This window comes from Pseudonaja textilis, chromosome 4, assembly GCF_049901715.1.
Source record: "Pseudonaja textilis isolate UNSWEBS1 chromosome 4, rPseTex1.2, whole genome shotgun sequence".
Lineage (NCBI taxonomy): Eukaryota > Metazoa > Chordata > Lepidosauria > Squamata > Elapidae > Pseudonaja > Pseudonaja textilis.
Window position 1 is genome coordinate 52,658,458 of NC_141993.1, and position 241,641 is coordinate 52,900,098.

The 241,641-nt window shown below is 37.3% G+C and overlaps 5 protein-coding genes across 10 annotated transcripts; 2 read left to right on the forward strand and 3 right to left on the reverse strand.

Annotated features, from left to right (window-relative positions):
• The first annotated feature begins 15,416 nt into the window (after window positions 1–15,416).
• Window positions 15,417–80,004, forward strand: NGEF (neuronal guanine nucleotide exchange factor). 2 transcript variants are annotated; one of them, XM_087933026.1, is made up of 16 exons: window positions 15,417–15,603; window positions 26,126–26,462; window positions 33,557–33,686; window positions 42,391–42,636; window positions 43,308–43,450; window positions 50,661–50,935; window positions 60,144–60,304; window positions 62,278–62,430; window positions 65,714–65,843; window positions 66,727–66,801; window positions 69,135–69,224; window positions 70,079–70,242; window positions 71,535–71,690; window positions 74,147–74,226; window positions 77,137–77,241; window positions 77,624–80,004. In XM_087933026.1, exons 2-16 carry the CDS (start codon window positions 26,195–26,197, stop codon window positions 77,794–77,796), a joined length of 2,349 nt encoding a protein of 782 aa, XP_087789152.1. In that variant the 5' UTR covers window positions 15,417–15,603; window positions 26,126–26,194; the 3' UTR covers window positions 77,797–80,004. The 2 variants fall into 2 exon arrangements, with proteins under 2 accessions (XP_087789152.1, XP_026557104.2); XM_026701319.2 differs by lacking the exons at window positions 15,417–15,603; window positions 26,126–26,462 and adding an exon at window positions 28,032–28,431.
• A 3,052-nt stretch (window positions 80,005–83,056) lies between these two features.
• Window positions 83,057–95,603, reverse strand: SNORC (secondary ossification center associated regulator of chondrocyte maturation). The gene is made up of 3 exons (XM_026701326.2): window positions 95,386–95,603; window positions 86,607–86,789; window positions 83,057–83,197 (listed from the first exon to the last, which is right to left on the reverse strand). Exons 1-3 carry the CDS (start codon window positions 95,456–95,458, stop codon window positions 83,088–83,090), a joined length of 366 nt encoding a protein of 121 aa, XP_026557111.1. The 5' UTR covers window positions 95,459–95,603; the 3' UTR covers window positions 83,057–83,087.
• Window positions 95,604–99,700: 4,097 nt separating this feature from the next.
• Window positions 99,701–191,401, reverse strand: GIGYF2 (GRB10 interacting GYF protein 2). 4 transcript variants are annotated; one of them, XM_026701321.2, is made up of 28 exons: window positions 191,319–191,401; window positions 180,281–180,338; window positions 166,123–166,252; window positions 160,961–161,056; window positions 152,076–152,187; window positions 149,630–149,741; window positions 148,551–148,591; window positions 129,124–129,303; window positions 124,225–124,442; window positions 123,978–124,140; window positions 123,702–123,893; window positions 122,516–122,700; window positions 120,493–120,652; window positions 116,990–117,156; window positions 114,367–114,458; window positions 112,630–112,737; window positions 111,294–111,388; window positions 110,443–110,543; window positions 109,658–109,816; window positions 107,556–107,714; window positions 106,699–106,932; window positions 103,941–104,063; window positions 103,468–103,707; window positions 103,175–103,383; window positions 102,716–102,870; window positions 102,081–102,241; window positions 101,604–101,751; window positions 99,701–100,755 (listed from the first exon to the last, which is right to left on the reverse strand). In XM_026701321.2, the coding sequence occupies exons 2-28, from the start codon at window positions 180,319–180,321 to the stop codon at window positions 100,688–100,690; spliced, it is 3,849 nt and encodes a 1,282-aa protein (XP_026557106.1). In that variant the 5' UTR covers window positions 180,322–180,338; window positions 191,319–191,401; the 3' UTR covers window positions 99,701–100,687. The 4 variants fall into 4 exon arrangements, with proteins under 4 accessions (XP_026557106.1, XP_026557107.1, XP_026557108.1 ...); XM_026701322.2 differs by lacking the exon at window positions 160,961–161,056; XM_026701323.2 differs by lacking the exon at window positions 109,658–109,816.
• Window positions 134,551–145,182, forward strand: KCNJ13 (potassium inwardly rectifying channel subfamily J member 13). Of its 2 annotated transcripts, XM_087933027.1 has the most exons (4): window positions 134,586–134,675; window positions 141,454–141,505; window positions 142,015–142,495; window positions 143,319–145,182. In XM_087933027.1, exons 3-4 carry the CDS (start codon window positions 142,018–142,020, stop codon window positions 143,936–143,938), a joined length of 1,098 nt encoding a protein of 365 aa, XP_087789153.1. In that variant the 5' UTR covers window positions 134,586–134,675; window positions 141,454–141,505; window positions 142,015–142,017; the 3' UTR covers window positions 143,939–145,182. The 2 variants fall into 2 exon arrangements, with proteins under 2 accessions (XP_026557109.1, XP_087789153.1); XM_026701324.2 differs by lacking the exon at window positions 141,454–141,505 and having other exon boundaries at window positions 134,551–134,675.
• A 6,653-nt stretch (window positions 191,402–198,054) lies between the features above and the next one.
• On the reverse strand, window positions 198,055–231,809 carry EFHD1 (EF-hand domain family member D1). The gene is made up of 4 exons (XM_026701327.2): window positions 231,424–231,809; window positions 210,087–210,234; window positions 199,983–200,117; window positions 198,055–199,695 (listed from the first exon to the last, which is right to left on the reverse strand). The coding sequence occupies exons 1-4, from the start codon at window positions 231,741–231,743 to the stop codon at window positions 199,561–199,563; spliced, it is 738 nt and encodes a 245-aa protein (XP_026557112.1). The 5' UTR covers window positions 231,744–231,809; the 3' UTR covers window positions 198,055–199,560.
• Window positions 231,810–241,641: the final 9,832 nt, after the last annotated feature.

Genomic DNA, 241,641 nt, shown 5'->3' on the forward strand with positions numbered 1-241,641 from the left:
ACATCACTGACTGCGTTCTTCCCTGCCCAGTCACTCCTTAAGGTATTTCTTTTTTTCTCCCTCCCAACGATCAGCTGTTCCTATTATCAGCTGTGCTGGGATTTCCTTTGTTTACTTACTGCTTCATCCAGGAGGCATCCCTGAGGCCCAGAAAAGCAAAAAATGGAGGGGGAGCAGCTCCCCCCACCCCCTCCATTTTTTGCCTTCTTGGGCTCCAGGGAACTTTCCTGAAAGCAAAAGCACCCCCCCCCAGGAGGCTTCCCTGAGTACCCCATGCTCCATTTTTTTCCTTTCTAAGCCCCAGAAAAGACCTCTGGGATCAAAAATGCCCCCAGGAGGTTTCCCTGAGGCCCAGGAAGCTCCAAAACAGAGCATGGGGGTGCTGTGCACCCCCCTATGCTCTTTTTTTCCTTCCTGAGCTCCAGGGAAGCCTTCTGGGAGCAAAAATGCCCTTCAGGAGGCCTCCCTGAGGCCCAGAAGACCCCAAAAATGGGGGAGGGGTTGCTGCTGCTGCAATAAACCCCAAGAAAGCTGTGCCCACCCAGTCACACGCCCATGCCCACCTAGCCACACCCACCTAGCCACGCCCACAGAACCGGTTGTTACAAAATTTGAATCCCACCCCTATACAAGTATCATGGCAAATTCTGCTTTTAAATAATATTGTGAATAGTTAGTTTCTGTTTCATAAAATTGCTGTCAATCAGCGTCACATATCATGATATCATGATTCAATAATCAGTAGAGCTAATCAATCCAAGTCAAATTCTAGTAGAAACCAGAACAAAGAAAGAAATACATATCAAGTAACATTCAGATAAAATTAGGGTTACCAGATGTTATGTCCTGAGGACTCTAGGAGTTCTCACTCAGGTCCATTCACTTTGCGGGGGCGTTTCCCCCTTCACCCATTGGTTGGTTCTCCCCAGCAGCCAGCTATAAAAGCAGGCTGCGGGGTCCAACCAGTTGCTGATCGCTGCGAGCCAGTTCCAGGCGTGGCAAGCACGGTCAGCCCTTTATTGTTATAATAAAGTATTGTTGCACTCATGCTCTGGTTCAGCCTCTCTTTTCCCAAACTTAACACTGGCGACGAGGATGGGATGGCTACCAGAAGCACCATGCAACCACTGAGTCACTAGCCGCCGATCCGCAGCCAGAGAGAGCGATCGGCCGGCGATAGAGCAACGCTGATCCGCAGCCAGAGAGAGCGGTCAGCAAGCAAAAAGAGCAAACAAAAGAGCAAACGCTGGTCCACTGACAGAGAAAGCGGCCAGCAAGCAATAGAAGCGAACACTGATCCGCAGCCAGAGAGAGCGGTCAGAACGAAAAGTTAGAAGCGCCTGTAGCCGCTTGTTAGCCCAGCTACAGGGAAAGTGAAGCGCTGCGAGCCGCAGCCGCTCATTGTTAGGCGCGAAATTCAAACGGCTGTCATTTGAATTTCAAACCTAAAAGGCACAGCACGGTGCTGTAGTCAAGTCACTGACGCCCACACAGGCGCGAACTCAAACGCCGCCAACGGCTGACGGCCAAACGTGGCTAACCCAGAGAGAGAGAGAGGATTGCGAAAAGCCTCTCCAGAGCTGAAATCACTTGCCTGCCACAGGCACTAGAACATTTTTCTGCTGCCCCAGAGAGATTTTGTCCACAGGTTGTTCTACCGGCCCCATCACCATGAACTCCAATCCAGTCTTCCCAGCGTTCAAACCGGATGAGGAGAAGTGGGAATCATACAAGAACCGTTTTAACCATTATATCGATGCAATTGGGCTGGCTGATGCTGGAGAGCATTGGAAAAAATCGTATTTCCTGATCTACTGTGGAGCCATCGTCTTCGATACTGCCACAGCCCTCGTGGCTCCACGTGAGTTGAAAAACGTTCCTTGGTCAGAGCTACTTGAAATCCTCACTAACCACTATTCTCCCAGGCCCTCACAGATTGCCAGGAGATTCACCTTCCGTATGAGGAAGCAAGCGGACAAGGAAACCATTAATCAGTATATGGCCGCTCTCAGAACAGCAGCATTGCATTGTGGGTTTGGAACCTACCTGGAGGACATGCTCCTCGATCAACTAGTCTGCGGGGTCAAGGACCTACACCTGCAAAGGCGCCTCCTCGCGAAAAAAGACCTCAATCTCGCACAAGCAGTCGAGGAGGCCTTAGCAGCAGAACTGGCAGCGCACTCAGCCACCGAAATCCATGGCCCGACTGCCAAGCTGACATCAATTCCAGTCCACTCCGAGGAGGTGGTAGCAGAGGAATCCCTGAGTGATGAAAACGACGTCCACTGCCTCTCCAACGACAGACGGCCGCAGGTAGGAGCCAAACAAGAAAACATCGGTCCACCCAAGCACATCACCCTGTGCCTAGCCTGTGGTGGATCTCATCTGAGGGCCACCTGCAAGTTTAAAGGAGCCACCTGCAATAACTGCAATAAAAGGGGGCACATCGCGAGAGTCTGCCAAGCCCCTCAAAGCTCAACACAAAGGCACCCCCCCGTCTCACACTCGGGGCCGCAGAGGCAAGTATTGAACTGTCGCACGCACCACCGTGCCAAGCACACTTGCCACACTGTTAGTAAAATCTCTCTCTCCGTTTCCTTAGAAGGTAAACCATGCCGCATGGAGATTGACACAGGGTCAGCGCTCTCAATTATCTCGTGGAACACCCTCAAGAGGCTCCAGCCCAGCCTGTCCACTAGCCGGCTCCAGAAGTGCCATTTTAGCCTGAAGGACTACCAGGGGAAGACCATTCCTGTAATCGGCAGAGGCAAGTTCCTTGTCAATTTTAGAGCTTTTAAAGGTCACCTACCTCTAGTGGTAGTTAACAGCAATCTCCCTACCTTATTGGGGCTCGATTGGTTTCCCCATCTCGGCCTAGGGCTAACAGGAGTCCATGCTGTCTCAACCTCAGACACTGACTCCTTATTCGCTGATTACTCAGATGTATTCAGCGATGAGCTGGGGTGTTATAACGGTACCCCAATATCATTCTCAGTCGACCCCCAGGCAGTCCCAATCAGGCTAAAACCGCGTAGGGTACCATTCGCTATTCGGCCAAAACTAGATGCTGAATTGGATAAACTATTAAAACAAGGGGTCATTGAGCCAACAGATTTTGCCAAATGGGAGACGCCCATTGTCACACCCCTCAAAAAAGACAGTAGCCTGAGAATTTGCTCGGACTACAAGACCACAATCAATAAGTTTCTACAAGTTAGCGCTTACCCAGTGCCCGTCATTCAGCATTTATTACACACTTTTGAACATGGCAGCATTTTTGCCAAATTGGACACGTCTCAAGCGTATCAACAGTTCCCTGTTGACAACCAAACAGCGGAACTCCAGACCATTGTCACTCACAGGGGTGCTTTCCGATGCAAGCGTCTCCAATTTGGCATAAGTGTTGCCCCAGGTATCTTTCAATCCCTCATGGAGCGGATTTTACAGGGCCTCCCTGGAGTAGTACCCTACTTCGACGACATCTTAGTCTCGGCCAGGGACAGACCCCAACTCTTCCAGAGAGTTCGAGCAGTGTTAGAGAGGTTCAGACAGCATGGCCTCAAATTGAAAAAAGAAAAATGCGCCATTGCCACTAGACAGGTGGACTTTCTGGGTTATAAAATTGACGCCGCAGGCATTCACCCCCTGGAGTCCAAGGTTAAGGCAATTCACGAGGCACCCACTCCAACCTCCAAAACTGAACTACAGGCCTTCTTGGGGCTATTAAACTTTTACGCGTCTTTCTTGCCCCATAAAGCATCAGTAGCTGAACCCCTACACAGATTACTGGATAAAAAGTCACCTTGGCACTGGGGGCACAAAGAAGACCATGCTTTTCACGCCGTGAAATCACTACTCACGTCCGAGGCGGTACTTATTCAATTCGACCCCAACCTTCCTTTAGTGCTGGCAGCAGAAGCATCCCCCTTTGGAATTGGGGCAGTATTAAGCCACAGGCTTCCCAATGGCGCCGAGGCTCCCATTGCCTTTTTCTCCAGGACGCTCTCCGCAACAGAGCGTAATTACAGCCAGATCGATAAGGAAGCTCTAGCAGCTGTTGCAGCAGTGAAAAAAATTCACGAATTACTCTTTGGCCATTTTTTCGAGCTGGTCACAGACCACAAGCCCCTCCTGGGTCTACTAGCTGGGGACAAACAGACCCCTCAAGTCCTTTCCCCTAGGATGACGAGATGGACCCTCTTCCTAGCAGCCTACTCCTACAGACTCATACACCGGCCAGGTAAAACATTGTCCCACGCTGACGCTCTCAGCCGCTGTCCCTTGCCGGCTCCGGCTGAAGACCCTGCTCCTGTCCACGCTATTTTCGAGGTAACACAATTGGACCTCCCCATCACTGCCCTTGACATTGCTGCTAAAACCAAGGCAGACAAAACGCTCGCCCAGGTGCTCGACTGGGTGAGGAGGGGGTGGCCGGGTGGCAATGTTGAAAACAAATTCTCACCTTTCAAGACCCGCATGCAGGAACTGTCCAGTTTGCAGGGCTGTCTACTGTGGGGCACTCGAGTGGTCATCCCGACCTTACTGCGTACCCGAGTCCTGGAGGCGTTGCACGAGGGACACCCTGGCATCGTGAGAATGAAGGCATTAGCACGCAGCTACGTATGGTGGCCAGGCCTCGACGAGGACGTTGTCAGATGGGTAAGTTCCTGCAACATTTGCCAGGAATCCCGTCCTGCTCCTCCTATTGCCACCCCTACTAAATGGGAGAGTGCCAGCGCTCCGTGGTCCAGAATCCACATCGACCTGGCCGGCCCTTTGCATGGGAAGATGTTCCTAGTGGTCGTGGACGCCTATTCTAAATGGATTGATGTTGCACAGCTATCCACGACCACCACACAAGCAATCACCAACGTATTGACACGCCTGTTTGTTACACACGGGCTACCCGACTCCATTGTCTCCGACAATGGCCCACAGTTCGCATCAACCGAGTTCAGCCGTTTAGCTGCCAACCTGGGTATCCGCCACATTTTCACAGCCCCATTTCATCCTGCCAGTAACGGATTGGCTGAAAGGGCTGTCAGGACCACTAAAGAAGCCCTGGCTAGGTTCAGTAAGGATGACTGGCACCACAAACTCTCGCGTTTCCTGATGAGCCAGCATTCAACTCCATGTTCAGTCACCAACAAGTCCCCAGCTGAGCTCCTGATGGGCAGGCGTCTGAGGACTGTATTGGACAGACTTCACCCACAATACTGCCCTGACTCTCCCTCGCTTCCTCATCGGGGTTAGGCATTTTATCTTACAGGAGCCAGTATTCGCGAGGAACTTCGCTGGAGACCCCCTGTGGATCCCGGGCGAGATCGTGGCCATCACCGGACCAAGGTCGTATCGGGTCAGACTGGAGGACGGCCGGGTCTGGAGAAGGCACCTGGACCAGCTGCGTGGCGCCTCAGCACCCACACTAGCAGGGACCCAGAATCACAAAGCGACGGGAGGTCTCAGCATCAACCCCACATCCACATCCTTCCCGCGACCAGTACACACCAACAGTCATTCCAGAAAGCCCGAGCACGGACAGCGGCGCCCAGACGGTGGACCAGCCCGATCCAGTCTACGGGAGCACGTCCCCAGTGACCAACCCTACGAGTCCCGGGCCTGCCCGAACCGAGGGGCACGTTGGTGACACTTACCCGGCTCTGCCTTCCCAGACAGACTCTGAACGGACAGTCAGCGTCCCAGAGCTGCGCGCCGCGGGCGCCAACATAAACCTCCTGCCTACCTCAAAGACTATGCGTGTTCGCATCTGGGGGAAGGGGTGTTATGTCCTGAGGACTCTAGGAGTTCTCACTCAGGTCCATTCACTTTGCGGGGCGTTTCCCCTTCACCCATTGGTTGGTTCTCCCCAGCAGCCAGCTATAAAAGCAGGCTGCGGGGTCCAACCAGTTGCTGATCGCTGCGAGCCAGTTCCAGGCGTGGCAAGCACGGTCAGCCCTTTATTGTTATAATAAAGTATTGTTGCACTCATGCTCTGGTTCAGCCTCTCTTTTCCCAAACTTAACACCAGATATCTGGACAGACAAAGGAGGACATAAAGAATAGTATAGGAGGATAAATGGGAAGGCTGATACTATAGGAAGGAAGGGAAGGAGGAAGGGAGGGAGGGAGGGGGTCTACGTATGTATTAAATTAATTTTCCAGTATCAGAAAGACTAGCTTTTCAGTGACAGGACTGGCTAGCTTTCAACATGTAACCGACTAAGGTCTTGTCAGTTTCAAGAAGCATTATAAACTTAATTAAGGTGGCACAGCAATAGCAATAGCAGTTAGACCTTTATCACTTCATAGTGCTTTACAGCCCTCACTAAGTGGCTTAGAGTTAGCATATTGCCCTCAGCAATCTGGCTCTTCATTTTACCGACCCTGAAAGGATGAAAGGCTGTGTCAAGTGAGGATGAAAGGCTTTGAGCCAGTGAGAATCAAACTGCTGGCAGCTGGCAGAATTAGCCTACAATACTGCATTCTAACCACTGTGTCACCACAGCAATGCAATATTAACTTGCATTAGCACTTACTATGAAACTGCTGTTCTGGAAAAAAAGCTGCCCAGGAACTCAGAAACATTAACAATATTTGATTTTAAGGCTGTGCCTACTGAACAGAGGATATGAGTAAAAAAAGGAAGACCTGTCCTACTTTTGCTGGATGCCTGATAATCCTAGTACTATGCACCTTGCAGGCCTAATGCAATTCACAGAGGTGAAAAAAGGTATTTATATCAGATTCAATTTAGGGATAAGTACAATTTTATTATACTTATAGAATTATCAAAGCAATATCAAATTTAACCAAGCCTAACAATGTCATAACATCCCAGGAAGAAAACAGGATTCCTGTGCCTTTTTCTACTACATACTATACCTACTATACCACCTACTATACCTACTATAGGATTTCCAAAATCCAGATATTTGTATTATTGAAGAGATTTAGAAAACTATAATACTGTGCTACCAGCAAATAGTCACTATATTTGTACATATGTGGTAGGCCTAGTTTAAGTTATATAATAGGCAAACATGCAACTTTTGACCTTTTTTTTTCTAAAAAGGCAATGTGAACAGTTTTATTCTATATTTCAGTCAATTTATATACAGGTGAAACTCAAAAAATTAGAATATCGTGCAAAAGTTCATTTATTTCAGTAATGCAACTTAAAAGGTGAATCTAATATATGAGATAGACTCATTATATGCAAAGCAAGATAGTTCAAGGCATGATGTGTCATAATTGAGATGATTATGGCTTACAGCTCATGAAAACCCCAAATCCACAATCTCAGAAAATCAGAATATTGTGAACAGGTTCATATTCTAGGCTCAAAGTGTCCCACTCTAATCAGCTAATTAAGCCAGAACACCTGAAAAGGGTTCCTGAGCCTTTAAATGGTCTCTCAGTCTGGTTCAGTAGGAATCACAATCACGGGAAAGACCACTGACCCGACAATTGTGCAGAAAACCACCATTGACACCCTCCATCAGGAGGGAAAGCCTCAAAAGGTAATTGCAAAAGAAGTTGGATGTTCCCAAAGTGCTGTATCAAAGCACATTAATAGAAAGTTATGTGGAAGGGAAAAGTGTGGAAGAAAAAGGTGCACAAGCAGCAGGGATGACCACAGCCTGGAGAGGATTGTCAGGAAAAGGCCATTCAAAAGTGTTGGAGACTTTCACAAGGAGTAGACTGAGGCTGGAGTCAGTGCATCAAGAGCCACCACACACATATGTCATATTCCTTTTGTCAAGCCGCTCCTGAACAACAAACAATGTCAGAAGCATCTTACTTGGGCTAAAGAAAAACAGAACTGGTCTGTTGCTCAGTGGTCCAAAGTCCTCTTTTCTGATGAGAGCAACTTTTGCATCTCATTTGGAAACCAAGGACCCAGAGTCTGGAGGAAGAATGGAGAGGCACACACTGCAAGATGCTTGAAGTCCAGTGTGAAGTTTCCACAGTCTGTGTTGATTTGGGGAGCCATGTCATCTGCTGGTGTTGGTCCACTGTGCTTCATTAAGTCCAGGGTCAACGCAGCCGTCTACCAGGAGATTTTGGAGCACTTCATGCTTCCTTCGGCAGATGAGGTTTATGGTGATGCTGACTTCATTTTCCAGCAGGACTTGGCACCTGCCCACACTGCCAAAAGCACCAAAACCTGGTTCAATGACCATGGGATTACTGTGCTTGATTGGTCAGCAAACTCGCCTGACCTGAATCCCATAGAGAATCTATGGGGCATCTCCAAGAGAAAGATGACAGACATGAGACCAAACAATGCAGAAGAGCTGAAGGCCATTATTGAAGCATCCTGGTCTTCAGCAGTGCCACAGGCTGATAGCTTCCATGCCATGTTGCATTGAGGCAGTAATTGCTGCAAAAGGGACCCAGACCAAGAACTGAATACATATGCATGCTTATACTTTTCAGAGGTCCAATATTGTTCTATGTACAATCCTTGTTTTATTGATTGCATGTAATATTCTAATTTTCTGAGATTGTGGATTTGGAGTTTTCATGAGCTGTAAGACATAACCATCACAATTATGATAAATCACAGCTTGAACTACCTTGCTTTGCATGTAATGAGTCTATCTCATATATTAGTTTCACCTTTTAAGTTGCATTAAGTTGCATTACTGAAATAAATGAACTTTTGCACGATATTCTAATTTTTCGAGTTTCACCTGTACATATAACTTGCCAAATGAGTTTTTAAATGTTAGTTAATTAATCTCAATTTAATCTCAATTTAAAAAATAAACCCTTTCCTCATGTATATTGAAATAAGAAGCTGAAGTAGCTTAATAGGCTTCCTGCTCTGGCCAGTCTTCCGCAACCTGATCAGATGTAATTCTGTTTAAATTATAATTACTACTCCTAATTTTGGACTACGAATTTAAATATGCACTCCTAGTTTATAATTCAGCATAACATGCTAGATAGGAATTTTAGGAATTGAACTGCAAACAGCTTGAAGTTGCCAAATATGAAAAATATGAACTAGAACACGCATTTGCTATAAATATTAATTTAATTTATTAAAATATTTCAATCATATCTGATTTAGGTTGGTATAATATCCATAACCAGGTGAATGACTGTTAGTATGCTAACAGATCAAAATTCTCTGCCTTTTGCCCAGTTTTAATTATTTTTTGAAAATTTGTTATGAGTTTGCCAGTTTTAATATTTTCTTGCCACATTTGTTCAGTGAATCACTGCAATCGTTAAGTTCGTTACACAGTTGTTAGGTGAATCTGGCTTCCCCATTGACTTTGCTTGTCAGAAGAGGAGTCCCATGATCCCAAGACACCGCAACTGTCATAAATGTGAGTCAATTGCCAAACATCTGAATGTAAATCACATGAGTATTCATGGGAATGCTGCAACAGTCATAAGTGTGAAAAACGGCCATAAGTCACTTTTTTCAGTGCCTTTGCAACTTTGAACGGTCGCTAAATGAACTGTTGTAAGTCAAGGGCTATCTGTATCCCTAAAATATTATTGGAAAGTTTACTTTCTGCATCTATTTCCTGCCTTTTTCTGCTCGTTTAGATTTTGGCAGCCTAGATCTGATAGACACATGTAGGAACTGAGGACCAGGCTTGTGAGGTTGTGGGGTTTTTTTTCTTTTGAATTTTTGTGTGTTTGTGTATGTGTGGTGTGCCTTTGAGTCACTCTTGGCTCCTGATGACTTTTCTGAGAAGCCCATTCAGGTTTTTGGGTGACTTTATTAAGAAGTGGTTGCTCTTTGTCTTCTTCCTAGAGCTAAGAGCGAGCGGCTAGCCCAAAGTCTCCCATCTGGCTTTGTGGCTAAGGCGGGACCAGAATTACCCTCATTTTTATCTCAGTGCTTTTAACTGCTATACCAAACTGACTGTCTAAGAAAAAGTTACTCCCAAGAAATATTATACCAGCAGTCCTCAACTTATGACCAGAATTGAACCCCAATTGTTGCTAAGCAAGACATTGTTAAGTTAATTTTGCCTCATTTTATGACCTTTCTTGCCACAGTTGTTAAGTGAGACACCACAGTTCTTAAGTTAGTAACACAGTTGTTAAGTGAATCTTTGTTAATCTTTGTTAAATAACACAGTTAAGTGAATTTTGCTCCATATTACAAGTTTTCTTGCCACCTTTGTTAAGTGAATCACTGCAGTTGTTAAATCAGTAACATTGTTGTTAAATGGATCTGGCTTCCCCACTGACTTTGCTTGTCAGAAGTTCTCAAAAGATGATCACATGACCCTGGGACACTGCAAATGTCATAAATATTAGTCAGTTGCCAAGCATCTGAATTTTGATCACATGAGCATGGGGATGCTGCCACAGTCATAAGTATAACTAGCATAACTAGCACTGATGATGTTACCTACTTAGGGTCATGAAATGCCTACAAGAAAACAAGGAAGCTCAGAGAGCACCAGGGACCCCTCATTTCATCCCTGAGCTACAAATATTTTCCTTTATTGGTCATAAGTGTGAAAAACAGTCCTTAGTCACTTTTTCAGTGACATTGTAACTTTGAATGGTCATTAAATGAACTGTTGTAAGTGGAGGACTACCTGTACTTTGTAACATAAGTTTCACAAAAGTTAATCTCAACATTATTCTATAAGAAACGACTTTGCTAGTGTTTAAACAGCCTTTGTGCGTTTAAGATATGGGCAGGACTTGGCAATAACACGTTGACCACTAGAGGGCATTCTAATCTTTGCCCATATACCAAATTACCAAAATTAATGTAGCGATCTCACCCAGTTTAGTTTATTAGTGGTAAAGTAATTCAGGACTTTTAACATTTTGCAGTATGGCTGTAGGAGATGACAATGGCTTTGGTTGAGGGATGGGAAAGCTAGTTGTGGTTTATTGGGATTTTATTCATTATAAATCAATTTGTTGGTTTTCTTCTCCAGTATCATAATTAGTCTGATTCGTTGTGTATGATCTGCTGATATTAATGGAAATGGCAACATGCAATTGAGACAATGTCAATGTAATACTAGAAGGTGAATTTCTCAAGTTAACAACCGGTTCTCCCGAACTGGTGCGAACTGACTTGAATCCCACCACTGAGCACAATGTAACATCAATTTATAGCATCAGTACAATAAGTAGTATAGACAGGCTTAAGAGAGGATCCAGTCTTCTGCTTTCTATCTGCCACAAAAGTGCATGTGGAAGTTTCTTGCTGAGAAATGTTCTTCTCATCCTTCTTCCTCTATTATTCTGATGCATGAGGAGATTGGCCTAAATTCAACACATAATGAGTCTCTTCCACTTGGATTATTTATTTATTTATTTTATTTATTTTGTCAATTGCTTACAAGATAATAGGTATAAGTAAAAACATAGTTATGAATACATGGACACATATGAGAAAAATAAAAAATAAAAGAAACAATATTTCCCTCCTACACAGGACATAAGGTTTTTCTGCGTGATGGCAGAAATGCCCCAGGATTTAACATTTCAGAATCTTGAGAGAAAGGCAGATAGAATGCTGGGAAGTGGGGCACAAAGGCAGCCAATTGTCCAAAGAAATTATTGGAAATTAATCCAAGTTTCATATAATATGAGGGGAAGTAGACCAGTGTCAAACGCAAGGTACTAACATGAGTACACTGAGATAAGACAGAAGTTTTAAACGTGTTTTAAAAGCACTGATGAACTTTGTTACATTTCATTATATTAGCATTGCTGCAAAGAAAATTGAGTAATAACTACAGGGATATTGAGACCATTTTAGCATTTAGCATTTGCCAGGGTATCATTTCTACCTATAAGATACAACTTGGACACAACATTTAAAAGTGCCCTGGCCAACATAGACAAAACTCTGTGCCAAAGCTCTTCCTTACATAAGACCATATTCTGATGCAGGTAAAAGATATTATTAACACATTAAGCACATTCCTCAAATTGTTTACATGAACTCATATTTTATGTAACTGACTGAAAAGATGGAAAATAGCCACTAGTTATCTCATTTCTTTTGAAGCAGATATACTGTCCTACTCTTGATCTTTTGTACAATGGGCTGATGCATTTTTTATGAGAGCTAATCTGAACAAATCTGAGTTAAATGCTACATCTTTCTTTTTTATGCACAAGGAAAAATTCCATTGGGATTAAGTAACTCTAAAAACAGGCCAGGCATTGTTAATGATACTGAGACTTTTAAATCATACTGACATTAAGAGCTCTAAAATGCATCTGTGATGGATGTTTTGAATCAGACAATTAAAACTATTGACAAATATTAACTATTCCAATTATCTTTTAAAAGTATTGTCTTGTATCTTTGTATAACACTTGCTTTAATTGATTGTGCTCATCTTTACCTATCTCTAAACAGTTTCATTACTTTGTTTTACTGGCTTAATAAATTTAAATTGTAGCTTTACCGTAGTATAAAATCTTATTGTCATTGACAATGAGTGGTCCCTAATATAGTTAATAATGATAGTAATAACAATGCTCTAACCTCACATCAAAAGTAATACAGATAATTCTTGTTTTGCAACTGCCTCATTTAGCATCCATTTGTAGTTGTGACAGTAATGAAAAAGTAACTTTGTGGCAAATCCTCGCATTCACAATCTTTGCAGATCTGTAAAGCAAAAGAAATAAACACAGCCTTGGTTTCGCTCAGTAACCACTTCACTTAACAACTAAGCTGCTGGTCCCAATTGTGGTTGTTAAATGAAGTTTACATCATAGAATCCTGAGAAAATGTATGAACATGACATGAGAGAAATTGATGAGATATTTTGCCATTTTGTCCACAAAACTGAAAGTATATAATAGCATTCTTATTTATGTTAAATGAAACTTAAACTGATTTTGTGCTCTGGGATTTCAGTGGGAAGTATCCCCCATTTATGGTCAGGGTGGCTAATGGATGGTTTATACTGGCACTTGTGGATTCACATACAGAAAGTCCTTGATTTACATTCATTCATTTAGTTACTGCTCAAGATTACAAAGGAATTGAAAAAGTGAATTTATGACCAATTCTCACACCTACACAATGCAGCATCACCATGGTCACATGAAATTCAGACACTTGGCAACTGATTTATACTTATGACGATTGCAGTGTCCCAGGGTCAAGTGACTTTCTGACAAGCAAAGTCAATGGAGGAGCCAGATTCACTTAACAACCATGCCATGATTCACTTAACAACTGTGGCAAAGAAAGGTACCGGTAATCTAATGGGACAAAGCTCACTTAACAACTGTCTCCCTTAGCAACAGAAAATTTTAAGCTCAATTGTGGTCGTAAGTCAAGCACTACCAGTATATTTATGACTGTTGCAGCATCCCTGTGGTCACATGATCAAAATTTGGGCCCTTGGCAACTGGTAGGTTGACAGTTGCAGTATCCTGGAGTCATGGACATGACCTTTTGCAACCTTCTGACAAGCAAAGTCAATGGAGAAGCCATATTCACAACAACCATGTCACTAACTTAACTTCGGCAATTCACTTAACAACTGTGGCAGGAGAAGTCATAAAGTGGGGCAAAATTCACAACTGTCTTGCTTAGCAATGGAAATGTTAGGCTCCAATTGTCATCATAACCCAAGGACTATTTGTATGCCCATGTGAGTAGAGATCCTACAACAGAACTGCAGGCATCAAAGACTACATTAATGACATATGCTGCATGTCATCCCTTAGAGACAAAAGATAATTCACAAGAGTTCATAGGAATTTGGTGATTTCCCTTGGAGGATTATGGGCAGCATGTGTTGATCTCTTTCCCTCCAACCTGTTACCTTTTCAGTAAAAAAGCAAATTGCCAAATGCTGTAATTAACTATAAATTCTTATTAAGCTAATGAAAAGCTTTCTGCGATAGGTTTGATTCTGCATTGGCTTTATTGAGATAAATTTAAGAATGAGTCATTTGGAAATGGAATGATATGTAATCCAACAAGTGAGGACAAAATCAAGCTCTTCAACATCCATTAATTTTTATTTGTTGCTGATCTTAAATTAAGGTGGTTGCAGCTATTCTCTTTTAGTTATAAAATGCAAATTAGATGCGTGGGTGCACTAATAAAAGGATTCAGAAATAATCTGAACAAAAATATAATGACAGCATATCGAACAATGGATGGAGCAGTCATTTGTAATATTGTATTCCACTTGTAGTGTCATTTGTTATGAAAGAGGTATCAGTAGTTCCCAATTTTTTTAATAAAAACAAAACAAAATTGGTTACAAATATAAAGTATTGGTAATTCTTGAAATAGGCTGATAATGGGACAATAGGTTTTAAAAAGATATTCTGATTTATAACACAGCCTATCTTGATGTACATTTGTATGATTAGATTTTTCTTTCAAAAATCTTTGCTTTCATATTTGAAAAAGTATGTTTTCCCCCTGTATAGACTATACATCTAGTTTTTGCTCTGTCATGTCATTGGAGTGGACATATTTTTGATACATTGGAAAATATGCCTCAGTGTAGAGTTGTAATTCCAGGAATGTTCCAATCTCGGATGGCAAACCTCAGATAAAGACTGTTTCCAAGCAAATACAACTCAGGTAAACAAAGTCACTAATCTAAAGGAGGATTAGAGAGAGGAAGTAAACATATGTTAGACTTTAACTAGAGATAATTAATTGTATGGATTACTGTGCTAAACAGTAACGAAAGTTAAGCAGTAACCAAAGTTAACCAATGATGGAGGATAACTAAAAATGTGTATAAATGCAAGACTAGACTCCAGTAAAGATCATCATGATTCAGTTGTTCATGATCAGACAACTTGACTGCCTCGTCATTACAACACCTCAGCAATCCAGCCACTCCTTTAAGCATTCTACATCTTATGATTTTGAGTGAACTTGTGAGTTCCATTCATCTCTTACCCAGTTAATAGATATACTGTATTTAGTTAACCATGGCAGTGCTTAAGATCTTACTTCAGCTTTCCTTTGCTTTACCGACCTAAAAAGGTCATAAGTGCAAGGATATCTTTTCATCTTTGTCATAACTTCAAATGATTACTATATGAGGCAGTTGCTAAGCAAGGTCTTCCTATATTAGAAAAACAGTCAAATTTCATTATGTTTAATATCTCCACTTTGCCTTCATCATATATAGTAAATAGGTGAAGGAGAGAAGTGATTTGATGAATAAATTAAAAATATAGTATGCCTTCATTCTTCGCAGTCTTCACATGTCAATACAGTGGCTTTAGGTTCTCACCTAGACATTATTTCAATGGCTGATGACTAAACTCTTAAGCAGCACAAATGACACTTGGCATTTGTTTGCATTCAAATGAATAAAAGAAACCTGCTGCTTTAAATCAGGCTTGCTGTGACTCTGGAAACAAAGTAAACAGTGTCTTGGTAAAACCTTGTTCCAAACACATAAGAGTCTGACGACAGGTGCTCTGACTGAAGGTCATTGCTGTTCTCAAAAGGGATTTTTCCAGTCCAGGCCTCAGCAGTTCATTGTAAGCTCTTTAAATCACTTTAACGAGTGAACAGAATTTGCAACTGTAGATGAAAAGCTGTTTGTAGAAGATTTGGGCTGAAAGAGGAAACGGCTTAAACAGCAAAACTAGGTAAGTGAAAATGTTCTGTCTCCATTGTGGAGAAATAAAAATGGAATCTCAAGATAGCTAGGAAGAATACAAGTCTAGAAATCCAGTCTGTATCAGGGAAAGGAAGAATACAAGTCTAGAAATTCAGTCTGTGTCAGGGAAAGGAAGAATAGAAGTCTAGAAATTCAGTCTGTGTCAGGGAAAGGAAGAATACAAGTCTAGAAATTCAGTCTGTGTCAGGGAAAAGAAGAATACAAGTCTAGAAATTCAGTCTGTGTCAGGGAAAGGAAGAATAGAAGTCTAGAAATTCAGTCTGTGTCAGGGAAAGGAAGAATAGAAGTCTAGAAATTCAGTCTGTGTCAGGGAAAAGAAGAATACAAGTCTAGAAATTCAGTCTGTGTCAGGGAAAAGAAGAATACAAGTCTAGAAATTCAGTCTGTGTCAGGGAAAGGAAGAATAGAAGTCTAGAAATTCAGTCTGTGTCAGGGAAAGGAAGAATAGAAGTCTAGAAATTCAGTCTGTGTCAGGGAAAGGAAGTATACAAGTCTAGAAATCCAGTCTGTCAGGGAAAGGAAGAATAGAAGTCTAGAAATTCAGTCTGTGTCAGGGAAAGGAAGAATACAAGTCTAGAAATTTAGTCTGTGTCAGGGAAAGGAAGAATACAAGTCTAGAAATTCAGTCTGTGTCAGGGAAAGGAAGAATAGAAGTCTAGAAATTCAGTCTGTGTCAGGGAAAGGAAGAATACAAGTCTAGAAATTTAGTCTGTGTCAGGGAAAGGAAGAATACAAGTCTAGAAATTCAGTCTGTGTCAGGGAAAAGAAGCCAGTTCAAGACCTGGGATTTCCATGTTCTAGTTTTTAATCTTTTCAATATTTATTCTGTTTCTTTCCATTTTTCCCCTTACCATAGGATATTTGTTATAACAGAAAAGATGAAATGGTTGTGTGATGGCTTTTGATTGATCACGAAGGGAGTCATCCACCTAGAATAGTGTTTCTCAATCTCAGCAACTTTTAAGTTGTATAGAATTGGAATCCACATATGTTAAAGTTGATGAGATTGAGAAGTACTAACCTAGAAGGTCTTTTAAAAAGACCTCCCCCCCAAAAAAAGTTTCCCCCTATTGCGGATCTTTTGTTTGCCCAGACACAACCTCCTTCCCTTGTTCTTAAATCACCCAGTATGCTTTGACATAATTTATGAGAATACCAAGATGAGAATTCCACTTTTTTAAAAAAATAAAGAATTCCACTTTTTAAAAGAGTCAGTTTGTGTGTGTGTGTGTGTATGTGTATGCATGTGTGTGCATATGTGAAAGAAATAAAAGTTGTTCCTTTGTTATGCAACATTTTTAGTGTCTAAGAGAGGAAGACTGCATTTATGGAGAAAAGTAGTAATTTCTGAAATTGCGTGTAAGGCAAATGTGATGGTTAACAGAAGAGCAAAAATGAAAACCTCTTAAATTTATACTTTAATTGTATATTTTCATTGAACTTGGAATAACCACCCTGAATTCAGCAATCCTGTAAGTCAGCATCCTATTTTGAGGAAGCAGGTATTCCTGTATTAAAATATTATTCACTTTAAATTTGATAGGTATGAATGTGCACATATGTAAATACTGATACATTATTGAGTTAACAGGTTGGGATAAAGGCATACCGAGAACTTATTGTTCTGACAACTCTATGAATAATTTCAGTCCACACCCATTAATGTTCACATAGTTAAATAATCTGAAGTAATGCATAAAGAAATACACAACTAAAAAGGTACTCTGTTTGAAACAAAAACAGTGAAATGTTAACAGTTGCATCCATCTGCACAAAATTAGTTGATAATATTCTGGACCAGGTGGTCTAGCTTACAGCAACTCATCCAGCTGGAATGCTACCACACTTTCCATATGGAGCTATCCTTGAAGGCCATCCATACATTAAAATGCAATAGCTCATGCTGTGTTGGGCAGCCCCTGGTTTGCGCATATTTCCCAGCTGTTCCACAAATCTTAATGTCTTCCCAGGGGCAATTCAGGGTGCTGACTATCATCTTTAAAGCCCTGTATGGAATGGGGCTAGGTTATTTGTGGAATCATCCCTGAGGGTGTTCCACCAGGTTGCCTAGGGCAGGCCTGCTCTAGGTCCCTCAAATATTGCCTTCTAATAAGATCAAGCAAATGTTCTTTTCTGCAGCAGCCTGTGCCATGCCCCATGGAATACCCTTCCTTCTGGTTCAGAGACCCTCCAAACTTTCAGCCTTCTGGAATACTGGAAAAAACTAGCTCTTTTCCCCCAAGCATTGGGAAATAGTGAAGTTAAGTCCAGGGATTTTATATTGAAAAGCTTTGGTTGAGGCACCATGTTCTGGTTTTACTCTTTTTTAGGGGGGGGGGGATTATTGTTGTGAGCATACCAAAGTTGTGGCAATGAAGATGGATGGCCTTATAAATAAATATCCTATTAATTACAGTATATATTATAAATGAAATTCAGGCAGTTTAAAATAATCTGTTTTCCTTTGGAGCTCAGCCAACTCTGTGTCTTCATGTTTGCTAGAATGCTTTTGAAATGAACATGTTTAGACTTGCTTTTAAGAGACACAATGACGCTATCGTGCAGAAATCTAAAGAAGTCCTGCTTCTAAAGAAGCAGGTAACATAGCCAGCTCTTTCTCCTGTTTCTTACCCATACTTTTCCATTTTACATAGCAATGCTCATAACAAATTGCAATGATGTCAACATGACAAAACATGCACATCATGTAAAAGCTGCAGATGTATACTTGCCTCATATCTGAAGCAAATACATAAATCACAATCTGTGCATAATGATGTCATCATACATATGTCATCAGTTGCCCTTACCATGCCCTCTGCAGGTGCGATGAGCAGCTTTATGTTTGCAGCATCTTTTAATCCATCACTATTTTGTCCCTCTCTCACACGCATCACTTTCTTCTATATATCTCTTTCTGTCTGCCTGATTTCATCCATATTTCATATTTGTGAGCCTAGTTCACTGCTACAGGTCATTATGGGATAGTAGATCTGTTCAGATGTTGCCTCAGAGGATGGGGAAGTCTCCTTGGCTGAATGTGTTGGATGACTATCTGTCACAAGATGTTGTAATACTGTATTTCTCTTCTCTATAGAAGATTGAACTAAGTTCCAGTATCCTTAGCAATCCGGCAATTCAATATTTTGAACAGCAAGCAGCCCTGCCCTTTCCAAGTTGCACTAGTGACATCATTGAAGTTCTGATCTCCATGCTCATAGGAGAGTTGTCCAAACAAGAGGACTTTTGTATGTATTAAAAGGTTTCCACATGAGCTGGCCTTTATAGTTTAATTAAAGTTTTATTACCTGGTCATGTGAACTTATGTTCAGTTTCATAGAGTAGGAAGAGCAAAGCATTCAGTATTATTCCTGATTACTGTTTTTAAAAATGTTAATGGCTTAGAACTTTAGTTACAGAGGCTGTGGCTCTTGTAGCATGAGTCAGACTGCTATAAGATCAGTTGAGGAACCACCACTGCTGGCTTCAGGTGAATAATAAATTTCTGATTTTTTCTCTGAAGACTTCCTAACCAAGGGTCTTCAAACTTGGCAAGTTTAAGATTTGTGGACTCCAGTTCCCAGAATTCCTGAGCTAACATGACTGGAGGAGGAATTCTGGGAGTTGAAGTCCACAAGTCTTAAAGCTGTCAAGTTTGATCCCAAGGATCAAATAACTTCCTTCCTTCCTTCCTTCCTTCCTTCCTTCCTTCCTTCCTTCCTTCCTTCCTTCCTTCCTTCCTTCCTTCCTTCTTCAAAAAAAAAAACCTTAGATGTTTCTCAGAGATTTTCTATAAATAAGCTTTTGCTGCTTTTACCAGTGAGTCAAAGAATAATGGAATAAAAACAAGGCAGAATTCAGATATGAACTTTTTTGTGCTGAAGTTGGGCTCTATACATTTTGACTTTAAGAAAAATGTTATTCTGATACTGACATTTATTTTATTTATATAATAGAATAAGCTTTGGCAGATCTCTTACTTATAACTGGATAATACAGGAGGAATTGTTTGATGGGGGTGGGGGAAATCAGAAGGATATAATTAAATTTAGTAGATGGAAAAGAAAGAAAAATGTTATACTTTATTTAATCTAAGGCCCAACATGTTGCACTGGCTGCTGCATCTAGCTCTCAAGTCTTAAGCAAAACGTTCTCCAAGTCCCTCATATTGTCCTGAAATATCATCTGCTGACTGGACAGGGAAAGAAGTATCACTTCATAGTCTGCAGCAGTGCCCTTCATCTAGTGTAGAATAATATACTACATTTCTTTCTTTGATATTGCTAACTCTATTTCATGTTGCCAGTCAGGTATTTGTAATAATTTAGAAGTAAATTACTTATAAGTAATTTTAGTTAAGACAATTGCCCATTTGAGAGACGAAAACTTCTAAAGAAAACAAAATACATACACAATACATAAATACATAAGTGGGACTAAACCACTCTTCCCCAGCCTTGGTTGCAGAAATCAAATCTCCAAATGTTTACACAATGATGGCTGAGGAATTTTGAGAGTTAAGGCTAAGTTAAATCTTGTGGGTATTTAAATGGGGTAGAAGTTGCCTAGAATCTCTTTGAATGCCACTATCGTGCAACAATGAAGTTATGAGTCTGCATTGCTGTCTGTATGGGTCTGTGATAGAAATGCAGTCCTACAAGACCCTATAAAAATTAAAATACATTAAGTGCATTATATATTTTATATGCAGCCCAAGACAATTCCTCCTCACTGAATGCAGCCCAGGCAAGCCAAAAGTTCCCCTTGAGCAGGAGGTGGGGAACTATGGCCCTTTTATGATCTATGTACTTCAACTCAGGAAGTTGTTGGCTCAGGAATTCTGGGAGTTGAAGTTCACGGATTGTAAAAGGGCCATAGTTTCCCATCCATGCCCTAGAGCAGCGGTTCCCAACCTTTTTTTCGCCCCGCACCCCTAAAGAAATTTCACTCGAACCTCGCACCCCCTGAAATAAATAATAAATAAAAATGCCAACATATAGCCAATATCCTATTATTTACCTGGACTTTTCTCACACCCCCTGGAATATCGTCTCGCACCCCCAGGGGGTGCGAGCACCCCAGGTTGGGAACCCCTGCCCTAGAGGATAGATACCATGAGAATGGTAGAAGGGACTTGGTCCTCAGTACATAAAGTTGGCAGCATGCCAGAAATACAGGGAAGGCACACAGGCCAAGATCAGATGATATCAAAGTTACCAGATTCAGTAGAAAAATCATGTAAAATATTTTTCTGTTATGATTCATTAATTGGCTTTTTTAATCAATGACATTGCTAATATCATAACTGCTCGAAAGAGTTAATATCATTTGCTCAAGATCACTGAACGAGTAACACTGTGGAACTAAGTATGAACTTAGAGTTCTACTGATTATGTTATTCTAGTTTATTCAGCATCATAGTATTACAAATCACATTGCAAAAGATGGTAACTGCTAAAGGAATAAAATTATTTTTAAAATTATGAACTGAATTCTTATATCACAGGCCCTGCGTATACCGGTAGTTCTAGCACTAGTTAGCAGCAAATAGAATTTTCTGTATCTCTTTATTACCTTCTAGTGTTTTTCCAAAGTTCTATACCCCTCATCAGGCAGCACTAGTCTTTATTGTGTCTCTAATTACATTTGCCCCATGTGTCCACCTGCAGGAACTTGATATTGCTCATTGATGTTTGCTATGAGATTGGTAAACACCAATCCAAGTATGAATATGGCAGCCTTGAATGTTAATAGAGCATTGGAAAGAACAAAAAAACAGAAATTAGATGGGCAGTTTTAAGCTAACAGCACTGAGCAATTAGTTCCTTATTGTAAGTAAGAGGAAGGAACCTGAAATTGCTAGTACATGTTTTATGCAACTGAAAACCTAGCTATGTTTTTTTTCTTCTGTCATCAGGGTGTGGACAGGGTGATAGGTAACATAACAATTCATACTTTGAATTCTTGTAGACAGTTCCTGAAGTCCGGTGAGAATAAGCTGAAGAAAAAATATGCACAGGTGTACTAGAGAATAAGGATGAATACAATTAAAATAATGACAAACACATTTTAAATTTGAAAACATACATATGGCCTGTCCCTTTGAGAAAATAATTTACGTATTTATATTTATTGAACTATTGGACTGAGAAAATATGCGGACATGAAAAATGAGGGGGATAATTTTGCTTCTTATTTCAGTGCAAACCAACTAAATTCATACTTCCTAAATTAACATGTGAACTAGAACACAAACTTTTAGCATTCACATTTCTCCAAATTATGATAGGCAATTAATTGATTCCAGTATGAATACAAAAAAGTATGAAGTAGAAAAATAGTGTAAAGTACAACTTCATAAATAATTAAGTATATGAAAATAATTATAAATAGATTATCTAAATTTTGCGCACTTTTTAATTTATTTAATTTAAGTTATGATTTAATATAAACATTTAGCAAAGAACACTGCTATTAATAGGAATTGTGTTGTCCACCAATGTATGGGAATTGGATAGTTAGGTAGCAATTGTGAGCTGTTCCTTAAGGGAGGTAAGTGTAGTTAAGGTATCCTGGGAAATGTAGTCCATGTCACATGACCACATCTGTAATCCTAATTGGTCACTAAATTGACCCTCGATGGGTTGGGGGAGTTTTCCTCACTCTTGGCTGAATTCATGGACTCGTGGTAACTGTTCTACTTCTATCATTACAAGATGGGAGAAAAAGGATAGGAGATAAACCATCTTTTTACCATTCTGTATCCTGTACAGATGCAGATAGATAAACTCCACAAAACATCCATAACAAAGAACTTTTATTGGTTCATCAGGTATCCTCATAACTCACATTTGTGACAAAGTTCTTCTTTAATGACCAATCCTTTGCATATCTGTCTTGTAGGTAAAAAGATGGTTTATCTCCTATCCTTTTTCTCCCATCTTGTAATGATAGAAGTAGAACAGTTACCACGAGTCCATGAGTCCATGAGTTCAGCCAAGAGTGTGCACAGGATACAGAATAGGAATCAGCACTGAATGTTCAAGATAAAATCCTTATGTCTTTTTATACAAGAGTGATTAGTTTAATAGTCCAAGGAATGCTGAAGATGTATCATACTTTGATCTCAATAAATTGTATGATAAATTATGATATAACCTTATTAACAAGTTGAATAAGTATGAGCTAAACAGCATTGCAGTTCAGAGCATTTGCAACTGATTAAACATCTGCAGCTTGGAACAAAGTATTGAGAAGCAACCTCCAGGGATCAAAACTTCATCCTGTGCTATTTAGCATTTTTATAAAGAATTTGTGGAATGAAGAATGTAGGAATGTTTCCAGATTTCCAAGTGACAGCAAGCTAAGGGAATACCTTAGAGGACAAAAATCATTAATCAGAATTACCTTAATAGGTTTGAACATTGGGCCAAACCCAACAGGATGAGGTCTGTGACAAGAATAAAAACCTACATAGGAAAAACTCTAATCAGTTATAAACTTGGGAAGATTTACCATGCAGATGTGTGTGAAATTTACACGTACTATGGTAATTGTCAGGCACAAACAACTAGGTTCACATGTGAAGGTTCAAAACTACTGATTTATTGCTCAAGCCTGTGCATAGGAATCTTCTCAGACTAATAGTTTGCACCTGTATAAAACTAGATAAGGGTCAATAGTATTCAAGAGCGGGTTGGACTTCGTCCTTCTTTGACTATGTAGTAATTCTAAACTGATGCTTTGCTTGATTCCTCCCCTGACACTGCCGGTCTCTCCAACACAAAGGGACCTGTAAGCAGCAAGGGAGTGAGTGTGTTACAATAGTGCTATGACACAGACTCTATCCTTTATGTATACCCATGTGACCTTGCAGCACCAGTACGAAAAGGCAGGTGGTGCTACAATGTATATTTCATCATTTTATTGTTATAATAAATATGTCTATCTAGACGTGTACAGTATAGCAACTGAACAAGTCAGTGTAATCTTGGTCTGCAATAATTGAACCACCGAATTTTTATATGCAGGGTCTGAGATAGGCCTTGATTGCTTCCTCCAGAACTGAAGCTTAAAGTATTTGAAAGACTATATTTAACTGTACTATTGAAAGGCTATACTTAACTGTACTATTATCAGGCATTAATCATTTATGCTTGTGCCTAACAAATCTCTCAGTGAAGAGTGTGATCCTCATTTTTGTACAATTAAGATTTTTTTTTGTAAATAGTAAGAGATTCCACATGACTTGTTGAGAAGGCAGAAAATGCATCAATACACAGATGCATGGCTATTGGTTTGCAGTTAGTTTTTGGAGAATAAAACTCCATTTATTTCACTGTTAGCACCATGGAGACAACATAGATTATAAATAGAATAGGACTCAGAATATACTTATGCTTAACACTTGCTGGATGAGGATATGAACTAACAAACTATTTTTTTCTAACTTGCATCAAAATCAGGTTTGACTCACTTAATAACCATCTTCTTTCCACCAAAAGTGGAACTTTTGGTCTCACTTGTAGTTGTAAATCAAGGACTACTTGCATGAGAACCACCAATCAATATTTACTTTCAGTGACTTAGCAACTGTAAGTTTAATATAGTAATTTCTGAGGGGCAGATAATATCATGGCTCTGCTGGACATGTCCTTCGATGAGGCAGAGGCACCTAGGAAAATAGTATTGGTGTGACCCAAAGGTGCTTTTTCAAGAGGCAACTGGACTTAATGGTTTTTCTTTGAAGACGTTTTGCTTCTCATCGAAGAAGCTTCTTCAGAGAGAGCTCTCTGAAGAAGCTTTTTGGATGAGAAGCAAAACGTCTTCAAAGAAAAACCAGAAAGTCCAGTTGCCTCTTGAAAAAGCACCTTTGGGACAACCATGAGATGTATGACTGAAAATCTCCATAGACAGTCTTGGTGTTAGTGATTCAAGTAATGGTCGAACCAATGACTCAATTCTGACTGATGAAATTCTTATAAGCCCCCAGAGTGCCTTGTCTACTCCCATGATAGCATCTCCAAGTGTCAAACTCAGGTATTCTGTCCTAAGCAGAGGCGTGTGATAAAGATTTAATAGAAATAAGCAGAACTTGAGAGAGCGATTGGCCAAGAAGCAGGCCTACAGAGGAGCCAATGTTGAAGAATAAACTGCCCTAGTTGTGTATGGGGTAGAGATACAGCATGGCTGATTTCTTAGCCTTCATCCCTAAGAATGTTTCAAGCCTCAGATTGCATATTTGTGAGCCACCCAGAGTTTGTTAGAATATTGGGGTGAGATGGGTGGCAAACGAATAAATAAAAAAAAATTAAAAAGGCATTAATGGTTAATGCCTATTGTAAAGATATTAACTGTATCTGGAAGTAAAGCCTTTAAAATAAACATACATTCTAATCCTTGATACTGGGATTTTACAATTATTGCTACTAATGGTTTTGGTTAACTAGAAAAAGGTAGGGTTACCAGATATCTGAATGGGCAAAAGAGAACACTGACAAGTGGAAAGGAAGACAAACTGAGATGGGGGAGGAAGACACATTGTTTAAAACTTTCTTGGCATCTGTGATAAATACTACAGTATAAAACTGCTCCAAAAGTACTTAGACCTACATGCACATGAGATTATACTGTATTTTCCAACATCAGAAAGACTGGTTTTTCAATGGCAGGAATGTGCTGGAGGGTTAGGAGACGAACGTCTTTAGCTAGTAACTGATTAAGGTTTATTCAATTTCAGGTAGCAGAACAGGCTGGGAAAGAAAGGATAGAAATCATCTAATTAAGGTCACAAACAGGAGCTTGTTAACTTGCCTTAGCCCTTATTACAGAAGTGCTGTTGTGAAGAAAAGCTGCTCATGAAGTTGGACAATATTTAAGACTACACCTACTAGACAGAGGACATAAGGATAAAGAGGAGGATATGTTCTCCTTTTACTGGACTTCTGGTAACCCTAGTTGAAACAGACTTCCCTATTGCTTAGGCTGACTTATTGTACCAGTATATTGTATGTTATCTAAACTTGCTGGAGGAATAGAGGCACATGGAATAAGAGATAAATGCTGGGGAAACAAAATTTTGGTTTAGGATTTTAAATCTGGTTACCTGATTTTTTTTCTATCTAGCCTCTGTTTAACTGTTAAAGATAATCCTAGATCAGAAATGTGTTCTTCAAGGACCTGTGTTTGAATATTTTAAAACATTATTTGTACTGTTTTTCATTTTAAAAAAGTAAATTCTATTGAAGTTATACAGTTCATAATAATGCTGATTGTGGGATCAAGATAGTTGTGAATCATATTCAGATTAATGTTTTGAAAGTATTATGAATGACTTTCTTTCAATTAATGTATCAAACTGTTTAATGATCTTAAAGGTGTATAGAATAATAAAGAATCAAGAAGAGTATCAATTTCTAAGTTGTTATCAAGCAACAATTTATTCTTCATATAAACATACAATGTACTCTTCTTTTTTAACTCTCATGCAGAGAGATCTGATGGAATGTACGAAGCTTCCTCGTTTGCTTCCTTGTTATTAAAGAATAAAAATTGTTGCTATGGAGAAAGAAAAACTGGAAGAGGTACAAGGACACCACCATGGGAGATCAGCCAATGATATCCAGAAAGATAATCCTCCACAGTCGATATCAAGCCTGGACTTGATCTCTGATGATGATTCTGAGGCATCTGGCAGTATAACTGAGAAAGAACCAAAGACACATTACATTCCTATTCGAAGGAATTCCATATATTATCGTTCTATCAGACATCGAAAGAAAAAGAAAGCAAGGAGTACTAAAGAAGTTCAGACAGAATGTTTTGAAGGTAAGTAGCTGCCTAAGTGGATAGCCTTACTTATTTTCCCACTGAGATTGAACATTATGGATACTTATAGGAAAAGCAGGAAGAATGAGACAATGTATAAAATATAAATATACAATATAAAATAGAGTCCAACAAGGACTCTAGAATCTGGGTACCTGCCTTCAGACAGCTGTTGGGTATCAAGTTACAGTACGTCTGACCCCCCAAAAAAAGGTTTGAAAAGAGAAAGTGAAGAACGGCAAGATCTTCACAGTAGTAGATTGATAAATTTTTCTTTAAATTGAGTCTTAATTTACTTTGCCAAACCTGCCACAAAGGAAGGAAAAGAAATTACCAAAATATTTTATACAAATGAGGAAGCCTCTAATTTTAATTCAAAAGTAGAAATGGAATCATAGAAATAAATCTTCAAAAGCGTAATAAAATATAATTTTAAAAATTTGAGTGATGAGTAACTCAAATCCATATGGATTTCTGACCCTCGCCACCACAAAAATATTGTATTAGCGTTTATGTACACAATTCAGTGATTCAAAATGATTTACTTATTCATTTGTTTATATCATGCCTTTATTATTTTTATAAATAACTCAGGGTGGTCAATATAACAAATACACTTTCCTTTCCTATTTTTTCTCTAATAACAGCCCTATGAAGTGGGCTGGGCTGACAGAATGACTGGTCCAAAGTCATCCAGCCAGCTTTCATGCCTAAAGAAGGACCTGAACTCATAGTTTTCTGGTTTCTAGACTAGCACCTTCATGACTAGACCAAACTAATAATTTTGTTCCTGCCAAGAAGTTTACTCTGATGCCCACTTAAAGTCCATTATTTTCCAAAAGAGAGAGGGGGCCCCTGTAAGAAGGAGTAGTGTTTTCCCTTCCTTGGGACAGAGGTACATCTTGCTCTGTATGACAATTATGGGTAATCTCATTTGTTTAGGGACCATTAAAACGTATAATGGCTTTGAAAAAAAGTGAGTTAGGACCAGTTCTTGTGCTTACCATAGCATCCTCACAGTCATGTGAATAAAAATTTGGAAACTAGCATGTATTTACAGTGGTTGCAATGTCGCAGAGTCATCACCATTTGTGATCTTCCCAGCTAGTCCCAACAAGCAAAGTCAATGGGCAAAACTCGATTTGCTTAACAACCACATGATTCATTAAATAACTGCAGTGATTCATTTAGCAACTGCAGCAAAAAAAGATTGTAAAATTCCACTTAGCAGCTGCCTTGCTTAGCAATAGAAATTCTGGTCCCAATTATAAGTTCAAGATTTCCTCTACCATTTGTTATAAATGACCAGGCCCATTACTTATTACTACGGCATACAATGTAGATCTCTGTTTCACTGTAATATTGCAAGCAGATGGCCAAAAACTAAAATCTACTATTTAATATTCTGCTCCTGTCCTGAATATAGTTCTGGATAAAATAAGCTTTTCTGTGTGCAAGGCAAATATCTTCTCCACCTTGTCAAGGCAGTGTGCTGACAGGGTACCATACAGCTTTCCTCACTGAATCACCTGGATTCCAGAGACTTACTGCACCAAGCCTCTGACCGGCATTCAGCTGAGTCATTGTAATTGAAAACAACCCAACCCTTTGGGAGTCAAGAACTGTAGAAGAATATATTGAGGGAAAAAAGCCTGCTCTTCAGTGGATTGAGGGTTTAAACCTTGAAGTTTTGCTGTCCTGCATACTCTCTGCTGTTTCTTTGTTCACCAGTGCTTGTTCACCCAGAAGGCTGAAGAGAAATCATACATTCTCCAGAACTCCTGGCTTCATTAGGAGGCAGTGAGTCTCTGTCTTTCTGTCTCAGTTAATATTTATTTAAACTAGGGAAGAGTAAATTCCAACCTTCCAATCTCAGTGGATTACTGCCTGCCCTCATAAGACCTAAACACTTGGCCAATGGGGAATCACTCCTTGCAGCATTGGCTAAAATGAATGGACAAAAGAATGGGTGAGCTTTTTATCTTTTAGCTAATTCTTTGAGAACATTGAAATATTGTTCATTTACAAAACGGAATCAGGCTGTTATTATACCTTCTTAAGTGGCATTTGGTTTCTTTGGAGACGAGATCTGATTTTATTTGTTTCGATTTATTTTTTATGATTTATATTCACCTTTCCTGCCAGTAGGAAGCTATTTCTCTTTTTGGGGGGATGGTAGTACGAAATAATATTGTCTATTGCCAAGGTTAAATCCAAGTGAAGAATTATTGTCTTGTACCAGGAAAAATAATGAGTTTGGCACAGGGAGGGTGGAAGCTAGCTGGAATAGCATGGTTAATTGGCCACAGAATCAACTGTGTCCTAGTATCAAGGTCAAAAGGTTGCTGATTCTGGATTTACACTTTTGTTGGTGAAAAATAAGGACAAACAGGACACATACAGTGAAATTAAAATGTATTCTAGACTTATAGGATGAGATGTTGTCAGTAAATAAAATATGCACATTAGCAAACACATGTATATTTTAAAAATAGTTGAGAAAAAAACTATTTCTTTTTATTTCATAGTTTCATTTCATTTTAGTTTCATTTAAAAAGTTCATTTGAGTCTTATTACCTTATGTAACATATCCAGTGCTGCAGTCATAAGAATGAACAAACCTCTCAAGAGAATAGTAAACTTTTAAGGCACCAAACCTTGCTTGCAGAATATTGTATTCAAGTTAGAAAGGCATCAAAGAAGGCATAAAAGTGATGTGCAACAAATGACCAACAAATGTATATTTGATTGCAAAATAAACTATGTTAATAAAGGGCCCTGAAATATAAAGTGTCATGGTACATTTACCTCATGAATCAGATTAGGTTACATTTAGTGCTCATTTTAAGAAGGACAGACTTTTTCAATAATATTGTCCTGCCTAGAGTAAGGCTGCCAGGCTGCTGGTAACCAGAAGAAAAAGGCATCAAAATCAATAACAGGAGGCTTATGTATAAGATCCAAAGGAGAAGGTAGGAAAAGGTACCTGGTTCTAAAGATAGTTTCTGTGGTCAGTTCAAGGATTGGAGCGTCAGTGGAGAGGGAAGATAGGAGCATGACAGAAGACAATAATGAAGTGATTCAGAACTGAGTTCTTGTAAAGTTAGAATTGTGCCAGACATATTCCAGTTGTCAGCTGTTAAGGAAGCGTCTGTTTGTGAACATCTAGAGAAGGATTTATTTGGCTTTTGGGGAGCTGCCCACTTCCAGGTGTTGGCATGAAATGGCAATGGGAATGAGAGCAGGCAGGAACGTTAAATAGGATCAGCCTAACTTTTGCAGCTGCCATTGGAGTAATCACATGGACCAGGGACCATTTTGTCAATTTCTTTCATCTTGGTGGATGGCAGCTCTTGTGGGTTGGTGGGACAGGACAGTCTAGGGTGAGTTGCATTGAGTAGCATTGACATGAGGTTTTGCAAGATGGCAATGAATTGGTCCTCAGTAAAGGGATGTTGAGTGTGAGGCAGAAGCATCCCTGAGGCTGGTACTGGTCGGTGTTAGTATCATTGATATGTTGGGTGATATGTTGGTGCTCTTTGGCATAGGAGTAGAGAAGCTAGGCTCAGAGATGATTGGATGGTGGAAAAGGAGGGACAGACAAGGATAATGATTAGAAGAGGGGGATAAAGTGGAAGGTGGGGGATGGGCTGTTCTTGTGGAAAGTGACTTCAGTGTTTTGAATCACAACATCTTCCATTCTCTTGTAATCTTCCCCAAGGCCTGGTAATCAAGGCTGCAGAATACTGGCTCCTGACTGCTGTTGGTTAATATACAGTTAGCCTGTAATAAAATTGGCCTCACCCATGATTTAATTGTGGGCGAGATATCTGACCTTGTTTGCAACACCAAAACCTGCTTGGGTCCAGAGGGAGGGTTTCTCTCTCTAAAGTCGCCCTGCTGGGTTTTGTGTGTAGCATCAGCTGCAGAGCCAGAGTCAGGATGGCAATTTTTGCCCGAGAATCCATGTCAGATGCATTGTTCCACAGATTGTCTACTGTAAGGTCCTCTTTGTATTATTGCACTAAGGGACAAAAGGGACTGTTGCTAGCACTGATGATGTTATCTAGGTTGGGTATTAAAATGTCTGTAAGAAAACAATCAATCTCCAAGAGCACCAAGAGATGCCTCATTTAAACCCTGAGCTATAAATATTCTCCTTTACTGATATTGCATGTATAGCAGTTTTCCTGCTATATAGCAACCTCCCTAGTGGAACTGCTAGAGTCTGTGGCTTGGTTGGCATTGGAGTTCCCCAATCTTAAATTTCAAGGGGACTTCAGGAAACTATTTGCCATCCTTGGGTATAGGCCTGGCTTATGAAGTGGCTTAGCAATTCATGGTTACCATGGCAACTGTAGACCTAGCTGAAATTATATCTGGCCTAACTACAACGAAGGCCCTATAGACCACCTTGTTTTTAATCTAAAGGCACTTGGAATGGGATCTGAAACTGCTGGTGTTACCGTTAGTCCCTTGCCATGAATAGATCACTCTCTGCTGGCTCTGGAGTTCTCTGGTATTATCCCTGCCTATAGGGAAGCAGGCCCTATCGAATGTTTACCTTGGTAGGGTTCGACTGAAGCTTTAGTTGCTGCTTGGAATACAGGCAGTCAACCATTCATTTAGTGACCAAGTTATAACAATGAAAAAAGTGACTTATAACTGTTTTTCACGCTTATGACTATTGCAGTATTCCCAGTATTGCAGTATTGGTCATGTGATCAAAATTTGGATACTTGGCAACTGACTCATATTTATGACTGTTGCAGTGTCCAGAGTCCTGTGATCACTTTTTGTGACCTTCTTAACAAGCAAGGTCAATGGGGAAGCCAGATTTCACTTAACAACCATGTTACTAACTTAACAACTTCAGTAATTCATGTAACAATTGTGACAAGAAGGGTTGTAAAATGGAGAAAAAAATCACTTAACAAATGTTTCATTTAGCAACAGAAAGTTTAAGCTCAATTGTAGTTCTAAGTAAAGGATTACCAGTAATCAGGTAACTTTGGCTTTAATTCTAAGTCATGCCTACGCAGACTCTATGTCCATGGACTCCAGAAGGCTTCCTGGTTTTCAAAAGAATCCCAGGTTATGAATTGGAGTAATAGACACCAAGAATGTTGCTGGAAGAAAACAAAGAACAACACGGGAAAGAGTATTATTTAAGGATTAGCTCATGGCAAAAAGGGTAGCAAAATGTAGTTATTTCTCCACCTTTATTGAATCTGCAGAGTACCAACCAATAACGCTGTTTAGGGTAACCAGGACCTTCCTAGGTAGGGTAACCCATAAAGATTATTCTAAGCATCTGTCAGATAAAGTTGCTCAGATTCACTAAGAGCTGTACAAGTCTATGGAGTTACCAGAGGCAGTTGTCTTAGAGTTTAAACCTCATGGCCCTAACGAAATAGACATGATCTTTTTATCTGTGACTTTGTCAAACTTGCCTATTAGATCCAGGGGTGGGATTCAAATTTTTTAACAACTGGTTCTGTGGGCGTGGTGAAGTTGGTGGGCGTGGCTTGGTCATGTGACTGGGTGGACATGGCTTGGTGGTCATGTTATTGGCTGGGTGTGGCCAATATCACTCACATCGAGGCATGTGTCTCCTCACCTGGCATCTTATGACTGTGGGGATGCTGCAACAGTCGTTTTTCAGTGCCATTGTAACTTTGAATGGTCACTCCACACAAGCAAAGTACCAGCAAAGGAGGGGGGGGAAACTCCAGAGACGTTCCTGAGACAGGAAGTCTAGTCCTGCCAAGAATGTAATAAGGGTTAACGGAGAGGCAGTTTCTGTAAGCAACACCAGAATGTTTCCTTCCTGCCTTCCTTACAGGATTAGTTCAGTAATTTCTTCTAACAACCGTTCTCCAAACTGCTTAGAGTGTTAACAACCGGTTCTAGCGAATAGGTGCGAACTGGTAGAATCCCACCCCTGATTAGATCCATGTCCCTCCTGGTTGATCTCCCAGTAGAAGACAAGCAGCTGGATCCAGGAGATAAGGAATGCTTTTCATTCTGGGACAAGGAGGCCTTAATCTCCTCTCATTTTGATTGCTGTAACAAACTTTACATGGGGCTTCCCCTGAAGATCATTTGAAAGCTGTAGATGGTCCTGAAGGTTGCAGCACAGGTAGTTTATACACTAATATAATGCCTCTGCTCTGTGAGCTGCAGTAGCTCTCAATATGCTTCTAGTTACAATTCAAAGTTCTAGATACTACCTAAAAAGTTCTATAAAGCACAGGACTGGGCTATTTATGGGATTGTTTGTGTCCCAACTGTTTTACCTGCCCACTAGTTCTAGCAGGGAGGGAATACTCCAGGTCCCTTTGATCAACTAATGCCATCTTGTTGGACCTGCAGATGTACTTTCTCCCTGGCTGTATCTGCAGAGAACAGCATTACCTCCCAAGAGATCCAGATGGCTCTGGATCCCTGTTAGCCTTTTATAAAGCACTAAAAACCTGCTTGTTTCCCCAGGCAGTTAAGTGCATTCTCTTGGTGATGCGGCTTTTTATTTTGAGTTTTATTGTTTAAACCAGGGCATCATAGGTTATATATTGTGTTTATGGTTTAAATCTTTGTATGCCACTCAGAATCACTGCTGTGACATAGGCAGCTTTATAAACCATATACATTTATTTTGTCCCTACATGATAATGTAATGATGTCCTTACTTTCCATCTGAGCAAATTTGACCATGACCATCATTTCAGCTTCTGTTTCTGAGACTACTGAGGTCTACAATACATCCAATTGATAGTTTTTTCCTCTGAAAGTATCATAACGCACATTATTCTCATCCTTCTGTTCCATAAAGCAAAGAATATTGAAAGCTGAAATCGGAGGAAACCTTTCAAGCAATATAATTCTTCCTCTGAAAAGAATGAGGTCTTAAAGCTTGGGATTTTTGGAGGATAATAGCAATATGCACAGCTAAATGTACTATGTTTTCTTCAGTATTTTGGAAAATGTATAAACAAGATGCATCAGCATTGCCCACTGAACATAAGGATCATCTCTTTCTTGTTCCTCTTAATTGCAAATACTTACTTATAAACATTTTTTTCTTGAATGCAAAGGTTCACTCAGAAATGGTAATACCAAAAATGAGCTTCTGAACAAAGAGGAACTGTTGCATATATTTCATAAGAGTCTGTCTCGACACATAAAACCAAATATGACAACCACAGAAGAACAATGGTTTCAAAGGTAAGGAAAATAATATCTTATTCCCCTGAAAATACAGAAATAAAATAGAAAGAGTGACATTATTTTTATTAAATTTAAAATTAGTTAGTCAATATTCTCCTCCCATTTGATTTCTGTTTCTTTAATTTTTTTCCTCTGTTCTCTATCCTCTTAGTTTGGTTCAGTTCAGTTATTTATTTTATTTATTCTCATTAGCCAAATGAGACTCCTCCTGAAAATCAAGACTAGTCTGTTGTCTAGCAGTGCAGAGTTTCAGATGGCATTAATAACAAAGAACAAATAAAAGCCATGATGGTATAGGAATACTTTTAAAAGTACCCCTTTGGTTGGCTAGATGGACTTACAACAAATTAGCAAAGATGACAGGATTTTTTCCGCAACTTGGTGACAAGTAGGGTTGCCCACTGCAACAACTCAACCTTCTCCATTGCCTATCAACCGGTTAATCTGCCTGCTTGCCCATCCCTGTATAAGATAAGAAGGTAGAATTTCATTGTGCCTGCTGACTGCCTAGGTCAGGACAGAAGTGGGCAATCCAAGGTGGTTTCCAAAGTGTGCAGGGCCAAAATATTTGTCCCAATTCTGAAACTGTGTGGAAAAGGATTCAAGGAATATCACAGATGTCTTTAAGTTCTACAAAAAGTTTTAAAGGGCTGATTTTCCTCCAATTGAAAAAGTTTGAAGAGAATATAATATTTTTAAAAAACCACCTCCCAAAAAGGACACTTTTTAAATCCTGACCACTGCAATAATTTCTGAATTCAACTCAATGGTTTTTTAAGCACAAAAAGAATTGCAAATTTGTTGGCTTAGGGGTCGCAATATCAGAAGCAAAACATATTTTAACTTCAATCACTTAATATTGAAATTCAGATATTGCTCCAAATTTTCATAGAGAATCAGAATCCTCACTTTCCTCACAGAAAGCCTTCCACTGGTCTCAAACCTAACCACCAAAGCAGGAAGAACTCTGACAGAAAATGTTGAGTGATACCAGCCACTAAGGTGTCAGGATAAAACAGACATGTGCTAGTAGAAAAGGTGAGGAAAACACAGGGATGGGGTGGGGAGGAGTTGTTACTCCTGAGAACATAGCACATAACACAAAAAAGTTGTATAAGACAGTGACCAGCTGCTGGAGAAGAGAAAGAATACAGGTACTCCTCAATTTACAACAGTTTGTTCAGTAACCATAAAAATGGACCATTTGAAAGAGATATATGCATGATATTAGACTTATTTTTCATCTGGATCATAATAAGATTTCATTTGAGAAAATTGAAGACCTAAAAGGATGGCTATTCAGTTATTTATTTTTGTCTTCCATTTGTTGCATTCAGTACAGAGAGATAAATAGTTCGGCCTCAGCTAGTATGCCAAGATAAATTAAATTGTGAAAGTTTATATAAGCGTTCAAAATGGAACCAAGCCTCAGTTTCACATCTGGGTTTGAAAGAAAACTTTGGATACATGAAATGTACTGAAACCAGTCACTGAAGTAACCACATTGTGGATAAATTAGAACCCATTATTGATGATCTAAAGCAATTTTTAGACAATTATTTCAAAAGCATTCATAAGATACCATCATATTGTCTCCAGAAGAGTGTAGGAAAGAGAGCTTGCCCTTTGACATGAAAGGAAGGAATATCGACAGGAGTTCCAGGGAAGGTAGGGTATGGATAATTCTTAGATAGATTATGAGAGGCTTAAGATTTCATGCATTGCAAATGTAAGGGTGACACCCATTCCTTTTACATGAATATAGGCTCGCTGAGTGCCTAAGCAGAGTAATGGATTAGATTAGGACAATAAAGAGAGATTTAGGGCTTGTCTTCATGTCCCATTAACTGTGACATAAATATGCCCTGGTAATGGTTCATTAATGCCATTTCCTTAGGATCTTGCCTGAAGGCACTGATTTCCAGAGGCACCTGTTTGTTGGATTCCTGACCATTTTCTAAACCAGGTCTTAAATGTGCTTCATGTACATGCAGTTTTGATTTTTTTTTTTAAAGTGCTAAACAGGGATACCTGCCCAGGAGTCACAAAAAGGCAAATGACAAAATTCTGTGTTGAGACATACAATGCACTATCCTGCCCCGTTTTATATGTACATCATCACATCATATATGAAAAATTTATGACACTATGATGCTGCTTTCATCAAAATGAGAGAGCTAGTACAAGGTGCATTTAAGGAAAGAGAACAGAATAGGCTGCCAGCTGTTTGTGGCTTGCTATGTCCCCACTGAGTGAATTACAACTTTTGCACTGCTTCGGCAAAAGAGGCAGTCCTTCTTACCATTTTTTATTGCTTTGGTTGATGGAATGCTATTTAGCTTACTTTTTTCCAGCCTCATGGTCCTTCATGGATCTACCAATTATAGGGACAGAACTGGATTCACTGAATAGTTCTATCCCCAGAATAGTTCTATCACCTCCTTGCAACAGTGTTTGAAAATGAGGCACACTCATTATTGATCTCTTCCTCCAGCATCACTTCTGTTAGATCGGGTAGATCGGTCCCATAGAGACGCAAGACCAACAGTGAACAGTCAGCTCTTTATTGAGTATACAGTTCTGTACAAAACCTGCGCTTCACGGCAGCTCTTCATATAGGAGCTGTCTGCAGCGCGGCAGCCAATGACAGCGCTTTGAATCTCCCGTGATCGGCTCGGCCAATCACGGTTGATTTTAAGCGCACCAATCATGGACGTTTAGTTATCCAATCAGGTTGCGGTTCGTGAGGACCAATCAGATTTCAGGATTTGGAGTATTCTAATACAGAACAACTTCCATGTTAGCAACCTCTTAGATGAGCAATTTCTGGACATAAATTTAGAGCTAGACCTGTATTGTAGCCTGCCTAACAGGTCTGGCCAAAATGTCAGCTTTTTCATGAGAACTATTATTATATAGTTAAAGAAGCTGACCATTGTTTGAATAGGAATATCCCTTGTTCCCCAAATTTATTTGATGTAAAACAAAGCAAGCAAGTTTAATTGTTGAGTTGTAAAACATAGAACCCTATTCAGAAATTATATTTTGCAACTTTGCTTAATTTTTTTCCAAATAGACATACCATTATTATTTTCATCTGTAAGAAATATGACTACAACATTCATTAACCAAATGCCAAACTAGTGATATCATCTTGCTCTTCTCTCTGAAATCCTTTTAAGCATTGCCAGAATTTTTAAGGGAAAAAAGTCTTCATATAATGCATTCTTTCTCAAATGCATATATAAAATGGCCCCAACTCAATTTTATACTGCACCTGTTCAACTCAGATGAAGTTTGTGCCAGATGAAGTGTAACAGAATAATTGTAATCTAAAATTTCTAACATGGAATATATTTAAACCCTCCAACCTAATTTAAATAGCTGTGGAAGAATAATTATAAGCATTCATTTGAAAAATAGCACAATAAAAGCAAAGCAATGCTTGAAAAATATCTGTGAAGTAAAAAGGATATTAAGGAGGTTCACCCTGTCCACCGACTCTCTTGGAGAAACATATAAGAGAGGTCCATAGACTCTCTCTCAATTCCAAATCTGTATGTAATAATCACATATAACTTTAAACTCTGTCAGAAATTATTCTAGTATATTTAGACAGCATGATGAAACAGTTTGTCTATAAACATTAATACATGTCAAGAATTCCACATGTGGTGGAAGAAGTTGGCCAAATCAGAATCCCCTCTCATATAAGGATCATAATATGTATGTATCACTGTATGTGTTGAGTAAAGGAACACATGCTATAACATGTTTCTGCCATAATTATAACTGTGTAGCCATGACACGCATCAATATTGGGAAAGGGTTAGCTGTATAGTTCCACAATTTCCCTCCAATGTTCTCTAAAGGTTGTATGGGTTAAAGGAGTTGTCATCTGCACCTCTCTTTTACCTAAATCCAATTCCGGAAGGATTTCATCCACTCTTTTCCAGGGAACTATCTCTGCAGAACTGGTAAATCTATGGAACAAATAATGTCAAAAAGAAAATGGGAGTAATTACTAGAATTCTAATATCCCAGTAATAGATGTGTCTTTATGTAGTTTATATCTGGATGCCTCCACGTTGATGGAAAAGAGTGGATTCAATTCTTAATTTTCATTGTATAAAAATAAATGCCTAATATGTGCTAAAATAAGGAATAAATGAAAATAACTCCCCTTCTATACTGCAGCACGTAAAAAAATTAAGAAAATGAATATAATAATTGCACTGCTGGATCTGATCTAAAAGCCATATAGTCTGTCATCTCAATACCTCTGAGAAACATAAAAGGAAATTGGTTGAGACCATGGAGAATCTCTCTAACACAAAAAATGGAGAACACAGAAATGGGTTAATGATCTGGCAGTAAATGGCAAACTATATAAGAAACAATTTAATATATTAATAATAAAATAGTTTAGTTTATAAGAATATCCATGATAACCCTAACATTTATTATCTTGACTGCACGAAAAAACCTTAGGCTCCCATTCAAAGTCATATCTATGCCTCTTTAGGTGTCTTTTTTAATACCATCTTTTAATGATGGAACAGTGCGCTATTCTGAGAAAGTTGTGTGATTATGAGTTCAATCTTAGTAGGGCAGTCACACGCAATTTGGGAAGTAAATAGGTGTATTATGCATGTGGAAAACCTCTCAGTGATTGTTGCAACCTTAATCGTTATATCCTTTTGAAATATCTCTATAGATTGAAACATGGGGCATTGTGAGACAGTGGGTTCAATTCAATTTAGAGAAAAATCTCAGTACACAGTTTTACTAATGAGGGATATATTCCCAACTTCCTGGCCATTATTTCGTGATCATTTCTTGAAGTTTCCCTTTTGTTCTTGCCTGTGGTTTAATTATCTGCAGGTAAGGTTTCCTAGTCATGGAGGAGGCATCACCAATGTTTGTACCTATATACCCCGTTCCATAAGATAGTAAAAGCCCTAAGCTAGGATGAATATGCACCAAGCTCTTCTACTGTTTTTCCTCTAAATTCATTTTCTCTTTCATTCCATTTACTAAAGGTCTCTTGCATATTTTTAAATTTTAAATTTTTGTTTATTGCCAAATTCAATATGTTGCAAAATTATGATACTTGGAGGAAGTATATGTGGGGAAAATTCTAACCGCATGGTGAAGTTGGTTATGAAATTAGTTAGATTGGGTTCTCTGAAAAAATATTTTGAGATTGACTAGAGATGGCATAGAATATGCAACTTAGTTTTCTTCCAGCTAACAGACTGCATTTAGCACAACTGGGTTACAGCACAACTGAAAATTAAGTAGAATCAAAAATAGTTAGTATTTGGGTAAAAAAAACAACCCAGCAAATACTGAGCAATTCTCTACATTGTAGAAATTTTTAAAATATTTGTTAAAATTATATTTGGAATGATAAAATAGTGATGCTATGCATTAGAGAATTCCTATTATTGTGCACTATAAAAATATAATGTAGCCATTAAGCATGCTTTAGTGCAGGGGTAGTCAACCTTTTTATACCTACCACCCACTTTTGTATCTCTGTTAGTAGTAAAATTTTCTAACTGCCCACCGGTTCCACAGTAATGGTGATTTATAAAGTAGGGGACAAAACCCCCACCGCCCACCATGAAAGCTGCAATGCCCACTAGTGGGCAGTAGGAACCAGGTTGACTACCACTGCTTTAGTGCATAGATGAAGAAATGAAATGCATATTTCTCATATATATTGGATATTATGGTGGGTGGTAAACTAATACAAAGACAAATGCATGCTGTTGTCCTGATCACCTAGACTTTGCTCAACAAAACACATGTCATTCATCTCCATAAAATTTCCATCAGACAATTTTGCAAGATTGGTGCTGAAATACCTTTTGTGTTTCAGGCATCAACTTGCATTTTATAAATCAAATTGCTACCTAGGAAACACACAATATTGAATAAAATGCAATATTTTTCAAATGTGAAAATGTGAGCACAAGGTGCTACAACATATAAAGTTGATTTTGCACAAACTATTTAATTTTGTTAAAGACAACATATTTAATTTGGTTATGGAAATAATCTATTTTCTGTATTTGTACAATACGTTGAATAATAATAAGCCAATTAAATTGGTTTGGTTGCACAAAATGGTGAACCACAAACAACTACAATAAGGTTAAAAGTTATCAAACTAAACATAAGCTCCAATTCCTGTTAACTTATTTTTTTAAAATACCATTTGTCTGCAGCATATAGATCTGCACAGAAACAATATTGTAAAATTAATTATGCTTGTTCATAAGTGTACTCCTGTTACAAACCGCTTGACAGACTGTGAGGTTTGGCTTCCCCTCCTTCCAGGTAGCCAGAACAAATGATTCTGTCAAGTCCACTTAAGTTCCCCTATAAATTTCCATTTACTGAATTTCATCTGTGAATGCTCATCTGTATTCATTTTACAAACTTCTAGCAAGTTCCTGCTTTATCTCTTCTAGTCAGTTTCACAGCAGAGAAAGAAAACTTCTAGATTTATAGAAGTAGTATAGGTAGTCCTCAACTTACACCACAATTGAGTCCAAAATTTGCATTGCTAAGGCAGTTGTTAAGTGAGTTTTCCCCCATTTTATGACCTTCTTTGCTAGAGTTTTAAGTGAATCACGGCACTTGTTAAGCAAGTAACCTGGTTGTTAAGTGAATCTGGCTTCCTTCCCCATTGCCTTGGCTTATCAGAAGGTTGCAAAAAGTGATCAAATGACCCTGGGGCACTGCAGCCCTCACAAATAAATAGTTTTTCTCCAAGGGAGGTGGGCGCTTAAGAAATATGAAATATAAATAAAATAAATGAATACAAACCAGTGACCAAATGCCCAAATTTGATCATGTGACCACAGGGCTACTGCAACGGTTATAGAAAAATAGTCATGAGTCACATTTTTCAGTGATGTTGTAGCTTTGTATGGTCAGCAAACAAATGGTTGAAAGTCAACAATTATCTATATATGTCTTCCACCATTATCCTACACATTTTTCAGCAAGAATAGACAATATCAGAAAGATGGGTTGGGTTTATGTAACTTTTATTTTATTAGCTCTTTTATTCTTGACAGGATATGACGAAAATTATTTTGGCATGTATTACTTTGCTTTGCCCAAGCACTATTTTCAGTTCCAGATCCAGTTCTGGGCACTGCAGTCTATAATGGACAAGGAACAAGTTCAGAGGATGTCTACCAAGATCAGAGGACCAGAAATTAAGTCCTAGGAGGAATAGTGAAAGGAACTGGGTACATTTAGTCTAAGTTATGACTGCAATCTTTAGTTATCTAAAGTTTTTTTAATAGAGCAGGCAAGATTTGTTATTTGTCATTCTGAAGAACCAAACCAGAACCAGCGGTTTGAAACCGTAATGAAATAAATTCAGATTTGAATTTTCCTCATAGTAAAAACTTTCAACCAGTGGAATAGAATATTGTCAAATTGATGTGCTGTCCATTTCACTGTTCAAAGCAACTTCTCACTTTATGGAGTGCTTAGTATCATGTCCTTCAGTGGACATCTTCAAAGAAAGGCTGAAAAGCCAACATTGTGTGGTGAATTCTGCATTAAAGAGGAGGCTGGACTTGAAAGGACTCTGAGGTCCTTTCAAGCTGGATGGATATTTCCCTCACTATCTGCTCACTCCTACCTACGTTGGCTGTCCTTCCTAATTCTTATCTTCATCTCCAGTCTCTGTTAGCTCGTTCCTAGTCACAAAGCTAATATTTTGTACACCTTGAGGCTGGAGTACAACTATAAATGACTTAAGCTTTGTCTTAACTTGTTGCCTAGATTAAGATGATGTCATGGGATAAGAATAAACATAACTCTTACCACTGCATGGTTGTGCTGTGGCTAGGTGCAAATGGGGACATGGATTATGATTTGTAGTTGTTGCAGTGAATCCCAGTCTTGTAAAATTGTGAGGATCTGTGCATCAGATTCAGGGTTTTGTGCTAGTTCTGCACCTCCATAACCATGCCCCAAGTACATGGCTATGACAGCTCTTTTTCCATAAACATATGTTATCTGTGGTTTTACAATAGGCTCAAGTGGTTCATGAAAAACTGAGATTATCTATTAGAATTGGGTGTTTTGAATTCACTTTTTGTCCTCTATCAGCCCCAGATTTAATCAGATATGTGATTCTTATGGGTCTTTCCATGCTGGATTCCACGAAAACAGACAAATCTATTTTGGTTCCATGTTTTCCCACGATGTAATGCCAACAACGATTAGGAATCCCAAACCATTACGGCCCATTCTTTATAAATAAGTGTATTTTGCACTTTGAAAGTAGCTGAGATGGGTTTATTTTGGGAAATGAAAATACATAATGGTAGAAGCTGGCAATTTGCTTCCTATATTTTTATTTTATTGAAAGTAAACAACCATTCAGTTCGTGCAGGAAAACGGAGGGATTTTTTTTTAGAAAACTCTCTGCTGACGAACCCCGGCGCTCCCCTATGAGGAGACCTTTGGACCTCTCCCGGTCGTTTAGCAAATCAGGTATTCAGGAAAAGTGTTTCAACTTCCACTTCGGCGGAAGAAGTGGGTGCCTGGAAGCTGTACAAGTACTCGTACAAAACAAGGGAAAGTGTGAGGGGGCGGCGGCTGCCTCTTTCCCCCCCAGCCACCGATCTTTCGCGCTCTCTCTCCTCCCCCACCTCCTGCGCAGGCTGCTCTCTTCCTACCCCGGTTACTGTGGCAACCGCCCGGACTTCCCCGGTCCCGCTTCTGCTGCGGAATCGCTCGGCAGCAGCAGCAGCAGCCGCCGCCGCCGCCCGCTGCCGGAATCGCTCCTGCTGCTGCCGTCCTCCTCGCCGCCTCGCATGGAGCTGCTGGCTGCCGCGCTCAGCGCCGCCTGCGCCTTGGACCACGAAGGATCCGCCGAGAGCGTGGCCGCAGGCCGCCCAGCTGGCAGGTGAGGGATTCAAAATAGGGAGATGGGGGCGCGCGTCCTCGGTGGGGGCGCCCCTTCTGCCCCAGCCAAGACGCGCCTCGCCGCTCGCTTCTTCTCTCCGGAGCGCGAACTCCGGTTGCTGCGCCTTTCCTGGTAAAAGCTCCCGAAGTTCAGTTTGCTTTCTGGCCCGGCTGACTCCCGCAGGGAAAGGGGAGGTTCTGTCGCCCCGAGCCAGCTGGCCGACGCCGGGTCTCCTCAGGCTCTCTCCGACCCCTAGTTCTCTCTCTGAGCCCCCAAAGGGCGCGCAAGAGTTAACTCCGCCGTCTATGGAGCCTCGCCCCCGCTTGGCTACCTTCCCTCCTTTTTCGTTTGCCCGCGTCTAGCGCGGTTACATTTCCTCCGCGAAAGAATACTCGAGTCCTCCTCCTGCCCCGGAGACCAGAGCGGAGGACTTGTAGTTACGGAGAGCTTATGCCTCTTAACAGGTAGCGACGCGGAAGGACAGCCGGGGGCTGATGCCTGAAGCCCCGATAAACTCACTTTGATTTGCCATAATTCCGCAAACACTTACAGCCCGGCTAGTCGCTGCCTTGGGGAAAGCGGGGATTCCGGGCAAAGGTTGGGAAAGAGGCTCGGAAGAGATACTGACGCTCAAGCGGTATTGTTTCCTTCTCTTCCTCCGTCTACAAAAGCGAATCCCCTTCCATGGCGGGGCCAACTTCTTTTCCGGAAGAGACCCCTGAGCAGACTGACTGCCCGGCTGCTTTCCCCGAAGCTCTGCAGATGATTCACCCCATGACCGCAGACTCTTGGAAGAATTTCATTGAGGAAATAGGTAAGAGGACCCTTCCCGTGCAACCCCGAGAACTGTGAGCTGCCTTGGGCAGACGCTTTTATTTATTTGCTTGCTTGTTATATTCGCATGTGGCATCTACAGGACACGTGCAATATCAGTTGATACGCAAAAGGAATAAGGGAAGGATTCCAAAAAGTCGAGTTTGCTGGCCACTACAAAAAAGGGGTGGGGCCATGATTGCAAGGTTGCAGCTGCCATCTTGCCTTTTTTGACCCCTATCCCTGCAGCTCTCACCACATATAGGCTTCCTTTGAATTGTTCCGGTTCTGTGCTGTCACAAATTTGTGCAGATAAAAGTTTAGATGCCTTATTGGATGGAGATGAGGAAAAGTTGATTCTGAATGACTGTTTTGAAGCAGAACAACATACAGAGAAGGAGATAAGCCCAAAACTAATTTGTAAAAGATAAAATACCATTTGAATGGCTGAAGATAATTTGTATTATTAATTTGCAGCAGAAACACATCAACAACAATATAAAACACTTTTAATATATGCTGCTGCCCTTTATACCAAAGCATTATATATTAACTTCATTTATATTCACCTTCAAGCACAAAATAATTTTCTTATCTCCCATCTTTCACTATTCGGTTAATTTATATTAATGCTAAGGAAAATCTTGATTATTAAGTTGATTTTCAACAAGTATTGAAAATACATTTTTTTAAAAACGTAGTTCAAGGGACATTATGTATCATTCTAAAAGCAATTTCTCTTTCTCAGTTACATGTGGGAAGCTAGCATGGTTTCCAAGATACAGTTCTCCTACTGCTATTTTAATCTCACTTTGACTAGTGTTCCAGAAACGAAGTAATTGCGGCATATACTTACAATTTGGAAGAAACCATTTTTTCTGGTGACTTTCCTGTGACAACTAGTTACGTTGTATGTACAATGTTAGTGCTATGCATTGATCTATACAAGTAACTCCTGAATAAATGCTTACAACTTCAAATAAATGTAAATCTTTATTAAAATCTGTATTTAAATATAAAATATCAATTCAACACTTTATAAAATTGAAAAAGAAAATTATTTAAGCATTGCTAAACTTTAAAACGGAGGGAACTTCACAAAAACCTAGCAGAAATTTGAATGACTTTAGAATGAGTGCTTTTAGAATTTTGAGATTGACATTTAGATTTGTTTGAAACATCATTTATATGGTGATGGACATATCTTCATATTTTCAGTGATGCATACTGCATGATTTCATTCTATAGAGCGAGGCCAATAAAAATTCAGTGCCAAATTTCTGCAGTTTCTAAGAAAGATGAAAATCGATGATGATGTCATATGTTTAATTTGTATTTGATGTTTTCAGTGGTCTTTGATGTTAATTGTGAAGGGAAGGTTCTGGTATTTCTGCAGCATTTCATAACATACACAAGACTGGTCCAAAATTGTTCTAGGTTAAATTTGAACGCGTTAAACATACAACAAAATCTTAATTGATTGCTTATGGTAGATTTTTATGTAGTTTTGGCTTATTTAAATAGTAATGTTTCACTTTGGCTTTTTTAATGCAGTGATTTTGTTGCAGTTTTATTTCATATTTTGCTTGAGCAGAAAACAACTAATATTACTGAATTTCTTCATAGTTTTGGAATTGTGAGATCTTAAAAAATGTTCACTATATAATTTTTCTTCATCTGACTGTGTAATTCTAAATCAGATTACATTGAATTTAATAGATGGGAACAGGAAGTTTCATCCCTATTCTGTGCCAGGAAAATAAGTTATCTTTTATGTAAGAGTAAGAATGTTACAATTAGACATGTAATTACAAAGAATAAAATTGTAACTTTATGGAAGAAAGGAGTTTTGGATGTTGGCATGAATTGCTTGGTTACGGTTACAAATCCTTTGTATGTAAGAGAGGACTTGTTTGGAAATATTCTAAACCTAATTCAAAATACTTAATAGAAAATGGTGCACCAAATTCCATTCCTCAAATCAAATTTATATGCTTATTTCTGTTTTATCTGCTGTCTTTCACTCATGTATATCCTTAAATGGGGTTCATATAATATTCTAAGCTGTAATTTACTTTTTATTCATTTTGTCTCTGAGTTTCTTGCAAACTCAACCATGTTTTATTCAATAAATCATGGTGACATGGTGATTAACTCCAGACCCTTTTACCCTCTGAGCAATCTTCCCCCAGAATAACAGTATGGAGACCAGCCAGTAGTTATCAAAAATACCCATGCCAAGTAGTGGCTTCTTGAAGGGGGTACATTACCTCCTCCTTCAAATTCCAGCCCCTCACCCAAGAAGACATTCACCACTGTGCTGACTCAGCTCCCTCTTAATACTAAGTTCCAGACTTTTTTGTTTTTCATATTGACAGTTTTAGATTTGGATGTTAGCTGGCAGATATTTGTTGTTTGAATTCTATAGTCCCAGAGAACTTAAACTTCTTCCTGTTCTATTATTTTGTCTATTTTGTTGGTCCCACCAGTTCGTGCTTGCAGGCAAATGGTGTTTATTGCAGATGTTCCAATGTACCATTGTTGCTACTTTGTCACACCATTGTTTGTATTCAATCTATGCAATCCTCTTGCAATGGCTAACTAGATGGTCCACTACTTCTTCAGCTTCTTTGCAGATATGACATTTTCTGGATGGATAAAAAAATTAAAGATGAATTTAGTAAAAATCAAATGGAAAAACTAATAATAGCAGAAGTGGAGTGAAAAGAATTAAAAACTGGACATCTCCTAGAAATCATCAATTGCATGGCTTTTGGTTCAAATATCTGATAGCTTACATTCAATTATAACTAAACAGCTTAATGAAGTATTGCATAAAAGAGACATCTGAGATTGGTTAGTGGCAAAGCTAATCCAAAACAATCCAGCAAAAAAGACACAATCAGAAAATTATAAGCCAATAACATGCTTGACTAAAATGTATAAATTACTCTTGGACATGTCAAACTCAGGGCATCAGGTTGCTGTCATGTGACATAGCGCAACGTTTTCCCCCTTTGCAGAGCTGGGGTGGGCATGGCCTGTGCATGACACATACAGCCTATAGGCTGCAGGTTGACAGTCCTGATTTTGAAGAAAATAGCAGTATTCTAATATTTCAAATCCCAGTAGAAAAGAAATGAAATAAAACGAAATACAGAAAAGATCAACTTCTGATCGATAAAATTGTTTTGGAGCATTGCAAAAGGCAAAAAACCAATTTACATATAGTGTGGAATCATTATAAAAAGCCTGTTTGATTAATTACCACATAGTTGGACCATCAAAGGTTCGGAAACAGGTGGCGTCAGTAAAAAAAATTAGAATATTTATAGAAAAAATAATGAAGCAATGGAAGACAGAATTGAAAAATTGAAAAATGTGAACTTAATGTGAGCTTATCAACAATAGGAGAAGCATCTTCCAGAATGACTCATTATCACCCTTGTTATTTATTATTGTTATGATCCCGATTTCAGTTATTTTAAAGAAAAATAAATCTTGGCTATCAAACAACAAAAATGGCAATAAAGCATATATATATGCATGTATATATATGTATGTATGTATATGTATGTTTAATAAAATAATTTGCTTTATATGGATGATCTATTCTATAGCTTTATGAAAAATCAGAAATAGAAATTTAGTCATTGACAAATATCCTAAGAATTTTTAGCATGGATCTAGCAATGGATTTGGCCTAGAGAAATGTGCTTTAGTAACAATAAATCAAGGTGAAATCACAAACAGTAATGGAATTGAAATGCCGAGGGGCCAAACCATCAGGAGCCATTAGGATAAAGCCTGTCTGGGCATTTTAAAGTTGGATAATATGAAGCATGAACAAGTTAAAATGTGATAAATAACATTTTAGACAAGAAAATTAGTAAAGACAAAATAGATGGAAAGGCCATCAAAGCCATCAATACCTAGACCATACCCCTGATATTGTACACTGCTGGAATTATTAACTGGACACAAACTGCACTGGATAGTTTGGAGCAAAAAACAAGAAAACTAGTGACTATTTACTATGTGTTACAACTTTGTAGTAATATTTATAGATTATACCTACATTGCAGAAATGGAGGCAAAGATTTACTTCAAGTCAAACATACAGTCAAAGAACAGCATGCATTGGCTGATTATAAAAAAGACAAAATGTGAATATTGAAATAATGTAATAAAGAACAGAATGCTGGCAAGGAAAAGCATTACATGGTCAATTTCTACAAAAAATTGAACAAAAAGTGGATAAAGATAATACCTGGTAAGTGGAACATTAAAAAAGAAGAAATGGAAGACTTTATTTTGGTTGTTGAAGAGCAAGTTATTTAAAATAATTTAATTAAAGCCAGAATTGTAAAGTGCAATTCTTCCAAAGAAGCAGAAGAAATATCATTCATATATTCAGCTTGTGCAAGAAGATCTCACAAATTGATAATAAATAACAACGAACAATGATTATAAATAACAACAAATACAGTCATCAAAATGATTTACTGGAACATCTGTAAAATTTACCATGTGCCAGTAAAGAAAAATGGGTGGCAACATATAGTTGATAAAGTAGTCAAGTTAAAATATCATGTGATTTCTGATAAACTCTTGGCTTATAAGACACCAGATTTAATTGGTGGAAAAGAAGAATGTACAGGTAATCAATGTGGCAATTCCAAGGGATAGTAGAACTGGAGAAGATCACAAAGGATTAAGATCTGGAAAATTGAAGTTGGAAGATCATGGCATACAGGTGAAACTCAAAAAATTAGAATATCGTGCAAAAGTTCATTTATTTCAGTAACACAACTTAAAAGGTGAAACTAATATATGAGATAGATTCATTACATGCAAAGCAAGATAGTTCAACCCGTGATTTGACATAGTTGTGATGATTATGGTTTACAGCTCATTAAAATCCCAAATCCACAATCTCAGAAAATTAGAATATTACATGCAATCAATAAAACAAGGATTGTACATAGAACAATATCGGACCTCTGAAAAGTATAAGTATGCATATGTACTCAGTACTTGGTTTGTGCCCCTTTTGCAGCAATTACTGCCTCAATGCAACATGGCATGGAAGCTATCAGCCTGTGGCACTGCTGAAGACCAGGATGCTTCAATAATGGCCTTCAGCTCTTCTGCATTGTTTGGTCTCATGTCTGTCATCTTTCTCTTGGAGATGCCCCATAGATTCTCTATGGGATTCAGGTCAGGCGAGTTTGCTGACCAATCAAGCACAGTAATCCCATGGTCATTGAACCAGGTTTTGGTGCTTTTGGCAGTGTGGGCAGGTGCCAAGTCCTGCTGGAAAATGAAGTCAGCATCACCATAAACCTCATCTGCAGAAGGAAGCATGAAGTGCTCCAAAATCACCTGGTAGACGGCTGCATTGACCCTGGACTTAATGAAGCACAGTGGACCAACACCAGCAGATGACATGGCTCCCCAAATCAACACAGACTGTGGAAACTTCACACTGGACTTCAAGCATCTTGCAGTGTGTGCCTCTCCATTCTTCCTCCAGACTCTGGGTCCTTGGTTTCCAAATGAGATGCAAAAGTTGCTCTCATCAGAAAAGAGGACTTTGGACCACTGAGCAACAGACCAGGTCTATTTTTCTTTAGCCCGGTAAGACGCTTCTGACGTTGTTTGTTCAGGAGCGGCTTGACAAGGGGAATACGACATTTGAAACCCATGTCCAGGATCCGTCTGTGTGTGGTGGCTCTTGATGCACTGACTCCAGCCTCTGTCCACTCTTTGTGAAAGTCCCCAACATTTTTGAATGGCCTTTTCCTGACAATCCTCTCCAGGCTGCGGTCATCCCTGCTGCTTGTGCACCTTTTTCTTCCATGCTTTTCCCTTCCACATAACTTTCTATTAATGTGCTTTGATACAGCACTTCTGGGAACATCCAACTTCTTTTGCAATTACCTTTTGAGGCTTTCCCTCCTTATGGAGGGTGTCAGTGATGGTTTTCTGCACAACTGTCAGGTCAGCAGTCTTTCCCATGATTATGATTCCTACTGAGCCAGACTGAGAGACCATTTAAAGGCTCAGGAATCCTTTGCGGGTGTTATGGTTTAATTAGCTGATTAGAGTGGGACACCTTGAGCCTAGAATATGAACCTGTTAGCAATATTCTAATTTCTGAGATTGTGGATTTGCGGTTTTCATGAGCTGTAAGCCATAATCTCACTTATGACACATCATGGCTTGAACGATCTTGCTTTGCATGTAATAAGTCTATCTCATATATTAGATTCACTTTTTAAGTTGCATTACTGAAATAAATGAACTTTTGCACAATATTCTAATTTTTCGAGCTTCACCTGTACATTGGCTGTTGAGGTTCCAGTGGTTATCATCAGACTGGATGTTGTACCAAAAAATCTTGGATGACACTTAGAAAATTTGCAAATTGACAAAATTTCCCTCTTTTCAAAAGGCCACATTACTTGGATTTGCACATATACAACACTAATATATTATGCTATCCTAGGTTCTTGGGAAGAACTCAATGAATATGAAAACCAACACCAACTAAAGAACTGGCAACTATGATTTCACATTGTTGCATATATAATAATAATTTATTACATATATATGCTACCTGACTGCCAATGGCTCTGGAAAGTTTACAGATTGTTAAAAACACTTAAAAACAAGGAACAATTTAAAAAATATACAAACAACACAAAACAAAGGAAAAGAGATGGCAGAAAATGCCTTTACTCATCCCCAAACACACACATTTCAGAGAACAGTTAATGATCGATTAAATTGTTGGGGGAAGAGGAAAAAGGGAAATTTACAAAGAAGAAACTAGTGATCACTGCTCTGAAAATATTTTACATTAAATTGTCCAAGAACAGAATCAGTGTCCAGTCTTGCAGCTGAGACATATTAAAGGTTGACCATCAGTCTAAACTCTGATGCACTTTCCTTCAGTCTCAGGGATGAAGGAAGAGCAAATTGATATGGCCGTGAGGATTAGCATATAGTCTCAGAGTCTGTAGAAGTTCTCAGCAATACACTCTCCTACAATTATCTCAAGTTGCATTGCTTTTTTATATGATGCCTACAATTTGGTTATTTCCATTTCTGGATTTGTCTCAGGAGGGAAAGTTCTGAAACATCTTCATTTCACATGCAATATGGGGCTAATTCAATAACAGTCTATGCATTCTCTGACTTTCTAGGTCTGTTGTATCAAGAATATCGAGATAAATCCACACGTCATGAGATTGAAACCAGACGGCTGCAGGATTCCCAGACAGATACTGAAGAAGGCTCAACTACTGAAGAGTCACCAACAGAAACAGAAACTGCAAATGTATTAGAAAACAAAACTGTCCCCCAGATTAACTTGCTCAGGAATTCCACCTCAAGGTTCAATTTATGGCAAGATCTTCCAGAAATCAGAAGCAGTGGTGTTCTGAATATTCTCCAGCCAGATGAAATCAAGCTTCAAGAGGTAATGTCAACTTAAGGGGAGGAGATAGAAAGGGGAAACACTCATGGAAATAACTATTGGTTGACTCATTTATGTCAGTTACAAATATTTAACATTATTAGAATGTTTACTTCTTTATGTAGTTTTGAACCAATTTCATCGTGTTTTTTTTTTTTAAATAAATAAATAAGAACATTCTGATTCTGCTCAGCCTTGGCTCTAGCTGTTCCATCAGGATTGAGCTGCTAGTGAATAAGTAACATGAATGTGTAAAGGTCATAGTCCAGGCTCAGGTTGTTTAAAAAAGAAAAATCTACTAGTTAAAGAAGGACTTATTGGAATTGATTGACAAATTCAGCAGTAGACGTCAATGAGGTCAGTTACCCCAAAGCATTTAAAACCTTGAGTGTTACATTGTTGATGATCTTTTAATTGAAATATATAACTTGTTACTAAAATGCTGATCCATTGACACAATATCCCTTCCTATTTTGCAAAGAAGTTTTAGACAAACCCAGAGAATTGCAGAAATCGGAGCCTGAGTAGTTTGATAGAAAGTAACATTAGGATTTATTTATTTGTTTATTTATAAAAATAATAAAGGCAGGATAAAAACAAACAAACACTTTAGGAATTATTGATTCCAGTACAGCAGGGTCCCCAGCCCCTGGGCTGTGGCTCAGTACTGTGTCATGGCCTGTTTGTAACTGGTCACGTTAGCAGCGGGCCAGCGTGCTTGCACATGCACACGCAGCTCAACTTGTGCAAGTCCAATTGCACATGCAGTCCAGTGGCCCACCCCACCCCCAAGCTGGACTCCAAACTGCAAAGGTTGGGGACTGCTGCAGAAGAGAAATTAGGGAAACCAGTGTTAGAAAATGTGATGAGCCAGGGTGGAATAGAAAATAAACACAGTCACAAAAAAACAGGTAAAACCCCCTTTATTCCTTCACTTTGCTTCCAAGCTCCAAATATCCTTGACTGGAGACAAACAACTCCCACACGAGCAGTTACAAGAAGGAGGAAATGCCGTTTAAACTAAAAATGCCTATAAATTAAAGAGTAAAAAACAACAGAAACCAGGCAAGATAAGGGCTTGAAGATGTCCACAGATATCAGAACACACACACTGGCAAGGATGCCAATCTCAGAGAGGAACAATAAACTAGAGATATTTCCACGCTTTGTTTCCAGCACTGGCCTATACGCATGTCCATCCTCTTATCCAGTTGTTATAGCTGCAGCCCATGAAGAGGATCCAATGCCCTCTCCTCCCCCGTAGACCACGTCTCTCCCTTATCCTCTCCTCCCTGCGTGCCCTAGGAGGGAGAGGGGATGGGCCTGGGTCTTCCTCTGACTGCCCAGCCGGCCTATGCCGTCCCCCAGCCTCCTCCACAACCTCCCGAGCCATACTTCCACTGAGGCTGTTCCTCAGAGGTGGTCTTCAGCAGGTTCTGACTAGTTCTGAAGAACTGGTAGTGGAAAATTTTGAGTAATTGGGAAAATCAAATACCACCTCCAACTGGAGATTTTACACTATCCTTCCCCTGCCACGTCCACAGAACCGGTAGTAAAAAAAATTGAATCCCACCACTGCCGTTCCTCCTCTCCCTCGGAGTCAGTCTCCACCAGGAGCGTGACAGAAAACCATCTCTAGAAGTTGAATATAATATTCTATATTCTAAAATCATTGATTGTTGTACAGTGGATTTTTCAGTCATTGTTCTTTCTTAGCATGATCTTTTTATTTTCTTGCACAAATTCACTCATAGCTTTAGTGTAGCAAAGTCTTGGAATATGATTATTGGGCTCTGAATTGCACATCATGAGAATCTCTGCCATCATGATTAATACATATCAGCACATTCCTATCCTGTAAAAGAGCTGAAAAATTGTTATTTCTAGATATTGAATTTAGGTCACTCGTGTAATTTTTAAAATTATGATTGAGAATAGACTTGTTATAGTTTTAATTTATTGCAGAAGCAAAGATTTCTGTTATAAACAGAATTTTATTCTATATTAAATGCCCTACTCTGGTTTATGTATAATGTGTAAGGTTTAACTATTCCTTTCCCATTGCCTATAAAATTAATTCCAGATAGCCTTCTTTCTAAAAGTATAAAGACAGAGTGAGCTTTTTAATATCAACTTCACTTGATTTTGGTGGACCTTATTGCCAGACATATTGTCAATTTCAGCCATAATATTCAAATCAACTACACATCAGTCAGTGACATCTCAGAGTTATGCTGATCTAAAGTTAGTTGAACAGCTGTAGGAATTATGAGAAGCCCTCAGTCAATGTTGGCTCTGTGCTTCAGTGCAGGAAATCCTTGACTTACAATAGTTCATTTAGTGACTGTTTGAAATTACATTGGCACTGAAAAAAGTGACTTATGATTGTTTTTCACATGGACAACTGTTGTGGCATCCCTATGGTCACTTGATCAACAGTCAGATACTTGGCAATTGACTCATATTTGTGACAAGTGCAGTGTCCCAGGGTTGTGTAATCAATTTTTGTGACTTTCTGACAAGTAAAATCAATGGGGAAGCCAGATTCACTTAACAACAGTGTTACTGTAATAACTACAGTGATTCATTTAACAACTGTGGCAAGAAAGATCATAAAATAGGGCAAAACTCACTTAACACATATTTCACTATGCAACAGAAATTTTGGGCTCAATTGTGGTCGTAAGCTAAGAACTTTCCACACTTGGTTTTATATTTTGCATTAAATGTAATATTCTGGTTAGCAATGTTCAGCTATTTCAAGTTCAGAATCTGGGAGATATGAAAAACATTTATTATGCTTGCACAAAAGAGGCAGTTCCAAATATTTTTGCAAGCAATTTGTTATTGCCTTCTGCTTAGAGCTCAGAGAGATTGACTGGCCTAAATTCATCCAGTGGTGTCAAGGATAGGAATAAAACTCACAGTCTTCTGCTTTCTACGTTGGTGACTTAAATCACTGCACAAACTGTCCTTCATTAAAATTAAAAAATGAAGCATGCTACTTTTTTTTTTATAAACACAGAGTGTAACCAGATCTGAGCTAAAATATAATTTAATTTACATAGCTTGTGCCTAATGCTTAGGAATGGTTTGTCCTATTGCAGTTTCTTTCCATCTGCAAATAGTGTTCAAATATTGCATGCTCTTCTGAAATTAACATTAAAATAATATAAGTAAAGGGTGTACTGAGATCAAATCTTGCAAAAATACTATATAGTATATATATAAACAGCAAAGATACTATAGAAAATACAAGATGTTGTTTTCATTAGTATTCCCCATTATATATGTTATTCCAGCCTTCATCAGATAAGATGTGACTAAACAGGGACAATGATACCTTTAAGCATCCATCATTTGAAGGCATGAGAAACCATATCTGTGATGTTGCAAGGACAATTTATGAATGTGCCATGAAGTCACCAAGATTGGGATTTGAAGAACCCTATTCTTTTTAAATAATAACTCTACATAATCTGCCAAATAAACACAGGAGAGATTATGGCAATTTTGAAATGAGTCAGGGAAGACTATTTTAATACAGAACATAGAATTGTGATTATATGCTCAGGGAACAATGAGAAACGAACCTTGAGAATTAGCTTTACTGCAGTGGCAGCTAAATGTAGCGGTGAAAGCTTTTTCAAAGGATATCAGTGAGAAAGAATTAAATGGTCTTCTGGACATTTCCCAGACTTGCTAGACTGGGAATGATGAGAAGGGCCCTGGGCCTTGCTTAGAAGCATGATAGGTGGAGATCTGTGTTTGTTTTGCCCAGGATGGTCTCTTAACCATTTCCGGAAAGTCTTTTTTGTTGTTGTTTTTACAAGAAAGACAGAGGTACAAATAGTAATTTGTAATACCATATAGAAACACATTGGCTGGTAGCGTCTAAGAAAAAGTACCACCTAACTATCCTTAATTATGAATCTGAACAGGAAAACTGCCAGTGACTCGGGACAAGCAGAATGGGGACTTTTTCTTTCTTGCCCTCAGTCAGATCCCATCACTGTCTTTTCCTTATGATCCAGGCTGTCCTGGACTCCTTACAAGAACCTGAACATCTGCAGTGATTTCAATGTTTGCTCTGTTTTAATCCTATTTTCGTTGTTGCTTTTTCTGCTCTTGTCTTAATTTACCTCCGCAAATATGAAGATGTATATGATACACGTTGGTTTCCAGTCAAGCTGTAATTAGTTATTTGCTATACATATTTTCACTTTTTCTTATTTTTAATCTGGCACGGAGAGACAGGAAGTGAGAAATGAAATAAGAGGGGTTTTTTTCCTTCATTAAAGCTCCACTTTGTCTTTTTTTAAATGCTGTGAACGATTTGATATAACAAGTAAATGTAGGCTTGGAAGATATGTTTTGGGGTGATTGATTGAATCAAGAGCCTCTCCCCATTCAAATGGTCCTCAGCTTAGGGCCATTCACCCACAAACTGTTCAAAGGCACAGGGATGCTGAAAAAATGGATAGAGGACCAGCCCTCAAAGTTCCAGGCATCATAGCATTCCTGAGGTCACATGATTGCAGCCCGAGTGTTGGTATGCCTGGCTTGCAACTCTAGGGTTGCAGATAGCCAGGACCATGTGATCACCATTTGCAACCTTCCCTGCCCTCTTACCACAATCAAATTCAGTGGGGAAGCTGGCAGGGAAAATTGCAAGTCACCCCAATAAGCCACTCCCATTTTTATTTCTGCCCAGAGCACGTCCCTGCTGATACATAACCTCTGCTGACTCTTTCCTGGCCTCCCGTGATTCTCACATACAACTTGTGCTAACCTCTCCTGTGGCTTCTGTATGGCTGTATGTCTCAGCCTTATCAGATGCTCTCCTGGCCTCTCCCTACCACTGGTATTCCTGCATCACCCCCAAGTTCCATACCTGTAACGTTACACCTCCTCCCACTTAAAAATTCACATGTCTTGAGATATGATGGTGATCAGGACTGCCTGGGATTGTTGTCACTAAGTAATGTGGTCATGTAATGTTGCCCTGCATTGGTTAGCAATGGCAATCCTGGTCCCAATTGCTGGTCCCAATTGCAAGAGCTACCTATACATCATTTTTGCACCCGTATTTTAAAGTTACTTGACTCTTCTTTGCCTGGTGTGATCCTTGGGTCACAGGCATGTAAGCACTGTTTCCAGTAAGGTGGGGATCAGCCCTGGCTGAATTCATTTAATTCCAAAAGAGGTCACAAGTGAAGAGAAAGTATATTCTGTTTTCAATAATGGATGAAGAACTTAGAAGAAAACTAATTTGTTCCTTTGGAATTAGGGATACCAGAGTTTGTCAGTATCACATAAATAGACAAATGCCTGTTCAAATACTATCTGAAAACTACATATATATTTTTTTGCTTTTTAAGGACTTGCCAAACAGGTTGGGCATAAGACCAGAGTATATGAAGTAGCTGTGACTTTACCTTTTCAGTAAACCTTGAAATTAGGCTAACTGCCAGTGACACACTGCAGCACGTTGAATTATTTTAGTTCAACATAAGTAAGGAGGGAAACATTATTGAATAATGATAAAGATGACTATATAACTGATGGATAGGTTTAATTATCTAGACATCCGTTGAGCATCAAGTACAGGAAAAAAAACATTAATCACCAAGACTTCCTTGTGCTAAATAGGACTGATTTAATGATGCAAAAAATAGGAAAACAAGCTAAAAGAGATATTACTCAGATTCTTGTACCATGCTGACAAAGGAGGAAATGACCAACAATGTGTCTATAATGGAGATGGTTTGAAAAGCCACCTAACAATTACATGAATTTAATTACTAGCGTGTGAAAATATTTTTGCAATGATTCTAGACAATTACATTTAAATTTCTTATCAGTATTCTGCCCTGGGGACTATGCCAGGAGTGTATATTTAATTCTCTTCTGAAAACCTGAATAAGTTTATTAAATCTATTTAAGAACATGCCTGTCATACTCTGACCTCATCTATTGATTTTTTTATCCTAGTATTAATCCTTACTTCAAGAGAGGTGATGGATTTCTTTTACCTCACTGGAATATTTTTAGAGGCATATATATTGCTAACATTGGAATTAAAAGTTCTACAGTTTGTTTCATAACTATGCAATTATGTAAGAAGCTAGTTTTAAAAAAAGATTTAAAAAAAAAAGAAATTAATGTTTTGGGTTTGTATAAGATGCTGTGCAAACCATATGATTAAGTTCATACATTTACCAACATTAAAATGTGGTTAGTTTGTGGTTCAGTGCAGCTAATGATTGTTAACATTTTTACATGTTATAGTTGTTCTGAGTAGCTTATAAAATTCCACATGTGATATATAAAATTCTATATATATAAAATTCTATAATCACTTATAATTCTAGAGTAGCCTCTAGACAAGATGAGCAGCACATATTATCTAATAAATAATAATAAAACAAAATAAAAATTGTGGTGTGCTTGGTACTCTTTGACCTTGTTGGTTTTCTTGCAGATGTTTCATTACCAAACTAGGTCATCATCAGTACACTAAAACTAAAAAAAATCACAGTCATGACTGAATTTTTTAGGATAAATTGATAATTGCAATTTAAAACCTGTTTGAAATATTGTTAGTTTTGTGCCAGTTTTGGCATTTTTCAATGTGTTATACATAGTGCATGTCTCAACTACAGAATATAATGATGACAAGTGTCAGATAGGCAATTATATTTAGCTGTTTGACAGTGTCATTGAATGTTAACAAAGATTTTGAGTTGCTTTCTGTGTGATTGGAGAGGAATGAGGGAATGCATCTCTGTTGCTATAGAAACTAGGACATTATTTCTTGCCTTGCTATCCTGTACTGGTAGCTTCATTGCTGGGAGCAAGACTTTTGTTTTGATTAAGTTCTAGTTATTGACTACTTGCAATAGAATGCAGATGTGTCTTCATGTTAAGATATGCAACCCATGAGCAGCAGTGCATTGTAAATAGATAATTTTTCCTTTGAACATGCAACTATATGCACCCTTTATCTGAATCAAGTAGGATTATTTATGTGTAGTAAGTCTAAAAAGGTGAGATGAAAATATGAGTATGTATGTGCACATGAGACTGCTGAGTGAGCTTATTCATTGCCATGAGGTGAGCTATCATCAGTACATTGATGATGCCCAACTATGAATCTCGTCCCCTGTAAATTGAGCAATACTATGAACGTCTTATCCAGGTATCTGCAGGCTCTGAGGATCTGGATGGGAAGCAATAGCACTTAGACTTATATGCCGCTTCATAGCCCTCTCTAAGCAGTTAAGCAGGAAGAACCTGCTTAAGCTGAATTCTGATAAAATTAACTGGCTCTGGGTTTTGAGCCTTACTAATTCTAGGTGCTGGATGCCCTAGGCAGATCCTGTGAGCAATCAGGAATCCTGCTTGAGGACCAAGTAGATGTCATGCCTAGGAAGGCCTTTGCACAGCTTCAGCTCATACCCCAGTCACCCCCAGAATGGGACTAATGGAACTACTGCATGGAGCTGTCCTTGAAGAGTATTCAGAAATTTCTGCAGGTGCAGAATGCTAGGGCAGCATATATAAATCTCTGCTCTGTTCTGTTATTTGCATTGGTTGTCAGTTTGCTTTTCGGTTCAATTCAAGGAGCTGGTTTTCACTTTTAAAGACCTTCATGGCATGGAACCAGGTGGGGACCGCCTCTCCCCAATTGTATTAACCCATGCCATTAGGCAGAAAGGGCATGCTGCTGATAGCATCAGCCAGGAATCTATGTTTGATGGGTCCCAAGCAATAGGCCTTCTGCTCTGGTACCTGCCTTAGGGAACATCCCTCCTCCACCAACATTAAATTAGCTCTATCTCTTTTGATGATCTGAAAGTCCCTCAAGATCTGCTTTTACCATCAGGCCTGGAGGTCCTATGGAACTAGAAACTTGTTTAGATGATTCCATTGTTCCGCTCTCTCTGTTTAGGGTTTGTATATATTTTTATTTTTAATTATCGCCATTTCTTAATGCCAATTTTTACATTTTAAACGTTATTTTTATGCATGTATTATTTTTTTCTTGACCATTGTACACTACCCAACGTCACCTCTCATGATATGTGCAGCTGTATCAATTAGGATAGGTAATAGGGTAGGTAGGTCGATAGATAGTCCAACTATATTAGGCAATGTATAACTAACACAATGAGGTAATTAAATAACGGATAATATTTTAATGGTATTCAGAAAGGGAAAACAGCCTAATCTTTCAGTTCAGTACTGGTTATTTAGGATGATTGTGCTGGAGTAAATTCATTCATTCTTGCTATCCATTTCATATATATTTGAAGTGCTAAAGAAACGTGACATATATATTTAAACAATTTTCTGAAAAGGGTAGCTTGGGAAAACTTCCCCAATTATGAACAATCTTCTTTGCTTTGTCTCTCAGATGTTTTGCTACTTCATTTTATCTGTTCTGTTATGAAACAGTATTCCCATACTAGGCAATTAAGGAACTATCTGCTTTATGTGAATCCATGATAATTAAAAGCTGGTAATAATGCTGAAATGGAATGTTTATCTTCAATCTATTTCACACAGCTTCTTTTCATAGGCTGTATTTTTTTCACCATTGCAACACTGTTCAATCATTCCCTTTCCCTTCCAATTAAAATCCTTATTAAAATTCTTATCAATTCACAGAGTGACATTTTTTTCTATTTAAAGTGTGACAAAAACACTAAACAATGGAAGCTTTGCATCTTAAGCCTAAAATATCTCATTGAGAAAATATTTTCAGGTTGTAACTCATAAGAAAAAGTATATTGCTCTTTTAGATCTACAAGCTTTGATTCAACTGCTTAAAAGCTCCCAACAAGATGTTCTGTTTCATCTGCATAGATGAACATCTATAGAAGTCTATGGGACTGGCTGTAAGTGTAGATGCCAATCACTGGACCAGAATAGCAGTCTTCAGAATCTACATATTTATTCCAGTGTGCATAAACCATCATAGCACATTCTCATTTCTTCAGCCATTATTTACATGGGTTTTTATATATGTATTTTCTATTGCTTTATATTCTTCTGAAGCAGCTGACATGGTAGTGAATGAAATGTACTGTATATTCAGAGATTTGTTAAATTGTACCCTGTCCCTCTGATAAAACTAAGTTAACTAACAATAATGGAGGATTTCAAAGCCATGACTTCATAATACAATTTTGGAATTCTCCTACAGGCTATGTTTGAACTGGTCACTTCAGAAGCCTCGTACTACAAAAGTTTGAATTTATTGATATGTCATTTCATGGAAAATGATCGACTGAAAAAGATTTTGCATCCTTCAGAGGCTCACATACTCTTCTCCAATGTTCTGGATGTCATAGCAGTCAGTGAAAGGTAAATCCTTAAATGATTGTTATGGGTAGAAACTTTCTCATCTTCTCTGAAAGGGACAGATAGTGATTATTAATAACATTAGTAAAATTTACAGCATTGTTCAAAATTGCTTCTCTGAAATAGTAAGATTGTTAAGTCTTATATTTTTTCAATCAGAAACAGCCCCATCAAAAAATGCATCAGACGAGTTCACTTTCATGCTGCTGTAGGGAAGTGTGGACTTAGTAGGTTGCGGAAATTATGGATGTCATCATGATGGTTGGAACCTCACTGCTTATTTCCACAGCCCTGTTCTTTTTCGAACTACTCCTGCAGGCACTGTCAGAGGAGGCAATGTGTTTTAAGAACAGTCCTGTTTATCCCATATATTATCTCTAGAATTAAAGACAGTGTGTCTTTTTAATTGAACTTTATGGAAAAACAATGTTGGGTTGGATAGATCTCTCATTTGTCAAAGGTTAGATTCATAAGACATAAATAATTTCAGAGTAGCAGTGTTTCAGAATTAATATGAATGAAAAAATTATAAATATTCTGGCTTTTTCTCTATTATTTTTACTGCAGTCATTTACCAGATTTTTACTGCAGTCATTATGTGAATATCAGTCATAATGTACATTAATCAATTTCTGCACCTATACTGTATGTATGTATGTATGTATGTATGTATATATATGTGTGTGTGTGTGTGTGTGTGTGTGTATCTTTGGTTGTTCGGGTTTTCTCCCGTGTAAGATTCGAAGTATCTAGGCAACGTTTCGATGAAGTCTCATTCATCATCTTCAGGCTTCTGTCTTCGGCTCTGTGCTTCTCTGAGTGAGAAGCACAGAGAAGCACTCAGAGCTTCACTCAGAGAAGCACAGAGCCGAAGACAGAAGCCTGAAGATGATGAATGAGACTTCATCAACGTTGCCTAGATACTCGAATCTTACGCGAGAAAACCTGAACAACCAAAGATCCACATACAAATACCCAGCGAGAACCTCAGAAAATATATATATATTTTATATATATATATACCAAGCCCCCACCTGAACAGAACACGCCTCCAACCAATCAGAACACGGCTAACCCCCAACCAATCAGAACACAGCCAAGCCCCCACCCAATCAAGTCCCACCCCACTGGCAGTTAAAAGGAGGAAGCAGCTGCAATCTCACATTACTCTGAGAAGCACAGAGCCGGAGACAGAAGCCTGAAGATGATGAATGAGACTTCATCGAAACGTTGCCTAGATACTTCAAATCTTACGCGGGAGAAAACCGAACAACCAAAGATCCATATATATATATATATATATATATATATATATATATATATATATATATATATATATATATATATATATATAAAATGGATTATATACTCCTCATTATACTACTTCTCTTCCTGTGAATCAGAGGTCTAACCATGGATATGTGGTCATGTATGCATGCTATTCTCCCTACCCATGAAATGAGGGCAAAAATCTTTAATTTACAGAGATCAGTGTCAAGAATTGGTCATTAATTACAAAAACAAAAACAAGAATCTTTTACTTAATTCTTGTGACATTCTTTTTCCACAATCTGTCTAGGGATTAGTTTGTCTCAGCTTGAAAAGTATGTATGTATATGTATATATTTTGCTCACATTTTTTAATAAGTTACTTAAAGTTATTTATCAGATAAAATGAAAATGACTAGTCATGTTTTAGTTTGCACTCGATAATATTTTTTTTAAATAATGAACTTTCAAATATACTCACATGGCTCAAATTTGGTATAAAACAAATAAGAGAGATCTCCTTCAGCAATGCAAATAAAAATGAAAATATTTTAGAGTCTATATTTTCCGATTTTCTATGCTTCTTTCTGGAAAGAATTGAAGCAAAATACAAACTGAAGATTCTGTCGCAATCTTTGCTTTCCTTCTTTGTTGGCTGTATGTTTTTTTTTTTAATTTGAATGATTAATTCTTGATTTCTCCTTTAGATTTCTCTTAGATCTTGAGAAGCGAGTAGAAGAGAACATTGTAATCTCTGATGTCTGCGACATTGTCCATCAGCATACTGTTAGCTACTTCTCAGTATATGTCACTTATGTGTCCAACCAGACCTACCAGGAAAGAACCTACAAGCAACTTCTGTGAGTGTAATTTCTCAAGCATGGCTTTGCTAATGAAACAATTTAACTCCAGCACAGCAACTGGATAACCTTCAAGATCTCAATAGTTAGCTCACAGGGGAAATTTATTTTCCTCAGGTTTTAAGAATTCATGTCTGGGTTCAATGTATAATTAAGTTAAACAATACAGCCAAAAGACCAACAGAGGTAGATGTAAGCATTTTGTATTGACTCATCAGTACCTACGTTACAATAACATGGTTAAAATCAGCTTCAAATATAAGACCTAGCAAGAGCATTAATTAAGCCTATAAGGTATGCAGGAAAGCAACTAATGGCAAGCCTTATGCCCACGGGAGGCGTAGATTGACACAAACCGTTTCTGCACACACAAGAGGGGCTTCAAACGGTTAATGACCACTGCCTCAGCAAAACACAGGAAAATGGCTGAAGAAGGCATTTTATGGCCTTGATTTGCTGCTGTTGTTGGAATACTCAAGGTTGTATGGACCCATTTCGGAAGATGCTCCTTTATTCTGAAAGCCAAACACCTATCAGTTCTGTTGATGTAATTGTCTCCACAATTACAAACAAATAATTAAGTGCTAAATATGTGATTCATTTCATACCAGAATAAAAGACAAAAAGACATGTACCTGATCATAAAGAAGGATATTACCTTTGGGCATTGTTCTGTCCCTCAGTCCGCATGGCACAATTTTTATAACAGATAATTAAAGGTGGGGGGGGATATGCATCTCCTTGCCCTCCTTTAATCTTGGCAGGATACCTTTTCTTCCTACCTATTGATGGAAGGACAATCTCTTTTAAGTAGCAATCCCATGAAATTATGAGATCCTTTTCACTGTGAGCCTTTTTATGACTGATAACACATCTGATTTTACTAGCTTAATGAAGATTGCTTCAGAACTTTGGAACAGACCATAAGTGTTGCGGATAACTCTAGTCTTTTAGAAAAAAAAAATCTTCATTACATTAAGAAGTGATCTAACAATTGTGAGCACACACATAAACATAACAATAAAAATACAGCTTGTAGGTTCCCTAATAATGAAAGCACCTTGCTCTCCTTGAACCAAGATGTATCCTGATAAGGTCAGGAACATTTTTACCAAAGTCATTTAAGAAAAGCTAGGCAGAATCATATATATAACATTTACAGTTAAAAATTGAATTGTTCATGGTGATTCAGGCTGAAGTCCTCTGTACCAAATGTATTCACTAAAGATGGTTTTGTATTTCAGAAATTACATCAAATTGAGGTCCAGAGGAGGGTTAATTGTGGCCATTCCAAAATTGTACCTGCTTCCAGGACAGTGCCTCATGGCCTAGGGAAGCAGAGGGTCAGAACAGCTTGCTCTGCTTCTTCAACACCATCTCTGCAGCCCAAGGTCTACGCGGACCCAGCAGAGTAGGATGGGGAGAGATAGATGAGAGGTCCTTGCGGGTTGGTCATTAGGGAAGGTGAATTGCCAAGTGCCTGAATTTTGTTCAGATATCTGTGTGGGTGCTGTAGCAGCTGCAAATTCAGACGGGTTGTTAAGTCCTTTCATTCAGCACCATTGTAATTTTGAATGGTCATTGAATGGTCTTAAGTTGACAATCTATACAAGCTATACGTCTGTTATTGCCATTCTAAAATTTATTCATGTGATTCAAGGTTAAATTGCTCCTTAACAAGTGCTTAATAGAAGGGAACAGTGTTCCTTAGAGATCTGTGATATTACAGGATGGAAATTATTCTTGCTTCGAGAACAGTTTTTGCATAGGAAAGATACATTCAGGAATGAGTACCACTGGCAAGAAAGTGGACTAAAGTAGATGAGTGTGGTAAGCGTGGTGTTGGAACTTTATCTCTTCTTGCATCAGCTTCTGATCAAAACGTTGAATGACAGTGCAAATCATTAAAAAGATCAATTGCAATTAGATGAGAAGTAGTGTATTCTGATTTTTTTTTTACTATGATTCCATTTGAAGTTGCTTCATAACCAGGAATTAAGCAACAAAACAGGGATATAACATCAATGGGAAAACTTTCAAAGAAAAGCTACAATGGCTGTTCAATTTAATGTGCTTCCTGTTGTATATGTATTGCATAATTATATTCATGTTCCAATTCCAGGGTCAAATTGGCCTATAGTTCTCCTATCCATTCTTTCTCTTCCTTCAGAAAAAAACATTTGATGGCTCATCGGATCTCACCAGGCCCCCAGGGTTCACTTGAGCCAGAATCCAGGGTTTGCTTCAGCTGTGCTCCCATGATGATGGCTCAGCCTGTTTGAAACTATAAACTGGAAGTGCTCAATCAAAAATCCCTGATAGCCTGAGATGCAGCTTTCAGAGATGACCAAATTGTTATCAAACTGTAATTTTAAATGTGAATGAGAAGGAAATTAGTAAATATATGATTGAGGAATGAATGTTTATCTTTGCTTAGTTTTGCTTACATTTAAATATAAATTAAATTAAATTTTCTTCTGGTCCACTTGCTATTTTTTGGATTCTGGCCTGTGGCATACCATTTAAAGGCCAAGTGCAGCCCTAACTGGAAAGAGCTGTTTTGCACTTTGGCCTTAAATCAATAATTTAGATTTAATTTTCATATTCCAGAGGCTTCCCTCTATTGTAGTTCATTATGAACACAAAGTTCCCTTATAATGCTGCCTTTTCTTGGCTGTAAGGAATCCAATAACATGAGCTCCCTTGCAAGATAAACAAAAATTGTGAGCTGCTTTTCTGAACTACTGAATGACAGTAGCCATACCTCTGCCTGTCAGTGTGAGTTTCCCATCTGGGTCAAGTAAATTCTTCATCACAATATTTCCAGCAAGGTTTCCCTTGGTCAGAGCACCTTATAGAAAGCTGTCTTCTATGATAATATGCACTTCACCATACCAGAATAATCTGACTGTGTAAAAATGTATAATTAAGTCTCTGACTCAACTGCTTGGACACACTCTCCATTCACATACACCCCCACACACAGCATAGGCAGCCAAGTCTGTATATGTTACATAAGGGAAACCATTACTCTGCTTGCATATAAAAAGTCTTATTTTTCCATTTCCCAATACTATAAATATACTCATCCATAAACCAACATTCAAAGTGCTAATATTTTGCACCACAATTTTCAAAACAAGACCCAAGCCAAAGGGGCCAGAAGTATTGAGAAAGGTAGTGTTGTGGATTAAAAGAATAACATAGAGCGGATCACTTACTCCTACAGGCTTAAGACAAAATGAAATAACAAATACCTCTCTCAATCTGTCTCTTTCGGCAGCCAAGACAAGCCAGGTTTCCGAGAGGTGATTTTACAATTGGAACTGGATCCAAAATGCAAAGGCTTACCTTTCTCATCTTTCTTGATTTTGCCTTTTCAAAGAATCACTAGGCTGAAGCTGCTGGTACAGGTACAATAAATTTATATTCTTCTTTTCATTCTTTTGTGGGGGCCACCTGCAAAGGAGATGACAACATTCAAATAGGAAATGAAAAGCCAATAAGAAATATTTATGGGTATTAGGCTGAATAGAAGATCTATAAATTCTCTTTTTAGTGTTGATATTATAGATGGTAATACTAAATTAGCATCAAAGTCTTATACATGTATTCAAGTAAGTACTGTTCAACAATAATACAACTTAACAATACATACAGTATATATCTATATATATCTATATATATAAAAGTGAAATACCATTCACGCATCATCAAAAATCTCCAGAACTGTAAAGCCTACAAACTTGAAATTTGGCACGTATGTTCCTCTTGGCTACTAGGTGCTCACTAAGAAAGGATTTTTCGAAATGACCATCAGAGCAATAGTATTTAGTATATTACTATTAACACGCTCTGATACTAAGGAGTTCTAATCTCCCTCCCCACCTAAAAAGAAATCACTTCCAAATGCAAAACCCAAGCAGAGGAGAGGAGTTTCAGTTTCACAGCAGCAACCAGCTTTAGTACAGAACAGTTGAACTAAGCTATACCCAAGCTCCTTGCTGTCTTCTTGCTCACTCAGCAAACACTTTCAGTTTCCAAACAGCCCTCAACTCCCACACATTGACAGGATGCTAGCCAGATGGATGCTGGTAGGCAGAAGCAGAATTTTTTCCCCTTGTTTTCCTCTTCAAAAAACTAAGCCCAATCACATAGTTTCGTGCTGAAGCAAGGGTATAGAGCTACACACACAGAGAGACAGACAGACAATATTTGAAAATATCCTACTGTATTATCAGAAGCTGCATGGTTTCTGTAAAACAAGTTAATAACATTTTACCTGCTCTTGTGCAGAATATTCTGAAGAAAGTGGAAGAAAAATCTGAACGTGAAATCACTGCTCTTGAGGCTCACAAGGAACTGGAAATAGTAAGCTTGTTTAGATTTTTTACTTTCTTTTTTAGGCAAATAACAGTTCCAATGAATTGAAAGCCTGGAAAATGTCTTATATAATACTTTTTATATAAAATTCACTTCCTTTAGAAAACCATTCAAGCAAGTTTCTAAGCAGGGGTTGATTAGTGATGAATTGACACACCTGTGAGGATCTTTAGAGGAAATACGTTTTCTGAGGAAAACGGATTCAGACTTTAGGGTCCAGAGCTGTTGTCAAACACTTGAAGGTGATAAAAATCCATGGAGAGCAGTTAATTTAATTAGCTGCCACCATTCAAAGACTGTTAATAGGTCAGATTTGTATCTAGAAGTGTAGAGTTACTTTTATGATCCCAAAATTGTTGAGTCATGGCATATATTTTTAAAAGTGTTTCATTTCATTCAAACTCCATTTTAGGAATCCCCTGTGCATATCCTTTCTGACTAAATGCATATTTCTGGGTTAGGGCAAATTATAAATGTTACTATTAAACTGAACCAGTGCCTGATAAGTGAAATATAAAGGTATCTGCCCTCCCTTGGCCATGCAGGATGCAACTCTGCTTCAGGTCTAGTTCATCTGTGTTAAGACCAAAAGTATAGATATGGCCTACAAACATGGGTAGCCAGTTTGGTCAAGTGGTAAAAGTGATGTCCTAGAAACTAGGAGAACCTGAATTCCAATCCTGCCTTAGGTGTGAAAGCCAGCTGGGTTACTTTGAGCCAGTCACACACTTTCAGCCCAATCCACCTAACAAGGTGGTTGTTGTGGGAAAAATAGGAAGAGGATGGCATATAATACATTTGCTGCCTTGAGTTACTTATAATGTAATAAAGGCAGGATAAAAATATAATAATAAATACAAATAAATAAAAAGCTAAATACTTATTTCTATTTAAAACATGTTATAAGCTACTGTGTGATTTTTACCACACACAAAATCTAATTATGACCTTACCTGGAGTGGCAGTACCTTATGACAGTGACTCATATGCTTATCACCATTCCATTGAAATGCTACAATTTACATGAGCTGCTTTCAGAAACCACTTGGAAGTTCAAAACATAGCAACCCCCTTGTGCTGCTAGCATTACTTTGATTGTCAGCAAATTTCATGGTGCAATTAAATAACTCACTGACTTATAGAGCCCCATATTGTATGACTAGGTATCTCCAGAATTACCTTCTTTAACTATAATTAACCTAGTTAAATCCCCTTTGTCAGGCATTACAAGCCTGAGACCAGAAGAGGGTCACTCTTGCTAGCATTATTAAAGCAAGTTAAAATGAAACTCTTTTGGAAGGCTTTTGATTAGTTGGATGCCATCATGGCATTTTATATAACTATGCATCCCCTTATTTCAAATTCGGTTGAATTATTTTATATTTTATTTACATTGTGGATGTTATACGCATTGTATGATTGGGTCACTATAAAAACTGAATATTTATTTAACAAATTTATTTAGCAACCCAACTCAATATTCCATCCTTGGCATGGTTTTAATAATGAGAACTAAATTGTAATTTGACAGAATCCCAGTATGTTGAACAGTTCATACCATATTGTCAAGTACATACCAAAAGTTATGAAGCAAGTAGAAATAGATCTTTGAAAGCATTCAGAAATTATTTTGTTGATTAGCCCTCAATATCATTCGGGCCAGGTTCTTAATAGCATACAGTATTAAGTCTTACAGCCAACTATTGTAGTACAATTGAATTAGTTTGCCCATCCTGTTTGAATGAAGAGGCATTATAGATTTGTCTTTGCCCATACTTTAAAGTCATCTAGTCAGAGTATATTTTTAAATGTGTCAATTTACACAGTGAAAAAGAGTGACCTATCTGTAGCCAATCTAGATTAGATGATTTCTTAGATAAAAACATCAAAAATGAACAAAAGAAAAACAAAGTTTCCCTGAGAATTGAGCTCAACTTGTGGTGACTCATGAACATATCCATGTTATTTTAACAATGATATAGAAGAGATTTGCCACTGCCTTCTCCCAATGAATGAAATTATGACAATGGGAAGAATCTGAGTGAAAGGAAGTCCTTAGAAGATCTTAGGGAACTTCGATATCACTCCACTCCTGCATGTTGAATGGGCTGGCAAATGCATCTACAATTATAATAAAGGCAAGTAGACAAGGACTTGCCTAACCATAAACTAATTTAAGTACTGCCTTACTTAGATTGCCCTTTGTGGTTTGTTTATTGCTGTTATAAAAAGTTAGCCCCTTCATTTTAAGTGCCGTGTAAGCTCCAAAGCAGGATCTTCAGAAATGCTATTTCTGAAATTTCCTTATCTTTCTCTTTTAGATAGTGAAGGCATGTAATGAAGGTGTTAGAAAGATGAGCCGCACAGAACAGATGATCAGCATCCAGAAGAAATTGGAATTCAAGATCAAGGTATAAAGCTGGTAAATCATGATGAGAAGACAATTGGGTTTTAAAGAACACGCAGAATTGTATGGAAGCAGATTATATGAAAAATAGGATTTGGGACTGCGGGAGAAAAGTCTTTGCTTGATGAAAATAAACTGTGCTCTGATGAATTTTGAGAAAAAATCTGAATGTAAGTGTTCTAGTTTTCACTAAGTAGAACATCATTTAGATCTCCTTTTCTTGGCTTATGTTACAGAAGGACTAGCTAGAGTGAAATGACTAACATTTATACTGAATAATGAATTGAGGATTCAAATCTGTCTTCTGCCATAAAAGAGTCCATTTCTTTTTATTTTTTATTTTGTTGTGAGGAAATATTGGAGAAAGGAATGCAGTTCATGCTGCTTTGAGTTCCTGAAGGAATTAGGAAATATAAATCAAGCAAACAGATTCAGGATGTAGTTTAAGGAATTAAAAATCTATTCTAGGGAAATGGCCTAATCAGAAATCCTCCAGAGGTTCGTTCCTATTACTTGTTCAGATCTATACTACTTCAGATACCATGTAACTTCTATATCATTATTTCACGTTTACAATAAAGATATTTAACAAAGGGTAATAGAAATAGTAGCAATCTTAAAAACTGATGCTGCATTTCACCTCTTCAAAGAGTGTAGCACTTGTTAATATAGGTCCCATCCATTCTAGGGTAGAGATGACTAAGAGTCCTTTCATTTTGTATGCCCCTGTTATACCTATGAATTTCTTCAAGGACCATAATGCCTCAAAGGTCTTAGCCCTTGTTTTAAGGGGGCACCTTTCCTTCCTTAGCAGTAAATTCTACTTGGTTATGATCTCTGTTTTCTTTCCATCATTAGTCTGTACCCATCATCTCTCATTCCCGGTGGCTGCTAAAGCAGGGAGAACTCCAGCAGATGAATGGCCCTAAAACATCCCGTACACTACGTACAAAGAAACTCTTTAGAGAAATCTACTTGTTCCTTTTCAACGACTTACTAGTACTGTGCAGACAAACTAATGGGTAAGTCTAAATTAGACAAATTTAACAATTCTGGAAGAAATTATTCTTCATTAGTAATTAATGTTTATTAATATATTAATAATTACTATAACAATATATTAATATATTGTTTATTTACAACAATAATATTTTAGAGTCTGTCTAGCATACAAAGAATCTCATGTTACTACAGCCCTTGCTATAGGCATAAAATATTAGACAAATCTTTTTAGCTCTTGTTATAGTTTTAACCAAATTTGCTCTAATGATATCCCACCTTGGAGATTTGGACTCTCTTAGTTTCCTGGTTCTCTGCAAATTGTTAAGAACCTGATTGTGCTACCAGGCCTTGGGTTATGATGGTAGTCAAGTTGCTTTGTGTTTGGGGAGGGCATCTTTTGGTATTTTTTTTTCTTTTGTGTTATGGATTAGTTTGAGACACTGGATATCAGACAAGGATTGAAAATGGAATATAGGTAGTCCTGGACTTAAGACTGGTCACTTAGCAACCATTTGAAGTTATGACAGACTGCTTATGAGCCAGTTTTAAAGTTAAAGCCTTTGCAGTGCTCCTGCAATCATTCCTCCTTATGACCAAGTGCAAAAATGCTGCAACACCTCCTGCCTATCTATGCCACCATCCTACTCCACCAGGTCCCTACAGGCCTAGCTGGAACATGATCAAACATTGCTGAATCAGAGCTGAAGAAGCTTCTTGGATGAGAAGCGAAATGTCTTCAAAGAAAAACCAGAAAGTCCAGTTGCCAGTCATCCTTTGGGATGACTGAGAAACTCCGTAGACATTGCTGAATCTGTTACCCCATTCTAATAGAAAACAAAGAAGTTAAAGGCATTTTAGGTGCTTTACATTTTTTGAAGCTATATAATAAATAGGTGATTACACTAGTTTCCCCAAATCAAATCAAATCTATATTATGACATGACCAGAATATGTTTCCCACATTCCCAATAATCACCCTCCCCCACCCCACTCCCCCAACTCTCAGAACAATACAAAGTGAACTGGGCTACTTTCCATGTTGTGGATACAGTCATAAACCAGGTCATCTGATTCTTGCTTTTTCTTGAAATAACTTTCTAGGTCTAGGAGAACCCTTGCAACAGAGGAGGGATCTTACTATGTCCAGGTCCCTTTAATTTATAATCGAGATTAAATCATTTATTCTTCTAATCCTGAGAAATATCTTATTCTGATTCATCTCTGACAAGTATATTCTATCTGTTTCTCTGTCCCATTTTTTTTAAAAAGTGTAACCCAGCCTATAATAATAATCATTTATTATTTGCCTCAGTGACAAGTACCAAGTATTTGATTCTGCTCCTCGAGGCCTTCTTCGAGTGGAAGAGTTGGAGGACCAAGGACAGAGCTTGGCCAATGTATTTATTCTGAGGCTTCTGGAAAATGCAGATGACCGTGAAGTCAGCTATATGCTGAAGGCGTTATCCCAGTGAGTATAGCAAGTGATACGCATGTGAGCATGTGGATTCTGTGAATGAACCCATTCAATTTGTTCCAGCTTCATGAAGTATGGACTTTTAGCTTTTCCAGGCTAATCAGTGAGCAAACTGCTTGTATGCAACTCATCCATATTCCATTTTTTCATTCGCATGCATGCATGCACAGAAATCTGTTCAGAAATTGTTCTGTGTATAAATCTTAAGCAGAAACTACCTTGTAATTTATTTCTATCAGTAAAATTAGCTCCCCTTAATGTAATTGCCTGTTTTAAAACCCCCATGATTAGGCATAGAAAACGTTAGTCTCTAATTCTTGGGCAGAACCAGAATGGTTTAGTTTCTTCCTCCCCCAAAATAGTGAATTAAGGGTAGGGTCATGATTTTTTTTCCATACTGAAATTAGGAAACCAAACGAAATTGTTCCCCCCTCCTTTGCTGAGAGCTTTTTATTCTCATTCTTCAATACTTTGTTCCAGAACAGAGCTCTCCAAACTTGGCAACTAAGGCTTGTGGACTTCAACTCCCAGAATTCTGGGAGTTGAAGTCCACAAACCTTAAAATTGCCAAGTGTGGGGACTCCTGTTTCAAAATATTCCTAAAATGACTAAAATGTGCTAAGGAGATGATTCCCCCCACTTTTTTTTGGCTACAAAACTGTTGTTTGAAGGTTAATTATTTTGTGGATATTTTTGCAAACAAAGCTAATGCTACCCCATGATAATTGAATTTCAAGAAGAGGTCACATTGGGATTTTTTTGTGGTAACTCCTTTTTTAAATTTGTTAAATTTGCTTTTGATTTTATATATATAAAGGAACTTTTTCAGCCCAATTTCTGAAAACATAAGTAAGCTTTGACTACATGGAATAATATTGATTAGTATTTCCACTGCATCAGTAGATAATCATCTCACAATCAGAACATGAACACACATCATCAATCATATGTTTGAACAGGGGGTTGGAGTAGAAGACCTCCAAACTCACTTCCAATCCTTTCATTTTAATGATATGTGCAATCAGTGGGTAATACTGAGGTTACTCTGTCCTTCCAGTGTTGAAGCATAATCTTTTTTGCAACATCCTACCATGCCTGGTAATTCCATGTCTCTTTGGGAAGTGATAGGTGTTAAAGTACATTCATATATTAAAGGATGTTGATCATATTACCATATTAACACATGGTTAGTATTAAACCAGATGGGCAGTAGTGAGTCTGGCTCAGATTCTTTCATGCATTTCACTGTTATAGAACAATGAAACAGCAGATTTTCTTCTGAGGTGTTTAATAAACATGGATAAAAATACTTTGTGGAATTGATCCCATGTGAAAATCATAAGGAACATACTTGATGCTCTTTGATCACCATTTATTAGTTAATAGGAGATATTGCAAGTCTTTATTTGAGAATTTTGCAAATAAATCATATCCAAAAGAAACTTCAATGCAAAATTTTAATTCCGGGGTTTTGAAGGCTGCTAAAACTTGTGGACCATTTTTTCCCCAGACTAGTTTGACCATTTCATTTGCTGATGTCTGCTTCAAAAGGCAAATGGAACATATTATAAGAGGTTTAGAAATCCTATATATTTAGTTTCATAAACTTGATTATGATTGTTTATGCAGCTCTGTAGAATTCCTTATATAATTTAATATATTCTTCTTTAAACTTTGGTTTTTTTATGTACAGAATAGTTTTAAGTACTGAAACCATCAGCATTCAAGTACTTGCATTATATTCTGTTTTATTTTATTCCTACTTTAGTTAGTATGTACAGTATTTCCATCCAAGCTACATAAATTCAGGTTAGGGATCATAGGAAATATTGTATGTTCTGTTCTGAAATCAAAGTATATGGTCAGTCCTTTATGTATGAGTTACAGGTTTACTGTATCCTGTCTAATTTGAAACTAAGTAAGAGGAGTACTGTATATAGTGAAATTTACATTTTTGTAGTCTACCAAACATTTCTGAAATACGCTCAGTTTTCACAGATATTTCCACCCAGAGTTCCTTAAAATACATAACTGCAGATGAGTCATTTTGCAGAGGCATGACATGAGAAGAGGAATGATAAAATGCCTATAGATTTATGATTACGTTTACATATGCTGAAGCAATCAGTATTAAGATAAACACCTAATGCTGTGTATGCACCAAGAAAAAATATTTTAAATGAAGGTGTAATAATGGAGTAAATGAATTCTTGCGTATCTTATGGTCACTGGACTTACAGAAAAGATGTGTTATGAGCTTTCTGATTCCTCCATAAATGGAATATACATAAATACACACACACACACACATACACACACACACACACACACAGAAGAAAAATTTGCAAATTGGCAGGAACAATTAATTGTAAGAGTTGCATGATTTCTAATCTTTCCAAAAGTGCCTGGAAAACTGACTGCTGTGATCTCTTCCTATATATGTCACATAGAAGTGAAATGAAACGCTGGATGATTTTGCTGGCTCCAAATCGACGAACAAAGTTTGTTTCCTTCACATCCAGGCTTATGGGTAAGTGAAAAAGAAGATGGTATCCAAACAGGTTGGAAAGGCATGCTATACCTTTCTTCTTTTATTGGATTTTAGCAATGTCAATTCTTCTAGACTTTAAATCAGGATGGGTATCATTGATTGGGAAAGCCAGTTGTGTGTAATGGTTAAGGCGTCAGGCTAGAAACCAGGAGATGCTGTTTTCTGTTTCTTGTACAGAGGTGGATTCATAAACTGTACAGATGCAGAGAGATAACTCAACAAGATGTCCATAACAAAGAACATTTATTGGTTCATCAAGTATCCTCATAACCTACATTTGTGATGAAGTTCTTCTTTTATGACCAATCTTTTGTGTATCTGCCTTGTAGTGAAAGATTGGCTATCTCCTAACCCATCTCGTAGCGGTAGAAAAGCTGCTATCAATTCATGAGTCCAGGCAAGAATGGAGGGAAACCTCCCCCAACCCTTCGAGGGTCAATTTAGTGACCAATCAGGATTACAGATGTGGCCATGTGAGATGAACTACATTTCCCAGGATACCTTTAACTACATTTACCATGATGCATCCCCTTAAGGGGACAGCTCATAATTCCTAAGTAACTATCCAATTCCAATAGACTGGCTGGGACAGCACACTCCCTACCTGGAATTGTAAATTCCACTAGTAAAAGAAGAGAAAAAAATTAACTGTAAACTAAGATAAGCGGTAAACAGTAATACTAACTGAATAGCATATAACTATATAACTAAGATAAACAGTTAGCTATATAACAAAGAAAAAACAGTAAACATTAATAAAACATCAAACAAAGCAAAGCATGCAAAGTTTGAGGTTCAATCTTCAAGTTCGGCTTCTTGGTGCGAGTCTGCTGGTCACCTCTGGCGGCCTTTTAGGGTGTACAGGTACTCTTGGTGGCAAAGGTGAAAGTCTGGTGGTCACTTCTGGCCTTTTAGGATTGGAATGGTACTCTTGCTTTCATGGTGTCAAAGAGCATTGGGAACATCGGGAAGCTGTTGGAAAGGGTGTTGCGGAGGTATACGCCTGTGTAAAGTGTCTTAGTGGATGTCTGGTGGTTGTTGGCGGTCGTTTAGGGTGTCCTAGCAAAAGTGTACTGATCAGCAGTGGCCTTTTTAGGCTGGAATGTCATTCTTTTTTTTGATGGTACCAAAGGGGGTCAGAAGGCTGTTGGAATGGGTGGTGCTGAGGCATTTGCCTGGGTTGGAGCCTGCATCTGAGCGTCACTGACAATTCCTATGATCCCCCATCCTTGTGGAGATTTGATGGCCACTGGGCCATCTACAGGGCCGCCGACTGACTCGGAGAAGAGAAAGGCGCGTGGGGCATTATTCCCCAGCAAGAGTAGGATATCAGCCTCCGGATCTAGAGCGGGAAAGTATGAGCCAGGTGCTGTAGGTGAGGCATGGTACTTATGACCTCAGGTCTTAGATCTGACTGCGGTCATTCGGTACACCATCGCATTCAAACACGGGCAGCAGTGGGAACCGGGAACTTCCATCCAATGACTCTATGCAGAATCTAGTAGCTTTCCTCCCCGCCGTGCTTCTTGGTCCATGGCATGTTGATACAGTGAAAGGAAGTTTGTTCTGTTGCACCTCAAAGAGGTTGAAGAATGCAGGTTTGGATAGGGTGCAGATGCTTTCAGTGTCTATCCGTATGTACATTTTCACAGCGTCTTCGGGGCGACCTTCAGGGTACACTTTGGCTAAGCAGCTGGGAAGACATGAACGAGGGTATGGTGAGTCAGCACACAGTGCTGTGCAGTTGACACTCATGCTTGGTGTTGGTTGCGGTTTGTCAGTCTGCCGAGGAGCCCTGTCTGATTCTGTGGTATGGTAAGGCTCCTTGTTCGAAGGAGCGTTGCGAGATATCTGTTGTGGTGGCTCGGCGTCTGGATGCAGCGCAGTCGGGTGCTGGTCACTTTTGCAGATGTGACATTTCACTTTGGTTGTGCAGTATGTGGGTGAATGTTTGGATTCGCAACACTTGTAGCAGTATTGGTACTCCCTTAGTAACTCTTTTCGTTGGATCAGTGATTTCGCTGCAAACCCAGTGCAGCTGTTCAGCGAGTGACGAGTGTGATGCATAGGACAAAATTGGTTTCTCATTGAAGTAGTAGATCTAAATTGGGTTGTATCTGATGAGGTCTCTCCTGCACTGTGTACAGATGAGGTCACGACTCCTGTGTTATGTGTCGACCTTTGGTGATGATCTGTACAGATGTGCAGTAGAGGCTGGAGAGGCCCAGAGGTGGAGTCATAAATTGTACAGATGCAGAGAGATAACTCAACAAGACGTCCGTAACAAAGAACATTTATTGGTTCATCAGGTATCCTCATAACTCAAGTTTGTGATGAAGTTCTTCTTTTATGACCAATCCTTTATATATCTGCCTTGTAGTGAAAGATGGCTATCTCCTAATCCATCTTGTAGCGGTAGAAAAGCTCCTATCAGTTCATGAATCCAGGCAAGAATAGAGGGAAACCTCCCCAATGCCTCGAGGATCAATTTAGTGACCAATCAGGATTACAGATGTGGCCACATGACATGAACTACATTTCCCAGGATACCTTTAACTATATTTACCATGATGCATTCCATTAAGGGAACAGCTCATAATTCCTAAGTAACTATCCAATTCCTATAGACTGGCTGGGACAGGACAGCACATGCTGAGTTCTAGTTGTTCCTTAGGCACAGAGCCAACTGGGTGATTCTGGATGAGTCACTGTCTAGGAACGAGTTAGTGGCAAACTACTTCTGGAAACATTGAGAGATTCTTACACGCTATGTTTTGCAGCAAGTTTTTCATACAGACCAGGATTTCATTAGCTCCTAATTCTATTAAAAATACCCATGCAGTTCCTTCTCATAAATGATTGGCAAGCTAAATTAATTTCCTTTAACAGATTGCCCTCAAGTACAATGTGTCCATCCTTACGTGGCCCAGCAACCAGATGAGCTTTCATTGGAATTGGCTGATGTTCTCAACATTCTGGAAAAGACAGATGATGGTAAGATCAACAAGACGTATGCAGAACTGTGTCCCAGTTCCATTACAATGGAACACTCTTTTATTTGCATCACTAAAGATGGCACACTGCAGTGTATTTGAGCATTCCAGCAGTCATGGCCCAAGGAAATGAATAAGTGTATACTTTGTCATACTATTATTTAAAATGGCAGTAATATTAAGGTATTTCAGTGCTAATGAAGCTATATTCTTACATTTCCTTTAGTTGTAACATATGCTTCATACTTAAGGTGGTATAACCACCATCATGATACATTCTAATTAAAAAATATACTTGCTGCATATTGAATTATTAAGCCAATAAAGCATCGATCTCTATTAGTACATTTCTTCCACCATCACTATCTTTTCTTTTACTCTAGGCTGGATATTTGGGGAACGTTTGCATGATCAAGAAAGAGGTTGGTTCCCCAGTTCTATGGGTGAAGAGATTATGAATCCCAAGATTCGCTCTCAAAATTTAAAGGAATGTTTCCGAGTGCACAAAACTGATGACAGTCAGAGGAGGAAGATGGGCAGCAGGAATAGACAATGATCATTGCTTAGTCACCTGTTTTTCAGAAGCTGTTTATGGCAGAGGCTGAGACAATGAAATGGAGTGCTTGAGAGAATGCACACGAATCATCTTTTGGCAAGCAAATCCTTTCACCTATGAACTATTGGGCTTCCTTGCATTCTCATTACAAATTGGATAGTCTTTCTGAAGACAAACTGAAAAGAAGAGAGCCTGTCATTCACCTGTACAGATGTAGAAGCTGTAAATGTCTTTCCTAATGTACTGCATACTCTGAAGATTGTAAATTTATTAACTGCATGATGAAGAAATTAATCACTTGAGCATCTGGGGAAATTATGTCAATGTCCGTAAATCCAACAACTTGGTTCTTTGGCATCTTATCCAATGGTATAAAAAAGTGCAGCATTTGATTTTATGGAAAGATAATGAAGTTGTGGACAATACTACACTGAAAGTTTATACTATAAATTGTCAACTTCCATATTTCTATACTCAGGAAGTTTCTCCTAGGAACTGAGTTTGAACTGCTCATGTGATAAACTAGTTTCTTCTTGTGTTTTGGAAGAAAGGTGGAGGTAACAAAAAGATTAGGAAGTGCAATGTTATATAGTTAAAATGCACCACAATATTTATTTACCTGGGTGTCTTGGTTATGAACTTCTATGTTCTAGAAGGTAATATTGAAGCATGCAAAGTATATTTTCTAAAATAAGAATCAGTTGGTTGCAGTGGCCCAATTGGGAACTCAGATTATCATTCTTCTATTTTATTGACCTGTGTAGCCTACACTTCTTAAAATGATACCATATTATGCAGGATGATACTGAATCAATTATTCTGTTTTATAAGAACCATTACTCCCTGACTAATTAATCACTAACTGCCCTTACTTATCCAAACGTAATTATTTCATACACTTACCACTGGTAACCAGACAGAGTATAGCTGTGTTTGGAATTAGTGCCAGAATGGGGAGTATACTAAGATAGGAGTCCCCAGCTCTGGGCTGCAGCTCAGTATGGGCTGCAGCCTATTTGGAATTGGGCCATGTGAGTGGCTTGGCAGAACACAAGTGGCGAGCTGGCAGGCAGTCACGCATGTGTGCCGGCCCACTGCACGTGCAAGTCGAGCTGCACCCATGCATGTTGGCCCACCACTTGCACAAGGGCTGTGTGTGCATGCACACTGGCCTGCCACTCACACAGCCCAGGTTCTCCTCTTCCTCCCCTCAAGCCAAGTCACAACATTTGGGGACCATTGTATTAAGGGGTTTGTGCTAAGCAAGTGCTGCACTGAACTGTATAGGAGAATGCAATATTTGAGACAATATCCCTTGAAGAGATTTCTTTGCTTGAGTATCTTGCATACACTGAAGCATTTCCATATGTTGAAAAATATAAAAGAAAAGCAGATAACATTTTTCACAGCCAAATAAGCTACTCATAACATTCCAAATAGGTGCTACATCTGGGAAGCATCGGTGTATCATTCAGAGTCAGAACAACGAGGTTCTGTCTTTTGCTTCTTTGTTCTGCAGTTGTGCACCAATAAGAGCCAATGCCCATGCAAAGAAATTAAGTGGACCTGAGACAAAAGGTGGATGTTTGTATTAAATGTTTCCAAAGTTGTATCAAAGTAATAGAAATGTGTTTTTACTCATTTGTTGTGCACCCTTAGCAAAGTGCATGAAGTCTGTACTTTAAACTTTGTGTACAGGAAAGCCTCGAGCTAAAAGAACAAGAAATGTCTTATAATTTAATACAGAGCCATAAAAAGCATCAATATCTTTTTTATTTTGGAAAAGCCACATGGTCAGCTCTGGGCCCGAGCCTAACAGATTAAAAGGTTGTAAAGCATTTTGCATATTAAAAATGTTACAGAAGCAATTATCAAGAAGCATATATTTATATACTCTTAAATAATTTATTAAATGCCCTTTCTACAAGGCACAAATAGAACAAAGTGTTAATTTGCCCAAAATTGAGACGCTTTAGAAGAGATGAAACTCTTATAAAATATGAAAGGCCATTGGTCTAAATGGTTTTGTTCTATCATTATCAGTAACAATTTCCAGAAGTAAGACTTTTCATCTTGAAAAGAGAGGATGAATACCTGAAAACTTTTGTAATCATTATATTAGAAAAAAAATCTCGCCCATTCATATGTTCCTAGCCAATGTAGTTGTGACCAGTATTATTAAAATATCCTAGTGTTTTGTTGCTTCCAAAATTAGTTTTCCAAATTGCATTTAAGGTAACTTTTTTTCTTGAGCTATACTGATACATGTCTAAAAACACCAAAGTGGTTGAGTTTTGAAGGGAAAGCGTCCAGTCCTGCCTCACAATTTTAATCTAATACCAATCATGTTTTGCTTGTACCATTGCTGTGCCTTTGAGTAATTTACTTGCAAAATAATAAAGGAGATAAGATTGTATAAAAACATGAAAATATCTAAAAATTGTAGCAATGTACAAATAAGTTCCTATAATAAGTTGAGCAATTACGTCTTTATAAATGGACGATCTGGTAATGTTAGCTGGACTTCATGGAAGCTTAGCCCCACAGACGTTCATAGGGGTCAGGTTTGGGAAGAATCCTGTAAGCAATAGAAGAAAGCCATCTTTCAAAGAATCTTTTGTCATATATGAATAAATATGAGATATATTAATATATGTGATATATTAATACTTTAGAGAAAGAATAAAGGAACCTATGATTCTCTGGGTGTTCAGCTATAAATCCCAGAATTCATGGCAATTAATCAGGCTGGCTAGAACTGGGGAAAATTCAGAGACCCAACAATTGTGATCCAAGTCAACATACTTTACAAACAATTTAAGATTGAATACTCTGAGAAGCTATTCCAATGTCTAAGGAAGCACAGATAATTATTCCTGGCAGAGAAAGTTCTTTGTAAATGGAAAGAAGAGCTCACTTTAGGTTAGATAATCTAATAGAGTATACAGTTTAAGGAGGTTTTTGGCCAAATCTACCACTGGAAAGTTTCAACTTCCTTTTTAACTCTACCAAAGAAAATTGTGCAAAAGGTGATCTTAAGTGGCTCCATAGGAATGGCTAGTGTGGTTCTAACCTCACAAGCCAGTAATCAAGTACCCTTTGACACAACTAAGCCTGGGATAATACCTAATTTCACAATTAACTCCCAAACCAAATTAACCATTTGAGAGATGGGAGTAGAGTTTCACTTTTTATATTAGCTGCACCACTCTGTCATATATTATCGGTCAAATAAATAGAAGTGCATGTTCATAAGGGCATGCAACAAATGATGTTCTACACAAAGTAAAAGTTTGTGTGTGTGTGTATACACATATACACACACATATATACATACATATATGTGTGTGTGTGTGTGTGTGTGTGTGGTCAGCTTTGTTCGGTTATTTTCCCACGTCATTATAGTTGTGCTTTTAAAGTTGTAGCAATGTTTCGGCAGAATCTCATCTGCCATCATCAGGCTTCTGTATAGTGTTCGTCTGTGAGTCAGACTTTCACAGCCGTTTCTGTTTTAAATTTGGTGCTAGCCTACTGCTGTGCCAGAATGTTTTTTTCTTCATCTTGATTGGTTGGGAGTCTTGGTCTGCATTTATTGGTCTTGGAGTTTGCTGTGTTCTGCTTGATTGGTGTTTCTAATATCTGTCTGTTTTGTAGCTTTTTTTGTCTTGATTGGCTGGCAACATTGTGTTTCCTGTACCTTTTAGTGTGGCTTGGCTTTAGAGATTGAAAAAAGACCTAAAAGCATGAATAGAAGAGATAACTCCACCAGACTGTCAATTATCTGGAAGCCTGCACTCTCAAACAAAAAAATCTCCACACCACAAGCCAGGCAAACACCTGGGCACAAACAGACTTCCCCTGATACCTCCAGCTCAAACAACCTCAACCAGGCACCCACATGAAACCTAGCTTCCTAATAAATGATAGCCGTCCGTTTACTCAGAGCCAAGCCGCACTAAAAGCCTCCAATACAGGAAACATAATGTTGCCAGCCAGTCAAGACAAAAAAAGATACAAAATAGACAGAAGATATTAGAAACACCAATCAAGCAGAACACAGCAAACTTCAAGACCAATAAACACAGACCAAGACACTCAACCAATCAGGATGGAGAAAAAACCATTCTGGCACAGCAGTAGGCTAGCATCAAATTTAAAACAGAAACGGCTGTGAAAGTCTGACTCACAGACGAACATTATACAGAAGCCTGATGATGGCAGATGAGATTCTGCCAAAACGTTGCTACAACTTTAAAAGCAGAACTATAATGTGGGGAAAATACCCGAAAAAAGTTGAATACCATACATGTAAGTACCTGCGAAAACTTAAGAAAACATGTGTGTGGATCTTTGGTTATTCGGGTTTTCTCCCGCGTAAAATTGGAAGTATCTTGGCAACATTTTGATGAAATCTCAGTCATCATCTTCAGGTTTCTGTCTTCGGCCTTGTGCTTCTCGGAGTAAAAGTGCTTCTTACTCCGAGAAGCACAAAGCCGAAGACACAAGCCTGAAGATGACGAATGAAATTTCGTCGAAACGTTGCCAAGATACTTCCAATTTTACGCGGGAGAAAACCCGAATAACCAAAGATCCACATACAAATACCCACGAAAACCTCAGAAAACACACACACACACACACACACACACACATATTAACCTTTGTGTTCCTCACCTTCCCCCCAAAATTATATCCAATGTTAAGAAAACGTAACTTGTCTGCTTTAAAAGAAACTCAGGGCAAACATCGTATTTAGGGGGAAAAGGCTTGTTTAATTATAACAGAATATAAAATCAGGCCATCTGAAAATAAATACAGAACAGCTTGTTCTTACTCCCTAGCACTAGTATTTCAGGAATCAAAAGCTAAGCTGCTGGTTATAATTTTACTTTTGCTTTCGCAATCAAGCCTTCACAGTCATTTTTAATATGTGCCTTTAAGTGCATGCATGAACGTAGTGTGGCCTTTCAGTAATGTATGGGCTTCATATTTGGTGGTGCAAGCGTTGTCTTGTCAGGAACTTGATGCTTGTAGCAGCTTCTCGGTCAGCCTAGATGTACTTCCCACCCAACATCCAACTGCAATTATTAGACATTTTAGGAATTTTCAAGGTCTTTTGTATGAAAGGAAAAGCATCATGGCCGTGGTGCAAGGTGGCTTGAGGACAGGTTGGCCTCTGAAATGCAGGTGTACCTTTGTTCTTCCTATTCTCTCCCAAAACATGCAAGCATGGAGGAAAGAGGAAGGTTCAACAAGAGTATACTTGGGGAGGAAAGCACTTTTTATTAATTTTAGGAAGAAGAACATTTTCGTAGAGTGATAACAATCAAGGCCACAATCACAGACGTTCCCAGCAGAGCAGCAATCACTATGGCACCGATAGCCCCAGGACCCAGAGACTCTGCAGATGAGATGAAAGAAAGAAGAGCACTTGGATTGGCATATTCAGCAAACAATGCAATAATAAATTAGTTAAAAATGAGATACACTCAAAGGCCAATATAATTATTTTGGTAGATTATGCCTAAAACCACAGCTGCAGGAAGAGAATAAAAGCTCCAGGCTAGTATGTTACATTCCCAGTCCTGGGTCACCACCAGGTGATCCTTGTTAGAGCTAAAAAGCTAAGCAACTGCTGTCCTGGATAGGGAATCATTGCTCCCTCTGTAAAGGATGCCCATGATACATATTAAAGAGTGTGATCATATGGTTATGCCCTTTTGATCCCCTCTGCAGACAACCCTGATCAACATGGGAAGGCCAATACTTTAAAAATGATCAGGACTTCTGGTTTGAAGGGCTTCGGCGACAGACAGGAATCCGCGATTGTGCGCGGTTTCTGCCTGGGCTCGCCGGCCGGTTTCTGGGCTAAGCCCCCCTGTAGAGGTGGTGAAGAGTGGGGAGACCACCAGCAGGGTCGAGGAGAGCTGCATCTCTCCTCCTCAGCTGGCCATTACTCCCTTTCCCGAAGGCAGTAGGAGCGGTGGTCAGAAATGGCCACCTCAAAGAAGAACTCAACCGGAAAAGAACGTGCAGGGGGAAGATAAGAAGTGAAAGTTTTGGCTGACCAGGCTAAGTTGAAAAAGCAACAACTAAGGTACCCTGGAATTTAAATTTTACAAGAAATAACATCGCTCCCAAAGAAGAGTTGGAAGCAGCGAAAGGGAAAAGGGAAAGGTTTGGGTTTTTTTTCTTCTTCTCTCTCCTTCCTTATATTGACAACTAAGAGACCTAAATAAGAAATTGGAAAAATCCACTTTGGCATCAATAGGCAATTAAGCTGAAAATATAACTAAATGCCAAAGGGACAATAAAGGTTTCTGGACATTAAAAACGTTCTTCTATAAGCAGGAAGGGAGAGAAAAAGAATAAGGGCAGGATCTGGAAGAGGGAGGAGACTGCCTGGACTTTAAAAGGATCTAAAGTAAAATTTCAGTAAAGACTTCTAAAAGATACCTTTTAACTGAAACTTTGCAACTAAATAGTAACCCCAGGAAGAGAAAGCGGGGAAAAAAAAGAAAGAGCAAAAAGAAACAGCTTGCGTGTATTTGAATTACCTGGTGACTTTTGAATTTTTGGTTATTATATTTGAATGATTAAAATCAATCGGGTGGTTATTTAAAAATTTCTAGAATGGCATCACTTTTGGATGAATTGAAAATGGAACTTAAAAAGTACAAAGAAGATGCACAAGAAGGGAAGGGTTCTTTTGGCTTCTTTTTCAATTCCTAGAAATGGAGATCTGGAACTATGAGAAACAACAAGAAAAGACTGCAAAACAAAAAGACTGGGACAGAGAAGAAGCCATCTTTAATGAACAAGTAATTCTATGTGGGGAAGAAAAAGGAAAGGGGAATTTAAGACTTAAAAAAACAACCAAAGAAAAGAAAAATAATTTAAAAAATAAGTATAATACTGGAAAGCAACAGAAAAGGAGAATACAGAAGAGAGAAACAGAGGTAGAGAGACAAGGGGGTAAAAAGGGGAGAGAGAAGAAGAGAGGGAAGAAGGAAAGGAAAAGAAATTACAAAGGACCGGAACAAGATATAGAGAAACAGGACCTATTTAGAGATAATGGGTGAAAATTTAACTGAAAAGGGGATTCTGTAAAGTTACATAAGATTGTATTGTTATATTTGTAATAGAAATAACTTTAGAAAATCGTAAACAACATATGATTAGGATGAGGGATAAAACAGTGTAATTTAGTGAAATGTTTGTGAATAAAGTAAATGAAATAAAATAAATGAGAAAATTGAATTAGGAAGGAACGGGAACAATGTTTTATATAAGTGAAGGGGGGGGAAATTAACTATGGAAAGTTTATAATTGTTCCCATAGAAGTATGATATTTAATTGAAAAGTAACGTGAAAAATGTTAAGACCTTAATGAATATCAATATTAATGATAGAATTGAATTGGAATGGAATGTTGTTTTAATTATATACATTTATAATTTTTTCTTTTTCTTTTTAAGAATACTGTGTGTAGTTTAAGAATGTACCAAGCAGAATCCGAATGGAAGTTATGTATTATATTGAGTGTTATAACTTTAGGGGAAAGATATAAAGGCGTCATACACCAATCAGTAACTACAGGAGAAATTTTGTTTAATGAGAAAAGATAATAGACAATTGAAACAGGACAGACAAAAAATATAAATATAATGATTTGAATTGAGATGAAATAAATATAATAAAATTGAGGAAATTAAAAGAGGGGAGAAGCCATGTAGAAAATGTAAAATTGTAATAAGATATGGAATAGAATATAAAAATGGGCATGAACCTGAATTTGCGTCTGTACGAAGAAATGTAACCCGGGATTATGCTGCTTTCAAAAAAGATGTTTTATTTGTATTTCTTTTCTTTTTGTGAAAACTCAAATAAAATTTACAAAAAAAAAAAAAAAAGAATGATTGATCAGTAGGAAAATGGAGTGGGGAATTTTCCTGCAGATTTTTGGGGAAATTTGCCCAAGGTCTTTGGTCTGCGGAATTTAGAATTATGAGTTTGGTGGTCCCTGGGGTCCAAAAAGTTGGCTACCCCTGTTCTAAGATATCAGGTGCACATTTGCCATAAGCAGTACTCCTTGCTGATGGGAAGGAAACACAACCAATCAGTTTGGGTACCCCCTGACCAGACTTCCACTAGCACAACTGAAGTCCAGCTTTACCTCAGGTTGGGTCCCATTGTTCTTTGCAAGCCAGGATATCTCAAGACTGGTTGCAAATGAACCTATTGCTTCCTGCATCCCATCAATTAAAAGTTACGTGCAATTTGCTTCTAGTACAGAAATGCCTGGAAACAGTTTTCTCCCTTTAACTCACTCCCTTAAACCAGGGGTCCCCAACCTCCAGCCTTGGACTGGCACTGGTCTGCAGCATGCCAGAAACTGGGCCGTGCAAACAAGTGAAGCCACATCCATGGGATGACCATGCCCCCCTCTGCTCTGCAGAAAAACCTCTCTCCATGGAGCCGATCCCTGATACCCAAAAGGTTGGGGGCCACTGCCTTAAACTATTGTAAACTTAATTGTAATAGAGGAACAAAAATGATCCTAAAAAATCCCATTGGATTGATATAGCCAGCCAGGCCTCTTTATGTATAGTAGCCAACCAGTGGAAAAGAAAAGTGCTATATTATATTCAGGACCCACTCAAAAATAACACATGGTTTCATTCTTTCCTTGATGGGCACGTAGCCTGAGGGGGGGGGTGTCTGTAAGTTCTGCCACCCTTCATTAGAAGGCCTGACAAGATGTCACTAGGACCCTCCCAATAATCAGCCTCACTGCCAAGGACAGATACCATTGTCATTCTCCAGCTGGTGGAAATGGGTTGTGTCCTCCAGTTCATAATCAGATGTGTATGATGGGAATCCTGTAGAATCTGAGAAGCGGGCAGGAGGGGTGGTTTCTGAAGCTCCCCCGCCTGATGGAAGCTCTGGTGGATCATTCCACAATGTTGGGATAGGTCCTTGTGAATATTCTGCTGGGGAAAACAAAACAAACAAACAAACCGTTTAATCTTTTGGCTAAAAGCTGTGCTAAAAAGTGCCAGTACAGCTGAGCATTAATAAGCAGACAAACTAAGAAGTTTTTCTGAATTTCTCCAAGAGAATAAGGTCTTCTCTAAAAGAATACTTTCGTAAGGTAAAATGTCTCCTTTAGCAGCCCTAGTAGCACAGCTACAGAAAAAGGACCATGGGAGGACTCTGCTCAGGAGGCTTTCACTGGATTAAAACAAACAAACAACAACAACAAAAAAAAGCCAGAAAATTTGCTCTGCCAGTCAGTCTTAAGCCACAATCAGTAGTGCTGTACCTCAAAAACATCTTCCAACACCAACTGCTGCAAAAAATAGAGAGCACTGCCCTCTGCTGGTTAGAAGTAACTCAGCAGCTGGTGTGCAAATGATTTTTTTTTTTTCATAGGCAAGAAGGCTAGAAATAGAAGAGAGATTTGAAGTGGAAAACATGGCTGGTGCTCAAGTCTGCTTGAAATGGATTTTTGAACAATCCAATTATATTTTCTAGAATTTGTATTTCCTTTAAATTTCCATATCTTTTGGTTTTAAATCTTAATTTTTTAGCACATGTGGACTATTTCAGGAGATTAGAATTAGCAAACAAAGAGATTTGTTTTTAACAATTAAACAGTAATCTATGTAATAAATAATACCTTGCAACTTTATAAAATAAATATTTGTTAACTGGAAAGCAATAATAAAAAAATCTTCTTTAAAATGGGAAGGATGAATTTCTTAACCTTTTCAGGGATCAGCGGAATGAGACCAAATTCCAGGTTTTCCTCTTTGGTTCATCTTAGTATCTTGGTTTGCCCAAGCAGAGGAGGAGTGAATTCTGGTCATTATTCTGTTTTGCCTGCACAAGCCCCCACCCCCACCCCCCATCCGGTCCCCCCGCCCCCCAATGTAGACTTTCTCAACTTTGCTTGTCAGCCTCAGAAGGCATGAAACCAGAGTGGTTTTTAAAATCCACAGCTACATTTAGTTAAAATTTTAGATAGCATGTGGAAGACAACTAAGGATATATAAACTGGAAACTATCAAATGTATATGTGAGATTAGATTGAGGCATCTGATTCAAACAATTTTGAAAATATCTTCCCCATCCGAACAAAGGCCAATAAAAATAGGCATCATATTAAAGAAATACTTTTCATTTTTTTTGTGAGCACATGCTGCAATTAATAGCAAATTTGAAAATAATTCTTATAATGGAATAATTAAGAACACCTAAACAGGGGCCTGTAAACTGAAATGTTAAAACAAATACGTACAAAAACTAAAAAATATTGTGGCTCTGGGTATGTATCATTTGTTGCCAGAGTTTGTCATCTTTTCAGACAGTTTGCTACCGGTAGACACTTTACTGACTATCCTCCCGAGGAGGCTTATCTGAGTTTCTAAGAAAACACATTAAATAGCCACATAAGGCTTCATTATATGTGTTAACTGATTACACGACATACACATGGTAGGAAAAATGCATATTTCTACTTACAAATGATATGGACATATATGCTGGAAAAAGGTATTTTAAGTAACAATTGCACTGGAAAAACAGGGAAATAGAGCTCTGTGGAGAGGCAGAATAAATGGGCAAAATGCCATTTGCAGCATTGAACACTTCTGGGAATAATATATTATAGTGACTTTCAACTGGTCCTCATGCTAATGAGCATTGCAGCATCCCTGTGATCATGTGATCAAAATTCAGATGGTTAGCAACTGGAATGTGGTCATTAGCTGGGGACTACTTTTATTTTGAGGCTAAAAACATAGTTTTTATTATATTTTGCACCAAAAAGACAAAAGGCAATGCTTGTATTAGCCCTTCCTGCTGGGAACTGAAATCAAACATTTTGGAAGGTATCAGGCTGGGCACAGTTGGCAACATTTTCAGGAATGGCCATTGTAGATAACAACTTCAATCTCAGTTCAGGCATCTGCAGCGGGAATCAATTTTCACTGCAGGATTTCTGAACACAAACCCTTAATGGCCTATAGTGTTTCTTTATTGGCTGTGCTAATCCTGTCTGGTCTATGCCATCTTGGAGAACTCAAATGAAACCAAAGAGAGTGTGACACAAATTTCTAATAACATGTCCAGTTCTTGTTCAATGCTGCTTCAATTCTCCAAAGAACTTAAGAAATCTGATGTATCTCCATGCAAAAGGTCATGGAGCTTTGTCCCCATAGCTTTTGATTTGCTATATTAGATATATTTCATTTGATTTGATTTGCCCTCTGAAAGCCTCTGTTTGCTGATAATGTACAGTTTGAAAAAGCTCATTAGAAAAAAAAATGCAAAGGAAAACCAGCTGGCCCATAGAGATGGCAAGCACCGAGTACAGTGGTGCGCTTAATGAAACATCTACCCTTACATTCTCTCCCACTCCTTGCAATGGAAGCTTGCCTTTGATACAGCAGTTCGACTGCCAATCAAGGCAGGTGACAAACTGCTGGACTAAGGAAGACTGGGGGCAGAGTCTCCTCCCCCTTTGCAATTATGAGGTGAGGTTCTAAGAAAATTACATTTTCTTTGATGCTGCAATTCATGTCCATTCCCCCTCTAAGCTTCCCTGGAGAAAGTGAAAAGCCATTTGTGTTTATATATGGGTAGACCCAGAAGGCAGGAATCAAAGCTCGTTTTGTTAGACAGCTTGAAACAGAGGCCCTAGCAAGAACTGGAGACATTCTACAGGGCCCTGTTGAAGCAGTGGAAATATCACACCCAGCTGTAAACTGGAACCACCCCTCAGTTTATCATACAACAAAACCTATGTAAAAAAAGGCCTGGACCAAAGGACTGCAGGAGTAGCCAAGGAACATCAACAAAGCAGGAACACAGCCTCGATTTGTGGTGGTGGTGGTGGTGGGTGCATATTTTTATAGATAAACCAATCCTTCCATAGGGTTACATTAGTCGATCAATAGAATTGCACCAAACAAGAGGGAGGGAGGGAGGGAGGAAGGAAGGAAGGAAGGAAGGAAGGAAGGACCAAATCATTGTCCTATTTTTTTAGGACTTGCTTAACATGATACTAAAACACAATCCACTTTCAGTTGTTATGATATAAAAGTTCTCTAGCAAAAAGTCTACTTTGATAGTACAAATAATTGTTGGGAAAGAAGATTTCCTTTCTGAAAGCCACCATGGCTATACTTCAATCTATCCTAGCAAGATGGCCGATATGCAGGACTTTGCTCTGGCCAGCCTGAATTTACATAGATATATGGACATGCCAAAAAGATCTCTTCAAAATTATGCAGCCCTTCTAGTTACCTAGTCACTGGAGTAGGTATGATGGTCAAGAAGGACTTGTTTCTCTATGTCACTACCAATGAATGGCCACTTGGAGGTGGTGTGAAGGAATTGTGGCCTTGTGTTTTGAAAGAACCTATTTTCTGCAGTGTATCAAGCTTCATTGTTGATGTATTTTAGAAATATTTTTAAAAAGCTACCTTATGTTGGTCTTCCCATGCCTCAGTCGATAACTCCACCAGCAATTCTATTCTAATGAACGTTTTTCATTTCATTTTGTTTCGCTTTGCAATTTTTATATCTTATACATTGCTTAGGGCTTTTCTCTTATGTTTAAGGGCAAATCCAGTCATGTAATTGTAAAAATGATAAAATTGTTATAATCTCCAGCCCTCAGCTCCCCACTCCCCCCAATATTTTAGGGCAGGCAATTCCTTTTGCATCAGCACCTCATAAGTGTATTTGCTTAAATAATGAAGAGCAGTCCAGAACAACTTCATAGGTGAAAAGGCCTAACTATGCTGATGCATGCAACATGAAGCACAAATTATAACTATGTTTTTCCAGATGGCAGTTTGTTTCTATATTGTGCGCCAATGATCGTAATTGGAGAGAGAGAGAGAAGTGAGGAAATTCTTCCTCTGCTGCTTAATAAAGATGCATTTTATTGCTTTCTTACTTAGGAATAAGCTTAATGGAATTCACACTGAAATTCACACAGAAGATTGCATTAGGTGAATAATTTAGCTAAACATTTCATACAAAAGCTTGCTCTCGAGAATGGTTTTACTGAGTAGGGGCAATGGGGGTGGAGGGTGGGGGGTGTTTGTGGTTGGAAGGTCAGCCCATTGAGTAATATGTTTCTTACTAAATTTAGAGTTACTGTATATATACACTGGCCTAGGAATATATCCCAGTCCATCTAGTAAGACTCATAAGTAATGTGCTGACAGTTTTTTTTCCCAACTGTTCTTGCGAACTTCTAAGCAAACAAACAAGGGTGAATTGGACAACTTTCCTTATTATCTGCTCCACCCACTGCTCCACTCCATCCTGCTCCACTTAATCAAAATTGATATATGGTCCTTGAAATATTTGTAGAATTGGATGATAAAAGCTACACTTCAAAGGGCAAACTTTAAAGAAATGTAAGAAACCATCATTTGGATGCCTTGTTTGATTAAACCAGTTTGGTGTACTGATTAAAGCAGCTGGATTAGAAACTGGAAGGCTAATGAGTTCTTCTCCTGATTCAGGCACAACTGGGTGACCTTGTGATATTTTTTCCCCTCAGTCCGCAGGAGGAGGAAGGGGCAAAAGTGTTTTTGAAAATTTTGCCAAGAACAATGGCATGGATTCGTCCAGGCAGTTACCAAGAGTCAATAATGACTGGAAGGCAGACAAAAAACATGAAACAAACCCCAGCCCTAATAGATCATCTTATTAGAACCTGAGGGAGACAATCCTGCCCTGGAAGAAAAGACGGGAGCAAAACAATTTTGTTGGGCTATGCAGAGCACCTGGAAACCATCAGGTCCCTTCAGAGGTTGAAATATTGGCAGCTATAAAATTTACGATATGGAATTGGTCATCTCCATCCCACTAAAATTTCTGATATAGGATTGTCTCCTTATTTGAATGTTAGGCAGGAATTCGAAATAACCAAAATAGCAATACTGTTTTAATGCAGTGTGTTTTGAATTATTTTTAGCTTTCTTCAGCTTTACTGATATAGGAAAAAAGTGGCTATGGTAGTTAGGAAAAAATAGGTCTGCTGAATTTAAATATACAATATATACAAATATACAAAAAGTGAACTTTTGCTCAGAAGGTCACAATGGGAATTGGGATTGTGTCTTCTCGGAATCAAGAACAGAACTCTCTGCACACATTAAGCTCACTTATTTTCAAGCAGCACTAAGCCTGTTTACTTCAAGCTAGCCTTTATTAGCCGAAAGAAAATGGATAATACAACTATTATTTTATTATTTGCTTTCTCTTTATAAACTTGTGATCGAGCGAGGAAAAAACCGCACAGACCCTTGACTCAACTGCTTCCATGTTTCCTTTGGGGCTAACAGGAATATCTTCTTGCTCAGCTTGGATGACTCTGCTTTTGAAAGCTGAGCAATCGACAGAGAAAATCAGGGACCAAAATGCTCTTGGAAACTAACAGTGGGTTGTCTGGATCCTGGTAGCCATCATGGGCATGTGGCCAGTGTGTGGATGAATGAAACCCTTCTTCAGAGGCACAAGGGAAGACTGTGGTGCAGTTCTGAGTCCTGGGTCAGCAGAGCTGAACGTTAAACAAAACTTGTTTACAAGAAGCCTGTCTATAATGACCATCTAGGCATACCACCATGCTGGCCCTACCCTTTTCATCATTCTGTTTGAGCTCGGCAGCATTCCCCCTTGCCGCCCCACACAACCAAGCTGGAAAAGTTCATTTGAAAAAACAAACAAGCATCAAAACACAATGGGCAAAAAGTCATCTCCATAATGCATACTATACAGGTAGTCCTCAACTTACAACCACATTTGAACCCAAAAGTTATGTTGCTGAGAAATTTGTTGAGTTTTGCTCAGTTTTACAACTTTTCTTGCCAGATTTGTTAAGTGAATCACTGCAGTTCTTAAATTAGTAACATAGTTAAGTGAATCTGGTTTCCTGTTTGACTTTGCTTGTCAGAAGGTTACCAAAGTCTGGGACACTGCAACCATATAAATGTGAGTCAGTTGTCAAGCATCTGAATTTAAATCACGTGACCATGAGTGTGAAAATGGTAATAAGTCACTTTTTTCAGGGCCATTGTAACTTTAAACGGTCACTAAATGAACTGTTGTAAGTAAAGGACTATCTGTATAACCTAATCAAACTGATCATTGCTACTGATCATTGTTCAGAACTCCCTGCAGATGTGCACTAGGTTGTAAGCTTCAGTTACAAGTGCACATGAATTGAAATTAGTTAAAAACAAGCCAGTTGGTAAATGCATGCTAATTATATTACTATATTCAAATGCTGCATGACCAAAATAAAACAGAAAAACTAGACACGTTAATTTATCCCCCTACAAATATTTTCCATTTGGCTTTGGAATTTTGTATGCAGTATTAAAACCAACAGCATGCAGGAAAAATTGTAGAGCAGATCATAAAGCGATCAGCGTAAGTATCTTGAAAACAATGCAGTTGCTTGCCAGAAGTTAACCCAGATTTATAAAAAGCAACACTTGCCAGATTAGCTTGATCTGTTTTTTCTTAGATAATTTTAAGATCCATTACGCATATTTCAGCCTACAATTTCACAAAAAATACCTTTGATTACTAATTTCCAACTCCTGGTTTATCTTGATTGGGTTTAGAAGCTAAGAAAGGACTTATACTTGGTCAAAAGACCACCGGTAAATATAAAGGCTGTCAGCTAGTTAAAAAGCATCCTGAATGAAGGCAATGACAAGTGATGCCCATATTGTTGCAAAGAAAATTCATGATTATTTTCCTCTGGCGGGAGTTGAGAGTGAATCAGCGTGACTTTTCTTTTAACAGTAACGAATTTTCTTCTTGAGTGTCTTTTAAATTTTATTACATCAAAAGTAAATCATCCTCATTCATTTTTTTTTCTTCTGCTAGTGTCCAATTCTCAGAGACTGCCTGGGCAAGTCCCTGCAGTTTTCTTGGCAAGGTTTTTCAGACGTGATTAACCATTGCCTCCTTCCAAAGGCTGAGAAAAAATGACTGAAAAAATTATGCAACGTTTATGTCTAAAATAGTTTATGTCTAAAATGGGACTAAATTCAGTCTCATGGTTTCTAGTTCAATGCCTTAACTACTACTGGCACGCATTTATTATCATATCATTATCAAATATTTAAGAAACAGTTTGCAAACAACTTTGTTCTGTTTTGAATAATGTCATAATTTTACAGAAATGAGTTTTTTGTGTAATTTCTTATGTGAAAAGCAGAGATTCATCTTCTCTGATGTTTAATAGGAAACTATCCAACTTTTAAGAGTTCTAAAAATAGCAAGACAAATGTACAATGCTGAATAAAAAACTGAAAAGCTTAACATTTGCCAAGTTTTGAATCCAAATGATAGAAAAAAAGATACATCACTTAATATATATTTATTATGATATTCTGAAACCTCTTCCACATTCTTCTCCCACTTGTACTTGTAATCAAAATAACATTTATTTTCCGAAATATCTGCACAGCGTAAATTTTTTGCACTGGACGGAGAACCTTGAAATCAAAGTCTGCATCAAAATTCTTCTCTAGTACACAAGAAGGGGCAAGTGACTATGGGTCAGTGGTACAATGCATATTCTTTTATTTGAAGATTCCAGGTGTGATTCCCACCAAATAATCCAAGTAATCTCAAACATTAGTGCAAGAATGTATTTTTTTGTCTGAAATCTCTGAGAACTACGTACTTCAAATGGGAGAGAAACAAGGGACAGAGAGAGTACTAAAAGAAAGCCCATTATGTCTCTGAACATGAGTATTCATTTTGCTTGGAGGAATATTTTATGTATCCTCAATGCTTTCAGCAGTTGTATCGGTTCATGGTTAAGATCTGAATGTAGATTCTATTCTGCATTTATTTTCCAGGACGGGGACATGCACATACTGCCATACTAACACTTTTTATAGTAATATCTGTTCCTATAAAATTTTATAATACTGAATCTCACTGATATTTGAATAATTTCATAATACTGCGCAAATTGGAGAAATTAACCCATCCACAAATCAGTTCTGCAATCTATTATTCAAACTAAACATCCTGTAATATATCTGCTATCATAAATTCATAATTCTTTCTGCTAACCAGGTGGAGATAAAACTTCGCAGAATGTCACAGAAACTAACATGTGGCTCATACAATTTTTTTACGTTTCAGCAAACGCTTTTTTACGTTTCAGCAAACTCATCTTCACACATACAGAATTAAAAACTTCCATTAAAATGGAATGATAATTCCCAGTTTAAAATTAAACCATGTCCCGTGTTTATGACTTTTTCTGAACACACTCAAGTTAACTGTATCAATAAAGATTTAAGTTCCACCCTCATTTAAGAATTATGTTCCAGATGACCAAACTGAAACTAATTACAACCTTACTGTCATAAACATGTAAATTTTAATCTCATCCAAGTTTTTATAATTATAACATGTTAATTATCCATATATTGCCTATATAGAAAAGAAATTCAGAATTCTAAGAATGCTCAGGGAAAGGGAAAGATGCTATTTGAATTATAATGTTGGCCACAAAGAAATTCAACTTACCAGTTTTTACAAGAGAGATCAGGACTCCAGACAGTGTCAGTAGGATGAAGTGAAATGTCTTGGTATGGGGCATTGCCTCTCCAAAAAGTGAGATGCTTCTGGGAATGCTCAAACTCTCTAAATTCTTAATTAGGAATCAATTTTCTGAAGCTAAATCAAAACCTTGTCCAGTCAGTTCTCAAATCTCTACATATGTAGAAATAGACATAAGCAGAATGGCAAATACTCTACAGCCTCATTTATGTATGCAGTCTGGCTGATTAACTGATTTAAGCCAGAAGGCAGTTCCACCTTCTAACAATTTTGTCTTATTTCTCCACCCCCAAGTTCTACAGTTGGCCCTTGGAAACTCAATCCTCCCCCAACAGAGCAAGGCATACATTAATTGGCAGTTAACTGCAAAACCCCAAAGGCTGCACTAAGCTTCCAATAACTGGACTACATATTTTAAGTTTAGGATAGCAGTGAATAACCCTATTCATTAGACAGTTCTATACTTAAAATAGGCATGTGTTTGCATAGGGTGTGAGAGTGCAAAACAGAAGGATGCCAATCACATAATGTTTAAAGTAACAGATGTTAGAAGTTTCTGAATTCAACGTTATCTAACAATTCTTGATTGAGTTTAAAATATATCCCAGGTATCAGATCCATGTTTATTAACCATTCTCTGATTTAAATTCTGGACCTTTTGCGATTCCTGTTTGCTAAGGGATGACCGAATTTCTTTAACCTGAAAGAATCATATACATGATGAGGGATAGTTGAATTTTCCAGAAATGTTCAATGCCTTGAAAAGCCTGAATCCTTACATTCAAATATATATCAGAAAGTATTTTTAAATAAATTAGAGGTAGAAGTCAAATTTTCATTAGGAAGAAAATCGCTCTAGCATACTTATTTACATGAGCACTTAGAAAATCGGCTAAAATCAGTTAGGCACTTGAAATTATTTGCAGCAATTTTACATTCAAACTGCAATGAATGACTTTTGTTTAGGTCAATTTACTGGGAAAAGTATGCATTGTGTTCAAATAACTTAGTTTCATCATGGTGAGCTTTTATTTTTGATAGAAGTGTGAAAAAATATTTTAAGGACCAATACCCATCCTTGATCTAACTTCAGTTTATAGGATTCAGTTTTGAAAAGTGGATTGTTGTAAATTGCTATACAGAGGCACAATGGCAATTTTTAAATAAGTGTTTCGTTTTCTATTTATTCCTATTAAAGACCAATGATTTTGATTTATAAGAGTTCCATTTGAGTTTTTCTAGGCATTTTACTTATATTATTAAATATATTACAATTAAATTTCTTTCCCTTGCAAATTGTGTATATCAGCCCCAGTTCAATAGCCAAAATACTATACTGAATTACCTTCAAATGAAGTTAAATTAGTTCTTGTTGAACCATAATTTATATCAGTATGCACATAAAAGCTTGGTAATTTTGCAAGGAAAAACTTAGCACTGTGTTCCTGTACTCAGTCTGAAATTCAAGGCTAAGATACTTTCTGCCACTCGGGTCACTCAAACTGTTTTGATTCAAATTATTTGCATGTGAAACTGCAACTTTTCCATTTCATATGTAAAACTACTGTTTCAAGCATTTTGGAAGTGCTTTGGATTTAAAACACTCCCAAAATCCTCAAAACAGTCTGTTTTGAACTCACAGAGTTTCAGTTAAAAATTTTCCACATCTCTAACTGCCATATTTGTTCCCCTGGCAAATACTCCCTTTTATTCACACCTGACTTTTGATAACTGGAAAAATGTGAAAAAATGTTTCTTATTACTTGGCACCACAGAGATAGACAACAGTTGGCCTAGCATAGGCTGCCACTACTATATGTTAGTTTGGTGAACTGATATTTTAAAAGGTAATATATAAACTCATTTGGTATATTGACACAAAGTGGCTTATAAAATAAAAAAATCTAAAGAAATAAACAGGAGCATCAAAAATCATAGCACATCCTACAATACCATCATCTAAACATCTATGATCTGGAGCATTATTCCTTTTTCCAGCAAGATAATACTTCTGAAATGAGTTGCATTAAAACTAGTTAAATGACCCAGCACCACTGAACATTGTAAATTGAAATACTACTTAACAATTGTATCATACTTCCCAGGATTATTATTCTAGAGGGTTTCAGTTCAAAACTCAGTTTGTACCTGTTAAGGGAAAAAGCCACCTGTGTTATGATCATTATGTTAAGATAATTAATTGGCATTTGGATAATTGTACCTATCAGTATTAATTCTGCAAAGAATTTACTTTAAACATTAACATCTGTCCAAACTAAAATTCGAAAAGCTTCTATCACAGTTTATGACAGTCTTAACCATTATAGAACAAAGTTCAAATTGCAAAAATCCATTTTTTAATCAGAATCTTGAGATCACCAACTGCAAATAAAAGAAAATAGATAATTATTAAATTATTAATATTGTTTAGTTCTAATCCTACTTATTTTACATCTTTTAAATGTGCTATATTTTTATGACCTACAGTATTTTATACCTACTTTACTTGCTCAGTGTTGAACGTCTATATCAGGGGTGTCAAACTCGCATTGTCATGACATTGTCACGTGACGTATCAGGACTTTTTCCCCCTTCGCTAAACCAGGCAGAGGCAGGGCCAGCACATGACACATCTGGCCTGTGGGCCATGAGTTTGACACCCCTGGTCTATATGTTTGTAGGTGCTTCTGACCTGAATAAAGAAAATTATTTACTGGATTCCATAGGTTCATATAGTGAAATGTTTTGCATAGATAAGTATCAGTCTATTCTGTCTAATTTAAGTCTGAGAACTTTGTCAATAGACTGCAAATCAGTCAGGTTCTATTTAGAGATCTTAATCTGTCATCCGTCTTTCAATAAATTACAAGATTATACAAAATAGAGGCTATTATTATTATTCGTATAGTAGTAGTAGTAGTAGTATTCAAATAAGGCAGTTGTTTCCTGAGCTTCAAATTTTACCCATGCCAATTTTTACTAAAATTAATTCAATTTAGAACTGGCTTCTTACATAGAATTGTTTGTATACACGTTCTTGGATGAGCAAACTGATCTAAGATAAGGACTGCATACCTATTTACATAATTTATTTACACCTCACTTTTAAAAATTTGAGACTTACACGAAGACAGCAATTCAAAACACTTATTTGGAAGTAAGTCTAATAAAATTTAATAGGACTTACTTTTGAGACGGAGATGCACAGAACTGTCTTATAGGGCTCTATAAAAATATTCAGTTACAGTAATTTAGAGTCACATAAAATCACCTTTGTTCCCAAAAGACAGCATATTTTCCAAGTAGATAAAGAGAGCCATTTTTTATTTAAAAAACCCCACTGTTGATACAGTACTTGCTGTTTTGATTACACTGGGCTTATTAATGTCTCTATTCTAGATGTTTACAACTGTAAAAGGAACTGCACAGACTTCGTCTCTTGCATAAACAAAACAAGAGTGTGAATAAGTGAATGTCTTCAAATGGAAAAAAGTGAAGAGTGAATCTTTGTCAAACATTTGCAGCCTTGATGTTTATTTCCACCTCTAAAATTATCAAGTAGAAAAACCAGCCACATTCCTCTAGGATTACAAAATAAAGCAACTGCTGTCCCTCCAGCTCCTATGTACTTGCTTGTCAATTAAGCAAATGGGTATTTGTAGCACTTCAAGGCTGAGTTTAGCACCACAAAAGATTGCCAAAATTGGCTTTGACAAAAGCAAACAATATGTGCAATAATACAACCAGGTTTTATTTTTTTAAAACTTATTGTCCCCCCCCACCCCCTTACTATGTAGAGGGAATTTAAAGATCTGTTGTAAACATAACTACCTCCTCTTCCTGCTTCATAAGTGTACAAAGTAAAGGAGAGCAGGAGAGCAGATTTGTGACAGGTTTCTCTGTGCTAATAGATGCAAAACTATTTACAAGTCTAAAACCATCTCTATACAGTTATAGTACAAATTGGCATTTGAAAGGTGAGGAAGGGAGAGGAAAATCAATTGAAATAAAAATTAAAGTAACTTCAGTTGTTTTCTTCAGGTGATGTCAAAAAAAAAATCTTCACATAAGCAACTTCACTGCGCAAATGGGAGATTGGGGTGGGGGATAAGGGTGGAGGTATCTAAGTGCACTGAATTCTGGAATATAACTGAGAGAAGATGGATAGTATAAATATGGGAATCATGAAAGTAATGGCAGAGTGTACTATGTAACAAAAACCAGCACACTGCATTTTATTCATTTGATTTTTTTTTTTTACAAACGCAGACACTGCCAATGCTCAAATTCCTTGTGTCATTTATTTTTCTTTGAAGACGACATCTCCTGTTCCTTGGCATAATGCTGCTGCAGAACTTACAAAATCCTGAATCACCATCATATGTAACCAGATGAAAATCTGGCTACATTTCATGCTCCAAAGGTAGTGTCAAATCCTCACACAAAGCCAACTGATGAACATACATATGGTAAAGATCCTATGTGTCTCTGAAACGAGACAAATTCACAGCAGAAGGGTCCAAAATAACTGGCCCAATCACAATGGAGGAAAGAGAATTACAGGAGAAATTCAGCCTGAAGTGCCTCCTCCCACAACTTGAGTCCCAATTGTTCAAGAAGGCTGGATGCACCGAAGCCTGAACTCAAGTAGCGTTGACACCACAACTTAATGAAAACAGACTTGAGCTTCCCCAAATGCAATGTGCTGAAGATAGGCTGACAGGGATGTGCAATGCCAGACCAATCCAAGCTGAGTGCTGCCCACCACAAAAATTTTCTGCTGTTGGCAGTTTTACAGTTAATTTATGAATGCACCTCCTGAAATGGGAAGGCATGGAAGTCAGTATCTGCATGGCATTTTGGTTCTGAATGACATCTGTTAACCATGAGCTCTCCACCATGATTGCATGGGCTTATTGTGGTGAAAGTAATGACAGAAGGGAAGGAAGCTACCATATGTAGACCTCCAGATGGCTTTCCAAATAGCTTGGGAGAAAAAAAATCACTCACAGTGCTTTGAATTCAACCTCTTGAATAAATCTTCTTTTCTGTCTACCCAGTTCAAAAACCAAAGACCAAAATAAATGAAGGTGGCTGTGCAATCCTGGGCAGAAAGCATTTGTTGAAGCTAAAAACAGCAGCCTGAGATGATTGATTCTGTGATCCATTTGCAAGGCAAAAATGACAGCAGTGAAGAGAAAGGACTCTGTCCGGCAGTGGAGAATGCATGGTTAACAGACACTGGAAAAGCCAGGTGAGTGGTATTTACTCAGTAGTCATCCAAAGTCTCTATTTCTCCCATATTGAGCCGTTCTGATGAAGCATTGACTGAGAAACCTGAAAAAGACAGATCCAAGTTTATCAGTTCACAGATGAATTATATTTCATAGTTGCCAATTTACATGTAATTAGACAGCCATACAAAATTATAGATAATAGTCAAGGAAAAAAAATGTTCTAATATAACAGTTCAATACTTTTTAAAAATTGATTCATATAATAAAAGTATTATTGAAGAATTCTCTTGATAATCACATATTTTATTTAAAAAAAATGCATACTCACTATACATAAAAATACATAAATACTATCTACTGTTTCTTATGAATCTAACAAATCAACAGAATGGAGTATAGGAAGTTCAAATGCAGAGATATGTACATAAAACTTTAGCATCTATTTTCTTGCATACATCTGATTGCCGAAGTAGTAAAATAATTTGTGGAGCAAACTCTGGGGACTAAAAGGGTGTTGACTGATAAATAAAATTGCAATCCCAAGAGGAGAAAAATAGTTATTACTAACTCTTCTATCTTAGTTTTTATGTTCTCTGTGTTTTCTCCATTTATTTAACATATCATATTAAAATTCCTGATTTATTCAAGAAAAATGAGCAAGAGACAAATGATGTTACATTGCAAGAGCCAGTCTTATGTGATGAAGGCTTCAGGCTAGAAACTGAGAAATCATGGGTTCTGGTCCTGCCTTTGGCACAAGGACACCTGAATAATTTTAGGCCAGTTGTTCTCCCTCAGCTCTAGGAAGGAGGAAGCAGCAAACTACTTCCAAAAAGCTTTGCTAAGAAAACTGCAGGGATTAGTCTAGGCAGCTGTCAGAAGTTAAGGCTGACTTGAAGGCACACAAATGTTACAAACTAATTCTAATTTGAAGGTTCTAAAACTCACCTAACAAGCTTGGATCTGCACGGACCATTTTTTGTTTCTTCTTCTTTTTGCCACTCTGCACTGCTTCAAAATTGGACTGCTGATTGTTGCTCTGATTAGTCTGAAAGACTGTATGCAAAGAACAATGGTTCATCCCCCATACAGAATCCTGGAAATAAAGGGCATATTTTAAGGTACAATTAAGTTTTGTGCACTTGCTTAAGAAGCATTCCCCCTATTGTGGGAATGTATCAGAAGATATATTCTTATACTGTTACCTGATATTTTCCATATGACCGTGGTTTATTCCATTTATTTTTTATCTACATACAGTTTTAAGAAAAGCTTCAAGATGAATAGTTTCTATATTAATACATCCATACTCAAGCATGCTCTCCATTTTAGGAACAATTCCACATCTATCTGATGCATTTTTCCTCTGCCCGAATAATATCTACTTCTGACTTGGAAATATTTCCCCAAAACAGAAATATGAACCTGCTGCTGCCGTTGTTGGTTGGCTTTTTGTTTGGCACGGCGCTCAAGAAACTGCTTGGCAAATTCCTTGGCTTCAGGGGTGTCCCCAAGATAAGCTCTGATGTAGTCGTGAACCTCATAAGGAGATTCCACTTCTTTCAGGAAAGAAACAAATGTGGGAACTAGAACAAGAAGAGAGATTCAATTGTGAGAACTCTGTAAAGAATGTTAAGTAATGCAATGGACAGGAGCTTTCCAGTATCAACTATTTGATAAATTTCTTTAAAAACTTTATGTAAAACAAAATTACTTCTGCTTGAAATAAAATTTAAAAACAAAAACAAAAGATGTTTCCTATCGTCACTGAATTACTTGCTAATGAAAACAAACGGGCTACTCCTACTTAGTTTAATTTTTCAGCAACACAGTAAGTCCCGATGCTAAGATCTACGATTCAAAAATATAAGTGATATCATGCAGCACAATTTATATACCCACTTCTCAAGAATACTGATCTTCTATAATTTTCTCATATTTATTTATATTACAAAACAGTATCATGGATTTAGAATGCAACTATGATACAATTTCTTGTAATATGTGATAGCATGCATGGTATATATTGTAAGATGCTTGTACCTTTTATTACTGCTTACCATCCAAGTTGTTAGCTGTGTTGAGTGCATGAAGCATTTGTTCACACCACTGAGTGAATCCATCCTGAGGTTTATTAACTCCCTGAAACAATTTCAATAACTTTTCTTCTTCTTCTACCTTCTTATTATGTCTGCTTGTAACACCTACAGATTTACTGGGACAAAGAAAAAAATGATCACTGCAGAGTATGAGGAAGAGATGTAGACTGCCAGGAACAGGAAGTATGGAAGTCTAGAAACTAGAAAACCCCAGCAATCTGTCAATTATATTAAAAATCATAGGGGTGTACAATGAAGTATAATCTTAATAGATGTAGCCAGCTGGACTCACTATCCATTTGCTCCTATTCATACTTACTAAGCTTCGTACTGGGCTGGACTATCCTTCCCCATAAGAAATGCACAGGCTTTGGCATTGTCTAATAGAAGAAAGAAAAATTCAACCATACACATTCTTACCTGATGCTAGCATTGTTCTTGTTTTTATTAGTTGCATTACGAGGGCCCACTTCTTTGATTGCATCATCCCAGAATCCCATGTTTGAATTTTTTGTATCAGCATTACTCCAAATACTACTGACAAGGTCTGATGCCCACTGGTTGCTAGGATTTGTGCTTAGAGAGCCCCATACTGAACTGCCAATGCTGGTATGCCGATTTGAATGTTGCTGGGAAACAAAAAGGATGAAGTATTTAAATCTACCTTGGCTTAAATGAGAAATTATAAACATAAAAATGTAGGAGCTACTCACTGTAGCACTGCGGGCTCTGCTCTGCTGCTGCTGTTGCTGCTGCTGCTGCTGCTGCTGCTGCTGTTGCTGCTGCTGCTGCTGCTGCTTCTGCATCTGCCTTGCCTCTTCCTGCTGTATCTCCAAGAGAGATTTTGTAGTGCCAGCAGACTTGGCAACATTCCCCCAACCAGACAGTTTCTGTTGCTGCTGCTGCTGCTGCTGCTGGAGAGCTTTCATTAGTTCACGCTGCTGACGTCTTTGCTAGAAAATAGTAAGTGCAAAACTTGATTGCAAAACATCACAGGGGTGCCCTCTAGTAGCCACCATTCATATTAATTAGCAAGCAACAGTGGATTTTTCAGAAGCAGAAAAGAATAGGTAGAATCCTGTAATGTCTTTCCCAATGCACATCCTAAGCTTAAGGAAGCAAATTCAAAAGTTTTTGCTCAGCAGCTACCCAAAACTATTTATTGTTTTGAAACTGTAACATTTACCTCTTCTCGAAGTTGTTTCTCTCTCTCTTCTTCAAGCTTTTGGATTTCTGCTAATGATAATGTTGCCTGTGACTGACAAACTCTTGAACTGGATTGCTGACCCCATGTTGAAGAAGAAGGGAGCTAAGAACAAATGTACACAGAAAACGCCAGTTAGATTCTCCTAATGGAGACAAGAAATACATCAAAAATGAGATGAATAAAGAAAGGGTAACAACAAGACTACAGATATTAACAACCACAATTTGATTATTGCTTTCTTTTACTGTAGAATTGCCATCTTTTTCTGAATGACAGCCAAGCTTGTAGCTCAATATAAATTTCATATTACCGACAAAGAGAAATCGTTTCTACAGCAGTAAGGTTCAGACTAAAGGTTGAGGCAGAGAACTGTGAAAAATAAATGGATGTTACTGAGCTTAAATATCTCATGTAAAATAAGGGAAACAGCTAAAACAGTTGAAATTCAGTAAATCAGAAGAGGAAACCCGAAAAGATGCATTAACAAAAGTAAGACCATAGAAGTATTCATGAGCCTTTGGACAAACTTTTTATCTAGAATGATTAAATGTGAAGGGGGGGGGGGAGAGAACCAGTATAGTATAATGTATAAAAATACAAGATTGCTTATTATACACAAATAACGTACGCCCAGTTATTGAGTGGCCATCCAAAGTTACAGTGGCGCTAAATGAAGGGACTGATGACTGGTCCGCAATTACAGCTGTTGCAGTGTCTCACTATCACATGATCAAAATTAAGGCAACTTTCAACCACAGGGATGCTTTAACACCCCCGACACACCTACCCATCCCCAACCTTTATATCCTTTTGGCCCGCTGCACTGTGGTCCCTGCCCTGACCCTTCACAAGGCATCTGCTGGCTGCACGAGATTTTCTTCCCCAGGTTGTGCACAGTGGCTTCCTCCTGAGACCTAGGGTAGATCAACTCAACATGGTCAGCAGGTGCTTTGGGAAGGGGCAGGATGGATGCAAACCTCATCAGCTGCAGGACCAAACATTGAAGGTCCAGGGTGACAAAGACAACGATGGCTGGGACTGGGGCACTTCCTGGGATGCTGAGACTTTGGGCATACTGTTGTTAGAGCTTCTTGGGGTGAGACAGTTTTGCACTGCTGAGTAGGGGCTGCTGAGACTTCCAGGTGCAAGACAGGGTGCAGAGCAGCCAAAAGGGCAGAGATGGGGGGAAGGGAATAAGCAGTTGGGAAAATTGAAGGGGAAGCAACAGAAGAATCAAGGCTTGCAGCTGGGAGGGATCAAACCTGGAATGGTTGGATTGGAATTAGTTTAACAGCAGCAATGGGAGTGCCAGGATTGCTGTTGCTAAGCGATGTAGTCAGGTGACATTGCATGTTATGATCGCATTGCTTAGCAATGGAAATTCTGGACCCAACTGTGGTCCTAAGTCATAGAATACTTGTATTTGTTTTGCTGGAGTTATAGATTTCTTCACCGATCAAGGGTACTTTAAATTCAGAAAAGAATTACCATCTGTCTTTAAAACAATCACATTCTTATCTTTTGTGTGAACTATTCAATTTCAGCTTCTTGTAGAAAAATATGGTGGTATTAAAACCCAATGTTGTGACTTCTAGAAATATTTAACAAGTAGTCTTTGCTTAATGACCCAAATAGGGGCCAAGCGAAGTGGTTATTAGGTGAAACATGTGGCCACACTGCTTAGCAATAGCAGCTCCAGATGTTCCCGGTTCTGGTTATTAGACAAGGACCATACTGTTGTTAGACAAGGAACTCACATTTCTCTTAGCCTGCACAAATTACCAGTTCTGTCCTTCTGCCATCTCCTCATCCAGCCCTGGTGAGCTCCCTTTGACAGATGAGGTTCTTCTGTCCTGCCAAGAACTGAACTCTTATTCAGTTCTCCCCATCTGCCTTTTTCCCCTGCATTTCTAACTTTTTGGCTGCTCTCACTCCCCTTCCCATCCACAGTTGACCTTCTGTGTCTGTGTTGCTACTGCAGGACGCGTTGCTAAGGGCCTCAGCTGACAGCGTCTTGTGAACAGCAGGAGGAGGAAGACAGCAAAGGCCAGCTGGCGATGGCGGCTGAATGCAGGGTGAGATGCATGGCAAAGGGCCACGAGCTGATCAGCTGGGTCAGGAAGCTGATCAGCTGTCGGTAGCAGGAAGAAGAAGATGGCAAATGTTAGTTGGAGCAGCAGAGGGCAAGGCAGCTGGAATAGCAAAGAAGGTGGGAGAGAGATAAACAGGTAGGGGGAGCTAAAGCACATGCTGTGGTTGTAAATGCAGGTGAACTGCCAAATGTCTGAATTTTGATCAATTGATCATGGGGCTGTGGCCATAGCTATAACTTCAAAAGCGCCATTGTAACTAAGGTCACTAAAGGAATGGTCATTAAACCAGGACCACCTGTTTTCTCTCATAGTTCTAGATTTAGAACTAACACATGCTACTTGATAAATTTAAAAGGTTTTGTTTAGGGAATAAAGAAATAATACTATTAGCTTCCTTTGGGGGCTCAAAAGAAGGCTTATTCTCTGTCTGCCCAAAACACAGAACAGCAAACAGGCTGCTCATGTAAATAAGAGATATACGTATTTTTATCTAAAATTAGAAACAGCAACCATTGTACAGATTTTGCAGAACTAACAGGATGAATCTCTAGTCTCGTTATGAGCGTTAATTCATATTCATTTTATAACGACAGTCATTACTCATTTGAAAACAATACAAAAGTTACACTGAGAAATATTGGCACCTTCATCTGCGCGAGTTGCTGCTGTTGTTGTTGCTGCTGCAATCGACGCAAAGCTTCCTGTTGCTGCTGCCTCAGCCTCATAATTTCCTTCTGGCGTTGGAGTTCCAGCTCTTTCCGCTTCCGTTCTTCCTCTTCTTGCCGCTGCTGAGCTGCTTCTTCTTCCATGCGCAGTCGGTTTTCTTCTACCTGACGCTTGGCCTCTTCTTCACGTGCCCATTTGGCAGCCTCCTCTTCCTTTCCAGTTCAGGGAAAAAGCAAATCCTTATAGTTCTAGATTAAAATGTTTACTTTCAAAGTATTTCAAATTATACAGACACGTAGGTATCCTCTGGTTTAAATAATGCAACTTGTAACTATTGCTCCAAACATAAGTATAGAACTAATTTCAAATAATTCAACTGAACAATCCTCAAAAATGCATTACACCCTTGTGTAGTTATATATTATATAACCCCCAACTGGGTGACTTGAATGCAAAAACAGACAAAACTTCTAAGAAAAACCCAGATAAACAAAAAGTAAACATGATAGTACATGTAACAGGGAGAAAAGAAACACACCTGAACTAAACAAAATCCGCACACCAAAGAGGAATACCCTGATATCGCAGTGTTGAGAAAACAGATTTTTAAAGTTCATTTAAAAGTTTGTCCAATCGGAGCAGTCTCATCATTTATCAATTCTGAATTGCTAAAAATCTTACGTTTCATCAATAACCACCCCTCTTCTGTTTCATCTAGAATGGCTTATTAAAAATACAATCACTGGGGAGGAAATATGCAAGTATCTATTGCCATGAAGGCAGCAGAGTTTATCAGGTATACTCATTCTGAACAGATCAGCATCTTTCTTTTCACCTGTTTGCGAAGCAACTCTTCTCGCTGTCGTCTTTCCTCTTCTTCTCTTCTCCTTTCTTCCAACCTTCTAAGTGCTTCTTCCTGTTGTTGCCGTTCTTCTTCTTCTCGTTGCCTCCTTAGTGCAATTTCTTGTTCCCGTTGTCGCCTGAGAGCTTCCTCCTTCCATAAAAAGAAAGGTTAGACTGAACCATTAGTATCTAGTAAGACTGTATAGCCATGTCTCTTTATTTGTAACATAGCCTTAAGACTAAAAGTGTAAGACATCCTCCTAATCTAGTTGCTCATAGTCAAATCTGAAGTGAGAAATCTCGACTACTAAAAAGCTGGTAGCATCCTGAAAATTTGTGTTGTTATACATCTTTTATTGATTGGATAAAGATTGGGATTGGACTGATGCAGTACAGCTAAGTATGTTATTCTCAGCACTGATGCTGATTAAAGCTTTCCTTTGCGGGCTAATAGCAACTTGGAATAACTATAAACATATGGGGAAGAAAATTATCCTTCTCCTTTTGTTATCAGTTCTGTCTTCTTCTTTAAAACCATTTAAATTTAATAACAAAGAACCACCAAGAACGCTCCCTCCAACAGTGACAGGGCAAGCCACTAATATATAAAAATAAAAACAAACCCTACTCCCATCTAGCACTGATAATGTAACCTAGTTTGGTAATGAAACGTTTGCAAGAAAACCACCAAGCTCAAAGAGCACGAAGGACCCCACAAATTTATTTAGCTTCATTTCTATTTTAGTCCTTAAAGATTATCTGTGTATTCTACATTTAAAGTTTTACAAACAACATGAACAGGCTGAATATTGTAAAATTACCATTCCAAAATTATTTTTTCTTGTAAGTTATATTTTTAATACATAACCCTAGCACTATCTGCCCACCCTGATGCCTCATTCCCTAGAGTGTGGCACAGATTCTTCTGATTATCTTCTTGCTGAACAAACTGTTCATGTCATTTTTTAAATTAAGTTAGCAAATTTTATTGGCATTGGCTGAAATCTCTGCCTTTTGGAAATAGAAAACCTTGTAACTATTAAGTAACTGTTACATACATGGTACAAATAAATAGACTGCAAGATTTTTTCAGGAGATTATATTTTAGTTTTTAATTATATCCTTTAAAAATATAAACAGAAGATAATTGGAATGTTGGTTTAATTGATTGCTTTTCAATATTTTTGATTTTTTTCATTTAATAAACAATTCTCTTATTTTGAGACTATAGCAATAGCATTTAGATTTAGATACTGCCCCCATGGTGCTTTACAGCATTTTCTGCGTGGTTTACAAGGTCAGCATTCTTTGCATATTGCTCCCAACAAACTGGGGACCTCATTTTATCAACTTTGGAAAGATGGAAGGTTGAGTCAACCTTGAGCCCTGTCAGGATTAAATTCCAGTCTGTGGGCAGAGTTTTTCTGCAATACTACACTTACCCACTGCACCACTATGAAACTTGTTATTATTTATTTGATTTCTATAGACACCCATCTCAACAAATGACTCTGAGTGGCATAACACTAAAACAATTAAAACAATACAAATAAATATATATGGCTGCTGATTAAAGTCACCACCATAGATGTATGGATGTTAATATGGTCAAGAAATGAGGCATGTCCTTAATACATGTCTGGCTCCATGCCTGGGCACATAACTAGGTCATCCCGGCCTTATGAAAAGCCAGATTCAGGATCATCCTAACTCTGAAGACAGAATGTTCCCGAGGGCAGGGGCTATACAGAGAAGGCACACCTGCTGGTCCCTGCAAGCCAATCCTGTCTACTTTATCAAAAGTCACTTATCTCAGGTAAATCTACAAAATCATGCTTCGGGCACCTCAATCAGTCTTGCCCAGTCTGGTTCAATTCTGAGTGGATATAAATATCTTTATCTGACAGACAGTTACAATATTCTTCAGAGTGGCCCTGAAGATGTTCCAATGGATTTACTGATATAAGTTAGAAAAGTGTAAAAGTAAAATTAAATTCTAACATGTTTCTTTCTTACACACTGCACAATACTGGAAAAAATGGCATCTTTGTTTAATATGGCAATTATAATTATTGAACATATTTGAATTGTCACCTGCTTCCTCCGAGCTAACTCCTCTTCTTCTCTTCTTTTTCTTTCTTCTTCTTGTCTCCTAATTAGTTCTTCCTGTTGCCTCCGAAGCTCCTCCTGCCTCTTACGCTCGTCTTCTTCTCTTTTGGCCCTTAATTCAGCTTCCCTCCGTTCCTGCTCTAGCTAAAATTTAACAGCAATACTCGAAATATAACAATAGAATTGTCTCTATAAGTAATTGCATGATTCTTGCTAGTATATGATTTTGCCTTAAGCATCCTTCCCTACAAGTATAGTAGTGAATGTCTTCCTAGTATTTTGTTTTTATAACGTGCTAAAAATCTCTTTTCCAGTATTAACTATTCTTTATTTAATGTCCAACCAAGAAAGCAAATGGATCATTGAACAAATCAACCCAGAGTTCTTACTCAAGGCACAAATGACCAGGTTCAAATTATCCTACTTTGAACACATAATGTGAAGATCTCGTTCTCCCATCAAGGCTCTGATTCTGGGAAAGGTGGAAAGAAAGACAACCAGAGCAAGGTGGATATGGTAATCAATGCACCACTGAAACAGCTGAAGGACCAAGTGAGCACAGATTGTCATGGTGAAAATCTATCTATGTGATCACTAAGAGCCAACACCAATTTGATAGCACATAGTTAATCACCTAATTGTTAAATGTTGCACTCTAAGTATGGCACATAGCATCTGCCACATCACAGTACACTGCTATAAAAAGATAAATTAGAGGTTGACGTAAAAACAATTTCATGCCATATAGCAAAATATACACTGCTCCTTACCTTTGCAACTTTGGCCTTTTCAAGCTGCTGTAACTGTTCTAAAGCTGGTCCCTGAGCTGCAGTATCGATTGGGAGATCCCAGACACTACTTCCTTCCCAGACTTCAAAGCAAACAGAGAAAAAATAGAGACTGCAGATGTGTAATGTATATAACTCAAATACATAAAATAACAAATAAATTGGAAATAAGACTAAATTAGTACTGGTAGTAGTAAATTCTCTAGTCAATTACTTGAAATTTTTAAGTAATTACAGTACATAATTTTTTAAAATTCTTATATTGGAAACCTTTTTTGTTCCTAAGGATTAGTCTAAACCCTAATTAGTCTAAAGATATGGGACATAAAATCCAGCTGGATTTATCAAGGAAAAAATGTAGAAAGGGTTTATTGTTGAGCAGAATGCTAAGACAATGGTAGAAATAAATCAGGGACAATAAAAATGCTGAAGAAATCAAATCAAAATAAGTATTTAGAAAGCATTTTATATTAAAAGAGACATATTAAAGGCAATAAGCAGGACAATATATTCAGTAACATTCATTTCCTTATTTTAAACTACTGTATTTAAGGTCCTATTTATATAAATCTAAGACAGCAATATATTAACTAGGTAACTTCTAAGAGCACAGAATACCTCAGTAACAATTATAGTTTATTATATCCAAATCGCACAAAACATTTTTTCATAACTGCTTAAAATTATGGTTGCAGATCTTGGCTTGCCAATGTCAAACCACAGCTTCGGAACTTATGTTACTTGAAATTTCATTAAAATTTTGGTTTTATAAATAACTTTAATATTCAATCTAAATTCAGCCAATATAAACATATTCAAAAACTGTTTCCTACCAGTAGTTTGCGGAGCAGTTGACTGAAGTTCCCAAATTGAACTAGTGTCTGACATTGACCTTGTTACAGGTGGCACCATGTTCTGTTCAACTTTTCTATAACATAAAGACTGAGAGTAAACACACACTCTCAAGACAAAAGTTATCTTGTTTTAATACATTTCTTTTCTTTTCTTCCAGAAAGCCAGTTTTAAGGTAATATTGTACTTCTCTGTATTTTCCAGACTTGAGCAAAATCTAGAAGTTTCATAAGAACTTTGAATACTATCAGCTGGAAATTAAGTACAAAGTCTGCATTATTGAAATTAAATATATTGCAGGAAGATACAAATTAATAAATACGATATAAATCAGGTGTGTCAAACTCAAGGCCCATGGGCTGGATCTGACCCACAGGTTGCTTAGATCTGGCCTGCTGATCACCTAGAAACAGTGAAGGACTGGCCTATGGTGCCTCTGTCAGTGAAAATGGAGCTCAGCAGGCTGTGCACACCCCTCCTCCAGCTCCATTTTCGCTGGCAGAAGGCCACTGCAGATGACAAATGGACATCGAGCTGGCCACCCCCACCCCTGGCCTGTGATTAAACACAACCCTGATGCGGCCCTCAATGAAATCGAGTTTGACACCTGTTGATATAAATTGTCCTCCTAATCCCAGATTTCTAGTCAGGCAGTCCTCAATTTACAATCAGCCACTTAGTAAAAGTCAAAAAGACACTGAAAATGGGACTTACTACAGTTTTGTGATTACAATTCATGGGTTTACTTTTGGTTTCTGGCAAAAACTGCCCCACAGTGAACAATAAATTTGCTTAACAGCAGTATTTGCTTTAAGAACCAGCATAAAAATGTTTATAAAGTCAGATCCAATCATATGGTGATCTGCTTTATAACCGTCATAGCTGCAATTACAGGTTCAATTATAGGAATAACTTGAGGACTACCTACAAGATTTTTTTTTTAGCTCCCATTCCATTTGAGTAAGCTGAAGAATCTTGAAAATACATGTTACCCTGCTATTTGGTTCTGCAGAGGCTTCAGTAGAATGAGGATATGATATTCAGAAAGATCCTTTACCAGCTCACGTGCTGATCCAAAGCCCCCTGAACACCATAATATGAACTCTTGAGAGAAAAGGAATCCCAGGAAATTCTACCCATCCCATTCAGTTGACAAAATTCTCTGCTAGATCAATATGAATTCCTTCAATACTATGATAAATTGGTAACATACAAAGTAAATAAAGTAAAGCACAAATGAGACAGATGGTTGAATGCAAATAAAAAGATGTATTTGTGGAGAAAACACATCAGTGGCCTTGGAACCTGCATATTTACCTCATTTTAAGTGCCTGGAATTGTTGCAAAAGGAGAGCCAGCTGCTGTTGCTGCTGAGATGAGACAGCTGCTTTTTGCTGTTGTGCCATCACCTGTGCATATTGTTGTCTTCAAAAGGAAATGCAAAATAGTCATTCTGACTTACAAAATGATTTTTTTTACTTTAAAATCCTTCATATATAACACATGCACATGTAATCTGATTCTGGAAACACACAATGGTGTGACTGTGTGCATACATAAGCTGCAGAAGCTAGTACCTCTACATCTCCCCTTTGCAGCCCTTAGAGAATTAAGAAAACCCCAATATAGGCTCCGGAGTATTGGGATGGACGTCAGGTTAACTGGTACCTTAAAACAAAGATTACTACATTAATGAAAAGACTAATTTCAGAACACAGAACTATATTGGAGTCCTGAAATATTCTGAAGTTTCCTTTTATTTGTCATGTTGCTTTATTATCATCTTTATATTTCATTTTATGAAAAGATATACTTAAAAGAAGAAAAATTTAAAATTATTACAAAAGATCAAGAAGACTCTCCCCCATGTTAGTTATCTATTTTTAAAAAAACTTGTATTATGTATTATATATTGCACTGTATTATTCAGTATAAATAAACTTTTTTTAAAAAAATAGGTGTATGTTATACAAATAGTGATCCCCAATTTTAATAAGAGCAAAATGTGCACTTTGAAAAAGAGTAACAATAAATAAGCTTACAAAAAATTACAAATTGATGTGGATGAATAGATACAAAACTGACTGTTCCAGAATAATTAATAGATATGACTCCAGACTACTAAAAAAGGACATCAAAGAAACATTAGAAAACTGACGGCAGAAAAAGACTTAGTGGCCTTTGGTCTGCTCTTTGAGTTTGTTTTTTGTTTTCTTTTGAATTAATTAATTATTTCTTCTTAATTATTATTTTTATATTTTATTTATTTTTATTTCATTTTTTATTTTAAATTTTTGTTGGATGTGTGTATCCCAAACACATTTAAACTCATTTACTGATGATTTACTCACTACCTCCACTAGAAATTAGTTCCAAACTTCCTTTCTGTGAAGTAATATTTTCTAACATCACTTTTGAATTTCCCTCCTGTCAGTTTGAGATTATGCCCTCATGTTCTTAATTTTTGCTTAATATTGAAAACACTGCCTTCTAGAACCTTATTCGCACCTTTAATATATTTAAAGTTTCAATTATGTCACCCCTTTCCTTCTGTTCTCCAGGTTGTACATACTCAGTTCCTAGTGCCCTCCTGATATTTTGTTCCTCAGATCTTGCACCAATTTTATTGTCCATCTCTGGACTCAATCAGTCTTATCAATATTTTTGTTTAAGTAAGGTCTACAGAACTGATATAGTATTCCAAATGGGCTTTGCCTAAATCCCTACATAGAATTAGAACCCTTTTCCTTCTCGTGATAGATGCAACCCAGAAGTTTACTTGCCTTCACAGATACATGGCCACACACTGTTTGCTCCTTTTGCAATCATCTGCTAATCATCTGCTCTGTCTAATACTGAACCCCCAATACTGTACCCTACCTGAGGATTCTTTTTTGCTAAGCACATGTTCTTACATTTTTAAACAGTTTCTACATTTTTCTACAATTTTCCGACAATCATTTTCTGTGTTACAAATACCCCCAGGAACATCAACTCTACTACACACCTTTGAGTCATCAGCAAACAAAAAAACAAAAAAAGCCATAGACTTACTGTAACAAAAATTGCTGGTACTGGAGATGCTGCATTTGATACATGGCTGTAAATTCCTGTTGTCTAGTTAGACGTTCTTGATCCAACTCACCCTGTGGGTGTAAACAAATCAGTTACCAGTGTGTACCACTTGTTTGATTATAAAGTAGTCTTCACTTAATGACCTATCATTCAGTGACCATTCAAAGTTGCAACAATTCTGAATGGGTAGTATATTTGATTGGTCCCTAAAATTATGGCCTTTGCAGCATCTGGTCTGCAGAGGCACTTCAATTATCTTTCCCCACTTATCTCTCCCTGCCCTTTTAGCCTCCCTGCAGAATGGCAATTTTCAGTGGCAGAAGCATCAACACTTAAATGGAGGCCTGGGGTCCTTCAGTGGTGGTTGGCCTCCACTTATCTATCTATTTCAGCACCACTGCCACCAAAGAGTGCTGCCTCCAACTCCGCACCATGGCCACCCATCCCAGTGCCACAATGTAAAGTCTCAACTGCCGTCACTGCCCTGTGCCCCACTGACTCTCCTACTGCTGATGATGTGTGCCTAGCCTGGACTTATGCAAAGCAGCTGCCAACCATGTAAGGTTTTTTCCCCCAAGGCCATTTACACCATTATTACAATGCTTCAGAAAGACTTTAGAAAGTTTGAGGTTTTCAGAAGCACTGTGAGAAAGCTGCATCCACTGTTCTTGCAATGCTTCAGAAAGTCTTCAGAAAGCTTCTGAAACATCACAAAAATGCTGCAAGAGAATTGAGAAGGTCTGGCACAGTCAGCAGCTGCCTTGCATAGGGCCAGGCCAGCCACACCTTGTCAGTAGGAGGAATATGCCCAAGGTCAGCTGACTTGGCAGGGCCTGAAAAGCACAGGGCAGTGGGGTGCCTGGGATGTTGCACTGTGTGCTGCAGTGGCTGCCATGGCATGGAGATTGAGATGGTACTCCTCAGCAATGGCAGGGGAACTGGTGCTGAAGTCGAAGCCCACTGGGTGGGCAGCTAAGACTTCTATTTGAGCCCCAACCCCACTACTGCCAAGTACCACCACTGTTCATGGCAGCCAAAAGGGTGGAGATGCGGGGGGGAGGGGAGAAATAGTCAGATTAGAAAAATTCAAGAGGAGGTGGTCCCTTGCCTTACAGGCACTAAGGTAGCAATAGGAATTCTGATCTCAATTACTGTTGTGACCTGAGAACTATCTGTATTAAGTATTTCATGGAGAATAAAGGCTCAGATAAAGACATTCACAAATAAACAAAACAGTTCTATAATGGCAACTAAAATGCTGCAAGTAGAGCTAAATTATGCACTGTATAAATTAAGCAATTTAAATAAATATGCAAATATTTGCTATTGTATCTGATTTAGATTAATGCAGTGCTTTTTAATTGGACTTGATCTTGAACAGCATTGTCTAAAATCTGGTGGCCAAGTTGTTCACTAATTCACACTTTACTGGAAAGATTATGCTTTATAAAGAGCTGCTAATTTGTTTTTGGGCACAAGCCACATTTCTCAAATATTTGCTCATTTTAAAACAGGACTTTTTGAACATATAAAGTAAGGTTACAGTGGGAGGAATAGAAGAAAGATATTTTCTGTTGTGGCACAACTGTTGAACTTTTCCATTAATAGCATGGATCTACTTTATTTTCAAAAAAATTGTTAAAGCAGTTTGGTTCTATGTTATTATGAGATGTATAGGATTGCTTTATTAAATAATTTCTCTTTTTAAAAATATTGCTGCATGTGAGAAAACATCATTTTATATGTAAGTTTATTTAGAAATACTTTTTGAATCCATAGCCAATTCAGCAATATTTCTATAAAAACAGGAATATAAAATAAATATAAAATTAGTTTATTCAATGAAAAGTAGAAGAAAATGTAAATTATACTATAGTATTGCCAAGACAACTAAACTGATATAAGTCACATAGTCACCAGGATTGATCAGATGAAGTGACACATCTAAGCCCAGATAGGCTTCATTTGCCAAAATTATCCATATAACCCCTTCCTGCAAATTTGATGATGGCCATTATAGCTTATAAAGCTAGAAACACTACAGAAAGCTCAATGACCTAAGTGTTCAATTTCCACACAGGCATCTGAATCATATGACATCTAATACCAACTGTAATGATTCTGTGCATCTTATGAATTCCTATATGGTTAAAATGAGTCATATGTTGCCTCATGCTTTTCAGGTTAACGTGTAAATCCTTAAGAACATATACTGAATAGTCTCCCCTTGATAGTGTGTTAACAATCACTAGTATGAGAGCATGCTATAAGGGATCAGTCCAGTTTGAGTGCCCAAATAAGAATGGTACACATCATTCATTGATATCCAAGGTAAAGTAATACCTGAAGCAATTTTACTTAAAAACTTACTGAATAACAGTTTTGAAAATAAGTGAAAAGGAAAGCTGGCTCTGCCTTAATGGTAAGCATTATGCATACAACTCTCTTGTTTCACACAAGGCTTTTTGTGCCTCTCTCTTAAAAATAAACATGGACAATTGAGGCAGTCTTCCTAAAGTTCACTACAGTACAAAAGAATAGAAATAAATTCCTACAATTGGCTTGTCTTGTCTAATTGTTTTAATTCAGTTTATGAATTTACCATATGTAGAGGTGATGCTGGCCCTGGGGTGAAAGGGACCCTGCCCCATATTTTCATGATGTCTCCAAGGGGCTGGAAGCTGTCATCACATGCTCTTTTCACCAATAATGACATTGTGAAATATCCAGCTTGGAACCACTCTGTCATCTCCTGATTACTGAATGGACCTGCAAAATTACCCAATGTATATACAAAGTTGAAATCCACAGAAATAAGTAGAAGAAAACATACAATCTCAACATTGTATGAACAATCGCAGATGCATGTAAAACATAGAAAACATACAATCTCAACATTGTATGAACAATCACAGATGCATGTAAATTTATTAAGGATCATTTTTAATATTTTACCTATTTATTTATTGGGTGCCCTTGAGTCAGTTTTGACTCCTTTTTTTTAAAAAAAAAACGATTTTATTTGGGTTTTCACAAAACAAAAGAAAAATAAAACATCTTTTTTTATTGAACAGCGTGGTTCTAGGTCTTCACATCTCCATAGAGATACAATCTCAGTTACATATTCATATTTCATCTTCAATTTCATATCCTATCACTACTTTATATATTCTTTATTAATTTTGCCCTCAAATACTTCCCTCAGGCTTTTATAGCTTTCTCATTCATTTCTAAATCTATTACATATCCTTTTCAAAATTTTCATATTTTCATAATAATTATACTTATACTTTTATCTGTCCTGTTTAAAATTTCATTACATATCCATATTTCAAACATTACAAAATGAGGTTTCCCCTATAATTGCCATTTAGAATGTGTCACCTTTTTATCTTATAGTTAGTTCCCTTCCCATTAAACATTCTACTTTTAAATCATCCCATTAAACTATTATAACATTCATAGCTATAAACATAAATAACATAAATCCCTTTATAATCAGATACCGCATGGTACTTCTCCTTTAAATTATCTCTAAACAATTTTAAATTTCAATGAAAAAAAAATCAATTCAAATTCATCCTAGAAACTGCTATTAATCTCTTTACAGTCCTTCTAGTATACATTAATATATTCAATTATGTTTTATATATTTTCATATTTTATTTAATCTAACTGCTATCAGACATTCCATTGAATAATACAAGTTTCATCTTCCATTTTAATTGCATATATTTTCCTGTTTTCTACAGAATTTATTATTTCTAATACAGTCATACAATCCCTTGTAATCCATGCAGAATCCTCCATGCAGAATCTTAACTATATTTTCAGCTATTGTCTCTATGTCTATCAAACAATTTCCTTTAATTCTTTTTCGTTTCCCATATTTCTTTATTTCCTGATTTTGTTTCTTGTAACTTCTTTTCCCCTTTATTTTTCCCCTTTTTCTCACTCCAATTTTTGTCCCCCTCCCTCTCTTTAATGCTTCCTTCTCTAATCCTCCCTTCTGCTCTTTCCTTGTATTTGGTTTATTTTTCACACTGTTCCTTTTCCTAATTACCTCCTCTAATCTCCAATTTTTAAGTCCCTTTTCCCCCTTTCAATTTCAAACCTCATTGTCCCAATTTTTTGTTAATGATGGCCTCTCCTTTATTCAAGTCTTCTTCTTCCTCTGAAACTTTTTGCTGATCCTCATACTCCAAAACCGCCATATCCAGAGATTGCAGAACAAAGCCAAATGATTCTCCTCTCTCTTGCAGCTGTTCCTTCATGTTTTTTTAATTCCATTTTCAGTTCCAGATCAAGTTCTGCCATCTTTCAACACTTCCCAGTACTTTTAGACAACCAAATTCTATAAAATTACTTCCCAGAATTAATTTCAATTGTATCCTCTAATAGCTCAATGTCCAAAGTTTCCAAAGTCATCAAACAGTTCCAGAACAGTTTCTTCTTGCTTCTTTCTTTGTTACTAAATTCCAAGCTCCACTTTTACTTTCTGGGGGCTCTATTTTGATTGTAGCAAAGTTTCATTGACTTTGTTATTCTTTTAAAATCTTTTAAGAGTTCACATTAGTTTCTTTTAACATCAGGTGGCACTCTTTGATATGCCCAAGTTCCACCTTCTTTTTCCTTCCTCCACTTTTTCTCCTTTTCTGGCTTTTAAGTTTCAAAAATTCCTTATTTTCCCTTTGACACTTTCAATTTCAGCTTTAAATTTGCCTGTTTGGTGTCAAGATCGTTTTCACTAATTTCTTCTTCTAACTTTTCTCTCAAAGTTCAAAGCCACTTCCAGCTGTCAAATCTTTTCCCCCTCCTCTTCTTGACCGCCGCTTTAAAACTCTTTTTCAAAAGTTCTTAAGTATTTTAATTCCAGGGTACCTTGTATTCAGCTTAGCCCGGTCACCCAAGCTATCCTCTTCTTCTCCGCTCCTGCACAATCTTGTCCGGTCAGATCTTCTTCTTTGGGGTGGCCATTTTGACCACTGCTGCAACTGTCTTTGGAGAGTTTTATGTCTAGCCAAGAAGGGGAGATACAGCTCCCCTCAACCCAGCTGGCAACCTCCCCCTTCTTCGCCACCTCTACAGGGTGGCTTTGGCACCAAATCAAGTAGATAGGGGCCCTCCAGGAGCAAGCACAAACCAAAACTGTGGACGATTGTGGATTTCGGTCCATCGCCGAGGGAGCCTAACCAGAAGTTTGAGGCAGTTTTGACTTCTGACGACTCTCTGAACTACAAGTAATCCTTGACTTACAAATAGTTATTTAGTGACCATTCAAAAGCCTCGCAGGTCTACCTGAGTGGGATGGGATGAGGTGAGATACTTGTGGCCTAGATTCAAAGTCTACATGGTCACATATTCCATGGTTATGTGACTGCACTTCAGATATTTGGCCATTTACATAACTACATTTTGTGACAGTTTTGCCCAAAACTGGCATTTATTTCCTGTTTTCAGCAAAACTGTGCTCTTAGCAAACTATTAGTTCAAAGTAACTGTAGTGTTTGCTTAACAGCCACCACAAAAAAGGCATAAAATCATGTCATGTAAGTGATCTGCTTTATGACTATAACGAATTATGATTATGATGGGCAATCTTCATTCTGGTTGTAACTTAAGGACTACCTGTAGCTTCTGCAGTTTTCTTGGCAAGGTTTTTCAGAATTGGTTTGCTATTGCCTACATCCTACAACTGAGAAAGAACTACTGGCCTATTGCAGCTCTAGAATATATGTAGACATATTCATATCTTGACTTTTCTTCAAGAAGCTAAGTAATATACATACCTCATTTTTATGTTCACAATGTTGTGAACCAGATTATCAAAATGCATGACTACTTCAATGGCATCTCCTATGCAGTATTGACTGAATGGAGTTTTAAACCAGATTCTCCACAGACCTGTTCTGACATTCTAATCACTACAACTACATTGGCTTTTAGAAATTGCTAGACATGCCACATTTGCTGTCATGTTTAACAGTTATAGCCAATAATCTTCCCAATGGAAATTGTCTGTCTCTTGTTTCTAATAAAATGAAACAAAAAAACCCAACCAACCCACCCCCAAAACCCCAACCCAACCCAACCTAAAACACTTACCCTGAATTTCTCCTTGAGGATCTTTGTAGAACCATTTTTGCATGGATTCATGGTGTAGTGGTATTGAAGTACCCTTTCCCCTCTGCTCTTGAAGTTTGGCTGCTAATCTTTCATCGTCCAAGGCACTATCTTGCAAATATGCCACCATTTTTTCTGCTTGCTATAATTAACAGAATTATGCTTTGAAGAATACAGCTAGTAAGCAATCACTAAAATATAGTGAAAAAACCTTTGTAATTAATATGGTTGGAGGTAGAAAAGAAAAAAAAGCTATCCTTAAGACTGGTCTTATATTGCACATAATTATATGTAAGTTAGGATGCTCAATGAAAACTGGTCACATAATCAATGAAATCAACAAATGAGTCTGTGCATTAAAAGGCAGTTTGAAAGAATGTTGATTTCTGAACACTGATTTAGCAGACAACAATAATTGTGCTTTAGAACTTGAATGTGAATTACTTATTAAATTAAATTTACTGTAAATCACAAATCAGTGAAAAGAACTTTGAGATTACTAACATCAAGAGGGACAGTCAGTTACATGAATTCACATTTGGTCACACAAAGGTTCTATTTACAACCAAGTAATTTACAACCAGTCTTCAGGGTGGTTTCTATGGGTCCCAAATATGACTTAAAGTAAGCGAAGAAAGGCCTACAGAACCTTCATCCACCCAATATCAGAAATTGGATTAAGGAAAGGTGGATTCAAAGCTACTACAAATGCAAATTTCTATGAGAGAAGATAAAAGGCTTGATAGCCATTATTTTGACATCAGTGTGGGGTAAACTACAGAAATCAGGATCTAGAAAAAATATTGTTGGGCAAACGTAGACCAAGTCTTCATGATTCATTACATCTGTAGATTTTTTTTTAAAGGAATGCCTTCCACTGGAGCATAAAATAAAGAAATGCTGAAAGGTATCACTTTGAAAGTTCAAATGTAAGAGGAATATCAAAGTGTATAAACCTGTTAGTGAAGAGACAATGTTTAATATGATCTCCAAACAAACTCTGTTTAGTTACATAAGAAGTTCTTGTGGAAGACTTCTAAGAAAAAAGAGATAACAACACATTTATCTGAGGCAGAAGGGAAGATTGAGGTGCTGGGGCTAGACTGAATGGCGAAATGCAAATCTACTGTGTGGTATCATCTACTAATAAAGCAGAGGAAGGTATAATACAGCACTATAGGATTATGAAAGTAGCAAATTATAGATCAATGAATGAAAACTCTTTATCCTCAAGCAAGACGCTTCCAGGAAATAATTAAAATATAGATAAAGAATCACTATAGATCTGAAGTCCCTTTCCTTTTTGTCAGAGTGGTGAGATCACTCCATTTTACGTAGCACAAGTGTAGATACTTTTAAAAGTCTATTAAAATGGCATCAGCCACAATTGTTATAAATATCAAAATCACATTGAGCGTAGGAAAAAAACACATTCTCCCCAACTTTCTGAGTTAGCAAAACCTCCCTTTTTCAAACTCTGCTACTTTCTCATATCACCTAAATTAATGAAAGTAGGATAATGGTTTAATACTTTATTTATTCTATAAATATTTTAGTTCTATATCAAGACTTCATTGTATAATATTTCATTTTTGCTTTGCCTCTCTGAAATCTATACTTGTTTTATATGCTAAGTGCTGGCATTTCATTATTCTTCTATCAGAGGGCCTGGAATGGGTATGGCAGCCAGAGGGAAGTGGGAAACAAGACAGTATTGTAGCCTTCCCATCTTCCCTTGTGCTGCACCACCTACAGGTTCCTGGGAAGACTAATTGAAAGGTGCACTTGAATTGAAACAGCCACAACTTCCCCAAATTTCATTGCCATGGAGATCATTCTATAAGTTAGCTCATTTGAGTTACTATGGTTCAATGATTGTTGTTACACCTTCCATTTTTACCCAACTGAACGTTACAAACAGATATGAAAGTTTTAGGTTTTTTGATAGATGTACAAAGGAAATACAAATTAATTTTAAAAAAGAATAATTTACAGATGTTTTTACCTGTTCTAAATGTTTGAGGCCTTCTTCATCATCAGGGTCAGTAAGAGCATTTCCCATACCAGGAGCAGCCATAACTGATGTTTGAACACACCTTAAGGCTGAATTTGGACTAGAATCTGAAGGAGGGATACTAGAAACTGCTTCGGAAGGAATTTGTGGCAAAGACTGGATAGTAGAAGGAAAGTCTAGAAGGAGGAAAACAAAAGATACAAAATTATTTTGTGTAGTATTACATAGTTCATCAGAAATTATATTCTCTTTTCTATCATCTTTACATCTGCTCCTCACATATACAATTTAATTTTAAAGAAACTAACAGAAAAAAATCTTTTGGAGCTTCCTACACATAACATGATCTAGCTAGCTTTCATGAGATTAACTGAATAACATATTCATACTCCAATTTCAGAATTAAAAAATATAAAATAAATATATTATACTAGTGATAGCCTATAAAAATCTGCAGGCCAAATCTGACTTATCATTTAGAAGAGCCATGAAAACCAGGCTCTTAACCCTGGGCTTTGGTGATGGAGAGTGAGACGCCTTGCTTCATTGCACTTACCATTTTTTATTTTTATCTTTTAATGATTTTAATTTCTTTGATTGCTACGAACTGTCCAGAACCACTAAGATTTGGATGATATATACATTTAATATACTATGGTTGATTGCACAGCCAGGCAAGTGTTCAGACTGGCTTTAGCATTTTTGTCCACATGTCAGGTGCTTCACAAGGACTTGGGTTAATTGTTGTTATTATTCCTAGACTCACCATCTACCTAAGTCCTTGTTTAAAAAATACTCTCTCTTTCTATGGCTGGCTTTGGAGGACAGGGCAATCTTCTCAAGGCATAAAGCTATCACCAAATACACTGCATTAACCAGCCTATTTTTATTTTAAACATTTATATAGTCAGCGTCTCAAATTTTGTAACCTTTTTGCAGTACATGTTATCTATGAAATATACTAAAAATCACATTAAGTTTTCAAAAGCCCATCCAAGAGTGAAATGTTGCTTTATATCAATATTTCAGTAAACAGCTACAATGAAGCAGTTAATGCTGTTGGTAATCACTCAAAAGTGCTTAAACCATCTTTTTATTCTTTCTGAACCATTTTTCAGATGGTTCCAGTTTCAATGGTATTTAAGTTTCTCATATCTTCCACACTTATTTTGATTACCTTCTCTGTTGGGCACTTTGGATAGTGGAATATTCTCCATTTGGCTTTCTTCAAATTCTGATTTTTCTGTTGCTACTGGAATACAGTCTTCCTTCCTTTCAATGAGGCTTGACAGCTCCTGTGACTGTGATTTTGGTGAGGTACCTGACCTGGTGGATAATGAAGATTCTTTTCCTGTTTCTTCTGTTTCTTCTGAAAGGAAATAAATAAACCTAGGTAACTGATTTGACTGTTTGAAACAACAGGTGAAGCATAAGTCCAATAAATGCCTCTTACCTGCTATTATTCGGTCTGTCTTAACTCCTTCTTTCAAAAGGGTCTTATCTAATTCTTTGGCTTCTTCATTATGACTTTCTTCTGAATCTGACTGATCTTCTCTTTCCTCTATAGGATGGAAATCCATTTCCTGTTCCTCAGGAATTGGTTCCTTTTGAACTTTCTAAGGATGATATATACATCGAAATTTATTCTATCAGCTACACATAATTCACGTCACATATCAAATCAATAGAAAGTTCCTTACCTTTAAGGACAGGAATGCCCCAGATGAGTCAAAAGTCCCCATTTCCTCCTCAGCATCTTCTAAGCACCATTCAGGAAGGTTATCCCTATCATCTTCCATACTGCCACTGCCACATCGTACTCTTCGGTAACCCCTTTCATCATCTCGGTCTCGAAAATCAAATTCAAATCTTCGCCGTCGTTCCATGTGCTCTCTCCAGCCTGCAGAACGAGGGCCGTCTAAGGGGGGCGGGAAAGTAACTTTACAAAAGAGTTCCATAGGGCAAGAACTTATTTGGAAGGAGAAAGGGATAGAGGAAAAGAGTACAGGGAAAAGAGAGGACAAAGTGACAGAACTTCAGAACGCCACTACAGTCTATGGTCCATGTTGACAGAGACAGTTTATAAATGATCACTGTACCTTTCCAGAAAATGCCACCCCCAAATACTACTGTTTAAAACCATAGTAATATAAGTACAGGTGATCCTTGTATGATCCCCACTTGTTCAATGAACATTCAAGCTTACAACAGCACTGAATGAGTTATAGTTATGACAGGTCATCAGAGTTCTGGCCATTGTAATGTCCCTCTAGTTCATACATTCCTGATCTAGGAGCTCAGTGCATAGTTCACAACTGCAACAGTGCAGAATCCAATAATCATGTGATTGTATTTTGCAACCTTCCCTGCTGGCTTCTCATAAGCAAAGTCAATGGAGAAGCAGGTGGTCACAGGAGTTTCTTGCTTAACAACGTGTGCAATACTTGCTTAATGATAGCAACTGCAACTGCTGGAATTGCCATTACTAAATAATGACATCACTTACTCATCACTCAGTTAATGTCCCAGTAGTTTTATTGAATCCACAGAATTGTTAAACTGCATTATATCTTCAGTCATAACAATCAGTGTCTGCTAATAGAATAATTTCACTAAACTATGACACCTAATAACTTTCATTTTAGTTGGATTATCAGAAAACGTTTATACTTTCCTTTGAGATCTGACACATACATCCTATCATTTCACAAAAGGAGAAATTATACTCCTTTTGTATCTATTCTCTACTACAAGGAGACAGTCTTTTCTTTCTCTCTACTACCTAGTATTCCTCTTTTTTTCAGGAGTTTGAAGTATGGTGTGTAATCTGTGGCTTCTGGTATCTATTATACATCTGTGGCTTCTGGTTCTATTCTCCTTGCTTTGGGATGAGATGCCAGCAATAATATTCTGTGAAAATATATGTAGTTGATATTTTATTCCAAGCTTTTGCTTTGAAGATGACTATGCAACCGTAACTTGCATAAGAATGAGTAGGCAGAGGGTTGTAAATTATATTATTGTATATTCTAGGAAAGAGGTAACATTTTTGGGAAAGTCAATATCGCTGATCCTATAGTTTTATAAACATAATTTTAATATAATTCTTACCAAAATCTTTAAACAAGAAACTATAGGAAGAAAAAACGAAGAAACTATACAAAGAAAAACAAAAATGAAACAAATCAAAGAAGAAACATGTGGAAGGAAAAAAAAAGTTGAAGAAAAGTAAAAATGAAAGTAGCTTCTGACATTCCTCACAGCAGTACAATTGTACCTAGGCCTGGGGCTCAGAATGTGTTAAGGTCCCGATATTTGGCCTTAGTATTAGTTGATTGATCATGGCGGGTGCTGTTCGTACTTATTTTTGTGGATGTTGTTATTGTTTTAATGTTTTTAAAAATGGTTTTAACTCTTTTATAATTTTAGAATGTAAGCCACCCAAAGTCACTTGGTTGAGATGGGCAGTCATAAAAATTGAATCAATAAAATAATTAAATGAATTTGGTCTGTCTAAAATTACTCCAATTGCTCTTCTTTCTATAATGTACCTTGTCTAATAATCTTTTTTTCATTTTTATACAAAAAGTCCATAACAGATTTCCAGTCATCAATAAGTATAGAGAATGTCTATTTTCTAATCAGTTTAAAGTTTTGAATATTCAATGTGTCTGAACATTAGCCACAAGCTTTGGTAACTCAGTTTGTGGTTCTTAAAAGTGATAGGTTACAATTAGTCATCCTGATAGTAGGATCTTTTGAGTTACTTTAGTTAAAAATTATTTATTCTTGTTGACTAAATGCAAGGCATGATTAAATAAGCTGATAAAAATAACATAGTTGAATGTATATTAAATTACTTATGCTTGAAGTGATCAATGATTATATTACTTGTAGTGAGTACAATCTGCATTTTGTAAGAACTTATTCTTTTACAGCTTAAAATTTGTTTCCTTTCTACTGTGTCTTATGAAGTGGCTGCATAGCTAAGGATCAAGGAGCTTAGACAATATATATATTCAATTCTATGAATATATAACTTAAACTCAGATAAAATTTATCTTGTATGATCTGTACTGGAATAATTAAATTACAATTAATATAGGTAAAGGTATAGCTACAGCAGACATATCAAAGGTTTCCTAGACCGAACGTCTGGAATTTATTTTAGCCTGAGTTTTTATATTTGAGGTAGAGGAGCTTGAAATAAAAATAAAAAAATAAAAAATAAATATTTCAATACCATATAAGGTATATAACAGCCAAACTGATATAACAATCAATATTTAGAATATTAACTAGTAGAAATCAAGATTGTGCTTTGCATCAATCACTATCTGTCTAATGCTCCTCACATGTTGTGCCTTAGCACTCCATTAGGAGAATAAAAATGCTAAGAAAATCCTCTTTTTACTACTACTTTTCAATCACACAGTAGAGAAAGAAAAACAGAAGTTTTATAGCTGAGGGCACAGAAAGCTCAAGTTTGAATATGCCACTTTATATAATCCTTGTTAAATAAGAAATACAAATTATACAGTAAATATATAAATATATATTACATAAATATAACAGAAAATAAGCTTTTTGTGCACCTCATAGGCATGGAACTTACTAAAGACGAAGACTCTACCTTAGTCATACATAGCTAATTCTGATCTGTGGAATAGCTTTTGTCACCTCCACCTACCTCAGATATATATTTTTCTGGGAACAAATGAATCTGCAAGCCAAGAAAGGCACGTCTTCCTCAAACATCTTTACAGTCAATGTGCCCATGCTAGATGGAAGTACCTTTCCTCTTTCAGATCAGAATAGCTCTATATCTCCAATGTAAATCAATAACATTATTAATAGAGCTAATAGTACTGTACAACAGCTTTAGAGAAGTTGGAGAGATTTTGCCATCTTCCCCTACTATATTGGGTGTCTCAGGGTTTGATGCTGTCTCCTTTCCTATTTAATGTCTACATAAGGCTGCTAGGGGAGCTCATCTGTCATCATAGTGAAATACTATCAGTACGCTGATGATGGCCAATTTTATATCTCTGCCGTTGATGAATGAAGTGATTGTCAGGAACACCTTATTCTGATACTCGGAAGCTGCAAGGGTCTGAAGGGGAACAAAGGCTTTGGCTTAAATTTGGCAAGACTGGGCAAGTTTTGGAGCCTGCCAGTTCTAGATATACAGTATTGGTGTTGGATAGGGTAGGGTTGCACTGACTGACCTATGCAATCTAGCATTCATGACTTCTGCTTGAGGAGCAAGTGGCAGTCCTGGTTAGAAGGACCTTTGAACAGCTTCAGGTTGTGCTCCAGTTGCACCCATTCCAGGATCTGGAGGCTCTGTTCAGAGTTACCTCCTAGTAGGACTAGTTAATATGCTCTACATAGAGCTGACCTTGAAGAATATCTGGTAGCTTCAGCTGGTGCAGAATGCAGCAACATGAGTAATTAAGTGTGCTTCTATAACAACACACGCATTGCAAGCTGCATTGGTTATCGGTCTATTTCTGGGCCCAATTCAAGGTATTGGTTTTGTCCTACATGGCATGGGACAAGGTTATTTGAGAACTCATCTCTCCCTGATTACATCTACCTGTCCTACCAGGTCCAGCAGGTATACTATAGGTCCCATTGGCTAGGGAATTTCATTTCAATCTGTTTTAAATTTCTGAAGATCCTTCAAACCCTAGTTCTGTTAGCAGGCCTGGTGACCCAGGGACTGGTAAAATATTGAGATGGCTCCTGTGTAATTAATACCTGCCAATCTCTTTTATTCTGTTTAATTTTTCACTTTTTAAAGTTTTCAATATTACTTTTTTAACTTTATTATATACCATCTTGTGTCACTTAATTTACCAGATGGGCAGCTATATAAATATGACAAATAAGTTAGCAACATTAATATTTCATAAGGAAATATATCCAGTTCAAGACCATTATCAGCAAAGTATGCTAAAATGTTTTATACCTGAAAGGATAATAGGAAGAATATTGTTAATATTCTCTATAATGGAGTATTTTGTGCACACGTACCCGCTTCTTTTCAACTAGCAGAATTCCTCTCCTCACCCCCCAGTTTTTTAATCTTGGGATGTATCATTGATATTTAGATTTTACTTCTTAATAAAAGAGATTCATTGTTTGTCTTTATGTTAAACAAGAGGATGCTAATGAAATACTCAAGTCCTAAGCAAAACCTTCACATCTGATCATCATGAGGTACTGATTCAGCTTTTTAAAATTTTATTTAAGCTAAGGAAGACTACTGTGTTATTATGTATTTACTGTTCATATTTGATGTCAGGAAGAACCCAATGAATTATTCTCTTATCACAAGTATTTCTTTCCATACCAATCCAAAAGCTAACTGAAAATACTTCTATCTCAGGAGCTAAGGTAAAACAAATGGATTTGAGAACACCTGGAAGAAAATGAAATTTAAAGCTAAGAAAGCTGTCACTGTCTAGAAATCTGTAAGTATTATTTGCAAAACATGATTTAATCTTCCACAAGACAGTCATATTTTTTAATTCTCTTCTTTTCTTGGTTCATTTCTAAATTGTGTTCTGACTTATTAGCCTGAATTGCCTCACCTGGACTATGAGGTCGCCACCTCTCACCGTCCCTTCGTGAACCAGCAAGTCGCCAACCTCCATCATCATCTTCACCATTTTGTTCTTCTCTGAATATGCGCCAATTTTCACTTTCAGAGCGTATAAATTCATGTTTCCTTCCTACTGTTGAAGTTCCAACTTCTTCAAAATTCGGTCTCACTAAAAATATAAAAATCTATTTTGTGATAAGTATGTATATCATGCAATAAATTTGGTATATAAACCAGAAGTGTACAATTATCACATCATCTTTGGCTAAAAGAATAAAAGATCAAATGCATGTGTCCTCGTGTTTGTTTTAAAATTCAATTACTTTATGTTAAGGCCATTTTCATTTTTCATAGGGGAAAACAGGCTGTGTTTTCAACAGGTTGCATAAAGCTGTTATCGCACAGCTGCAACCCCTTAAGAGTGTCAAATGCTCATTGCAACAAGTCTATCGAAGAGCATCTGCAAAGTTTTTTTCCATAAACAAATGCCACCTGATGTTCACTGAGATTGCTTTATCATAGTTGAGAAGTATTAAGATACTATTCCTGGTCACACTGAAGTTTACAATGGCACAAAGATTCTGTTGTGTTTCGTATGGGAGGTTTTTTTAAGAGCTGCATCTAGTTTCTGTTTAAAATACCTATATAATGTTATTCAGCACAGTCTACTTGCCTACACTAAGTCAAATCTAGAAACAGCATTTGTATAATGGTGTATCGGAGGCTGCTACAAGAATTACTATATAACTTTTATCGTTCTATACAAAATTCTGCATTTCAAATAATATAGTAGCTTAAGAATAAAGAAGTGTTTTATATGATTTGGGTATAGTTTATTTATAGATAGCTTTGTAGGGCATTGAAATAGTCACAGTAGGAATCCATTGGAGTTGCATATTATGCTCCAATGAATGCTGCTTTATACTTATTATTTATCATATGGTATATTGTACATGCACTTGCAATATATGAAGAGTATAATCTCTAAACATAAAGAATGCCACAGATGTATACCATTGGAAAATATGAAAAAGGATACTTGATGAAATGAGGAAGCAAAAGAGATGAGAAAAATATGTATGAGAGAATGATTGCTGCAAATAATAATGAAAAAGACGTGCAATGCCAGATAGTTGCAGTCAAGAAGGCCATGAGATGGTTAAGAGGCGGGAAGAAAATGCAGAGGGATTTTGATAGAAATAAAATTGATTGGAAAATAGGTGAAAAGGACCAAACAAGAAAACCCTGGAGTGAATTGAATTAAAAATAAAAGTGATGAAATGATTTGGTTTGAAGCCAAAGAGAGGGAATGTTGGAATAAACATTTTAGAAACTTATATCAGAAGTATCTTGTAGAATTGAGTTGAAATGAAATGAACACTAGAAAAGTTAATGTTGAAAAAAAATGGATGAACAAAAAGCCTTAAATGTTCTGAGCATGTTGAAAAATAGTACGACTACATTTGCAGATGGCATTACTAGAAAGGCATGTTAAAATATGGATGTAGTTTGCTTGGGAACTAGTTAAGTGATTTGCTCAACATATCTGAGAAGGTTGCAGCTCTGCCTCATGTCCAAAAGAACATTATTCTTTGAGTAGAATAGGAGTATAAGAAACGACATTGGCAGAAATCTGATTAAAGAGATACAAAATGTGATAATGAGCAAAATTTGAAAAGAGCAATGCAATTTTTTGCTAAGCAGATAGTACACAGAACTTTTTTCTCCTCTACAGCAGGTTACTGAAAAATGAATGCATGATTTTTTTTGTTGATTTAAAGAAAGCATATGAAAAAGTAAACAAGCTTGAATTATAAAAAAATTGTACAATGTTGGTTGATAAATATGGTAAGATCAGTTTATCATCAAACTAAAACTGTTATGAGAATGGAATAGTTAGCAAATAGTTCAATATTGACTAAGGAGTAATGTACTTATGGATGCACATACAAGAAATATTTGTGAAAATGTTAGAAATATATTGTTTGAGAAGGTGAAGGTATGTGTGATGGCATGGCTCTGTGATTAGTGTTTTTCTTTGTTCTATATTGCAAGAGATAAAAATATTGCAATGAAGAAATAGATGAATACTTCCTGCCTTAGTAGTTTACTAAAGATGGGGAAAAAGCTGGAGACATTTTAATATGTTCAAATGCTAACAGAAAGATAACAGGATAGCATATAGATTGTTGCAAGAAATTAACATTAAAAAAAGTAAAAAAATATTGTGTAAAAGAACTGAGAACTGCTCATAAGAGACAAAAAATGAAAACATGGTACTTAGGAAGTATGGGTGATAAAATAAGAGGAAATGAGATTAACAAGTGCTGAATGATTGTGGAGTAAATAAAAAGGAATGTCCAGTAGGAAAACAGTACATTGAGCTGGGTTGATACAGAGAGAAATGAATAAATGCAGCTGCAAAACAAATATACAAAGGAAGCATAATTAGATTGAATAATGATGGCATGAAGCTGTATTGGTTAGATGGAGCCAATGACATCTTAAAAAAAAACAACCAGTGATGACTTGAAGAACAAAAGCAATCAATGAAGCAACTTTGGGGTATGTGGGAAACAAGGCTAGTTTTCAAAAACAGTACAGAAGGGTAAAATAAATGGTGTTTAATGTTAACTACTTTCAGTTATTTATATATTTCTTTTACTTATTTCAAAACTTTAATATCTGAGTTTCGTTTCTGTACTTTGTATAATATTGCTTATCCTGTGAGAGATATGGGTATCTGTGGTCATTTGTAAAAATTCTGTCCAAATTCAGTGGAGTATAACACCATTTTGGGGAAAACTTCAGCGCCATCTTATTCAGTTAATCACATTTAATTAAAATTAAAAGAAATTTGGGGTGGGCTTAGCATACCTATATTTATAACTAAAACACTAGACAGTAAGTCACATTAAATTTACTGTATATTTTCTTTTGAATATAAATGGATATTAGTGGAATATATGACTCTTAATTGTGTAGCAATACAAATCTGTCCATCAACAGCATAGAAGCTTTATAAAACAAATATACAGAAATTGGTTTAGATGACATAATTTTTCAAAATCTATTTAATAAGATTCAGATGTACTATGCTGTGAAGTTATTACAAAGTGGGAGGCCAACAATACCTCAGTGACCAATTAACTTTAAATATATGTACTTAAATTTCTGTAAACATCCATGAATTTTATATTCCTAGTATGTTCATTTTACTGGACTTAGATTCCTTGGCACATGGTTGGTCTTTCGCCATGATTTCCCAGGATGAAAAGAGAAAAAGATCTGTGACTTTGCCTCAAACTAATTGACTGGACTTCCTGAGGAGAAGGAGCAGTTAAAGGGCACCTGCATTCCATGTCTGACTCAAAGCCTGTGATGGTGTTTATGGAAAAGTTCAGATACAACAAAGACATCCAGCCAACAAAGTCTACAGCTATGTAATTTGAAGTTTTAAAAGGACCAACTTCAAAGTGTTGTATTTTGGAATACAAACCTTTGAGAACTTGTTTATTGAAGGTTAAAAAAAACTAGGATACCAAATAACAGTGTCAACAATCTATAAGATACATAAACACTCATACTGTTTTCCACTATAGAAACAAAGAGGAGGGGTTTCCTGAGAAGTCGCTTAATTTAAGACAATAAATAACATTAATCCAAGGAAATATATGAGCAACAAAAAGCTGTAATGCAGTGGAAGGTTTTTTAAATAGGAAAATTATACTGTACACTTATGAATCCATGAATACAATTATAATTACTCTAACTATAATTTCTAAAGTGCATTCAATCACATTTTAACACATATACCAGCTTTGTTCATTTCTGTTCCTGAAGAAATAATCACAACTTTTCAACTATACAGGCTTTTCCATAGAATTATGGGGGAGTGGGGGTTGTTTCATAGTACAATCTAATTCTACACAAATTTCATATCTTGCATAATAGCCAAGTCTTACCACCTATACAGATCAATATTTCATGATATCTCTCAAACTGGGTTAAAGATATCAATGTATGGAACTAATTGTTAAGGACATATGTAAGGGAAAAAACATATTATATTGAAAAGTTAGGGAAGTAAATCTGTTGTAGTTCCATATGCTTGAATGAAAACTACTGCCTTGTCCTTGTAACTACAAAAGTTGTGCCTACCTCATTTTTGTAGTGCTATGCCTCAACATGTATTAACACATTTTCTACTAATGAAATAAAGAATTAATGATTTATATTTTGTGGATTGTTAAAGGAAATACATGAGAGAGATTTTCAGTTTCTAAGTAGCATTATATTGGTCTACATTAATAATTTTCACAGCAGGTCTTCCGTAGTTTTACTGCAAACAATAAGAGTCTTTGTTTCTCAGATCCTCTTAGGTCTGACGTTCGATCAAAGTCCCTACATCAGCAACTAACTAAAGAAAAATGTGAAATGCATTACAAAACTACTGACAGATCATACAAGTAGTTCTAGATTGAGAGGAGCTCATTGCAGCTATTTCTTTACTAGTGATTAATTAGACTTAATTAACTCCAGACACCACAAATTCTAAATACTACATAAAAGTATCTCAACAAATCATGTAAATGTTTCTAGAACGTGGCCATTGTGGGCCTCATTTGAGCTATTTTTTTATTAATCAGATTACTCCACACTAATTCCACACAGTATAAAGTCTGAATGCCATAGATTTATTCACTGTAAAATTGTGCTTCATTCTGGTTATAGAAATTTTGTTCCAACTTCATAATACTTTCTTATTACATCCAGTAAAGACAACCTTATGAGCAAAGTTGACTTAAAATATAGAATGATTAGATACTAAATCCTGAATTTTTGGTTATAAACTATTTAAAAGTAACAAATCCGTATCAATCTACAAATGATATTATTTTCCAAGTCCAAGATAAAAATAAAGGACATTTCCAGCTCTAAGATAAAAAAACTAAAAGGAAGAAAGTGAAACGGAAAGTACATCACCACCTGCTTGCCTTTGTTTGGAAGAAAATATTTTTAGTAATGTAACTTTATGAACAGAAAGAAAATTCTCAAGAAAATGAATGGAAAACAATTCTGAGGAATGTCATTCCTTTGAACCAGTAAGTAAAGCTTTAAGTAAGATTATGCAAACCTAAAAGCCCCATCCTGATTAAGAGAAAAAAATGCACCCTTTTCTCCAAGTAAGGTCTTGTGCATTTCTCCATAGCAGCTAGGCTATTGTTGGGTAAAGAAGTTCTAACAAATCAGCATTCTTTTCCACATGACCACAGCTAATTGGCCCCCCTGCAGATGAAATGACCAATCAAATCAGCTTCATATGAAAACCAACCCCCCACATTATATACTGTGGAATGAGATCTGTAAGCCCATTCTGAACAAATATCCTTCCAAACTAGAAAAACGGGTTTTTTTTTTCTTCCTTCCTTTTGGACCACTGTATACAGACAGATACAAGATCTTGGTACATATTCCATATTCAAGATATCCACCTTTCTCCCTTTCCCTGCCACACAGATAAAAGCTACAAAGACACGGGTAAGTACAGAATGCTAACAAAGCATATTAAATTTTCCAATTCTGTATTTTAAATTTTCACAAAGCAAAACTTATGTTATTTAATAATTTCCTGAAAACCTATAAAGAAGTCATGACTATTGATAGAAACATTAGGATAAAACATACCTTTCTAGGTCTAGCAAAGTAATAAAGCAGATTTTAGCTGGGCAGTTATCAAAATTGATTGCCTAAATTAAATTGACATTATATGATAAAACTGCCAGTGAACTCTATAGCCAGGTGAGCACTGTTTTATGGTAAGATGCAAAGTATATAGTTCTTAAATAAGAAATAGAAACATATACAATTATTTATCAATTATGTGACTGAATATTGAAAATGTGATTATTTTCAGAAAAGCTAGAATTTTATATAGTATAATAGTACCTAATAGTTAAATTTCAAGTTCTACCCAGTGAAGTTTATATCTAAAGTATTGGGAATCTTTACATTTTTATTTGAATTTCAATATGTCTTGAAGAAATTAACTTAGAAGATACATAGTCAGAACAAGACAAATTAACATTGCACATATTTTAATTCTGCACAGCAACAGCAACAAAATTACAGCCTGGAGTAAAAAAGTTTTAAAGCTGGGTGAAGTTGTATGTACAGTTGTTTTAAATATGATGGTAAAAGTTTGGTACAATACTGGTTATACTATTGAATTTGTAAATTTGTTTGCCTTTTTATATAAAAAGTGTATCTTATATTTTTATTTAATCTAGAATATTAGACTGTGCAGACTACATTTTCTAGGCTATTTAGAAGAGATTTATTTTCTAAATATATGCAAAGGTTTTATTTTCTGCTTTACTATTTTCAAGTTTATTTAACACAAGAAATCATTAAAAAGTCAATGAGAAATATACCATGTAAGACTAATGACATCTGAATGTGTCTTATTTACCTTTTAAATCTATATACAAATAGATTTGCTTGGTGTCGATTTGCACCAAGTTAGATTAATTTCATTTCAGCAGCAGAAGCATCTAGCGGAACTTGTCTGTACTATGAAGCTTAGTGATATTGGTCCTAATTATTATTTGGATAGGGGACCACAATGAACTGAAATATTGAAAAACCTTTGGGGAATAAAGCACAGGCCAAAATCATTCGTTAAAAAAAAAAGTTTTGATTTAGTTATAACAATTCAGCTTCGAGACAAACTTATACCTACATCTACATTATCTGCAATGGCTCATGTACTTTATAAATTACCACCTCACATATATATGAGAAGAGAAAATAATTCAAAATGTGATGTATAATTCTATAATTTGTGCATACATGCTAATTTCTGGTTTTATTGAGCAAGATTATTTAATGCATGCAATATTTAATTACAGCTGAGCAACATTAGGAAAGAGGGTGATAATGGGAGGGGAGAGAACCCCTTGCTTATTCCCTGTAAGCCATGTGTAATATAAATAAGTTTTATTATGGAGTGGGTAATGGAGGGTGGGTGAAATGACAGTGTAATATAACACTGAGCAAATTTGATTTTAAGTGAAAATGTACAGTATTATGTATTATATACAATTTACATAATAGTAATGCAACTTATATTCAGAATAACATGACAGTAAATAAATAGTATTTGCTATAACACTATATCCTTAGAACTTTGTAGTAAAACTGCAGTCCAAAGCTATAATTTTAACTGTAAATGTTTTTTCCAACCAATTTTATTAAGAATTATACATGTAACAAATAAAAGTCAATACAAAGTACAAAAATTACAAACCAAAAATAAAAAAATGGAAGCGGGGATTTAAAAAGGAAGAATAAGGGAAAAAAAATCAGTCTAAATAAAACATGATTTCTTTTTGCCTGTGGCTCATACCTTAAGTAAGGAAAACAAAATCAAAATGCTACATAAATCATTTTTTAGCAGCAAAAGTCAAATAAGGGCAACCAGATATAACTTTTTTCTTCTTTTAACCCTGGTCAAACAAACCAAAGACCATCTTATAAATCTTCCTAGATTTTTCTTTGACCTCTTCAAATAATGGGCATTTTTTAAAATAGTTTGCTGCTTATTTATATTTCAAGTCTTTAGAACTTTTAACATATTTTTCTTGATCTGTAAGGAAAATTTATCCTTTTGTCACTTCTAAAAAAAGTCCTTCCCAGTCTTAGCAGAATCTTAGCCAGAGGGGAAAAAAATGTCCAAATCAATTTTCTGATGTAATATATTTTCATCTCTTGTAGGGAATAAGTCATCCATCAGAACTAGTTGAACTACATTTAAATCTCTCTTTAAATTAGTTTCATAAGCATTCATTGCAGCTTGTTCTTGTTTTATAACTTCATAAGGACACGTTCTGTCAATTTCATCAAGTATCTGATCCAGGCTGTCCAAAAATTTGGCTGAAAGATATTCAAAGTTTGCACTAAGGATTTCTCTTTATTCTTTGTTAAGAATAATGAATTAAGAATACAGTGTAAAATTCTTCCAGTAACAGATCAAAATGTCACTTTCTTCAGATCAGCCAACAATATTTTTGATAAATAATAAATTCATTACTTAAGGTACAATGTAATATTCTGGCAAGCACCTGAATATGACAGTTAAGCTGGAACAATTATAAATACTGAAAATATCATTATAATTTTCTTTTCAATGTAATAGTTTATAAGATATTTTTAAAATCACATTTTGTTAATAATTAAATGATGCACTTTAAATACAAAATGCTTCAAACTATTACAGGTAAACAGCTGTATTATTCAAATATTGTGCTGATTCTGAATTATCTAGGCTTATTTAACTGCATCAGTGAAGCCATTATTTTTGCTTCAGTTTTCTGGACTCCACTTTAACCAGTTTTTGTGTATTTATGCAAAATTCAAAATTACTTTCTCCCAATTTAAGTAAAAGACAGAATAGAAAACAGAGTTAATGACAAGAGATGGCATTCAATTATTCTTTGTTGAAATTCATTTTTGTTCTATTTATAGAACCATAAATGTTTAGCATTTGGTTATATATGAAAATGTTCTGAATGTTGAGCTTTTAATTAAAAAAAAAGACAGAAATGAAACATCTGCTTCCGGCAGATCATAGCTTGAATTCAGATATGCATAATGGGACTACTGGAAACTGCCTTCCTTGCTTAGAACTTTATCTACAGCCTCCTTGCCTATGAAAAAGCTCCTCTAGTTTTGAATGATCCTGCTGAATGGCACTTATTGTACAGGAAACAATGGGAGTTGGGAGAAAATTACTCAATATTGAAAAATAGAAGAGGAATATGTAGTTTAAACAGTGAAGGAATTACTCGGGTGGTTTCTAAGAATCTGTATTGGGAATTCAATGAGGCAGTTTGAAACCAGTACACAATGAATGCTCCTTTAATGTCAGGATTGATGTCCTAGTTTGTTTTTTCCTTGAATACATTAAATTCAAAACTGGTATACTGCAAAGCAAAAACAACCTCCACTATTACAATACATGAGATGAATGGCTACCTTGCCAGCCATTTTGTAAAAAGAAATTTATCCATTTATACAAGCCCTTATGGCCAATCTCAAAATTCCAAATGTGTCAAAAAGATAGTGTTTGTGGACACTACTCAACGATATACAATGATATAAAACTGTGAAGAATATTGTGAGAAATGTCTAAAATGAATGCATGATTTAAAAACTTAAAGTCAATATGTATATAACAAAGACAAAAATCCAGTTATACATCTACTCCACAACCAAAAATGTAAGATTATGATAGGATGTTTGAAAGAAAGTATCAACTGTCTGGCAAGTGAAAATTATGAAAAAAAAAATTGTTAAGGATTTTTATGTTGGATAAAAATAGCAAATTTGTATCTGTAAATTTGTATAACAGACCAAAGTGAAAAAGTATATAGAATTTTGAGAACTACTTCTCAAATCACAAGTGTAAAAGTGCAGCTAAAATTACTTATCCTTTTAAATTAAACTACTGAAATGACTGAAAGTTTTGAGTGAAATCCAGTAGTGGAAGAGAAAATGCTGGATTATTCAGACGCTCTTGTTTCTCTTGTACTATTTAAAGTAATCTGCTATTAATTTGTTTCTGACTAGTATTGGTACATGTCAAAATTCTTCTAGAATTTTGCATGTCTGAAGTTGCTTAAAAGGGGGGACATTTTGTAGAAGGTATTATTCATTTATCTTGCCTTAATGCTGTCAAAGTTGTACCAACAGTATGTTTATATACTGTATATACACTTACCTCCTAAAGAAAATTCCTAATGCTTATCTCTGTCCAGTCTCCCTCCTTTACCCAGTTCATATCAATATAAACCGATAGGTAGGTAGGTAGGTAGGTAGGTAGATAGGTAGATAGATAGATAGATGGATAGAACAAACATATAAAAAACAGAGGGACACAAGTGAATGTTCCTTGTTCATTTCTAAGCACGGGACCACTAAAATATCACAATTCACTTAACTGTTCATAGGAATTAATGAAAAAAATGTTAATATACTAGGGACTTTGTTGTGTACCTCCAGATCCTACAAAATGATTTATATAGAAGCAGCTTACTGGTCTGCTGGAAATGCAGTGTGTGCGTGTGTGACTCTGCCTTATCTATGCTTGGTCTGCCATGTTTGCTAGATAAAGAAACCAAAATCTTGAAAATTTCATTGTCATATATTAATTTCTCTACATTTATGATGGCTAGACTGAACTCAATGTAAATTTAGTAACAAAACTGCACATTTTAGATTTAATGACTTGTCTTAGTTTCAAAATGAGTTTTTACTAGTTTCATTTTTGTCTCCATATTTACCTACTAAAAAAAGCAGAACATATATTTGCTACATAAATAAGATCCCAATTTTTATAGATTAAGTGATATTCAGAGGTGTAATTTAAAATATAATTGATGAATTTCAGATGTAAAACTGCAAAAGCTTGTCACAAAGTAGCAATTCCCAAAAATTCTTTTATGAAGTGTCCTAGCTAGCTATAACGCATGAAATATAACAAAAAGCACAAAAGGCCTTGTGCCCTTAGCTAGATCTATGATAATACAAACACACTCTGTAGAGATTATTCTTTATTTCTAATAAGAATTTAATCGAGATGGCTTCAGTGAAGATTTCTATATTACATATAAATTTTAAAACTACATAAACTCATAGTTCATAATTAAGCTATTTGTTTGTTTATATTTCATATTTGTAAACCACCATCTCCCTTACAGAAAAGGCTCTGCACAGTGTACGATATAACTGATAAACAACGTATCAAATGTATAAAAACTTAAATTAGGATTAAAATTTTAAAACACTTTTAAATTCATTCCATTTCTGAATTCAAAAAGACTTTTTAAATAAAGGGACATAACTTATCTTTGGATGAAATTGAGGCACAATTCCAAGTCAGTTTTTCTGCGCTGCATAATATATAAAGGTTCTGTGCTGTGAATTGTATAATGTGTTAATCTTGTTTTTGCTACAAATGCAGAGCCCTTACCTGTAATATAGCAGTAATATTGACTTATTTTATATAATTGTTGCAAAGACAACAGTCTCTGAGGTACTGTATTAATACACAAGCAAATAAATATTGCTGCTATTATTTTCATTGTCCCATCAGATTATCAGTAGGCCATGGTTTTGCCTTCAATATTCCCAGCTACAGACCACTGACTTTTATGGATACATATTCCAGTTTTTTAAATACATATTTCAGAATTTTTAATCTTTTTTGCCACTCATGTAACACTGAATCTTTTTTGTGATTCTAGCAGATCAGACTTCAAAAGTACTATATGACAATATGAGGCATTAATGGCATCTAAGCAATTGCATATATTTTGCATAGTTACTGGACTTTATTCCCTATCTTTAAGAATATATTTGTATATAGTGGAATTAGTTTTCATAGATTTCCTCTTAAAATTGATAAAAATATGTTTAAATCTATCAGTGATCATACTATGCCTCTATATAAGATTAAAATATAATTTAGATCTATTGAACATCAAATCTTTCATGTTTAAAAGTTTTAAAATATAAACATGTTAGATGTACTATGTTCAGCTTATGTTCATAACAAACTATTCTGTTCTTTAAATAAAATAATAAAAGGAAAGGACAATTGATAGGTGTTCCTACATTAGTCTAGCATTGCAGAGGGAAATAGAGGAAAATATTAAGCATAATTATATTTCAAAAGAAATAACCACGAGGAAGCAAAACAATGTGATTTACAAGGTACTAAGTATTTCAAAAAATATTTAGTTCAGCCTCACCACCTCCTCTAATTTTGAGTTAAGACACCTGGAGCACAAGCAAAATCTATACAATACACTATCTAACTATCACACACTGTTATCTATTTATTTACATGGCCTTCTCATGCATATGTGTCATTCATATAAAGAACAACTGATGACAACATGGAAACAATGTTTATTCCAAAGTCTCTAGCAACAAGAAACCGTGACTGGATATTTTTTACATTTCTGAAATTATATGAGCTTCTTTTAAAAAATATGAATGAGCTTATGCCTTAGAAAATTATGTTTAATACCTATAGGTCCCATAGGAATGAATTTGCTTTAAAAACCAAATACATATATATAAATAAACTAAACTAAATACATATATATAAATAAATTATAAGAGAAGCCTCATTTCTGTTTCTCTTTGACAAATTTGGAATTTAGCATTGGCATTTTTTTCCTCAGGACTTCTTAATAGTTTATATAATTGCATAATATTTTCCGTATTATTCTCTGTCCCCTTTTTAATACAGCTTTACATCAGCAGTGGCCTGAGTATGTTCAGCAGAAGAGGCTACATCCCAGGTACCACAATTCTAGACAATAAGAATACCATGGTTGGAAGCAGTGAAATTGTAGACAGAAACTCACAGAAGTTTGTGAGGGAAATTTCATGCAACAAGTGTGATATGATAGCCTTAAGATTGCCACCAAAAGAACAGAATTTATAATATTACAAATAGTGCTTTGTTTCGTAAACACATTACTTTATTCAGATGATGCACACTTGCAACACTCCTTTTCTACTTTAGAACTAAACTTTTAAATACACAAGTAAATCTAAATTGGCTAACTTTTTTAAATTGAAGTCTGAAAAAGTCATCTGACATTTAGGGTTTTATTTTGTTTTTTAAGGTAACAATTATTCCATCGTGACTAACTCTCCAAAATTAATTTTCTCAGAAGTGCATGTTTTAAAAATTTCCTTGGCTAGCTGCATGTGGCATCTAGTCCACTGCCAATATGTCAGAATCTCTGATCGTCATGAGAATAGATAAACAAGTGACCCACAGTTTTTTACTTTTCATTTTCAGAAGATGAGGACAGAAGCGATAGAAAGCAACAACACCAAACCTAGTGCTCCTCTGCTGACTCAACGGTACCCAAGGATGGTCACTAAAGATGGGCATAGTACACTCCAGATGGATGGTGCCAAAGGAAAAGGAATTGCATACTTAAAAGACGCTTGGGGGATACTAATGGATATGCGCTGGAGATGGATGATGTTGGTATTTTCAGCTTCTTTTGTCCTCCATTGGCTTGTTTTTGCAATTCTCTGGTACTTCTTAGCTGAAATGAATGGGGATCTGGAGATTGATCATGATGCCCCACCTGAAAACCATACTATCTGTGTAAAGTACATCACTAGCTTTACAGCTGCTTTTTCCTTTTCACTGGAGACACAGCTCACAATCGGGTATGGCACAATGTTCCCAAGTGGAGACTGTCCAAGTGCAATTGCTCTACTTGCTATACAAATGGTACTGGGTTTAATGCTGGAGGCCTTTATCACAGGTAAATAAATGCTACCTCATAACTGTTTCAATGTTATGGTTCATATGGAAATTATGTTGTGAAGTTAGAAAAGAGAAAGAAGGAAAAGGCTATGCTGCTGACTATTAAAACATTATTTTCAGAACAGCTTGACAAGCTATACTTCCATTTTATGTTAGTAAAATAATAGTACAAAGGATTTTAAATTAGCAGTGTTATCTATTGTACAGATGGGGTCCGCCCCCACAGAATTAAATGGTTTTAAACTAACAAGATGCAAAGCAGCTGTACAAACAAAGTAAATCCTACTTAGTTCAATAAGACATTTCTCTGTAAATATACTTAGTACATCTTTTTAAAAAAAATCTAAAAGGATGATTATTTGAGGGGTTTTGAATGAGTTATGTATTACAATACAGTTAAGCCTTCTATAAATTCTATTGCACAGCTATATATTTTTGGTATCTGTACTTTTCTATTATACATATAATCATTGTAAATACACAAATATATTTATAATAATGTAAAATGAAACAAATAGAAAAATAACATTTTCGTATTACCAATAACTAAAAAAATGGTTTATCATAATAAAATTTATTGCAAAACAAATCTGTTGAGAGATTATGTAAAACATTAGGCTGAAATAATACATCATAGGAAATTATAGCTCTTGTCCTAAAAATAAATATTAACATATTTTAATTGTTTAAAATTGATGTTCATTTATATTTTCCTGCTTCAAATAATGTGGTAGACTTATTTGTGCTTCGTTTCCATCAACTGGCACCAAAAAAATTACATCTACTTGCATGATCTATATTTAAATTCTCTTTTTATTTAGGTGCATTTGTAGCAAAAATTGCCCGACCAAAGAATCGAGCTCTATCCATCCGGTTCACTTATCTTGCAGTGGTGACACACAAAGAAGGAAAGCCATACTTAATGTTCCAAGTGGCTAATACTCGCCCAAGTCCACTCACCAGTGTTCGGATCGCTTCAGTTCTTTATGAAGAACGTGAAACTGGTCAACTGCATCAAACTACTGTGGATTTTCATCTGGATAGCATAACTTCTGAAGAGTGCCCATTTTTTATTTTTCCCTTGACATATTACCATTCTATTACACCATCAAGTCCTCTAGCCATTCTTCTACAAACGGAGGCTCATCATCACTTTGAGCTAGTAGTCTTTCTTTCAGCCACCCAAGAGGGCACAGGGGAGATATGTCAAAGGAGGACATCCTATCTCCCGTCAGAGATTGTATTACATCACCATTTTGCCTCTATGCTAGCTCGTGGCGCCAAAGGGGAATATCAAATCAAAATGGAAAATTTTGATAAAACCATCCCAGAACTTCCAGCAACAGACACTAAAAGGTCAAAAAGGACTGAAATGGAGATTCGCATCAATGGACAGCACATTGACAGCTTCCAAATCTGTGAGACACAGATGACAGACTAAACTGTGACTGTGTGCCACTTTTTAAACACAACAAAATGCCACTATCACATCAATGCTGTCTTTATCCTCTCTTATTTTCTCATATTTGTTTTGTTCTATGAGTACCTTTTACTTTAGAACAATGTGCAGAACAAAGAGCATAGTATCCATTATACTGGATGAGCCACTAGAATTGCAAAAAAAGTCAGGGACAAAAACCATTGCACAAATCCTTAGAAAACAACAACAACAAAAAAACTTCCTGCCAAATTCAGTGGACTATGATTAAACTGCACTGACCTAAAAGAGAAGACTGTTAAATTCAGAGAGCTGTTCAAGGAATCTAATTAAATGACATGAGGATTAATACTATGGAAAAATGAAGGCAACTTTATTAAAAACATCTCCTCTAAAAAGAATGGTCACCTGAAATTCTCAAGGTCCCATAGGACCTCAAATTAACCTTTCCTTGCTATACAGTTACAACAGAATATGCTGATGCCTAAACATGCTATGAAGAATGTTGCTAGTATTTTCTGTGGCACTGAAATTGCAATCCTGCTGTGCTTGTTTATTAAGGAAAATCGCAAGCATTTGCCAAATCTCTTTGTTCCAGCAGCTAAGAACAAGTTCAACATCCCTAGGCAGTTTTGTGATGAAAATGAACGATAAGAATTTTAAGATATATTGGACTCTAATACTCTGCATTGGGACATTATCAGACATCAGGAAACATCGATCTGTGTTCATAATTCTTCTGTCATGAATAATTCTTCTTTTTCTGTCTTGCAAGGTAATTCTATCAGAAAAGCCCGCTATTTCCCACAATTATTTATCTTTTCATACTATGTTCATTAAGTGCAGATAAACATTAGACTTGACAAAATAATTGTGCAAACATGAAATCTAATTATCAGACTTTGAGCAATAGACCTTATGCCAACTGATTCATGATTATTACCAGAACAGTTTATCAGAACTAATACTGTTGCTGTTTCTAAGTTTAAAAAAAACATTTTGTGAATTTTCAACCTTTTTTCAGCTGGAAAAATCAGTAACTCCTATGTATACACGCATAAGAAAGACTACAACGCATCATCAGAACTTCCAAGTGCTTTTATGTAAAGGCTGATTACAAAGATTCTTCTCAGAAGAACATGGTATAGGTTTTAATAGTTTTACTTTCAAATGGCTTCATTTCTAACTTACAGTTATGAAGAATTTAGTTTTTTGCTCTTGAACTTGGATAAATGTATTTATATGTATATACTGGTGTTGCTGTTGAGATTTGTTTTACTGTTGAGATTTGTTACCAATTATAAAGTCCTTTTTATGAAGCTTATTCTTATTCCCCCAAAACTAAGGAATGGGTTATACCTGACAATTATGGAAGCTATGGTCAATTGGGAACATGATAGGGCTCTAGACAATTAATTAATTTCACAATGATATTAGCTGCCAATTCAAAGCTGCTAAGTTTTTAAAGCATATGAGATCCAATATTTTACAAAGGTTATTAATGATATTCATGTATGTAATCTTAAGCGTAATCATACCATATTCTCAGGATGGATAAATTGTGTTTTACAACTGAAGAAAATAGATGTGAGAGTCATGACAAACCATGCTTTAGAAAAAATAATCTGGAATATCATCACAATATACCACTAAACTCATGTTCTCTTACAATGTTTTGGAAGTAATTTTGCCCTTGTCTGTGCTGAGATTTTAATCTTTTCTTTTACTGAGTACTGTGATTATGGCTTAGCTCAATGCAGAAACCAAACAGCAGTAGTAATTATCACTTTGAAAATTCATTAAATTGCATTTGTACTTTATCTTTTTATCCATCACTTTAAACAACTGTCTCCCTTCTACAACATAGTGATTATAAAAGCTTTTGATCTATATGCCCAATTTTTATCAAATTCCAGTTTAACTATACTAATTTTATAATATTTAAATTTTACAGAAGTTCTAATATATAGATATGTACAATAAAACAAATGCAAACTTTCAAACTACAAGTAAACAGTCCTGATAAAATGTCACATGCTTCCAAATTCAAGTAGAAGCATTAATTTTATTTGCCTCAAATCTTTCACAATTTAAATATTAGTTAACAAAAGCAACTTGTTCTTGTAATGCAACCTTAGCAATTTTAGATACTGTTAAAAGGGTTTTGTAGAAAAGTGCTTATGCTGAAAAAAAAATTATTTGGTTGGACAATTTCAGCATGAACAAGTACAAATGGCACTCAGACTTCAAACATAAAGTGATAATTCTAATTCTAACATTAGTTTTGCTAATCCCAGTTATACTACTACCTTGAATGCATTATTTGGAGATTAGTGCAAATAGCCACAGGTATTTATATAACTTAACTCTCTTACTGAAACTAGTTAAAATCCTCACTAAAGCTTGAAGTTTTGACATTATAACTTTCCAAATTAGCCTACTGTATAGGACTAATATGGGAAAAAACAGGAATGTGAATTCTAAATAAAACAGCCTACTAAATAATTAAAAGAGGTATTTTTAAGCCACAAAAGAATTCAGGATTACATTTTAAATGATTACATTTATTTGAAATTAAGATGATCTTGGATTTAAGACAATCCACAAAAGAAATATTGCACACAAAAATACTTCACATTGCCCAACTTTCTCATTTTGTCAAATAGGATTGCCAATTGCTACTGAAGCCAACAAGAGATTCCTTTCTCTAAAAATTTACATATGCAATAATTCTTATGTGTGTTTATATGTACATGATAGAAACCATATCTAATAAAGGGCAATGCCAGGATAAAAAAAATCTTAAATAATCACTGATTAAAATTATTTGGCTGTAAAATATTTATTTTGTAATATATATATATTTGTTTTCTTAAGTTTTCGCGGGTACTTACATGTATGGCATTCAGCTTTGTTCAGGTATTTTCCCATGTCATACCCGAACAAAGCTTAATACCATACATGTAAGTACCCGCAAAAACTTAAGAAAACATACATACACATATACATATATGTATACACACACACACACACACACACCACGCATACAGTACATGTAGGCAAAAAGAAAATCAATTAATTTTACAAATTGAATATCTTATTTTATAGCCAAATAATTTTAATCAGTAATTATTTAAGATTCATTTTAATCTTAAAATTAAGTTAAATATATATACTTAAACAGAAAAAAGGAACTGTTTCTGGAAATCTGGCTCAGCAAACAGAAAAATATGTATACCTACTCTATAGTAAACTCCACTAAAATTAATGGTTTTCATTCCCAGATAAGTATACAGAGAACATTGCTATAATGGGGATAAACCTATTTAATTCATTTTATTCTATTGACAATGGGGAAGATATCTTTTTCCCCCTCACAAAAAAGAAACAGATTAATAATTGGTCTCTATGTGTGGATGCAAGCACAAGGAAACATGCATACTTATTTATAAGTCCCACTGAGCTCAGTAACTTTTATTCTCTGATAAGAATGTGTAAGACTTAGCATGCTAGTTTGTTTCTCTTCATTTATCACCTCCATGTGCCTATAATCAACATTCTACCTTGTCATCAAAATTTTCTTCTGACTATTGTAATGTCCCTGATTTGACAATCTTTACTCGCCAAGAGAATCTCCGCTTACCCCATATTTCAAAATAAAATTGAGGGGACTAATATAATTCCCCCTAACAGGAAATCAGTAATTTCTCCCTCAATCCTGTCTTCATTTCAGCCCCTTGTTTTCATTGGTTTCTTCTTATAAAATTCATTATATTTTAAAGTATTCTTGGATCTCCCAGTACTGACTTTCACACATGTATAATTATTAATGGAAAAATCCTCATGTATCTTTTAGGTGGTCTGTTTCTTGGTCTAGTATTTATTTTAGAAACTTTAGCAGTGAATATTTCCTTTGTTCAGTTTCTCAAATTATCATATATAATATTTCTCAGTTCTATATTTGATTAACAAAAATGCCATATGGGTTGAAAACTCCTTTTATTAGAACAACTATAGTAACAATCTTAAAAAGTATGAATGTGCTTTTCTCCTCCCTTGTTTTATTCTCATGTAAATTAGTGAAGGGCTGTTTGAGATATTTTCTTATGTTTGTTTCTTGGAATGGGGCCAATCTGTGTTTGTCTGAGCATTAGCTTAGTAATGGGTTCTTCCTGTTGTCCTTCAAGGTCATACTCTATTCCCTCTGCCTTTTCTCTCTTTTTTTTAGTATAGCTATTACTTCTGTGAGATAGATCCAGCTGAGAGAGAATGACTTGCTCAAAGTCATCCAGTGACTTTCACGACTTAGATAGAGATGTAAGGCACCCCAGTAATAAGAATCAGTGCAACTGTGTCCCCCAAACAGACCCTTCTCAGTTTTTTTTCAAATGACAATATACAATTTATTTAAAGGCTCCAAAACTTAACATTCCCTAATCTGGGAAGGCTCCAAATACATGAAGTGCCCAGATGGGAAAGTTATTTGCATAAGGAAACGATATTCTTGGGTTGGATAATTTAATATTCAAATATATGAATTCAAATAACAACTCCTGACTACAGAGAATATCAACTGTTATACCTCTAAAGTTTTCAGAGAAAAGACCCTACATACCTGGTTCTTTTCTGCCTGTTTTTTCAAACCTTCTGTCTCCCCTAAAAAAATAGAAAAACAAATATACAATAATGCTTTTTTAAGGAGAAATACTTCATTTTCAAAACTTAAAAAGAAAATTCAAGCTAGAAATTCAAAAATGTATGGAGACAGAACAATGAAAACTGTTCTGGAGATGAACATTAAAACACTTTGCATTATATAAATTTTTTCAATATTTAATTATATTAAACATGTTCTTAGAATTAATTCATATTATCAATACATTTATCCTACTTTACTGCACATTAATACATAACATGCATAACATGCTTGTTTCTCCTTATATTTAAATTATATATGATTCAATTATTTTCTCCCATAATGTTGTTCTCCCATAATATAATTGTTTGTTCCTTTGCACTACAGATTCACATGACATTTTTCCAATGCCACAGGTATTGAAACAAATCTAAAAACCTTTTGAGTCCACATACTGTTGTTTGTTGAATATCAACACAGATTTCCAGGATACACAGGAACTATTAGCTAGTTCAATTCTTGTTCATGCTCTCTATGTTTCTCAGAAAACCATCAATAATATAATTTCTAAGGAATAAAATTTTTACATAATTCTCTAAATCACCAATATTAGATAATACCTATTTTAATATACTTATTTAAGTAAATAATATTTTATATCTTGTTAAAGTGAAATATTTTACAAAATAATCTGGATCTCGTGATTCCATACTTCTTAAGAATAATAAGAATCTTAGGACTATTTCTAAAATTATTTTATTATGAATATTCTCTGGGATAGGATCTGCTACCAGTGTTAAATCTAAAATTTATTCACTTCTTCACTTATAATTTGATCTGTAGTAAAATTACTCAGTATAATATACATTAAAAGTACAAAAGTTGTAATAAAATAAAGCATATTTTCAAAAACACAAATAGAGACACATTCTGATTTAATATTTTAAGAAATATATTCTTAGAAATAAATTCCATCAAGGCATGAACATCAAAGCACAGCCAGGACTGCTCCATTTAAAAAGAAAACATTTCATTATAGTATATGATTTTAGAATTACCTTTCCTCCCAGCTCTGTGACCTATGCATTTCTCTGCCCCCTCCTCTTCCAAATCCACCTTCCACATCGTCAAAACTTCTTTGGTAGAAAGTACTTTCTCCTCGACCTCTGCCTGAAAGATAAAACAGCTATTTCCTCATTACTGTACCTTTCACATATTGATGAGACATATTGAAAGGTACAAATGTTATATCTCCCTAACAAATTTAGCGGAGAAAGGGTATGAAAATATAGTTCATCTCTATCATCCATTTCATTTTTCTACACAACTCTTCCTTAATTTGGTGCTCTCTGCATACAGGGGCTTAGCTCTTAGTAATGTCCATTTATTGAAAAGGCACTCAAATTGGGAAAGCGTGACATAGATTCCCTATCTAACCTACACCCAGCTTATGTGATTTCTTTTAAATATTCTTCATATAGAGACAGAACTCTCAACTTCTTTTCTATCAATCTAGTCATTTGCTGAATTGAATATTACCCAGCAAACCTACATGAGAGACAGTCAACCACTGGGCCTTGACTGACAATTTATCAAAGAAAAGTATTTGTTGGCAGTGTGACAGTGCTGAGATCTCAGCACTTCTCTCACCATGACTATCCATTTTATTTTTATAAACATTTTCAATATATTACTCTTCCATTTCTCAAACCAAACATCTCATTCTTCTATCTCTGACGAAACAAGCAAGTAAAGCCAAGTCCTGCAACATCAACATGCCAGCATATAAAGAAAAGTTTGAAATCAACTTTCTTCTGCCTGACTTGAAACGTTTATTATTTATCTTTAAAGAATGATAAAGCATCTTGGTTATATTTGTGCTACTGAGCACAATATGAACAGATTTAAAGAAAGAGGCAAGTAAATAAGCATGGGTGAGGATGGTTGCTGATCAATCATAGAAACACTCCTTAACGTAGAAATAGGCAGATACAATTATGAACTGAAGTGAGCAAGGTGGTGATGCTGCAACTTCACAGGAATTGGGACTTGGATTTTAAGCTACATTTCTTTTCCATTTTACAAATATGTTACGACTTGTTAAGATGGTTTAGCAAATATTTTATTTTCTGCTGGAAATTAGAGAGAAGCTGACCTATTATTAGGCAATCTGCTCCAAATTTCAGCAATTAAATACTTAGGGTGGACACTAAAAGCTACAAAAAAGGAGTGGGGCTTCATACAGCATAGCATTCACAGGTTTTCACATTTCTGAACTGCCGATCTCTCTCAAAGAAGGACTTTGGGCAATGTACAACAAAATATCAACTTATAAAAACAGTATATAAAAATTAAAATATTAAGAGTTAAAATAGCAGGTGGCTGAACTCACAATCTTAAGGAACCTGTACACTTTGACAGGCCCAATATATTCAAACTGATTCCAGATAACCAGGCAAGACAGACCAGTCATCTCCCCTAGACCGGCAACAGTGAGAGTTAATGACTTTGGCAGATGCTAAATAAATTCTTCTGCACACTCCTGAAAATGGTTCTCTGAGGGTACGGTTACATGAAACAGGGCTGCAAAATGGCTATCCACAAACAAAATAAATGTGGAGAAATATTGATGCTTACCACCAAAAGTTATGCCTTATAGTGGCTTTAACCCTTATCTGGTCAGGTTCATCCCCTGCAGAATGCCAGTAACATTTCACATTTCTCTTCTCTCATTTCATCTGTCTTAACTCTTCCATAAACCACAGAGTGATCCAAAAGAGGGGATAGGTCACATAGGTACAATCTGATCTTAGGCCTCAGCCATCATCTTATTCTGAAGTGATGACCAACACTTCAGATTAACCATGCAACAGACCAGTGAGAATAACATCTTCTTCTGAAGCCCATCAGGGCCTATCAGTTACTCGGGGCTAACTGATCTCATGGTCTGGCGTCTCTGTAGTGGATGGTGGTGTCAGAGAATCCCATGGTAATCAGGGTGAGATCTGACCATGACAAGGGGGAGACCAAAAGTTCCCTCAATTTCAGATCTTATAACCACTGCTCTGACAGGAATACCAGATCCTCATTTGGCAGGTTTTAGATGACTACGCTATCCAGTGAGAGCAGAAATAGTTTATTTCCACATTCCAACTGAAACATTCAAGAATATGTTTAAAACATTCCAGAAATAAAGCCATTTCATTTTATCTTCATTTCTAGATAGATTATACGTTTAATATTAGTACATTAGAACAATTGAGCATTGGCTAGAAACATGAATTACCCTTCAGCATTATAGTACTCATTTTTTTCTCATATTATATATTTTTAACTTTCCATTACAAATGTTAGGGATACATTCTCTGTATTGGCAAATTTTTTTTTTGTTTTCATTTTTCTTTCATTCAAAATAGAAAAAAAATTATGGTATATTTATAGCAAAAATATCTTGTTTAATTCTTTAAAAAAGCCATAACATTTTGTTTATTTAAAAAATCTCACCTCGACCTCTAGAGGAACTTCGACCTCGGGGAGCCCCTACCACTGTTCCTCCTCCTCCTCGTCCCATCAATCGTAGGACAGCAGCACTATTTACAGATACTGAAAAATTTCTCTGCCAAAAATAAGAAATAAGTAACAAAAACATTTCTGAAGATATCATCAAATGAAAACATATTTCATACTCAACTCCAATATTATTCTGCAACTGAAAACACAATGTAGCACCAAATCAATATTAGAGAAGTAATGACAAGGCAGATGATTGACCGATAAACTATTAAAATGTTTTTATTAAAAATATTTTAAAGCATTTAAGACTGAAATAAATGCACACAAAAAAGTAAATTAGAAAAGGCAGTGTATAGAGGTTAAAATACCGGTGAACAAACAAAATTTATAATTATATTTAAAATTCATTGTTTCATTATTTGAATAATTAAATAATTGATCATATAAAACAAATTCATATTAGAAATCTGCAAATCCCTGCAAAACTTAAAATATAGCTAATTTTATTAATATCACCATTATTTATCATTATCTGAAATAAATGCAAATGGTTTTAGTTTAAAAAAATGAAAGAAAAAATACTAAAACAATAACTATGAACTGAAGAAGCTACTTGGATGATAAGTGAAACGTCTTCAAGGAAAAAATAAGACCAAATAAACTTCAGCTGCCTTTTGAAAAAGCACGTTTGGGTCAACCATAATCTGGATGATGGAGAATCCACAGACTAAAATAATAAGTAAAAACAATATTGAGTGCTAGATTATTTGTACCCAAAAGGTGGTCACAGATGGTCTTGGACTTACAACCTTTCATTTAACAGCCGCAACTTGCCTGCGTAAGGTGTTGGGGGCCAAATCTTTCTCCAGCCCATGCTGAAGGAAGCTAAGAACTTCTTCCAACTGGGCTGAAGCAGGAGAAAGACCCTCCCTGAGGCACCATCGGGAAAAAGCCTTCCAGGTGGCATCATAGATGCACCTTGTAGAAGGTTTGCGAGAAGCCAGGATAGTGAGGATGACCCCTTCTGGAAGATCAGCTTCCTCTAGCCGCTGCCACTCAAGTGCCACAAGGTCAGCTTGAACCACTGGGGCTCTGGGTGGAGCAGGGCCCCCTGGTGAAGGGAGATTAGATGGGCAGGGATCCTCCAAGGAGAAGCCACCGATAGGTTGACCAGGTTTGCAAACCAGGGCCTCCCTGGCCAATAGGGTGCCAGGAGGAGGAGCTCCGCACGTTCCTCCAACATCTTCCGAATTACTGCCGGAATGATGGGCAGCGGGGGAAAGGCGTAGAGGAGACCCTTGGGCCATCTGCACTGAAGAGCTCCCTGGCAAGGAAACCTGGGGAAGAATCTGGTGACTTGGGCGTTTTGAGGAGTGGAGAAAAGATCCACCTCCGGTGTTCCGAATCTGAGGGAAAGATCCTGGAATAGAGACGGAGGAATGGACCATTCTGTCTGGTCGACTAGGCTCCTGCTGAGCCAGTCAGCCTGGGAGTTGTCAACCCCAGAGATGTGGTCCGCCAAGATCGATAACAGGTGTTTCTCTGCCCATAACCCCAGCCGTAGAGCCTCTCTCATGAGGGCTTTGGACCTCGTCCCCCCTTGCCAGTTGACATGAGCTTTTGCGGCCATGTTGTTCGTAAGGACTAGAACATGAGAGCCAGTCACTGATTGCCTGAAATGCTTGAGAGCCAGAAAAATAGCTCTGAGGTCTAGCCAATTTATCGGAAGGGTCTGTTCCGATCTGGACCAAATGCCCTGAGCTATCTGGCCCCGCATATGGGAACCCCAACCCAGGAGGCTGGCATTGGTGGTTATCACTAGCCTGTCTGGGTTCCTGAACAGGAGTCCCCTCCAGATAGATGGGGAATGCCACCAATTGAGAGATCTCCGGATGTGTGGTGGGAGTGGGACCTTGATGAATGAGTGGCTGGTTCCTGCTCATTGGTACGGAAGCAGGAACCATTGGAGGGATCAGGAGTGGAGCTGAGCCCACGGGACGATGCCAATACAGGAAACCATCTTCCCCAGAAGTTTGGACAGCAGCGACAGGGACAATTTGATGTTGCTGGATCTGGCTGATGACCTCTGCAAGGCTCTTTTCACAAGCTGGGGACAGGAAAACCTGGCACGACATGGTATCAATGACTGCTCCCAAGTGTTGCAATTTGGTTGTAGGAGAGAGCTGGCTCTTTTTGGTGTTGATGGAAAATCCGTGGCTCTGGAGACATGACAGGGTGATTTGCAGATCCCGATGGGCCGCAATGATGGAAGAGGAAAGAATCAAAATGTCGTCCAAGTAGCATTGGATCCTCACTGGAATAGAATGCAGAGATGCCACCAATGCTGCCAGAACCTTTGTGAAGACCCTTGGAGACGATGAGAGGCCGAAGGGAAGCGCTCCATACTGGTAATGGGTATTCTGATAACAGAAATGGAGAAACTGGCGATGATGGGGCCAAATTGGGATGTAGAGGTAAGCCTCAGTGAGATCAATGGAAGAGAGGAGGTCATCCTCCCGAGCACTCTCTAAAATAGAATGCACAGTCTGCATTTTAAATCACCTGTATTTTATAAATTGGTTGAGAAATTTTAGATTAAGGATGGCTCGCCACCCCCCTGAGGCTTTGGGAACGATGAAAAGGCGAGAGTAAAGCCCATGTCCCTGTTGAGACGGGGAAACAGGTTGAATAGCCCTGATTTCAAGAAAGTGCTGAATGGCCTGATTCATGAGGGCTTGCCTGGAAATGTCCCGAGACACAGGACGGATCAAAAAATTTGGGGGGGTTGGGGTTAGGAAGTCCAATTGTAACCCTGACCTAATAGTGCTGAGCACCCAGGCGTCTGTCGTTGACTTCTCCTATTTGGAGGCAAAGAAGGCTAGGCGACCTCCGATGGGTGGGGAGAACAACGGATTACTTAAGAGTGAAGGAAGGAACGACCCCCTCCCTCCCGAAAGGGCCATTTACCAGCAGAAAGTTGTTGCCTGCCACATGTTTCCGCCCGTTGGTCTTGGCATTGGGAGTACAGCCTGTGAGAGCGGGGGAAACGAGATGAGGTCTCCACTCGGAAGGCAGGAGGGCGATAAGGAGCAGGGCGATAGTTGGCTTTCTTCCCAGAGGAAGAGAGAAATTTACATTTATCTCTGGTTTTGATGAGATAAGGTTCCAGAGCATCGCCAAAAAGCTTATCACCTGAGAAAGGAACTGAAGCCAGCTTCCATTTTCGGAAATTTTGCCAATTTTGGAGCCATAAAAGTCTTCTTGCTGCTACAGAAGATCCCATGGCCTTGGATGCAAATTTGGCAGAATTGAGAGTGGCATCCGCAGTGAATTCCGCCGCTGCAATAATCTTATTAAGGTCTTGGTGAGACCGAAGGTCAGAAGCAGGCAATCTATTCTGGAGTATTCTGCAGCCACCGTATGGATGTCCTGGTGAAGAAGGATGCTGCTGTTGAAGCCCGAACAGCCCAAGCAGCAGCCTGGTGATTGCGCTTGAGGGTCTGTTCAGAACATTTATCATCCGGTTTCAGGATATCTTCTGGCTCTGTGGGAGTGCCAGAAGACGAGACAAGGCCAGAACCGGAATGTCAACAGAAGGCCAGGGCATTGTCCAGAGCTGCGCTGACATTGTAGAAATGCTTTAGAGAAGATGGGCGAGGACCTGCCGAAGGAGAAGCGCACTGTTCCTTGACCATGTCGAGGAACAAAATGGGAGAAGGCAAAACCTCTGCATGCACTACAGGCTTGGAGAAGAGCGAATCCCTTTGGCTAGAGGGATTTCCTTGTGGCTCAGGAGCCACTTCCTCTGGCAACAGCTTGGCAGTGACCAAGACCTTGCTGAGTAATGGTCTGAAGAGAGTAGGTTTGAAGACCAATGCAGAGGATGTCTGCTCTGGGCGAGAATCCTCTTCCTCTGAAAGATTTTGGTCAAAAATCTCACCCTCTTCACACTCTGAATGAGAAGAGTAACTGTGTTCAGATGGTGAAGGCCTTCCTTCCTCATCAACCTCCTCCCATTCTGGTAGAGAAGAATGGATCCTGAGGTCCTGAGGCCTGTGTAAATCAGGATGATGAGGCAAGGAACTTATAGATTGAGAAGGGCCTGAACCCTTTCCAGAGGTTGAAGAATTTGCTTGAAGCTTTCAGCCAATCCCTGCGTAATGGCTGATGAGACTACATCTTGGATATCCCTTGGTCTATGCTCAAAGCTAGAGGCAGAAGGCAGAAGGCCCGCTGCTGTGGGAGTGAAGGTGGCTTCAGGCCTAGATTGAGGAGAAGTTCGAGGCCTGGAGGGAGGGGGAGGAGCATAGGGCACAGATGCCTGTTGGAAATAAGGCTTAGATCTGCTTAAATCCTGAGGATCTGACTGAACAGCAAGAGCCTCAAGAGACCAGGATGGAGGATGGAAAGGCTCATAGATAACTTCTCCTCCACTAGGAGGGCTTGGTTGGGGCCCACGAGTATCACCTGAAACATGGTGAAGTTGCACTCCCTTCTGTTGAATAGTTCTGTTGAACTGCCTCTCTAGAGCGGCATGTCTGCGCTTCTCTGCCCTCAATTCAGCCTGAATTCTTAGGAGCTAGAGCCTTAGCTTTGATTTTTGCAGCCACGTACCTCTGGACTGATTGGGTGCGTTGCCTACGTCTTTTTCTCCTATTGGGCTTAAGAGACTGTTCCACTGGAGGGGGGGGAGCTCTGCCAGAGCCTTATCTTGCTCCATTTGTAAAATAAAGGCTCTTGCGTTGGAAAGAAGTTGTTTAGAAATTTTTCTATTAAGCCCCTTAGGGTATAAATGGCCCCCGGGCTTACAAAATGGCCGCCCACCTTGTGGTGGAAGGCTTGAATCCAAGATGGCCACTGACTACAGGAAAACAGGCTCCAAGATTGAAGAATCGCTCCTTAGGCTATACAGAGCCACGAGCGAAGTCAGCAAGGGAAAAACACAGCAACCAGCTACACGATCAGCTGGCTTGAGCTCTTTATCAGTTTGCCGGTTGTGTTTATGATCCCTCCAAACTGCAGGCGGGGAGGTCTGCAGACATTGCCCAGCTTGCCTGCACAGAGCTCTGTAAAGCTGCTTCCAACGTTGCAGGAGAGAGAGAGAGAGAGAGAGAGAGAGTTCTGCTCTCCTGGAAGAGCAGCTGCCCAGATCCCTGGGAGCTGCTTGAAGAGAAGAAAAAAGTACTGAAGATCGCTGGTGATTGCTATCTAACAGAACGCTTTCAGAGACACAGCTACTGACTGAAAGGAGCTGAGTCAAAAGCTGGGGTCTCTCCCGGGGGCTAGCTTTTATATCTTAGTACAGACTCAGCTATGATGTCATAGGAAGGAGTCAACCTATCCTGGGCTCTAGATGCAGCATGGAGGAGAATATGACTAGTCTTTGCACTTCCGACCTTCGCAACATCCCCTTGGTCATGTGATCAACTTAGGCATGTATTCACAATGGTTGCAGCATGGGTGTGTGTGTCACATGATCATCATTTGTAATCTTCCCAAGGGGTGACTAATAAGTAAAGTCATGGGGGGAAGCTGCATGATTTGCTTAATAGCCATGGTTATTAACACACACACACACGCACACACACAAAATACAACTTCTAAAGCTATAAAAGCTTCTAAAATAGAGTCTTTGATTCAGTGATAGAGTATACACAAAAGAATTTAAAATTCAATTACCACCACCCTATTAAAAAGAAAAGTTATTTAGAAACAATTACATATACATCAGGGGTCCCCAACCCCCAGGCCACAGAAGCGGTAGGAAAGTGTGTGTGCACAGCTCCACTTGTGCACGTAGTGGTGGGCAAGCATGTACATGCATGCAGCTCCATTTGTGTGAACAGTAGGTGCACATGCCCATTGCCTGCACAAATGGAACTACACCCACTCCATTTCTTCTCCCCCCACTGTTCCACAAACTAGAAAAGTTGGAGACCGCTGATATACATCATTTGGGTGACTATATGATTATGATCTTTTTATTAAAGAATGTCATAGAACAGTGGTGGGTAACCATTTTGGGCTCCTGTGCCAAAAATTGTGTGCGTGCTTACACTCGCACACTTACGTGCCAGCACCCAGAAGGCAATGTGCATGCCCCCCATACCCCCTGCGCATGCACAGGCGGTCCCCCCGCTGACCCCTTACCTGCACTGTGCCTCCCAGCTGATTTTCAGCACGTTTGAGTCCTTTTTCGGTCTCCCAGAGGCTTGAGGGAAGCCTCTGCAGCCTTTGCAGGCCAAAAAATAGGCCTTTTTCATCACTTCTGGTATTTCTGGAAATACAGGAAGTGACAAAATGGGCCTATTTTTCGGTCTCCAAAGGCTGCAGAGGCTTCCCTCAAGCCTTTGGGAAGCCGAAAAAGGCCCGAAAATCAACTGGGGGGCGTGTGCATGCGCAGTGCAGGTAAGTTTGCCTGGGGCTTGCGTGCCTGCACAAATGGCTTTGCCTGCCACCTGTGGCACGTGTGCCATAGGTTCGCCATCATGGACATAAAGGAAATCAGCTACAGTGCTAATGTAATAGCCAATGTAATAGAAGGATTAAAGAGCTGGCTTGGAAAAAGGCCATAGAGTTGTTTGGCACCAGAATGGTGATATGAATGCATATATCATATAAAATGTGGTTCCTTTGATTGTCTAGTGTGGTACTCAAAATACTGGATTGGAATTAGAGAAATTTAGGTTCAAATCCCTACTCAACCATGGAGCTTATTAAGTAATTCCGAGCCAACATATGCTTGAGCTTTGTTCAGTTTGGGGATAAATAGGACGGCCCCCATATTGGTCTCTTTGAGCTCTTAGAAGGTAACAGTAACATATGTTCCAGCAACATAACAACGCAATGTTATGTTGAACAGTGCTGAAGTTCAAATAACCAATATTTTAGCATGCTTTGAAACTAACAATTAAATTAGTGTTATGTTAGTAAATTTTGAACTCAATCATCCCAATTTTTCTCTCTCTAATATGCATGAAAAGAAGAGATTGGAAATGTGTTTTATAATTTAATTGCAATTTAAACTAACATCACTTTGGTATATATGATTCAGGTATCAAATCTATTACAGGTAGCCCTCAACTTATGACTGTAATTGAGTCCAGTATTACATTTGCAACTCGTGGCAGCTGTTGCACTTCTAATTGTCATGTGACAACACTCAACTTTTTTTGTGTATTTAGTGTGTATCTAGTGTGTATTTAATACAACCCTTCCTTATATTCATTTTGTAGTTCTTCTCTGGAAGTTCTTCAACAAGAAATCAAGGCATTTGTTTCCAGAGTTCAGGAACATGGTTTCAAATAAATGTCTGAACTATGATGCTGGCAACTGTAACACTGGCTCAACAGTCTGATATATTTTAATCAGATCAGCAAGTATACTAAACTTCATCTTAGAATCTCTAACGAGTAAAGTATAGTAGTGTTAGGGAAGATTTATTGGGTCAGAGAAACATATCCTATAAGAGTTAATCAATTATAGAAATGCTGACTTTGCTTCATAGGGCTATAATAGTGCTTTTTAATCAAGAGATGACTGAATGTTTTTATACAGTATCTGAAAATAACACATTTGAGCAACACTGGGAAGAACTGATGCCCTTTCCTTGGGAAGGTATAGCATTGCTAAGTTAATCAATACTTTTGATATCTCCAATTAAATTATTTTAATACACTGTATCTAAACCTTTCTTTAAAAACATTCTATAAACTTTAGCTGATGCAAAATTCTGTGACGGAATAGTTAAAACATATTTAAACCAGCAATACTTTAATACTGGCATTGAAATAAAATCTAGGTTTTAAGTATATTTTTGAGATCAGCTTTTATTGATTTTGACTTTCAATTAGGCTACCAAATTAGGACAATACAACTCCAATGACTCCCGGATGGTACCAGTCCTTACATTTTTTACAGGCTGGTTCCCACTGGCCTATCTGTAAGAAGCTAGAAAACAATATTCTAGAATATATAGGAGTCTTCTTCCTGCAGTGAGTTGACCTTTTCAGTGAGATATTCATATAGGTACTCCTTGATTTACAACTGCTCACTTTAGGACCATTCAAAATGGCAATAGCCACGAAACAAGTGCTTTTGACCAGCAAAACACCCCATCCATCACAAATGATTGTGCTATGCCTTATAGTCATGTGTTTGCATATTGGGCAGGTCAGTTTTATGACCTGTTGCCACATGCCATGATCATGTGACTGTGATCTTATATTATTTTTTGCTCCGAAATGGCTTATTTTCTAGTTAGGTCTTAATTTTGGGGGAAATACGGTTCTAAATGCATCCATCTATCTGATGATCTTAAATGGAGCCTATTTTGAGGTAGGGCTTATATTACCAGCGTCCTTAAAAATCATGCTAGGGCTTATTTTCCACTTGGGTGTTATTTTCGGAGAAACATGGTGTATGTATTTGTATGTATGTGTGTATAATATTCTTATCTTGTACTTTATCATAATGAGTCTTATTAAGTAGAATGAGACTGTAAAATCAGAATTACCTTATATTTTTTTTACTCTGTGGTAAATTAATAAATTTAAACAAGAAACTTTCTGAATATCTGAAAATGGCATTAAAAACTTCTTAGGTCAACTCATATACTTGGAATATCATTTACAATTCTTTAATTTTAATATCGGCCAACATGAAATTCGGTAAGTAACAGTAGTTGTATTTAGAATATATGGGAATACTTACTTTATTTTTAAATTGTAAAATATTTATATAGTATATATTATCACGCATAATAAGGAAATATTTTATAGCTGAACTGGTTCTCTTCAAGTAAATAGTAAATGTGCTATAATAAATAATCTACTATTAAATTCTCATATAAATACCCTTTTTTTTTTTAAACTAACCTGTTCTTCTTCTGTAAAAGGTACTAGTGCCAAAGGTAGTAGGGGCTCCTCTTGTAGAATGGGTAGAAATTCTTTATCCAGAAGGTCTGAGGGTATCTAAAGGGGAAATTAAAAAAAAGGAGAGGTTGCAGACCTGTAACAATAGATCTTTGAGTGGTCATCTACACCATCATACCGTTGGATTTTCGTACTGTACATCAACGTGTTGACACTATTTTAGAGCAAATGGAAAATTTGAGGGAAACATGCCCCTGGCTCCCAGTGTGCATATCCCAACATTATCCTATTTTCTCCTGAGTTCTTAACAACTACCACAGCAGATAAATAGGGAATAGAATCACCAACAGAAGAAAACATAAGCAATAGAGAAAAAAGTAGGTTGTGTAACTTTACAGTTGACCACTCAGAGAGCTATAATTTCAGGTAACCAACCTATCCTCCTACTTTGTGGTCTCTGCTAACAAAATATGGATAAGTAGGAACCTTTCTAGCTGGGCAAAAAGGCATATATATATAGGAAAGAAATAAGGTCAGGGTCAAACATGAAATATGTCTGTTTTATTTGTATACCAAGTCAACAGTTTTAAATAGAAGAGTTATGACAGAATGATTATAAAAGCTCTCTGGTAGAAAAGTTATGAAGAACATGGTTGCTGTGTTGCTGTCCATTGTTTCAGTGTTTACACTCTAACAATGGAACACTCAAAACCTGCCAAAGAGGACTATTTTGCAAACTGTTTAGAAAATATGACAAAATCCTATAAACATCTGCAATAGCTGGTATCTACAGCTTACAGAAAGATCTTATCTAGTTTAGACAAAAAGCCTTATACACCTTCATATAGTAAAGAGAAATTTATAGTAGAATAGACAATACTGAAAAGAAGGATGGAAGAAAAATATCCAGATTCAACTGAAAAAGCAACATCATTTGGATGAGGTACTTCACTTGGTGAAGTACAGCAAATGCATGCATGCAGTACAGAACGTAATGGCAATGAAATGGCAACCAAGAATGCCAGGAAGCCAGTTCAGCAGTCTGAGATTAAATGTTGTTAGGGTTAAAGGGTTTGGACATAAATAGATTCAAGACTACAAAAAGGTTCTCTTAATTGCCAGGATTGGTTACCTAAGCAAATATAGTTTGAGCAAACCTTTTAGAAACATTTAAGCTATTTGCTGAACATGGAAACCCCATCAACAAAATAGGAATCTATGATGGCTCTTCAAGTCTGAAGAAAGGAACAGAAAGGCTGTCTGTTTCCAAGGAGAATAGAAACTGGAGGAAGTTTTGCAACAAACAAACTGTTGTGCTTATCTGCAAAAGCCATAAAATAAATACATTTCATTTACTAGAAACGAATGTTAACTGCTGCACACCAAGCAAAACAGATTCTCTAGATCTTCCCGAATGTTGTAATAGGCCTGGCTAACACGAGAACCTGATACAGTTGTCTTGATTCATAATAATACTGTAGAAAGCCACTGCTGGCAGCAGAATACAAAATAAAATCGTATTCTCCTTCTGCACTTATTCAATTCCTCTGGTTACAGAATTTAACACTCTAACATTTTTCTTTAAATATGAAGACTTCTATCTATGAAGTTTATTCCCACTGGTGGATATTATTTGGCTTAGAAAAATGCTGATATTCCTCTTAATAATTAGATGAAACTACTTGAGATATTAGTAATAAAGGCACAAATTGCACAGATTGTAATCCTAAAATACATAAGGATCAGGCCTTCACAAAATAAGATTAAACAGAACAACTTGGGCACTACAACAGAATTGAACTAATCAGAAGGTATAGAGAACCTTTCTTATGCTGAGAAATCCATTGCATATATTTATGAGTATTTGTCATTTTCATGAAAAAATGCTATTTATATATTAGAAATCATCTCTAGTGAGAAATCTGTTTCTTCAAACGCTATAACTATCAGAAGTAAAAGTCAGAGGAGATAATAAGGAACACTCCCAGTGTGATTATACTCCACTGCTACATTAAAAAAAAAGAATAGGAATTTAATCCCCAGAAGAAAATCATCAATTCAAAGCAAATTAAAGCACACTGAATTCAAAGTCAAGTGAATTGGCTGATCATTGAAGCATATATTAAGAGTCCTGGAATTCTGAGTTCATTATTATAAGTGTGTGTGTGTGTGTGTGTGTGTGTGTGTGTGTGTACACACACACCAGAGTGTGGAAATAGAACTTCTGTGCCTAAGTGAGGAAGTCATTAAATGAGACACACCCAATTTTACAATCTTTCTGCCTTGATCTTTAAGCAAATCACATGACTTCTAAGTGAATCTGGCTTCCCTCATTGACTTTGTTTGTTGGAAGCCCTCTGAGATGATTACAAATGACAGTCATATGATCTGGGATGCAGCAACTGACAAATACATTACCATACATAATCATAAATACTTTGATCACGTGACTATAGGGACAATGGTTATTAAGTGTGTGTACCGTTCATTAATCACTTTTTCAGTTACATAGCTTCAAACGATCATTAAACAAACTGTCACAAGTCAAGGATTACCTGCATTTTAAATTATAATGATCCCAACTCTCAGTTTTTTATAAGCTCTTAAAAAAACTGTGCCCAGGTCTGGGGGCCCAAGTATACACAGCGACCGGTTTTTTAGTTAATTTAGGGATTATGATGGGCGATTTATTCTCAGTTGCCATATATTTTCATTTTTGTATTATTGTAATTGTTTTTATTTTTTAAATTTAATTTACTTTAATTTTTAAACAGTCACTTAGTGAGATAGGCAGCCATACAAATTGAATGAAAACAGTTCACTTCAAGAAGAAGCAAGTAGTAATAAAAATATCAACACCTGCAAAACTCGCAATCAAAATCAGGTCCATTGATACAACGTTCATCAGTACCAACCCTGATTTATAATTCCTGCAAATTACATTATTTGTCAGAGTGGAAGACCTGGGCGATAATGAAATAAGTAATCTACAATGTGTGAACTATGGCTGCTTGGTAAAAATACAATCTGTTGAAGAGTTGGATCAGTTGGTGGAAACACCAATATCTTCAAGACTGTATCAGGCAGTATTGAAGAAGTGATATTCGGAAGAATTCATGAATAATGGAAGGAAGACGTCAATATCATCAGCAAGACAACCAGAAAAGGATTCACTTTCAATGATTCACACTAACATTATTTAAATTTTTCTCTGCAATATCATTACCTCAGCTAGGATGAATGATAAGGTGAATGTCACCATAGTAGTAAGCTCTATGACCCAGTTAAGTTATACTTTTGAGAACTCAAGACATACAGTAATTGGCTGTAGCATATCAGCAATATAAACAGATGTACTGCAATGCAATAATGGCAAGTAATAAGACTGATAATTTTGATAATATAGAATTCCACTCTGAACTCCCAAAACTTGGAATATTCTGAATCCCCTCAAACTATAGATAGTCTTTGCTTAACTATAGTAATTAGGACCAGAATTTCTGTTCCTAAGCAGAGAGATTGAAAAGTGCAACATTGCATGACTACATCTCCTGGACTATAGTGAAGTATTTGACAAAACCTCATGACACTCTAGTAGAGTAAATATCACAATATGGGTAGAGTATGTTACCATTAGATGGACATGGCTAGTTGAACAATTGCATTCAAGGAGTATTTATTAACAGCTCCATGTCAAACTGAAAGAAAAATTGAGTGGTGTACCATAGGCTATGTTCTAGGCCTATCCTGTTCAACACATTTATAAATGACTCAAATTAGAAGTTAGAAAATATGACTATTAATTTTACATGATGGAAAATTAGGGGAAATAGCAAACATTAGGAAGACAGTGTCAAGATTCAAAGAATGTAAACAAGGAAGAACAATGGGCAAAAGTCAACAGGATGAATTTTAACAGGAACAAATTGAGATAGGTAGGAAAAATCTCTATCAGATAGGAAAAATCAAAAGCATAAATATAGGATGAAAGTACCTATATTGGGCACAGTACATCTTAAAAGAAAGCCAAGGCACCAGACTACAAACCAAGAGATCATGTATTATAATCTCATTTTAGGCATGAAACTGTAGGCAGTAGTCCAGCAATAGCCAGGAATCAACACCAATTTGGAGCTACCAAAACAAACAAAATACATGAAAAGTGTCTATGTATCTTGGTGGATCACAATGAACATGAGCCAACAATTTACTGATTGTTAAATTTATGTGCTGCCCATTTCACTATAAAGCAACTCAGGCAGTTCTGATGCATTTGCAAAATACAAATGAAGTGTTAGGCTACATCAGCAGAGATCTACTGTAGTGCCAAGAACAAAGGAAGTCATTATTGCTCTCTATTTAGCGTTGGTTAGGCAATAGCTGGAATACTGCATCCAGTTCTGGCACCACATTTTGGAAAGAACTTCAACAAAGTAAAATGTAAACATACTAAGAGGTAAGCAACCAAGATGATAAGGGACCTATGTGAAAAAATACAGTATATCTGGAACGGTTGGAGATTATGTTTACAGAAGAGAAAATTGCAAAGAGGTATGATTGCTGTTTTCAATTTTCTAAAAGACATGGCATAGACATGTAGATGGCATAGCAGAATTGTTTACAGCTGCTCTGTGAACAGAATCAGAATATGTTTAAATTACAAAGTAGATTTTGATTGAACATCACACACAAAAAAATTCCTAATAGTAAGAGCTGTTCAACAATAGACTTCTTCAAGAGTTGGTGGACTGTCTTTTTCTGTAGTTTTTTAGACAGAGTTTAGACAGACATGTATTGGAGATAGTTTAGCAGGATTCCTGTACTGGATAGAAGCTTGGACTATATTATATTTAAGTCCTTCCTATCTTTTCATTCTATGTTTCAATAACCTGTGATTTCAGCAGACAAATATTCCAGGCTACCAGCTTTGTTCAGTTGGTCTGCAATTGTCATCAACAGTGGAAAAATTGGTGCTACTGATACAAATATTTCTGTTACTGGCTATCTGTTACTTATTATCTGGCATGTCCAGATAATCATTTTATAAGCTGCACTTACAGCTAAGTAACAAATTTATGTGAGTTCTCTTAGTGAATTCTCCAGGCAATGGAGCAGTATCACCTAGTATACAAGATGGAATACTAGTGAAAAATGACTTTACTTACCTTATTATCTTTCAGAAAAAGTGCTAACATTTCTTCTCTTCCATAACGATAATCAGCTAATTTATATTTTGGCAAAGCTGGAGAGAGAGGAGGAGATGTCACACTCCCACCACTTGATAGAGCTCGAAGCCTAGAGGAGAAAGAAATCAATGAAATTAGTATTTTATACATGTAATTTTCTCATTAGGACAGTGGCTATGAAGATTCATGTCACACCGGAATCTTTTTTTTACCCTATTAGGAATCAAATTTTGCAAGCTTATACTCTGAGTCCTTTGTAGGCAATTTCTGAAACACTTCTAGCAAAGTATGTTTTGTTCCACTTTCCTTATAACAAATATAGTAAAAATTATATTATTCTAATATGCCTTGTCCTGAATTGATTGTGAGCATTTATCTTGGTTGCATATTCTGTTTTTCATATTAGAATTACTGCTGTTTATTATTGTTGGTTTTGTTTAACTAGAATGTTAACTAGAATGTTATAATGTGGGCAGTTTATTAACACTGCTAAATAAATAGATGCCAGTGACAGTGGCACACATCTAAATATCCTTTCTCTATGATGGAGAATTTGATCACCAGAATATTTTTCGTACGTTATAATAATATTTAAGCACATTGCAAGAATAATAATTTAGAGAAGAGGTGTCAAACTCAATTTTACTGAGGACGGCATCAGGGTTGCGTTAGACCTCGGGGGGCGTGGCCAGCTTGATGTCACTTATGTCTGGGGCACTTGTGATGGCCCAAGTGCTTTGCCAGCGAAAACGGGCTCCTGAGCTCTGTTTCCGGCTGCAATGGCATCCTAAAACACTCTGCCAGGGAAAACAGAGCTCAGGAGGGCTGCACGTGGCCCTCCCCAGCTCCGTTTTTGCTGGTAGGTAGAGACACCACATTTTTGCTGTTTCCAGGGTGGCCCCATGGGCCAGATCTACGTACCCCAGTGGCCAGATGCAGGCTTTGAGTTTGACATCTCTGATTTAGAGGAAGAATAGGGGCTATATTAAGCTAGGAGTTTGTCACGCTTAAACCTTATTACCAGGCAGTGGTTTACGAGTGCAAAGAACAATTACAAGTCTTGCAAGTCTTTTCAGTAGCTAAATAGCAGTGCTTATAATTATTTCAATAAAGCAGGAGAATAATCAGTTCAAGAACAAACTTGCTGATGTTGCAGTGATCACAAGATGAAATAGTTTAGTTGGACTGATGCCCAATTGCATGGTATGAGTGAAGGACATGAGTCTTGCTAGATAATTTTTTAAATTGTAGAAGGGTTCAAACAGGCCTCTATATAATCATAGGACTCATGTAAGCCCTGGCAAAAAATTACAACACTGTAAAATTACTGAAAAGCTTCTTGCCCAAGTGTCCTCATATCTGTCATCTGTCATGTATTCAACCTGAAATGTTCTGTGATCAAATACAGAAGGGAAAAAGATGAAATGTGAAGTTGTTACAATTCAAGACAGAGAAAAGCAATGTAATTGGTCCACCAGTCTGGTCCACCAGAACTTCAGACCTGCTTTTCCATTCATATTAGTTTTATAACTATTTTGTATGACAAAGCTTTGACAACATTCCAAAGTACAAAAGACACTTGAAAAAAGTTACAGTAAGTCCTTCAAAAAAACCTCTCTACCCTTTTTTTTAACCAAGCAATAAGATTAAATTGAATGAGAGTTTACCAGTTCTGTAATTAACCTGTTCATTTCCCAATCATTTCTGTGTTGTCAAATTCTATCGTTTGGATATAACTTTTTTGAGCCTAGCAGTAGATACAGGAAGTTTACTATCTTGTGGAATGGTTGGTCTTCCAAAGGCCTCCTCATTACAAATGAGCCTAACAAAAAGCTATTTTTCTACATTCCATATTGACTTTTATATTAGAGGCTAAGAACTTCCAACAGCATCTTGTAAAAGTTGGAGACTAGCTGAGCACGCAGAAAGCATTCCAGAGCTAACCTCTTCTCTTCCTTTATCTAGCTATTTACCTTCACAGCCTGATCTTCAATGGACTGCAGAATTAAAGCAGCAGGTTTCCATCCTGCCTGCTGCTTTCCTAGCATTTGAAGAAAGCAGAATATAGACCTAAAATGTATATCAAATCAACTATCCTGAATATGCGCGTTTGGTCCATTATAACTACGACCTGCATAGAAGAACTACTTTTAGTCTGAATTATTAACTTGAATAATGTGGTAAGATCAAGTAAGTTGTCTTAACTGAACATAGTTTTTCAGTAATAATGTTTGAAGCTTTGAAATAATCATGTACAATAATTATTTCAATGGCTGAAATAATTTTCTAAACAGGTTTCTACTCTTAAGATTTTGTGTCCTTATCATACTTGCATTCCCTCCTCCATTTCAATGCTGTGCTAAACATAATCTCTTCAATTGGATTAGCAAATAATACAATAAACATGAGTACAATAAAAAATCTTTTTGTGCTTTGTATTTTGACGGGCCAAAACTACATAATTTTCTGACCTAAATATATCATAAATGCTCCCATTTTTTAAAAAAGTTGATTAAAAATGAATTACATGATACATTTAATAAATATATGTCTAATTTAAACTATGGATTTAAAAGGAGTTTTAATTGGAAGTTCATCATATAGACTGTTAACCAAATAAGAGTAAAATCTACCCACTTTCAATATTTTTAATTATAGTGAAAGTACACTCACTGAAATCAATATGATATTTAGTTATCATTCCAGTTGTCAATGAATCTTCTTTAATCTAAATAATGTTACTATATGGGTTCTTAATAGTAAAATCAGATATTAATAATAAAATAACAGAATAATAGAGTTGGAATGGACCTTGGAGGTCTTCTAGTCCAGCCCACTTCCCAAGGAGGAAACCCTATACCCATGATGGCGAACCTATGGCATGCATGCCAGAGGTGGCACACAGAGCCCACTCTATGGGTATGCCCGCCGTCGCCAGCTGCTCTTCCGGGTTCCATCATGCATATGTGAGTTGGACAGCTGGTCCGGCATGCATGTGCGTGCAGCCAGCTACTCTCTTCTGGGTTCTGTCGTGTGCATGCGTGCCAGCCAGCTGGTCTTTGCAGGAAGACCAAGTGTCCAGCGCACATGCATGTGATGGAACCCAGAAGTGCCACTGGCCGCCACGCACATGTGCAACAGCCAGCTTCTCTCTTTTGGGTTCTGGCACTGCAGCGCACACATACACGCACACATACACACTGAAAAGATTAACCATCATTGCCCTATACCATTTCAGACATGGCATAGGTTGTCCAATCTCTTCTTGAAATCTTCCAGTGATGGAGTGCCTACAAATTCTGGAAGGAAGGCATTCCACTGATTGATTGTTCTAACTGTCAGGAAATTTCTCCTTAGTTCTAATTAGTTCTCTCCTTGGTTAGTTTCCATCCATTGCTTCTTATTCTGCCTTCAGATGCTTTGGAGAATAGGTTGACCCCCTCTTTGTCACAGCCCCTTCGGTATTGGAACACTGCTATCATTTATCACTTATCATGAATGAATGAATGAATGAATGAATGAATGAATGAATGAATGAATGAATGAATGTACAAAGGCTAGTCACCATACGAGTGCAATCCAACTTGCATCTATTATTGTTCTAAATTAGCATATTGCATCTCTGATTGTTCTAAATTAGCATTTGTTCCTAGATTCCACCCCCCCAATCAACTTTCTCAGAAGATAGGTGGAGTTTGATATCCAGTAATTTAAATAAACTTTCCAAAACTATTATGTGAATCATTAGGCCATGGCTTTGGAAAATTTGTTGAATTATCTCAGTGCAGAGGCAATGTCACAACTGGGAATTAGGTAAACCATCTTACAAAGCATATCGATTACAAAGAGAAAGGTATTTAATCCTTTGACACAAGGTAGTTCAATGTCCAAAAATACTGTTTAGAATAAAGAAGAGATGATGCATCAGTTTAGGTTGCTTGCTCATTGCATGGCAACAAGGATGGCATAATAAATAAAATTCATGACATCTACTATAAAGGAAATCTATCCAAAGTCAGGAGGAGATACAATCTTTACATACTCCAAATTATCACTTGGCTGCTGTCATAACAGAGGAATCGTTTTCTTGTATACAATTTTCCTTATTCATAACCACTTTTATTTCATCATTCCACCAAGCATCTTTTATATACTTCCCACTAATTGCTAAATATTCTGAAGCCTCATTGTAGGTATTAAATAAAAGTAAATAACTACTGTTAAATAATACAGTAACTATTGAAAGTATCAAGTGACATTTCCTCTGTTATTAAAAAAAATGAAAGATTTAGCAAACAAACTGGAATTTTATCCTATTAATCTGCTGCCACCCTGTGGCCACTGTTTTCATGGCAACTAAATAAAAAAAATCAATGTTCAATTTGAATATTATTTCTCTATGTATTCAAATAATCAGTCTAGCTATTTTATTCCAACCTTGAAGCTTTGAAATACTTTTATAGAGTAGCTTTATTCCAAACACAATGTAATCTTTACTTGTTTATTTACTTGCTTACTAAGTTTCTAAAGTTGCTCAACTCAAACAATGTGACTCGGGACGATGTATAACAACAACAAACACAAACACACTCCCCTGAAACCCACATAAAACATGTACAAAATATAAATATAAAACACAAAAATAAAAATTATGGCCATACACTGTAACAATATGTTCTGACCCAAACCCTTTTCCAATAAGACAAACAATAACCAAAAGGAACAGAAACCTTTTAATGAGTCTTACGAATCCCTGGTTAAAAGGCTGTTGCAAACTAATTAACTTTGATAAACACAACCTTGCCAAAACTGTGCGAGACTGCCAAAAATCACAGATAAGAACTATTTCACAACACAAAAGTCTTCAAATATCAACTTAAGATACTGTAATGTCCACGAAACTGAGCTTCAAAATGTCTTTGCTTCCTGCAAAGAACATTAGCTTCACAGCTGGTTTTTATCTTCTTGGAGGAGGGGCCATTACTTTGCAGCCTTACTCCCGAGTTCCCCATGCTGTTGCAGCTGTTCTTTCCTGCGAGCAATCCTGCGTGCACGCACACTTGACACGGGCTCCTCGGGAACCTCCTCATCACTGCTGCCAGCCCTCACAATCTCTGAAGGTAGCAGTCCATTCCCTAATGGTCCTGGCCCCGCATCTGAGTCCTCACTCTCCTTAGCCATCTGTACCTGCTGCCGGCTAACCACAACACAGAATAACCAAAAGGAAACTATACACAATTGGCCCCAGTTGCCTAAAGCAATAGTCTAATGCATAGTACCGTGTTTCTCATATAATAAAGCTGGGTCTTTTTTTTTTTTTTTTTTTTGAGCCCTGAAAAAATGGCTAGGCCGTCTTTTCAGGGGTGACTTATTTCCTCCCCCTTGATCTTCGGGCGGGCGGTGACAGCTTGGACGTTGACCTCGGCGTTGGTGGGGCGCTTCGTATCGGGGTCAACGCAGGCAGCTCCATATCCAGGTGTGCAACAAAAGTACTTCCTAACGGCAAGCCCCCCCACCATTCCCCCCATTTCGCATGTTTTAATATAGGCCTTAATTTGGGGGGGAAGGGCTTAGTTTCATTTCATGCCTATAAAACATGCTGGGACTTCCTATTGGGGGAGGCCCTATTTTTGGAGAAACAGGGTATAATCAGTGTGGCTTTGTTACCAGATTAGACCAACTAACTCAGGAAATATTATAAGCATTTGATAGTTCAAAATTGTCTCCTTGGGAAATTTGAAGGCACCTGGAATGATCTTAATGCAGCCACCTCAGAAGCAGGTAGGAGGGAGACTAGTGGACACAAAATAATTTTTCTGGGAAATATCAGTGTTTGCAACCTTACATTATTTATCCCCCACCCCCCAAATGGAACAAGTAATGCTTTTCTTAATTCTAAGACCAGCACAATATAACAATGGCAAAAAGCCCAAAAGCAGTCACAGCAGCCTTGTCTTTACACACTTTTTTTCTGAAAGTAAAACTAGTTTCCTTATAAATATGACACTGAAATATAATTTACCATGTCTCTGGATCACAATTAAAAGAAATCTGGTTTGCATTAAGTTTGGCTTGCTCTGCTACCCAGTATATTTATTATCAGCAAAGGTGGTAGAAATTTGTTCCAAAGAAAGGACAGAGCTTGCATTCGCAAGGCTGATTGCTGACTTTCAAAGCAGAATTTGCAGGGAGCCAGTTACCTCTGTACAAGGCCAGAATGTTTATTAATAACAGATGGAACAGAAGAGAACAGAGAAAATATCCTGTAGAACTGCAAAATATTTACTTTCTGAACAACAAATAAGGTATGCAACTTGCCTCGAAATAAGTATATTAAAAATACAATACTTAAATATTATATGAATTAGGCATTAAACAAACAATAACTTTTAATTTGATCCAAGAAGGTGATTGACCTTTGCAGACATACAAATGCATAACGGTTCATTTAATGTGTAAGTTAAATTTGGGGAAACCCCAAACTTTATAGATACATCATAGGAGATCTAAACTAAAAACAATGGATTAAAAAAAAGGTACTGAACCAGTGATTGAAATTTCAACCCAATGTGTAATTTTTTTTTTTTAAGAAGAGACAAATTTGGAGTATTGTTAGATACTCTCTGGTGAGAGCAGAATGAGGATTGTGGGTTCATCCTTTCCCTACTTGACCCTTCTCTCTCTGCAGCTTTCGATACTAACTATAGTATCCTTCAGGACTGTCTCAGATTATTGGGGGTGAGCGGCATTTTCTCCAGGGTCGGTTCCAGTTGATAGTGACTGGAGAGAAGAGATCTTGCCTTTGGTCCCTACGGTGTGGGGTGCTGCAGGGTTCCATATTTACTCTACTCCTAATCAATATAAACCTAAGGTCCACTTAGTGACATCATCCATTGCCATGGGGTGAGGTATCATCAGAGGTTGATAACATCCAATTTGCAAGTAGTACTTGACTTACAACACTACAAATGATGACCAAAGTTATGGGGACCTCATAAAAAGTGGCGAAGAACCATACTTCAAGTTATAATTGTTGTACCACCATTGCAGTCACATGATCGCAATTTAGGAGCTTGGCAAGCAGCTCACATTTATAATGATTGCCATGTTTAGCAGTCATGTGATTGCAATTTACAAGTTTCCAAGCCAGCTTCCAACAAGCAAAGACAATTGGGCAGGCAGGATTTGCATAACAACCACAGTGATTTGCTTAATGGCCATGGCACAAATGGTTATAAAATCAGTTATTTCATGTGATGGCTCACTTAACGACTGCATCACTTAAAAAATTCCAGTCCAAATTTTGGTTATAAATTAAGGACTACCTGTGTACATCTCTGCCTTGGTGAATTAATACTTGTTCTGACCCAAGCCTCGTTCCAAGCAAACAAAAACCAAACAGAGATAAAAGCAAAATGTGTTTAATACCTCTCTGTGAATTTTGTTCATTCACAGTAAAACGCTATTAAAACTAATTGTCCTAGATAAGAACAAGCCTTGCCAAGGTTGTGCACAGCTGCCAAGAATATTAAATTGCAAGGAAATATTCAAAACCAAAAGTCTCCAAACACAAACTAGGATAGTCTGAACTTCCACAAGACTTGAAATGCAAGAACTTCTTTGCTTCCTGCAAAGAATCCCAACTTTGAGGACTGGCTTTTATCCCTTAAGGGAGGGGTCATCACCTTGCAGCCTTACTCCTGAGTCATCCGTGCTGCTGCAGCTACTCTTTCCTTCAAGCAACCCTGCGCATGCACACACTGGACACAGGCTCCTCAGAGTCCTCTGCATCACTGCTGCCGGCCTCCATAAGCGCCAAAGGCAGCACTCTACTCTCTGACAGTCCTGGCCCCATCCCTGCATCACATGCAGGCCCCTCATCCGAGTCCTTGCTCTCCGAGACCTCAGCTATTTGCATCTGCTGCCGGTGAACTACAACAATACTATATACTCTTATCCTCAATCTGGAAATTGTGAGGGTATGGATAAAGAACTTATAAGTTTCAGCTGAATCCTGGCAAGACTGTATGGCTTTGGATTTTGGAGCATGTCAGTTCTAGGACTAAGAAAATTTGGTACTGTGTCAGCTTGTATGGTCTTAGACAATCTGGGGGTCCTCCTGATTCACAACTCTTGCACATATTTGTATGGTAGTCAGTTATAACCATTATAACCATTCCTAGAAGGGGAGGAACACTTTACTCACAGTTACTCATGCCCTAAGCACCTCCTGATTGGATTATTGTAATGTGCTCTAATTCAGGGGTCTCCAACCTTTTGGACTTCAGGGACCATCAAATTCATAATTTTAAATCTTGCGGACCACTAATATGAATCCAGCATGCCGCTCTCTGAAGCGCCGGGACTCCCACTGATGGGATGGGGTGCTTCAGGCACTTAGCTTGGCTACCTGTTTCTGCACCTTAAATATTCAAAGAGTCATTTGGACCAGTTTCCCACATAAAACAAAACACAGGGATCTCTCTCTCTCCCTCTCTCTCTCTTTCTGTCTCTCTTTCCCTCCCCCCTCCCCTCTTTCTCTGTCTTGTCTCTCTCTCCCCCCCCCCGTTCTCCCTCTGAGTCTTGTCTCCCTCTCCCACTCCCCCTTTCTCCCTTTTCTCTCTTCTCTCTGTCTTGTCTCTCTTTCCCTCTCTGTCTTGTCTCTCTCTTTCCCTCTTTCTCCCTTTCTCCCTCTTTCTGTTTTCTCTCTTTTCCTCTCTTTCTCCCTCTTTCTCTCTCTCTCTCTCTGTCATCTCTTTCCCTCTTCCCTCTCTTTCTCTCTGTCTTGTCTCTCTCTCTCCCTCCCTTTCTCCCTCTCTATCCCTCTGTGTCGTCTCTCTCTCTCTCTCTCTCTTTCCCCCTTCTTTCTCTTTCTCTCTCCCTCTGTCTTTTCTATCTCTCTCTCTTTCCCCCACCCATCTCTCTGTCCTGGAAGTGGGGGTGGGGGGAAAGGAACCTCTGAACTGGTGCTGGGTGGTGGGAATCTGATGCCTGGAGGCCGACGAGCCACATGCGGAAGACCAAATGGCTGGTGGGGAGCTGGGGAAATCCTGCAGTCTCCCTAGTAAACCCATGTCATGGCTGCTGCCTCCTGCCTCCGTGCATCAAGGAGGCCGAGCAGCAGCAGGAAGAGCACAGAGCCTCTGAGCCGCAGGAAGCAGCTGCCAACGATGCCCTCAGGTGAAGATGTTGCGAGGGAGAGGCTCAACCCCTCCCCTCAGGAACTGCAAAGCGCTCACCACCCCTCTGGCACCCACCAAGCCTCCTCCTTCCCACTGGGCATGTGAGCGCTTCTGGTGAGGGGGAAAGAGAAGCATGGTGGGAGGAGGCTTGGTGGCTGCCAGAGGGGCGGCGAGCGCTTTGCGGCTCCTGACGGGAGGGCCACGGGAGATTGTGCCCTCCCCTCGCAGGTCAGGAACACCCAGAAAGTGCACTGATGCAACTTGCGTGCTACACTCCCTCCCCGCGTGCATCAAACCATCTGCCACCGGTATCACCTGTTGCAGACACGAGTGCGCTGCAGACCACCAAAATTTTCTCACGGACCACCAGTTGGCAACCTCTGCTCTAATTGGCCCTGCCCTTGAAGACTGTCCAGAAGCTTCACCTACTGCAAACTTTAGCTGCATATGTGCTTCTAAAAACAGCACATAACACCTCTTCTCTGTAAGCTGCAGTTCCTGCGGCCTGCAATGGCGTTCCGGGAGACGCATGCCACAGAATACCTGCATGCAAGGTCTCCCGACGAATTAGCTCTCAATGAGCTGCGCCAGCTGAGGAAAAGGCGTGGGAGGATCTTCACTGCTCTCCCCAGGCTGCACTTATGCTTGAGTAGTCAGTGCCCTTTTTTTTCAGATCTGTTGATTTGCTATAGATTGCTTTTTAACTATTCTAGAGTTCAGAGACACTAGCTCTATGTCAAAGAGATGAGTCAAAAAGCTGGGGCTCTCAGCAGAGGCTGGCTTTTTATAGTGGCAGACTCCACAGCATGGTGAAGAATATATTGGCAGGCCTGAGGAGATGGGCCTTCTCTGCTATGGCATATTGCCTTATGGAATATTTGCTTCCCTGAAGTGACCTCAATTCCATCTTTCTTTATTTTTCAGGAGTCCCTCAAGGCCTGACCTGGGGTTCTCAGAGAATTAGTGGCTCTGTGCTTAATCATGTGAATGTGGGAATAATATGAATGTGTTTGACATTTATTATTTTCAATGTGTGTGTGTGTGTGTGTGTTTTCTTAAGTTTTCACGGGTGTTTATATGTATGGTATTCAGCTTTGTTTGGGTACCGTATTTCCCCATGTATAAGCCACCCCTTTTTTCCAAAATTTTCAAGCCCAAAAAGTAGGGGGGTGGCATATACAAAGCAGGTACACTTTTTATACGTGAAAAATGCATAAAATAATAAAGTAGGAATAAACTGGTTTTCCAGCAGTATGCTATACTTTTTTGTAAAAATTGTACGTGATGATACGATTACGAGTGCGAGTACGCGATAGAAATGCATACGCTAGGCATCGGCCTGAATGCTTCGTTCCTACTCTCGTTCCGATGCGTAGATTGCTAGCGTCGCCCGCACCGCTTTCGGCGTCATGACCGAAGTTGTAGATCTAGACGTCGAATTTTGTTTCTTTGTAAATTTTCTTTCTTCATAACTTGTTTCTCTAATAAAATATTTTTTTCAAAACTTCACAGTCCAAAAATTGGGGGGGTGGCTTATACAAAGGGGGTGCTTATACATGGGGAAATACGGTATTTTCCCATGTCGTTATAGTTGTGCTTTTAAAGTTGTGGCAACGTTTCGGCAGAATCTCATCTGCCATCATCAGGCTTCTGTATTGTGTTTGTCTGTGAGTCAGACTTTCACAGCCATTTCTGTTTTAAATTTGGGGCTAGCCTACGCTGTGCCAGAATGGTTTTTTCTTCATCCTGATTGGTTGGAAGTCTTGGTCTGTGTTTATTGGTCTTGGAGTTTGCTGTGTTCTGCTTGATTGGTGTTTCTAATATTTTCTGTCTGTTTTGTAGCTTTTTTTGTCTTGATTGGCTGGCAACATTGTGTTTCCTGTATTGGAGGCTTTTAGTGCGGCTTGGCTCTGAGTAAATGGATGGCTATCATTTATTAGGAAGCTAGGTTTCATCTGGGTGCCTGGTTGGGGTGTGTTTGAGCTGGAGGTATCAGGAGGAGTCTGTTTGTGCCCAGGTGTTTGCCTGGCTTGTGGTGTGGAGATTATTTGTTTGAGAGTGCAGGCTTCCAGATAATTGACAGTCTGGTGGATTCATCTCTTCTATTCATGCTTTCAGGTCTTTTTAGAGATTGAAAAAAGACCTGAAAGCTGTGACTCACAGACAAACACAATACAGAAGCCTGATGATGGCAGATGAGATTCTGCCGAAATGTTGCTACATATAAATTTCACTTAGACAGTATATTTAAAGAATGCTGAAAAGGGGGAAGGAGTTGAATGATGCAAAGGACTCTTCAGTGAGTCAAGTACCAGCTAATTATTTTACTATCTTATTATACTTGTTGCCTATTAATATTTTTGTAGGATAGCAAGGCTATTATTTGTATTTCATTCATTTTAGAACTTCACTTTCCCAGCTTTTAATTTTTCGATGTGGTCAGTTCTAAGCACTTTTGTGTGTATGAAATGATATCCCTCTGGGTGATTCTGCCAGCAGTTCTGGGAATTCAACTCTGCTACACTCAAGGCAAATAAATTATGATTCTTTCTTGTATCAAAATTTACTTTTAAATTCTGAATGACTAGGAAGATGTAGGTCTCCCAAAAAAGAGTGAGCAGGTGTCAGGAGAAAGAGGCTGACACACAAGGTACAATCATAACTCTTACCATCTCTTGTTCTTAAAAACATTCATGTCAGCCTCTTTCTCTGTGACCTATTTTGTGGAACTGTGTCTCACTATCAACCTGCTTTTGCTACCTTTCACTCATACAGTAACTATAATAGAACAATGTCAGCAAGCCATAATTTTAGTACCATGGAATACTGCCACTAATAATGGGCCAACTTTGGCAACTAATTATGCCAACTCTTCTGCAATTCCACAAAGCCCAATGATCAGAAACAGTAAAGTTCCACTGCTTGTAAAGAAAAGGCAAGTCATTCTTCCAACTGCTATCCAAAAAAAGAAATCTTATTTGCCTTGAATATCCTTGAACATCAAGGCCAGAATATTAGCACTAGTGGGTGTCCTAAGCTAGCTAACCAGCTACGACAATCCCTGTGGTACCCAAGAATTTCACAAGGAGAATTCCAACCCATAAAGGCAAGGTTAATGGTAATTCATCAGTGCCAGTATAAAACTGGCATTCCAAAAAGCCTATGGAAACGTCAGAGCTGTTACTGCAGGCAGTCCTCATTTAACATCCATTTGTTCTGCGGCTGTCTTAAATTACAATAGTGCTGAATGACCAGTATCCAGCATGCAATTCTAACATTTCAGACAGCCCCAGTCATGTGAGTGTGATTTTTGACATTCCCCGCTGGTTTTCCAAAGCAAAGGGCCCACGTGGTGCTTGATTAATGGTAAAACTGGGATTGATGGAACTGCTGTTGCTAAGTGCCATCTCTTAACATCACTTTTACAATCATACTGCTTAGCAATATCAATTCCACTCACAATTGCTGTCATAAACCAAGGACTACCTGTAGTTTTAAAATATTATACTTTTCAGTTGGAGTTTTATGCTTCTTAATTCAGAGATTGTTGAACAATCAGGAGCAGTGGTATCCTTGAGATTCTGCAACTTCCATCAGGATGGTGAAAGCAGCACTGTGCTGCAAAAGCCATCCCTACTGATGTGCATGAAATATTACAATGGATATGGAAAAGGGGTGGGATTTACCCTACCATACTGCTACTTTTGTTATTCTGTACTCCACCCCCATTCCTGGAGACACTACTGATTTAGAAGCTTTTGTGCTGTTCTTGTTTCATCTCTTGTTTAAACAAGATGTAAGGCAAAAATATATTGCCATGAAACTATTCAAAATGATGTCCCTGAAATATTACAATATTTACAACCCACTAAAACTTAATAGGGTTAATTCACCTTAAACACCTTATGATTCCTATTTTTAACCACTTGACCCAAAACTGGCATTACAGTCTATATGCTGTATAAATTTGTATAAATTCCCTCAAAACTAGTGTGCCCCAGAATCTCTTTGCCAGCTTGAATCACACTTTTTAAAAATTAAATATCAATTTGAATCAGGTCTGATTCACAGAATTCTACTCTTTTAGATGATCCATCTACTTGTTTTCTTTTCTTTTTACTTCCCTCAATCTGGCCAAGCAAGCTTTTTTTATTCTTTCTTGTTTATCATCTGTTCAAATCATATGTCCATGATATGCAAGCCTCTACTTGCTGATTACCACCTCAAGTAATCACCTTTTATTTAGAGTGACAGCAAAAGAGGGCCATCATCCTATTTTATATTATGTGACTTGGCCTGATATAGCACAAGAATGCTGAATTAGATGGATAACTGGCTAATTCAACAAGGCTCTCATTTGCTTACGGTGAAACCCAAAACCATGTTCTGACTCATTTGTTTTCAGATAATATACAAGCAACATGAGAAGTAAATACAAATATTTTCTTCAAGTAAGAAAGACTATTAAAGGAAAATAACATCTAATTATATCACCATAGGACATCATAAAATTGATTTGAGATGTCTCCAATACAGCACAACACAATTCAAACTGAAATTTTGATTTAGAATAGTCTCCCACCTGATATTGGGGGGGGGGGTCTATTCTTTTAGCCCTCTGAAGGCCATGAACCCTGGCTTTCCCTCCCCTCTCCACAGGATTGTGTTGAGTTGGGGGTCAGTAGTATGGATGGCTATGTAGCTTTGATGAGAAAGTGCTTTATGTAATGTTTTTAGTAGTTGTTGGGAGCAGCCTAAGATTAATATGTGAGATAGAGAGTCATATAAACTCTTTAAATAAATAACCTACATAGTTGCAATTTTAAAAAAGGAATTCAACACCTCGTGTATTTTTACCACAGTCATTTGGAGCAATATATTGATAAACCAGCTACCATATTATCAACGTTCAAAGAGAAAATCTTTTGGAGAAATAAAGACACAGACAGACTTACCATTCAGGTCCAAAGTTAAGTGTCTGAGTTTCCGCTGCCATTTTTGAAAAATATTAACCTGAAAAAGAAAACACAAACTATGAATACATAAGAATGTATATAAGTTCTAGTGCCACAGCTCTACTGGGAGAGACCTTGGAGGTCCTCTAGTCTAATAAATGCATAAAACACAGTCTCCAGTAAAATTCAATAGTTCCATTTTCAACATTAGCAAAGATGCTTCCTTTAAAAGACCTCACATTCCTTTCAGTATATTCTTTAATCAAAACCTAGTTTTTGCTACCAATTCAATTCTGTCTACCTGAAAACTCGGGTCAGGGATGGCAGAGAATGTTTGTCAATGTTTGAGTTGGGAAAGCAGAAGTAGTTAATCTTTTTACTAACTTTGTATTCCAAAGTATAGCAGTCTAACATACAACAAGCCAGCAGACAGATGTCATATCTTGTGTGATTGAGAAAGATTCTGGGCTTTGCTATACCTTTGCTATAAAGGTATAATTACAAACAATGTCTATTTCACACACTTCACAAATAGCCTGTGATCCACTAGCCTATGACTTCCAGGGTTACTAAGGGCTTTTCTTCTAAGACAAATGCAACAAACAACATAAGTCATAGGGATATATGGATTCACTCATAATTCATCAGAATTATGCATGAAACAGCATGATTCTGTTAAATACTTTTAGCGAAAATATTCTCCTTTACCAGAGACCTCGGAGTTTTCTGCGTAGGATCTTAGCTGTTCCTAACAATGCACTCTTTAGGACAGAGAACTCTGATGTTCCAGGGATCTGTTGGAGCCACTCTTCATACCCTGTACTTAGATCCTGTCTAGTAGATCCCTACTTTTATGGATCTGGTGCTTAGTGCTGTTCTTGTGCTGCTATGATCAGTGCCTCAGTGCTTTTAATCCAGCCCTTTTCAGCCACTGGTAGGATTTCCCAATATCTGCCACCTCAGCTATCTGTGTCAATGGTACATCATATGCAGGGTTTTGCCTTGCCATGGCACTTCCTCCAATGTCTGCTGGGAGGCATTCTCTGCTGACTCAGGCATTCTCTTAGAAGCTCATCTTTGGGTGCCATCTTACTGATGTATTCCTGGGTACTCTGGGTTTTGTCCACCCTCTTTCCAGCTAGTGTACAGTCTCTGGGTGTTAGACTTAGGGTGGAAACCTCTGTACACTGTACATGAAGAGCTTCTGGGTCTTCACATTGGCAGCTTCCATGTCCTTTTTGAGCCAGCTCACTATACCAAGAGGGTATCTGATGAATGATAGACCATAAGTGTTGATGGGATGGATCTTGTTCTTCCCATTAATCTGGCTCTTCAGGACCTGTGATCCTTTCGTGGTACTTGGATGTTCCTGTCTTTTTTACTTCCTTGCCATGGTTCCCATGTGACTATGACATACCAAATTACTTGTAACTGGTCTGAATGTTATGTGGCCCTCTGGTGGTTCCATCCCATCCATCCTAACTACTTTTCCTCTCTTGATTACCATCCAGCCACTCTTCTCTAGTCTGAATGACATCCTAATGTCCTCACTGGAGATCCATGTCAGGTGATCAGTGAGTTGATGTCTCATTCACTCTTAACATTCAACTTGATGTCATCCATGTGTACAAGAGGTGGCTGATGGTAGTTCCACTCTTGAACTTGTATCCATATCCAGCCCTGGATCTTTTTTAAAAAAATCAATCAAAGAAAAACAAAAATCAATCCAAAGTGATTAAAGAGATGACCCTTGACCAAATTTAAAGTTCATATAAGTAACATTAGTGGCTATAAGCATGACTAAATCCTGCAATTCCCAACCAATCACAAGCCAACTACAAAAAACACATTTCCTGTTTCTGCATATGATGCTCTATAATGCACTAAAATATCTTTCTGCCAGTGGCAAATTATGTCCAACCAAAGGAGCAAAAACATTCAATGAAAGAATACAATACAGATAAAGATTATCTTAATTGTTCTGTTGCTTTGAGCGAATGTTTACACTTATATTTCTCTACAAATCTACATTAACCTGAGTTTGGAGACTTCTTAAAACAGGAGGACCTTAAAACACTTGCCCAGCAATTCTCCCTTGCTAGTACATGTCTCTCTGGTAATCCACTCAAAAAACAGAACAGGTCCATCATACTGTAACAAGGAGTGCATGAAAGGGAGGGGGGGGGGAGAGGGAGACCAAACACCATACCCTAGAAAGTTAAAGTACAGCTCTATTTAACTTTATAAAAAATAAAATGTACGATTAAATTTGTCAAGTATAAGTTACATTGTATTATTAAGTAGAAACTAACAGATTTTAACACTTAACCTGTTATTGCTACCTAGGGAGGCAGTAAGATAGGATATTAGTTGTTTTTCAATACCAGAGAGACTCTGCAAAGAGATGAAGACTTACGTATCTGGGAGATTACATTAATATCCACAGAAAGTAAGAGTAGCATTAATAAAATGTTGGTGATAGACTTTAAAATATTCTGGGAGTGAGAAATATCTATGTATCTGGGGTCTTAACTGTCTTCAATTCTCTCCCGCAGCTCCCGGTGCTTTTCAAGCCTGTATACTATAGTAGCTACCTAAGAAAAACTACTTTGGAATCTGAAGGACTGAATATTGTGTGGCAGACCTGCAAAAACCACAAAGGGATGTATGGTAGAATAAGAAGAAAGATTTTTTCTTTGACAATCAAGCCTCAAACTAAATAAATCTATGTTATGACTGCAATCAGAAGATGATTAGTTTTGTTCACTGCATCTGAAAAGTGCTGCAGAAATAAAAAAAAAAGTGTAAAAAATTAGTCATGGATTTCAAGCCGCTCCCCAGTGAAAAAATTATAGCATAAAGGGATTTTAGTCTAAAAAAAGTAAAAGATTTTAAAAAGTTCTTTAAACTTGAATCGTTCTCTCTCTCTCTTTTCAAAAATCTCATCATTTTCATTCAATTGCTTCCTTTAGACCTTCAAACTTGACAGCTTTAAGACTTGTGGACTTCAACTCCCAGAATTCCTCCTCCAGTCATGTTAGCTCAGGAATTCTGGGAGTTGAAGTTCACAAGTCTTAAACTTGCCAAGTTTGAAGACCCTTGCTCTAGACCCATTCAGTCTTCTAATATACACTTTTTGGCAACACAATCCTCGTTCATTATGTCTATATTACAAAACCATCTCAAAGTACTTCTTTCATACTGGCCATCATTTCAGTATTCAATCCATATACATTTAGCACCTATATATTCTGACTCCATTTCTTTCCTGAATTACCACATGTACTCTTTAAGTATGACATTCCACTTACTTTTATGTTTCTCTTAGCATACACGATTCATACTTTCATATAATCAGATGACAGAAGCATGCTCTTATTAACAGTTATTTTCATTTCTTCACTACTTGAAATAGACAACATACCACTTTTCTATCAGTATTTGTCCACCTTAAAATTCCTCCATCCATTTCTTCCTATTTAATAAGCATCCTATGAAAATACAGAAATTAAACTCCTTTAGTTTTTCACCATTTTTATTTAAATTCACATGGTGCACTCATGCTCAAGGACATGAACCAACAATTTGTTTTCTTGCTAAATAATATAGCCAACATCTATTATAAAACATTAACTCTCGGCCAACAACATACAGTAGTATAGTAAAGTACACACACATATTCAAGTCCCCAACCAATGAAATTCTAATATTACCACAAACTTCTCTTATATATTCATTCCTATACCCATGGCTTACAAGGGGACATCCATATATACTTGACTTATTCCATGTTGAGCCATTCTATTTATTCCTATGCATGCTTTAGTTTCATCATATACTTCTCTCATTCAGCAACCAACTTTCAATTCTATATTTGCACAAATCATACCTTATTTCAAGCCTATTCACTATCCTGATTGATTTAAACATGCAATACATTTTTCACATTACACTGATACCTTTCTCAATGCCCTGATAAAAAGCAAAAATCAGGTTGAAGTCTTCCCAAATTTTCCTCATTAGCATTTCTCAAATATTTTCATAGCATGGTTGAGATACTAAACCCGTTACAGTTTTTGCATTCATCCTTGCTACATTTATCTTTATGATAAATTTACATTTATCTTTATGGCATAACATGATAGTCCCTGACTTGAACCACAAAATTTCCACAAACTACAATTTTGAGCCCAAAATTTTCATTGCTAAGTTGGTGAGTTTTGCCTCATTTTATGACTTTTCTTGACAGAGTTATTAAATGAATCACTGCAGTTGTTACATAAGTAACACTGTTAAGTGAACCATTTTTCCAATATTTTCTTTTAATTCCTACTTCTTGTTATTACAGAAAAGCCAAACATTCTGTTTTGATCATATCAAATAAGCTAGGGATGTCAAACTCAAGGCCCACAGGCTGGATCCAGCCCATAGGATGCTTAGATTTAGCCCACAGGGAAACAAAACAGCAAAAACAGAGCTCGGGGGGGGGCCTGCAGGCAGTTGCAGCAGAAAACAATGCTTGGGGGTGTGGCCCTCCAGCTCCATTTTCGATGGCTGAGGGCTGCAAGAGGCCAAAAACAGAGCTAGCGATGGCTGTACATGGCCCTCTCGAGCTTCGTTTTCTCTGGCAGAGGGTTGCAGAAGGCTGTTGTAGCCAAAAACAAAGCTCAGGAGCCCATTTTCATTGGCAGAGCCCTCAGGCCACCATAGGCGCCTCAGACATGAGTGACCCCAAGCTGGCCATGCCCACCCACCCCGAGGTAAAATGCAACACTGATACAGCCCTCGGTGAAACTGAGTTTGACACCCCTGAACTAAACCATGGAAGGGGCTATCACTTATTAAAGAATCAAACAGGAGCAGTCAAATTTATATGATACGAAAAGCCAGTATATACAAGTTTTTAACAAACCATACTCACAGGTTCTTGATAAAATTGTTAAGAAAATATAACATACATTCTCTGCAAAAGCAAAAAAGAAAATATTGTCTGCTGTTTTTTTAAAAGAACTTCTCAAAATATTTTGTAGAGCTCAGGATATTAATCTAAACTAGAGGTGGGCAACTGTAACTCTATGCAGTCACCTAGTCATTTCTGCATCCCCTGGAGCCATATGGTATCATAACATCAAAATATAGAAGCCAATTGCTTAAATAGTTGGGCAATTTCCTGCTAATTTTTAGAAAAAAATGAAAGAAAACGCATATATTAAGGCTCTAACAGAATTAACATCCCTCTAAAATGTTAAACCCTCCCAAAATACTAAAAAGAGTACATAGCCCAGAGAATTAAACCAATTTGTGAAGATGTTTTTTTTTTTAAAAAAAGCCATGCCTGTAAAGATCTCAAAATTGTTTTATTTTCCATTTAATAAACTGTTTATTTTCCCTTGGAAAGACTCTTCAGACAATCAGTAATGCTTTAGTCACCTAGTGATTGGGCAATGCACTCTACATGGGGCAATCCTAGAAGATCATCCAGTTTGTTCAAAATTCAGTAGTATGGACAATTAAGGCACTTCTCACTACACCCATATGTCACTGCTGCTGCATAAACTTCTTTAATTGCTAGTTGGCTTCAGATTACAATACAAAATTCTGGTTGTTAATTGCAAAGCCTCCATGGCATAGAACCTGATTATCTGAGGGACTACCTATCTCTTGTTGTTGCCTGCCCATTATATTCAGGCAGAGTGGATCCACTCCAAGTCTCTTCTATGAAATGTTGCCATGTTTTGAGACCAAGGAAGCATGGCTTTTCTGTCACTGAACAGCATCTCACCAGAGGTAAGGGTGGTAGGAATCCACTCTCCTTGGCTTCCAGAAAACCTTTAAAACCTGGCTCTGTTCCTAGGCCTGGGATAAATGAGTTTGTTGGGCCCCAATTTTATAGTTTTATTGTGATTGTTTTTAGTCCAGACTTTCTCATTTTTTGTTTTCAATTATTTTAATCACATAATGGATTTTGTAGCCTATCCAGGGTCTACTAGATTGGTTGGCTATTTTATGGATAATTTCATGGATAAATAAGTAAATAAAAGCCAATATTTATAATCATTCAACAGACACCCCAAACACATTTTTAATTTAATCTATAGTTCTTGTAGCAAAATTGATAAAGTGTTTTAAAAGATACTGTTGTACCCTTTCTGGCATATGGTATCAAACTGGAAGACACTGAATATTATTGGGGGAGGGGAATTATCAATACTTTGCAGGAAAAACAAAGTTTTGACATAAACTGCTAGATTATAATATTACTAACATTAAATATATTGGATTGTTCATGAAGTGTAAACAGTATCTAGCCTTCATGAACAATCCAATGTATCTTATTTATTGCAACAAACCTTCAGATTTCAAAAGCATAGCTAACTTTCCTCAATTTGGAATAGTCGAAAGTAGGCTATATTAATCAAAACTTTCATCTGTTATTTTTTTCTAGAAACTTGTTGATGCTAGGTATTCCTTAATGGAAACTCATATTCCACGTAGTCGCAGTTGTGAGTTTTGCAAGAATACATCAAGTTGTCCATAGCTGCCTCTATAAATTTGTTAATATCTTTTTGACTATATCCTCAAGATACTTCATTGAAATAGAAAATATTCTTACGTTCTTAATGAATACTGTTTAATACCAAGTAAGCATGCTGTTGACTCCATAGTTTACTCATTTATCTGCTTTATACAAAAATATGAATTACAATAATTGAACTTATTAATTACCATAATTTGGGATCTATGTCAGTAAACATGCTTGAGTCTCTTACAGAATTACACACAAGCATGTCCATCTATGAATGTTATTTAAGACAGTAGCCCCCAACCTTTTTTGTGCCGCGGCCCGGTACCGGCATTACAAAATCATCCGTGGCCCGGTACCAGCATCAGCACGCATGGCAAGGCGAGCCGAGCGACCGGCCAGCCAGCCAGCCGTCCCCCGCTTCTCCCCGCCACCTTCAACTCCTCCTTTGTACCTGCGTCGATGGGCTTCGCGACGGCTTCGGGACGGTCGCTCGGCTCGCCTTGCCATGCGTGCTGAAAGAATCTTCGCGCCTTAGTTTTGTTCGAAGCCACCACCCCCTCGATGAAACTAAGGCGCGAGGATTCTTTCAGCACCCAAACACTGCTTTCTACCCGGAAAAGCTCACCAGAAGCACTTTTTCATCAAAACAAGATGGCGGCGCCCAGCAAACCGACGGCCTAGTAGAAATTGTTCCACGGACCGGTACCGGTCTGGGGACCAGTGGTTGGGGACCCCTGATTTAAGAGCTTCTCCTCTGTTCATAAAACAATCAGTGATAAAATATAATGACCTAATAAAGCTAGAGATGATTGGAAGGATTAATAGTCTTATCTATTAATGCTGTCTTGTAATGACTCATCTTGAAAGTCTTCTGTTCATTCCTCACACATTCATTCTCTTTAGCTGGCTGTGTATAATTTCCTAAACATAATTCTCATTTTAAAATGTGAAAGACAAAAGTATTTCACGAAGCATTTCCTGACATCTACAAGTTCGCAGGAGATATATTTTTTCACCTGCCACTAACTAGGATTGAACTCTCAATCTTCCGAGTGGAAGGCGAGCGTCTTCAACACTAGGCTACCACACTACTCAAATTCCCTTCAAGATAAATAATAAAATAAATAAATAAATTTCACTTCAGATTAGGTTAAAGTTTTGTTGCTGGAATGGTACTGGGATATATCAAGACCACCATGCCAAATGTCATTCACCATGTCTAAAGACTGCCTATTAAATCCACTTTGAGCATAAGCTCAAAGATCAGCCACCACACTTTGGAATATGTTCTTGCAAATATTTATTTTTACTTATTTGGTTTGTCAGTTGCTTACAAGATAATAGGTATAAGTAAAAAGATAGTTATGAATACATGGATACATATAAGAAAAATAAAAAAAATAAAAGAAACAATACGACAGGGACGGTAGGCATGTTGGTGCGCTTATGCACGCCCCCTACAGACCTCTTAGGAAAGGGGTGAGGTCAATAGTAGACAGTCTAAAGTTAAAGTTTTTGGGGTTTGGGGAAGAAACCACAGAGTCAGGTAGAGTATTCCAGATATTGACCACTCTGTTGCTGAAGTCATATTTCCTGCAATCAAGTTTGGTGTGATTAACCTTGAGTTTGTATCTATTGTGTGCTCTTGTATTGTTATGGTTGAAGCTGAAGTATTCATTGACAGGTAGGACATTTCAATGTATGATTTTATATACTATACTTAGATCAGACCGAAGGTGTCGTAGTTCTAGGTTTTGGCCCTTACCCTTCTCTCATTCAGGAAAGTCCTAGACACCATTTTGTATCAATAGACATTTGGCCTGCAAGTCAACTGTTGCCATCTTCTACATTATATTGTTTTTAATGTTTGAGATATTCTGTTTCCAGTTTGCTCCTTATATACTACCATTGATTGTAGCAGTTTATGTATATTATAAAATAAATAAAACAATAAAAGCATAATTGAAAGTCTGCTTTAGCCTTTAACACTGAAGATTATGAAACAAAGGTAAAAAGATATTTTAAATAGACTGAGCATGAAATAATACAATCTAATCAGGACTGCATTAAAAATAAGCCTGAAATTGTCTTGTTCACACCATTCAGTTTAAAATGCCAACTTCTAACCATGGGTTCCAAATTTGCTCAGTTCAACTATATTACAGTTAAAGCTCATCTCAGTTCCAAATCATGACACAGCAAACTCTGATAAACTGAATCAGATAGAAATACTTCTAATCTTTTCCTTACAGCAGTAGTAAAGAATAACAAAGTTCATTCACATACCTACACACTACACTATTGTTTAACAGTCTCCATACATGTAGCTAAATATTTCATTCATGTGCAACTGTCATGTGAGAAAAATGTCAGATATTAGTAGAACTAGCTTTGCACTTATCTCACATACTTTACATTCAAAAGGAATTAATTCCTTATGTATTTTCTTATATTTTCACAACTGCAAGAATGCTCTGATTTTCAAACTCCACTTTTAAAAACCATCTAGTTCTCTCACTGTTCAACCAGGTTTTGTCATACTTTGTTTTCCAGAATTATATTGTATCTCCTATGTTCCAAACCCATTTGTTTGCCTATGTCATATCCTTGATCATTATTTAATCAAAGATGGACTTTCTTTCAACAGTCAGTACTGCTAAGCCTTTGTCGCAAATTCCCTGTAAGCTTCTTCAGTGTGCATTAGTTATTGCACTGTTACTATTATCATTGAGATAATAAATCAATTGCTATTATTTGGTAATTTATTAAACAAATTTATATAGCTGCCCAACTCACACATGGGTAATTCCTGGCAGCTTTCAAAATTTTTAAAAATCTACCATAAAAACCCTCTAACCCCCCATCCATCTACCCACTCCCATAGCAGCAACAACACAATCAAATTAGTGACTCCATTCATTTTCCACAGACCTCCTGACAAAACTATATTTTTATCCTCTTGTGGAAAATCAAAAGAGTGAGGACCATTTATTAGATTTTTATTTGCCTGTATTAATTTTTATGTAAATAAAGGAAGGAAGCAAACATACATAATATTCCTTCCTATTTTCCTAACAACAAGCCTGTAAAGTTGGTCAGGCTGAGAGTGTGACAAGGCCAAAATCATCCAGCCAGTTTTTGTGCATATGGTGGGACTATAACTCAAGTCTACCGGTTTCTATTGAAAATTGGAGCAACAGCCTTCGTATTTATTCAATCTATAATGATTTTACACCTATACCTTGCTGTCAATTCACAACTAAGTTGACATACTATATTAAGCCAAAATATAATTTACTTTTTTTCTATCTTAGTGTGTTTTGTGAATCCATTCACTGAACTTTGTAAGTATAGGACATGGTTTTGTGTAAACCCAACCAATGAAAGTTTAGTTAGGAGAGAGATAATATGATGTTTGAGTTACATCTATGTCTATTTTATATTATTTGGGTATATAGTACCTAATTGAAATGAATAATTTTCCAGTTGATCTCTTGCAGAATGTATGGCAAATTTAGCCTAGTCAAGCTAGGAACAAGTAATTTCTATTGCATTGTGAAAATATGCATATGGAATTTATTCAAGTTCTTTCACAATATCTATTAAGTTCATAAAATTCTAGATAAAATACATATATTAAACATATAAATAACTACAAAGCTGTTTTCCCCTTTTGAGAATTCATCAATACAATCTCTATTTGCTTAAATGATTTACATTTCCAATATCTGTGTACAGTATTAAGCATAACTGCCTGTCATTCTTCTGAGCTGTATTATCACCATTAAACAGTAGGAGTTATCAAGCATTATCAGTTTCTCTAGAATACCTAGGCTGGTGCATTATTGAACACTACACAACCATCTATTTACAAGTACACCCTACTACCTAACTCAGATATTAAACGCCATTCTTACACAAACCGTTGACAAATTGGTCAACGGTTCCTCCTTCTTGGGTTTGGTAAAATGTGTGCTTGGAAAGTTAAGAGCGGTTTCCTTTTTTAAAAAAAGTGTAGACCCAATCCCGTACTGAAGAAAATAGCACAACTGTGTTACGAGTTAAAAGAGAAGATACACAGCAATTGGGAATATAAACACGCTTCTCTGTGAATGCAGAGTTTCAGCCAGCCAGCCAGACTTAGAAATGTTATCGATATGCCGCATGGAGAGGGAGAAGCCCCTCTCTGTTTGGCGATCTGTCAGTGCCAAGTGAGCCGTCACCTTACCGAAGCTTCGTTTTGCTCACCCGGACCCTGCAAATTACTTAAGTAGCTCATATGCCACAGCTAATAAACCCCAACGCCAGTCTCAAGCCCATTTCGCCCGTCTTCGGGCGCTTCCCCGGATACGAGACATATGGGAAGCCGGTGCTCAGCGAGAGGCCTAGGTGTGTTCAGGGCAAAAAACCCACGGCAGCCAGTCAAACACAGGCCAGGGAGAGAAAACTAAGAACCCCAGCAAGAAGTCGCGTCTGAAAGAGGAGAGGCAAGCCCACTAACAGCCGGTTTACCTGAGGTCGCGAACGCAGAGCCTCTCGGATCCAAAGCCAAACCTCAGCACCAACAACACAAGATGGCTACCGCGCTACCACGCAAGGTCATGTGACCTCACTGCCGTGGCCCCGCCCTCTTTCGATAAGCTGGGTAAGAGGAAGCGGCTCGCGGAACAAGGAAGAGTTTTCCAATGCGGCGCTCGCTGGTGTGGAAGATTGCCGAGCTTTCTTTCTCTCTCTCCTTTTACGACGCAGCCGCGCTCTCCAAAATCCTGAACTATAAGTGGTGACTTCGGTTCATAGCGGACTGGCTCACATGATACACTACGTCAAACCAAGAAAGCCGGCGGTGTGGTTTAGCGATGCGATCATATTGAAGAATTCCCTCTCCCGAAGAACCTAGCTCTGTCGCGTTTTTTTAAAGATCCGTGTGATATTCCCCCTCCCCCCGGTCTATCAGGCTGTTAAAAAACGAAAGTCGCGTATGTCTGGTATTTTTTGAATTCTATTATGTTGTGTTAAGATTTAATTTTCATCGTAAACTTGATATAAGGTAGGTTGTTTTCAACAAATGACAAGGAATTCCCACACAGCACACTACGTAGTCTTTATTTTATTGCAAAAGGCAGATTCCAATAGCAAAGACCATTAGATACTTCCAAAACAATTCAGTAATTGAGACCTGCATATTTGCATGGCACCTGCAAATTATAAGGTTCCACAAAATGTTGGTAATCCATTCCAGTAAAACTTCTATCTAGCTCTTCTTGCTTAGTTTCTGTCTTCAAGCAAGAACAGCCTGTAATTTTATTTCAGGTCAGATGGAGTCAGGAACTCAGTTGGTTACACGCAAGTTGGTTACACCCAATTTGCCCATATCTTACTCTTTGTTGTCCTTTGCCAAGTTGCTCCCTTTACAAATCCTGGTGTAGTAACGTTGGGGTTACAGCTCTATTCCTTTTCTAGCATGCATCTTATTTGCCATGTTGCATCGTTTTTGCATATTAAGAGTGGCTTTTCTGTCCTTTCTGCAGAGGGAGTAAATAGATTCAGAGAGAGATTATAGGATTCAAAATTACATTTATCGTTAATTATGCCAAGTTCACACATTGTGCTCAAATATATTTTTCCTGTTTTATTTTAAAGCTTTTAATAATTGTTAATGTTGTCTTTCACCATTGCTGTATGTTGCCCAGAATCACTTGTTTATGAGATGGGTGGCCATATAAATTTGACAAATAAAACCATGGGTTGAGTAACAATGGCTTGGATAAAGTTCAGCTTTGTGGTCTGAATTCATAATTGCATTAATCAATGAATCTTAGTTTATAAGATATAATAGCTGAATTCAACTAGTATGCTATGTCAAAACCAAATGATTTGCTATGTATGTATGAATGGTTGAACCCAGTCTGTTACTGAAATATTTCAACATTATAATCTCTAGTACTATATAATGGATATTCCTTTCTACCTAAAACTTGATGTTGCAATAGACTACGTATTAGACCTGAAATAAAAATTAAATTCCCATTTTTTTTTACTATTTTTTCAATTAATACTGTATCCTTTTCTAGTAAAAATTCTTAGCTCAACCATCTTAATATGTGCTTGTTTAATGGGCTGTTCATAGCAAAAAATAATCCTTTCCCAATTTAGAATGTTTTTAAAGTCTAGGGGAAAAAGAAAGAAAATTAGGCATAATAAGAATTCCAAAGACTGCTATGTTACAAAAGCCTCAACATTTCTCTAATCTTGTAATTCACAATTTGCAGAGAAAGCATTGCTGGTAACTTCTCTATCCATGCAGTCAAGTCTGGAAGAAAGTAGCTTCATACTTGCTCTATAGAGCCTGAGAAGGTAAAAACAAGCAATTTGGATGCAGTTTCAAAACTGAAAGGTGTGTTCCATATGGTCAGTCCTATTTGTAAATTAGTGCCTGTGTTTTTACTGTCTGTTTGAAGAAATCAGAGTCCTTTCAGACTTGAGTAGTATATACAGATAGTCTTTGACTTACAACCATTTGTTTGATGACTGATTGAAGCTACAACAGCTCTGAAAAATCAGACTTATGACCATTTTATAACCATTTTTATAACCACTGCAGCATCCCCATGGTCACGTGATCAAAATTCAGGCACTTGGTAACTGGCTCATATTTATGAACTGTGTCCTAGAGTCATATGATCATCTTTTGTGAACTTCCAATAAGCAAAGTCAATGGGGAAACCAAAATCACTGAACAAACATTACTAACTTAAAAAATGCAATGATTCCCTTAACAATTGTGGCAGGAAAGATCATAAAATGTAGCAAAACTCACTTAACCATCTTGCTTAGCAATGGAATTTTTGGGTTTAATTGTAGTTTTAAATCAAGGATTACCTGTAATCCCAACTAAATAAATAGAATAGAATTCTTTATTATCCAAGTGTGACTGGACACACAAGGAATTTGTCTTGGTGCAAATGCTCTCAGTATACATAAAAGAAAAGATACATTCGTCAAAAGTCAAGAATGAAGGCTTCCGGTTTTGGACTTCCCCGAAGACGGACTGCTGACTGTGATAGTTTGTGGCTATGGTCCGTGCTTCTTTATCAGAGAGCCCCAATCAGCTAGATCTGGGGCAGAAGCCGCCTTGTAGGGGCGGTGGAGGAAGGAGAGACTGTCAGCCTGGTAGAGGGGAGTCGCAAATCCCCTCCCTGGTTTGGCAAATGCTTCCTCCCGAAGACGTCTGAAGCAGTGGTCTAAAATGGCCACCCTGAAGGGGAAGTATAAGCTGGAATAAGATTGTGCAGGAGAGAGAAAGAAGCAGACAGCAGGAGAAACAGGACACTATAATTAAATGAAAGGTACCCCAGGATTAATCTTTAAGAATTTTTAAGAAAGGATTTAAAGCGGTGAAGAGGAAGGAGAAAAAAAAGGTGTGAATTGTCTCTTACAGCGGTGGGGCTTTGAACAGAGAAAGGTAGAAGCTGGAAGAAGAAACCATTTAATTAATTTGGATAAATATATTCTGATTTTACATAGGCACTAATAAAGCTGAACTTGAGACTGTTAAAGGGAAAACTTAATACCAACTGGATTTGACTTTTTTCTTGGAACATTTTTTTTAGTAAAAGTTTTATTGGGTTTTCACAAAACAGAAATAAAACATCTTTTTTTGAGAGCAGCATGATTCCAGGTTATTACATCTCCATACAGACATAATCTCAGTTACATATTCATCTTTGTATTCAATTTCATACCACTATTTTATCAATTTTTCAATAATTCTTCTCTTCCCTTACTTCCCTCAGCCTTATTTTATAATTATCTCATTCCTTTCTAATTCAATTACATATCTTTTTCTAAATTTCTACATCTTTCTAGTCATTATACTTGTACTTTTGTCTGTCCTATTTATAATTTTGTAGATTCTTTTCCATCATCATCCCGAAAGGGAAGAGAAAGAAGAAAATTCCTTCCCCTTCCAGGCATTAAAAAGCAAGGTTCCCCCTAATAAAGTGTGTCACCTTTATATTTTACAATTATCCTTTCAAATCTCATTAAACATTTAATGTATACATTATGCAATTATAACATTCAATTTCTAATATCTATTTTATAGCATTTGGAATAATACAATAAAATAGAAAATATATAAAAGCATTGTAAAGATAAGTTGAATATAAAAACTGAATATGTAACTATGGTCATATTGGTATGTAAATGTGGAAACCTGTAATCATGCTGTTCACTAAAAAGAGATGTTTCTAAAATGTGGAAAACTGAAATAAAACTTGTTGTTTTTTTAAAGTCAAGAATGAATAATAAATGAACAAAGCAATCTCTGAAGGATACGTGATTGCTGTCATCTAGTCTAAATAATGCAAGAGTTTTAATTAATTGCAATCAAATTCTGCCTAATTTATTGCAAAGAGTATAAATCTCTACTGATAACAGGAGCTAAATGTTACTTGTATTTTAAGATCTGTGTTCTTTTTCTTTCTTTGATCTATCAATGGCATGTCTTTCATTTTATTTGAAATGCATAGACAGATGCAATTTGGTAAGGAACCATCCTTCATTTCAACCATTCTTCATTTTCCATATAAGCCCAGCTTACAGTGATAAGTATATTCAATTTTTAAAAATCAGAAATGAGACCAAACAAGTATTTCCCATTTATATGGATATTCATATACTGTTATTTATTTCTTCAGTTTCTAGGAGCTCAAAGCAGCACATATATTATTCCCTTTTCCCCTTTTTCCGCACACCAATAACACTGTGAGATTGGCAGGGTACAAAACACTAAGTTTCTGTAGCTGCAGGTGAACCTGGTGTTATGGTGCCAATCCAGTTCCTGAATGACTACATTATACTGGCTGTCAAAAATTGTTAAATGTTACTATCATCTTTCTTCCAGGATCTCTTAGAATAAACACAGCATTCCCTTCTTCCATTTTTAACATTTGAGGATGGGCCGAGAATGTGTGATTGGCCCAAAGTTATCAGTGAACTTTTGTGATAGGATTAAACCTGACACTCCCTGACCTTAGTTTAAGAAGAATTCTTTTATTGGCCAAGTGTGGTTGGATACACAAGGAATTTGTCTTGGTGCAAATACTCTGTGTACAGAAAAGAAAAGATACATTCTGGGTTCCAGAACCAAACCAGACAGTTATAGAGGTGTAGACAATAGACTCAATAATTCCTCTGTAGAATTGTATCAGCAGCTCCTTGGGCAGTTTGAGCCTTCTGAGCTGGCACAGAAAGAACATTCTTTGTTGTGCTTTTTTGATAACGTTTTTGATGTTAGGTGCCCATTTTAGGTCATGTGATATATGTTAATTGCTACCCTGCACTGATTCTCAGCTCTCATATGGCTATAAATAATTATAAATAATAGTATGATATAGTGGTTAAGATGCCACCTAGAAATCAGCAGACTGTGAGTTCTATTCTCCCCTTAGGCATGTAAGATGACTGGATGACTTTGGGACACTCGCGCTTTCTCAGCCAACCTATTTCACAGGATTATTATTGTGGGGAAAATAGGAGGAAGAAGCGTTAGGTATGTTCACCACCTATAATTACTTAAAAAGGAATAAAAGTGGGATAAAATTAAATAAAGTTGAATATAAATATCAGGGACTTCTATCCTCTGTTAAACTATTTTTTCCCACCTCAAAGTATGAAAAAAAAATTCTCACCTCTTCATTATACCTGGTATTTAAAATAGTAAGAATTTGTACATTCAAAGCTCACTTTCCAAGAAGTAATTGTATCTCTGATGCATGCCAGTAGCAGCCAATCCAGTGGCTGGATTAAAAAAATGTTACTACCGGTTCTGTGGGCGTGGCTTGGTGGGCATGGCTTGGTGGGCGTGGCAGGGGAAGGATACTGTAAAATCTCCATTCCCATCCCACTAACCTGCTTTCCAGCTCCATACTCCAGTGCAGGGCAACAAAAGAAGACCCAGCTGATCAGCTGGGACTCCAATCAGCTGGGACTCAGGAGTCAGAGAATAGATGGGGGTGAGGCCAGTCAGAGGTGGTATTTGCCAGTTCTCCAAACCACTTAAAATTTCCGCTACCAGTTCTCCAGAACTAGTCAGAACCTGCTGAGTACCACCTCTGAACCCATCTACAGTATTTCCCTCTCCTCAACTGCCACTTTACACCTTCCCAACTGACTAAAATTAATTGCTAAAAAACTCTCAAATATAACTCTGTGAATGTTTTTTACTTAAACAAAAAGATAAATAATCAGAAAAATGAGCATAATATAGAATAAGATTTAAGCACCGGGGTTTTTTTTATTAATTGCTTATGCAATAGAACACAAATTCTGTAAATAAATACTGATATTACTGCATAGTCAAATATAAGAAAATTTGAAGCCCTATTTAAAGTTTCAGCAAAAGAAAAATATAGCTTGCAAAAACAAAGAGGAATTTCATTTGCTCTAATTGTTTCTCCCATTCCATTTATTGGCTGGTATTTATGACAAATTTCTACATAGAATACTTGCAATTCAAACTTACAGAAATAATCCACTAGGCGGAGCTCAAAGAAAAGCAATTTAAGCATCTTTCAATGAAATGTGCAATAATTTGCCATTTATATTTCCTCAGACTGCCTTCCTGTCTCTAGTTTCTCAAAGGCATTTTCAGTAAACAAGGCCCTATCAAACTTTAAAAGAAAAAAATCCAAAAACATAACCTCTTTGTTAGCTTTCTAGAAAGGGATCTCTGAAATTTTGATGCCTGCTATGTCTGGAGTAAACCAAATCAAGAAGGCTAGTTTTAGAATAGCTTCAGCAGGGTTGTACTAATACATACTCATTCAGATTATGTCAAAGCAATTTTATAAACAGTGGAAATAGTTGACATTACAGTCCAATACTAAATGACAGAACACATCAAAAGCAAATGAGAACAATTCAGTCTTGGGCTCATGAGTATTAAGTATCCCTTATGGGATTCAAACCAGATAAATTCATGTGATCATAGCAATAATTCTATGTTATTGATTAGTGGTTAGTGGGAATTCCAAAAATTCTATGTTATTGATAAGGGTTAGTGGGAATTCCAAAAATATACTTTAGTTTTCATCTTGATTATAATTGATTCATATTTTTCAGAGCATAAATGTAAACCCATTTTCCCTTAAGGAGGCAAACTTTACTTTGATACCAATTTCAAATTTAACCTCCACTAGTTCTTCAAAAAATTATTTACATATGTAACACAAAAAAAAAATCAAACTTTATGATGTATAAAAACATTTATTATAAATATTTTCACTAAAACATGCAATTTTTATCAAATATAATCTGTGGATTTGCAAATACAGTTTTAATTACTAACAATTCTTTTACCCACTATTATATATTCAACAGGCTGCTTTTTTATTATTCTGCACTCAGTTTAGTATCACAGTATAAAAAGCTAAATGTGAAAACAAAGAAATAGAGAATATATTTGTTGGCAATCTCATGGCAAGATTAGTAAAGCAGCAAGCATTTTTCTTCTCTATGTATGTAGACATATACATGTGTAAATTCTGTATACAATAGAAGCTTGTTGAACTATATTACAGGTTCTGCTTTGAAATCTAGTTTTTCTTGCAAACTGTGGGAACTGGCAAATAATTTCAACATCTTGTGAAAGTGATAACTCTGCAAAAAGGAGTTTAATTTTCAATAATTATCCACAAGTAGTATGAGGATTTCCAGAGTGGAAAGCTAATATGCCCTAAACTATACTGCTCCCTTAATCTCTTATTGATAGAAATTTCGTAACTTGTTAAAACTCAATGACTAAAATACACAGAAATAAAAGGGAAAAAAGGTTCTGGTCCCATGCAAATTATATAAAAGAATGTGACCACAAAAATACAGACTAAGGCAGAAGACCTAAGATCAGAACTGTTACTTGCTTTGTTACCAAGAAAAGAGGAAAAAATGTTGAATGTTGTATCTTTGATATGTACTCAGCACTGTTAAATAGCAGTTTAGATTCAGAAAAGTACACATGGAATTTCACTTGTGCAGTTTGGATTTTCCATCTCCTCTTTCCAGCTGTAGCCTGTGGTGCCCCTTAAACATTTTCTCATGACTGTCATGGAAAAATTTAGAGGTATTTAAGTCTAACTTGGGAGAGAAGTTGAACCAGCAGAATGAAAAAATGTAACTGTCATTCAGATAAGAATATTTTTGGATTGCAGGAAAAATCTAATAACTAAAAATTTCCTTTATCCCATTGTCCCCAGTACCACCATCAGAAACTTGTTGTCTAATATACGGAACACTTGGAATTAGAGCATTCCAGCTTATCTGAGAAGCAAGGTCTTATTGTGAAAGTAAAGCAGAGCTAAGCATTATATAGCATTATATATTATATAGAAATTCTAAAGAATATTTTCTAACTATTGATGCAGGACTGTTTAGAATGACAAAAGATGAAATTGCCAGTATTCAATTTACTTATGAGGAGTTTCAACATCTGCTAATGGGACTTCATTATTAGGATATTTAATTCTTCTAAGCAATTATTATTAAGAGTATAAGGCCTATTGGAATTACATCTAGCATTTGCAATTTCTGAATGCTACCATTGGTGGCACATCCTCCAGCACCTAATAAACAGGAGCTTCAAAAACAAAAAAGAAAAAGAGCTATCATATCACTTCTGTTTCCATTTAGGTAGGTGTCTAATCACAGACAAAGCTTGTAAGAATGTACACCAATTTCTGGTGACACATTTTTTCCACTATTGACTGAATGCTGACTTGAGTTCTCGGAAGGCTGCTCTGCGGTGCCGTCTTTCCTCTTCCTCACGTTTTCGCTCATCTTGTTCTGCTTTTATTTCTGCTTCAAATTTGCTTGCTGAAGACAAAGCTTGAACCTAAAATTCAGGTATAAAATAGTAATATCATTATTACCATTGTAACAATTGTAAAACACACTTTATTCAGTAGGGCTCAGCTCATTATAGAGGTACACAACTTGTGCAGGGAAAAAAAATTCACTACATTTGTGAGTAGCATTACAATGGCCACATTTCAAGGACAGGACAAATATTTGAATTGATTTAAATAAGAACAAAATTCATTTTGTGTCATTGTTTTCTACACATTTAACAATTTGTAGCGACTTTTGGAAAACCCCAAGATATCTTACATATTTTTTTACCTTTGCTTCAAAAAAGTTTTTGGCTCCTTTTACTCCTTCAAGAGCCACATCTATTTCAGAGAGCTTTGCTAAAGCCATCAATCCACTGTCTTCTTCAAGTTCTCCAGCTGCAGCTTTATGGAAAATCAGAAGAAACTAGGAGGAGAAAGACAATGGGGAATTATTTAGAAAAAACTAATCAATAAAATTAAACTCCAAGTCTAAGATTGGAGATTCAAAATTAAAGTTCTGCATTTATTCAGAAAGTGTATGTTTAGGGTCCAAGTAGATAAAGAAGATTTGTGGCTAGATCATCCCTTATTTAAATGTTTATTTAAAAGCTCCCATAACTATAGCAACTGTAGACATATACATTCAGAGGACACTACACTGGGGAAGATTAGGTTAACATTTTTCTGCAATGTTATTTCCCTTACTCTCTCCACTCAAATGTTGGCAGTAGTAATTGGTATCTGTGAGCAACTACTTAGTACTCCAAGCAGGTAGCTGTGATATAGCCAACATCATAAAATAGTTCCCATAAATGCCTTCATGGCAACATTGCTCTAGGACATTGTTTGGAATTTTTTAAAAGCCCTATTCTGCTAAAACATTGCCATTACAGTCTGGTAAATCCACTAGGGCAGGGGTTGCCAACCTTTTGGACCTCAGGGACCACCAAACTCATAATTTTAAATCCCGGGGGACCACTAATATGAATTTTGACTGACGGTGGCTTGCTGACGTTGGTGGGAGAGAGAGAGAGAGAGAGAGAGAGAGAGAGAGAGAGAGAGAGATCTGATCTAAACTCACTCACTCTCTCTCTCTCTCTCTCTCTCTCTCTCACACACACACACACACACACACACACAGGCAGGGGTGGAATTCAAATTTCTTAACAACCTGTTCTGTGGTCGTGGCCTAATTTGTGGGCATGGCTTGGTGGTCATGTGACTGGCTGGGCATGGCTTGTATGTAAATATTATAAATATTTATGTAAATATTGAATTTTTAATGTAAATATTGAATTTTTATTAAAAAAAAGAGCAACTTTTACCCAAAATCAGGCAAAGCAGGCAGGCAGATTGAGTTGCTCACAGAATCACAGATTAATTCAGAGATCTATCTATCTGCCATTGGCTACCTGAGTCTGCACTGAATAATAGAAGCTTCAGTCCTAAGGAAGGTTTTAAGCAGGGCCGAAGATCTAAAGATTAGCTAGAAAGCAAGAAATCCAATGGTTTCCTGCTTTCTAGCTAATCTAAATCTCCCAACACAGCAGAACAGCTGATGATCGGAGGGGAAAAAAGGAAAAATAGCAACTTAGCAGGCAAGTTTGCCAGGTAAGGAGTGAGTGGGCGGGGAGGGTTCCTGCAGGCCATGTGGGCGGCGCAGCCTTGTGTTCCCCCACAGCCTGGATTAATTGCTTTGGGAGGTTCTCTGGAGGGTGACATTTCTCTGCGGACCACCAAAATTTTCTCGCGGACCACCAGTGGGCTGCAGCCCACCGGTTGGTGACCACTGCACTAGGGCCTATTGACAGAGGAGATCCATCAGATAAATGTTTTGTCCCAACTTCCCCACAAACAACTAAGAACCTACAGCTTTTCTAAGGTAGGCTATTAAAAATAAATAATTTATGGGAGAGAAATACAGAACTTTTTTTCTCCCTTAGTCTGACGAGAAACCCAAGACCAGAGAAGTTTAAAAAGAAAACCAAAGATGCTATTAAATTTTAAAGTGATATTTATTCAAAAGTTATTGCTTCTTGTTAGATTTTTTCCAAATTTCAACATATCCTTATATTCAATGGATTCAATTGTATTTCCACTTTACGTGCAGACAAATTATAAACTCTTAGCAGATAAAACCACAAAATAATTTATCAAGTTCTACAGACAATTTTGGCTACAACTTTTACTACATATAATAGATAGTACTGATTTCAATATTATTCTGTGCAGAATTCATATTTTTTCACTAGGGGACAGTAGAATCTAATGATACCAATAATTATATTTTTTTAATCAGGAAGTTAAGCATCTGACAGAACTGTTTGTTCCCAAGCTTATTCTTTTTCCCAGTAGCTTACTAATATAGCATCTGAAATTAAAAAAAATTAAAACTCCCTAAATGCCCCAGGGATGGGTGGGAGAAGATTACAAAACTGCTAAACTGTTTCAGGCCATAGTTAGAATGGGTGTATTCATCCAACTATGTAGTACTATTTGCTGGGACAGTACTTAACAATTCCTCAGTGAGTCATATTCTCTGGCTCAATGTGCCTGTAAACAAAGACTTCGCCACAATGATGAAGTCATTACTCACAGCACAGTACAGAGACTAAAGACTACTGTAGGATAGCCGGACTGAGCTAACACATCGAATCTCTAGATTCCCCTCAGAATACCAGTTTGTTCCTAATATTAGACAACCTACAGAAACTTTCATGCAGTGAGAAAAACAAAGAATTAGAGGAAATTGGCAATTTAATCCCCTTGTGCATTTTGGCATGTTTCCCATAACAAATGGAGAACTTGAAATCTCCTACCCATGTCTTATTTCAAGACAAATCATGAGTCACCCTATCTTAATGTTGTGCTTTCTTCAATGGCTTGGTTAAGTTACAGCACCATCTACCCATTCTTGAGCTGTCAGAAAATTTAATTTGCATAAAATGACTCTATTGCCAATATCTATCCTGCCTCAATAGCATCTAACCCTAGCATTTTTTAAGAGGGCTCAGCCTGCCTCAAAACAAGCTTATCAAATAGCCAATCTCCCACCTTTCAGCAATTAGCTTCTGGTGAGCTTGTTTCTGCTATCAAAGTAGGCCCATTTTGTCAGAGCTGCCCAGTGCAGCCTCTTTTGCTTTACTGACAACTCACCTCATCAATCAGATGACAGGTTGTTTTAATACTAAATTTTATAGTCTTTTGAAATCGGAGTTTCTTTTTGGAGGATTAAAAAAATGGAGCAGAGGAAATTGCCCAAAGCCAAAGTAAAGTGTGCCAGAATATACTCACCATTATATTGTCATGGATCACTGCTGGCTTAATGGGCAAAAAACTATTTTAAATCAGAGCAGCTAAAGATGATTTCTGCCTGTTTCATTCATGGGCTGGAATGTGATAAAGGCAAAGTCAAGGGAATGTGGCAGATAGTCTAGTGGTTAAGGCACTAGAGGAAGTTCCAGATTTGCCTTAAGCATGAAAGCCAGATGAGTGAATTTGGGTCAATCTCAGCCTAATCCACCTCACAGGGTTGTTGTCGTGGGAAAAATAGGAGGATATAGGAGTATTAGGTATGCTTGCAATCTTGAGTATACCCTCATTACTAAGATCTAGGGTGGCTGAGCTGGGAAGATAATTTTCAGGCAATCGTACACACCTGGACTGCTGGAGTGGTATCAATACACACTCAATATTTGGAGAGAGGGAGTTTTGAAGTTAATGGCTTGCAACCACAAAGCCACTGAATGTAATCATCTCAACCTTTGTTACAGATTTTTATCATCTCAGCATGATAAAAATGTTCTTGACTAAGGGAGTTCATTTTCTGCCATAGTTGCCATGACAAGCCCATAGAAATAGAATAATATGGTTTATTTCTTGATATGATGAGGACAAGAAACTGCCTTTTGTAAGAAACTAAGTTACAGAATTGATAGAACTGCTATGAGCTGTACAAGAATTGCCTTGGTAAGCAATGTAAAACTGTTGTCAAGACTTGGAATATTTTAAACATGTAGGCCAGCTTCTGAAACCCTTTGCTGAAGAACAGAATATGTAGTTGGTCAAATTAAAGCAATTTTGCCAGTTCCTGCATGTAGATCATGTTCGTTACTCCTGAATTGATGCATTTTCTCCAATTCACTGGTCTAATTCATGAATAAACAGAACTGCAGTGTAAGGAAGCTGGTACAAACATAAAGTTTAGCAGCTTATCCATGCTGGCAATCTTGTATCAATAATAATTCATTAAATGAAAAATTGTACAGAATCTAACTGAGAACGCAACCCAGTTATATTATGTAAATCCTTGACAATAAGGACTTGCTTAGCGACTATTCAGTGTTATGGTGGACCCCCCCAAAAGCTACTTAGACCCAGTTTCAAAGGTAGACCTGCTGTAGGATACCTGCAATTGTTCACCCTTGAATTGCAGGGATGCTACAGTGTCCCTATCTATCTCCCCCCGTTCCTGTAGGCTTTGGGCCTGCTTCACACTGGGCCCAGAACCTCCTCACTTACCTTTCTAAGATTTTTGGAGCATGGGTTAGGGAAGGAGGGCAGGCCACTCTGTTCCTGGGCCGTGTGGCACAGTTCGAGAAGTGGCTGCCATTCTTAGGATAGCCTCATTGAATTGTGGCTGCTCTGAAAATCGTGGTTAGTTTCAGGATCTCACTATGTGGCCCAGGAACAGAGCAGCCTGCACTCCTTTCCTAACCCAAGCTCCAGAGGCCTTTGAAAGGTAAGCACATAATTGGTGACATGGGTATGGAGCCTGGTGGGGTGGGAAGCAGACCCAAGGCCTGCAGGGACCCTGAGGAGCAGGAAGAGGAGCACAGGGTGCCTCAGGGGGTGTGAGACCTGGCATAAATAAAGATTCACTGAGTTTGGAGAGCTTCTTGTTAATAATAAATATATAAGGAAGCTTTTACAAGAAAAGCTCTTGTAAAAGCTTCCTTATATATTTATTATTAACAAGAAGCTCTTCAAATTCAGTGACACTCTAGAATGCAAATCTATTCCAGTATGTACACAGACATAGCTGTTTGTAGGGGAACTATAGTTCTCAGAATTACCAGCCAGATTTCTCCCATTTGGCCACAAGAATAGAGAAACACATTGTAATACCCAGTGACAGAGCAAAAAAGAGAGGCACATGGGAATGACTCATAACAGCTGGAAGAGGTCAGATAGGATCTGCCAAATCCAGATCATCTCTGTGCACAGGAATAGAAAAAGTTCTCTCTAGATAAGTAGCTAGTGATTTCACAATGTTCCATTCACATGACTTTTTAGAGTTTCTTTACAATATTATACCAGCATTTATGGTTATAATTCGTACAATCTATATACATTCAAGTACCAAATCAAATCACTATTCAGAAAAAGAAGAAAGCAACATGTATGTAACAAAACTTCAAATCAAGACATACTATATTCTGGTGTTTAAAGGTACTAGAATAAGGTACCCTTTAGAATTCTGAGAGAACAACTGTTATTCCAGAAACTGACGTGAATAAATTCCTCTTGAAAGAATGTAACCCAACTTGCATTTGCAAGTCTATATATTACAAGGTTACAAATGCAGATTCCATTTTACTCTGCTGGAAAGATTATAAGTTCTGAGCTGCAAAATTAAGGATGACAACCAGATGATAGTAAAATACTAAAATTTTCAGTATGGTTTTTGCAAAATCAAGTGTCTATAGCCCAGATCTGGTAGCCCTGGGGTAGTAGCAATCTTTTTAGGAAAAAAAGGGAAAGCCCAAAGAACAAACAAAACATTTCACAACAAAAAAATAGATGTTTAGCCTGTGCTTTGAAACATAGAACAGGGTGGCTAATAACAAGGAAAAACTATAGATATGTAGTCATTATTCCTGGTGAAATAAATGATTTGCAACAAGTTTGTTGTTTTATATGCATGTTATTCACTTTGAGATCTGATCTGGAATGGTATGTGGTAATTAGTTACACATTGATAGAGTGATAATTGGAAGAAGTAAAAATTAACTTTAGTAAATACCAGGCGTAAAAGTAGATCAGAATAAATTACCATTGCAAAACTATAGAACACAACTCAGGGAATTTCCATACCTTTTCCCACTAGCACACATTCAATGCTGGTGAAATATAAAGTGCTTGCTAATATGCTACATGAAATATTTTTGTTCTTCTTCCATGTCTGAAGTGCCTCCCCACTTTCCCTTTATCTCCTTTCATTTGACTGTTCTCTTGGTAGAAGCTCTTCCTCCTGTCCCTCAAGATAATTCCCTTTATGCCTTGCTAATAGTCTTGGGAGATTTAAACCTACCTTCCCTTGTGAGGAGTTTGGAGTGATCTAGGAGTTCGTGGTCATAACAACCATGGACGTAATCCCAGTTATTGAATCTTGCATGTATATAAGAGGTCACACACTAGATCTGTTTCTCACTTCTCAGAAACATAATCTGAAAGTGGGGTGTACTGAACTTTACCCCTTATTATGGACAGATCACTCTCTGATTGCTATGAAGTTCTGGGGAGCAAATCTCTTCCTGTCGGCCTTTAAGACAGGTCAGGCCAATAAATTATTTCCAAGAACCATTGGAACTTTATTGTTACAGAATATAACAATACAATATTGAAGCCTAGCAGTGTCTCTATCCCCTTATACCAAAAAGATTCAAGGGAGGGCAATCTCACAGCATTTGGCAGACAATACAACTCAGGTTCAAGAGATGGTGGATTCTTCATGCCAGTGGACAGTGGCAATACAGATAACTGGAATATCATTTTGAGTCTGTGAGTTCTGAAGAAATAAATCAAGTGTTTATTTCTTTGAGTAAGAGTGTTCCTACCATCTTAAAGGAGTTAATGGGTCTCTCTGCTTGAGAAGCCTTCCCTCAATCTGACTATTCTGAACCTGACTATCTTCAACCTACTTCTTTTGGGAAAGTATAGACCAAGTGGTGGTCCTGAAATCACAAAGAGTCATAGATAGTATTTGAAATCTTGGTAGTCAGGTTTCAGACTTGGATCTATACAGCATGGAAGATGCATTGGTCACACTTGTGGATGACTTGGAGACACCTGAAACTTTCCTGGTTTTCAGCTATCTTTAACACCATCCATCATTGCATTGTAAAGCAACACCAAGTCACTTTTGAACAAAACATGCAGCAGCCAAAAACATCCTCACAGCTCAGAAAGCAGGAGGGAGTGAAAAAAAAGAAATTCAAGATTCTGGTTCACCCTTTATTCTCCTGAGTATTAGGGGAAGGGAAGGGAAGAGAAAGTCTATCAGACTTTCAAGGTTCTGTTATTATAACCGATATCTGACCTAATCTACCTCAAAGTGCTGACAGTGTTCTTGACCATCTCTGAAAGACTGGAAGGGGGAAGGGGACTATTCATTATTGTTGCCTTCCTTCTTGAAAGTGCAATTCCAGTTGGTAATGATAGGGAGAGAGATATCTGCCTCTATGGGCACCTCAGAAATGTCTCCTCCCTCTATAACTTTTAACTAAATTCTGCAGATCAGCCAGAGAACATCCCTGCAATTTCTGAAGAGAACTTTTTAATAGAATTTAGATGTTCTCCACTGAGCCGAAGGGAGAATCCAGGATGGGTAGTCTCTAGTCTCCTAGCTCTGCAGACCGAGTTGAAAAACTGAGGACACACCCCCTGGTAACGGTCCCCAGTTCTTCACTCGGTCTCAGCGTGTTCAAACCTCCCTTCAAGGGCTCTGAATAGTTAGGATTGTAGAAGAATATTCACCCCCTGGATTAAGCTTTTTTTCACAGAGAGGCTTAGATCAGGTTTGACAGCTAGCCGGCTTGCCAGCTTAGCACTTTCATTTTTTCGTGCTTTTTTTACTTATTATTTTATTTTTTTGACTTTCCTTGCTGGTGGACTGGTTTTTTTCGGTTTCGTGTTAAAACTTGGGTGGAGGTGACCCTGAGAGCCTGTGTGGCCCAGGCTGGGGCAGGAGTCGGTGTCTTATTTAACTCACCTTCTCCCGATCCACTTTCCCTTGCCTGGGACAAACTGCCGCTGCCGCTAAGCGCTTCTGTCCCTTTTCGGCGGCAGCGGCCATTTATTTTGTTTGGGGACAATCTTGCAGTTTGTCTCCAGGATTGTCCCTTGGGAGGGGTTCTGGCCATCAGGATTAAATCCTGACTCCCTCATCCAGTCCCCAGAGCACTGTGGCAGCTGCGAGACTCTTGAGTCTGCCTGATAATTGCGGTGCAGCCAGCACCAGGCTTGCAAGCCTCTGATCTGTCAGGGCTTGCTCAAAGAGTCAGCTGTTTTTTTAACTTTTTTCCCCCTGGCTCGGCTTTTGAATTGCGGAGCTGGGCTGAGCTCACCACTTTGGGTCGCACTAGCCTCCTGAAGTGGTGGACAGCTACTGTGGCTGTAGCTGACAGCTTAGGCTGAAATATATACGCATACGCATACACATACACATACACATACACATATGGTATTCAGCTTTGTTCGGGTATTTTCCCACGTCATTATAGTTGTGCTTTTAAAGTTGTATCAACATTTCGGCAGAATCTCATCTGCCATCATCAGGCTTCTATATTGTGTTCGTCTGTGAGTCAGACTTTTACAGTTGTTTCAGTTTTAAATTTGGGGCTAGCCTACTGCTGTGCCAGAATGGTTTTTTCTTCATCCTGATTGTTTGGGAGTCTTGGTCTGTGTTTATTGGTCTTGGAGTTTTCTGTGTTCTGCTTGATTGGTGTTTCTAATATCTTGTCTGTTTTGTGGCTTTTTTTGTATCTTGATTGGCTGGCAACATTGTGTTCCTGTATTGGAGGCTTTGGCTCTGAGTAAATGGACGGCTATCATTTGTTCGGAAGCTAGGTTTCATCTGGGTGCCTGGTTGGGGTGTGTTTGAGCTGTATCATGGTATAGCATCTGAAGTTGGAGAACATTATTTGGATATCTTTGGGTGGTACCCAGCAAGTGATTATTGCCTACTTTTGTAGGGGATAAAAGGCTCTTTCTGTCCTCCTAAATGTAGATCAGATCCAAAACTCAACTTCACAGGAAGATGAGAAAGATACTTTATTGTAGGCTAAAATAACAAAATTTCGCAAGTCTGGTTGTACTTCCTCCTTCCTTCCCTCTTACACTCCACTGAGTCATGGAGGGGCCAACCTGATTTTTTAAATAGTATTTCTGTTCCAAGGACTTAAGTAATACTTTTGTCTTTTTTGCTTACAAAATGTTTCTCAACATTTCTTCCAAGTTCCCTTCCCTAATTCTGTACATGTATACAATTCACCCCTTAGTTCTTAATTTTAATAAATGAATGGCTCTGATGTAAATAAAATATTATTTATGTGCCAAACATTGTTCAAAAAAACACCCTTTGAATTGTCTTCTGATTCTGCTTTGGCTATTACAGTAATCCCTATTGTGCTCAATGCAGAGTGTGTCTGAGTGATTGGAGCATACAAGGAGAAAGAGAAAGAGGAGGAAAATAGGAAGCTTATAAATCCATGGCATGTTCCCTACAGTCCAACCATAATTCTTATGCAATATGCTGAGTCAAAACCAACAAATTTGAGCATATCTTAGTGTTTAGTAAGAACAAAACCAATATTTTATTTATTTCATTTATATTCCACTTTTATTATTTTTATAAATAACTCAAGGTGGTAAACATATGTAATATTCATTCTTCCTCCCGTTTCTCCCACAACAACCCTTTGAGGTGAGATGGGCTGACAGAGGGTGACCCAGTCACCTTTCATATCTAAAGTGGAAGTAGAATTCACAGTGTCCTGGTTTCTAGCATGGTGCGTTAACCACTGCACCAAACTGGCTCTATTATCTTACTCTATTCCATTGTTTCCTGCATGGTTTAGTGCGATGTGTACTCCCAGCATTTAAATTACATTTTAATTCTCCCTTAGACATGGAAACCAGCTGGGTGGCTTTGGATCAGTTTTTTTCAGCTCAATCTAACTCACAGGGTTCTAGTTGCAAGAAAAATAAGAACAGGAGCATTATGCGTTCCACTCTGAATCTCACAAAACAAAGGCAGAGTATAAATCTAATACATAAGTAGATTACTACCAAGTAAGCATGACTTAACATGCTATACAAATCAAGTAATACTGTAGAGTTTGGATTTCAATATCTTTAAAACACAAAACTTCCATGGTTTAAATTTGGGAGTGGATAGGGGAGATATATAAATAGCAAATTCTAATTCTTTGGAATTCCTTTGGGAAATTATGTCCTTGAATATCCTCTTGTGTTACTCTAAATAGGGTATTGAAATCTTATTCTTAATGTACTGCACATTCTCTATTTTTTTTCTAAATGTTGAAAAGCAGAAGACGTAGCTAAGTTCCACATTCTTGTTGCATTGCATATCTTTCTTACTAGCACGTACCTCACGGAAACTGAGCTTGCCATCAAAGTCTTCATCCACTTCCTTGATCATATTCTTCAGACCCAAATGTGTTTGAGGTGCACCTAGTTTCTCCATCATCAGCTTCAATTCCATAAGGTCAATGTATCCATCCTTTCCAGAGTCATACCTAAGCAGAAAAAGAAATATTAAAAGGCCACTGTTGAGCTGCCTGGCTGACAAGGTGAAGTACACAAAAAACATAACACAGCTCGAACTCACCAGCATAAATCCCAAATATTCTGTCAAAATAAATCCAGATACCACCCTCTAACCAGGGCCAATTTTGTGCATTGTTTAGCCAACAATTCCTTTATCTATTTCTCCCACCTTAGCAAGATCAGACTTGAAGCAAATTACTCTGTATGACTCAAATTTGTCATTTGCTTGCTTTCTATGAAGAAAGAGAAATGATAGAGTATGAGGTTGGGATTTTTTCTTTTTTAGATTTTTTTTAATCCCACCTTTGTTACTTTTATAAATAATGATGGCTGGCCCAAAGTCACTCAGACAACTTTCATGCCTAAAGTAGGATTAGAACTCACAGTGCTGCCTTCTAGCCTGCTGACTTAATCAATAGGCCAAATTGCTATCTGATATTTGAAACACAAACAGTCAGTTTGGTATCAGAAAACAAAGACCACGAGTTCTAGTCCCACCATGGGCACAAATCCTGGAGGGTGATTTTGGGCTAGCCACTTTCTCTCAGTCCTAGGATGGAGGACTTCTGAATATGCTTGCCAAGAAAACTGCAGGGACTTGTCCAGGCAGTGTGAAAGAATGATTGAATGGAAGGGAAAAAAATCCTTGAAAACATGATATTTGAAAAATCATCTGCATAATTAAACATACCACCTGAGATAAAAAATAAAGCACAGCCTGTCACTCATACATAAAAGAAAAAATGTTTTCCTTGGTCTAATTAAATCCTATTCATTCCTTCGTCCTCAATATGGTATTGCTCTTTTAAATAGAGTGATTTAAAAAATCCTCTCAGTATCATCCAAATTTTAATTGATTCAGAAAAAGATTGACAGGAAATGGAAAAAAATCACCCAGTTCTGATGTGACAATTGGCAGAGATTTGGACAAGGAGGTGGCTTTGAAAGGAACCCAAAATCACACCAAACAAGAAACACACATAACAACGTGGAGCAAAAGGATGGTTCAAGTGTTGGCCTTTCTGTACCTTATCTGTTCATATAGCAGAAGTTTGTATACAATAATAAACAATTTTACTGGCATGTCAACTCCATGAAAGCCTGAATTAATTATTGTCCTCAGACAAACATATGTAAAGGGAGGGGGGGAGATATATCTATGTAACAATCACAAAACATAATCCAGATATGCATAAAGAATTTTAGAAATTAACCATTCATGAAATATTAATCTTTTTCTTTAAAAAAAGGCATTTGTTTTTGAAAGAAGCACCATAGTAGTATTTTTGTTATTTCTTCTTAAAAATATCCTTTTGGGTTTTAAATGCCTTTTCTCAAATTGAGAAAATTGAAAAAAATATGTTGCTTATTATTGAAAGAACTTTGGCTTCTTGATTGAAAATGTTAACAAAGGATCCTACGCCCACAATATAATTAGCTCATGTACATAGATTACCTTGTGGGTTTCTAGATGAACTGAAATCTAAAATTTGATGATATAAAGTTTAGCAACACAAGAGCACTTCACATACATAAAATTCCTTGCCACTGGCAGTAAAAATAAGATGAATCATTACTATTTTTTTTGTTCCTTTTTAGTCTGAATATCCCTTTGGCTACACCCTCCCCCTCACTTCCTGTAACCGTAAAAAAAAAAAAAAGAATCTACAAAGAAAAAAACCAGTTTTGTAGATAAGAAGGGCTGATTCACAAGAAATAAAAAAGAGCCAAGTGGATCAGGGAATAATTAAGAAACACAGATAATATTCACAGATGAGACAGTGTCTGGGGCAAACACCCTAGGAGTCATAAAGTCAGGTATTATTCTTAGACTTAAGTCTTTCAGATGTTTGTTACAGAAATATATTTTAGGATAGAAAAAAGCTACAATTAAAACTACTTTTTTTCAGAGCTCTAATTTTGGCTAATAGAAAATTCATTATAATGTTGATTTATTTTTAAAGCAGCTAATATATTTTAATGCAAATAGAGAAAAATAATCTAAAATAAACTCCAAAGCTGATACTAAAATCAGTTAAGAACCTGGTGAAAGACATGAAGCTCTTTTAAAAACAGATTTTCTAATACTAAAAGAGCAGGATCCAAATGCAACATAGGAGCATACTGGCAGCAATGCCAAAGGAGATTTTCTTTGGCTTGTTATAAAGACAGTCTTTGACAGCAGAAACATTTTCAAAAATACTTCCTCTGCAGAACTTAAAACCTGAGTGTATTCATAATGGAAGAGGTGATCTTTTAAAACAATTATCCTTTAACAGCCTTAAGTCATTTAAGGCTTTTAAATTCAATGCTCTACTACAGAAATTGTGCCCAATCAGCAAGTGGTCATCAATGCAGATCCTACATTAAAGGTGTATGATCCTAGTACCTTGTTACCAGTAAACAGCCTAGTTGTCACCAACGGCAACTTAGAGACACTTTTCCTTAATACCATCACTGCCACAATTGCTACCTATGAATCCAGTCACAACTGAAAATCAAGCAGCACTCCCAGACAGTAGACCTGTTTTTTCGGGGAAAGTACAACTTCATTCAAAACTGGCTGAACCTCAAACTCCAAAATCAAATTTTTATTTATAAAATTTTAAGGGGCCTGCATAAGTGCACAATCGTGCCTTAGTACCCCTGTCCTATTGTCCCCATTTATTCGTACTTATGTCCTGTATTCATACTCATGTTTATTCTTATACCTATTATCTTGTAAGCAATTGACAAATCAAATAAATAATAATAAATTTGTGTGCTATTTGCTCTCCCTCATCCAGCCCATTGTCATACAGAGGCAATGTGCAAGAATATGGATTGCTTACTGGTCATTAATAAGAAAGAACAGCCACCAAGAAGTAAATCAACTTTCCAATCCAGTTTCTAGCACAGGTTATTCACCAAATAACTAGAACAATTTCAATATAATATCCTGGCTTAGAGGCCAGATAATCTGTATGCCTCAGCTATATTTAGAACTATTAAGATGTCTATTTTTTTTCAGTCAGCTTTTCCAGAAATGGAATAATTGAAACTGGACTATAATTGTACAGATTTCCTGGGCCAATGAGAGCTTTATCATAGATACAGTACTACTTTTTTTTTTTTAAGAACAAGTTTTATTGATTTTTGAAGGCAAACAAAACATAAAAAATAAAAGTATAAAACCTCCTTTCTAAGAATTACTTATAAATTTTAACAAGGCAAATAAAGCATTATTTTTTAAGACATAGTTCCACATTATCACATTTCCATTTACACATATATATCTTTTCCAAATTTCCCATTATTTCTCCCTTCACTTTTATTCAATTATATTTCTTTCTATCAAGGTTTTAGTAATTCTCAATCAGTCATAAGCACACAAAATACATAACATAAAACAAGACATAAAAAAAAAACCTCCTTAATTGTCATTTATACATGTCTTTTCCAAATTTCTCTCCCTTTAGTTTTATTCCTCCAAGGTTTTATTAATTCGTAATCAAACATAACTAACCAAAACACAAAATGTAAAACATAAGACTTCTTTTGAAAAGTGGCTTAGCCCCGGGTTACATCTTTTTTAACAGACCTAAATCAAATTCATGCTCACCTTATATACCATTTTATATTTTATTAACCATTTTATATTTTCTATATAACTTCTCCCATCTTTTCACTCTCTTAATTATGTTTTATTTATTTCATCTTATTTCAAAATCATTATGCTTGTATCTTTTGTCTGTTCTTTTTCAATCATCTATTTATCTCTTCTCTTTAGCAAAGAATTTCCCTTGTAATCACTTTTAAAGTGTGATGTCTTCCCCTAAAGTAAAACTTAAAATAATACATAATTTCCATCCTGATTCTGCATAGTACATTCTACATATTACATCTTAAAATAAAAGAATAATAAACTTATAGTATAGTTAAATATATAATTTCCATTCTAATTCTGATTAGTACATTATTTTTAGAATAAGAAAATAAAATACTAAGTTTATAATAACATTAAGACAATAATGAATTAAACTATAACTAAACATTAATCATTTTACACATTCTCCTTAATATTTTATTAAATATTGAAATCTATCATTATTAAACATTAATATTTTATTAAATATTCCAATAGACTATTTCAAATGCAAATACTACAATACTATCTTATGTACTCTTGCAGAATCTTTCTTTAATTATACACTATCCATTATCCTTTATCTCTAAAAAAAACCTGCTTTTTTCTTGTCCTAGCCCGTGGCTTTTTTTCCCTTGGTGGGAGGGAAAGGGCATTGGTACTTACCTGATATGCCCATTCTCTGTGAGCTGCATTGAGCATCCAGTAGTGGGAGGTGCATAGTCTCTGCTCAGATAGGCTGGGCTTAATTAATAGGATGCTCCTCTTCCTCCATGGGTTCCTCTTTAGCGTCCCCCAGTTTTGGCAAAGACAAAGTGAAGTAACCCTCACCTTTTTTACCTTGGTTAATTGTTGGCCGGAACAGGATCCCACCAGATAGAAATTGGGTGGAGCTGGATGCTTGTCGCAGCTCACAGAGAACAGGTGGTATCAGGTAAGTACTAATGCCCTTTCTCCAGTGAGCTGCTCCGAGCCTCCAGTAGTGGGACATACCAAAGCTTGGCTTGTCCTATGGGAGGATATCTGTCCGGAGTGGAGTCCCCCCACGGTCCGTGTGAACCTGTTGCAAAACTCTCCTACCAAAGGAGGCCTCAGCAGAAGTAAACACATCAATTTTGTAATGTTTAATGAAGGGCGATGGGGAAGCCCATGTTGCCACCCGACATATTTCTGCTATTGGCGTTTGTATGGCCCGAGCCGCTGAAGTTGTGGCGCTCCTGGCCGAATGTGCTGTTATGCCCTTAGGCACTGGTAATGATTGAGTCTCGTACACCTTAGCGATTGCAGCTTTCAACCACCTCCCTAAAGTTGAAGGTAAGATTTTGTGCCCCTGGACCAAAGGACCAAACAGCCAGCCAATTGATGCAATGCATTTCCTCCCTATATTATACTTTATACCTCCATTTGTGCATTGTAGCTGTTTTTCAAAACTTGCCAAATTAGATTTTTCTAAAGCTTTTGATGATTGCTTAGGTCAGGGGTGGCAAACTCGTGTCGTCACGGCAGTGTCATGTGACAGGACTTTTTTCCCATTCACTAAACCGGGTGTGGGTGTGGCCAATGTTCGATGCATCCGGCCCATGGGCCGCAAGTTTGACACCCTGATTTAGGTGATTAGGTTTAGAATCTGAAGCAGACCTGGGCATTCATCTCCCCATGAACCACATCCACCCTTTTGGCTGTTTCTGTCCAGCTCAGGACAGTGGCGTCAACAGCCCTATTAGTTCACTCCACTACAACAGTCTCAGGAAAATTAATACCCACCCCTTCTCTGAAGTCAGGATGATAAATAATCACACAGTAGGGATATAAGTAACTATTACAGTTTATTGTTACATTTTATGAGGATGCCTCCAGTCCAAAAACAAAAACATGGACATAAATGATTTCAGTAAAGATAATGGGCTATATTATGCCCAAAAGATAGTTAGTAGATATGAATCTCAGCTATCAGATAAGAACGTCAACTGTGCCAAATTCTGTAAAAGTAACATACAAGGAGCCTAAACACTTGTATAACACATCAAAAAATAGGATACTTCCCCTCACCCCTTATAACAATGATACACTTGCAATGATAGAAGAATTGCAGTAAGGTATTTCCTATATTCAAAGAAGGGCTGTAACACAGAAGTAGTCATTACAATCCCAGGAAATTTCATTCTCATTCTCTCTCCGCCTACTGGGTCACTGCCCAAATCAAAATTTCACAAACAAAAATTACAAAAGCAAAGTATGGCATCCTGCCACTCTGAAAAAGAGGTTTTTATGGGAGCTGCATGAATTGTAACGGGAGTTTTGCGAGAACAGCAATAGCTCCAGAAGGGTTAACTGAATCAGGATCCACAGCCAGCGAGCAGTCTCTCATATCCATCATTCCAGCACAGAAACAACACAAAGCAAAGATTGTGAGAAACTGGGTCTTGCCAGAAGTTGGTTGAGATGGCAAAGCATTGCTCTATCATAGTATTACAATAGGTGTTCAGTATGCTGTGCCAGATCTTTCCTACAAAGCATAGCTTTCCAAAGTTACACTGCCACAAAAAGCAAAGAGGCTACAGAATATTCAATCTGTTTTCAATTCAGCAAGAGCAAGCCGTAGATAAACCAGCTCAGCAGTATACAAACACAAATTAAAGGAGCCCTTTTTTCTGAGACCACTTTAAAAAGTACAAATCTAACCAGTGAGCTTGTGAAGCAAGGAAGACAAACTTGTTTTTCAAGACAAGAAAGAGCTCAATGAGTAAAGGGTGACGATTTCATCATGCCTCAAAAGGGTGACGATTTTATCATGCCTCAGTAGCAGCATTCAGCCACCCATTTTCTTTTACTTTTTAATCTAAAGTATTTTTATTTGGATTTGTAATTTTATACTTTTCATACTAAACATTTAATACACATAAGACAGGATATGTCAAATAAATAAATGGACATTTTATAATCTATTATATTTCCTTCCCTTACCATAAATTGCTTATGAAAATATCTGAAACAACAAACTACCATTCATTATCTTTAGTACAGGCAGCTGTATTGCCTGTATGACAGAGGGTATATAAAAGATAATGCCTCTTTGACTTTTAGTAAAGATAGTTATGAATTCCATAGATGAAATAAATTGCAATCAAGTAAACTTGAATGAGCACATTAACCCTACCTTAATGTTGATCACAATCCAAAAAACTCATTCTAGATGACCCATACCAAATTAAAAAATGCCAAGGAGCTTAACTGATAATACTTAAGAATCTATTTGCCCTCTGAGAATTTTAACAAAAAGTCAAAATTTGGGGTGGGGGAGAAGAGTAGAACAACTAAACTACTGAGGAAGTGAGTCTAATAAAATATCTAATAAAGCAAAATTAGAATTTATCACAGTTTAACAACCCTCACCCTTGTTTGAACACAAATTTCTAAGAGTGGCAAAAAGACACAAGCCAGCAGACAGACTTGTTTCATCATATCCTTTTCCTCCTTTATTTTCTTGGTTCCTTGGAATCATTTTTTGACTCCTGGTAACCTCCTGTACAAGTCCAAGGAGTTTTCTTGACAAGATTTCAGGAGTTTTGCCTTTGCTTTCTTCCTAGAGCTGAGACGGCAACTGGCCCAAAGTTATCCCTCTGGCTTCGTGACAAGGCAGGACTAGAAGTAATGGTCTACCATTTCTAGCTTGGAGCCTTAACCACTAAAGTGACTTTTATTTCTTTTCTTAGGAAAATATAACTGTTAAGTGCTATTAAGAAGGAAGTTTATATTTAACTGGTTTAATTGAAACAAAAGGCAGTAATTATAAGATGTTTAGTATCAGGATATATGAAGTACTCATGAAATCCTGACAATGACATAAACAATCAAAAGCAAGAGATTTGAAGGAGTAAGCCATTTCTGAAGGAGTTTCATATAGAAGTTAAACAACACAGAAAAAAACAATTGAGCCCTGCAGAACCATAAACAGACCGACCAGGGGTGGCTTTTCTGCCATATTCTCCTCACTGATTGAGTCTGCTCAATTAAGTAGCAACATGACATTGTAAAACAGTACTTCCATTTATAACCCTGGCTGGAAGATAGTTCAAATGGTTATAATGTCAATGGCACTGAATGCCACTGAGAGATCCAATAGGAATAGGAAGGCAATACCTTCCTGTTCAAGTTTTCCAAGATGGCCTATGGAATTTCAGTCCCATTCGTGGATTAAAAACCCAACTGAAACCAATCTACATAATTTACTTCATTCAAGATTCTTTGTAGTTGTAGTCTTACTATCTTCTCCACAAACTTTTCCAAGAAGGATAGATACTGATTGGAAGCTATTTAGTCTGATTGAATCAGGAGATCACCTCTTTCAAAGTGGTGTATTACCTGCCTATCCAGCCCACCCACTTTCAGATGACCATATACTACCTCTAATCCAAAAGTATATGATTCACCCAGCTTCCTGAGTTCTGCTATCTGTGCAAGCATAGATCCATACCACAGATAGCAGAACTCATTTTTGAGAATCATATCTATATTCTCTGAAACTACAAAGATAACCCCACAAAATGTTGCCTGAGTTATCCAACTTGTTTCTGTAAAAGTGGGATCTATGTCAGAGCAAACGCAATAAATTGGATTGATAAAATGTCTTGTAAACATATCTCAGCAGCCTCAAGATATACTATCCTGTCTATCCTTCCCTAATAGGGTATGAGGCAACTTGAGACCTGCCATTGGACAATTTTCAATCAAGGCAGTGAGAGAGAAAAATACTGGTATTTTGCTATTCTCATCGTGTGGTACAGGTTCAAAGTTGGGCTTGTATCTGTGATGACCTAGGGTGGGATACAAAACAAACAGTCACAGAAAACAGGTGAAGCCCCTTTTATTCCTTCAGTTTGCTTCCAAGCTCCGAATATCTTTGATGGAAGACAAAAAAAACTCCCCCACAGTTACATGAAGAAGGAAAAAAACAACACAAACCAGGCAAGATAAGGGCTGGAGGATGTCCGCAGATAACACACACTGGGAAGGATGCCAAACTCAGAGAGGAACTATAAACTAGAGATATTTACACAATTTGTTTCCAGCATTTGCCAGTACGCAGGTCCACACTCTTATTCAGTTGTCACACCTGCAGCCCATGAACAGGATCAAGGCCCTCTCCTCCCGAGGAAACCACATCTCTCCCTTATCCTCTCCTCCCTGCGTGCCCTAGGATAGGGGATGGGCCTGGGTCCTCCTCTGACTGCTTAGCCGGCCTCTGCCCTTCCCCAGCCTCCTCCACAACCTCGGGAGCCACACTTCCACTCCCTCTTGGCTGTTCCTCCTCTCCCTCAGAGTCAGTCTCCACCAGGAGCATGACAGTATCTCTATACAGTAATATTTATTCTTCATTTTCTAGCAAATAGGGTTAAAGCATTATTTGTGGTACTTTGTATCCAGATCTCCTTATTAAACTATGGAGTGCCCCAGGAACTATATTATTAGCATAATATATAGTTTATATTGCTACATATTTCAAGACATTACATAAAAATGATATGCCACATACAACAAAAAGATTGTGTTAGTAATTTGTGTATATTTTTTTCATTGTTTATCAAATTTATATGCTACTCATCTCACTGCTCACTGTATATGGTGAACTTTATAGAGTAGAATTCAATGCAAGTCAATATGATATAACAAACCCTTTTCTAACTGCTGCCTGCTAAGAAGTGAGAAGTCAGAACATTAGAAAGAAAGAGGCTAGGGAAATGGTTTTAGTCTGGAAAACTTTTTGCTATCTTGCTTTTACCGACAGCAAGTCAAAGAAACATTTTTAGCAGCTTAGCTGTTAAAAAATTGCTCCAAAATTATCAGAGGTAGTTAAAGCACAATTAACATTGCCAAACAATAATTGTTTAATGAAAAGGAATGTCTTTTTTCCCTACTACCAACATTCTGTGTGGTAGATTGGGCCGAAGAAAGACTAACTAACGGAGTCATGCATTTAGCGTTCATAGCTAAAGAAGGCCTAAATTCAGTCTCCTGATTTGTAGCCCAGCAATTCAGCCACTGCACCAAACTGGACTATCAAGCAATACATTACCATTGGACAATACAGATAGAAAACTGTATAGAAAACTGTAATAGAAAATCCAGTTCCCTTTTTGATTGAGAATTTTTTTCTTGTTCTTAAACCAGATTAACCAAGAAAGAACTTCATACCAGAGACTAGCTAACTCAAAAAGCACAAAGACAAAGGAGAGAGACAAGCTACAGCACAAGAGATTGGATCATAGCCAAAAAGAAAATAAAAAGTTGAACTATGGCTCCACTCCAAAACTATGCAGTAAAACAACTGCATCGAAAACAAAATCCATATCAAAGTTCCATCTAACTCATTCCCTATTCCTTAAGTGGGTGTGTTTGTTGACTGTGTATCATTCACAAGGGAAACTGCTGCTCCCAGAAAGCAGGTCTTACTGACTGCTGTAAATGTTGCACGCCATGCTAGAATTTTGTATCAGATCCCAAAGACAATATTTATTTCACTTGGCTTTGGCAAGGAAATCCTAGTGTTCCTTTCAAATGAGCAGTAATTTCTTCTTGCTCCTTTGTTTTTATTTCCATTAAAGAAGAGGCTAATTTTCTTTGGCAGAAGTCCTTCAGCTAATCAGACTGTTCATACTGAGAACTATTACTGTGATTATATTGCTAATTACTTATTAGTCATCGTCATGATCAATCCAAGGAATCTGAACCAGGATTATGAACCAGGATTATGCATTTCATATTCCCAGTTCTGAGATGACACATGAGGAACCTGTGTGCAAAATGAAAAATAAAGTTTCCCCACACAAGCATTTGGAGAAATAAATACAAACTATTTGCATGAGGCATGCTTTTTCTAGTGGTATTAGATTAAGCAAATTTCCTCATATACAGGTAGTCCTCAATTTATGATTACAATTGATGTTGTTGCTAAGCAAAACATCTGTTAAGTGAATTTTGCCCCATTTTATGACATTTCTTGTCACAGTTGTTAAGTGAATTAGTGCAGTTGTTAAAGTTAGTAACACGGTTGTTAAGTGCATTTGGCTTCCCCATTGACTTTGCTTGTCAGAAGGTCTCAAAAGGTGATGACATGACCCCAGGACATTTCAACCATCATAAATGAGTCAGTTGTGAAGCATCTGAATTTTGATCATATGACCATGGAGATGCTGCAATGGTCATAAGTGTAAAAAACAGTCATCAGTCAGTTTTTTCAATGCTGTTGTAACTTTGAATAGTCATTAAATGAACTATTGTAGGTTGAGGACTACCTGTATTTATTTATCCTTTGTCTCAACACTTCCTATTTTTTTAAAATAAGCATGTCAAAAATATTTTAAAGAGATATACAGCAAATAGATTACAGCCATTCAAATGCTTAGCCCTTGTTTAAAGATTAAAATTTTATCTTCATTCACAATTTCTGTATGACTGAGGCATTCCTAAGTTCATAGTCATGGACCTGCTATGATTATATGCAATCTAATATGCCACTAAAAAAATTAAAGAAGTCTTGGTCATTCAAACTCTTTTCCTGCTTATCACACTTGAGAAGAAACAGAACAACAAAGTTGTTATTTATTATAGTCTTATTTCATATAAATATACACACACATACACACACACACACACATATATAAATATGTTCTTCAGTCTGCCTTAAGGACCACTTTCATTATTCAAAATAATTAAAAAACTTTGTTCATGTATGTTCTGAGAAGAGAAAATGAAACTTAAATATAAATTCTATGAAAGTATTCCATCAGAAAAATAAAAATATACCAGGACATGAAAATGCACTAGAAGCAGCATCGCTGCAAGATCTAACCTGCCAGCACTAAATAACGGACTGGAGAATCCACGCTTCTGACCGAAGATCTTGAGCCAATCTTTGCCGCAACCTCTTAGGGCAAGATTGAGTCATATACTGGGGAAAAGTGACAGTTGACAGGGGCGTGGCAAAGATTATGGACTCAGTCTCTGGGCAGAAAGACATGTGTCAAACCATCTGTGGACTTTCCAATCCTTGTGCTGGAGAAAATAAAAAGAAGACTTGCTGTAAAGTTGCCACTTCAGCAATCTTCAATTTCTTATTCTACTGTTTAGATTCTTTACAAACTAAACTGTCCCATGAACATTTTAAAAAGACAGAGGTTCAAGTATGTAGTCTTGTTCAGGGTGGCATTGCCGTTGACTATTTCAATCAAGTACCATCATTGTTTAATTGTAGAATGAGCAGAAATCATGATCTGATTTTTTTGTAATGCTTCAGATAGCAAAGGAATGTTGCACTCAGTATAAAATTTGGTTGTGGAACTTGTTGGCATGGCCAACAATCAACAATACAGTTTTTTAAAGTAAATGTGGCTTAATGTTAAAATTAATTATTATTATTATTATTAGACATTCCAGGCTGAAAATAATCTTGATGAGTAATTCCAGGAACTAAAGTACAGGGCTTTGTTATCAGTAATTTCTTCTAAACTGATCAGGTTGTTAAACTTAGGTCAAACTGAAAGTCCAGCTCTCACCTATCACCATTTCTTGAATGCAAAAATGGATGTTGCCTTTTGCCCATTCCAAACCTATCACAAATTCACCTCTCCACTCAATTGGTGAAGCTCTGCTTAATTTTTTTTTGTCACCTTAAGTCCTTTTGTGCTATTAATCTATTGTGCTTTATTCCAATTTAGCAAAATCTCCCACTGTGATGAGGAATAGTACCTGGCATGCCCTCCCATCCCCTTTTCCAGCAGTTGGTTGCTGCCCTAAATGGCCATTTCATCTTGAACTGCTATGTTCCTTGCTACTCAGCAGCTTCCTTTTCAATTCTTCCAGTTAATTCAGTAAAGTTCTGTAAAAACCATGGAGTCCAATAAAGTGTCATGGCCATTATGTTTTCTCCAGCTCTCCTGCCAGAAAATTTCTATTCTACCCTTAACAAGAGGGCACCTTTTTTGGCTTCTACCCACTGTACTTTTTGTTTTTTTAAAAAAATGAACACCAATTACCTTTAACCCGTGGCTTAAAAATTTTGGAATAAAGCTGTAAAATTCCAACAACTCTAGGTATTTTCTTTTATGGACTTGAAAAGTCAGTATTTCACTGTTACACAAAATTAAATGAAAGAACATGTTCTGTTTCTCTCAATCTTTGTATCATCAAAGCAATGAATGAACAATACAGAATGAATGGGAAAAGAAAAGATCTGTGTTAGTTTCATAGAAGAAAACCTGAGAAGAGGGTATGAAGGCATACAGATGTGCAAATAACTGGGAAAGCAAAGTAAAAAAGCAAAGAGATCACAAAGTAGGGAATAACTGCTGAAAAGAAAAGGCAGACTTTAAGAGACCCATTCACACAGAAAACATCTAGAAAGGGTTGGCTTTCCTATATAAATTGGTAAGACAAGAAGCAAGAGAACTACCAGCCAGGGTCTACTGTGGCTGCTGTCCTGTCTGAACTTCAACTTAGCCCCATTACAAAACCAGTACAATCCAGATGGAATTTTTTTAAGGCAGCTTAGGAACAGCTAGGAGCAGCAGGGGAGACAAGCCGCTTAGGTTGTCATGAGGAATTACCCTTACAGTAAAGATGCTAGGGTTTATACCTAGTATTTTGATTACATACATGAATGTGTGTATATTATCTTTCTAAAAAGTGTTAAATTATAACCTTATACTGAAAAGATATAAAATACTGACATAGTTGGTGAAAGTTTAAGCTATGTGGTTTGGCTAAAAACTCCAGTTATGTGCATTTATGAATTTTTCTACTCAAACTGACTAAAACTCTTGTGGAATTCCCATGCTGAATAATAATTGCTTTGTTTTGCCACATGTTATTTCATCTGGAAGAGACTTATTAGCATTTTCCCTCTTGGAATTATCTATTCTCTCTCCCCAGCTTGTCTCTAGGCCATGATTAAGTTTAATTAGCAACTGTACGTTTTCCTTTCTAAAAAGTCCTCATTTTAAGTTAAGGGTGACTATAAGCAAAGGTTATAATTAGGATCAAATAATGAAAGTGTGTTTCAAATAAGTTTTCATTACTTTTCTTATACCTTCAAATACCCACCAAACTGGCACTTTAGCTTTTTAGTTGACACAATATTGGCAATTATATTTACTACTTAATATCTATCCCACTCACAAATAAAGTAGGGAAATGGCCACATCTTTACATCAAAAGAAATTAACATTGCCCTATACTAGTACCTATTTATACATATTTAAAATTTAATAACAACTTTTTAAGGCCTCTGGAAGCTGTCACTCGAGACTTTGGAGATGAAATATGGTCCTAAAAACATTAGGCTGTGCTCCTCTGTTGTAGGATCCAGATGCAATCAAAAATCATGAACAGGATTTGAAAAATGAACAAGATTGGTATCAGAAAGGCAAGAAGCTGAAAACCTGTTGCCAAAATCAAACTTATCGCCTGGGGCATTGAGTGAATGTTACGCAAACTCTTAAAACTAAGTCAACTGATACAGCCAATTAATCCAGAACAGGATAGATTTAACCTACAACAGATCCCCATCTCTAAATATTCGGAGTCATTTCACAATCTACGGCCACAAGGCTAGAAAGGTAATGAAAGTCATTGTTCTGAAGGCTAAAAATCTTTCTAGCCTTCAAAACAATGGCATTCCCAGTGCTCTTCTGTATGCAGAAGATAACACCTCAGCTAGGTTACAGATCCAAGGCTTCTTTCTGCAGCCCAGCAGAGGGATGGGCCTACTATCTATAATTGAGTCTGTCATCTGCACCTCTATATAACTGTCTGGTTTGGTTCTGCAACCCAACAGAACAGACACAGACTTCAGAGAATAATTAGGACTGCAGAAAAAACAATTACTACCAATCTGCCTTCAATCAAGGACCTGTATACTGCATGAATCAAAAAGAGGGCTGTGAAAATATTTTACAAACCCCTCATATCCCGGACATAAACTGTTTCAACTCCTTCCCTCAAAACGACGCTATAGAGCACTGCACACCAGAACAGCTAGACACAGGAACAGTTTTTTCCCGAACGCCAATCACTCTGCTAAACAAATAATTCCCTCAATAGTGTCCAACTATTTACAAAGTCTGCACTACTATTACTATTAATCTTCTCATCACTCCTTATTGCCCATCCCCTCCCACTTGTGACTGTATGACTCTAACTTTGTTGCTTGTATCCTTACGATTTATATGGACTGTTTCCTAGTATGATTTGATTGCTTATTGTACCCTATGACTATTATTAAGTGTTGTATCTTATGATTCTTGACTCTTCACAAATGTATCTTTTCTTTTATGTACACTGAGAGCATTTGCACCAAGGCAAATTACTTGTGTGCCCAATCACACTTGACCAATAAAAGAATTCTGTTCTGTTCTGTTCTACTCGACTCGACTCAACTCAGCAGGCAGCTTTCAGCCAGCCCCCAGAAACAAGAGGGAGTCCTTTTGGCAGTTGGCAGCAGCTTGCAAGTTTCCTTGCTGGCTTCCCCACTGACTTTCTGGGGAAACCAGCATAAAAGATTGAGAAGAAATTAATAAGAGAACACCTATCTGCTCTGAATGAGTTCAAATCTCCAGAACCAAATGGTTTATATCCCAGGATGTGATATATGAAGGAGCTGGCAGATGTGATCTCAGAACCACTGAATGAAATCTTTCAGAGCTTCTGGAGCACGGTAGAACTGGAAAAGAACTGATGTGGTTCCAATATTTAAAAAGAGCAAAAAACTGGATCCAGGAAATGGCAGGCCAATCAGCTTGACATCAATACCTGGGAAAATCCTGGAAAAGATAACCAAACCGTGGATTTGTGGGCATCTATAAATAAACAAGGTGAATACAGGAAGCCAGCATGGGTTTGTTAAAATCAGATCATGCCAGACAAACTTCATTCCTTTATTTGACGGTGACTAAATTAATGGATCAGGGAAATGTTATGAATATAGTATATCTGGACTTCAGTAAGGCTTTTGACAAAGTAGACTACAGCCTATGTCTTGGTCAAGTAGAACAATGTGGGATAGGCAGTGCTACCACCAGACAGGTTCTCAATTGAGCTATAACTACACGGAGAGAAGTATACAGTAGGATATCTCAAGAGTCTGTCTTAGGCATGACTCTTCAACATCTTTACGAATGATCTATTTTAGATGAAGGGATAGAAGGGGAACTCATTAAATTTACAGAGAACACCAAACTGGGGGGAATTGCCAATGCTTTGGAAGATGAATTCAATATTCAGAGGGATATTGACAGACCTGAACATTAGGCCCCATCCAACAAGATGCAGTTCAGTGATGAGAGAAGTAAGGTCTTGCACTTAGGCCAGAAAAACCAAATGCACAGGCACAGAATAGGAATTGGCTGGTTCCACAGTAGTAAAAATGAGAGGGATCTAAGTGTCCTGGTGGATCACTACTTAAGTATGAGTCAGCAGCATGCTGCAGCTGCCAAAAAACTAATATGGTTCTAGGCTACATCAACAGAGAAATAGCATCAAGATCATAATAAGTAATAGTACTGCACTGGTGAGACCACGCTTGGAATACTGCACCTAGTTTTGGTTACCACAATTCTAAAATGACACTCATACCCCAGAACAGGGGTGTCAAACTCAAGGCCTGTGGACCAAATCTGATCCGCTGGGTCATTTTACATCTGGCCTGCGGGGCCACCGTGGAAACAGTGAAGGACTGGATCATGGTGCCTCTGCCAGCAAAAACAGAGCTCGGGAGGCCTGCACAGTCCATTTTCAGCTGCAACGCCCTCCTGCAGTGCTCTGCCAGTGAAAACGGAGCTCAGGAGGATTGCAGCCAAAAATAGAGCTGAAAATGGAGCAGGAGGCCATCCCAGCCGAAAATGGAGCCAAAAATGGAGCTCCATTTTTGCTGGCAGAGTGCTGGCAAAACAAACTACAAGCAAAAGTGGAATTTGATCACACAAGTGATGAGCTGGCCACGCCCACCCCAGCCTTCTGAGGTCAAACACAAACCTGATGCGGTCCTTAATGAAATCGAGTTCCAACAACCCTGCTCTAGAAAGAGTGCAGAGTAGAACAACAAAAATAATAAGGGATCTGGAGGCTAAATCATGCAATGAAGTGCTAAGGGAACTAGATATGTTTAGCCTAGTGAAGAGAAGGCCCAGAGAAGAATGATATCAGTCTTCCAATACTTGAAGGGCTGTCACAGGAAGAAGGTGTTGATTTATTCTCCATAGCACCTGAGGGCAGGACAAGAAGCAATGGATGGAAACTTGTCAGAGGGAGATTCAACTGGGAAATAAGAATTTCCTAGCAGTAAGAATGATTAATCAATTGCCTCTAGGAGTTTTGATGCTTTTCAAAGTTTTCAATAAAAGATATGACATCTGTTTGTCGGAGATGGTATAAAAACTCTTACCTTGAGCAGGGAATTGGACTAGAAGACCTCCAAGGTCCCTTCCAGCCCTATGATTCTATTAAAAGATTGCAAACAGTGATCATAGAGAGGCTTGGCAAACAGATTGCCAAAAAACCCAAACTATAGTCATGGGATTGTGGATACATGGCACATTTTACAATAGCTGGAAGTGCTTCAGAGGCTGTTAAAAAAAAAACTATTGTAACCTTGATGACTACCTATAATAATTTTGTTTTATTTTACTTTTAAATATGTTTTAAGAAACATATGCATAAACATATGCATTCAATAAACAGAAAGAAAAAACAAGACTTTTTTCTTTTCATACAAACTTGTCTTCTTGGTCAACCAAGGGTGAAATTGTCTTACCACAGGTAAGTAAATAACATGGAATGTTTAACAGACTCTGGGAAGATAAAGACAGAGCAGGATCATTACAAAAAAGATGTATTTAGTTCAGAAGACTAAACCCTCCACCTGAATTGCAGAGAGTATAAGCTGACTTGACGAATGGCTTTTGCAGTTTTTAAGATTCTGTTACATTATCTACTAACAATACACGCATTCCAGAAATCCAGCTTTGTTTTTGAGTTTTGTTTCTGAGAGCTTGATGTAAGATATCTTATTATCTATTCGCTATTTACCTGTTAGCATCTATTTACATGTCTGAATGAAATAAAGGCACTGAAACCAAGGACTTTTAAGGTAACTTTCACAAAACAGTACAAAGTAAAAAGTAAAAAGAAAGAACATTGTTGAGTACTTTTCCACAGCCCATTTGTGGTCTATAGACACAAATAAGTCCTCAACTTACAACCACAACTGAGCCCAAAATTTCTGTTACTAAGTGAAACATTTGTTAAGTGAATTTTGTCCCATTTTATGATTTTTCTTGCCTTTCTGTTATTAAGTGAATCACTGCAGTTGATAAGTTAGTATCCCAGTTGTTAAATTAACCTAGCTTCCCATTGACTTTGCTTGTGAGAAGATCGCAAAAGGTAAACACATGGCCATAAATATGAACCAGTTGCCAAGTATCTGAATTTTGATAACATGATCATGTGGATGCTGTTGTAACTGTGAAAAATGGTCATAAGTCACATTTTAGTGGCATTATAACTTTCAACAGTCATTAAATGAACTGTTGTAAGTTGTGGACAACTTGTATCTTGTGATATCATATTCGGAATCAGAAACTTCAATTAGCACGGCTACATATGGCAGCATTTTTAACCAACTACAAAGAATTATATTGGCTGCTGAAGGATGGGAAGGGTAAGGTAAGGGAAAAACATCAGTTTCAGTTTCTCTAGGAGAGCTGAGCAGACAAGAATTTTTTTTCCATCAGTAGCACAGATTGCACAATTTTCCTTCCTTAAGCAAGGAATGTGCTTTATAAGTCTAGATGTCTATCTCAAAGGTGTGAATTTACCTCCTAACTCAGCAGAAACATCTCCTGTAAGATACATGTCAGAGAGGAATCTCTGTATTATTGCAGCTGTCATACCAATATTGTAAAGCTATTGTTTCTTCAACCTCATAAGTTGTTTCATTTTTCTCTTCTGGAATCATTGTTCCTGCAACTGCATCAAGCAAATTTTGATGATGTTAACATAAAATTTCAAAAACTGTCACACATGTATAAATTGGATGGCATATAAGTCAAATAAATACTGTACTTTCTTTTGCCTCTGCGGGTTAAGTGATAGTGATAACAGTGACTGGATTAACACATCATGGAAAACACGTCACGGTAATCCACCTATAACCAGGGCACATAACAGTTTAATGTGACATGTAAACTGCTATGTTCAGGTTTAGCTTAGTAACTAATAACAGTTTACTATATAACCTGAACTCAGTCACTCTGTATGATCTGTAAATCATTTATTCAACAAGCCAATGGCATACCATAGTGTGTATGCTCAGTCAGGGAGCAGCCCAAAGTAACTCAGTGACTAAGTAGATATCTGAACCAGGGCTTTCACAATTCCTGTATGACAATCAATATATCATAAATCCTTTTCCTGCTACTAAAATCTAGCCAACTATATTTGAGTCAGCAAAAAATTACTCCAGTTTCAAAACCTGAAATTTGCCTCCCACATTGCTGATCCATATCCTGCTACTATCTCTGTTCTGACTCACTGCAGAAAGTTGCTATCCTAACTTAGTGCACTCACAATCAGAAAATGGCAGATTCATTCCCCCAAGTATGCTGTTCTCCCTCTTCAGCTAATCACCAGGCTACAGGAAAAATATCCACCATTCATAGTGCTACAAGAGGAATGGGGGGGGGTCTGTTTCTTTCCTGTGCCTCTCCACCTGTATCCCATTCTGAATACAAAATTAAAAAACAATCATGAAAATAGTTAAATCACAGACACTTAAAATTTCTCTTTCCTTTCTTTATACAATTGATCAATAGCAACTTACAATTTCCTCATCAGGAAGTAATGGGAGGTAAGCATATCAATATTTCTCTATATTGTGCTATTTCACCCTGTTATGGCACTTCACCCTTATACCATTAGAAGCCTTGGCACGAACTTAATTTTCCCTATATTCCGTCATGTCCAGCAGATTGACAGCAGAGAAGTAGATTGGGAAATGGAGGGAAAAATAGCTTGAAACAGGCAATCTCACTTACTACTGGTCATGTGAGTCTATCTCTGACATAGTGGGTGGCAAAGCAAAACAGATTTCACACATCTTGCAGCTTCCACTAGATGCTCACAATTATTTACATTTGTCTCACTCATGGGGTGGAGATGGGATGAAGACATCCCAGGGATGTCATAAAAATGTTGTCTGTATTATAGTTAGGAACAAGGATAAAAAGGCCCAGGATTCAGAAGCCAATCCCATTAAAATCAGTCAAGCACAGACTATACTATTAATTTAGTTTACTAGCCCATATATATTGAACACTAGGACTTGCTTTAATAGCAGCTATATGACTATATAGTTAATAAGTTGGAATAGCAATCAAAAATGTACAGCAAATCAGGCCAAAGTCTTTTTCAATTCCTCTTTTAGTAACATAATTGGAACAAGTGACAAATAGTACATCTTTTATTACTTAAAAGCACAAGCTAAATATAACCATGGTTGACTTTGCAGGGGGGTGGGGAAGGTCAAGTTTTTTGTGCAGTGTGATTTTTTATGGCCAAATATAAACTGCTGCTCCAATCCTGACCACAGAGATAAGATACCTACTTAACAATAGGGAGATTTAACTTGACCCTTCCAGTTCTGCAGACTGAAGATCTTTTTAATTTAGCTAGTGAATGTTTTTTCTCCCCACAACACAGAGAATTGGCAAAAAGAAACACTACAGGTTTCCATTTTGCAAGAACAGCAGCAAAAGAAGGAAGTGGAAATTTAAAGATTAACTAATATACATGAGGGAAGAGATTGGTGAAGTTTATCTTTTTAAAATGTAAACACAGAAGTACAAAAGCCACACCAATAATTCATTTTGAAAAAAGCTACTGGATCTGCAGAATTTGCTCTATATTTTAGTCTTCAATCCTGTACATGCTATTTAAATTCCATTGAATCTAGCCAGTTTTATTGTGACTTTTCACATTACCTTTCAATTTATCAGAGCAGTTGAGAAAAATGTGATACACAGGACAATTCTGTAAAAGTTTACTCAAAAGTAAACCTTACTACAATTAACAAAACTTTCTCCCAGAAAGTATGTATCTAGCATATAGGTATTGTGCACTCTCCTGTTCTAGAGTCAATAATACTCTCATTAAACATTGACCTCTGTCAGTGCAGGTAGAGTTATAAGCAACTTTTTCAAAGTCCTTTCTCTAACTGCCTCATGCTTGATTCATATCAAAAAAACTTGAACTTCCTCATAAAAGGTTTTAAAAACTTTAAATTTCAACGATTCCACAGACTTCATCGAGACTAAGAAACCACTGTTGGAACCAAGGTTTGTTTTAAACAAACGCGGAGGCTCGAATCCATGAAAGATTTGGAAATAAATACTACAGAAAACTACTCAGGCGTTTCAAGTTCGCCAAGATCGAAAATTACCAAGAAGAACGGTAAAGAGATAGTGCGGGCTAAGACGATGCTTACAATCTAAATAAGCGCTCCATATCCTTGATCTGCCGGCGAGTGAACTCTTTAAACTCCGTGTAGGGATTGAAGACCTGGGCGAGGCGGGGCTCTGCCGCGCCGGCATTAATGTCCTGCCTGCGAGTCAGCTTGGCGCTCAGCTCCGGGTCAGCAGCTGCATTCAGCGCGCTGCGATCCTCGGCCGGGTCCTCGGGGCTCGTTTCGGAGCCTACCGGCTCAGGAGCAAAGCTGTCATCCTCTTCTGCAGGAGACGCCTCCGAGGTGCTGCCGTCTCGAAGCAGTCGTCTCTGCAACTTTTGGGCCAGTTCGGACGAGGCCATGGTAGAAAAAGTACGAGCGTGCCCTGGAACCGCCGCCGGGCTCTCTTCCTTTCTTTGCTAAAAGCTTACCCGCCCCGCTAACAGCAAACTTTATTCTAGGACTTTGGCGAATTGGCGGGGAAGGAGGGCCGGGGGCGGGGAAGCGGCGAGAGGCCGGGCTGAGACTTAAGGAGGCGCCGGGGATTGGCGCGCCATCGCCGTAAAGTCTCTGTCTCTGGGGTTGTCCCTGTCGCGGAAGTTCAAACTCTCGGAAGTTTCCCCCGTTATTTTTTTCCCGCTGCACCTGTCACCGAATCCGGTGTTGATCCTTTATTTCTCTCTGGCTGTAACAAACACCTGTTGTTGCACTTTTATGATAGCTGATGAACCGCTGTATTCAATCTCCAAGCAAAAAGTGGATTGCCTTGGGTCTTAACTTAATAATGAAAATGTATAATTTATAACTCCGATTAAAGCTGCACTCTAATGTGCGTTCTGTTTTGCCTTTCCATCTCCTGTCTTCCTATTAGGGGCTGTCAGATGTCAGAGATGCCTTTTCGGATTTGATGGAAGAGAGGAAAAGTAATAACAAACCTGCCTTGGATAGATTTAAGATTAAATTGTGAACAGTATATTTTAAAAGAAGAGTGCCGTATCTCTTGGAGCTGGTGTGAAATTTTGGGAACATGTTCTGGTGCTCTCCAAATAATAGTTGTAGGGTTTGACTGTTCACAAAATGGCTGACAAGAACAGTTGCAGAGCATTGATTCCCGAAAATGCTTTGCAACCAGTAATGGAGCAGTTCCTCTTCCTCATGTTTACACTGTTCTTTTTGAGTGTATCTGGGAACACTTCCAAACAAAGCACTGGCCTGCAGTTATCCATTTTTATTCCTTTGGAAATCTTATGGGATTCTGAAACATACTTGGAAATGTTATGCCAGGTTCGCATTTCATTTTGCAAGATGCCAACACATTTTAAGTCAAATGGAATAGGAAATCTGGTGCCAAAATGCCTGTTGGCCTCAACCTCAACCATTCAGCATAATGATGGATTTTTTTTCTTAGAAAATAAATGTTCCTGTTATATCATTTCTGTGTACAGCCCAAAGAGCCTACAGCTATAACCTCACTATACACCATATTCATTCCTGATTAAAGTATTATGTCAAAAACTAACCAGATATATCATTGCCAATCTGTCAGTGCAAGCTGAAGTATGGCTCTATTTTTTTTTGTTCTAATATTCTATATATGACATCTTTAGTGAATTGTGTATATTTAGACATATAGATAACATTGGCTTCTGACATGCATTTACCTGGCAGTAAAGTTAAATAGAGTAATTTTAGTCTTAGAATGAATTCACTGGAAATTATCACCAGGTAAATACATATATAATACGGGGTTTACAGTCATAAATATTTTTAGACAGTCATGTAAATCAGTGGAAAGCAGGCATGTTAAACACATGGTAGCCTATCAAGCAGTCTTGGGTGACTCACTGACATCTTGGGGGTGGGGGGAGGAAATGAATCCACTGCTGCCATCAGAAAAGATCAAATAGTTGATTAGCACAACAGCTATTCCTTTGTGCCCCACAGTTAAGATATCTGTCACTTTCTCCTCTACAAGATGTGCAGAGTACTGGTATAAAAAAATTAATAAACATGCATAGAAGCCATTAACATTTTACTTTTTGTTAATCTTGGGTGTAGGATATTAAGGTTGCAGTTTGATACATGCTATCTTGGAATTTAAATTTCACATGAAGCAATATTACTATTAAATGGAAACTTCAAACTAAGGCCCATTGCAATAACATACATAAGACTGTTCAGAATATAGTTGTCTTTATTCCTTTTGAGCTATTTGCCACATATGAGAAGCAGAGGTGCTATTCAGTAGGTTCTGACCAGTTCTGGAGAACCGGTAGCAGAAATTTTGAGTAGTTCGGAGAACCGGCAAATACCACCTCTGACTGGAGATTTTACAGTATCTTTCCTCTGCCATGCCCATGAAGCCATGCCCACAGAACCGGTAGTAAAAAAAATTGAATCCCACCTCTGAGAAGAATCGATCATGTCCTGTTTGTGCTTTAATGCTTGTTCTATTTTATATTATGTCTTCCCTTGTTCTGCATGTAACATTTTTCGTAATCTATTTTACAAGTGCAGGACATAATAGTAATAAAAACAATAAGCATGTCTTCTATGTGCTACTAATAAGGAAGAGAAGGTTCTTTCCCTTTTACTCATTTTGAAATTAGGCTTTGTAATCCCAAATGATGCAGAAAAAAAGAGTGATACAATAGTGAGAACTATTTTATAGATATTTAAATGTGCTTGTCCTTTTAGCCTATTCTGTACTATGGAAAGTGAAAATTACTGAGAATAATTAGGAAAGGAGCTAAAACTGTACATATAGAATTTGTATAGCAGAATATTCTAGTAACAACTTCTGCTTTTGCAGGCACGTGCAAAGATTATGGGAGGAAAGGAAATTGCATATACTTGCACATGTATACATGTACAAACACACACTCTAATAACAGTGTAAAGTAAGTGGTAACTTTAAAGTAATACTCTTTGTTTTGAGGGTTATTTTTAGCTTAAAAAATTACCATTAAAGTTCTGGTCCACATCACTACTTGGGAAAATAATTTAAAATCTATCTAGAACAAATGTCAAAAAAGCAGGAAAGTGTTCTTTTAAGAATGTTCTTTTTGTAATTCATGCTTTTACATATTAATCCAGAATTATTGCCATTCAAGAATTTGTGTGCTTGTATGTAAAATCTCTACAGTTTTAAATTGTTACTAATTAAATTGTTTCATGTGATGTTGGTATTAAGTAATTCATCTTGAAGTTCAACTCCCAAATGATATGTAACTTAGATTTTTCTAACTTTAGATTTTTATTAAATTTCTCAATAAAATGTTTCACTATCCTTTTCTTTAATAGCACACAAGTTAGGTAAAAAATGTCAGAGGTTTTCTTTAATTTTTCCAATGTACCTTTTCATGTGGAGATTATTGTGCCTAGAAGTTGAGAGAACAATGATTATCAGAAGGTTCTAGAATAAACTCATAATTTTGTCAGAAGAGAAATAAAAACATAATTTTGTTATAGATAACATATTATAGCTGTTGGGAAAAAATGATGTGCTTCAGATATCAGAGAAAAGCTTTATGTTTTCTAAAACATCAATGGAGCTGTTTGAATGTGAATGTTTGCACTAAACAGAAAACTGGCCTTAGCTAAATGTCTCCTATTATATTTTTCAAGGCAAGAGCTTGCAATTTGTCTATCCCAGGAGGGAACTTCCTTAAATTTACAGAGGCACATCTCTCACATTTTTCCTGAGATCTAAAATAATCTAGAATGAAGTCACAAATGTAACATTACTAACACTATACTTTGACTTTCTGTCTTCCAGAAGAAATCAGCAGAGATTTTCATTTCTATATGAAAGTACAGTAACCATAATCTTGTTTACACTTTTATTCTATCAGTATCTTTGCCACAAGAAATCAATGATAAGCCACTAAAATTTCTGAAGTACATTTTTCCTAAAAAGTAGCTAGCCAGTCAGAATTGGTAGAAAGTAATGCCTTTATCTAAAACCCTGTTAAGTGCCTGCTTCAAACAGTAATTGTCCACAATACTGCCTGACATTATATTTATTTTTGTTAAGATCACCAGAATTCCTGAAAATAAAAGCTGAGTATCAGAAAAGCCAATGCAGCAAAAAGTAGCAACGAAGTATTCAGATTCAGGTTTCCTTTCCTAGTAATTGTACTAGTTTTCTTTTCTAGCCGCAGAGCACTGGTGTTTATCATAAATAATGTTGATCTTGAGGAAGTCCAGACAGAGAAAAATTCCAAAGAAGTGGAAATTCCAAAGGAGCACATTTTAACCCTTTTTCTTTGCTTATTCCACATAATAAAAGAGTTTTGTTAAATGAGCCCTTAAATAAAGTCTATGTTAACACTTTATGCATCGATAAGGGCATAAGCAGAAGAGTCAGAGAAGCATAAGAAAAGAATGGACGTAGTCATTGCCTGAAGTATGGTTTTGAAGAGTTGGTTCTAAATGGGTGAGCCCATGCACACAAGGCTTATCTATATTATATGAAGAAAAAATTAAAAAAAATATTTGATCATGTGCATATGACTTAGCACTTGTTCCCTGCTTCTAGCATGATTAAGAAAGCACAGCCTTTATATCAAAAGATGTGATTTTATTTACCTTTGGATCATCTTTTTATTCCTTCTGTTCATTTAATTGTTGGTTTCAAACTATTTGGTAGCATCTTTCTTGCACTTACTCTTTTGGGGATGAGGTGATAATAGCAATATAGAATGAAATGTAACTATTGAATATCATAGCACATATAAGGATAAGCATAAGGATAGTTTCAGCCAATTAAAAAATGAAGAATTGAGGAGGAAACTCTTCCATTTTTAGCTATTCAGTTCACACTTGCACTGAATAATGGTTAATGAATCATCATATAGTGGTAACAGTGAGGATATGATTCTATCTCCAGCTGAGGCTAAAGTCAGCTACTCAGCCATTGTGTTTTGCCAATGAGCCAAGTATTACAAACTTTGCCAAATTATTGGAGAGCATACTTCTGTTTCTTGGGCAAAGGTGTGTGTGGATATGTATGTGTGTAAATAATGAGACTTTAATTCTAACCTTCCTCTGAACTTGTCATGTAAAAAAAAGTTAGAGAAATGATAATAAAAATTATAATGCTTTTATAGATCAATTGGCAAAGAAATAGAAAAATCGGTAGTTAAGGTCTTATAGAAAAAATATGAAGATTATGCAAATATGAATATCACTAAGTCAAAACTGGCACTCTTGCAGTGGCAACAGCTGAAGATTGATGTAAGGTTGCACTTTGCCTATAGCACTCTTTTACATAAGCACTATGGTGATTGCTGCATCAAAAGGTGTGTATTTCTTGCAGTGTGTGACTAGAATAATTTAATCATTGATTTCTCTTTAGACTGGGATAAATGATCATCTGCATTCTACAGGGCATTCGTCAGACCAAAATATAATGACAGAATGGACTTGAGATCTTATCTTTTTCTACAGACCTACTGTAAACAATAATATATATTCCAGTCATATAGTATAATATTCAAATTATCCTAAGCATTATGAGCTCAGGCAGATATATTACTTCTTTTCTTCTAGGGTACAATAGAGCAAGGTTCCTTGACTCCAAATTATTGTTTCTTTTTTGTAATTCATACATTTGTATTTTTATTTCCCGTATATTTAGTGCCACATTTTTCCAGGATATATTTAGTTGCATATTTGGGGTGATGCATCTCTTCCCAAATGCTAATAATTAATGTACTATATAGTCATATCATGGTTCAGTTGAAGACCACATTTATTCTAATCCAAAATATTATAGTCAGTGCGGCCCAGATATTTAATAATAAATTGCATTCCACCATTATTCTTGTACAAATGACATAAGTTAGGAACAGGTTTAGCTATTTGCACTATTTGACATTGAATAAATTATCAATATTTCATCCTTAATCATCAGTTTTGATTCTAAGTTCGAAAGAAGCAGTGGGAACATATCATAATTATCGCAAAAAATTCATTTTTATCACAGACATTTAACCTAACGGTATTTTATTTATTTCCCAAATTCTAGGCATGAGAATGTATAACAAAAGTCATAGTGCATTATTTCTGATTTTTCAATTAGTGATTTATTATGTTGCATTATATAAACACTCTTATTTAAAATATGGGGTCATTAGTTCAGGATTTTCATCTATAACTACAAAAGTTGGGAAATTTTGGCTGAGGTATCCATATTTCAGTCATTTTTAGCACCCAATTTTGTGCCAGCAGGTCATAATCCAGGTAATCTACACCATAATTCTAGAGTTCAAATTTCACACACAAGTATTGACTATGCGTATAGCCAATCATTCATTTTCAATATCTTTGTTTTCTGTTTCCAATTATTCCCATTGACTAAAAAGAACATTATCAGAACCTAAAGGGTCTTGACCCAAAGGTACTTTTTCAGAAGGCAACTAGACTTTCTTGTTTTTTCTTTTGAAGAATTTTGCTTCTCATCCAAGAACCTCTTCAGCTCTGCCAGGATAGTGGGAAATGGAAGGATTTATATTCCTTTCAGACAACTGGTAATATGCATCCTTTTAGAGGGTCATTGACATCCTTTTAGCTCTACAATTTGGGATAAACACTCTTTAAGTGGTATGGGAATAGGAATGGATTTCCAGAGGAAAAATTGCAGACTACAGGAACCAGGAGCACTACTCAAGGGATTCTGAGTACACAGATCAACCTCCAAGTGCTTCAAAGACCTACAAGAATGCAAATTACCAGCTGTCTGCAAGGAATATAAATCCTTCCATTCTACACTATCCTGTGAGAGCTGAAGAAGCTTCTTGGATGAAAAGGAAAATGTCTTCAAAAGAAAAAACAAGAAAGTCCAGTTGCCTCCTAAAAAGCACCTTTGTGACAACCATGACCTGGATGACTGAGAATCTCTACAGGTCTTGAGTTCTTTCCTCAGTCTCTAAGAGCTATTTATTTAATTGTGGGTATTCATTGCAGTATCATTTATCCCCATATGGATTTACACAAATATGTAATTTTCAGGAGACTCAAGGGTTTGTTTTGTTACATCTTTGATCCTTGTTCCATAGAAGCACACTTCATAAGATTATAGGTCTGGTCAGCACATATTTGTTCTGATTTGTTTTAAAGGTGAACAACCAACTACTACAACTTTTCTTTGTCTGCTCATAGCCAACAGCTGTATTTTCTCTGCCCTTTAGAGAATCACAATCCTGTGTCTTGTTCTAGAGTGTCTCTTTTCCTTCCCTGAAGGCTCAGCAGCTGTTTCTCATGCAAGGGTCTAAATCTTTCCTAATTTCCACTGGGACAGAGCATTTTTCAAAAACCTTGATGAAATCTTTTAAATATCACTGAAAATTACATGGAATCCCCATTTATCTACTTAGGAAAAATTAAAATCTAAAATGCTGGTTAGACTAAAATGCTGGTTAGAAATTGGTTTCTTACAGAAATATCACAATATAAATGCTTGCTGTGAATAATGCATATAAATGATTATTTTTTTACAAATTTGCAAATGATTATGTATATGGAGGTCTTTATTAGTGCCATATGTATCTACATGGTATTTCGGGAAATACCCTAAAGTATCTATTGATTATTTGAGATTGCAACTTATTCAGTGTCCTTGCTGATAACTACATCCAGGAAACACGTAATATAAAAGAAAATATATTTGGAGGTCCAGATCCTGTAGTTTCTCTCTTTTTAATGTATAAGATTGAACTGTTACAAATCAGCCTAAAAAACAAAATCCAACTTAACAATTTAACCTATATTAAAATAAGAGGCAGAGTCTGCAAATGATCAATTATTTATTTGATGTGAAAATCAATTAGGTTGCTTAAGTTTTCTGAACTAAAAATTGAGACATAAAAATTATACCAAGATAATATGTAAACAGAGCTGTCAGTGATGAAATAGCATTATAATTTTTAAAATTAAATACAAGATGTTACAAGCAGGCTTTGTTCTGATGCTTTTCTTAGAAATATATCAGTTCATCTGTAATTTCTCTTGCCAGCAGAAGCAAGTGAACATAACATTACAATAAACATTAAGTTTTTAGATTTACATGGTGCCTGAATTTGAAATTTGAAAGGCTGGTGTTGCCCTCTGCTGGATTATTGTATGTTTTTTAAAATGCAAGTTTACTGGAGAAAAATTATCTAGAAAACACGTGGTTGCTCATGTAACATGTATGAGCAATTTCTTATGTCTACATATTTTTATGGGTATGACTGGCAATGTTTGATTTAAGGAGGTGCCTACAGGTGCAATATATTCTTCCTACAAATATCTACCATTATAAACAATATGTAATTTATGAAGGAAATTTAAGTTGAAGAGGCTTTTAAGTGGTGGTACCTCAGCACCAGAATATTCTCCTCAAACAGACTGATCTGATATCATATATTATGGCATTTTGAGTACTAGTTATTATTTTATTTTCCTAGGTATTGCAGTCCTATTTGTTATACCATATAGTTCTGGTATATGATTTTTTTCCCTTAAATTATCCAGAGAGCTTTTGCTATTTAAAAGTATGTAAACACTATAACTTGCAAGGCCTCTGATGTATTATTCAGCTGGCAGATAATGGCCTACTGGAGCAAGGGGGTTTGGAAAGGTTGGGTATTATTTGAGTATCTAGTTCAGGCTATTTTATCAATAAGAAATGTATTCAGAGGCAATTCAGATTTAAAGTATATTTATCTGGTTCAACATAATTTCAGATTGCCCTAAAGGTTCTTTTCCAAAAGGCAGCTGGAATTTCTTGGTTTTTTTCCTAGAAAATATTTCGCTCCTCATCAGAACTGAAGAAGCTTCTTGGATGAAAGGAGAAATATTTTCAAGAAAAAAGCAAGGAAGTCCAGATGTCTTTTAGAAAAGCATGACCTGGATGATTGAGAATTTCTATAGACATCATTTCAAATTTCACAAAAGATTATTTCAGTCTATAATCCTGACGGACTTGGATCGTAGAGAACCATTATTTAGAAATACAAAGAAATTTCCATCTTGTTAGAATATGCATCAGTGAAAATTTTGCCCCTCCCTCATGAATTTACAATAACTGATAATTAACCTTTTTTTGTTCCAGTACTGTCTTCAGTCAAGTCCCTGCAAAGTGACCCTAAAACTATCCTGCTTCTTGGTGAATCAGAGAAAATGGAAATAAATATTGTATAAATTGCATATGGAGTATGTTATTAGCAGAAAATCTTAAAATAACATCACGGTTATTTACTTTTACAATTAAATGAATGCAATAGTTTGCAAAGAAACAGGAAAACAATTGGGACTATCAAATTTGCAGATGACACTAAGCTAGCAGGAACAGCCAACACTCTGGATGATAGGCTTAAGATACAGAAGGATCTTGACAGACTTGAACATTAGGTCTATCTAACAAAATGAAATTCAATGGTGAAAAAAGTAAGGTGAGTCTCCATTTAGGCAAGAAAAACGAAATGTACAGGTACAGTATATGTGGTACCTTGCTCAATAGTGGTGACTGTGAGAGGGCTCTTGGAGTCCTAGTGGACAATCACTTAAATATGAGCCAGCAATATGCTGTAGCTGTCAAAAAAGCCAACACAGTTCTAGGTTGCATAAACAGAGGGATAGAATCAAGATGACGTCAAGTGTTAATATCATTTTACAATGCCTTGGTAAGGCCACACTTGGAATACTGCATCCAATTTTGGTTACTATGATGTAAAAAAGATGTTTAGACTCTACAAACAGTACAGAGAAGAGCAACAAAGATGATTAGGGGACTGGAGACTAAAACATATAAAGAACGGTTGCTGGAACTGTATATGTCTAGTCTTATGAAAAGAAGGACTAGGGTGACATGATAGCAGTGTTCCGATATCTCAGAGGCTGCCACAAAGTAGAGGGAGTCAAACTACTCTCCAAAGCACCTGAGGGTAGAACAAGAAGCAATGGGTGGAAACTAATCAAGGAGAGAAGCAATTTAAAACTAAAAATTTCCTGACAGAACAATTAATCAGTGGAACAACTTGCCTCCAGAAGTTGTAAATGCTCCAAAACTGGAAGTTTTTAAGAAGAGATTAGATAACCATTTGTCTGAAGTGGTGTAGGGTTTCCTGCCTAAGCAGGGGGTTGGACTATAAGATCTCCAAGGTCCCTTCCAATTGTGTTATTCTAAACCTTGTATCCAATCTTAGTCAACATAATTGTTAGAAAACAAAATGCCAGTTTGCATAAATAAATTATTTTAGATTTTGATGACAGGGA

Coding starts and splice junctions, on each gene's coding strand:
- SNORC (XM_026701326.2), bottom strand. CDS start 95,458: ATGCCCCATACCAAGACATTTCACTTCATCCTACTGACACTGTCTGGA. Junction 86,790..95,385: donor GATCTCTCTTGTAAAAACTG/GTAAGTTGAATT, acceptor TGTTTTCCCCAG/CAGAATATTCACAAGGACCT. Junction 83,198..86,606: donor CCAGCTGGAGAATGACAATG/GTATCTGTCCTT, acceptor TCTCATCTGCAG/AGTCTCTGGGTCCTGGGGCT.
- KCNJ13 (XM_026701324.2), top strand. CDS start 142,018: ATGAGGACAGAAGCGATAGAAAGCAACAACACCAAACCTAGTGCTCCT. Junction 142,496..143,318: donor GCTGGAGGCCTTTATCACAG/GTAAATAAATGC, acceptor CTTTTTATTTAG/GTGCATTTGTAGCAAAAATT.
- NGEF (XM_087933026.1), top strand. CDS start 26,195: ATGGAGAAAGAAAAACTGGAAGAGGTACAAGGACACCACCATGGGAGA. Junction 50,936..60,143: donor ATGAAATCAAGCTTCAAGAG/GTAATGTCAACT, acceptor ATTCTCCTACAG/GCTATGTTTGAACTGGTCAC. Junction 71,691..74,146: donor ATGCTGAAGGCGTTATCCCA/GTGAGTATAGCA, acceptor TATGTCACATAG/AAGTGAAATGAAACGCTGGA.
- GIGYF2 (XM_087933025.1), bottom strand. CDS start 180,321: ATGGCAGCGGAAACTCAGACACTTAACTTTGGACCTGAATG. Junction 152,188..160,960: donor CTTTTACAGAAGAAGAACAG/GTTAGTTTAAAA, acceptor TATTTTTGGCAG/AGAAATTTTTCAGTATCTGT. Junction 129,304..148,550: donor AACAGGCAGAAAAGAACCAG/GTATGTAGGGTC, acceptor TTATATTTTTAG/TGAGACCGAATTTTGAAGAA.
- EFHD1 (XM_026701327.2), bottom strand. CDS start 231,743: ATGGCCTCGTCCGAACTGGCCCAAAAGTTGCAGAGACGACTGCTTCGA. Junction 200,118..210,086: donor GCAAGCTCAGTTTCCGTGAG/GTACGTGCTAGT, acceptor TTCTCCTCCTAG/TTTCTTCTGATTTTCCATAA. Junction 199,696..199,982: donor AAAACTTTTTTGAAGCAAAG/GTAAAAAAATAT, acceptor CCTGAATTTTAG/GTTCAAGCTTTGTCTTCAGC.